Raw genomic sequence first — 243,793 nt, 5'->3', positions numbered from 1 at the left:
TTTCTGTGCAAAGCAATGATGACGGCACGTGTTTCCTTGCAGGTAACCATGGTTGACAGATGAAGAACAATGATTCCAAGCACCACCCTCCTTTTGAAGCTTCCAGTCTGTTATTCGAACTCAATCAGCATGACAGAGTGATCTCCAGCCTTGTCCTCGTCAACACTCACACCTGTGTTAATGAGAAAATCACTGACATGATGTCAGCTGGTCCTTTGGTGGCAGGGCTGAAATGCAGTGGAAATGTTTTTGGGGGGATTCAGTTAATTTGCATGGTAAAGAGGGGCTTTGAAATTAATTGCAATTCCACTGATCACTTTTCATAACATTCTGGAGTATATGCAAATTGCCATCATACAAACTGAGGCAGCAGACTTTGTGAAAATTAATATTTGTGTCATTCTCAAAACTTTTGGCCACGACTGTAGTGAGTGCATACATTCTTTTGTACTGGTCCCATGTGGGAATCAAACCCACAACCCTGGCGTTGCAAGCGCCATGCTCCACCAACTGAGCTACACAGTACCAACAAATAGGGCACCGACAGCTCTTAGTTTAGCTAACTAGCTATTTTTTGCTTTAATTTACATTAATGTATCACATTTCAGAATGTGATACAGAATGTATTACTTTTGTATTTACGTTTTGCTTTAAAATCATTATTTTTGTTCGTAGTACTTTTTTTCTCGACTTCAGAAGTTTTGCTTAATATTAATAGCACGAAAGTAATTCCATATACTGTGCTAGTTCACATGTTTGCCAATGGTGGTGTGGTGCCCCCCAGTGGCCAGAGTAAGAATACTCATGAGTCATGCAGCAGTGCAATAGCCGTGCAATCCTGCAATAGCCGTGCAATCCCACTCTTATTACCTGCAGTCACTGTGCAGTGCCTTCTGCTTAGTTACTATTAATATCTAGTGTGTCAGTGTGTGTGAGAGTGGATAAGAGTGAGTCGGTGTGTATGAATCAATGAGTGTGTGACGGGGATGATTCATTACCTTAACTCATTCAATGTATAATTTACGTTAGTACACTTGTTCTCTGCGCTTAATGGACAAATTTGACTAAATGTTTTAAATTGTTTGTCTACAATGTCTTTTACACATTTCATGAGTCAAGTCCTGTGAATACATGATCAGATCTTAATAAAATGTTGGTAAATACTGTAAATTGTCCAGACCAATATATACCCTGAGTACACCCAACATTAGAAACACCTGCACCCAAGGATGTTGAAAGCGTTCCACAGGGATGCTGGCCCATGTTGACTCCAATGCTTCCCACAATTGTGTCAAGTTGGCTGGACCGTTCTTGATACACACAGGAAACTGTTGAGTGTGAAAAACACAGCCGCATTGCAGTTCTTGACACAAACTGGAGAGCCTGGCACCTACTACCATACCCCGTTCAAAAGGCACTTAAATATTTTGTCTAGCCCACTCACGCTCTGAATGGCCCACATGCACAATCCATGTCTCAAGGCTTAAAAACCCTTCTTTAACCGGTCTCCTCCCCTTCATCTACACTGATTGAAGAGGATTTAACAAGTGACATTAATAAGGGATCATAGCTTGCACCTGGTCAGTCTGTCATTGAAAGAGCAGGTGTTGTTAATGTTTTGTATCCTAAGTGTATATATTTAAACAATATCTAAATAAATCCACACACACTCCCCTTTAGATCACATGGAGTATAAGCAAATCCAATGGAGACTGGACAGAGTCATTTTAGAGCATTTTCCCGCTTTCTCAGATCTTAAACATGTTCACATCTTAATTTTTGGTGTATAGATTGTCCGGACCAATATATAAATATAAAAAACGATATCTAAATAAATCCACACACTCACACCTAGTGTTCTGTATATGCAGTATAAGCAGATCCATTTTTTTTTCCTCTTTCTCAGATCTTAAGAAAGCCATCACACAGCTTTGTTTACTGTACATACCACTTCTGTAAACAGAAGTTCCTCCACTTTTGAGATAAACAAACAAGCCAATGAGCAACTTTTTTAATGCATTTGTATTTTAAAAACCACATTTATTTTAATTTAAGGCTTCAGCATCATTACACAGATGCAATTGTGACATTTGGCGATTTACATTGTACGCTTTTACAATAAGAGATCAACTCCCTTTACAGAACAGGATGGACAAGAGGAGGGTTGGTCAGTTGGAGCTCTATGGGGGAGTTTGGGGTCAAGGTGGGGGGGTCAAAGCTTCTAGTCAACACTCACCAAGTCTCAGTCTCTCACACACTGCCGGTGAGTGGCCAACAGTCTATGTCCCAAATGGAACCCTATTCCCGATATAGTGCACTAGTTTTGACCAGGACCCATAGTAGTGCACAAAATAGGGACTAGTGTGCCATTTGGGACTCAGGCATAGTGTGGCTGAAGCCAAGGTCAAAGAAAGGAATTGGAAACTGCTTTTTAGAACAGGATACTGCCCTTCACTCTTGCTGATTGGCAGGGTTTGGAGTGGGACTGCAGCAGTGTTAGAGAAAACGTATAACTTCATTTAATCTCCGTAGTCTATATAAACATAACTTGGATAATTTATTTCACTCAAACAAACAAAATAAATCTGAGTTCTTCTAGTGGAACACAAATCTTATCGGATTACATACAGTGCCTTGCGAAAGTATTCGGCCCCCTTGAACTTTGCGACCTTTTGCCACATTTCAGGCTTCAAACAAAGATATAAAACTATTTTTTTGTGAAGAATCATCAACAAGTGGGACACAATCATGAAGTGGAACGACATTTATTGGATATTTCAAACAAATCAAAAACTGAAAAATTGGGCGTGCAAAATTATTCAGCCCCCTTAAGTTAATACTTTGTAGCGCCACCTTTTGCTGCGATTACAGCTGTAAGTCGCTTGGGGTATGTCTCTATCAGTTTTGCACATCAAGAGACTGACATTTTTTCCCATTCCTCCTTGCAAAACAGCTCGAGCTCAGTGAGGTTGGATGGAGAGCATTTGTGAACAGCAGTTTTCAGTTCTTTCCACAGATTCTCGATTGGATTCAGGTCTGGACTTTGACTTGGCCATTCTAACACCTGGATATGTTATTTTTGAACCATTCCATTGTAGATTTTGCTTTATGTTTTGGATCATTGTCTTGTTGGAAGACAAATCTCCGTCCCAGTCTCAGGTCTTTTGCAGACTCCATCAGGTTTTCTTCCAGAATGGTCCTGTATTTGGCTCCATCCATCTTCCCATCAATTTTAACCATCTTCCCTGTCCCTGCTGAAGAAAAGCAGGCCCAAACCATGATGCTGCCACCACCATGTTTGACAGTGGGGATGGTGTGTTCGGGGTGATGAGCTGTGTTGCTTTTACGCCAAACATAACGTTTTGCATTGTTGCCAAAAAGTTCAATTTTGGTTTCATCTGACCAGAGCACCTTCTTCCACATGTTTGGTGTGTCTCCCAGGTGGCTTGTGGCAAACTTTAAACAACACTTTTTATGGATATCTTTAAGAAATGGCTTTCTTCTTGCCACTCTTCCATAAAAGCCAGATTTGTGCAATATACGACTGATTGTTGTCCTATGGACAGAGTCTCCCACCTCAGCTGTAGATCTCTGCAATTCATCCAGAGTGATCATGGGCCTCTTGGCTGCATCTCTGATCAGTCTTCTCCTTGTATGAGCTGAAAGTTTAGAGGGACGGCCAGGTCTTGGTAGATTTGCAGTGGTCTGATACTCCTTCCATTTCAATATTATCGCTTGCACAGTGCTCCTTGGGATGTTTAAAGCTTGGGAAATCTTTTTGTATCCAAATCCGGCTTTAAACTTCTTCACAACAGTATCTCGGACATGCCTGGTGTGTTCCTTGTTCTTCATGATGCTCTCTGCGCTTTTAACGGACCTCTGAGACTATCACAGTGCAGGTGCATTTATACGGAGACTTGATTACACACAGGTGGATTGTATTTATCATCATTAGTCATTTAGGTCAACATTGGATCATTCAGAGATCCTCACTGAACTTCTGGAGAGAGTTTGCTGCACTGAAAGTAAAGGGGCTGAATAATTTTGCACGCCCAATTTTTCAGTTTTTGATTTGTTAAAAAAGTTTGAAATATCCAATAAATGTCGTTCCACTTCATGATTGTGTCCCACTTGTTGTTGATTCTTCACAAAAAAATACAGTTTTATATCTTTATGTTTGAAGCCTGAAATGTGGCAAAGGGTCGCAAAGTTCAAGGGGGCCGAATACTTTCGCAAGGCACTGTACAATTAACCCAACAGAGAAAGGGAACAGTCAGTTCAGCTGCCCCATAATTTGACTATCCCAGACCTACTTTGGGGTTAGGGAGATATGCACGCTGTACTGTAATTACCATTTGGAACCTTGAACTTAAAGCTGTGGCTCAAATGTAGCCTGATATTGCTTCAAATTTGCTCGAGTCAGGAGTTGTGTTGTTGTATAAGCCTATCCTGTAACAAAGTCCTCAATTACAGAGGCCATTGTAGTTTCTCTGGGGGACAGGGGTTACCCCCGGCAACAAGAAGAGGCCAGAGAAGAGGTGGGAGTGCGCACAATGGCTAAACCGGCCAATGGGGTCAATCGATGCGTGATCAGTGGTGTCAGGTAAATGGCCTCCTACACAAACCGGGAGGGAATGTGAGACAGAGGAGAGAATAACCCAGTCCAGCTGGGTGCGGAGTCCCGTTTAATATCGGGGAAGAGGGATATGCACTTAGCCGCGTCATCGCTACTCAAAGTAGCTTCTCTGGTTTCATCGCCCTCTCTATACAGTACAACTAAGGGGATATTTTTAAGAACGAGTAGCTATGTGTAATGGCTAGAAGGCCCAAAACCCCACACATTTAAAGTGGTTCAGTTAAGAAAAAGACAATGGTAAACAAGTTCTAAATACAGTGCCATTTCACTCATTTGCCTTTTATCAAATTATTTCACAACCCCACCCCTCAAAATGCTGTGATTAACAGGGCGCACGAGTGGCACAGCGGTCTAAGGCACTACATCTCAGTGCAAGAGATGTCACTATAGACCCTGGTTCGATTCCAGGATGTATCCCAACCGGGCGTGATTGGGAGTCCCATAGGGCGGTGCACAACTGGCCCAGTGTGGTCCGGGTTTGGGTTTGACTGGGGTAGGCTGTCATTGTAAATAACAATTTGTTCTTAACTGACTTGCCTGGTTAAATAAAGGTTCAATAATAATTGATATGGGGCTCACATTCCAGAAGGATCCCAAAACCACTGTAACCCACAGCACCTAGCCTGCAGCCGCAAAACTATTGCCACTGCAGAAACGGCGAGTCTCCTCACGACTTCTATGGTCTGTCCGTTAGTTGATTTGACAGCTTGCATGGTCAGTAACAGTTACTATAAAATCCCTAATATGGCCAGTGAGTGCATCATGTGTATGTGCAGTAAGTCGGGGGGCGAGGAAGCAGTGCAGGCTGGGATTGGTATGTCACAATAGCACCATATGTTCATAATAAAAGAGCCGATTTCCCTGAAATAATGCATAAAAACTTGAACATTAACCAGAACTCCAACATCAGGAAGGTAGGGAGGATATCTATCACTTATGGGGAACAGGGTGATCAGTTGAAAAACTACCCCACATACATCACTAAATCAATGTGCTTGGCAATGTGAAGAAAGTGTTAAGACACATTAGAGCAGGGATTAAGAGCATTGCAGTCCTCCTTGCCCCCCCCCCCCCACACAACAGTGGCTTTACTTTCCAGCTCAAGGTTACGGTACAGTGGTCCTGACCCCTGCTATCAAAAGCCCCACAAAGCCTTTCGTTGACCCTGTGACCCCTCTCTGCCCTTCGGTGCAAGCTTCTGATTGGCTCAAACACTGGTACAGTCAACCTCCATCATGAGAAGCCTGTCACCTTCGCCACAAAGGTGAAGCATGTGTGTTTGTAAATAGCAAAGTCAGCTCAAAGCATTTAAAGCCACGGTGGACCTACACTATATGGAGAGTGATTGAGCTTACTTGATCACATCTTGAATGAGATGCAGACTAGAACGGTATATAGGTCTAGTTATGCGTCTTTAATTTCCTCTAGGGGATCATTCATTACACATCCACTGTTTCAGTCTTTGTCATTGACACTGATAATAATAAAAATACAATAAAGATTTCCGTATAACACGCTAATATATACATATGTGTGGGTTTTTATTGGTTCCAACCATACAGGTGATAAGACTAATAAGTAAGCAAGGCATTTTCCCCTCAACAATATAGAAACATAAGACTTATCATTTATGCGCTCAAATTCTTGTATATAGCCAACACGCATCCTTGTACAGTATGTATAAAAATCTTAAATTACAGAGCGATAAAGAGGCCACATTCACCTACGAGTCCCTCTGAGGGATATTATAACAATCTGTTTAAAACACAGTGCTACTGGACATTTGATTGGAGAGAGGGAAACCTTTTACACAAGACAAAACGTCCAAAAAGGAAACATCCTTTCTTTTCTCAGGGGAAATGTAATCAAAACGGGGCTAAAAGAAAAGCAAGAACCGTAAAACAAAACGATGACAACCTACACTGGTAGGGAAGGGCTCATTTGAATTGGTTGGGCAGGAGGATGAAGGGGGCAGAGCGGTCGTTGGTCAGAGTCCGACAACCTACACTGGTAGGGAAGGGCTCATTTGAATTGGTTGGGCAGGAGGATGAAGGGGGTAGAGCGGTCGTTGGTCAGAGTCCGACAACCTACACTGGTAGGGAAGGGCTCATTTGAATTGGTTGGGCAGGAGGATGAAGGGGGCAGAGCGGTCGTTGGTCAGAGTCCGACAACCTACACTGGTAGGGAAGGGCTCATTTGAATTGGTTGGGCAGGAGGATGAAGGGGGCAGAGCGGTCGTTGGTCAGAGTCCGACGCAGTTTCACTCCCCGGATCATGGTGACCATGTGACCTCCACCACCCGAGGGCTCATCTGCGTCCTGGGTGTCTGGGGCGGCAGGGGGCTGCTGGGGGGGAGGGCAGTGGCCGCTTTCCACCAGCTGGTTGCCAGTCCCAGATGCGTTGTACTGTTGTGGGAGATGAGACTGCTGCTGAAACTGTTGCTGCTTTTGATATTGGAGCTTCTGCTGTTGCGGTTGTGGTGTCTGCTGGTACTGCTGTTGTTGTAACTGTTGCTGCTGCTGTAGTAGTTGTTGTTGTTGCTGGAACTGTTGCTGTAGTTGAAAATGCTGTTGTGTCTGGGCTGCTGGTTGCAACTGTTGTGTCTGGGGTGGCTGGAACTGCTGCTGCTGCTGGTTGTACTGTAGGTGCTGGTACTGCTTCTGCTGCTGCTGGTGCAGGGCGTACTGCTGCTGCTTGCTCAGCTGGTACAGCTGCTCTGAGCTGCCCACGGGCACTGGCGCCTTGCCCGGGATCAGAGAGTAGTAGGGCGATGTGGATGATGAGTGGTGCGAGGGCATGGCGCTCAGGCTCTGGGTGGAAGTGCACAGACTGTGCTTGGCGAGGACCAACTCGTGGTCCACCGTTCTGCTCATGCCAATCACGCCCTTCCCCACACTGCTCTCTGGAGGCCCCACGTTCTCGTCACTCCCGCTCTTCCCCCCTCCACCAACGTTGCCTCCACCTACACCTCCCCCCAAGGCTTTGAAGGGAACCTGGGGGGTGCAGATAGGGATAGGTACGCCGCCACTGATGGTGCCACGGCGGTAGGTGGGCTTGGATGAGGGCTTGCGGCGGATGGTGGCAGTGTGCATCTGGCGCAGGCCCAGCGGCTCGGGCTCAGCGAGCAGGCTGACGGTCGAGGCGGGCCGCTTGCTCTGGAACATCTTGCGGTACTGCAGGCTGAGGTCGCTGTTGCGCGGGATGGTGGAGGACTTGTCAAAGTCGGGCGGGCTGTGGTGCAACTCCTCTCCCCCATGCAGGGAGATGTAGTCGTAGTCTGGTGGGTGGAGAAGGAGGGAGAGAGGGATGGATAAAGGAGGAGTGAGGGACAAGAGTAAGACTGTGGTTACTTAGAGCTGAGGAACACACAACACCTTTCTTTCCTAACTGAAATAAAACATGGTAGGAAAGCAGAAGCTTTGCCTGGGGTGGAAAATCTGACCTGATGCATTCCATTAAAACCAAAAGCAAGAATGTTCCGTGGCACAACGTTTCTCTATACTAAAGTTTATCTTTTTAGCATGTCAGACAGAATTGAATACTTGGTGTAGTCGGTGAGAATCAGACATGGAAAATGTATCAGAGAACCCCAGCAACTAAGACTCCAGATTTGCCCCAAACATAATAACCTAACTATGTCTGTGTCCCAAATGGCACTCTATTTCCCGGGCTCTGGTCAAAAGTAGGGCACTATGTAGGGAATAGGGTGACATTTGGTACACAGGCTGTCTCTCAATGCTGAATCACTGCCCAGTTGAGAAAAAAACAGACTTATCTGAGGAGGAAGAAATGATTAGGGTGTGTGTGGTAATGGAGTGAGTCAGCACGGAGCGGTGACCTGTTATCAGCTGATGATGGTAAACACGCAATTACCTGCCGGTTGCACATACACAAACAAAGACAAAGGAGCGTGTGCTTGTATACCCAATCACTCACACACGCACTCAATTGATCTCATAATAACGCAAGAATCCGCCCCTCCGATTACATCAAGGTTCTCACACCCACGCACACGAAACAAAACACTCGGCGCTAATGCTCTCCTTTTACTAGCAAAAAGGCCATTGATGTGATGGGAATTCACACAGCACAGATGTCACACTAAATCACTGTGAAGGTCTCTAATTTGACTTGTGAGGAACAGAGGGGGGGAAATCTAAAACAGTAACGGATAAGAAACCTACCATAAAGAGTCGGTTCTTTCTTTACAGCTGAAAAAGAATATAGGATTGCGTTTAACTTGTATACAAATAAAAAGAGCACATTTTCTTTGATCTAAACATGATGTAGAGTGGGGAGGTGCTTTACAAAGTGACAGTCCAGCACCACAATGCTTTGAGAGGGACCAAACTGGAGTAGAACAACCTTCTCGGGTTGCAGGCTGATATGCTATGTATGGCTTTACATCTCGGCATACAGGCTTTTGATCCCACAAACAGGTGGGGTGAGGTGATGTGTGGAGAGAGTTTCAGTTTTCAAATTCAGACTTGGTTTTCAGGTAGCACTGCAGAAAAAAGCACATTATCCTACCATAGGCTACTTGCACAAACTGGTGTTGTGATAATGCTGTTGAAACAGGCATATGGATTGGGCAGAAGTGTAGACGTCATTCTGTTGTGATAGTGAAGTAACTGATGGATGCATGCCGCATACTGCAAGACAATCACAGATGTACAGACACACAGACAGATCCAAGCAAACAGACCCAAAAGCACAAATCATGACACACAACCAATAAGACAAGCATGCTGTATAAGATCCCTGACACAGAGAAACAGACACGTAGCTAGAAAAGCAGACAGTGCTGTGACCATGGGGGGATAGTAGGTTTGCGTCCCAAATGGCATCCTTCCCTACAGTGCCTGTTCAAAGGTAGTGCACTAGGTAGCTAATAGGGTGACAATTTGGTCGCAACCTAGGAGGGGTGTGGCGGTGGGTTTGGTGAGTGGAAGTCACTACTAACCGTGGGAGGGAATGGTGTCCTCGGAACAGGAGGGCGTGGTGGTCTGCGTGCTGTAGCCACTAGAGCAGTGGAGGGAGTCACGACTAGTGTGGGGGGCCTCCGAGTTGAGCCCACCGCCCAGGGTCAGGGCCAGCTATGAAAGGGAGTGTAACGGAGAGGGTGGAGTGCGGAAGGGAGGGAGGGATAGTGAGGAAGGGAGAGAATGAAACAGCGTGAGGGGAAGGTGGGAGTGAGATATATTTGTTGAGGTGGGGGGGGGTGGAGATGTTTATAGCGGAAGAGAATCCTTCCTCAACCTCTTGGCCTCTGCTGCCCCCTGTCAGCTGAACACTAAGAATACACCCTGAAATAGCTCTCGAACTATACTGATCACAAATATAAATGCAACATGAAGGAATTTAAAATGATTATACTGAGTTACAGTTCATAGAAGGAAATAAATGAATTAGGCGCTAATTTATGGATTTCACATGACTGCGCAGCCATAGGTGGGCCTGGAAGGGCACAGGCCCACCTACTGGGGAGCCAGGCCCAGCCAACCAGCCGGATGTGGAGGTACTGGGCTGGCGTGGTTACACATGGTCTGCTGTTGTGAGGCCGGTTGTGAGTACTGCCAAATTCTATAAAATGACGTTGGAGGCGGCTTATGGTAGAGAAATTAACATTAAATTATCTGGCAACAGCTCTGGTGGACATTCCTGCAGTCAGCATTCCAATTGCACTCTCCCTCAAAACTTGAGACCTCTGTGGCATTGTGTTGTGTGATAAAACTGCACATTTTAGTGGCCTTTTAATGTCCCCAGCACAAGTTGCACCTGTGTAATGATGATGTTTAATCAGTTTTTTGACATGCCACATCTGTCAGGTGGATGGATTATCTTGGAAAAGAAGAAATGCTCACTAACAGGGATGGACATTTCTGGGATATTTTATTTCAGCTCATGAAACATGGTACCAACACTTTACATGCTGAGTTTATATTTTTGTTCAGTATAGATACAAGAAATTGTAACATCATAGTAAAAACCAGTATATGCAATTATGCTGTTACCACTTATTTAAGCTCTAACAATTTTGTATTTTCTTGGAAAACAAAATTAGGTCATTTATTTGATTTGATTTATTTAACCAGGCAAGTTATTAAGAACAAATTCTTATTTCCAATGATGGCCTACTAAATATTACTGCCTATATTTAATGTTATATAACCTTTTGCTATATATTTAGCCTGGAGTAATGCCTATGTAATGCAAAGAGTTGCCATCATTTCCTTGTGGAAATATTTCTTAATATTCTTCATACAATCAATTAATTATTAATGGATTACAAAAAGGTTGGTTTGTTTGTCAATGATTCAGAAACGGTGGAACATACTGCACCGGTGCTTATTCGAATTAATCATTGACCACACATCAAAGTACAAACTGATAAGCATTCTTACTATTGTGTGTGTGTGTGTGTGTGTCCGTTTGTGTGTATGTGCTACCTTTCCGGATGTGGACATGGTGCGCACTCTCTCTCGGTGCTGTGTGTAGGCGTTGTGTGGAGGGGGCATGGCCGTGCCATTCTCTGTGCCCGGCCCGATCTGCCCCGACCACGGCCCGCTCAACTCCTGAAACAAATACTAACAATATCACATTGTGCCACTGCCCACATATTGATATATTCTATACATATTCTATATATAGATACACCATTAAGTACAAGACACATTCTATAATCACTGTTGGACAATTAGATACAGACACTGTTACACGGTATACCGAAAGTTCGGTACTTTTTTCCCCCTTATCTGTTTAATGGCTTACCGTAAGTTGCCTATATGCAGCCAAAACAGAAAGAGGAATACAGAGACTTACGAGAGCAGCACTGCCCCCTCAATACTCTGAGCCTGCCTGGCAGGGTTGGTCCTACAAAGCCAGAGCCCCCTAATGGGAGAGCATAACATACAAGGAAATTCTCAAAGCTGCTATTGAGAACCTTGATGACCTTTAACCTAGCCTGTGGGGATTCCAGTAGGGTACCCCAACCCAGGTAGTGGCAGTTCTGGCAACACTGGATGCAGTAACCCATGGGGAGGGGGTCACACTCGGACATTCAGAAAGGGGGTATATTATTGTGACCCTGGTGGCACAAAATAATCAAAGGTCTGTCTGCACAGAGATGCTTGGGAAAATGGTCACAACGGGGGACTAGTGTGTGTGTGTGTGTGTGTGTGTTTCAGGGGAACGTGGTGGATCTGATCTCCATCACCTGGACTTGACAATGGTTAATCAAATCTCCCCATTTTTGCCAATTTTGCACTGTTAAATAAATAAATGAATAAATAAATAAATAATGGTCTGATGGTGATGTGGACATACTCGGTATACACATCCCAAAATAAATAAATTATCTCACTCCACTATTTTTATAGAAAGTTAGCAAAAATAGATATGATCTTGCTGCCATGTAAATACCTGTTTATTTGTGGAAAATCACCCGGATGAACTATTTAGTCATATCCCAGTTTACCTATTTGCTTATGGTCTTGCCTACACCTAGAAAACAGTTATTTAAATTACATTTATTTGGAACAGCATGCCAGAAAAAATTAAACGGGCCTATTTATAATGACTATGAATTCAGAGGGCAGAAATGATTAAATATTAAAGCATTAGACTGCTCACTAAAGGCTTCAGTCATACAAAAGCTATACTTAAATCCTAACGGGTTCTCTAGCAAATGAATAAGAATGTCTCACCCCATGTTCAAGAATGACCTTTTTCCCTTTATTCAAAGGAAAGAAAATCTCCAAAATATATTTATTTTTAAAACAAGCCATGGAAAGTTGATTGCAATTTCAATTTAATCCACCAGAAAAAACACAGAACAAAGAATACAACAAATATTGTGGTTGAACTCAAATATACTAATAGAATAAACAAATATATACCTTAAATAGGACTTTGTAGTTGTCACACATGCAGCTAACAACTATATGGAAATGTCTGCTCTACCCAAAATTACAACAAACTAATTGCAGCATTACCGCAAAAATGGAAGAGGAAAGTGGAAGGGGGAAAAAGTAGGGAACTTGTATTAAAGACTATAATTGGTTAAAGAAAATTGTGATAAACAAAAAAGTATACCATTTTCATTTAAGGACCCCAAAATGTACAGCTGTGCCATATAGATTGCAAAAAAGTTAGGAAGAGATTTTCGACCTACCGATTCCATGGCACATGGTCTATGAACTGTTATGCAAAACGTCACCGGATTCAAAACTTTGAATTTTTTAATTATACAAACTTCTTGCAACAATGTTATATAAACTCAGCAAAAAAATAAGCATTCTCTCACTGTCAACTGTGTTAATATTCAGCAAAATTAACATGTGTAGGTATTTGTATGAACATAAGATTATGGCAACCATGGCATGGTATTCATGACAGGGAGAATTGTCCACCATGCATGATGATGTATACGGGTAAAATAGTCTAGCTAGCTACATTTCCAGATTATACACATTTCTAATTTTGATCGCTTCTCGGCCTTTTGGCTAAGATCAAGAGCAAGATCGACTGCATTTTGCGCGGGATCCTCAAGGTGGTGCGATGTCGTCGTCGGCCACGTCACAGTCTGCGGCTGCTGGACTGAAGAATACGCTTCGTTTTAATTGGACAGGAAAGGAAAATTTGATGGAGAGAGTTCGTTTTGGAAAGGAAGTTCTGTTTGGACCTCTACTCCTGACAGCAGACGATGTGCACTGCCTGCAACAGAACACACCCGAGAAGTTCTACGATGTGTCTTTCTACACCATCACCCGGCTGGAGGAAGTAAGAGGGCTCTTCCGTGCGAACGCGACAGCACCCGCCCTCGTGGATTTTAAAGTTGAGTCCATGTGCAGGCACAATATGAGGGTGCTAACGGTGCATATGTTCAACCCCTGGGTCACTGAAGAAACTTTAGTGTGCTACCTCAGCCGGTATGTGACCATCTTGCCAGGAGTGAGAGACATTAAGGACGCCCTAGGCATCTGGACAGGGAAGAGGCAGTTTTGTGTGCTGCTAAAGGAGGACGAGAGCGGCCATGATGGATACCGCCATCCTCCTGCTTCGTTTTCCATCGGTGCAGACAGGGGCTACCTCATGTATGCTGGACAGCCTCGTTTCTGCAGGAAGTGTAGCACGTACGGGCACCTTGCCCTGCACACAGACAAGGTGCAGAAACTGTGGGACTATTGGACATACAATGAGGGATTGCACCGTGCCCAAGCGCTGCAGTTTGTGCAACTCAGAGGACCACCTGTTCCGTCACTGCCCGAAGGCAGTCCCCTCTTATGCCAGAGCGGTGAGCGGGAAAAGAGCGCAGAGCGGAAAAAGACCTGATGAGGGAGAAGGCATGGAACTACGCGCTATTGAGGAGATTGTGGATGAGCTAGTGATGGAGAGAGAACTGCGAGAGTCAGAGGAGAGCGGGAGTGAGACACCATCATCATCTCATGAGGAGAGAGGAGAAGCGGACAGCAGTTGGAATAAGCAAGTGGAGGAGGAGAAGGGAGAGCCCACCGCGCCCGCGGCTACCGAGAGCTGGACAACGGTGAGAGAGAGGAGAAAGTGCTCGGTGAAAAGGAAGCAGATGAGCCCTGTTTCCCCACTCATCCGCATGGAGGCGACGGAGAAGTCCGCTTTGGGGGGGGGAAATCGCTTCATTTGTTTTGAAAGCGGGAAGTCTGAGGAGAAAAGCGAGGGAAACCTGGGCAGCGCAGAGGAGACTCTGCTATCCCTGTCAGGCGCGGCCTCCATCGAGAGCAGCACCCAGTGGGGTTCCAGCACCCACACAGATGGTGGGGGAGCATGAGGAGGAGGGCAGTGTTTTCCCGACCCCTATCTTGGTGGACAGTCCTCCGACTGGAGACCATCGTTTCCCAGACAGGCCGCCTAATGAGTTAATGTACTTAAAGTGAGTTTGGAAAATAATGTCATATTTAGATAGTTGTCTTTTTCCCTCTTTACCTCATGTCGTCTATTATTAACCTAGCTAGCATCAATGTTAGAGGGCTTAGGAACCCAGTTAAAAGGGCGACTGTTTTTTCCCATTTGTCCTCCATTCGCTTCTCTGTGTGTTTTTTTACAAGAAGTACATTTAAAAGATCAAAATGACGTGGAGAGGTTTACGCGGGAATGGGTTCAGGGAGAGTCGAGGTGGAGTGTCGGAGGGGTGCATTCTACAGGGGTTGGTGTTCTATGTGGGAATAGGGATTTAAAAATAGTAGGAAGTTTTTCGGCAGTACACGGGAGGGTTTTAATAGTAGATATCGATTGGAAGGGTAAATGTTTTAGATTTATTAATGTATATGCACCATCGACACCCAAGGAAAGGAGGGAAATGCTTAACGACCTAGACGCTATTTTTATGACAAACAGACAGGTGTTTATGGGGGGAGATTTTAATGTGTCATATGACCGAGGTAATCTAGGCGGGCATCTTGTTTAAAGTCTTATAGGTAAATATAATTTGGTTGATACTTATAGAATGGCGCATGCGGATTATCCCGGTTTCACTTGGGGAAACAGCAGGGGCTCGAGGAGCTGAATAGATTATCTGTTTGTTCCGCATGAACTCCGTGTGTCCTCCGCGTGCGTTACACCGTTTTTTTTATTCGGACCACAGTTGCCTGTCTGTTACAGTAGAATTAAAAACAATTGAATTTGGAAAAGGGTATTGGAAAATTAATCACGGCATTTTACATGACAAAACTTTTGGGACAAGATTCAGGTCTTTTTTCCAGGGCTGTGTAGCTATTGTTATTCCACTGTCATAGAGTGGTGGGAGAGCACAGAATTAAGAATCAAGATTTTTATTCAGAATTTTTGCAAAGACAAAGTACGTAATAACCACACATAATTTTATAAATTGCAGAATGAACTAAAAGATCTACACATCCAAGGAAATGTAAATGGTGGTGGGATTAGATAAAGACAAATTGGGTATCCTGCTGAAAAAGCAACACACATTATTTGAAAAGAAAGCTCGAGACTTCATTTTTAAAAGTCAGCAAGATAAGTGGGAAAATGATGAGAAGTGCTCGGCATATTTTTTCAAGCAAATTAAATCACGGGGAAAGAGGAGGACTATTTCGGCTTTATTGGACCAAGATGGGGAGATGGTTGAGGATGGAGTTGGCATGCTTGGTGTCGCTACACACCACTTTTCTCAGCTATTTCAAAAACAAACAATTGATTATGAGAAAGGGACTACATTTTTAAAATGCGTGGATGTGCATATACCTTTGGATATTAGAGACCAATTAGAAGGGGAATTGAAATTAGATGAAATTTACAGTGCCTTACAGTGTATGCGGCCCCCTTGAACTTTGCGACCTTTTGCCACATTTCAGGCTTCAAACATAAAGATATAAAACTCTATTTTTTGTGAAGAATCAACAACAAGTGGGACACAATCATGAAGTGGAACGACATTTATTGGATATTTCAAACTTTTTTAACAAATCAAAAACTGAAAAACTGGGCGTGCAAAATTATTCAGCCCCTTTACTTTCAGTGCAGCAAACTCTCTCCAGAAGTTCAGTGAGGATCTCTGAATGATCCAATATTGACCTAAATGACTAATGATGATAAATACAATCCACCTGTGTGTAATCAAGTCTCCGTATAAATGCACCTGCACTGTGATAGTCTCAGAGGTCCGTTAAAAGCGCAGAGAGCATCATGAAGAACAAGGAACACACCAGGCATGTCCGAGATACTGTTGTGAAGAAGTTTAAAGCCGGATTTGGATACAAAAATATTTCCCAAGCTTTAAACATCCCAAGGAGCACTGTGCAAGCGATAATATTTAAATGGAAGGAGTATCAGACCACTGCAAATCTACCAAGACCTGGCCGTCCCTCTAAACTTTCAGCTCATACAAGGAGAAGACTGATCAGAGATGCAGCCAAGAGGCCCATGATCACTCTGGATGAACTGCAGAGATCTACAGCTGAGGTGGGAGACTCTGTCCATAGGACAACAATCAGTCGTATATTGCACAAATCTGGCTTTTATGGAAGAGTGGCAAGAAGAAAGCCATTTCTTAAAGATATCCATAAAAAAGTGTTGTTTAAAGTTTGCCACAAGCCACCTGGGAGACACACCAAACATGTGGAAGAAGGTGCTCTGGTCAGATGAAACCAAAATTGAACTTTTTGGCAACAATGCAAAACGTTATGTTTGGCATAAAAGCAACACAGCTGAACACACCATCCCCACTGTCAAACATGGTGGTGGCAGCATCATGGTTTGGGCCTGCTTTTCTTCAGCAGGGACAGGGAAGATGGTTAAAATTGATGGGAAGATGGATGGAGCCAAATACAGGACCATTCTGGAAGAAAACCTGATGGAGTCTGCAAAAGACCTGAGACTGGGACGGAGAGTTGTCTTCCAACAAGACAATGATCCAAAACATAAAGCAAAATATATAATGGAATGGTTAAAAAATAAACATATCCAGGTGTTAGAATGGCCAAGTCAAAGTCCAGACCTGAATCCAATCGAGAATCTGTGGAAAGAACTGAAAACTGCTGTTCAAATGCTCTCCATCCAACCTCACTGAGCTCGAGCTGTTTTGCAAGGAGGAATGGGAAAACATTTCAGTCTCTCGATGTGCAAAACTGATAGACATACCCCAAGCGACTTACAGCTGTAATCGCAGCAAAAGGTGGCGCTACAAAGTATTAACTTAAGGGGGCTGAATAATTTTGCACGCCCAATTTTTCAGTTTTTGATTTGTTAAAAAAACGTGAAATATCCAATAAATGTCGTTTCACTTCATGATTGTGTCCCACTTGTTGTTGATTCTTCACAAAAAAATACAGTTTTATATCTTTATGTTTGAAGCCTGAAATGTGGCAAAAGGTCGCAAAGTTCAAGGGGGCCGAATACTTTCGCAAGGCACTGTATATGGCACTGAAGAGCATGAAAGATAAAAGTACCAGGAGTGGAAGGGCTCTCTAAAGAGTTTTACATAGTTTTTTGGGATATAATTGGATGTCATCTGTTGGAAGTGTTTAGAGGTATATTTGGTTTAGAGCATATGGGAGTTTCGATGTGTGAGGGGGTAATCTCTCTACTGTATAAAAAGGGAGACCAAGACATTAGCAAATTGGAGACCTTTAACAATATTGTGTGTTGACTATAAATTATTAAGCAAAGCCGTAACTAATCGCCTATCTTCTGCCATGGCATATGTTATTGGTTTAGATCAAACATGTGGTGTGGTGGGGAGAAGATTAACCTGGAACTTGCAATTGCACAGAGACGTTCAAGCCTATTTAGAGAAAAGGCACCTACCAGCTATTACTGTGAATTTGGACCAGGAAAAAGCCTTTGACATGGTAAACCATGAGTTTTTGTTTAGAATTATGGAAAAATTTGGGTTTGGAAATAATTTTATGAAATGGGTAAAAATTCTGTATAGTAATGTGGGTAGCAGGGTAAATATTAATGGGAATATTGGAAATGTTATCAAGCAATTACGAGGTGTCAGACAGGGTGACCCTCTATCTGCTCCATTGTATGTATTATATATTGAACCTTTCGCATGCGCAATTAGGAAAAATTATAACATCAAAGGCATCATTTTACCTGGAGGGGATATGCTAAAAATATCGCAATATGCGGACGACAGTTTTATATTTACGAGACGACCTGAGCTTGAAAGAGTCTATCAAAGTCATTGATGAATTCTCTGTTGCGTCTGGGTCGAAGATAAACAAGAATAAAACAGAAATAAAATATTTGGGACAGTGGAAAAGGAGAACGGACCAGTTATGTGGTTTGACTGTGTACACAGGACCAATGGTTGTGATATCTTTCGGAAATGAAATTAAAGATGACATGTTTAATTGGAAAGAAAAACTATTATCAATTAATAAAAGATTGGGACTGTGGAAAGTCATCTTTTAGTGGGAAGGTGTTAGTGCTGAAGGCGGACATTCTGCCTTCATTACTTCACCTTGCCTATGTGTTTCCCATGCCGGTGTCACTAAGAAAAACTTTCATACGGGTACTGTTTAATTCCTTTTTGGGGGGATATGAGTACATCCGTAGAGATCGGATGTACCAGCCTAAAGAGGCTGGTGGAAGGGATTTTCCTCATATTCCTCTCAAGCTAGATGCGTTGTTCTACTCAAACATTTGTTGTCTTTTGTCGTCTTCTGTACACAAATGTCACATTTTAATAAAATTCTGGCTGTCTGTACCGTTAAGATTCATGGTGAAGTGGGATAATAGTAAGCCAAAAGCTGAAATTATCCCGTTACATTTTAAGAAAATAGTGGAATGGGCAAGGAAAACCCCTGTCTGCAAAGTAAAGGAAAATGTAATCAACCACAGATTGCTATACGCGAAATTAATAGAAAATTGTCGTCCTAGAGACGGATTACCAATATCGCCTTCCACCTGGATACGGACACAATTAAAAGGGTTAGACAACAGACTGAAAGATTTTAATTGGCTTGTTTTACACAGACGTCTTCCGGTCCGTTCAACTTTACACGATCATAAGTTGACACATGGACAATTGTTTCGCAATCGATTCCACATGTTTTATGGGAATGTTCTTCTGCTCAATCAGTTTGGGGAAAAAGTCAACAATTTTTTGAGATTTAAAAAAAACATTGATTATGAAGGGGTTGCCAAACTTGAAATAAAAAATGTGGAAAGGGTGCAATTATTAGCATTAGTGACTCTGGTATCCCTTATCAAGACCAAACTTTGGGAGTCCAGATGTGGTGCAGTTAATGACACCCTCAAGTGGTCACCGACGGGATTGGTTCAATTTATAAAACAGGAAGTTTGGAAAAGAATACAATTCAAAATAGATAAAGGGGGCATTGCATCAGTAAAACAGAGATGGAAAGGGATTTACCCGTCATTGTAAATGTTTTTATAACCAAAATATAATTGTATCACATAGGTACAATTGAAATGTAAACTAACCCTTTGTAGATATTTGATATACACTGAGGTTTATCCAGAGTGCATTTTGGCATATGTATATATTTTTATTTATAGAATTGTTTGTATTGTTTTTGGAGATTGTTAGAGGCATGTTAATCTTGAATATAGGCCAATAATACTGGTCAGGTTCTGGAGAACAGCACTTTTTTTTAGGAGTTTTGATATTCTTATATTGTTACGGTACTTTTTGATACTGTTTGTAAGTATCCATGTTATGTACAACGTTATGCACTGAATTTGTATTTGAATGTGAAATGAAAATAAAAATTATTTTTCAAAAAAAAAAAAAATACACATTTCTAATTTTGACAGAAAGTGATTTCATTTCAAGCTAAAGTATAGCTGGCTGGCTCCCTAGCTAATTTTACGTGTATGATATTATTCGCATCCCAGAGATGTTTGCTTGGGTAGTTAGAGGCTAATGTTAGCTAGCTAACATTGAACCTGGTTGGTTAGCTCCCAGCAGATTCATGCAGGGCGTGGTAACGTTATGAGTTGGCACTATGTTCATTGTTGTTTAACTAGCTAATGTTAGCTGGCTGGCTCGCTAGCTAACGTTACGTGTATGATCTTACACATTGTTTACCTAGCTAGGTTCATTCTTTCCTAGCTAGCCAGCTAGCTATGTCTTAAGCTAAAGTGCACTGTTAGCTAGCTAGCGAACATTAGCTGGATAGCTCCCAAGTGGACGTTATTATTCATTTCCAAGAGCTGTTTGCTTTTCTAGTTAGAGCCTAATGTTAGCTAGCTAACATTGAATCTGGATGGTTAGCTCCCAGCACTGTGGCCTTGTTGGCACTTTGTTCATTGTTTAACTAGCTAACGTTAGCTTGTTAGCTAATGTGACGTGCATGATATTATTCATATCCCAGATCCGCTTGCTTGGCTAGTTAGAGACTAATGTCACCTAGCTAACATTGAACCTGATTGGTTAGTGCCCAGCAGATTCATACAGGGTAGTAACAACATGATTTGGCACTATGTTCATTGTTGTTTAACTAGCTAACATTAGCTGGCTTGCTAGCTAACGTTACGTGATGTGTATGATCCGAGTATGCCAGAGTGCAGAATAACTGAAGAATTTAGAAAACGCACAACACCCGTTGAATATGGCCGGTGTCAGTAAAAGTTGGAAAAAAAACAATGAAATTGTTGCCAGCTGAGCTGGTTAGGCTCTGAAGTGTCAAGTGTGCGCTCTGAACGCCCCGAGAGCTAAACGAGATGGGTGGGGCTAAAGCTTTAAGAGGGTGTGAACGATGCTGAATGTGGGTGTAGACAAAGAATAGCTTTCACTAGGTACCAAAACATTCAAAAAAGGCAATTTTCTCAAAAGTGAGTTTACACATTTTTCAACTTTCAAAGCAGAATTACTTTCCCATTGCTCCTCAAAAATGCAGTGTGTGCTATACCCTTTTGTTGCTCTACTTTAATCTAATGTAAAAAACACAATTTCAAATTTTGCTACATTCAACCGATTTGAGCCGGTTGGTCACATTTGAGTGTTATGAAATAAAAGTGAACTATACCTGACAAGTATGAGTGGTTTAGGTTAATTTCTCATCCTTTGTAGGCTCTGCGCATTTGCTGATCTACTGTTAGCTGATGTTTATTTTGCAAGCTACCGGTAGAAACTTTGTAAAGTTGGCTAAACATATTGGAAAGTTAACCGAATTATACTGTTTTCTTCAACCAACATAGTTTTACCTAGCCTACGTTGGTTTAACCATGATTGCTGCTGACAGACATGATAGGCAACATTGACTGATGGACCAAATCAAATTGGCTAGCTAGCAAATAACAGATCCCTTCAATACTGCTAGAAAACAAGTTAACTTTCAGGGGATAAACTAGATGGCTATATCCAAATATTGCTTGATTTGTTTGCCATCTTTAGTGGTGATGACAGTAGTCCGATTAACAACTTGCCAATGTCAAGATCTTCCCAAAAGCCACATTCTATTATAAATACATACACATTGAAGACAGCTCATGCAAAAACAAAACAAGCAGTGGCCTGTTTGATGTGACAGAAGTGAAAGTCATTTTGACAATAAATAATATGGAACAGAGGTGAACATATCCGGGCAGGCCGGCAGGGCCACTTAACACTGAATGAACAGGATGTAGACACAAGGAAGAGCACTGGGAAGGGCAGCGAGACTATCACAGGGACTGGAGGAAGTTAGAGGCACTAAATACTATATATACATAGCACTATATACACAAAGTTATGTGGATACCCCTTCAAATGAGTCGAATTGGCTATTTCAGCCACCCCCGTTGCTTACAGGCGTATAAAATTGAGTGCTGTTATTGTGAAGTGGAAATATCTAGGAGCAACAACAGCTCAGCCGCGAAGTGGTAGGCTACACAAGCTCACAGAACGGGACCTCAGTGCTGATGCGGGTAAAAATGGTCTGTCCTCAGTTGAAACACTCACTACCAAGTTCCAAACTGCCTCTGGAAGCAATGTCAGCACAATAATTATTAGTCGTGAGCTTCATGAAATAGGTTTCCATGGCCGAGCAGCTGCACACAAGCCTAAGATCACCATGGGCAATGCCATGCGTCGGGTGGAGTGGTTTAAAGCTGGAAGCCATTGGACTCTGGAGCAGTGGAAACGCGTTCTCTGGAGTGACAAATCATGCTTCACCATCTGGCAGTCCAACGGACAAATCTGGGTTTGGCGGATGCCAGGAGAACGCTACCAGCCTCAATGCATAGTGCCAACTGTAAAGTTTGGTGGAAGAGGAATAATGGTCTGGGGCTGGATTTCATGGTTAAGGCTGGGGCCCTTAGTTCCAGTGAAGGGACATCTTAAAGCTACAACATACAATGGCATTCTAGACGATTATGTGCTTCCAACTTTGTGGCAACAGTTTGGTAAAGCCCTTTCCTGTTTTAACATGACAACGCCCATGTACGCAAAGCGAGGTCCATACAGAAATGATTTGTCGAGATTGGTAATGAAGAACTTGACTGTCCTGCACAGAGCCCTGACCTCAACTCCATCAAACACCTTTGGGATGAATTGGAACGCAGACTGTGAGCCAGGCCAAATCCCCCAACATTAGTGTCCCACACAATCACACATCCTCCTCCATGCTTCACGGTGGGAACCACACATGCGGGGATCATCGTTCACTTACTCTGCGTCTCACAAAGACACGGCAGTTGAAACCAAAAATCTCAAATTTGGACTCATCAGACCAAAGGACAGATTTCCACTGGTTTAATGTCCATTGCTCGTGTTTCTTGGCCCAAGCAAGTCTCTTCTTATTATTGGTGTCCTTTAGTAGTGGTTTCATTGCAGCAATTCAACAATGAAGGCCTGATTCACGCATTCTCCTCTGAACAGTTGATGTTGAGATGTATCTGTTATTTGAACTCTGTCAAGCAGATTTTCCTGTGGCGTTTCTCATGAGCCAGTTTCATCATAGAGCTTGATGGTTTTTGCGACTGCACTTGAAGAAACTTTCAAAGTTCTAGAAATGACTGACCTTCATGTCTTAAAGTAATGATGGAATGGTGTTTCTCTTTGCTTATTTGAGCTGTTCTTGCCATAATATGGATTTGATATTTTAACAAATAGGGCTATCTTCTGTATACCACCCCTACCTTGTCACAACACAACTGATTGGTCCAACTGCATTAAGGAAGGAAATAAATTCCACAAATTGACTTTGAACAAGGCACACCTGTTAATTTAAATGCATTCCCGGTGACTACCTTATGAAGCTGGTTGAGAAAATGCCAAGAGTGTGCAAAGCTGTCATCAAGGCAAAGGGTGGCTATTTGAAGAATCTCAAATATATTTGATATGTTTAACACTTCTTGGGTTACTACATGATTCCATATGTGTTATTACAGAGTTGATGTCTTCACTATTATTCTACAATGTAGAAATAGAAAAAATAAAGAAAAACCCTTGAATGAGTAGGTGTGTCTTTTGACTGGTACTGTACACATACACACAAATATACACATATACAGTTGAAGTCTGAAGTTTACATACACTTAGATTGGAGTCATTATAACTCGTTTTTCAAACACTCCAAATTTCTTGTTAACAAACTATAGTTTTGGCAAGTCGGTTAGGACAACTTGTGCATGACAAGTCATTTTTCCAACAATTGTTTACAGACAGATTATTTCACTTATAATTCACTGTATCACAATTCCAGTGGGTCAGAAGTTTACATACCGTAATTTCCAGACTATAAGCCGCTACTTTATTCCCACACTTTGAACCTCGCGGTTTATACAATGACGCTGGTCACATAATGTGACGTAAATCGAGCGCGCTCAAACTTCCCATCATTCTGATTACGGTAGTAATTTTGTCACCCTCATCATGGCAAAGATACGGAGAAATGCATATGATGCAGCTTTCAAGTTGAAGGCGATCGATCTGGCTGTTGGAAAAGGAAATAGAGCTGCTGCACGGGAGCTTGGCCTTAATGAGTCGATGATAAGACGTTGGAAAGAAGCGTGAGGAACTGACTCAGTGCAAAAAGACAACAAAAGCTTTCAGAGGGAAGAAAAGCAGAAATTTGGAGGAAAAAGTGGGAGGCTTGCAAGCCAAAGAACACCATCCCAACCGTGAAGCACGGGGGTGGCAGCATCATGTTGTGGGGGTGCTTTGCTGCAGGAGGGAATGGTGCACTTCACAAAATAGATGGCACCATGAGGAGGAAACTTACGTGGATATATTGAAGCAACATCTCAAGACATCAGTTAGGAAGTTAAAGCGTGGTCGCAAATGGGTCTTCCAAACGGACAATGACCCCAAGCATACTTCCAAAGTTGTGGCAAAATGGCTTAAGGACAACAAAGTCAAGGTATTGGAGTGTATGTAAACTTCCGACTTCAACTGTATATAAAAAATAACACACACACACACACACACACACACACACGACAGAATTACTATATTAGCACAGTAGCTATTACACAGTCAACTGTTACTGTTCTAGGAGCAATGGCTTTTAGACCTTCAGGAGGCAGCTAGTAGGGTTATAGAGAACTTCAAGTTGATCATTTTACATTTCCAGTGGGCAGCAGGTCAAAGTAAGGGCTAATAGTAAATTATCCAAAGCTGTTTATCTCACTCTCACACAGATACAGTACTCTCACATACCCACACAGTAACAGACAGACACTGGATACATTCATTTGACAGAACTGGACAAATACAGACAACACGCATTATGCACACACATGTTTACATGGGGGCCATGAGTGGGGGTTTACGCCACAGTGGGTATACAGGGGGCCAGTAAGGGGGTGTGTGTTCTCACAGTGGTGTCTCTGTGGCTGGTTTGGCTGGTAGAGCGGACATGGGTGCGGTGGGCACCAGAGCGGGCGGAGATGGTTGGCGAGTTGCCCTCGCTGAGGGAGCGCGCGGTACCGTCCCAGCCCTCAAAGCGTGCCAACGGACTGGGCGAGCGGCGCTACCCACGAAGGGACGACGGGAAGAGGGATAGAGAGAAAATGGTTTGTGTTTCAAGCAGCGGAAGTTGTAACTCAGGTTGAGGGAGGGGGCCAGACAGAGCAACGTCTTTCTTTTATACTGTTTACTGGGGTTTAGATAAAACAGTACTCAAGTTAAGGGCAATAGTTTGAACTTTGACTGTAAGAATGATTTAATATACTATGCTGTAGTGGACTGAAGTTTTCTTTCAAATTTGTTGAAATCAAGCCCCCTGGGCAAAAGTGCAGCAATGGGGTGAGATTATGATTGATGCATTTGAAAAATTCAGCAGCCAAAATAATAAAGGGCACATAGGAGCATTTCAAAATGGAGAAAGTCAGTCAGTCTTACCTGTGCTGGGTACATGGAGGGCAGGCAAAGGTGAATGCTGTCCACCGAGGTAGCGATGGAGTCCAGAGAGGGGACGTACCTAATAGAGTTGTAGTTACTGAGAGAGTGAGACAGTTTGTGGAAGAGAAATAAATAATATTAATGAAAAGGGAAATAAGAGAAATAAAAAAGGAGAGAAAGACAACAAGTCATACAAACCTGGCACCATTACATCTGAAATAGAGCCAAGCGACAGACAGTGTGTGAACAAACTTCAGAAAAAAATGTAAACTATTTTTTTTAAGGAACTCAGTCCGGCTTTCAACTTACTCTTGAAAGTTGTAATAGTAGAATGCACAAGGTTCAATCTCGAAATGTAGTGCATCATCAGTTTTCCTCATCATGTCAGTCATTAGAGCAGGGGTTCCCAATCTTTTTCACTCGGTGCCCCCCCCCAGCATTGGGGACCACCCCGCCCCCCCGAACGCGCGACTTCTATTTCTATGTGCACAAGCACTGTTCATGACAAATTGTTCACCTCTCGTTGGTGGAGAGAATTTTGCAGGGTTAAAACGCATTTCCTGCCATTCTACACATTTTGTCATGGGGTGCAAAGAAAATGTTCCAGTTTTAAAGCACATTTTCTTGCAAATCTTTACATTTTGCCATGTCTAATGTGTATTCATGTGATATTTGAGTGATACAATTTACAACAATAACTATGGACAGATTATTTATTTTTTGAATCATTAACTGACATGGGCTAGTTGATCTGGAGTTATAAAGAGTTATAAATAGCTAAGGTATGCAATGACTAACATGACAAGAGAAAGTGGGGCCCCGAGTGAAAAAGTTAACCCTGAAGGAGCTGCAAAGCAAAGCTCCACAGCAGAGATTGGAGTATCTGTCCATAGGACCACTTTAAGCCATACACTCCACAAGGCTGGCTTTATGGAAGAGTGACCACATTTGCCAAAAGGCAAGAGGGAGACTCCCCAAACATATGGAAGAAGGTACTCTGGTCAGATGTGACTAAAATTGAGCTTTTTGGAAATCAAGGAAAACGCTATGTCTGGCGCAAATCCAACACCTCTTCACCCGAGAACACCATCCCCACAGTGAAGCATGGTGGTGGCAGCATCATGCTGTGGGGATGTTTTTCCATCGGCAGGGACTGGGAAACTGGTCAGAATTGAAGGAATGATGGACAGCGCTAAATACTATGAAATTCTTGAGGGAAACCTGTTCCACTCTTCCAGAGATTTGAGACCGGGATGGAGGTTCACATTCCAGCAGGACAATGACCAGAAGCATACTGCTAAAGCAACACAAGTGGTTTAGGGGAAACATTTAAATGTCTTGGAATGGCCTAGTTAAAGCCCAGACCTCAATCCAATTGAGAATCTGTGGTAGATTGCTGAACCTATCCGACTCGAAGGAGCTGGAGCAGTTTTGCCTTGAAGAATGGGCAGAAATCCCAGTGTCTAAATGTGCCAAGCTTATAGAGACATACCCCAAGAGACTTCCAGCTGTAATATCTGCAAAAGGTGGTTCTATAAAGTATTGACTTTGGGGGGGGGGGGGTAGTTATGCACGCTCAAGTAATTTTTTTTGGTCTTATTTCATATTTTGCATCTTCAAAGTGGTAGGCATGTTGTGTAAATCAAATGATACAAACCCCCAATAATTCCAGGTTGTAAAGGCAACAAAATAGGAATAATGCCAAGGGTAGTGAATACTTTTGCAAGGCACTGTAGTTCTGTCCTTGAGCTGTTCTGTATTATGTTTCATGTTAAGGAAGAGTAGCTGCTGCTTTTGCAACAGCTAATGGGGATCCTAATAAAATACCATCCTCTGACATGTAATGAACAATTCCTTCTGAAATTAACCTATTGAGTCGGTGGATAACTGATGTATTGGAAACTGCACACGGACACCGTGGTCCTTTTTTCTGATATAAAGAGCTGCACATTTTGATGTGTCTTACTTCATTGTATGTTTTCTGGTTAATGTATTTTTGAAATGGTACATTAGGTTGTCTAGTCATAACATTCAGATGCAGTAGATGGTGTAGAATACAGTATATACACATATGAGTAGTGTAGGATATGTAAACATTATATAAAGTGACGTTATTTAAAGTGACTAGTGATACCTTTGTTAAGTCTAATTATTTAAGTGGCCAGAGATTTGAGTCTATGTTGGCAGCAGCTATGTAAGTGGGAAACTGGTTAGTGATGTTAAACAGCCATCACTATGTTAGTGATGGCTGTTTAACAGTCTGATGGCCTTGAGATAGAAGCTGTTTTTCCGTCTCTTGGTCCCAGCTTTGACGCAACTGTACTGACATCGCCTTCTGGATGATAGCGCGGTGAACAGGCTGTGGCTCGGGTGGTTGTTGTCCTTGGTGATATTTTTTCCTTCCTGTGACATCGGGTGCTGCTGGAGGGCAGGTAGTTTGCCCCCGGGGATGTGTTGTGCAGACCGCACTACCCTCTGGAGAGACCTGCGGTTGTGGGCGCGGTAAGCAAATTGGAGGGGGTCTAGGGTATCAGGTAGGGTGGAGGTGAAATGATCCTTGACTCGTCTCTCAAAGCACTTCATGATGACAGAAGTGAGTGCTACAGGGCGATAGTTATTTAGTTCAGTTACCTTAGCTTTCTTGGGAACAGGAACATCTTGAAGCATGCGGGGACAACAGACTGGGCTAGGGATGGTTAAATATGTCCGTAAACACACCAGCCAGCTGGTCTGTGCATGCTCTGAGTACGTGGCTAGGGATGCTGTCTGGGCCGGTAGCCTTGCGAGGGTTAACACGTTTTAAATGTTTTATTCACGTTGGCCACGGAGGAGGAGAGCCCACAGGCTTTGGTAGTGGGCCGTGTTAGTGGCACTGCATTGTCCTCAAAGTGTGCAAAGAAGTTATTTAGTTTGTCTGGAAGCAAGACGATGTCCTCAACGGGGCTGGTTTTCTTTTTGTAATCTGTGATTGACTGTAGACCCTGACACATATGTCTCATGTTTGAGCTTTTGAATTGCGACTCTACTTTGTCTCTATACTGATGCTTTGCTTGTGTGATTGCCTTGCGGAGGGAATAGCTGCACTGTTTGTATTTGGTCATGTTTCCGGTCGCCTTGCCATGATTAAAAGCGGTGGTTCGCGCTTTCAGTTTTGCGCCAATGTTGCCATCAATCAACGGTTTCTGGTTAGGTAAGGTTTTAATGGCCTGCATTTGCCTCATGCAGGGCGACGCAGCACGACACATCTTCATCGATCCAGAGCATCTCAAACATGCTCAATGGGTGACGTGTCTAGTGAGTATGCAGGCCATGGAAGAATTTTCCAAGAATTGTGTTCAGATCCTTGCAACATGGCCTGTGCATTAGCATGCTAAAACACGAGGTGATTGCAGCAGATGAATGGCAATGATGAATCACAGTATCTGTCCATTCAAATGGCCATAGATAAAATGCAATTGTGTTCGTTCTCTGTAGCTATGCCTGCCCATACCATAACCCCACAATGGGGCACACGTTGACATCAGGAAACCACTCTCCCACACAATGCTATACAACGCTATTTGCCATCTGCCCTGTACAGTAGAAACCGGGATTCATCCGTGAAGAGCACACTTCTCTAGTGTGCCAGTGGCAATCAAAGGTGATAATTTGCCCACTGAAGTCGGTAACGACACCTAACTGCAGTCAGGTCAAGACCCAGTTGAGGACAACGAGCACACAGATGAGCTTCCGGTTGGACGTACTGCCAGATTCTCAAAAATGACATTGAAGGCGGCTTATGGTAGAGAAATTAACATTCAATTATCTGGTAACAGCTCTGGTGGACATACCTGCAGTCAGCATGCCAATTGTAAGCTCCCTCAAAACTTGAGACATCTGTATCATTGTGTTGTGTGACAAACCTGCACATTTTAGAGCGAGGCCTTTTATTGTCCCCCAGCACAAGGTGCACCTGTAATATTATCATGCTGTTTAATCAGCTTCTTGATATGCCACACCTATCAGGTGGAAGGATTATCTTGGCAAGGAGAAATGCACACTAACAGGGATGTACATTTCTGGGATCTTTTATTTGAGCTCATGGGAAACATGGGACCAACACTTTACATGTTGAGTTAATATTTTGCTCAGTGCATAAGTCAGAAGTATGATGAAGATATAAAGTAGGGACTCTAGCAAGCCCCATTAATAAAGCCTCTTCTTCTTTTGTAGCTCCCAAGGCAGCACCCTGAATACCATGTTGACAGAGGTATGCAGTCACGCTCTCGTCATGTTTTGCAGTCAGGTGTAGTTTTGCAGTTAGGTGTAGTTTTGCAGTTAGGTAATGTTCCAAATGGCACCCTATTCCCTATCTAGTACACTACTTTCGGCCCATGGGGCTCTGGTCAAAAATACTGCACTATGTAGGTAGAAGGGTGCCATTTGGGACACATACTAAATCAAACTGTGTGAATCCAATCATGGACTTTGGTGTACTGGCCATCCAAATAGCTAAAAGTAGATGGCCTGGTTTGAATGTGTAAATGATCTGCTACATCAACACACTGCAGGACTTGAGCATAGTAGTAGTTTAGAGAAACGTTTGACTGCTTAAGTGGAAACTGAGCTCTGCCAGTGGAGAGTTGTCAGAAGAGACTGTAGTGGAAACTACCGCTCTCAATGACTATCCCAAACAGGCTGGACCAATGAGGGCTGTGGTGTGTGTGTGCTTGTATGAGTTCCAAAGAGAGGACTGCAAAGCCAAGTTGACAGGAAACCCACTAAGCCAACTCAACCTCAAACTGTTGCAATTTTTTATACTGTAGTTTGATATTTACTGTACATTATAGAGGTCTTGTTGACACCTTTAGCTAACCAAAGAGCGTAATGAATGTCATACATCATCAATTACAATAGCAATACATATAATCACATTCAAATAAACTTTGACTCGTACTTAGCTGTGTTTAGGTGCATTGGACAAGGGTTCGGATGAGGTACACTTTGGAGTTTTATTTGGAGAGTACCCCATGAAGACTGGAGATCTAAGCCTAGTCATTCTCCCACTTGCCTGCTCACCCTTCTACCCTCTCTATGATGGAGGAAGTCATCCACCCACCCTCCCTACCCCAATCAGCTCCTGTTCAGTTTTGGCTGTGGCATGGACGACCAGTATACTCCTCCCCCCACCATGGGATACACACACACACACACACATTCCCCTCTTATACACAGTGAGATGAAATCCGGAACATGTGTTTGTGTCTGCACACAGTAGAGGCTTGCTGCAGACATCCTGAGTGAGATGAAGCCAAGTGTGTGTGTGCTCCATGCATGCGTGTGTGTGTGTGTCATCCCAGGCCATTCCATGGTAAGCAGACAGGACACATGGGTGACAGACTGTCTGCAGCCGCCACGCCCCACTATTCTTCCCTTCCCTTGGCTCCACTTCACATGTCCCCTCGGAACTTTACTCAGTCACCTGCTCTCTTTATCATCCCTCCCCTATCTCCCCCTCCTTCATCCCTCTCCAAGGCTGCGTTCCAAATGGCACACTATTCCCTACACACTGCACTACTTTTGACTTGGCTCTGGCCAAAAGTAGTGCAGTATTTAGGGAATAGGGTGCCATTTAGGGATCAAATGTTTAACTAAACCCTATTACGGGAGCACACTTCCTGAGCTTGCTCCAGTCAGTGGAACTGTGATAGCACAGACACACTGAACTTCACTTAGCTGCTCCTACTATCCATTTGATCCAGTTTCTCTTCCTGCACCGCCCCAATTTGGTAAGCTCTCTAAATATCAAGACGGCCCCCATGCAGTGTCAAAGGCAGGGACTTTGGTGTGAAGCAGTGTGCGTATGTGTGCCCATACTTAGTACCTGAGTACTTAGTGTAGTGTGTGTGTACACAAGTGTTGGAAAGTTTGTGTATGAGTAAGAATGTGTGAGTACGTGTGTGTGATTTGTGTTTTTGCGTGTGTGTGTGTTTAGCTACCTGCTGATGCTGCTCTTGCGGGACAGCGTGTTGCTGGGGGAGGCAGGGGGCGTCTGGTAACTGTAGCTGTATTCAGATCCCTTCAGATCCAAGATCACCTGTTGAGTGGGGAGAAAAAAATAATGTGTGAGAATGAGTACATGGAACAGTGGGAATATCTAACACTGTGTGTGTGTGTGTGTGTGTGTATGTATGTGGCTAAGTGTATTTGGGAAGGTATATTGATGTCTCTGTGTGTGGTGCGAACAAGTGTGTGTGTGTGTGTGTGTGTGTGTCATCCAGCTTACCTGTTCGCTGGCGAGGGGCAGTTTGCTGGGCTCGGCCGTCAGGCTGCTCAGGTCTTCTAGGATGGTCTGCAGGTGGGTCACTTCTCCCAGCATGCTAATCTCATGATCCTGTACACACAACCACAGATCAGACACACACAACCAATCACCAAAAACCACAGCGCTGCCCATAACCACAGATCCCAGACACAACTATCAGTTACAAATAGCCCCTAGTAACAAGGCTTGGGCGGTATATCAGGGTAATTGGTTTTTCAATACCGTCAAAACTATTACTTTCAAGTTTTTCCAATACATGTGTATATTTGTAGCTATTTATTTAGTAAATACCAGCAGTCAACTTGTGCAATACGTTAGGAGATAAAGCAGATCACGTTATTTAGCATTTTGAAGCTTACTTAGTTCCCCAGAACAGTTGAGCCAGTCACATGTTTGTAAATAAGACAAGGAGACACAGTGGGAGCAGGTGAGTCCAGCTGCGTATTGACATGGGTGACGTTTTATATTGAAAGTGACTTTTTTTGCTTCAATAGAGTGATGAGGAAGGTGCAACTATACTTTTCCTTCACAGAACGTACATCACTGCAACACATTCAGCTGAAAATATCTTAATTTTCATCAGATGACAACAGAAGTGCAAAGCTATTTCACTGGCAGCCACACAAGTAAATGAGCTTACAATGAAAAGGCCTATGGAACTCCATAGGCCAGCATAGCTGACCTAAGCTGAAGATGAAAAAAAGAGTTACCAGGTGATATAAATGCTTCTTATAGTTCCTGGAATGTCCTTATACCATTACGTCACCAAGGGCATGGTTTCCACATTTGGACCATTGGGGCGACGTGAAAGGCAGTCCTCCAGATCGCAAGGCATTATTGTTAAATATTGGAGTCTGGGTGTGCGATTAAGTTTCCCAGTTGCATAGTTTTTACATTTTATGCCAAACAGATATTGTGAGAGCAATAATAGGGCCAAAGCGTAGTTTACATAGATCAATGAACATCACTTCTTCCAGGGCAATGGGAGCCACCATATTTCTCGATTCTCAGCCAGGGAGCGGAAGGGTTGTGTCTAAACCAATTTATACATTCGGCGAAATGATAAAGCTTGGAAATATAATTAAGATAGCCCTCCAGCATCTTTCCCTCTGTGTAAATGTGTTAATTTATTATGGGATCTCTTACCTTTCTATTTACATTCTGAACATTCACTGTGGAGTTTATCCCAATAGCCGGAAGGGGGAGACATAGGAAGCATTGAGCTCACAAAATTTAACCAAGGCAATATATTAACTTTCACAATAGAAATTCTGCCGGTTAGAGCGACTGGAATGTTAAGCCATCTACTGTGGTCTGATTGAATTGATTTGAGTGATCTGTTTAAGTTTTGGGCAATGGTTTTATGTAAAATAAATATATTGATTCCTACATTTTTAAAATGGGAAATGATTGGGATTACATAAGAAGAGATGGGATCCTGTGCTTGGTTCTTAAGGGGGAGTAGGTCAGATTTATTTTAAAACGTGAAATGGAGCTGAATTTGTCTATAATCTTCAAAGCATTCGGGAGAGATTGAGATACATTGTCTAGATAAAGTGAGATATCGTCGGCGAATAATGAGATGACGGGATCCATATAATTGAGAAATATTGGTGTAATTTCTTTCAATTGTAGCACCCATTCTCCCTCAGGAGGTTGAAAGGATTTGGCATGGCCCCTCAGAACTTTTACAGCTGCACCATCGAGAGCATCCTGGTTGTATCACTGTCTGGTAACTACACTGCCCTCGACCGGAAGGCCCTACAGAGTGTGTCGCGGGCAGCCCAGCACATCACTGGGGGTAAGTTCCCAGGATGTACATGGCAGGCGGTGTCGGAGAAAGTCCACCAAATATTGCCAGGCTCCAGCCACCCGAGAAATTGCCAGACTCCATGCTCTCGTCCGGCAGGCGGTACCAGTGTATCAAGGCTCAGAACAACAGACTCCTAAACAGTTTCTATCCCCTGGCCATAAGACTGTTAAATGGCTAACAGCTACTGCTCTCCCACAGTCTATCCCCAGTCTACCCACCAAGACAGCTTACACTCATGTTTTTTTTCTCTCTTATTTTTCTAGTTTGATGTTGGGAAGGACTTGCAAGTTAAGCATTTCAATGTACTTGTGCATATGACAAAACTTAAAATACTGTCTACGTCACAAATGGAACCCTATTCCCTACATAGCGCACTACTTTTGACGAGAGCCCTATGTGGAACTGAGGCCTTGAGGCACTGACCGTCCAATCACCATCAAACATTGCCAGATTCACTCAAAATAGACTCTCTCTCATGTCAACAGCGTAAACAGAGTTGAACTTGCATGGCGTTACATCATGGGGTTCTGGGGCCTCCAACCTGTTCCAATCACTTAAACAGAAGCCAGAGACTTTTTACATGAAAATGGATCAACTTCAGCAGCTGAGCGTTCCAACTAGATCCTTGGGCCAGTCTAGGCCTAGGTAGTACTGACTGAGTCTGGGTCAGATGAGAGTATAAAGCCCTCATACACACAGTTTTTGCATGAATCATAAAGACTGATTCTGGATTATAATTATAATAATATCCACACCAAAAATACATATTTGGCATGGACACTGATTCTAGATGAGAGGATAACCCCAGCACAGGTTTGATGTGAATACTGACTGATTCCGGATCAGATGAGACTATAACTAATTAATGAAAACATATTTGTCATGAACATAGACTGATTGTAGATCAGATGATAATGATAATATTATTATAACCTACTCACCAGCACAGGTTTGAGCATGCTGACAAAGGCACAGTAACGGCCCCTCTCTTCGATGAGCGCCCGGCACACGGCCCTCTTCTCAGTCTCCTCCAGCACAGCATAGCACACGTTCACCTCCTGCAGGGCGCTGTCCAGCTGCCCGCGCACCTCGTCCTTTCCTAGGGAAACACAGGGGGGAACCAAAGTTGACAGGCAGAGCAGACTGGCAAAATAACAGGCAAACAAAGCCAGCGGGCTGCTATAGCAAGTTAACAAAACTCAGGGTACAAAATGATCCCGAAACACATTTGTTGAGGGGTGTGCATTTAAGTGATAATGCACGAGAAGACAGTGTTTGGAGGATATCCTGGCATGGGTGTTGCTAGGCCCAAAACCATGTCGAGGGCAGAGAAACTGTGCCAATATATCCTCCAAACAACGGCTTCAAGGGCATTATCACTTTTATACAACTGGTTACCAATATATCCAAATAATGATTCACATTTTAATTAAAAAAGTTATTTTGATGAATTTATTAATACGATTTCATCCTTCCAAGAGATATAGTCCCGACACAAATCTAGGGTTGCTGGTCGTTCATTCAATTGGGTCCGTTTCCAGAGGCGCGACCCAGTCTTTTTGTTCTGTATCTATGGACGCGACTCAGTCGTTCGTTCTAAATGTTCTACTGCCATACTGTTAGGCAACGTTCTCATCGCTTGCTAGCTAGCCAACTACGGCTAATTTACGGTCATGTCAAACTGTGCAGCCAGAATAACGGCAAAGTAGCTGCATTTGTATTAGTTTAAACTGTTTTCTAGTGATATTTAACAATGAGCTAATGATGCGCGATTTCACCTGGCATAGAAAATGTGCTCTCTTGTCAGGACACTGTTGTTCAGAGGAACTAGCCACAGTTAACACAATCACTTCAAACTGAAGCTGGAAAGACTCCAAACTAGCAGCATTTCGTTTTCCCTGTTTGACATGTTATCCATAAAAATGTGGCCTATTCAGGATTTCGACTGGCAGAGAAAAGCTGCCTGCCTGTCTCGTTCAGACTCCTACACTTTCATTACTATGGAACAGCTGGATGGGAGATCATGTCTAGATGCTTTTTCAAATTAAATCACATTTTATTTGTCAAATGTGCCGAATACAACAGGTGTAGTAGACCTTACAGTGAAATGCTTACTTACAAGTCCTTAAATAACCAACAATGCAGTTATGAGAAATACGTGTTAAGTAAAACATAGAAGTAAAAAATAATTAAAGAGGAGCAGTAAAATAATAATAGCGAGGATATATAGAGGGGGTACTGGTAGAGTCAATGGGCAGGGGGCACCGGTTAGTCGAGATGATATGTACAGTAGGTTGAGTTAAAGTGACTATGCATAGATTATAAACAGAATAGCAGCAGTTTAAAAGAGGGGGGCAATGCAAATAGTCTGGGTTGCCAATTGATAAGCTGTTCAGGAGCCTCTTGGACCTAGACTTGGCACTCCTGTACCGCTTGCTGTGTGGTAGCAGAGAGAACAGTCTATGACTAGAGTGCCTGGAGTGACAATTTGTAGGGGCTTCCTCTGACACCGCCTGGTAGAGGTCCTGGATGGTAGGAAGCTTGGCCGTAAGCACTACTCTCTGTAGTGCATACTGTAGTGCCTTGCGGTCGGAGGCCGAGCAGTTGCCATACCAGGCAGTGATGCAACCAGTCAGGATGCTCTCGATGGTGTCGCTGTAGAACTTTGAGAGTCTGAGGACCCATGCCAAATCTTTTCAGTCTCCTGAGGGGGAATAGGTTATATTGCGCGCTCTTCACAACTGTCTTGGTGTGCTTGGACCATGATAGTTTGTTGATGTGGACACCAAGAAACTTGAAGCTCTCAACCTGCTCCACTACAGCCCCGTCGATGAGAATGGGGGCGTGCTCGGTCCTCCTTTTCCTGTAGTCCATAATCATCTCCTTTGTCTTGATCAGTGGATATCAAGTTTATGAATTGTCTGGCTGGGCTAATGAGACAGTGGACTGTGCAGTGAGATGGGACAGAGTAAACAGGCATTTCAACATCATCGCTTTAGCCAGTGGTAACTTTCCTCTTAGTATCCCATTCTAATTGCTGGTCAGAGGTGTCTGTTATTTATCCCAAATCCTTTGAAGAGAAATTCAGACCGTGATTGAGAAACTAAAAATACATAGCTTGAGATAGCCAAAGCATAGTACCTGCTATTGCATACTTTTGCCACAAGAAAGCAGTATAACCTTGAAAATCACTTTGTTTTGAATGTCCTGTGTTTTCTATACACTGAGCATACAACACATTGAGAACACCTGCTCGTTCCATGACAGACCTACCAAGTGAAAGCAATGATCCCTTATTGATGTCACTTGTTAAATACACTTCAAATCAGTGTAGATGAAGGGGAGGAGACAGGTTAAATAAGGATTTTTAAGCCTGGAGACAATTGAGACATGGATTGTACATGTGGGCCATTCAGAGGGTCAATGGGCTAAGACAAAATATTTAAGTGCCATTTGAATGGGGTATCGTAGTAGTTGCCAGGTGCACCGGTTCTAGTCAAAAACTGCAACACTGCTGGGTTTTTCACACTCAACAGTTTGCAGTGTGATTCAAGACTGGTCCACCACCCAAAAGACATCCAGCCAGCTTGACACAACTGTGGGAAGCATTGGAGTCAACATTGACCAACATGCCTGTGGAACACGTTCAACACCTTGTAGAGTCCATGCCCCAACACCAATAGGGGTGGAGCACCTATGTAAGAGGATACTACATAAGATACCACTCCTCTCCTCTTCAACTGTTGTGTCAGTGTGATCTCTGTGAAGATGCATGCTGCAAGCCTGTCGAGAGCAGGAGATGAACCGGAGTGAAGGCCAATGGCGAGCAGCAAAACAGATGTGTGTGTTGACAAATGCTGTGTGGTATGCAGGGGTCTATAAAGATACTCTAGAGGGCGCGTGACTGCCTACTCATTTGTGTCCAGCTGCTATGACAACAGATTCCACATACAATTGGCTGTCAGGAAGAAAGGGAAGGGGGTTCTCGCTCTCTGACACATGCACCTCAATACATGCACCTCAAAGCATACCTTCCTTATGCATGCATGCACGCACTTACCAATTACATCACACACACACACACACACACACACACAATAGGCTAACTGAATTCATTATCACATGTTTAAATGGGCTCAGAAAAAAATACAAAAGCTGTTGGAATGAGGGATCCTAAGTCCCTATATAGTGCACAACTTTGACCACCATCATGATCCCTGATTTCCTATTATGTGCTATAGTACCCAAAGCAGACAGCTCACAAGCCCTACACCCTCCAATAATCCTCTCAAAGACCAAGAAAATGGGTTCCAAATATAAAAGACGCAAATGCGCTGGATCTAACGTTTCCAAAACACAACCTTCTTTCTAAATCTTGTTTGTCACTAATATTTTCACGGTTAGACTGGTAAAATAGGCAAGGGTGAAGGTGCAAGGTCATATCAGATATGTTTTTGAGAGTTAACGGAATAAAAGACACCTCCATTTTACATTTGAGTCATTTTGCAGATGCTCTTATTCAGAACAAATTACAGTTAGTGCATTCATCTTAAGATGGCTCGGTGGACAACCACATATCACAGGCATAGTAAGTACACTTTTCCTCAATAAAGTAGCTTTCAGCAAAGTCGGAGCTAGAAAGTGGGGAGAGGGATTGAGGTGAGAAGGGATTATTTAGGATACTCTAAAAAGGAGGTAGGGTTTCAGGTGCTTTTGGGAAGATGGGTTGCGAATCTGCGGTCCTAAATTCAGGGGGAAGCTGGTTCCACCAGGGTGTCAGAACAGAGGAGAGCTTGGACTGGGCTGAGTGGGAGCTGGGGTGGGAGGGCCAAGAGACCAGAGATCGCAGAACGGAGTGCTTGAGTTGGAGTGTAGGGTTTGAGCATAGCCTGAAGGTAGGGTCGGGGCAGTTCCTCTTGCTGCTCTGTAGGCAAGCCCCATGGTCTTGTAGTGGATGCGAGCTTTGACTGGAAGCCAGTGGAGTGTCCGGAGGAGCAGGGTGACATGGGAGAATTTACTACGGTTGAAAACTAGGCGGACTGCAGTATTCTGGATTAGTTGCAGGGATTTGATGGCACAAGCTGGGAGCCCAGCCAACAGCAAGTTGCAGTAGTCCAGACCGGAGATGACAAGTGCCTGGATTAGGACCTGCACCGCTTCCTGTGTGAGGTAGAGTCGTACTATACAGATGTTGTAGAGCACGAACCTGCAGGAGCGAGTCACTGCTTTGAAGTTGTCCTGAATGACAGGGTGTTGTCCAGCGTGAATCCAAGGTTCTTTGCACTCTCAAAACCGTGATGGAGAGGTCTTTGAGCGGGCAGGCCTTCCCTAGGAGGAAGAGCAGCTCTGTCTTGTAAAGGTTGAGCTTGAGATGGTTGACCAACATCCAAGCTGAGACATCTGCCAGGCATGGAGAGATGCATGTCGCCACCTGGATGTCAGAAGGGGGAAGGAGAAAAGTAGTTGAGTGTCATCCGCATTGCAATGATAGGATATGATGGAGATGAGTGACTTGGTGCCTAGAACCGAGCCCTGGGCGACACCTCTAGCGAGAATATGTGGTGTAGACAGATCCTCTCCACGACACCTTATATGGAGCGGCCTACCGGGTAGGATGCACTCCAAGAGTGTGCACAGCCCTGAGAGGAGGGTCTGAAGGTTCACGGTATCAAAGGCAGTGGATAGGTCTAGGAGGATGAGAAGAGAGGAGAAAGACTCAACTTTGGGAGCGCTGAGAGCCTCTGTAATACAGAATAGAGCAGTCATGGTTGAGTGAACTCTTGAAGACTAACTGGTTAGGGTCAAGAAGATTGTTCTGAGGGCGAAAACAAGAGACAGCACTCTCAAGTGTTTTGGAAAGAAAAGAAAGGGATACAGGTCTATAGTTTTTGACGTCAGATGCGCAGAGTGTTGGTTTCTTGAGGAGCGGAGCGACTCGGGCCATTTTGAAGTCAGAAGGGACACAGCCAGTGGTCTGGGATGAGTTGATAAGGGAAGTGAGGAATGGGAGGTCTCCAGAGATGGTCTGGAGAAGGGTGGAGGATGGGATGGGGTTGAGTCGCAGAATTTCTGGAGAGGAAAAAAAAAAAAAAAAAGGTCAAGGAGTAGGGCAGTTCTGTGTGAGTGACCAGTGGACTCAATAGGCTGAGAGAATGAGGAGCGGATGTCAACCTTCTTTTCAAAGTGGTTGACAAAGTCATCCGCAGAGAGAGAGGAGAGGGGGTGGAGGATTAAGGAGGGAGAAGAGTTTCCTAGGGCTAGAGGGAGAAGCTTGAAATTTAGAGTGATAGAAAGTGGCTTCAGTAGCAGATACAGTGGAAGAGAAGGTAGAGCGTTGGGAGTGAAAGGATGATAGGTCCTCCGGAAGTTTAATTTTCCTCCATTTTCGTTTAGCTACCTCGCAGCCCTGTTCTTTAAGCTCGCAAAGAGTCACCGAGCAGGGGGAGGGCTGAGTCCGCTGGAGGAAAGGTGACAGTGCGAGTCATATGATGCGGAAAGACAGTAGAGTAGGGTTAAATAGGCAGAATCAGGAGAAGGATAGAGATGAGAATTGTGACTGCGCATGACCCACTGGGCATGGAATTCAAATGAGCAGATGGACAGGTGAGAAAGGGAGATCATAGAAAATCTCCAGTTTGGAGAAATGAGGAACCCTGTGCCACCATCACAACCACCAGATGCTCTTGGACTATGAGAGAAAATGTAGCCAGATGGAGAGAGCAGCAGTGTTCTCTGGGGAGATCCATGTCTCCGTCAGGGCCAAAATGTCAAGGGACTGAAGGGAAACACAGGCTGAGATAAACTCAGACTTATTTACCGCACATCAGCAGTTCCAAACGCTGCCAGAGACCCATAATTCCACAGGGGTTGTGCGTGCAGGGTACACTAAATTTGAAGGTTTGCCGCTAACGGGTGGGGAGCGTTTGTAAAGCCTACAGGGAGAAGGGCGAAACTGGTATAGAAAACACACATTTGCCAAATAACTAGGTAAGATACTCAATTGAGAGAGTGGTGTGGAGCCTTCCTCTCTTTCCTTCCTCAAATAACTCTGCAGAATCGTTTTTGTTTCGGTGACGGTCTTAGTTTTGCCGACGAGCCCTCCACTGACACGACCGCCACTTACAGCTGCAGCTGAGAAACCAGGCCAGACTGAAATATTAACACTAATTGCCTAGCAGAGGTTGAGAGCACACCTCCCTGTACTAATTGCCTCTAATACAGCGACTGATTACCAAAACAAGTCGCAAATTGCCCTGCTCCTTAATCCTGATTGATGTGTCAACAACTATCTGCAAATGATGAGCAGTCAGCAGTTCACACACCAAGTAGTAGGCTACTGGGAAGACAGGCCGCACTTAAAGTAGATGGCCCTAGCTAGCAAAAAGACAGTACTAGACAACAGATAGACAACAAATGATACTTATCACTCCTGGAGATATCAGTAGTCTTCCAGCTATAAAATGAAATACGCCGTTTCACAACGGAAAGTGAAAATGTGCCTTTCTTGTTGGGCAAGTCCAGGTAAGTCACTTCCACGTTTAAATCGGTTTTATTCCGTTTGGTGCATAATGAACACGACCCTGTTAATGGGAGGCAGGATAGCACTTATTAGCTGACAATCTGACAGTGATTACGGCTATGTATTGTATAATAATGCTAAAATATTTGCATCTGGAATTTCAGCATCAGTAGAACACGCCCGACTCTCCTCCACCAGTCAAACAAGAAAAATGGTCTAATGCCTCCCATAAAAAAGGGGGGGCTCCTGAGGTGCGCAGCGGTCTAGAGGTGTCACAGCAGGTTAAAATCCAGGCTGCATCACATCCGACTGATTGGGAGTTCCATAGAGCGGCGCACAATTGGCCCAGCGTCATCCAGGTTTGGCCGTCATTGCGAATAAGAATTTGTTTTTAACTTACTTGCCTAGTTAAATAAAAAGAGAGCTGGCCCAAGCAAGCACAGGTTACACCTGAAGTATGAGGACTTGCAGCAAGTGGTGAACTTCAACAACTACGCAGAGGATAATGCAATAGTATTACCAGGACGCCACCCAGGACACAAACACTTGGTGGAAAGCTGCCACCATCCCATGTGACGAAAGCAGTATCAGTGTGGTGTCTCTACAAGGAATCGATGACAACACTTGGTAAGAAAGGCAGAACACATTTTGATTATTTAATTGACCTCCAACATGATTGGCACTGAGATTGCTTGTGGAGGATAGTTCGGTGCTGGTGGAAAGCTATGGCTGGCAACAACACCTGACTCCGTACTTAAGACTGCTGCCACAGTTCAAGCAGTACCAGCACTTCAGCTGAATATCATTTTCATTGTACAAGGTTATTCTTCTTTTCCAAACCTGGGAGGTGAATTGATGTTGTGCAACATTGTAATGTCTTATTTTTTGTTTGTTATTTCCTGTTTAACAACTGATGCTCTGGAGCTGTTGTCGCCAAGGAGCGTTCAGACTCAGTCGGGACCAGGTTTCAGCTGCTGCACAACGCTGACATCATTCCTCCCATAGATGGTCTGCCTGTACAAGCACCACCTGGAATGCACACAGCTAGAAAAACGCAATCTTCTTGAGATCATCAGGAAGTTTTGCGAAAAAGAGGCTATGGACATCGCACCAAAGTCAAGGGCAGGACAGAAACAGGCTCTCCGAATACAGATTACCCATGTTCATGCGTGGTTCAGATGGACCAGTCATCAGCATCGTCTGCAGTGCCTTTATTCAAATGACTCTCTCCTAACACAATACATTGCTGCCACAATTTTTTTATGCCGCTGCTCACCCACGTTGCCTCTGATTATATGCATATAACTTCCCCATCTATCACTGATATTGTTCTTGTACATACTGTATATTTTATTTATATTGACACTATCTTTCTGATATTTCTACTATGCAAGTAACCATTTCGCTGTACTGTTTACACCTTCTGTAGAGACCCATCCACTTAACCTCTCTAGGGTATGTGGGACACTAGCGTCCCACCTGACCAACTTCCAGTGAGATTGCAGAGCCCCAAATTCAAATACAGAAATACTAATTATAAAAATTCAGAAAGGATACAACTATTTTACATAGGTTTAAAGATTAACTTCTTGTGAATCCAACCACGGTGTCAGATTTAAAAAATGCTTTACGGCGAGAGCCTACGTTACAATTATTTGAGAACATAGCCCAGCAGACAAATCATTACAAACAGTAACCAGTAGAAGAGTTACACAAGTCAGAAACAGATATAAAATTAATCAATTACTTTTGATGATCTTAATATGATTGCACTCAGAAGACATTAATTTATTCAATAAATGTTCCTTTTGTTTGATAAAGTCTCTTTATATCCAAAAACCTCCATTTTGTTTGCGTGTTTTCCTCAGTAATCCACAGGCTCAAACACAGTCACAACAGGCAGACAAAGAATCCAAATTGTATCCGTAAAATTCATAGAAACATGTCAAACGATGTTTATATTCAATCTTCAGGTTGTTTTTAGCCTAAATAATCAATAATATTTCAACCGGACAATAACGTCGTCGATATAAAAAAGTAAACAAGGCACTCTTGGTCGCGCGCATGAAAAAGCTCTGACCCGGCAGGGTCCACTCATTCCGACTGCTTTTACTCCCTCATTTTTCAGAATACAAACCTGAAACAATTTCTAAAGACTGTTGACATCTAGTGGAAGGCATATGAACTGCAATTTGAGTCCTGAGTCAATGGATACTGTAATGGCATTGAATAGAAAACTACACAAAAAAAATCCTACTTCCTGAATGTATTTCTCAGATTTTTACCTGCCAAATAAGTTGTGTTATACTCACAGACATTATTTTAACAGTTTTGGAAACTTTAGTGTTTTCTACCCAAATCTACTAATTATATGCAGATCCTATCTTCTGGGCCTGAGAAGAATGCAGTTTAATTTGGGCATGCTTTTCATCCAAAATTCCAAATGCTGCCCCCTACCCTAAAGAAGTTAACAAGATGTGGCTGTGGCTTATAGCATTTCTTTCACATGACCCATCAATTTAGACAAGTGTGTCTGGATAGGCGTCATCTAATATTTGCAACATATTGTTTTTTATCTAGACACTTAGTTTACCTGGAATTTTTCCTTATTGTAGGCTACTACTTTTAGTCTTACTACAATAGTCTTACTACAATAGTCTTACTACAATAGTCTTACTACAATAGTCTTACTACAATAGTCTTACTACAATAGTCTTACTACAATAGTCTTACTACAATAGTCACATTTGAATCCTTAAAGAGATGGGTGAGGCTGGCTTAAGAGGGTGAACAATGCTGAATGGGTGTAGACAAAGAAGAGCTCTCCAGTAGGTACCAAAATATTCAAAGGCCATTTTCTCAAAATTGAGGTTACAACAATGGGAAAGCAGAATTACTTTCCCATTGTTACTCAAAAATTCAGTGTATGGTATACCATTTTGTAGCCGTGTCTCTGCTTTAATCCAATGTAAAAAAAACAATTTCAAATTTTGCTACATAAGACTGAATCACGGTGGTCGGTCACATATACAGAAGTGCACTACTTTTGACCAGAGCCGTAGTGCACTACATAGGGAATGGGGTGCCATTTGGGAGGCAGAGCTGGGCTTTTCGGAGTGCAAGCTTTTGAAAATAAAATGACACTGGGAATGCGTTTCCAACATTCCACAGTGTAGAGGAAAACACGGAAGCTGGGTGCAAGAGGCAACGGGGCCAGACGGTATTGTGTTCTCAGAGCATGCGCACAACAGATGGCAGGCATATTTAGTTATTTTCAACCGCTCCTTGTCCCAGTCTGTAATCTCCATGTCTTAAACTGACCACCATCATTCCTGTTCCCATGAACACTAAGGCTCCCTGCCACAATGACTACCGCCCTGTAGCACTCATCTGTAATCATGAAGTGCTTTGAAAGGCTGGTTATGCCACATCAACTTGAATATCCCAGACCCAATTCAATTTGCATACCGCCCCAACAGATTCATGAGACGACACAATCTCAATTGCAGTCCACACTGCCCTCAACCAACTATATAAGAGGAATACCTGTGATGCTTAGTCCCCCTCCTGTACTCCCTGTTCACCCACGACTGATTGGCAAAATACGACTCCAACATCAAGTTTGCTGACGACGCGACAACGACTGATCACTGGCGATAAGACAGCCACAGGGAGGTGGTCAGTGTGGTGTTGGGACAACAACCACTCCCTCAACGTCAGTATGAACAGGGAGCTGGCAAGCACTCAAGGCTACACTGGTTGAGGTCCCCCAGTATTATGACTGGTGCATCTGGGTGTTTTTGCTGGCAAGCATGATACTGGGAGACCTCAACCATGCTTGCCAGCAAAAACACCCAGACACACCAGTCATAATACTAGGAGACCTCAACCAGTGTAGCCTTGAGTGCTTGCCAGGATTCTGCCAAATCGTCGAAGGCAACACCAGGATGGGGAATATTTTGGGCAAGTGCTATGTCAACATCAGACTCCTACACCACCCGTATTAAACCACCGATCTCCAACTCTGACCACAACGCTATCCAGATCACCCCTGTCTACAGGACAAAGCTAGAGAAGCAGACCAGTGAGAAAGACAGTCAGAGTGTGATGCTGGGTGCTTCTGAGGTTTTGTAACGAGGGACATAAGTAACACAGTCAAACTCCCTTGGGAGATGATGATCTAAGAGTAAGGCACAGAACCTCCATCCATTTGGACAGCAGGTAGCCTAGTGGTTAGAGCGTTGGACTGGAAAGGTTGCAAGATCAAATCCATGACCTGACAAGGTAAAAATCTTATTTTCAATGACGGCCTAGGAACAGTGGGTTAACTGCCTTGTTCAGGGGCAGAACGACAGATTTTTACCTTGTCAGCTCGGCATTTGATTTTGCAACCTTTCGGTTACAAGTGGAGCTGCAGTGGAGCAGGACGAGAGCTTCAAGTTCCTTGTTTTCCAAGTCATTTAAAAATGGTCCCCACACACAGTCGTGAAGGTGTAATAGTGCCTCTTCCCCCTCAGGAGGATGAAAAGGTTTGGCATGGGCCCCTACATCCTAAAAAAATAATACAGCTGTACCACTAGGACTGGCTGCATCACCTGGTATGGCAACAGCTCAGCCCTGGATCGCATAGCGCTACAGAGGGTGGTGCGGACAGCCCTGTGATTCACTGTGGCTGAGCTCCCTGCTACCCAAGCCATAGACTTGTCTCTGCTTCAACACAGCAAGCGGTACATCAAGTTTGACACCAACAGGCTCCTGAACAGCTTCTATCCCCAAGCCTAAATGAATTTATGAAATTGCTTCTTCCAATTATTGCTAAGCATTCACCTGTTAAGAAACCAACTTAAAATTATTAAGGCTCCATGGATTACTGAGGAATTGACAAATTTTATAGTTGGAAGAGTGGCTAATAAGTCTGGCTACACATCTGACTGGCTGTCTTACTGCAAATTGAGAATTTATGGGACTAAACTCAACAAAAAGAAGAAACTGTATATGAAGCCAAGATCAATGATGTAAAGAATGATGGAAAAACAGAGCACTTTAAATTAAATTATGGGCAGAAAGACAAATTCAACTCCACCTTTTCATCAAATCAGATGGCTGATTCATCACAAACTACTCATGCATAAAACATTTCAATAATGAAAGAAAAACATTAAGTTGTAATTTTGTTAGCGTGGGAGAGGTGGAAAAATAATTGTTATTGATCAATAATGACACCTGGCATTGACAACTTAGATGGAAAGCTACTGAGGATGGTAGCTGACTTTATAGCCACTCCTGTCATATCTTTAATCCGAGCCAAGAGGAAAGGCCTTGTCCTCAGGCCTGGAGGGAAGCCAAAGTCATTCCACTACCAAAGTGTTTTTTTTGACACTACACAAAGCAAGTCCTGCAGGCTCTCCTTTTATCTTATCTTGATTATTGTCCAGTCATATGGTCAAGTGTTGCAAAGACAGACCTAGTTAAGCTGCAGCTGGTCCAGAACAGAGCGCACAACTTTATCTTTATTGTCATCAGATGGCTAATATTAATACTATGCATGCCAGTCTCTCTTGGCTATGTTGAGTAAAGACCACATGACTTCTTGTTTTTATAAGAAACATTCATTTCTTGGAAATTCCAAATTGTTTGCGTAGTCAACTGACACACACACATTTACCCACCAGACATGCCACCAGGGGTCTTTTCACAGTCACAGAACAAATTCAAAGAAACATACAGTAATAATACAGAGCCATGAGTGTATAGAACTCCCTTCGATCTCATATAGAGCAAGTGAACAGCAAACCAAATAAACATAATAAAGCAACACCATGTGACCTATTGGTTGTGTGTATTTACTTATTTTATTTCACCTTTATTTAACCAGGTAGGCAAGTTGAGAACAAGTTCTCATTTGCAACTGCAACCTGGCCAAGATAAAGCACAGCAGTTCAACACATACAAACAGAGTTACACATGGAGTAAAACAAAACAGTCAATAACAATAGAAAAAAGAAAACAAAAAGTCTATATACAGTGTATGTACTGACATGTATGTGTAACTGATGCACGCACACACGTTAATGTTTTTGAAATGTAAATTGTAAAGTCTTTTGTCTGTCTTTTTCATTATGTGTCGGACCCCAGTAAGACAAGCGGTCGCCATTACCATTGGCTAATGGGGATCCTAATAATCAAATCAGTCTCCCAAATTGTGAGTGAGGTATTTCAGACATAATTATGCACCATAGCGGTATTTTAAATATTCGTGCAGAATTAAACCGATGACGCCATCGGTTGATTGAACCTGCTGTCCAATCTAAAAATGAACGGAGTCATGTTTTGTAGCAATTATTGTGGCATGTGAGTTTTGCTGATTGCACCATCACGCTAGCAGCGAGTAGATATGATTGCCCTTGTCTTAACGATGTTCCTAATGAACAAGTCTAATGGCTCTATCTAGTTTGACTCATTTTCCATGACTTTGAAAAGACTACAGCCTGACAGGAGCCCTACTTCCTTGTCCAATTGTGTTCCCACCCTCAAAGTTAGGCTTTTCAAAACGCTGGCGGTACTAGTTTTTACAGGGTCACGGGAACTATGTTACTGTGCAATGTCTGTCTGAGATTGCTAAATAATTACAGTGGCTGCTTTTTCCAAGAAGAGTATACACTGAAGAAGAGTTGAGACAGTGAGAATAAGAATTGTGAGACCAGCAAGCAGCGGCCGCTACAACCGCCACTCCTGAACCTGGGGAGCCACAGTCAGACGCCGACTGGTAGTGAGCACCTATGCGGGTTCTGTACAGCCACGCCAACAGAAGAGGAATGTCTGTGCTGCAACAAATTCGACTGCGGACTGTTCTTACTGGAGAAGGTCACTTCAGACCCCATGGATCATGTGTGTGTGACAGACCATCGAAGTTTATACGCACAGATAGAGGGGTGCTGGAGACATTCTTCAGAACCTCCAAGATCAAGTGGCAGCGGCAGCCAACACAATCTGAACCAGGAGGACAAATGACAAATGAGTTAGTGGCTTTGCTGTCAGTAGCTGGCTAGCAATATAAGCTCTCTTTTTACGAGTCAGTGTTGTTCAGTACAACTTTGATAGAGTCGGCCATAATGGGGCTTGCTAGTACCACAAGCCAAGCTAGCTAGCTTTGTTTGCTATACCCAAAATGTACTATAGCCTAACTTTAAAGCTAGCGAGCAAGCTTAGCTAGCCCGGTAGCTAGCCTAGTTAGCCTCCAATATTTTGACGACTCATAACTAATAACGTAAACTCCCTTTTGTACATCGCCTTGGTCCGTACAATTTACCTTCTTTTTGCGCCCAAAAAACGTAATACTTCCAGATCAACTGCAATATCAATACCATTGTAAAGTACAATTTCTCCCCTTTCAAACTAAATTAATGATGAGACCTTCATGATGCCCATCTCTGCATAATTCAAGGCGGCAATGATCTCCGTCGTGTTTTTTAAATGTCGGGTGGGGAGCGAAGGCTACGAAGTTGAAATTCATTCAATTGAAATTAATTCAATAGGACCTAATCTACGGACTCTCAGCGCACTCGTTACAATAGGCTAGATGTTATATCATCCAGACAGTTCCCTTTTGAAACATAACCTGGTTTAAATCTCCTCTCCCAGATGAACATCATGGCACTGGTCTTTGGGCTATAAAGAGAGGACCTTCTAAACCAGGGGTCTCAAACTCACGGCCTGCAGGTCAAAAGCAGACCGCAAGCCAATTTAAAGCGGCCCATGGTTGGCCCTGGCTGTAAACCAAGGTCGTGGCTAAGGAAGCTAGTTTGGTTAGAGGAGCAAAGAGATTAGAGAGCGGTTAAAGGGCACCCTGACCCAGCTGATGTACAACTCACCCTCATGGCTCATTCAGACACATGGCCTATTTCTACAAGAGGAATGATGCTGGAGTTCAAGAGTCAGGGCTAAACATTGTTGGATTTTACTGCGCGTCTCTTTTTTAACTTCAAAAGGACAGTAGTTAACTAGTCAGTGTGTCTTTAAACATTGCATGTGACAGAGACTCATCCTAGAAAGACAAAGCCTTGAACTATAACGTGGCCTTCCTTAAATGGACACTTTATTTCTATCGCTCTGACAGTGAGTCTTGGCTGTTGCTGCTACTACACTATGCTGGTGGGGTCATTTGCTGAAACTCGCCCGACCATTAGCCTCTTTTTCCAGAGAAGCGCTCCGTTTCAACGCCCCTCAATTAATCCTTTTTAGGGCTAGGCAGGGAGCGAGAGATGTACACTGCCAAGAAGAATCATGGGACCAACAGACTGACCACGCTACTGAGAGAGAAGACACAAAACGCAAGAAACAGTAAAAAAGCACAGGGAAGGCAATAAGTATTCATTCAGTTCAGGCGTGATGGTGATCATATCAGCCGGCCTTGAGTTGTCAAACACCTTCGGACTTCAGAGGAGTTAGAATCCAGCATTGTGAGGGTTTGTGGGTTCAGGGTAGAGGTCTTCAACTTGGGCCCGTTCCAAAATGGACCTGGGGCTTTCCCACCCGGATCCGATATGCATAATTTATTAGAGATAGATAGACCCATTCCGAAAGGACCGGAGGACAACTAGACCCATTCCATTAAGACCTGGTAGGTTCTCGACCCGGTCCAATCAGAGTGAGGGAACCAGCAGAAAATGAATTTAAGTGGATAATGCACGAGGAGGGAGAGGGGCCGTACTTTGAGCGAGGCGGTAGCAGCAAAATGTGGAGAAATTAAAGTGGCGTGAATACTTTCTGAAGGCACTGTATGTTTGTCATCCCTCGCTCCAGACTAATATTTTTCCCTTGTGGCACTGGTGCCATAACTTTTTCAGTGGGTGGCACCAGCCCATGATTTGGTCACACCCCCACGCAATAGAAAACATTTGTTATCATCTTATAAAGTAATTCACAGTGCTTAAATTAGAGGTAATAGACTACTGAGACTGCATTCAAAAAATAACATGTCTATGCAGGAATGCTTTATTCAAGATTTTGTTGCTACCTAATCCAGTGATTGTCATTAATATTTGGTTGTATTATTTTACTGAATTTTCTGAATATTGTTGTTTGTTCAATACAGATGAATTTGCCTACATATTGTGCACTAATATCATACGGTAATTTATTTGGGGCTAATTCCCTACCTGAGTAAGAGAAAACTCAAAACATATTAGCTAGATTGCTAACTTTAAACATAATACCCACTGCTGGTAGCTATGTATTGATCTAAAAGTAAGTTCAATGTGCTAAAAAAAAGAAGTAGTTTTGGCTACCTAGGCCAGTGGATCCCAACTGATGGGCCTTGAGAATCTCAGGTGTGCCGTAAAACTTTTCCTCATTTTGATAATTTTTTTGAACACTCACTTCTAAATGTGACCTGTGGAATGCCCATGGAATTTTATCTTGGGAGCACTAGTGCTGGTCAGATAATACAGATGTAACCATGTTCCATTTAATGTATCGTTGTTTCAAGTCAAGTATGCTCAGGCTATTACATTTATCATTTGAGGGGCGCGCATCACAAGCGAAGTAATTTGTATAATTTGACTTGGTCTGTGGAAATCATTAGCACAGGCAAGTCTGATTAGGCTTAGCCAGAGTCATTTACTTCTTATGGATCTAGGCTTAGCTACACCACAGCCTCTGCCATAGAAACAAACAGAGCATGGCTTTGGGTCTGTGGTTGTGCCTTTCCAATGCAGAAAACCACTCGTCTGTAAAGACATTTTAACGGAGCTATATTTTCTTTCCGTATCTCAAAGCCATATCAAATACCCTATATATACACAAAACTATTCCTTTCAACGTGGCACCGTCCAACAAGTCAGTTTGTCAAATTTCTGCCCTGCTGGAGCTGTCCCGGTCAACTGAAAGTACGGCTATTGTAAAGTGGAAACGTCTAGGAGCAACAACAGATCAGTCGCAAAGTGGTAGGCCACACAAGCTCTCTGGAGTGATGAATCACGCTTCACCATCTGGTAGTCCGAGGTCTTAGAGAAAATAAATGTTACGTGGTGGTACAAATATTCCAGAAGGGGGGCCCATTTCAAACGTAACCAGGATGTAAGTTATTGCAAAAAATTCAAAATACCTGCCATAATAGCTGGTATTTGACAATAAAACTGTTATGCAACAGATGACATTTGGTACAAACACCCCTCAGAGAATATGAAAAAATCCTAGAAGCAGTGGTCATTGCAAACTTAACCAGGAAGCAGAATTATAAATGGCCCTAGTCATGTTTAAAATAGCTCATTAAGTGACATTTTCATAGAATAACATAACATTAAGTAATAATACATAAGGTGTAAACCTTGAAGCGGCAATCAGAAGTTGAAACAAAGTGTCTTCCACGCCTGTTTCAGTAAAAAGCGGGATGGGGCTGGATGCAAGGACTGACCATATATGATACAAAAATGAAAGTTTTAACAATGTTTTGAGGCTGTACTTTTACTTTGTTTGCAAACATTGGAGTAAAACAAGCTTATATTTTGGGTTCTGATGGGGTATGACAGTTGAACTTGAGGCATTCATCAGTTTTATTCTCCAAGAATCAAAAAGATGTAGCAGATTGATTAGTGGAGAAAAATACTTTGCGCCCTGGGTCACATGTTCTATCACAATGGCATAATGCAGTGCATGATAATCCAGCATCGTGGCATCGACCCTTCCGAAATCAGAGGGGCAACCTTTGGCAGCCTTTAGAGTGTCCTTAAAGATGTCCAGGTATAAACTGTTTTAGCCCCTCCAAATATTTCTGGTGAAGGTGGATTCTATAGTTTCAGACTTGTTGACCAAATGCTTGTTTGGTAGACTGCTCGGTTTGAATGTTGCAGCAGTGCAGCCTGTGTTGTGGGGAGGGATGGGGGGTGTTCTCCATTGAGAATGGCTTCTTGGAGAAGAGATACTTTCTCAAATGATTGACAATGTGAAAGTGGCCAAATCCAGACCAAGGGGTTGCAATGGTTCAGCTAGAAAACTCTAAAAGTTTCCAAAACTGTAAAGATATTGTCTGTCAGTATAACAGAACTGATATTGCAGGCGAAAGCCTGAGAAAAATCCAATCAGGAAGTGACTCTTATTTTGAAGCCTTGTGCGTTCCTATGCCTCCCCATTGAGCATTGAAAGGGATATAAACCAGATTCCTTTTTATATGGCTTCCCTAATGTGTCTACAGTCACAAGACATAGTTTCAGGCTTTTATTTTGAAAAATTAGCGTGAACGACAACATTGCGTCAGTGGTCAGCTGGTGGCTCTCCGAGTGCTTTGTGTGTAATAGACAAAGGCGGCCATTGCTCCTCTCGCTCCTACTAAGAAGCCAATTGTCCCGGTTGATATATTATCGAATAGATATTTGAAAAACACCTTGAGGATTGATTATAAAAAAACATTTGCCATGTTTGTCGATATTATGGATCTAATTTGGAATATTTTTCGGCATTTGTTATTGACCAAATACTTATTTTCCACCATATTTTGCAAATAAATTCATTAAAAATCCTACAATCTGATTTTCTGGATTTTTTTTCTCATTTTGTCTGTCATAGTTGAAGTGTACCTATGATGAAAATTACAGGCCTCATCTTTTTAAGTGGGAGAACTTGCACAATTGGTGGTTGACTAAATACTTTTTTTGCCCCACTGTACATATGAGATGAGTAATGCAAGATATGTAAACATTATTAAAGTGACATTATTAATGACTAGTGTTCCATTTATTAAAGTGGCCAATGATATCAAGTCTGAAGGTAGGCAGCTGCCTCCCTCCCTTAACAAAAGCTGCTTTTCAATCTCTCTGTCCCAGCTTTCATGCACCTGTACTGACCTCACCTTATGGATGGAAGCAGGGTATACAGGTAGTGGCTCGGGTGGTTGTTGTCCTTGATGATCTTCTTGCCCTTCCTGTGTGATCGAGTGTTGTAGGTGTCCTGGGGGGGGGGGGCAGGTGGTTTGCCCCCAGTGATGCGTTGTGCAGACCGCACCACCCTCTGGAGAGCCCTGTGGTTGTGGGAAATGCAGTTGCTGTACCAGGCGGTGATACAGCCAGACAAGACGCTCTCAATGGTGCACCTGTAAAAGCGTGAGGGTTTTCGGTAACAAGCCACATCTTTTCAGCCTCCTGAGGTTGAAGAGGTGCTTTTGCGCCTTCTTCAGCACACTGTCTGTGTGCATGGACCATTTCAGTTTGCCGGTGATATGTACACGAGGAACTTAAAACTTTCCACCTTCTCCAATACTGTCCCGTTGATGTGGATAGGGGGGTGCTCCCTTTGCTGTTTCCTGAAGTAAACGATCATCTCTTTTGTTGACATTGAGAGGTTACTTTCCTGACACCACGCGCCAAGGGCCCTCACCTCCTCCCTGTAGGCTGTCTCGTCGTTGTTGGTAATCAAACCTACCACTGTAGTGTTGTCGGCAAACTTGATGATTGATTTGGAGGCGTGCATAGCCACGCAGTTGTGGGTGAACAGGGAGTACAGGAGAGGGCTGAGAACACACCCTTGTGGGTCCCCAGTGTTGAGGATCAGCGGAGTGGAGATTGTTTCCTACCTTCACCACCTGAAGTGGCCCGTCAGGAAGTCCAGGACCCAGTTGCACAAGGTGGGGTTGAGACCAAGGGTCTCAAGCTTAATGATGAGTTGAGGGTACTATGGTGTTGAATACTGAGCTGTAGTCAATGAACAGCATTCTTAGATAGGTATTACTCTTATCCAGATGGGATAGGGCAGTGTGCAGTGTGATGGCGATTGCGTCGTCTGTGGACCTTTTGGGGTGGTAAGCAAAATGGAGTGGGTCTAGGGTGTCATGTAAGGTGGAGGTGATATGATCCTTGACAGTCTCTCAAAGCACTTCATGATGACAGAAGTGAGTGCTATAGGGCGAAAGTAATTTAGTTCAGTTACCTTGGCCACCATTGTTCCTGTCCCAAGAAAGCTATCTTGAAGCATGTGGGGACAGCAGACTGGGATAGGGATTGATTGAATATGTCCATAATCACACCAGCCAGCTGGTCTGAGCATGCACTGGAGAAGCGGCTAGGATCGGCAGCCTTGCGAGGGTTAACACGTTTAAATGTTATACTCATGTCGGCCAAGGAGAAGGAGAGGCCACAGTCTTTGGTAGCGGGCTGTGTTGTTGACACTGCATTGTCCTCAAAGCGCGCAAAGAAGTTGTTTAATTTGTCTGGGAGCAAGATGTCGATGTCCACGACAGGGCTGGTTTTCTTTTCGTAATCCGTGATTGTCCGTAGACCCTGCCACAAACGTCTTGTGTTTGAGCCGCTGAATTGCATCTCCACTTTGTCTCTATACTGACGCATTGCTTGTTTGATTGCCTTGCGGAGGGAATAACTACACAGTTAGTATTCAGCCATGTTTCCGTTCGCCTTGCCATGATTAAATGCGGTGGTACGTGCTTTCAGTTTTGCGCAAATGCTGCCATCAATCCACAGTTTCTGGATAGGGAAGGTTTTAATAGTCACTGTGGGTACAACATCTCCTATACACTTCCTTATAAACTCGCTCACCGAGTCAGTGTATACATCAATGTTATTGTCTGAGGCTACCCAAAACATATGGATTGAAGCAATCTTGAAGCGTGGAATTCGATTGGTTAGACCAGTGTTGGATATACCTAAGCACGGATGCTTCCTGTTTTCCAACAAGATGGAGTCATGGTCAGATTTGCCAAAAGGAGGGCGGGGGAGGGCCTTGTATGCATCGCTTTGGAAAAGTCGTAGTGCTGGTAAGTGCTGACATCCAATAGTTCTTCCCGGCTGTATGTAATAACACTTAAGGTTTTCTGGGCTAACAATGTATGAAACAATTCATTAAAAAAACATTGCACAGTTTCATAAGGACTTGAAGCAAAGCTTTTTCAACTGGTGCTCAGGTTAAGCATTTACAGTGCCAGGGTGCCAAAGACTAATGTTTCAACACAGCCCAAAATCTCTAGTTCTTTGTTCAATAGACAAAAATCGTTAGTCTGTCAAATTCAAGAACAATGTTCTAGAATTTGTTGTAGCATATTGTAAAAGCCTATATTAGAATGACCATCTCCAGTTAAAAGTAATTCTGTAAATTACCTATGTTCTCAATAAATTAGCTAGATAATGTACCGTGTGCGCGCCTTCAGAAACTATTCACACCCTCACATTTTGTTGTGTTACAGCCTGAATTAAAAATTGAATTGCTAATCAAAGTGGAATCTTTTTTGAAACGTTGAAAGAGTCAATAAGTCTTCAACACCTTTCTTATGGGAAAGCCTAAATGAGTTCAGGAGTAAAAATGTGCTTAGCAATTCCCACAAGTGGTATGGACTCACTCTGTATGCAATAGTGTAAAACATGATTTTTGAATGACTACCTCATCTCTGTACACCACACATATAATTATCTGTAAAGGTCCTTCAGTTGAGCAGTGCATTTCAAACACAGATTCAATCACAAAGACCAGGGAGGTTTTCCAACGCCTCACAAAAAATGGTATCTACTGGTAGATTGGCAAAAAAAGAAGCAGAACTTGAGTATCCCTTTGAGTTTGGTGAAGTAATGAATTACACTTTGGATGGTGTATCAAGACACTACAAAGATACAGGCATCCTTCCAAACTCAGTTGCCGGAGAGGAAGGAAACCACTCTGGGATTTCACCATGAGGCCAATGGTGACTTTATAACAGTTAGAGTTTAATGGCTATGATAGGAGAAAACTGAGGATGGATCAATTTAATCAATTTTGAATTCAGGCCGTAACACAACAAAATGTGGAATAAGTCAAGTGGTATGAATACTTTCTCAAGGCACTAACATCTAGGGTCTTTTGGCATTTTTTATTTTTAAGCTTGATAACATATTTTTAACCTTTCAAAATCCATTTGTTAAGGTGATTCATGCAGTAGTTAAAAACATGTTTTTGAATGGTTTACATGTAGATGTTTGGTGTTGTAAGGCCATTTTTGCTACTTTATGCAGGTTAACTTATGGAATATAATGGTACATTGATAAATACTGGTCCATTAGTCACAAATACACAAGATTTGTATTGTATATGGCAACAAATTCAAGAGTAATATCACCTTTCCAAAATCGGATTCAGTATATTGGAGAATGTAAAAAGCAAAATGAGTGCGTGCCAGTTTTGGGCACCTCTTCTAATATCAATTAATACATTACAAAGAGAAGCACTACAAAATGTGATGCTTTAATACACTACTTAACGGTTTCATCACTTTTTGACACTAAGGCCCCAGAATACAGTTAGACCAAATCATGGTTTTAGTAGCCAAAAATATTTTGAAGTTTGGAGTGAGATTAGCTTGTAGAATGTGCAGCTCGTATCTATGCAACCAATACAAACTTTACTCGCACAGCCAAGTCACACGGTTAATAAAATGTGACTAAATGGTCGCAGTCTGGAGCCCTGGGTATCCATATATTCATTTGCTAGTACTGCTTTGCGATACCAATAACTTTCTCAGTCGTCATGGTGTGGTCTTGTAGAGCAACACTTGAGGAATGCACAAAGACTTCAATTCTCAAAGAAGACTGAAGCTCAATTCATAGTTCAGAGCAGCAGATCTGCGATAGTCATGACATCATTACTGGCTATGCATATAAATGTCATAATGGGGAGGTGGATTATCGCATTTAAGCTTTTTGCTAACTAACAAGGTAAGATTGTTGTTATTGTCATTGAATTTTACATCTGGGAAAAATGTATTTATCTTTACAGCCTCTCACTACGGAGACCTCAGCTAGAGCTACACAACCATAACCTGGCTGAAACGATACCATGTAAGGAAGAGGAACATTGAAGGTGTGGTGAGATGGATTGGCGAAGAGGGGCACCGTAACAGCTGCGGGTGTGGACAAACCACATTGTCTCCTTTCACAAAGCCAGCTGTGTTAAGGTAACCTGAACCTCGGTAATGACTATTCCACTGCTCAGAATCACACTTTCTATTTAGGTGTAATCCCCTCCCCCACCCCCCAAACACTTAGGCCACATTGCCAAGGGTGTTCTCTCTTATCTGGGAGAGAGTGTCACATCACACATTACTTAGAGAGTTAGAAACAGACACCCTTACCTTTCTTAACCTTCTTCTGCAGCTTGATTGTATCTGAGGATTTCTTCTTTATGTCTGCTCTGGCCTTCTTGTATTCTGCATTGGGAAGCAATGAGGAGATTATGTCTCAGTGAACTGAGTCGGATAACTCAGACTTGTCATAATTGTATGTATGTATGCCTATTTGTGTATGTACGGTCTCCTACCTTTGGCATGGTCCTTGTCCAACTGACTGGCCACCTTCTTCCACTCCTCAATCTTCAGCTCCAGGGGGTTGATCAGGGTATCTGTTAGTGCCCTACAGTGGAAGCCAATAGACCAGCCGTTACATTAGTGAAAAATACAGTGGTTCACCTGGAATCTTCTACAGACTGGTTGATACGATTCAACTTCATCAAATTCTGAATTATCAATGGAAACAAAGCGGAGCTTTTTTCAGGTCGATGAGCGATCCATGTGCGTAATTGTTATTGATAGGCGGGTGGTCATAAACTAGATAAACCAGGTCATCAAAATTAAACACCATAGCTTGGGAAGCAAAGCAATTAGACTGAGCATAGTCTCAGGTAGGCGGTGAACTCCTATCTTCACATTCCCGACATAGCTCCATGTCATGAAGTCTGAGCTGATCAGCCATGACAGGTTAGCACACAATGCGTTTAAACTTGTGAGATGGTACTGTTAACACTTTCACATCACTGCGTCCAACACACAGGGTGACTGGTGAAAACTAGGCCAAGCTGATGACTATAATAAATCTTAGTAATAAATCTTATAGGTTAAATCAGAAGTCTGTTCGTTTCCCTTCCCTCTACTGTCTAACAGCCTATTCAGAGCTGAGCCCCTATCTGGGTTGGGCCTATGTACAGTAAGGTCAATGGGATCATTGGGATTTTGGTGTCAGTCCTTGTTAATTTCAACTGAGGCTGGGCAGTCGAGTTGACATTGTGAAATCCATTCAAATAAAGACAATGAACCATGTCTGATGGAAATTAGAGGGAGAAATAAGAAAATATGGAACGAGACACTGCCAGGACTTACAGCAAAACCTAAATCTGCAACAGTGTTCAAAACTTTCACTTCAGGTATAGTGAGCCTCGTTAAATAAAAATAAAAATGAAGAGTGAAAAAAAAAAAAAAAGCTAGCAAATTATCCTAAAGTAGCAGCTCAGAAGAGGGGGAAAGTAGGCTGCAGCCTGGGCTAGCGTATAGGCACACCCTTTTCACAGTACCATCTTGACCCGAACCATACTCTGCTGGCTCTGATATTTTATTTTCACATTGTCAATTCCGGGCATGGTTCCAGTAACTATGGTTAATGTGTAACCAGGCCAGCTCAGCAGAGCTTGGCCCGGCTTAGTACCGTGCAAACGGTACCAGAGCAACAATCCAATCTCTCATCCATCCACAGCCGAAGTACCATTATAGCCATGTCTCAGGCTTCGAGAGAGCACTGGCTGTAGTACAATCAATTCTCAGGGTGATTTAGAGCTGGAAAAAAATGTTAATTTGTCTGTTTCATCAGTGCACTGAGAGCAACAGAAGGGACCCTAAGCAGAGCCTGAATGGATTTGCTGGGGCTGAAGTATGTAGGGGAAATTGGGTTCAGGATAGAAGGGGAGCGTGAGACGAGCCTGCTGTTATCCACTTGGGCTTTAATTGCAGAGTTAGCCAGGGTCATAATCCTAGAAAGGGACAGTGCGCTGTGGTTTCTGGAGGAATGCCCGATATAGTGCCTTCAGAAAGTTTTCACAATCCCTGATTTTTTTAATTTAATGTGTTACAGCCAGAGTTTAAAATTGATTTAAATGAGATGTCGTCACTGGCCCACACACACAATCTTCATATGTTCAAAGTGGAATTATGTCGTTTTTTTATTAAATGTTTTGAGTCAATAAGTATTGAACCCCTTTCTTATGGCAAGCCTAAATAAGTTCAGGAGTAAAAATTTGCAATAGTGTTTAACATAACTTTTGAATGACTACCTCATCTCTGTACCCCACACATGTAAAGCCCTTCAGTTGAGCAGTGAATTTCTAACACAGATTCAACCACAAAGACCAGGGAGTTTTTCCCAATGCCTCGCAAAGAAGGGCATCCATTGGTAGATAAAAAAAATATAAAAGTAAAAATAAATAAAAAGCAGGCATTAAATATCTCTGAGCACAGTGAAGTTAATTACACTGGATGGTATGCATCAATACACCCAGTTACTACAAAGATACAGGCGTCCTTCCTAACTCAGTTGCCAGAGGAAGTGCTTTATTCGCCTGACGTTTTAGATGTCCAAGAGAGAATTACATGGCTAAGTTGAGACAAGGAAGCCCAGCAAGCTTAGCTAGGCTAGCTACCCTATAGCCTCAAAACATTTTCAACGCTGCAGGAGTTGTTAATTTTGCTTTATTCAGGGACAATGTGGAAAGCCTGAACTTTCAATGTAGCAACTGTTTGCTTTCAGAGGACTATAGGGGCGAAGTAGCTACTCTTAACAAAAAAGTAGCGAACTTACACAAGCTACTGGGAATTTACGCCCGCCTACTTTTTCCTTTCTCTTCGACCCCAGTAGCCGGACGCCGCTCTGGCCTGATGGAAGTGTCGCCACCGTGCCTCTGCAGGGATCCCTCCGACATTAAGAGGGCTAGCTCAGAACAGCTGAAAATGAATTTTAAAGAACTGATTCTAGCTCTGAAAGATTCCAGAAAGTGGCCAATTATTTCAGGTCCGGTACCATCGTTGGGACGCAGGTGTGAAGGATTCAGCAGGTTATTACTGTAGCTCTTTTTGAATAACTTCTATGGGAAACTTTGACACCTTCTGGAAACAGAAAATGCTCTACAGGAATAACGGAGTATATCAAAATAATCTTGGCTCCTGAATTAGATAGCCCAGTTTAGATAATCCCTACCATTGTGTCACTGCATTGCCATACTGCTGTAGCAAATGTATATTATCCTATGGGCGTTGGCAGTCACAATGTAAGTAACCTAGTTTATGTCCCTCTAACTCCCCTGAATGCCTTTGTCATTCCTACAGCTAATGTATACAGCAATCATGTGCCTATGAACCAGATTTATACTGTTAGCACTGAGGTGGTGTGCACTAGTAGAAAGTCCACTGTGTGCAGCTATCACTGCACTATCAACTCAAAAATAAATAACAAATATATAAACATAACACTGTCATGTCTTCTTCTGATAAGCTTCCCAGTAAGGCAATAAAAACAATCAAGCATTGCAGAAAAGTGCAAACAATAGCCCACATTGAACAAGGTGCATGAAATCAATAACTTGCTAGTAACAGATGACATTCATATTCTGGCTCTCTCCGAAACTCACTTAGATAATACAGTGGTAGCAATACATGGTTATAACATCTACAGAAAGCGGTGTAGCGATCTATATTCAGAGCCACATTCCTGTTAAGCTTAGAGAGGATATGTTAAATAGTGTTGAAGTAATTTGGCTACAGGTTCACCTGCCTCACCTAAAGCCCATTCTGTCTGGGAAGCTGCTATAGACCACCAAGTGCTAACAGTCAGAATCTGTACAATGTGTGAGAAATGCATTATAATGTATGCGATATCAACAGAGGGGAATATTTTCTCGTGACCTTAATATTGACTTGTTTTCCTCAAGCTGCCCACTCAAGAAAAAGCTTCAAACTGTAACCAGTGCCTGCAACCTGGTTCAGGTTATCAGTCAACCTACCAGGGTATTTACAAACAGCACATGAATGAAATGTATTGATCACATCTTTACTAATGCTGCAGAAATCTGTTGTAAAGCAGTATCCAAATCCATAGCCATATCTAGGAAAACCAAAGTTCCAAAGGCTGGGCCTAATATAAGGTATGCAAAAGGTTTTGTAGCGATTCTTATGTTGATGATGTAAAGATTATTTGCTGGTCTGTTGTGTGTAATGAGGAGCAACTAGACACTGCACTTAACATTTATGAAACTGCTTATTTCCATGGATTGATGTAGAATTTAAAAAGTGGTATGGTTTTGAGAGGAACGGTAAATAAGTCTGGCTTCAAACGTACTTAAAATTGAGAAATCCTGTGACTAAACTGAATAAAAACAAGAAGAAACTAAACCATTAAACAAAAGATAAATGACACAGACTGATAGTAAAAAGCATTAGAGCACCTTAAATAAAATGTTGGGCATAAAGGCAAACTCAACTCCATCATTCATTGAATCATTGCTCATTCATCATAAAACCCACAGATTTTAAAAAAATTTAATTGGCAAGGTCAGCAAACTTAGGCATGACATGCTAGCAACAAACGCTGACACTACACATCCAAGTACAACTGACCAAATTATGAAAGACAAGCATTGTAATTTTGAATTCTGAAAAGTGATTGTGAAAGAGGTGAAATAATTGACACTCACCACCTGGATTTGGTCTTATGTAGCAAAATGTGAAATTGTGTTTTTTTTAATTTTTTTATTACATTGGATAAAAGTAGAGACTCAGAGACACAAAATGGTATACCAGACAGTGCATTTTTTGAGGAACAATGGGAAAGTAATTCTTTGAAAGTCAATAAACTTGTAACCTCACTTTTGAGAAAATGGCCTTTTGAATGTTTTGGTACCTACTGGAGAGCTCTTCTTTGTCTACACCCGTTCAGCATCGTTCACACCCTCACCCTAAGCTTTAGCCCCAACCATCTTGTTTAGGTATCGAAGCGCACTTAGCGCTCTGGCCGATGATTTGTTTACCTCTGGATAGCATGAAAACAGCCTACCCAGCTCTGTTAGCAACAATTTCATTACGCTTTTTTGTAGACTTTTACTGACACCGGCCATACTCAACAGGTATTGTACACAGGTCACATAATGTTAGCTAACAAGTCAGCCAGCTAACGTTAGCTAGTTAAACAACAATGAACATAGTGCCAACAATGCCACAGTGCTGTGAGCTAATCAACCAGGTTCAATGTTAGCTAGCTAACATTAGGCTCTACCTAGAAAAGCAAACGGCTCTGGGATATAAATAATAACGTCAGCTAGGGAGCCAGCCAGCTAACGTTAGCTAGCTAGCTAACAGTACACGCCAGCTTAAGGCATATAGCTTGCTAGCTAGGTAAACAATGAACCTAGCTAGGTAAACAACATTTAAGATCACACACGTCACCTAACGTTAGCTAACGAATGGCTCTGGGAAAATAATAACATCAGCTAGCTCGCTAACAGTACATGTTAGCTTGAAATGAAACCACTTTGTCAAAATAGAAATGTGTAATATCTGAAAATGTAGCTAGCTAACGCTGGACTATCATCATGTATGATGGGCACGTCTCCCTATCAGGAATGCCATACCACGGTTGCCCTTAGTTTGAAGATGTAATCCGGAGATAGGTGTTCTCCATCTCTTTAGCTATCATACTCTAAATCCACTGATTTCAAAACTTGATCCTCCAGAAAGTGGAGAGCAACACTTACGCAGCTCCACTACACTCCACTAACCAACAAGGCTTGTAATTTAACAATGTTATTCGTATTTACAGATGGTATACAATATTGTTATTAAGGCACATGAAAGTTCACATGGTCGAGAAGGCATTTCAGCCCCCCCAAAAAACGCATTTTGATAAAAAAAATAATGTTTTATGCTCAAACGGCTCTCCTGCGAAGTTGTGACTAGCTTTCTAGGCCCCTTACTTTTTTCAATCTTTAGTAATGACATGCCTTTGAATGTATGTGTGTATGTATGTGGATGACCCAACACTTTATAAAAGTCAGCTACTACTGCGAGTGAAATTACTGCAAGACTTAACTGCAGTCAGTTTCAGAATGGAAGGCAAGAAATTAGTTCGTCCTAAATATTTAAAAAACTAAAAGCATCGTATTTGGGACAAACCATTCACTAAACCCTAAACCTCAACCAACTCTTGTAATGAATAATGTGGACATTGAGCAAGTTGAGGTGACTAAACTGCTTGGAGTTACCATGGATCGTAAACTGTCATGGTCAAAACATGTTGATGCAACACTAGCTAAGATAGGAAGAAGTCTGTCCACAATAAAGCGCTGCTCTGCTTTTTTAACAACACTATCAACACGGCAGGTCCTAGAGGCCCTAATTTTGTCGCACCTGGACTTCTGTCCAGTCGTGTGATCATGTGCCACAAAGAGGGACTTAGGTCAGGGCAGCACAGCTGGCCCTTAAATGTACACGGAGAGCTAACAATGATATGCATGTTAATTTCTCATGGCTCAAAGTGGAGAAGAGATTGACTTCATTACTTGTTTTTGTAAGACGTATTGACATGCTGAACGCACCGAACTGGCTGTTTAAACTACTAGCACAAAGCTCAAACACCCATGAATACCCCACAAGACATGCCACCAGAGGTCTCTTCCCCAAGTCCAGAACAAACTATGGGAGGCGCACAATACTACATAGAGCCATGACTACATGGAACTCTATTCCACACCAGGTATCTGATGCAAGCAGTAGAATCAGTACAATCAGTGCCTTGGCAGCAGCTAATGGGGATAGTTAATAAATACAAAAACACTCAGGGATTTCACCATGAAGGCCAATGGTGACTTTAAAACAGTTAACAGTAATGCTTGTGACAGCACAAAACAACATTGTTGTAATTCCACAACACTAACCTAATTTACAGAGCATCCTATTTTCAACAAAGCACTGAGATACAGTGTGTTATGTTTGGGGCAAATCCAATACATTACCACTCTCCATATTTTCAAGCATAGTTGTAGCTGAATCATGTTATGGGTATGCTTGTAATCATTAAGGACTGGGGAGTTTTTCAGGATAAAAAAAAGAAACGCAATAGAGCTAAGCACAGGTAATATCCTAGAAGAAATACCTGGTTCAGCCTGCTTTCCACTAGACACTGGGAGATGAAATTACCTTTCAGCAGGACAATAACGTAAAACACAAGGCCAAATCTACACTATAATTGCTTACAAATAAGACAGTGAATGTTCCTGAGTGGACAGTTTTGACAAATCTACTTGGTATCTACTTGTCTATGGCAAGATCTGAACATGGTTACCTAGCAATGATCAACAACCAATTTGACAGAGCTTGAAGAAAAGTTTAAATAATAAAAATTGGTAAATGTTGCACAATCCAGGTGTGGAGAGCTCTTAGAGACATACCCAGAAAGACTCACAGCTGTAATCGCTGCCAAAAGTTATTCTAAAAATATACAGTATTATTCTGTGATATAACATTATCAGAGAATGGTTTGTCACCTTCATGTAATACAGGACTAAGGTCGAATTCTACAACAATGGCACTGACGCTTGTTGGTTATGGCAAAGCTTGCAAACTATCACGGATTACAAAGGGAAAACCAGCCACGAGCTGCCCAATGATACGAGCCTACCAGACCAGCTAAATGCCTTCTATGCTTGCATCAAGCCAGGCAACACTGAACCATGAGTGAGAAACCAGCTGTTCCGGATGACGGTGTGATCACGCTGTCTGTAGATGAGGTGAGTAAGCGCTTAACAGGTAAACATTCACAAGGCCAGATGGATTATCACGATGTGAACTCAGAGCATGTGCTGGCGAGTGTCTTCACTGACATTTTCAACTTCTCCCTGACCCAGTCTGTAATATGTTTCAATTAGACCACCATAGTCTCTGTGCCCAAGAACACCAAGGTTACCTGTCTAAATGACTAACACCCTGTAGCACTCACATCTGTAGCCATGAAAAGCTTTGAAAGGCTGGTCATGGCTCACATCAACACCATCATCCTGGACCCACTCCAAATCACATACAACCCCAACAGATCATGCAATCTCTATTGCACTCCACACTTCCCTTTCCCACTTGGACTAAAGGGAATGTGAGAATGCTGTTCATTGACTACAGCTCAGCATTCAACACCATAGTGCCCAGAAGCTCATCACTAAGCTTAGGTTCCTGGGATTGAACACCTCACTCTGCAACTGGATCCTGGACTTCTTGACGGGCCCGCCCAGGTGGTCATTAAGTTTGCCGACGACACAATGGTCATAGGCCTGATCCCCGACGACAATGAGAGCCCTGGCAGTGTGGTGCAGTGTGGAGCTGATTTTGGACTACAGGAAACAGTGGAGCTGGTCGAGAGCCTCAAGTTCCTCGGTGTCCACATCACAAAAAATCTATCAGAAAACACACCAACACAGTCGTGAAGAGGGAACAACAATACCTATTCCCCCTCAGGAGGCTGAAAAGATTTAGCATGGGCCCTCAAAAAGATCTACAACTGCCGAGAGCATCTTGACTGGCTGAATGACTGCTTGATATGGCAACTGCTTGGCATCCGAACGCAAGATGATACAGAGTGTGGTGAGTACGGTCTAGTACATCACTGGGGCTAAGCTCCCTGCCATCCGGGACCTCTATACCAGGTGGTGTCAGAGAAACTCCCCCCCCCAAAAAATTGTCAAAGACTCCAGCCAACCAAGTCGCAGACTGTTCTCTCTGCTACAGCACAGCAACCGGTACCAATGCACCAACAGGACCCTGAACATCCTCTACCCCCAAGCCATAAGACTACTAAATAAAACTGTTAAATAGATAATCAAATGGCTACACGCACAACCCTTGACACTTTTTTGCACAGACTCTTCACACACACTGGACTCTACCCACACACTTACAATAAGGCACACACTACATAGCCCACGCACACACACACACACACACACACACACACCACACCACACTTTCTCACTTGCCACATACGGTGCTGCTAGTCACTTTACCCTTACCTACATACACTACATAATCAAGTCAGTGGACACCAGCTCGATGAACATCTCATTCCAAAACCATAGGCATTAATATGGAGTTGGTCCCCCCTTTGCTGATATAACAGCCTGCACTCTTCTGGGAAGGCTTTCCACTAAATGTTGGAAGGTATTTTCTTCCATTAAGCTACAAGAGCATTAGTTGAGCGATTAGACCTGGCTCTCGGTCGCAATTCCAATTCATCCAAAAGGTGTTCGATGGGGTTGAGGTCAGGGCTCTGTGAAGGCCAGTCAAGTTCTTCCACACTAATCTAGACAAATAATTTCTGTATGGACCGAACTTTGTGCACAGGGGCATTGTCAAGCTGAAACAGGAAGGGCATTCCTCTAACTGTTGCCACAAAGTTGGAAGCACAGAAACATCTAGAATGGCATTGTATGCTGTACTAGCGGGCCTAACCACAACAATGAGAAAACAACCCCAGATCATTATTCCTCCTCCACTAAACTTTAAACTTGGCACTAAGCACTCAGACACGTAGCATCATCCTGGCATCCGTCGGACAGCCAGATGGTGAAGCGTGATTCATCACTCTAGAGAACGTGTTTCAACTGTTCCAGAGTCCAATGGCGGCAAGCTTTGCTATCCCTCTCCAACCGACGCTTGACTTTGCGCATGGCGTTCACAGGCAGTGTAGGGCTGCTCAGCCACGGAAACCCCTTTCATGAAGCTACCGACAAACAGTTATTGTGCTGACGTTGCTTCCAGAAGCAGTTTGGTAACTCGGTAGTGAGTGTTGCAACCGAGGACAGACAATTTTTACACGCTACGCTATTCCACACTCGCAGACCCATTCTGTGAGCTTGTGTTGCCTACCATGTCATTGCTGAGCCGTTGTGAAGTGGAAACGTCTGGGAGCAACATTACCGCACTTAAAGTTGACAAACTGACTTGTTGGAAATGTGGAATACTATGATGGTGTCACATTGAAAGTCACTGAGCTCTTCAGTAAGGCCATTCCACTGCCAATGTTTGTCTATGGCGATTGCATGGCAGTGTGCTTGATTTTTATACGTAACAGGTATAGCTGAAATAGCCAAATCCACAAATTTGAAGGGGTGTCCACAGACTTCTGTACATGTGGCTACCTCAATTACCTCATACCCCTACACATCGACTCGGTACTGGTACTCCCTGTAGTGTATTCGGAAAGTATTCAGACCTCTTGACATTATCAACAATTTGTTACGTTACAGCATTATTCTAAAATGGACTAAATAAAAAGCCCTCAATGTACACACATTACCCCATAATGACAAAGTGAAAAAAGTTGACATTTTTTCAAATGTATTGAAATACCTCATTTACATAGTATTAAGACAATTTGCTATGAGACTCAAAATTGAGCTCAGGTGTATCCTGTTCACACTGATCATCCTTGATGTTTCTACAATTTGATTGGAATCCACCTGTGCTAAATTCATTTGATTGGACATGATTTGGAAAAGCAGACACCGGTCTATATAAGTCCCCACAGTTGACAGTGCATGTCAGAGCAAAAACCAAGCCATGAGGTCAAATAAATAGTCTATAGCGCTCCAAGACAGGATTGTGTTGAGGCACAAATTTGGGAAAGGGTACCAAAACATTTCAGCAGCATTGAAGGTCCCAAAGAACAGTGGCCTCCATCATTCTTAAATGGAAGAGGTTTGGAACCACCAACACTCTGTTTGGCCACCCAGCCAAACTGAGCAATCGGGGGAGAAGGGCCTTGGTCAGGGAGGTGACAAAGAACGTGATGGTCACTCAGACAGAGCTCTAGAGTTCCTCTGTGGAGATGGGAGAACCTTCCAGAAGGGCAACCATCTCTGCAGAACTACACCAAATCAGGCCTTTATGGTAGAGTGGCCAGACAGAAGCCACTCCTCAGTAAAAAAAAGGCACATGGCAGCCAACTTGGAGTTCTTCAAAAGGCACCTAAAGACTCTCAGACCATGAAAAACAAGATTCTCTGGTCTGATGAAACAAAGATGGAGCTCTTTGGCCTGAATGCATAGTGTCACGTCTGGAGGAAACTTGGCACCATCCCTACTGTGAAGCATGATGGCGGCAGCATCATGCAGTGGGGATATTTTTCAGGGATAGGGACTGGGAGACAAGTCAGGATGAAGGCAAAGATGAATGGCACAAAGCACAAAGAGATCCTCAGACTGGGGCAAAAGTTCACCTTCCAACATGACAATGACCATAAGCACACAGCCAAGACAACGCAGGAGTGGCTTCGGGACAAGTCTCTGAATGTCCATGAGTGGCCCAGCCAGAGCCCGGACTTGAAGCCGATCTAACATCTCTGGAGGGACCTGAAAATAGCTGTGCAGCAGCACTCCCCCTCCAACCTGACAGAGCTTGAGAGGATCTGCAGGGAACAATGGTTTTTGTTTTGTTTTTCTACAAAGTAGCTATCCTTGACAGCTTTGAAACTCTTGGCAGTCTCTCAACCAGCTTCACCTGGAATGCTTTTCCAACTGTCTTGAAGGAGTTTGCGCACATGCTGAGCACTTGTTGGCTGCTTTTCCTTCCCTCTGCAGTTCAACTCATCCCAAACCACCTCAAATTGGCTTGAGGTTGCGTGATTGTGGAGGCCAGGTCATCTGATGTAGCACTCCATCACTCTCCTTGGTCAAATAGCCCTTACGCAGCCTGGAAGTGTGTTTTGGGTCATTGTCCTGTTGACAAACAAATGATAGTGGGACTAAGCCCAAACCAGATCGGATGGCATATCGCTGCCGAATGCTGTGGTAGCCATGCTGGTTAATTGTGCCTTGAATTAAAAAATATATAATTTAGTGTCACCAGCAAAGCAGCCCCAGACCATCACACCACCTCCTCCATGCTTCATGGTGGGAACCACACATGCGGAGATCATCCGTTCTCCTACACTGCTTCTCACAAAGACACTACAGTTGGAGCCTCAAATTTGGACTAATCAGACCAAAAGGGCAGATTTCCACCTGTCTAATGTCCATTGCTTGTGTTTCTTGGCCCAAGCAAGTCTCTTCTTATTATTGGTGTCCAATAATAAGTTGTGTAGTGCTTTCTTTGCAGCAATTCGACCATGAAGGCCTGAATCACGCATTCTCCTCTGAACGGTTGATGTTGATGTTACTTGAACTTTGTGAAGCATTTATTTGGGCTGCAATCTGAGGTGCAGTTAACTAATGAACGTATCCTCTGCAGCAGAGGTAACTCTGGGTCTTCCTTGCATGTGGCGGTCCTCAAGAAAACCAGTTTCATCATAGCGCTGGATGGCTTATGTGACTGCACTTTGAGAAACATTCAAAGTTCTTGACATTTTCCGGAATGACTGACCTTCATGTCTTAAAGAAATGGCCTGTCGTTTCTCTTTGCTTATTTGAGTTGTTCTTGCCATAACATGAACTTTAACCAAATAGGGCTGGCTATATTGTGTACCACCCCTACCTCGTCACAACACAACTGATTGGCTCAAATGCATTAAGAAGGAAAGAAATTCCACAGATTACCTTTTAACAAGGCGCACCTGTTAATTGAAAAGCATTGCAGGTGACTATCTCATGAAGCTGGTTGAGAGAATGCCAACAGTGTACAAAGCTGTCATCAAGGCAAAGGGTGGCTACTTTGAAGAATCTCAAATATATTTTGATTTGTTTAACACTTTTTTGGATACTAAATTATTCCATAGTTGAGATGTCTTTACTGTTTTCTACATTGTCAAATAATAGTGAAAATAAAATCCCTGGAATGAGTAGGTGTGTCTAAACATTTGACTACTGAACATCAGTCACAGGCTTCATTACTGCATGTAAGTGTGATATTTCAGTTTTCTATTTTTGAAACATTTGCCAAAATGTCTAAAAAACAGCTTTTGTTTTGTCATTATGGGGTATTGTGTGTAGACTAATGAGGAAAACAAAATATTGAATCCAGTTGAAAATAAGGCTGTAATGTAACAATGTGGGACAATTTAAGGGTTCTGTATACTTCCTGAATGCACAGTATAAAGTAATGTTATTTCTACAGTGGTTTGAGAAAATATTCTCCCCCTTGGCATTTTTCCTATTTTTTTGCCTTAGAACCTTAAATTAAAATAGATTTGGGGGGGGGGGGGGGGGGGGGGTTATATAATTTGATTTACACAACATGCCTACCACTTTGAAGATGCAAAAATGTTTTTTTATTGTGAAACAAACAAGAAACAAGACAAAACTGAAAACTTGAGTGTGCATAACTATTCCCCCCCAAAGTCAATACTTTGTAGAGCCACCTTTTGCAGCAATTACAGCTGCATGTCACTTGGGGTATGTCTCTATAAGCTTGGCACATCTTGCAACTGGGATTTTTGCCCATTCTTCAAGGCAAAACTGCTCCAGCTCCTTCGAGTCGGATGGGTTCCACTGGTGTACAGCAATTTTTAAGTCAATACCACAGATTCTCAATTGGATTGATGTCTGGGATTTTACGCGGCCATTCCAAGACATTTAAATGTTTCCCCTAAACCACTCGAGTGTTGCTTTAGCAGTAACCTCCGTCCCCGTCTCAAATCTCGAAGAATGAAACAAGAATTTCCCTGTATTTAGCACCATCTACCATTGCGACCAGTTTCCCAGTCCCTGCCGATGAAAGGTGTTCTCAGGGTGATGAGGTGTTGGGTTTGCTCCAGACATAACGTTTTCCTTGATGGCCAAAAATATACATTTGTCTCATCTGACCAGAATACCTTTTTCCATACGGTTGGGTAGTCTCCCACATGTGGAGCGTTGCAGCTCCTTCAGGGTTATCTTTGGTCTCTTTGTTGCATCTCTGATTAATGCCCTCCTTGCCTGGTCTGTGAGTTTTGGTGGGCGGCCCTCTTGGCACATTTGTTGTGTTGCCATATTATTTCATTTTTAATTAATGGATATAATGCTGCTCAGTGGGATGTTCAAAGATTCTGTTATTTTTTTATAACCCAACCCTGATCTGTAATTCTCCACAACCTTGTCCCAGACCAGTCTGGAGAGCTCCTTGGTCTTCATGGTGCCGCTTGCTTGGTGGTGCCCCTTGCTTAGTGGTGTTGCAGATTCCGAGGTATTTCAGAACAGGTGTATACAGTTGAAGTTGGAATTTTACATACACCTTAGCCAAATACATTTAAACTCACTTTCACAATTCCCAACATTTAATCCAAGTAAAAATTCCCTGTTTTAGGTCAGTTAGGATCACCACTTAATTTTAAGAATGTGATATGTCAAAATAAGAGAGAATTATTTATTTCAGCTTTTATTTCTTTCATCACATTCCCAGTGGGTCAAAAGTTTACATGCACTCAATTAGTATTTGGTAGCATTGCCTTTAAATTGTTTAACTTAAGTCAAACGTTTCGGGTAGCCTTCCACAGGCGTCCCACAATAAATTGGGTGAATTTTGGCCCATTCCTCCTGACAAAGCTGGTGTAATGAGTCAGCTGTGTAGGCTTCCTTGCTCGCACACAATTTTTCAGTTCTGCACAAACATTTTCTATGGGATTGAGGTCAGGGCTTTGTGATGGCCACTCCCAATACCTTGACTTCGTTGTCCTTAAGCCATTTTGCAACAACTTTGGAAGTATGCTTGGGGTCATTGTCCATTTGGAAGACCCATTTGCAACCAAGCTTTAACTTCCTGACTGACATCTTGAGATGTTGCTTCAACATAATCTTCCTTCCTCATGACGCCATCTATTTTGTGAAGTGCACCAGTCCCTCCTGCAGCAAAGCACCCCACGATGTCACCACCGTGTGTCACAGTTGGGATGGTGTTCTTCAGCTTGCAAGACTACCAAACATAACAATGACTTATGGCCAAATAGTTCTATTTTTTTGTTTAATCAGACCAGAGGACATTTCTCCAAAAATTACGATCTTTGTCCCCATGTGCAGTTGCAAACCGTAGTCTGGCTTTTTTATGGCGGTTTTGGAGCAGTGGCTTCTTCCTTGCTAAGCGGCATTTCAGGTTATGTCGATATAGGACTCGTTTTACTGTGGATATAGATACTTTTGTACCCGTTTCCTCCAGCATCTTCACAAGGTCCTTTGCTGTTCTGGGATTGATTTGACCTTTTCGCACCAAAGTACGTTCATCTCTAGGAGACAGAAAGCGTCTCCTTCCTGAGCGGTATGACGGCTGCGTGGTCCCATGGTGTTTATACTTGCGTACTATTGTTTGTACAGATGAACGTGGTACCTTCAGGCACTTGGAAATTGCTCCCAAGGATGAACCAGACTTGTGGTCTACAATTTTTCTGATTTCTTTTGATTTTCCCATGATGTCAAGCAAAGAGGCACTGAATTTGAAGGTAGGCCTCAAAATATATCCACAGGTACACCTCCAATTCACTCAAATGATGTCAATTAGCCTATCAGAAGCTTCTAAAGCCATGACATCATTTTCTGGAATTTTCCAAGCTGTTTAAAGTCAACTTAGTGAATGTACACTTCTGACCCACTGGAATTGTGATAGTGAATAAGTGAAATAATCTGTCTGTAAATAATTGTTGTAAAAATTACCTGTGTCATGCACAAAGTAGATGTCCTAATCGACGTGCCATAACTATAGTTTGCTAACAAGAAATTTGTGAAGTGGTTGAAAAACGAGTTAATGACCCCAACCTAAGTGTATGCAAACTTCCGACTTCAACTGTTTATACTGAGATCATGTGACAAATCCTGTGACACTTAAAAAAGGTCCACCTGTGTGCAATCTAACTCATTCTGTAACTTCTGAAGGTAATTGGTTGCACCAAATCTTATTTAGGGGCTTCATAGCAAAGCGGGTGAATGAATACATATGCACGCAGCACTTTTCCGTATAATTTTTTGCACTTCACCAATTTGGACTATTTTGTCCATGTCCATTACATGAAATCCAAATGAAAATCAATTTCAATTAAATTACAGGCTGTAATGCAACAAAATAGAACAAAAGGGGAATTAATACTTTTGCACGGCACTGTATACTCCCTATATATAGCAATGTTAGTTTTACTCTTTATTGATATTTGTTATTCAATGTCACTATGTCAATTGTTTTATTTTATCTGTAACTCTGCATTTTTGGAAAAATAACTAAGTAAGCATTTCACTGTTAGTCTGCAGCTGTTTGTCTACGACGCATGTGACAAATAAAATTGGATTTGGTCTGAAATGTTAAAGATAGCAGTATTACACTAACCGCATATGAAAGATCTCAAACAAATAGGAAACAATGACATTGGAGGTGTTTTGCTTTGTCCCAAGACTGTTGTAATACCCAATCAATGTCTTCCAGAAACCATGATTCACAGTTCCATCACTTACGTGGTGAAGAGCTTCAGTTTGGACTCGATGCTTCTGTGCCTCATGCACATTCTCGTCAAGGCTGAGCCAATCTCTTTTGTCGCCCCTGGAAAACAATGGAACAAAAGACAACAAACCTATTAATTATTAACAAACCTTGACAACAACAATGCCATATCACAAGTGTGTTGAAGCAAGGAAAGCTAAGCATGGACTCAAATGACAAACCCATTTAAGAAGAATCCACAGCTTTTTCTATGCCATCATGGTCTTACAAAAGCTTCAAATGTTTATTTGCAACGTGCACAGGATACAACAGGTGTAAAACTGTACAGTGAGAGATCTTTCCCAACAAGGCAGCGATGATAATCAAAATAAAAGATACTGTGATAATAAAACATAAAAACCACACAGGAACTACGACGCGATTTAGAAACACGAGAATGAAAGTATATACAGGTCGATGCCTGTACCTTATTCAATGTGAAGGGGTACCAGAACGGTTGAGGTGGGTTTATACATTTAGGTGGGTTTATAAGTGACTGTTAGTAGGATCTAACTGTAAACAGAGCTGAAAAGTGAATGGTAGCAGGAGTATAAAAATACTGTTAATGTCAGGGCTCTAAAGAGCTACAATTTTACTTGAAAATGTGTCTAAATATACACACACAGTTGAAGTCGGAAGTTTACATACACGTAGGTTGGAGTCAATAAACTTGTTTTTCAACCACCACACATTTCTTGTTAACAAACTATAGTTTTGGCAAGTTGGTAAGGACATCTACTTTGCGCATGACACAATCCTGCAGGTAAAGAAGCTGGATATGGAGATCCTGGGCTGGTGCGGTTCAATATAGTCTACAATTATTAGGCCGATTGGACGTACTGCCAAATTCTCTAAAATGACCTTGGCAGAGAAATGAACATTAAATTCTCTGGCAACAGCTCTGCCAATTGCACATTACCTCAAAATTTGAGACATCTGTGACATTGTGTTGTGTGACAAAACTACACATTTTAGAGTGGCCTTACATTGTCCCCAGCACAAGGTGCACCTGTGTAATGATCATGCCATTTAAAATCAGTTTCTTGATATTCCACACCCGTCAGGTGGATGGATAGTCCTGGCAAAGGAGAAATGCTCACTGAAGAGGGAAAAAACTAAATTGTTCACAACATTTGAGAAAAATAAGCTTTTAGTGCTTATGGAACATTTCTAGGATCTTCTATTTCAGCTCATTAAACATGGGACCGACACTTTACATGTTACCTTTTATATTTTTGTTCAGTGTATATTTCTGCCCTATGGGACAAACAAAAATCTATTTCCTTAAACCCCTGCTGAGATATAGATGGTCACACTGCAAATTGAACATCAAATTATGACCTAGTATGTCTTCCTTGCATCATTAGGATGAGTCCAGTTTAATGATGAAAGCAAGCAACCCTGTTGTCAGTTTTCATTGCAGCAGCATCAGGTCCCCCTCTAAACTACTCATTAGGAGGTTAAAGACTCCAGCTATTAGCTCCATCAACCATATGTTTTTTTGACAGCTACATAAAAGAAAAATAAGAGGCTTGAGTGAGTGACAGACTTCCACTTCAATTGCTTGTCATATCAAGCTTAGACTTTCTGGACATCATTATCTAAGATATCCATTGAAGAAATCAGACAAATGGATCCTGCAAATAAAATGTGGTCCTGCTAACTCAACTGTTGCAGGCTAGATAAGTCTGGAAGCGGTCCACTGCAGCACTTAAAATACATTGGGTAAAATGGCACATCAAACATTTCACAGCACCAGATCTATTTCTGCAGGGGGCTGTTGTGATGTATAGAGCGAGAGAAATCACACAGGATCCAATGTGGCTTATCCAGCCCAGCCCTAAACCTTAGAGCCCTTGCCCTGTGCCTCTAACAAATAGGCCATTGTAGCATCCTGTCACTGAATATAGAGCACTTCCTATGAGACGGCCCAACTCACCAAGCTGAAAGAGAAGATAATACCCCTTTCTGTGATAGAGGAAAACAGTGTGTGTGAGTGAGTGAGATGAGGGACAAGGCAAGAGGACAGCGATTCTCCACAATCCCGAGTGGTGATATTCCTCCCTCCACCCTACCCCCTGGGCAGGACTGTGTCCATAGAAATATAATTTTGAAAGTTATACATTTTAAAAACTTGATTGCTGACATGCAAAACATTTTGGGACTATATCAACAATGGAATAATGAAACAAATACCAGAAGACAGTTTTGGTGTGGAATTAGCTTTTAAAAAGGGGAACGGACAGCATTTGAACTACTTTGCAGATATTTATTTATTTTATTTTTTATTTTACCTTTATTTAACCAGGTAGGCAAGTTGAGAACAAGTTCTCATTTACAATTGCGATATGAAAGAAACAGAATCATAATATCAGTCCAAAATATCAAAATCCCTGTTTGTGCTTCAAAACCAACTTCATAAGAAGTTTTAAAAATAGGTTCTATTTGACTCAACATTCCATGATGTATAGTAAGGCATTGTTGGCAGAATAGATGGATGCTGTTCAATGCATGATTAATATAATTCACCAATACATTTCTTGGTAGTCCAAAATATATTGCTATCAGGTCATTTACGGCTGGCCTGGTTCATTGCTGCCTCCACCCAATAGGGATAGCACGGTTTCAGTTTCAATGACTCAATGTTTTTAACAAAAACAAACAACTATTTAATGTCTGGGAATGTCAATACAATGAAACGCGCAAGGGCAATAATCACAAGTCTGTCATAGCATGGCTAATAGGCAAGCACACGTGTCAAACAAGGAATAGGACACACATAATGAGTCAACAGTTGAGTCATCTACTTTATGAAATTGCAGCCTGATGCACACGCATCAGTGAATTCAACTTAACTTGCACTGCTTTCGTGTGTCCCGTTTACAGCGCGCAACAGAAGGAAAGTGGACAGACATGCCACTGCTAGTTAGGCTACTAAAACGTTGCAGTCTGGCTTTGGTTTTTATAGCTTTACAAGGAATAACCCAAAAACAAAACACCATGCAAAGGAGAAACATGTAGGCCTATTGCAGCAATATTTGCGCAGTAGCCTAGGCTGGCTACTCAACTACAACACGTTGAGTGCACCATACAGCAATGCTGCATTCAACCACACCGGTGACCCATTCAGTGCAACAAAAAACATGTTTTTTAATTATTTGGATACTTTTTGATTCGGGTTGCAGCATATTATGCACATCTGCAAGCATAGCAGCAAAGGATGGACAAATGTGATCTATTTTGTTTTAATATTTTTAATGCTACATGCACAGCATCCTATGTACAGAAGTGAACATTAGAGTCATTTTTCTAAAACAATGGCCAGTTTGGGTCACAGTCGCAAATATTTTTGTAAAAACAAATGCTATGTCTGGCCTGCGAATTCCTTGTGTTTTTTCAATATGACACTCCTGGGCTAGAGTATCTATGTTGCTAGCTCTTTATTTAGCAAGCTAAAAACAGAGCAGAACATTAGCTAGCTGCTGCGGGATGTAATTTGTTTTTGGCTACAGATGCACGTTTCATTTGGTTAGCTAGCAAGACATTTGAATCGCTTCGCTAACTAGCTGTGCTGAACAGTCAGCATATCTCAGATGTCAATCAAATGGTTTTGTCATCGATCAAATGGTTGGGCAGGCACGAACCCATTCAGTTGTCAAAACGTGGGTTGGGATTGAACAAGTTTGAGAGAGTTTATCTAATGTCCCCTTGTTAGATTTTACCTCGTCTGGCTAGCATTAGCTGTTGATGTGCATAGGCAACAGAGAGAGAGTTTGTTTGATCAATAGGACTGTGGAGTAGGTGAACGTTGGGAGCCGGCTCGCATATAATAAGAGCCAAATCAATTTAAAATATCTATAAAGATATGAATAATCAAAAGATTTAAACGAGTAGAATTAACGAACCAATGAACCAAAGATGCGTGAGGGAGGGCCGAGCCAACTCACTCAGTCACACACTTAGCAGCCGAGGAGAAGGACAGCTGTGAAAACAGCATTTGGATGCATTTTAATGTAGACAATGTTAGAGCACCGTGTAGAATCTCTTACATGTCACTTTATTGAAGATTTTTCTATGTCTAGGTGTCTTCTGGACTGCTTTGAGCTCAGCGACAGACACCTCCGAGAACTTGGCAGAGGAACTGTTGAGTGGCAAGTAGATGGAAAAGTGGTCTGTTGTGTTAGCGACAATGCAGCTAACAATCAAAGCCACGAAAATTGGACCCGTCATCCATGTCTTGCCCACACAATCAACCTGATCATAAGAGATGCTCTGAATGTGATGAAGCCCACTGTGGACAATGTGAAAGCAGCTGTGGAATACTTCCAAAGGAGCAAAGTAGGTGCTGAAAAACTCAAGTCTACACAACGCCGGATGGGGAAGCCTGAGCTGAGGCCTAAACAAGACTGCACTACAAGGTGGAATTCAACATTTTATATGTTGAAGCTGTTTCTTGAGTCAAAAGGATGCCATTATCTCTACCCTGGCCATTGTCAATGCACCTGTTGATGCTCTGACCCAAGAGGAATGGGAGGTGGTGGTGGAGGTGTGCAGTTCTGGAACCCTTTGAGCAGGTCACTGTGGAGATCAGTGGAGAGAGGTACAGTAAGCAGTTATTACTACATCATTATTTAATCCAGTATTATATATGTATCTGAGCAGTGATGAGAATGAAGTATCAGTAGACAAAACATGAACCTGAACTAATAAGTTACTGTTCTCTCTTTTCAGCTATGCGACAGCCTCAAAAATGATACTCATGTGCAAGGGTCTGCAGCGAATCATAGCCAGCCGACAGAGAGAAGCAAATGTAACCACAGGACGTGACAGAGTTGATGGACACCCTATGTTCATCAACGGACAGGAAGTTACACAGAATGGAATATAATAACGTGCTATCAGAAACCGCTGCACTTCACCCCAGGTTTAAGAAGTTAGCCTTCAGTGATGCCAGAGCGATTGATGAGGCTCTTGAAGAATAAACTCAGAGGCAGGGAGGGACAGCCCCAGCAGTCAGCTGGCTCAGGCACCAGGAAGAAGAGGGATCAGATGGAGTAGAAGCACCAGCAGTAGTGCCACAAACATCTGCTGTTTGGATGCTGTTTGAAGAGAGAGCTACTGGGGATGCAGCATAAAGGAATCCCTCAGTAGATGCTATAAATGGAGGTCCGATCCTATTTGGAGGAGTCCCTCCAAAGATCTGCAGCTCCTCTGAGCTGGTGGAAGAACAAGGCCTCTGTCTACCCACGGCTTACTAAAGTCATGTCAGGGAGACTCTGCAGTGGCCACATCCGTTCCCTCTGAGGGTCTTCTCGAAAACGGGACAAATAATTACTGAGAGAAGAAACCGCATCAGCCACTCGAAAGTGAGGCAGCTTGCATTTCTGAATGCAAATTTCTCATAAAAGCAAAATATGGTCAGCATTGCTGTGCTGCTGGTTATAACATGGCAATGAAGGAGAGAAGAGAGGGACCAGTCTAATGTTTTAAGTGGAATGCTGCAGTTTTGCACATTGTTATTTATTTTTCTTTGATATGGTGCCATATTCTATTATGTTGTTCAGATTGTATTCGTTTTGAATTGTTACATTTATATGCATTTTGTTTATATACAGTGCCTTGCGAAAGTATTTGGCCCCCTTGAACTTTGCGACCTTTTGCCACATTTCAGGCTTCAAACATAAAGATATAAAACTGTATTTTTTTGTGAAGAATCAACAACAAGTGGGACACAATCATGAAGTGGAACGACATTTATTGGATATTTCAAACTTTCAAAAACTGAAACAAATCTGAACAAATCAAAAACTGAAAAATTGGGCGTGCAAAATTATTCAGCCCCCTTAAGTTAATACTTTGTAGCGCCACCTTTTGCTGCGATTACAGCTGTAAGTCGCTTGGGGTATGTCTATCAGTTTTGCACATCGAGAGACTGAAATTTTTTCCCATTCCTCCTTGCAAAACAGCTCGAGCTCAGTGAGGTTGGATGGAGAGCATTTGTGAACAGCAGTTTTCAGTTCTTTCTACAGATTCGATTAGATTCAGGTCTGGACTTTGACTTGGCCATTCTAACACCTGGACATGTTTATTTTTGAACCATTCCATTGTAGATTTTGCTTTATGTTTTGGATCATTGTCTTGTTGGAAGACAAATCTCCGTCCCAGTCTCAGGTCTTTTGCAGACTCCATCAGGTTTTCTTCCAGAATGGTCCTGTATTTGGCTCCATCCATCTTCCCATCAATTTTAACCATCTTCCCTGTCCCTGCTGAAGAAAAGCAGGCCCAAACCATGATGCTGCCACCACCATGTTTGACAGTGGGGATGGTATGTTCAGGGTGATGAGCTGTGTTGCTTTTACGCCAAACATAACGTTTTTGTTGCCAAAAAGTTCAATTTTGGTTTCATCTGACCAGAGCACCTTCTTCCACATGTTTGGTGTGTCTCCCAGGTGGCTTGTGGCAAACTTTAAACAACACTTTTTATGGATATCTTTAAGAAATGGCTTTCTTCTTGCCACTCTTCCATAAAGGCCAGATTTGTGCAATATACGACTGATTGTTGTCCTATGGACAGAGTCTCCCACCTCAGCTGTAGATCTCTGCAGTTCATCCAGAGTGATCATGGGCCTCTTGGCTGCATCTCTGATCAGTCTTCTCCTTGTATGAGCTGAAAGTTTAGAGGGACGGCCAGGTCTTGGTAGATTTGCAGTGGTCTGATACTCCTTCCATTTCAATATTATCACTTGCACAGTGCTCCTTGGGATGTTTAAAGCTTGTGAAATCTTTTGTATCCAAATCCGGCTTTAAACTTCTTCACAACAGTATCTCGGACCTGCCTGGTGTGTTCCTTGTTCTTCATGATGCTCTCTGCGCTTTTAACGGACCTCTGAGACTATCACAGTGCAGGTGCATTTTTACGGAGACTTGATTACAGACAGGTGGATTGTATTTATCATCATTAGTCATTTAGGTCAACATTGGATCATTCAGAGATCCTCACTGAACTTCTGGAGAGAGTTTGCTGCACTGAAAGTAAAGGGGCTGAATAATTTTGCACGCCCAATTTTTCAGTTTTTGATTTGTTAAAAAAGTTTGAAATATCCAATAAATGTCGTTCCACTTCATGATTGTGTCCCACTTGTTGATTCTTCACAAAAAAATACAGTTTTATATCTTTATGTTTGAACCCTGAAACGTGGCAAAAGGTCGCAAAGTTCAAGGGGGCCGAATACTTTCGCAAGGCACTGTACATTTAAAAGTTATATTTAAATGCAAATATTTTTCATAACAAACCAAAGCATTTTTAAATACATTGTGGTTAAGGTAGAGTATGATTTCATTTAATAATTTAATTAGAATGGTGTTAAAACAAATTTATAGTAAAACTATCGCAAACTGTTTGACTTTAAAAAAAAATATATGTATTGTATTTTTTTTCAAGTGCCATTTGGAAGCCAAAAGAGCAGTGTCTTTTTGGTGAGCTGAGCCGTACGAGCCGGCTCACTGAAAGAGCCGGAATGCCCATCACTACTGTGACGTTCCCAAATGTAAGAGGACTACAGTGGTATTTACATAAATCCATTCAGGTGCATTTTGTGGCTTTTGGCAGATGCATTCTAATGATCTAAAGTCACACTGTTGCTACTGCCTGGAAACATACAGTCCAGTAAAAAGTGAATGATGGCAGGCCCGTGTGGCAAATGTCTTATTTGCATATAGGCCTACTGTAGCTCTGATTGGCTATGGTGTACCAGTCTGCGTAGACTCCAGTCTTGGACAAGACAGGTGTTTTTAATTAGGTTTTATTTAGCGCAGTGTCTATTCAATTTTCCAAACGCACTGCAGTTTTTCCACTCTATATTGCTATAGAATATTCACAAATGTTTTACTCTACGTCGTTCCAAAACATGGCCATAGAATATCTTAGTACAAGTAGTCTTGTCAGAATATTTGTTTTTAACTATTTAAAAAAGGGCAATTTTTCCTGGGGGTATGAATGTGTCCCAGTCATCCCAACTCTAATCCCTGCTAATGCTGTATCACCTGGGCCTCTTGCTGGCTCACTAAGGCAATTAGTAGCCCTCCACACAGCCTCCACTGGCCACCCCCATCAGAGAGGTATGGATTATGACAACCACACAGACCCTCCTTAGTTTACCCACGCCAACTTTCACAACAAGGCAGGCTGGCAACAGCTGCAAAGGTTAAAATGGGTGCACATGAACTCTATGATCTTGTGAGATATTTGTTACGTCAGACAAACAGTATGATAAAGTAGCGTGTTACGTTCCCCAGCAGGAAAACCAAAAATGTTGCTCAAACAGAAGCGGGAACTAACAAAGAGTCACTGATCAACAAACAAACCAGGTGGGGTTTTAGGAGGGGCTCCCGAAAGACACTCATGGGGGTGTCAACTGAATGTCGACTAGCAACAACTACTAGAACCTAAAAATAAAATCATGGGGGTGTCTTTTTAGGTTCTAGTAGTTGTTGCTCGTCGACATTCAGTTGACACCCCCATGAGTGTCTTTCGGGAGCCCCTAAGAGGTAAACAAAAGAACCAACTTAAAGACAGGAGGCAAACCAAAAAGTTGGAGCAAAACAAAAATCACAAAGGATTGTTTAGAACTAAAAATAGGGAGCACCAACTAAAAGGTGTTAACCCTCATCTATCAAGACAACTGGAGCACCTGGGCCAGCACAGGTGAAACACCTTCCCACTAATGAGATGGCAACCAGCACAGGTCTAAAAACCAAAACCTGTAACAAGCGCAAATGAACGCTTTTTTTGACCAGGCCTACTTATCATTCAAATCCTCCTAAGACCATGCGTTGCAGCTTTGGTCGACAAATGGTAATACCCATAGCATCATAGCAATGCAGTTTGTCACAGGTGGCACTTTATAGGACATTGAACGTTTGTTTAATGTGAAACTCTCCTGGGAATAAAAGGATCAGTGTTCTGAGAGAAATCAACACCAGCAGAGGGAGACAGTATTGCTACAGTCACTTAAGTATTCCCTGGTCTTCAGTATGTTTTATTCAAGTCTGGGAGATCACATTGGATTTCTTACAGAGGTCTGTGAGTGAACCTGGGCATCGGCACAACATAAGCAAATGAGTTAATTGCTGGGGAAAACAGTTTGCTCTGTGAAATCACATCAAGGTAATCCGGTGCCATCAAACTGAGGGCGTGCATGACAAAAGACACTTGTTTGAGGAGAGAAGCAGACGTTTTGACAAACCAGTGCTGCAGTCAAAACGTCTGTTTATTTTGGCTGGTAGGACAGTGCGGAGGTAAAAAGTTCACTCAGGGTTAAGGAACCAACTGAATGAAGACCAGAAACAGACAGACTTCTGCAATAACCTAAACAGAGATGTCACTGGACTTCAAACTGCCTACATTCGATGCTGACATTTTACCCAAAACAGTGAGGGGTGCAAAACAAGAACAAAACACAGATAGGCCGACAAATGCCTCATCCCATTCTCTGCACATCAAGTCTACGGTCTCTAAATGCCCATGTGTGTGTGTGTTTCCGGTGGGGTGAACAGTGTCCCATTCATTAACTAAGTATGTGCAAATGTGACAGTGCAGTTCACAGGTTCATTTCGCACTTGGCCGAAATGCTTTGCACTCAGAAACATGTTACTAGATCTGAGCCGATAAAACTGAAATTATTGTGAAGACAGAACCAGACACTTAGAGGACATTTGACTTATCTTGATAATTACAATAAGTAGCCTACACTAGAGAAATGTGAAATTTAAATGTAAATCTGCAAATATAGGCGATTGCTAACAGGACAATTGAGAGCTACGACATTCCAATTAATAGTTAGTACTTTTAAGGATAATACTACAAAGTAAATGGAGGTGTACATTAACATATATATTTATTGTTAGAGAATAATTCAGTCAATTTATCGTGATTAGGATTTGTCTATCGCACAGATGTACACCTCACCAATTGTGTGGGAGCACTCAGTCCTCAGTACTAGAGAATAAGAGGATGCAAATTACCTACTGAGAAACAAACATTTGAATTTTGAGGATGAGCAGAGGCTAGCCTGGTGGGTAGGGAGTGACGTGCACACTAAAACGCCGACTAAGCTAGGTAGCAGACTCAGGTACTACAGTGTCAGTAATATCAGTCAGTGTATCGTCGCACACATCTTATGCTAACAGACAATTCCAATAGTTCATGTTCTTCCTTCTTCCTCTAGTTTAGTTCTAATGTAGTGGTGCATCGGCCTACCTGTAGAAAGCGATGGATAAACAGACAGCCTGCTGTTGGGACCGTACAACACCATATGTTCTTATACCATCAGCATCCTTTAGCTCAACATCGAAATGTGCTTTTGAGTCATGTGGAAATTCTCAATGCATGACTTATCTAAAATGGTGACATTGGATTTCATCAGGTTTCTCAGGTTTATTATACACAGATGATTCACATCCTTACACTAATTTGTGTTACTTTGTCGGTTTGATCCCTTTGTTTGAAAAGCCTCTCAAATCAAATTTTATTGGTCACATACAAGTGTTTAGCAGATGTTTTTGCAGGTGTAGTGAAATGTGTGTGCTTCTAGCTCCGCCAGTGCAATAATATCTAACAAGTAATATCTGACAATTTCACAACAAATATCCAATACACACAAATCTAAGTAAAGGAATGGAATTAAGAACATATAAATAATGGACGAACAATGTCAGAGAGGCATTGTAGAATAGAATAGAGTATATACACACACACACGAGTAATGCAAAATATGTAAACATTATTAAAATGACTAGTGTTCCATTTATTAAAGTGGCCAGTGATTTCAAGTCTACGTACAGTTGAAGTTGAAAGTTTACATCCACTTAGGTTAGTCATTAACTCGTTTTTCAACTACTCCACAAATTTCTTGTTAACAAACTATAGTTTTGGCAAGTCGGTTAGGACATCTACTTTGTGCATGACAATACATTTTTCAAACAATTGTTTACAGACAGATTATTTCACTGTATCATAATTCCAGTTGGTCAGAAGTGTAAATACACTGAGTTGACTGCCTTTAGCTTCACTAGGGTAGGGGACAGCATTCGGAATTTTGGATGAAAAGCGTGTCCAAATTAAACGGCCTGCTACTCAGGCCCAGAAGATAGGATATGCATATAATTAATAGAATAGGAGTTAAAATAATGTCTGAGTATAACAGAACTTATTAGGCAGGCGAAAACCCGAGGAAAATCCAACCAGGAAGTACTATTATTTTGAAAGGCCGTTTCTCCATTGAAAGCCTATCCACCATACAAAGACTCAGTTCACAAGCTCTATGGCTTCCTCAACATGTGACCAGTCTTTAGGCATCGTTTCAGGCTTTTACTCTGAAAAATGAGGGAGATACAGCACTCTCAATCAGTGGCCTGTGGACATTTCCATTCATCAGCCATGAGTCTGATCATGAACACACCTTTCTTGTTTCTCCTTTCCTATTGACAAAGCTTTTGTCCATTTGAAATATTGATTATTTATTATTTACATCGTTTGGCATGTTTCTATTAACTTATTTTTTTTTTTTAAGCTGTCTGGAATTAGTGCACGCGCCTTCTGCATTCGGATTACTGGACAAAACGCACAAACGAAAAGGAGTTTTTTGGTCATAAAGAGGGACATTATCGAACACTTGTCTATAATGGAGACCTGGGAGTGCCACCAGATAAAGATAAGGTAAGTGATTAATTTGAATGCTATTTCTGACTTTGAATCCTGTCCTTGCTTGGAAAATGGCTGTATGGGTTGCTGTGGCTAGGAGCTGACCTAACAATCGCAAAGTGTGCTTTCGCCGGAAAGCATTTTTGAAATCTGACTCAGCGGTTGCATTAAGGAGAAGTTTATCTATAATTCAATGCTGAACACTTGCATCGTTTATCAAAGTTTATGATGAGTATTACTGTTATTTGATGTGACTCTCTGCACTTTGTTTGTTTGAGACTATGCATTTCTGACCGTAACGCTCCAGTGTAAACTGAGATTTTTGGATAGAAATATCAACTTTATCGAAAAAAACATACATGTATTGTGTAACATGAATTCCTATGAGTGCCATTTGATGAAGATCAAAGGTTAGTGATTCATTTTCTCCATTTCTCTATGGTAAATAATACCTGTATGTTTGAGGAATTTTAATTATGGGATTTCTGATGTTATGAATTTGGCGCCCTGCAATTTCACTGGCTGTTGTCGAGGTGGGATGCTAGCGTCCCACTTGTACCAGAGAGATTAAACAGCTTGGAAAATTCCAGAAAATGACATCATGACTTTAGAAGCTTCTCATAGGCTAGTTGACAACATTTGAGTCAATTGAAGGTGTACCTGTGGATGTATTTCGAGACCTACCTTCAAACTCAGTGCCTCTTTGCTTGACAACATGGGAAAATGAAAAGGAATCTGCCAAGACCTCAGAATTTTTTTTTTTTGTAGACCTCCACAAGTCTGGTTCATCCTTGGGAGCAATTTCCAAAGGCCTGAAGGTACAACGTTGATCTGTACAAACAATAGTATGCAAGTAAAAACACCATGGGACAGCCGCCATACCGCTCAGTAAAGAGACGCGTTCTGTATTGGTGTGAAAAGGTCAAATCAATCCCTGAACAACAGCAAAGGACCTTGTGAAGATGGAGGAAACAGGTACAAAAGTATCTATATCCACAGTAAAACGAGGCCAATATTGATATAACCTGAAAGGCCGCTCAGCAAGGAATAAGCCACTGCTAAAAAAAAAACATAAAAATAAAAGACTACGGTTTGCAACTGCACATGGGGACAAAGATCATACTTTTTGGAGAAATGTCCTCTGGTATGATGAAACAAAAATACAACTGTTTGGCCATAATGACCATTGTTATGTTTGGAGGACGAAGGGGGAGGCTTGCAAGCCAAAGAACACCATCCCAAGCGTGAAGAACGGTGGTGGCAGCATCATGTTGTGGGGGTGCTTTGCTGCAGGAGGGACTGGTGCACTTCACAAAATAGATGGCATCATGAGGGACAATTATGTGGATATATTGAAGCAAGAGTCAGGAAGTTAAAGCTTGGTCACAAATGGGTCTTCCAAATGGACAATGACCCCAAGCATACTTCCAAAGTTGTGGAAAAAGGGCTTAAGGACAACAAAGTCAAGGTATTGGAGTGGGCATCACAAAGCCCTGACCTCAATCCTATAGAATATGTGTGGGCAGAACTGAAAAGCATGTGCGACCAAGGAGGCCTACAAACCTGACTCAGTTACACCAGCTCTGTCAGGTGGAATAGGCTAAAATTCACCCAACTTATTGTGGGAAGCTTGTGGAATGCTACCTGAAACATTTGACCCAAGTTAAACAATTTAAAGGCAATGCTACCATTGAGTGTATGTAAACTTCTGACCCACTGGGAATGTGACGAAAGAAATAAAATCTAAAATAAATCAATCTACTATTATTCTGACATTTCACATTCTTAAAATAAAGTGGTGATCCCAACAGACCTAAAACAGGGTATTTTTTACCAGGATTAAATGTCAAGAATTGAAAAACTGAGTTTAAATGCATTTGGCTAAGGTGTATGTAAACTTCCGACTTCAACTGTATATAGGCAGCAGCCTCTCTGTGCTAGTGATGGCTAATTAACAGTCTGATGGTTTTTCCAGTCTCTTGGTCCCAGCTTTGATGCACCTGTACTGACCTCACCTTCTGGATGATAACGGGGTGAACAGGCAGTGGCTCGGTGGTTGTTGTCCTTGATATTTTTGGCCTTCCTGTGACACCGGGTGCTGTAGGTGTCCTGGAGGGCAGGTAGTTTGCCCCCGGTGAAGCGTTGGGCAGACCGCACCACCCTCTGGAGAGCCTTGCGGTTGCAGGCGGTGCAATACCAGGCAGTGATACAGCCCGACAGCATGCTCTCATCTGTAAAAGTGTGTGAGGGTTTTAGGTGACAAGCTAAATATCTTCAGCCTCCTGAGGTTGAAGAGGTGCTGTTGCGCCTTGACTACACTGTGTGGGTGGACCATTTCAGTTTGTCAATGATGTGTACGCCAAGGAACTTGAAGCTTTCCACATTCTACACTACTGTCCTGTTGATGTGGATAGTGGGGTGCTGCTCCCTCTGCTGTTTCCTGAAGTCCACGATCATCTCCTGTTTTGTTGACGTTGAGGATATTTTCCTGGCACCACACTCCCAGAGCCCTCACATCATTGTTGGTAATCAAGCCTACTACTGTTGTGTCTGTAAACTAATGATTGAGTTGGAGGCGTGCGTGGCCATGCAGTCATGGGTGAACAGGGAGTACAGGAGGGGGCTGGGCACGCACCCTTGTGGGGCCCCAGGGTCGAGGATTAGCGAAGTAGAGGTGTTGTTTCCTACCTACACCACCTGGGGTGGCCCGTCAGTAAGTCCAGGACCCAGTCGCACAGGTTGGGGTACAGACCCAGGGCCTCAAGCTTATGGTGAACAGCATTCTTACAAAGGTATTCCCCTTGTCCAGATGGGATAGCGCAATGTGCATTGAGATGGCGTTCTATTGGGGTGGTAAGCAAATTGGAGTGGGTCTAGGGTGTCAGGTAAGGTAGAGGTGACATGATCCTTGACGAGTCTCTCAAAGCACTTCATGATGACAGAAGTGAGTGCTACGGGGCGAGAGTCATTTAGTTCAGTTACCTTTGCTTTCTTGGATACAGGAACATAGGTGGACATCTTGAAGCATGTGGGGACAGCAGACTGAGATAGAAAGAGATTGAATATGCCCATAAACACAACAGCCAGCTGGTCTGCACATGCTCTGAGGACGCGGCTAGGGATGCCATCTGAGCCAGCAGCCTTGCGAGGGTTAAATATTTTACTCACATCGGCCACGGAGGAGAGCCCACAGTCCTTGGTAGCGGGCCTCTGATGAGTTCGATGGGGAAAACGCTGTCATAATGTACATTGTGGCATACTTGCTCTAGTGTAGTGCAAGTTGGCAGACAGACACCAAGTCGACAACACCCTTCTTTAACATTGGGGCTGTAGTGAGAAAGGAATGAGCACATGTCCAAGAAATGCCCTCCAGATGGTGTATAAAAGCATTTGAAGTGACAACTTAACTAATTCCCAATGTTGCGACTGTCTGCAAAACACATGGAAAAATACACAGTATGGGATACAGAGCTTGACAACGGGAGGTTTCTCTTACAATAGCCCCACAACACAACAGGGTGTGTGAAATTGGAGCCAGCCCCCTCTTCCAAAAGGGGGAGGAGTCAAGTGTAAACCACAAGGGTTTGGTGCTGGATTAGGGGAGGCCTGGTTTGGGTGTGTCTGCAACTGTGGGGGCAGGAAAACAGCGCAGGACGGAACAGGTTGGTAAAGTAATGCTTTGCCTGCAACCTGGGAACAGGTGATGAGTGCATAGTTAACGAGAGGAAAGATGGAGAAAGAGGAGACGCCGATCCCTTCATAAAGGTTGCACATGTCCTAACACCTAGGACCTAGGCAGTGAGGTGGATGGCCAAGCCTTGTTATTGGGGGGGAAGCTAAGCACTTCATCCAACTGGCATACATCAACATTACTCAGTCAGACAAGCCCTGGGGCACGATGGGTGTAGCCCTGCACTTGGAGCAGTTGGGGAGGGGATAGGCTACACCACTCACACCTGAGTCACACTGCACAATAGCATAGGAATGGTACCTGCAGCACAGCCCAGACATGTCAGGTCCTGTGTCTAAATTCAGAGTGGTGGTGGAGAATAAAGATACCGCAACGAGAGATGTGTTGCATTTGAAATGTTAAAGGGTTCAAGTAACTTTTAGCAGTATTTAAAGCTACATTGGACTCTTAAAATTGTTTAATACTGAGACGCAAATAGTTATACAAGACCCTTTATCAGTCCTGCAATTAGACAATTAAATGAATAATTTTCTATTCAGATCTGCCAGTCAAGCTTTAAGAGCGAGGCACCAGTGTGAACTGTGATCAAATAAGTCGTCGTGGGCCAGGTTGTGTGTCATTCTTCATTCACTCCCAGATGCATATTCTGAGAGTCAAATTTAATTGCCCTGACATTTCTTAAATAAGCCTGTCCATAGAGCATTAATATACATGTATTACCGTCGGGACACAATTCACTGTATTTCTGACAAATGCACACAGTGATTAGGGATTGCATGCAAATGTTTCCCGCCAGTTAAAATATCCCAATATAGCTGAACTCACTATGGAATTTAAAAATGTTTATATTACATAAATATATTAAACACAAATAGGTTACAAAAAATACTTGCATTAGCGAAACCAAATACTCCCAAGGTTGTCTATATTGAATCCTAGTTTGGGAAACACAATTATGGTACTTTAGAGTGGTTATATAAAAACACAGCCAGGCTTAAATTTTTTGGGGTAAAATCAGTTTTTGAACCATAACACCCAAGTCATACAGACAAAAATGAACAGTGGGTTTTTACTGACTTTTGTGCTTGACGTGTCCTCCATTTAAACATTTTCTCAATTGTTGCCTGAGGTATTAACAGTGATAAGGGGCTGATATGGATTGAGGGGTAAAAACAGAGGATGAGTCCCAAATGGCTCCCTATTCCCTACATATTCAAGCATGTCTCAAAATAATAGTCTATAAAATATAGCAGCACTACAATTACAACAAAATACTTGTCTTTATAAAATAATTCCCTCCAGGGCTCGAAAATAAAGGGAGTTTCAAAACTGACTCTGGGACAGTTCTGGGATGACAGAACCACTGCAAATAAATGTAAAAAAGCTAAATGAGGCTGATGCAACAGAGGAGCCCATTCAGCTTAACATTTCCATAGTTCTATTTCTTCATTATAAGCTCAACAATGGGCACATGGCTGTAGGCTACGTGTGAATGTCCCAAAATGCAATAAGTAGGAAAACAATTCTCAAAAGCGTTTTTTTTTTTTTTTAAAGAGGCAAAAAAAAAAAAAAAAAAAAAAAAAGTCACTTGAGTGCATGTGTCCTAGTTCTTTAGGACATGACTCAGGAGAACAATCTCCTGGCCGTAATGCACCATCTCATCTATTTACATAAGATTTGTGAAAGGGTCCAAATGAACAGGGTATGTTCAAGTAGTCAACTTACTCCAAGGAAAGAAAACATTTCCAACAATTTAATTTCTTTCCAATTTCCTTCGTCATATCGCCAGGCATAGAGAGAGCATTTCTGTCAGCGTGTTCAACGAAGCATTTCATTCGCACAGCCCTGGCCTAACAAATATTACGAGACATGCAAGACTGAGCTGCGACAGAAGGGAGAGGTAGGCTAGTCTGTAGCTCCAACCGTATTTTCCCCTCAAACTGTTCCTTTCTTTTTCATACAAGATTCATGTCGGTAAAAAAAGCGAATTGTATTTTTTTTAAGTGGAATTGCATTTTCTACTGCGTGGGTACACATCTACACTACATAGTTAGAAGTATGTGGACACCCATTCAAATGAGTGGATTTGTCTATTTCAGCCACACCCGTTTCTGACAGGTGTATAAAATCGAGCACAGCCATGCAATCTCCATAGACAATCATTGGCAGTAGAATGGCCTGTAATGAAGAGCTCTGTGACTTTCAACGTGGCACCGTCATAGGATGCCACCTTTCGAACAAGTCAGTTTGTCAAATTTCTGCCCTGCTAGAGCAGTTTCGGTCAACTGTAAGTGCCGTTACTGTGAAGTGTAAACGTCTAGGAGCAACAACTGTTCAGCCACGATGTGGCAGGCAACACAAGCACACAGAACGGGAAAAATAGTCTTTCCTCGGTTACAACACTCAGTACAGAGTTCCAAACTGACTCCAGAAGCAACGTCAGCCAAAGAACTGTTCATTGAGAATCTTCATGAATTGGGTATCCATGGCTGAGCAGCTGTAGACAAACCTAAGGTTGCAAGCGTCGACTGGAGTGTTGGAAAGCTTGTCGCTACTGGTCGCTGGAGCACTGGAAACGCATTCTCTGGAGTGATGAATCACACTTCACCATCTGGCAGTCCAACGGACAAATCTGGGGTCGGAGGAGGAATAATGGTCTGGGGCCGTTATTCATGGTTCGGGTAGGCCCCTTAGTTCCAGTGAAGAAAAATCTTAACGCAACAGCATACGATGACATTCTAGACGATTCTGTGCTTCCAACTGTGTGTCAACAGTTTGGGGAAGGTCCTTTTCTGTTTCACTATGACAATGCCCCAATGCACAAAGTTCGGTCCATACAGAAATGGTTTGTCAATCGGTGTGGAAGAACTTGACTAGGTTGCTGAGCCCTGACCTCAACTCCATTTAACAAGTTTGGGATGAATTGGAACGCCGACTGCGACCCAGGCCTAACACCAACATCAGTCCCCGACCTCACTAATGCTCGTGGCTGAATGGAAGCAAGTCCTCGCAGCAATGTTCCAAAATCTAGTGGAAAGCCTTCCCAGAGGAGTGGAGGCTGTTATAGCAGCAAACGGGGGAGCACCTCAATATTAATGCCCATGATTTTGGAATGAGGTGTTAATGTGCAGGTGTTCACACTGGAAATGATCTCAAATGAGCACAAGAAATGCAGAACATTTAAATGAACAGTATAAAACAATCAGAATGGAGAAAGACCCATTAAAATGACTTAGAATGTATGTGCTGCCACCCTAGGGTCACACACACTACTCAAAGCAAATGTAGAACTTATTTTTCAATAACAAAATACCGTCCACTTTTTTTTATTTTATTCCGTGGTATGTTTTGACCATAATCGCCCAGCCATAACAGCCGCTGCTAAGCTAAATAAATAGGGAAAATACTCAGCCATAAGAACTTGAAGTGTGACCTGGCTGGAAGTGACCTGATGCGTTTCCTTTTGATAAAGGCAACCAAAGTAAATTGAAAACCAAACTATGAGACTGCACATGGCCACAGTCACTTTGAAGCAACATTTTTGATGGGTAGATCCCGATTCAGGGGGCATCTTCAATGGAAGATGGAATTAACGTAAGCTAATTCTAAATAAAACAGCGTCATCAGCAAAGCACCATCACACCTCCTCCTCCATGCATCATGGTGGGAACCACACGTTGTGGAGCTCATCCGTACACATACTCTGCGTCTCACAAATTGTGAACTTATTTGCCTACCATTCCTCGTCTGTCCCCTGGTCGACATCTAAAATGGCACGCTACACCCGATTAATTATAGTGCACAAATTTTGATCAGGGCCCACAGGGCTGTTTACAGGTAGTGCACTTGATAAGGAATAGGGTGCCATTGTGGATACACATCACCAGGTTGACCTGACACGACACTTAGGTGTGGCAAGGAAGTGATTTGGATATTTAGTATGAGATTATCAGGTCCAGCACCTGTGACAGACACATCTCAGATGACAGAGACTGAATCAATTGGCCACTAGATAGATATCTAAAAAAAATATTATACTTAATTAATTTTGAATTTAAATCTCAATTGATATAGATTGATCTAGCGTGTAAACTAAAACAAGATAAAAAAAAAAATATTTAAGCTGAATATTAACAATTTATGAAGATAGACATATCTTGATATTTTGTCATGTTTTCAAAGTGATCATCTCTAGTGCATATAGTATCTACAAAAGTTTGTGAAACATTATCTTTCTTAATTTAGCTTTATCAGGTGTTTTTTTGTATGCTTTGTGATTCTAACTAGGCTGCCCACCTAGCTGACGGCACTCAGCGTTTCAGATATTTTTCAAACGGTAAAAACATGTCTTTAACAGAGTAATACCTAACACCCTATTGGAGTGGTTACATAATGATTTTATGTGCATATACAGTTGAAGTCAGAATTGTACATACACCTTAGCCAAATACATTTAAACTCAGTTTCACAATTCCTGACATTTAATCCTAGTAAAAATTCCCTGTTTTAGGTCAGTTAGGATTATTTTAAGAATGTGAAATGTCAGAATAATAGTAGAGTGATTTATTTTAGCTTTTATTTCTTTCATCACATTTCCAGTGGGTCAGAAGTTTACATAAACAATTTAAAGGCAATACTAATAGAGTGTAACTTGGGTAGCATTCCACAAGCTTCCCACAATAAGCTGGGTGAATTTTGGCCCATTCCTTCTGAGAGAGCTGGTATAACGAAGTCAGGTATTTAGGCCTCCTTGCTTGCACATGCTTTTTCAGTTCTGCCCACAGATGTTCTATGGGATTGAGGTCAGGGCTTTGTGATGGCCACTCCAATACCTTGACTTTGTTTTCCTTAAAACCATTTTGCCACAACTTTGGAAGTATGCTTGGGGACATTGTCCATTTGGAAGACCCATTTGCGACCAAGATTTAAACTTCCTGACTGACGTCTTGATGTTGCTTCAATATATCCACATACTTTTCTACCTCATGATGCCATCTATTTTGTGAAGTGCACCAGTCCCTCCTGCAGCAAAGCACCCTCACAACATGATGCTGCCACCCTCGTGCTTCACGGTTAGGATGGTGTTCTTCGGCTTGCAAGCCTCCCCCTTTTTCCTCCTAACGATGGTCATTATAGCCAAACAGTTCTATTTTTGTTAAATCAGATCAGAGGACATTTCTCCAAAAAGCGGCCTTTCAGGTTATGTTGATAAAGGACTCATTTTACTGTGGATATAAATACTTTTGTACCCATTTCCTCCAGCATTTTCAGAAGTTCCTTTGTTGTTCTGGGATTGATTTGACCTTTTTGCACCAAAGTACATTCATCCCTAGGAGACAGAACGCGTCTCCTTCCTGAGCATTATGACGGCAGCGTGGTCCCATGGTGTTTATGCTTGCGTACTATTGTTTGTACAGATGAACGTGATACCTTCAGGCACTTGGAAATTGCTCCCAAGGAGGAACCAGACTTGGAGGTCTACAAGAGGCACTGAGTTTGAAGGTAGACCTTGAAATACATTCACAGGTACACCTCCAATTGACTCAAATGATGTCAATTAGCCTATCAGAAACTTCTAAAGCCATGACAATTTTCTGGAATTTTCCAAGCTGTTTAAAAGGCACAGTCAACTTAGTGTATGTACACTTCTGACCCACTGGAATTGTAATATGGTGAAGTGAAATAATCTGTCTGTAAACAATTGTTGGAAAAATGACTTGTGTCATGCAAAGTAATGTCCTAACCGACTTGCCAAAACTATAGTTTGTTAACAAGAAATTTGATGAAAAAGTTGCAAATTGGGATATTATTTTTGGACGATATGTATCGTTTTTACAATATCGCAATATTATTTGTACCGATATTTTCCCTTCCTAGCTTGTTCTCCATATTTCTAAATAATGAGTCAATTTGTTTTCAGCACTTTACTTTATTATCATGACTGATTAAAACTTCTCATATTTCTCTTGTCCCTCTGCAGCAGACATACGGTAAGCAGTATATAATCGTAATACATATAGAATCATGAGAATTACAAAACATATCAGCACCAAAGCATTGTGAGATCGTATAGTGAGGTCCCTGGCAATTACCAGCCCTATAAAGTCATGTGAATAAATGGTTAATACAGTGCCTTGCGAAAGTATTCGGCCCCCTTGAACTTTGCGACCTTTTGCCACATTTCAGGCTTCAAACAAAGATATAAAACTGTATTTTTTTGTGAAGAATCAACAACAAGTGGGACACAATCATGAAGTGGAACGACATTTATTGGATATTTCTAACTTTTTTAACAAATCAAAAACTGAAAAATTGGGCGTGCAAAATTATTCAGCCCCTTTACTGAAGCCTGAAATGTGGCAAAAGGTCGCAAAGTTCAAGGAGGCCGAATACTTTCGCAAGGCACTGTAAGTGATAAGCAGTAAATGGGCAAAAGCGTCGGGCGGTGAAAATGACCCTATGCAACCACATTAGCAAGCTAAAAAAATAAGCTAGGTCAGCATCAGATAAGAGGGGATGTGGAAGCTCCTGCTGTGTGCAAAACTAGATCAAGCTGAATATAGGCCTCTGGAAAAGGCCTGATGCAACTTCCTCATTATAGTCACCCCTACTTCCCCTAATAGGAACAACTTACTCCTTCCATATTTAACAGACTAAGTCCTGCAATTGTTTGTAGTGTTTTATGAAGTTATAATAAACAGAAAACATTTAAAATGTTCCTTTTTTACTATAAAGAGAATATTATTATTATTTTTATGTCATTGGTTTTATTTGACACCAACAGTGAAATCGAGCCTTCCATGCAAATGTGGTATACAGCAACCCATCTAATTGCTTAATGAAAGACGGGGGGAGGAGGGCACTCCACCAATGTCTTCAGTTTGAACTGAGATATTCTTCAGCCCGCAAATAAGTCTCAAATACATCAACAACTTTCCAGGTAATGCTATCCCTGTCCAAATCAATCTGTATGACCGTAATTCACTATCGACATGGATTGAGCAGACTCGTATGAGTGTATAATACCTAAAAAACGGAATAATTGTTTTTTCTCCAGGTTCGTCTGAGCGATTTCTCATGAGGATGCCAACATTTCATTTCCTGCGACATTGAGAGGCTTGTCAGTAGGGCATGGCAGGCTGGTAATGTGGTCTGGCTGATCAGCAGTGCGCAGCATTATCAGCTGGGCCAGGCTGGGATGTGGGTCAGTCAATGGAAAGGGGAATGGGCGGAAGGGATGTCCACTGTAGTCAAGAATTGTTCTCCAACTCAGTTTGGGGACAAACTTCCTCTCCTGGTAGCTTAGCTCCATCCTGAGGCACCGTCAAAAAAGGCGACAGACACTCCCACACACTTCACACTGAATGGACTTCGTCTGGTTTCCTGAACGGCCTGCCTGCCCGTCTATCCTTTGAAAGGAGTGCGTGAGCTTTCCTCTCCAGTTCATGCCGAGTAGAATCATCCTCAGTAAACTCACTCCACATGGCCACTCTCCATGGACTGCCCTAAACCGTCTGCACCACCTGAAAAGAGGCATGCTACTTAAGCCAAAACAGCACACCGCTGAGAGGCCAGGCTTGAGCAGTTGTAAAATCCTCCTCCTCTCATGGTGGACGAGCGTTTGATGGTTGTGGTTGTTTTTGTACCAAATGGACTCTTAGCGTGCGTCACGCAGTGCTGTTTAGGCACAGGCCACAATAGTACAATAATACAAGCTGTGAGCTCATGCTCCAGATGGGGCCAATGCCTGCAGAAACATGACCCAGCTTTTCCTGGACCACTCCAATGCAACGTGGTTTCAAATGGATCAAATTCAAATTGAACAGACAAAAAAAAAAAAAAAAAAAAAACAACATAGGTCCAACCTCATTTATTCCACCCCACCCCTGTGAGCCATCTTCAGTTTGATAAGTCTCTGGTGGTGCAACTGCCGGTATAGCTGGAGAGCATTATTCAATGGAAACCTTGTAAAACACATGTAATTAACTTCTGCTCTGTTCATAAGTAGCTGCCTAGCTAGACACCTTTGACTCTGGAGATAAAACTGGCACAGCCAACGTGGGAGGACAACGTCACAAAATGTATTACGAAATGAATCCCAATTTGTTGATAACCTTTGTGGCACACTAGGGCGGCAGGTAGCCTAGTGGTTGGAGCGTAGGACTAAAAACCGAAAGGTTGCTAAGATTGAATCCCCGAGCTGACAAGGTAAAAATTTGTCGTTCTGCCCCTGAACAAGGCAGTTAACACCTTGTTCCTAGGCCATCATTGAAAATAACTTTGTTCTTAACTGACTTGCCTAGTTAAATAAAGGTAAAAGCCATGTAGTTCACCAGTAGCCTCCTTGTCCAACCAATGCCAAATTCTCACCAGCACTTTCACACATTAGCAACATGTCTGGTGTTCTGTGTGGGTTGGTGGGCAAACCAAGCAGTGTTCCGTCTCGCCCTTAAACACATCCCAGAATAACTGGTGCCCACATCTCACCACTGCACAAAAGCACTCAGTGTCTCTCAGCACAAGAGTGGGGCTCTGTTCACACCTACTCAGTTTACTCAGACGCCCCCTCCTCGCGGCGGTCTGCTGTGGCGGTGGGCCACTGGACTGTGTTGTGCTGTGTTCCAGACAGGTCTCAATGCTTTGACTAGTTAAGATTCCATCTAAGGTAAAAGTAGAATATATCCTGGGGGACAGCCCTCCATACAATTATTAACTCTATTCATACACTTATTTTGGGTCAGAACAATCCAACAATGCTCTTCATGTTTTAGCTTTTCCTTCTTTCAGTAACTTCAAATCATACTATGCTCCTTCAAGTCTAAAACTGTAGATCACTACATTTTTCAGCTGATTCGGTTTGAATTAGTAGCTCTGACAGAACCTCCCTTGTCTTGTGGATCACTGTTGCGAGTCTTGTGATGTTTCTTTGATGCACTAGAGAAAAAGAGTCTGCCTCATACAACACGTTTATAAAAAAAATAAAAATGTAAAAAGACATCCTCATGGTAACCAGTCATGAGGATCCACAGATTAGTCAGATCATGCTGTTGACAACAGCATAATATTGAGCCTCTTACATTAACAGATTTCACAAATGATTCTAAACCCGCAGACGAGAAGCCCGCACTGTCGAAACCTAGCATAGAAACTTGGGGAAGCCAAAATACTAGTTATTGATGGAGTAGTACTGAGGAATGGACTGGCAACTTAGAAAATTAAAAACAGGGTTGGGAATTCCTAATAACCCAAAACAAATTTCCCTGTAGCTCTCAAAAGGGAAATGTGCAGCGAAATCAAAGACTGTTTGGACATGTGCTGTCATCACCACTAAGGAGACCGAGGGCTGTGCTCCCACCACACTCCTTCCATTCAGATACACAGACATCTCCCCCCTCTCCTTCCCTTTGTTTAGAATGTATACATTTCCCCTTTTCTAAACAGATTTCCATGAGCTCAATGCTGGGAGCGGGGAGGGGGCATGTGGCAGTGCAAGTTTGCCTATAGAAAGCACGTGTCACAGGAATATTTAACAGACGCAGGAACTCTAAACACTTCGTCAAAATGTTCCCAGTGATAAATATAGCCTAGTCCTCAAGTCATGTTGCGAATAACAGGTTGGACGTCAACGTACTGCCTTTTTCCAGACAAATTGTTATTTTTTTTTAAACGTATGAGGCACTGGGGAGTATACGTTATACCACCCTGCATACCACTGCTGGCTTGCTTCTGAAGCGGAGCAAAGTTGGTCCTGGTCAGTCCCTGGGCGGGAGACCAGATGCTGCTGGAAGTGGTGTTGGAGGGCCAGTATAAGGCACTCTTTCCTCTGGTCTAAAAAAATATCCCAATGCCCCAGAGCAGTGATTGGGGACATTGCCCTGTGTAGGGTGATGTATTTCAGATGGGACGTTAAACAGGTGTCCTGACTGTGGACACTAAAAATAGTATGGCACTTAACGTAAGAGTAGGGGTGTTAACCCTGGTGTCCTGACTAAAGTCCCAATTTTACCTTCATGCCACCTAATCATCCCCAGCTTACAAATGGATCATTCATCCCCCCTATAGCTATTCCCCAGGTCGTTGCTGTAAATGAGAATGCTTTCTCAGTCAACTTACCTGGTAAAATATGGGTTAAATAAATAAATAAAGTCAGATAAAAACAAGCCTACATTGTAACAATGTGATGCAGTACTTTCACAAAGTGAGATTGAAAAACATCACCCTCTATTAAGAATGTCATGATGCATAAGTACATAGGCTTGAGTAACCAATGTTGTTAAACGAGAGACAAAAACAGAGTGATTGCACTATCAAAACAATTTCAAACATGTACAGTACCAGTCAAATGTTTGGACACACCTACTCATTCCGAGTGACGCAGCGGTCTATGGCACTGCATCTCAGTGCAAGAGGTGTCACTGCAGTCCCTGGTTCGAATCCAGGCAGCATCATATCTGGCAGTCATTGGGAGTCCCATAGGGCGGTGCACAATTGGCCCAGTGTCGTCCAGGTTTGGTCGTCATTGTAAATAAGAATTTGTTCTTTATTTAACTAAGGCAAGTCAGTTAAGATTACATTTTTACTATTTTCTACATTGTGAAATACAAGTGAAGACATCAAAACTATGAAATAACACACATGGAGTCATGTCGTAACCAAAAAAAAGTGTTTAACAAATCAAAATATATCTTCAAAGTAGCCACCCTTTGCCTTGACAGCTTCGCACACTGTTGGCATTCTCTCAACCAGCTTCATGAAGTAGTCACATGGAAAGCATTTCAATTAATAGATATGCCTTGTTCAAAGTTCATTTCTGGAATTTCTTAATGTGTTTGAGCCAAATCAGTTGTGTTGTGACAAGGTAGGGGTGGTATACATACCAAAATACCAAGTCCATATTATGCCAAGAACAGTTCAAATAAGCAAAGAGAAACAGTCATTCAATACGGAAAATTTCAAGAACTTGTTTCAAGAAAAGTTTCTTCAAGTGCAGTTGCAAAAACCATCAAGCGCTATGATGAAACTGGCTTTCAGGAGGAATGCCACAGGGAAGGAAGACCCAGAGTCTGCTACAGAGGATTATTTCACTAGAGTTACCAGCCTCAGTAATTGCAGCCCAAATAACAGACATCTCAAAATCAACTGTTCAGAGGAGACTGCGTGAAAAATCAGGCCTCCATGGTCAAATTGCTGCAATGAAACCACTACTAAAAAGGACACCAATAAGAAGACTCCAAATTGTCTGTGTGAGACCCCGAGTAGGTGAACGGATGATCTCCGCATGTGTGGTTCCCAACGTGAAGCATGGAGAAGGTGGTGTTAATGTGTGGGGGTGCTTTGCTGGGAACACTGTCTGATTTATTTAGAATTCAAGGCACACTTAACCAGCATGGCTACCACAGCATTCTGCAGCGATACATCATCCCATCTGGTTTCTGCTTAGTGGGACTATAATTTGCTTTTCAACAGGACAATGACCCAACACACCTCCAGGTTGTGTAAGGGTTATTTGACCAAGAAGGAGATTGGAGTGCTGCATCAGATGACCTGGCCTCAATCCCCCAACCCAATTGAGATGGTTTGGGATTAGTTGGACCGCAGAGTGAAGGCAAAGCAGCCAACAAGCGCTCAGCATATGTGGGAACTTATTCAAGACTGTTGGAAAATTATTCCAGGTGAAGCTGGTTGAGAGAATGCCAAGAGTGTGCAAAGCAGTCATCAAGGCAAAGGGTGGCTACTAAACTCTAAAATACATTTAGATTTGTTTAACACTTTTTGGGTTACTACATGACTCCATGTGTGTTATTTCATAGTTTTGATGTCTTCACTATTCTAAAATGTAGAAAATAGTAAAAATAAAGTGCATAACACTAAACACTAAATTTAGTGCATAACACTAAATAAGTTACCCCTCTCTTTAGAATACAAATGCATACTAAAAACGGACTCCACCAACGCCTGTGATACCAGACACGGTCACATTGCATTACCTGTGTTACAGTTTTACACGCGACTTCGTTTTACCTTTTATGCAGGCATCTACATAAATACCGAACTCAATATAACAGTGCTATCCCTGAATCATTTGATTTCCATTGTGCATGAAACAAAGTGACAGGAGCAGTGCTTTCCTTTATAGAACAGCCCAGTGATTTTTTTTAATCTAACTAGGCAAGTCAGTTAAGAACAAATTCTTATTGACAATGACTGCCTACCCCAGCCAATCCCTAACCCGGACGACGCTGGGTCAATTGTGCACCGCCCCACTGATAAAGGCATTTCCATGGTAAATCAAAGTGTTGCGTTATAAAGTATGTCTCGGCATCACACTGTTTGTCATGCTGTGTAACAGACACATGAATAATGGCCTTCGGGTTGACTGGCATTCTGCCCAGAGGGAAGACCTTTACAAATGAAGGGAACTGGGTCACATGGAAATTTACAATGTAAATGATGTAAATCAGAGATTGGCTGAGTGAGAGGTTTAATTTATGAGGCAACAAATTACAACACAGGTGTTTGTGTTATAACTTCAAACGCTTATTCAATCTGAGGTTGTCTTCAAAAATGCTCATGCGTGAGACTGCACTGATTCAGTTATCCTCAATAAATTAAATGTTGTATCAAGGTTTCTCTCACATGTGTGAGATATTTTTATCTGAGGGGATTCTGCAATTACTGTGTCCAAAATACCAACGTCAACTGCACTTTTATTACGTTTGTCAGGCAGGATCAATATCGGTTGATTGAGTGGAGTCAGTAGTAGACCCCAACCGATATAGGATGGGTCGGATACAGATTTTAGGGAGCCAAAAGTCACTGATAGGATTTTTAGAGTTGTGTTGGAATCGGCTAAACTTTGATCATTGAGATAGGAAATGAAAGAGACTGGGTTATGTCAGAAGTTAATGGTTCTCTGAAAAAAAAATCAATGGATTAGATGGAGGGGTTGAGGTCAGGACAGGTTCTCTTAAGGCAGTAATAAAGGTTTGTTATCCTGTTACCCTCTTTTTTAGCTTCCTGTACAGCCATAAACTAAGGATTGGAGAGAAAGGGCAGTGTCTTAAATAGGATGTATATAACTGTGAAGTGAGAAATGTTTTGCTGTCCGATTACAGCTGTACAGAACCTTCAGGAAGAATTCAACTTGGTTAAAGCTTCTCTAGAGCCCGTAGGTCATTTACTCTGAAGAATAAGAACCTAACAGTTGGAAAGAAAATATATTTTTTTAAATGTATAGGCACTACCAGTCAAAAGTTCAGACACACCTACTCAAGGGTTTATTTATTTTTACATTGTAGAATAATAGTGAAGACATCAGAACTATGAAACGACACATATGGAGTCAAATGTCAAATGTCACTAACGATGTGATACCACTGGGTTTTCCCCACCCCAGGACACCTGCTTCTGTTCTCTATATGTTCTGCACGTGTGCTGCAAAAAAACCTGTCCCTGGTATTCACACCTGTACTCAATACAACACATTGAATTTAACTTCACGCTTATTACTATATAATAGAAAAGGCTACTGAATGTATTTTTTTTCCCTCTTATCCAACCTGTGATTGGGCAGGAGGAATGTAGTAAGGAATATGAAATGCATAATGATCTGTGTTTCCATTGTGTCAGTAAGGTAAAAACACACCAGGCCTACATGAAACACTCCCTCTGTTCCTCCTTCTCCCGCACCAATGAGTTTGCATCCCTGGGCCCCATCCATAGAGAACAATGGTGAAGTGTGAGGGGGGGGGGCATCTACACATGTTGTATAACAGCAATGATAATTTCATTAATAATGGATTGTGTCACTTGATCGCTAGGGAGAGAGGGGGGAGTTTGATCACAATATCACAACAGATAACCTACACCGATACTGTATTGTGCTTCAGAGCCATGTTCTTAACTGAAAGCACATGAGCTGAAAACAAGGGCACACACACAAATTCCAAACAGTCCTGCAAATCCTCAGATCTCCTGCCCTATGGGCGTTCTCAGTTTTAAGTGTAGGCCAGTGAGTGGGCCCATCCTCTGTTGCTCATCCGACAGCCCCGGTGTCCTTCATAGATGTACACAGAACCGCAGACAAATACTTAGTCAGTAGTAGCTTATTAAAGCACCATAGAGCAAAAAAATATATACAATTCGACTGACCTACTCTGCACCATATTGAAAGAGCAATTCATGCCACATGACAACAGTTGACTCCCCTTTCACAAACTAGAATTGTCTATGTCACCTACTGTGGCTTAAAGAAGCGATGAACAATAGATACACATCTTTGCCTTTACCTCTTGTTCCAGTCGCCATATCTGCCACCTTCTGAAAGGCATCCAGGAAAGAGCTTGTGACGATGACGGTTGCCCTGAAAGATAAAAACAAAAAAAAGTAATGGAGAAACATTCAATTTAAACCACTCGTGTACACAATAAAACCAGCCTTAGAAGAAACCCTAGACAGGTTTCAGATAAGAATATGTTATTGCATCATTCGGCTTGAAATCAGTTCACTCTGTTTGCGTGAGCATACTGATTACAATCATTCCAGCTAACATTTTTAAGCATATTGTTTCTAAATCAGAGTCAAAGAAAGTCCGTCACTACTGGGGAGACGGTGACTGTTTCGATCACAAGACTCAAATCTCATTTAGGAAAACCCCTACACGATTATGTCCTAGACCTACTGAATTTTCTTATTGCCCTTCAGATTTCAGTTTCTGGATTTAGACATTCATGACATTGAACTGAGATGTGTTCCCCTAGTGGGTTGGCTTGGGCAGTATACTGGGGAATTTTGAAATACCAACAGTATCATTTTAAATATACTGTACAATTATTTCATTTTCGCAAAAAGTACAGTTGAAGTCAGAAGTTTACATACTTAGGTTGGAGTCATTAAAACAAATCTTTCAACCACCAATTTCTTGTTAACAAACTACAGTTTTGGCAAGTCGGTTAGGACATTACTTTGTGCATGACACAAGTCATTTTTCCAACAACTGTTTACAGACAGATTATTTCACTTATAATTCACCATACCACAATTCCAGTGGGTCAGAAGTGTACATACACTAAGTTGACTGTGCCTTTTAAACACCTTGGAAAGTTCCAGAAAATGATGTCATGGCTTTAGAAGCTTCTGATAGGCTAATTGACATCATTTGAGTCAATTGGAGGTGTACCTGTGGAGGTGTACCTGTGGATGTATTTCAAGGCCTACCTTCAAACTCAGTGCCACTTTGCTTGACATGGGAAAATCAAAAGAAATCAGACAAGACATCAGAAAAATAAATGTAAACCTCCACAAGTCTGGTTCATCCTTAGGAGCAATTTCCAAATGCCTGAAGGTACCACGTTCATCTGTACAATAGTACGCAGGTATAAACACCATGGGACCACGCAGCCGTCATACCGCTCAGGAAGGAGACTCGTTCTGTCTCCTAGAAATGAACGTACTTTGGTGCAAAAAGGTCACATTTATTTAACCTTTATTTAACTAGGCAAGTCAGTTAAGAACAAATTCTTATTTTCAATGACGGCCTAGGAACAGTGGGTTAACTGCCTGTTCAGAGGCAGAACGACAGATTTGTACCTTGTCAGCTCAGGGATATGAACTTGCAACCTTTCGGTTACGCGTCCAACGCTCTAACCACTAGGCTACCCTGCCACCCCAAATCAATCCCAGGACAACAGCAAAGGACCTTGTGAAGATGCTGGAGGAAACGGGTACAAAAGTATCTATATTCACAGTAAAACAAGTCCAATAGACGTAACCTGAAAGGCTGCTCAGCAAGAAATAAGTATCATGTTGTGGGGGTGCTTTGCTGCAGGAGGGACTGGTGCACTTCACAAAATAGATGGCAACATGAAAAAGGAAAACTATGTGGATATATTGAAGCAACATCAAGACATCAGTCAGGAAATTAAAGCTTGGTCAAAAATGAGTCTTCCAAATGGACAATGACCCCAAGCATACTTCCAAAGTTGTGGCAAGTTGGCTTAAGGACAACAAAGTCAAGGTATTGGGAGTGGCCATCACAAAGCCCTGACCTGAATCTTATAGAAAATGTTTGGGCAGAACTGAAAAAGCATGTGCGAATAAGGAGGCCAACAAACCTGACTCAGTTACACCAGCTCTGTCAGGAGGAAATGGGCCAAAATTCACCCAACATATTGTGGGAAGCTTGTGGAAGGCTACCCGAAACATTTGACCCAAGTTAACCTCTCTGGGATCGTTCGGGAAGCTAGCATCCCACCTCGCCAACAGCCAGTGAAATTGCAGGGCGCCAAATTCAAAACAACAAATCTCATAATTAAAATTCCTCAACCATACAAGTATTTTACACCATTTTAAAGATACACTTCTCGTTAATCCAACCACAGTGTCCGATTTCAAAAAGGCTTTTCAGCGAAAGCAGAAGATGTTATGTTAGGTCTGCCATTTTCCAACCAAAGAGAGGTGTCACAAAAAGCAGAAATATAGATTAAATGAATCACTAACCTTTGACGATCTTCATCAGATGACACTCCCAGGACTCAATGTTACACAATACATGTATGTTTTGTTCGATCAAGTTCATATTTATATCCAAAAAACAGTTTACATTGGTGCCATGCTCTGAAATGCCTCCAAAAGATCCAGAGAAATTGCAGAGCCACATTAAATAACAGAAATACTCATCATAAACTTTGATGAAAGATACATGTTTTACATAGAATTAAAGAAACTTGTTCTTAATGCAACCGCTGTGTCAGATTTCAAAAAAAGCTTTACGGCAAAACCACAATATTCAATAACCCTCTAAACCCGCAAGCCATCCAATTACCCGCTAAATTGTGGAGTCAACAAAAGTCATAAATGGCATTATAAATCTTCACTTACCTTTGCTGATCTTCGTCGGAATGCACTCCCAGGACTTCCACAAGAAATGTTTGTTTTGTTCGATTACGTCCATATTTATGTCCAAATACCTCCGTTTTGCTCACGAGTTTAGTTCACTATTCCAAAGGCACAATGCGCGAGCGCAAAATCCAGACGAGACGTCAAAAGAGTTCCATTACAGTTTGTAGAAACATGTCAAACGATGTTTACAATCAATCCTTAGTTTTTAGAAAAATAATACATCTTCAATAATATTCCAACCGGACAATAGCGTATTCATTAGAGGAAAAAGGAACAGCGCGCCCGTGTAGTAAACAACTGATTGGCCTCAGCCTAGTCCACTTGTTGAAACAGCTCTTATTCGACACCCTTCCACAATAGAAGCCTCAAACAACTTTCTAAAGACTGTTGACAGCTGCTGGAAGCCTTGGGAAGTGCAATCTGGCCCCATAGACACAGCATATTGGATAGGCAATCACTTAAATGAAACTAAAAACCTCAGATGTCCCACTTCCTGGTTGGATTTGTCTCAGGTTTTCGCCTGCCATATGAGTTCTGTTATACTCAGACATCATTCAAACAGTTTTAGAAACTTCAGTGTTTTCTATCCAATAATACTAATAATATGCATATATTAGCATCTGGGACAGAGTAGCAGGCAGTTTACTCTGGGCACCTTAGTCATCCAAGCTACTCAATACCGCCCCCCTGTCACCAAGAAGTTTAAATTGTTTAAGGCAATGCTACCAAATACTAATTGAGTGTATGTAAACTTCTGACCGACTGGGAAAGAAATAAATGCTGAAATGAATCACTCTTATTCTGACATTTCACATTCTTAAAATAAAGTGGTGATCCTAACTGACCGAAGACAGGGAATTTGTACTAGGATTAAATGTCCGGAATTGTGAAAAACTGAGTTTAAATGTATTTGACTAAGGTGTATGTAAACTTCCGACTTCAACTGTATATCCAGCCAATCATGTGATATGTTTGTTTCGAATGAGCACATGGAGCAAACGGGATGTGATTATCCACAGTTGAGCAACACAAGGGAGTTGATCAAGTTACATTTGAAAAGCACAACTAATGTTTGCCAGCTAAATATCTTCTAAAGTATAAGTTACCTAAGATGTGCCAAATACAATTCTCAGCTCAGGGCTCCAGCTATGCATTTGGTTGCAACCCCTATTACTAGCCTTCACCTGGAATGCTTTTCCAAAAGCCTTGAAGGAGTTCCCACATATGCCAAACCCAGACGATGCTGGGCCAATTGTGAGCCACCCTATGGGACTCCCAACCACGGCCGGATGTGATACAGCCTGGCTTCAAGATGTCCACCATTGCTCCTGTACCCAAGAAAGCGAAAGGTAACGGAACGAAATAACTATCACCCCGTAGCACTCACTTCTGTCATCATGAAGTGCTTTGAGAGGCTATTTAAGGATCATAACACCTTACCTGACAAACCATTTCAATTTGCATACTATTCCAATAGATCCGCATATGACGCAATCGCACTGCTCTATCCCATCTAGACACGAGAAATAGCTATGTAAGAATGCTGTTCCTTGACTACAGCTCAGCCTTCAACACCATATTACCCTCCAAGCTCATCATTAAGTTCAGGGCTCTGGGTCTGAACCCCGCCCTGTGCAACTGGGTCCTGGACTTCCTGACGGGCCACCCGTAGGTGGCGAATGTAGGAAACCCTTCTATTATGCTGATCCACAACACAAGGGTTCTTAGTCCCCTCCGGCTACCACCCAGTTACTCAACCCTGCACCCTATGTACATAGAGTCACTGGTCACTAATAATGGAACACTGTTCACTTTAATGTTTAACTCATTCCATATGTATATACTGTATTCTAGTCAATGCCATCCTATTTAAGTGTTGTATATACACACTATCCTAAGTATTCTAAAGATATACCAAATATTCTATCCACATACTGACCATGTTTATATCACACACACATCCCAATTCCATTATTTTACTTTTAGATGTCTATTGTTAGATATTACTGCACGAGCTAGGAACACACGGATTTCGCTACGTCAGCAATAACATCTGTTAAATGTGTGTATGAGACCAATAAACTTTGATTTGATTCGTGACAATGCTGTTGTTCAAAGCAGCAAATCACATTGGGTTATATGGGAAATTACCGTTAAATTCTGTTCTGCCTAGTGGCGCTGAACCGGCAAGTGCGGAAAGGTAAGGGGAAAAATAGAGCATTGTCCTATATTTTCAATGCTTGTCGCTTTAAGATATGTGCTCTAAGCAAGTGTTTCCATTAATGTTTATCCTCAGCCAACCACAGACCTCTCAACCTGCATGTAGTAGGCAGGGTGGGAAGAAAAAAAAACACTTGATTCTAATTGGAGATTTCACAGCGTCAGTCAAACTGTAGCTGCGCTATAAACACTAGCTGTAAATCATTTGGATGGCCTTTCTATTAGTAATGACGATTCAAAAAGTTAATTATGTAGGCCAATGTACTGTACTAGTAGGCAAATTGAAAGGAAAACCAAAAATATAACCAGAATTAAAAAATTGAATTGAAATAGGTATAAAACACTTAACTTTTGACTTGAGCTCTCGAACTTGCCCATTATTACTTAAGACTTGCTAAATTGTGACTTGGTCCCATCTCTGCCGTTGACACACTTGTTTATGGCGAATGCTCAAATTAATTGGGTGTGTGTGTTCATCAGTCCTTACTAAAATAATATAGGTCTAAGAAGAAGTCAGGGAATACAAATCTTATTCTGTTGTCTTTTTATTTGACACATGCACACAGATCCTATTAGCTAATAAATGGATATTCACTGAGAGGGGTTGCAGAGGCCAGGGTTAGCTCTTACCTTAGCTGGGATTGCAGCTTAACTCCTTTGGTTACAAAGTCCTCCCAGGCTGGATAACTAGCCTGAAAAGCAAACAGACACACAACGGGTGGTTACTTAAGTTGGACAACAGTAAATTATTGAATCAATAGAAAAAACATGTAATGTAAGTAGCAACCATTACATTCTATGAGATTAGAATTGCTTAGATTATTGAAATCAATCATATTTACTGTCATTTTTAATTGGATGTGGGAAAGATTGACTGTTACTGGGAAAAGGAGTGGGTCAGGGAGGCTTGAGCAGTCAACTACTGTATTCCATCCTGTTCCATCCCTGTGGAACGCTTGACAACTACAGTTGAAGTCAGAAGTTTACATATACCTTAGCCAAATACATTTAAACTCAGTTTCACAATTCCTGACATTTAATCCTAGTAAAAATGCCCCGTTTTAGGTCAGTTAGGATCACCACTTTATTTTAAGAATGTGAAATGTCAGAAGTGTGATTTATTTTAGCTTTTATTTATTTCATCATATTCCCAGTGGGTCAGACGTTTACATACACTCAATTAGTAGTTGGTAGCATTGCCTTTAAATTCTTTAACTTGGGTCAAACGTTTCGGGTAGCCTTCCACAATAAGTTGGGTGAATTTTGGCCCATTCCTTCTGACAGAGCTGGTGTAACCGAGTTAGGTTTGTAGGCCTCCTTGCTCACACACGCTTTTCAGTTCTACCCAAATATAGAAAATGTTCAGGGCAGGGCTTTGTGATGGCCACTCCAATACCTTGACGTTGTCCTTAAGCCATTTTGCAACAACTTTGGAAGTATGCTTGGGGTCATTGTCCAATTGGAAGACCCATGTGTGACCAAGCTTTACCTTCCTGACTGATGTCTTGAGATGTTGCTTCAACATAATCTGCCTACCTCATGATGCCATCTATTTTGTGAAGTGCACCAGTCCCTCCTGCAGCAAAGCACCCGTGCTTCACGGTTGGGATGGTGTTCTTCGGCTTGCAAGCCTCCCCCTTTTTCCTTCAAACATAACGATGGTCATTATGGCCAAAAAGTTGTTTCATCAGACCAGAGGACATTTCTCCAAAAAGTATGATCTTGGTCCCCGTGTGCAGTTGCAAACCGTAGTCTGGCGGTTTTGAAGCAGTGGCTTCTTCCTTGCTGAGTGGCCTTTCAGGTTATGTCAATATAGGACTGGTTTTACTGTGGATAGATACTTTTGTACCCGTTTCCTCCAGCATCTTCACAAATTCCTTTGCTGTTGTTCTGGGATTGATTTGCACTTTTTGCACCAAAGTACATTCATCCCTAGGAGACAGAACGCGTCTCCTTCCTGAGCATTATGACGGCAGCGTGGTCCCATGGTGTTTATACTTGCGTACTATTGTTTGTACAGATGAACGTGGTACCTTCAGGCGTTTGGAAATTGCTCCCAAGGATGAACCAGACTTGGTCTACAATTTTCTTTGAGGTCTTGGCGGATTTCTTTTGATTTTCCATGTCAAGCAAAGCGGCACTGAGTTTGAATGTAGGCCTTGAAATACATCCACAGGTACACCTCCAATTGACTCAAATTATGTCAATTAACCTATCAGAAGCTTCTCAAGCCATGACATCATTTTCTGGAATTTTCCAAGTTGTTTAAAGGCACAGTCAACTTAGTGTACGTAAACTTCTGACTCACTGGAATTGTGATAGTGAATAAGTGAAATAATATGTCTGTAAACAATTGTTGGAAAACATGTCATGCACAAAGTAGATGTCCTAACCGACTTGCCAAAACTATAGTTTAACAAGAAATGTGTGGAGTGGTTGAAAAACAAGTTTTAATGACTCCAACCTAAGTGTATGTAAACTTCCGACTTCAACTGAGTGTGGAAAGTAAATAGGTCATATTTGTTCAACTAAATCTTTATTTTCTCTGCCCCACTCTGAAAGCACCTCATTATTGCAGCTTAATTTAAATGAAAGTCACATTTCCAATCATGTTGAGTGAAGAACAATGAACGCCAACTCTGTCAGGATGGAATGGACCATTATTATGAACCAGTCTGTGGGTGAGTAATGACAGTTAATATTATGAGGAAAAACGTTGATTATATTAATATGAAAATAAATTAATCATCTTTTCTAGAATAGTAGTCAGCTGTATGGATTAATTAACTTTTTTGGATGCCTTTGTCAACAATGTGTACGCAACGCAGGCACAGTGGATGGAGGGGGTATATTTATGATAACTAGTATTATTTTTGTAAATTATGCCCTGCTCACAAGGCCCCTTGTTGGTGTGAGGCCTGAGGCAATTGCCTCTCCTTACCTAATGGTAAATCCGTGACTGGTTATGTCATAGCTAATTTGTAAATTATAAAAATATTGATACATTACTGGCTCAAACACTTAAATCTGCAAAGATTACAATTAGTGGGTGATGGTCATTTCATAACCAAAGCAGAGGGGACAACTAAAACATAGGAAACATTGGCCCCCCATAATCTGGGGTAGGTTGGTAGATGCCTATAAATCATTTACACACTCACAAGTCAGCTCCAACTCATGAGCTTCATCAGCTGCAGATGTATTATTTAGAATGGAAAATGAATGTGTTTATGCAGCAAACGTTAGTAGAGCCCGAACGATAAGGCATTTTTCAAAAATATTGAAATGGAAGGAGTATCAGACCACTGCAAATCTACCAAGACCTGGCCGTCCCTCTAAACTTTCAACTCATACAAGGAGAAGACTGATCAGAGATGCAGCCAAGAGGCCCATGATCACTCTAGATGAATTGCAGAGATCTACAGCTGAGGTGGGAGACTCTGTCCATAGGACAACAATCAGTCGTATATTGCACAAATCTGGCCTTTATGGAAGAGTGGCAAGAAGAAAGCCATTTCTTAAAGATATCCATAAAAAGTGTTGTTTAAAGTTTGCCACAAGCCACCTGGGAGACACACCAAACATGTGGAAGAAGGTGCTCTGGTCAGATGAAACCAAAATTGAACTTTTTGGCAACAATGCAAAACGTTATGTTTGGCGTAAAAGCAACACAGCTGAACACACCATCCCCACTGTCAAATATGGTGGTGGCAGCATCATGGTTTGGGCCTGCTTTTCTTCAGCAGGGACAGGGAAGATGGTTACAATTGATGGGAAGATGGATGGAGCCAAATACAGGACCATTCTGGAAGAAAACCTGATGGAGTCTGCAAAAGACCTGAGACTGGGACGGAGATTTGTCTTCCCACAAGACAATGATCCAAAACATAAAGCAAAATCTACAATGGAATGGTTCAAAAATAAACATATCCAGGTGTTAGAATGGCCAAGTCAAAGTCCAGACCTGAATCTAATCGAATCTGTAGAAAGAACTGAAAACTGCTGTTCACAAATGCTCTCCATCCAACCTCACTGAGCTCGAGCTGTTTTGCAAGGAGGAATGGGAAAAAATGTCAGTCTCTCGATGTGCAAAACTGATAGAGACATACCCCAAGCGACTTACAGCTGTAATCGCAGCAAAAGGTGGCGCTACAAAGTATTAACAATAATAATAATTTATTTATTAATAATAATATTTATTTATTAATAATAATTAATAATTTTGCACGCCCAATTTTTCAGTTTTTGATTTGTTAAAAAAGTTTGAAATATCCAATAAATGTCGTTCCACTTCATGATTGTGTCCCACTTGTTGTTGATTCTTCACAAAAAAATACAGTTTTATATGTTTATGTTTGAAGCCTGAAATGTGGCAAAAGGTCGCAAAGTTCAAGGGGGCCGAATACTTTCGCAAGGCACTGTAGTTGAATGTGCTGACAACAAAATCACACAAAAATGATCAATGGAAATCGAATTTATCAACCCATGGAGGTCTGGATTATGAGTCACACTCAAAATTAAAGTGGAAAACCACACTACAGGCTGATCCAACTTTGATGTAATGTCCTTAAAACAAGTCAAAATGAGGCTCAGTAGTGTGTGTGGCCTCCACGTGACTGTATGACCTCCCTACAACACCTGGGCATGAGGTGGCGGATGGTCTCCTGAGGGATATCCTCCCAGACCTGGACTAAAGCATCCGCCAACTCCTGGACAGTCTATGGTGCAACGTGGCGTTGGTGGATGGAGCGAGACATGATGTACCAGATGTGCTCAATTGGATTCAGGTCTGGGGAACGGGCGGGCCAGTCCATAGCATCAATGCCTTCCTCTTGCAGGAACTGCTGACACTCCAGCCACATGAGGTCTAGCATTGAACCCAATGCTGTGCGGCCCCCCAAAGAAATGCCACCCCACACCGTGACTGACCCACCGCGAAACCGGTCATGCTGGAGGATGTTGCAGGCAGCAGAACGTTCTCCACGGTGTCTCCAGACTGTCACATGTTCTCAGTGTGAACCTGCTTTCATCTGTGAAGAGCACAGGGCGCCAGTGGCGAATTTGCCAATCTTGGTGTTCTCTGGCAAATGCCAAACGGCTGTAAGCACAACCCCCACCTGTGGACGTCGGGCCCTCATACCACACTCATGGAGTCTGTTTATGAACGTTTGAGCAGACGTGCACATTTGTGGCCTGCTGGAGGTCATTTTGCAGGGCTCTGGCAATGCTCCTCCTGCTCATCCTTGCACAAAGGCAGAGGTAGCGGTCCTGCTGCTGGGTTGTTGCCCTCCTACGGCCTCCTCCACATCTCCTGATGTACTGGCATGTCTCCTGGTAGCGCCTCCATGCTCTGGACACTATGCTGACAGACACAGCAAACCTTCTTGCCACAGCTCGCATTGATGTCCCATCCTGGATGAGCTGCACTACCTGAGACACTTGTGTGGGTTATAGACTCAGTCTCATGCTACCACTAGAGTGAAAGCCCCGCCAGCATTCAAAAGTGACCAAAACATCAGCCAGGAAGCATAGGAACTGAGAAGTGGTCTGTGGTCACCACCTGCAGAACCACTCCTTTGTCTATTTGACCTGTTGTCTATTCCATTTGCACAACAGCATGTGAAATGTATTGTCAATCAGTGTTGCTTCCTAAGTGGACAGTTTGATTTCACAGAAGTGTGATTGACTTGGAGTTACATTGTGTTGTTTAAGTGTTCCCTTTATTTCTGTTGAGCAGTGTATATCTGTTGATATTTATTGTTATTATAATAGCTGGAATAAAAATAACATCTGTATCGATTGCGCTTAAAAACAGACACGCCAGAAGCTTGTTTCTTAAATTTGAGGGAAAGAAACAAAAAATGTAAGCAGCACACAATTTAGGAGCACCAGAAATACAGGCTTTTTTAAATGCTAAAACTGTGTTACTCTAGTGAAAGTAAGAAACTGCACAGATTCCAGCAAAATAATTGCCTCTGAAGACTGAGCTGCCTCATGCTAGCCAGCTGGAAAACAATGACAATACATTTAATTTATAGGTATTTATTTATACTATACAAAAATCTCAACATGTAAAGTGTTTCATGAGCTGAACGAAAAGATCCCAGAAATGTTCCATACATAGAAAAGGCATATTTCAAATTGTGCACAAATTTATTTACATCCCTGTTAGTGAGCATTTACTTTTTGCCAAGATAATCCATCCACCTGACAGGTGTGGCATATCAAGAAGCTGATTAAACAGCATGATCATTACTCAGGTAAACCTCTTGCTGGGAACAATAAAATGCCACTAAAATGTGCAGTTTTGTCACACAACACATCTCAAGTTGAGGGAGCGTGAAATTGGCATGCTGACTGCAGGAATGTCCACCAGAGCCGTTGCCAGAGAATTTAATGTTAATTTCAATACCATATCCCACCTCCAGCGTCATTTTAGAGAATTTGTCAGTACATCCAATAAGCCTCACAACAGCAGACCACATGTATGGCGTTGTGTGGGTGAGTGGTTTGCTGATGTCAATGTTGTGAACAGAGTGCCCCATGGTGGCTGTGGGGTTATGGTATGGGCAGACAAAGAAACGCCATTGCATGTTATCGATTGTGGCACGCTGCATGAGGCAAATGGTGGTCATGCCAGATACTGACTGGTTCTCTGATCCACGACCCTACTTTTTTTTTTTTTTTTTTTTTTTAAAGGCATCTGTGACCAACCGATGCATATCTGTATTCAAAGTCTAATTTCATTTGTCACATGCGCCAAAATACAGCTTACCCTGTGTTGGGTTCTGAGAATATGAAATATACTTATTCATGTCACTGAGGGAGAGAGGGTAATGTATAACGCTTACATTATATCAGGTGTCCTATTGAAATATTGAGTGCAGGGAAGCGATCATGTGGCAGGCAATGATAAGTGGAGAGCACATTGGATTAGTGATGGGGGGGGGGCTGAGATCAGGTCTGGGGATACGGACCATAAAAGTTTATCCTGCCTAGCAGTAAAGATAAAATGTTTGTTCAGATGTGTAGGAGGAGACTCAGTCTATGAGGAAGGGTTAAATATCAGCGCTTGTGTTTAAATGTGTTTGTCTAATGTAGCTGTATTGACCCTCTGGGATGAATAAACTTGGTTAAGCTTTCATAAAAAGCTTTTTCGTAAAAAAAAAAGACACTAAGTATCAGAACCTAACACCTGAAATGCTTACTTCCAAGCCCCCAACTCTTCCTTCAACTGCATTGTTGGTTAATCTTGCGCTGTACAAAATAATTTGGCCCCTTAGATAAGCCTGCATTGGTTCGCATACTGTTGTAGGAGACCTTCCAGGGGTTTGATTAAGCTCAAGAAATAGCTCAATTTGAGATAAAAGCAAAGGTTTCTTCTAAAAGGAGTAGTGCCACCAAGGGCGATAATTAGGCTATGTATTTGGTATAAGTAGTTTCATTTTAAGCGGAGAATGATCTTAAATGACTATAGCTTGGTAAATCACACTCCATGAGAAGTGGCAGAAATCCATTGTCTAGGAAAAAGTAGTCTATACGTGAGAAGGTCTTATAAACTGTTAAGAAAAAAAAAGGAAATAATTTTTTTATTAAAAAAATACACCCTAGCTGTGAGATTGCAGAAACCAATTTGGTGCATAAATGTTAGCCAACAGTCTTCCTACTACAATAATGAAACTGCCTGCTGAGTCTGCCTCTTCACTTGGCATTGCGAATGGTATGTTTTTACTAATTAAAATGGCTGCTTCTCTAGTTTTAAAATGATGATTGACCGATACATCCTTTTAAACTAGTGGTCGAAAATGCGGAGCTGTGTCTCCTGAAGGCAATATCTACTTTAAGGTGATTTAAATGAGAAATAAGCCTTTCACGTTTCACTGTGTGACTTAAAGATTTAACATTCCAGCTAGCAAAAGTGACTGCGCAACCAGCTGTTCCTCTCATGATATTAGGCCTAGCCATAGAAAGTCAGGTGGGAAAGGGAGATGTCAGTTTACAATAACTAATCAATTAAAATAAATGCCAAAAATAGCACACAAAAAAGTTGCAGAATAAAGAAACAATACTCAAGTCTGGTATGAAAAAGAAAACTCACCCGTGTCACCTAATAGAACAAAGTAACCGCTAATCCCCACGCAAAGATATCCAAACAATGTGCTTGAAGTAGGGAACACTAAACCTATCGAATAGAGAGCCCTGCTGAAAGTGTGAAGTATATAAAACAAGTTGAGCATAAATACTTATTTACAACCCAAAACTAGGCCATTTTAAAAGTATAAAACATTTTATAAATCACCTTACAGCAATACCACTAAGTTAACAGCAACGTCTTTAAAGAAATTAGGTAAACTAATAATAGAACTGTGCTTCATATACCCTGGATACAGGTACCATCATTAAATAGAAACAAGCAGCTTCATGGTAAGAACATAAAATGTTACAACAAAAGGAGATTTGACTCACCAGATCTAAGGCACTAATGTTAACAATACCAACTGATACTGTATAGCATTGCCAGTGGTATCTACAAAAAAGTGAGTCTGCAGTGGTAGACATTTGTCCATTACCCTAATCGTCAAATAGGTGAACATTCAGCCATTTACTTCGTCCGACCTCGCTAGAATGTTTGCCTTTATGAAGGCCATCGCCTTATGAGGGTCTTGGAACTCTTTCTCGGTGCCGATGTGTTATACGGAGCCGGGCAGGAAAAGTCACACCATTCCGAGGTCCGTCCACAGAGCAGACCTTTGACATCGTTGATAGCGGCACGGTCAAGAGCAACGCTGGGGGCAAACTCTTGGAAGACAAACATATGTGTTCTGCTGCATCGAAGTGGGCCAAATTCTCTTTCATGCCATAGTATTGATATTCTATCCTGATAGTGTAGTTTAGCCACAATGACGCAAGATTTTCCCCAAGGCTTTCTTGCTTGAGAGCCCCGATGTGAGGGGTCTACAAGGACGTCTTTATCCAATTTGAGCGCATCTTTCAATAACTTTGAGGCCGATAAAGGAGAACTTGAGCCCGGGTCCTCAACTACCCCATGATCCTGATATTGGATCATAACATATAACCTTGTAAATATATGCATTGTTCCTTAAGGCTAGATACATCAGTTTCAAGCTTCTTAACCGTGGTTTGAAGCGTAGTCGTGTTGTCTGAGCATGTTGACCAGCCTTGTTCAATGTCGGAGACAGTTTTCTTAACTGTATCCAGTTCAGTACAAAACATTGCTGGATGCTTGCGAGTTCATTCTTGACTGCTTGTAACTCTTAATAAAATGTAAGTTGTCACTGAGCGCCTCCTTGAGCATAGAAGAAATGCCCGCTCTGAGGGCAGCAAAAATCTCGACCTGCCGAGGGGAGGTGCCGCTGCTTCCACTTGTTAAAGAACTTGAGCCGAGTGTGCTCTTTTGTCAGTTCTCCGCTGAACTTAAACTTTTTATTTTAATGCGTAAATGGTGCAATACCTGCAAAAGTTTAACAAAGTAAAGCATGTCATTCAAAGGCTGTGATTCCTAGTTTTTCGGGTGAAAGCGCAAGGAAAGTATTAAATAAATACAATTTCAGCAGGAGCTCAGAAAAACGTGACCTACCCCATGGCTTGCTCACTAGCACTCCCGTGTTTTAATTTTTGCCATGGAAAAGTGTATAAAAAATATTTCCTCATTCAATGAACTAAGGATCAAATGGCTACGGTGTTTATATAATGTATATCTATTTGTAAAAATATTCCATGTTCAGGGGAGATCTAGATAGTATAGGAGTTACTTTTCAATTAGACTAGTCTAAGATACATTTTTAAAAATGTAACTGTCAATTAGGCCAGTATTGAATAGCAGAGAATTTTGAGCGCTTGAGAGACGGTTTTACAACTGGAGTTGTATTTATTTTACCTTTATTTAACTAGGCAAGTCAGTTAAGAACAAATTCTTATTTTCAATGACGGCCTAGGAACAGTGGGTTAACTTCCTGTTCAGGGGCAGAACGACAGATTTGTACCTTGTCAGCTCGGGGATTTGAACTTGCGCGCTCTGCAGAGATTGAGGACAGAGGGCAAAACATTGCTGCCGGAGGACATTTTAATCCAATTCAGATTATGAGCCGAGTATCCACATTTTTTGATAGTGATGTGATTTTTTTTTTACTTGTCCATTCAGAGAACTTAAATCTATAATCTGGTTGTTCAACAACTTGTGTTTACTTGCCCCGGGCAAGCATACAAGAGTAAATGTCAAAGTGGGGAGTGGCATAAAGCATCTGGCAACAGCACCCACCAAATTACTAGCATGGCAGAATATCACCGGGGCATTCCCACCATCTGGCCATATATTCCACACTTACAAGCAGCTAGGCCTACACCTGGATGAAACCTATAGGCTTGGCCTTGAGCATGATACTAGGATTAAAATCAATGCCCTCTTATTAATGGGGTAAATTGAGTAGGCTATTTCACGTTAAACCTAGGCCTATCTGCGCACAGCTTCCCCCTCTAGATTGTGCCCCCACTCCTTAAAGTTGCAATGCCAGGTATTAGTTGAAGGGACTAAATGTCTATGTTCTACCGCCAAGCTCTCAAACATGCTATATAATTATGACCAAAGAAAATATGGGATCCTTTTAACCAGGAGAAGACAGTCTTCCCTTCACACTACTGCTACTCTTCAGTAGTTGTTTCAGGTAAACATCAGGTCTATTGTAACCCCCTCAATGGTGTTGTTTACAAAGACAAGAGTGGCCTTTCACATTGACAAAGACCAATCCAATGCAGACATTTCTAATGTGCATGCGTGCAATTGTGTTCAGTCGCATGTGCAAATAGTTGTCATTTTAACACGTAAACATCACAAGTTCCAATGATGAACACTTTCGGGAAAAGCTGGTATACCATCCAATGGTGTTACGATAAAATTCAAAATACAAGGGGTGATTTTATAATTCAGCTAACGTTCACTAGTTGGAAGAACATCTGACCAGGGGCGATAGGTAAAATGGATGGCCCGTTTGATTTATTTCAGTTTGGGTTAGCTAGCCAACTAAATCCTGTTGGTTCAACAGCAAATTGGCTAACTAACTATGTGAATCTAGCCACAATAACGATTAGTGGAATTTGCGGCTTGCCTTCAAAATAAAATGTCCCTCGCCGAAAGTGATGGAAACAGATACAAATAATGGAATAAGTTGAGAATGTTATGAATGCAACAAAAGACAATAGGTTAATCATGAAAAATGTAATCCGATGAAATCGCACGGGGGGATGTATCAGACTTCAGAATTGCATTGGGGGGCATACTTATTTCTCACTGTACAGCCCTACCTATGGATTGTGGAGCCATGAAATGTATCATTCTATTCAGTGACACCCACTGAACACTACTATGAAGTGTTTACACAGAGAAATCAGATCAAGAATGACCTGTGCGACATAGTAGGGAGTTGTAGTTTCCAACAGCCGAAAATTCTACAGTTGTGTAGAAAACGTGGTAAATCACTACAATGACAGTAATCAATTGCATGCCTACTTGTCCATTCTGTTTCTTTTACACATGCTACCTAAAAGAGAGACTGTTGAGAAGGATAGAAAAGTTGCTTCATGAGTTATAGTGGCAAGAAAAAGTGTGAACCTTTTGAAAATACCTGGATTTCTGCATAAATTGGTCATACAATTTGATCTGATCATCTAAGTCACAATAGACAGTCAGCTTAAACTAATAACACACAATTATACGTTTTCATGTCTTAATTGAACACACCGTATAAACATTCACAGTGCAGGGTGGGGAAAGTATGTGAACCCTTCGATTTAATAACTGGTTGACCCTCCGTTGGCAGCAATAACCTCAACCAAACATGTTCTGTAGTTGTGGATCAGACCTACACAACGGTCCGGAGGAATTTTGGACCATTCTTATTAAAAAAACTGTTTCAGTCCAGCAATATTCTTGGGATGTCTGGTGTAAACTGCTCTCGAGGTCATGCCACAGCATCTCAAATCAGGTTGAGGTCAGGACTCCAGAAGGTGTATTTTCTTCTGTTGAAGCCATTCTGTTGTTGATTCCCGTGTGTGTTTTGAGTCGATGTCCTGTTGCGTCACCCAACTTCTGTTGCGCTTCAATTGGAGGAGAGTTAGTCTAACATTCTCCTGCAAAATGTATAAATGACTTCAAGTTTTCCGTCGATGATAGCAAGCTGTCCAGGCCCTGAGGCAGCAAAGCAGCCCCAAACCATGATGCTCCCTTCACCATACTTTACAGTTGGGATGAGGTTTTGATGTTGGTTTTTTGTGTTCTTTCCAAACAACTCAAATGTAGTTTCATCTGTCCACAGAAAATTTTGCAAGTGGCGCTGTGAAACATCCAGGTGCACTTCAGCTAACTTCAGACGTGCAGCAATGATCTTTTTTGGACAGCAGTGGCTTCTTCCAGTGTACTCCCATGAACACCATTATTGTTTAGTGTTTCACATATAGTAGACTCGTCAGAGATGTTAGCATGTTGAAGAGATTTCTGCAAGTCTTTAGCTGACACTCCAGGATTCTTCTTAACCTCATTGAGCATTCTGCACTGTGCTCTTGCAGTCATTTTTGCAGGACAGCCACTCCTAGGGAGAGTAGCAACAGTGCTGAACTTTCTCCATTTATAGACAATTTGTCTTACCGTGGACTGACGAACATCAAGGCTTTTAGAGATACTTCTGTAACCCTATCCAGCTTTATGTAAGTCAACAATTCTTAATCTTGGGTCTTCTGAGAACTCTTTTGTTCAAGGCATGGTTAACATCAGGCAATGCTTCTTGAAAATAGCAAACTCAAATTTTGTGAGTGTTATTTATAGGGCAAGGCAGCTCTAGCCAACATCTTCAAATTGTATTAAACCTTTATTTAACCAGGTAGGCTAGTTGAGAAGTACTCATTTACAACTGCGACCTGGCATAGATAAAGCAAAGCAGTAATACACAAACATTTACACATGGAATAAACAAACAGTCAATAATACAATAGAAAAAGTATCTATACAGTGTGTGCAAATGAGGTAGGATAAGGGAGGTAAGGCAATAAGTAGGCCAGTGTCAAAATAATTAAAATATAGCAATTGAACACTGGAGTGATAGATGTGCAGAAGATGAGTGTGCAAGCAGATAAACAGTGGGGCAAGAAAGTATTTAGTCAGCCAACAATTGTGCAAGTTCTCCCACTTAAAAAGATGAGGCCTGTAATTTTCATCATAGGTACACTTCAACTATGACAGACAAAATAAATAAAAACACTTATGAATTTATTTGCAAATTATGGTGGAAAATAAGTATTTGGTCACCTACAAACAAGCAAGATTTCTGGCTCTTACAGACCTGTAACAACTTCTTTAAGAGGCTCCTCTGTCCTCCACTCGTTACCTGTATTAATGGCACCCGTTTGAAGTTATCAGTATAAAAAGACACCTGTCCACAACCTCAAACAGTCACACTCCAAACTCCACTATGGCCAAGACCAAAGAGCTGTCAAAGGACACCAGAAACAAAATTGTAGACCTGCACCAGGCTGCGAAGACTGAATCTGCAATAGGTAAGCAGCTTGGTTTGAAGAAATCAACTGTGGGAGCAATTATTAGAAAACGGAAGACATACAAGACCACTGATAATCTCCCTCGATCTGGGGCTCCACGCAATATCTCACACCGGTGGGGTCAAAATGATCACAAAAACAGTGAGCAAAAGTCCCAGAACCATACGGGGGGACCTAGTGAATGACTTGCAGAGAGCTAAGACCAAAGTAACGAAGCCTAGCATCAGTAACACACTACGCCGCCAGGGACTCAAATCCTGCAGTGCCAGACGTGTCCCCTTGCTTAAGCCAGTACATGTCCAGGCCCGTCTGAAGTTTGCTAGAGAGCATTTGAATGATCTAGATTGGGAGAATGTCATATGGTCAGATGAAACCAAAATAGAACTGTTTGGTAAAAACGCAACTCGTCGTGTTTGGAGGAGAAAGAATGCTGAGTCGCATCCAAAGAACACCATACCTACTGTGAAGCATGGGGGTGGAAACATCATGCTTTGGGGCTGTTTTTCTACAAAGGGACCAGGACGACTGATCCGTGTAAAGGAAAGAATGAATGGGGCCGTGTATCTTGAGATTTTCAATGAAAACCTCCTTCCATCAGCAAGGGCATTGAAGATGAAACCTGGCTGGGTCTTTCAGCATGACAATGATCCCAAACACACCGCCCGGGCAACGAAGAAGTGGCTTCATAAGAAGCATTTCAAGGTCCTGGAGTGGCCTAGCCAGTCTCCAGATCTCAACCCCATAGAAAATCTTTGGAGGGAGTTGAAAGTCCATGTTGCCCAGCAACAGCCCCAAAACATCACTGCTCTATAAGAGATCTGCATGGAGGAATGGGCCAAAATACCAGCAACAGTGTGTGAAAACCTTGTGAAGACTTACAGAAAACGTTTGACCTCTGTCATTGCCAACAACGGGTATATAACAAAGTATTGAGATAAGTATTTGGTCAAAAACAAAAGTTTATTTTCCACCATAATTTGCAAATAAATTCATAAAAAATCCTACTATGTGATTTTCTGGATTTTTTTTCTCTCATTTAGTCTGTCATAGTTGAAGTGTACCTATGATGAAAATTACAGGCCTCTCATCTTTTTAAGTGGGAGAACTTGCACAATTGTTGGCTGACTAAATACTTTTTTGCCCCACTGTACTTGGGTGCAAAGGAGCAAAATAAATAAAATAACAGCATGGGGATGAGGTAGTTGGGCTATTTACAGACGGGCTATGTACAGGTGCCGTGATCTGTGAGCTGCTCTGACAGCTGGTGCTTAAAGCTACTGAGGGAGATATGAGTCTCCAGCTTCAGTGATTTTTGCAGTTCGTTCCAGTCATTTGCAACAGAGAACTGGAAGGAAAGGCGGCCGAAGGAGGAATTGGCTTTGGGGGTGACCAGTGAAATATACCTGCTGGAGCGCGTGCTACGGGTGGGTGCTGCTATGGTGACCAGTGAGCTGAGATAAGGCGGGGCTTTACCTAGCAAAAACGTAGATAACCGTCAGAAAACTGGCTCTAGGTCAGGAGAATATTCCATCAACGTCCCACCAAACACAAACAGGACACAGTTGCCATGGCGATGAATATGAAGCGAGGGCCAGCCAACGAGGACATACAGGTCGCAGTGGTGTGGTATATGGGGCTTTGGTGACAAAATGGATGGCACTGTAATAGACTGCATCCAATTTGCTGATTAGAGTGTTGGAGGCTATTTTGTAAATGACATCGCCGAAGTCAAGGACCGGCAGGATAGTCAGTTTTACGAGGGTATGTTTGGCAGCATGAGTGAAGGATGCTTTGTTGCGAAATAGGAAGCCAGTTCTAGATTTCAATTTGGATTGGAGATGCTTAATGTGAGACTGGAAGGAGAGTTTACAGTCTAACCAGACACCTAGGTATTTGTAGTTGTCCACATATTTTAAGTCAGAACCGTCCAGAGTAGTGATGTTGGACTAGCGGGCAGGTGCGGGCAGCAATCGGTTGAAGAGCATGGATTTATTATTTATTATGTATTACTTGCATTTAAGAGCAGTTGGAGGCCACTGAAGGAGTTGTATGGCATTGAAGCTTGTCTGGAGAGTTGTTGACACATTGTCCAAAGAAGGGCCAGAAGTATACAGAATGGTGTCGTCTGCGTAGAGGTGGATCAAAGAATCACCAGCAGCACGTGCAACATCATTGATGTATACAGAGAAGAGTCGGCCTGAGGATTGAACCCTGTGGCACCACCATAGAGACTGTCAGAGGTCCAGACAACAGACCCTCCAATTTGACACACTTAACTGTGTCTAAGAAGTAGTTGGTGAACCAGGTGATTGACATGGTCGAAAGCCTTGGCCAGGTCGATGAACACGGCTGCAAAGTAATGTCTCTTATCGATGGCGGTTATGATATAATTTAGGACCTTGAGTGTGGCTGAGATGCACCCATGACCAGCTCGGAAACCAGATTGCATAGCGGAGAGGGTACGGTGGGATTTAAAATGGTCGGTGATCTGTTTGTTAACTTGGCTTTCGAAAACCTTAGAAAAGGCAGGGTAGATATAGGTCTGTAGCAGTTTTGGTCTAGAGTGTCTCCCCCTTTGAAGAGGGGGTTGACCGCGGCAGCTTTCCAATCTTTAGGGATCTCCGACGATACGAAAGAGGTTGAACAGGCTAGTGATAGGGGATGCAACAATTTCGGGCTGATAATTTTAGAGAGGGTCCAGATTGTCTAGCCCAGATGATTTGTAGTGGTCCAGATTTTGCAGCTCTTTCAAAACATCAGCTATCTGGATTTGGGTGAAGGAAAAATGAGGGAGGCTTGGGCAAGTTGCTGTGGGGGGTGCAGGGTTGTTGACCGGGGTAGCGGTATCGCGGGGGCAATTCGATGCTAATGCAGTACACCACAGGTTGTTTTCATGCTGGTCAAGGGTAGTCAGGTCTGGAGTGAACCAAGTGAACCATCTGTTCCTGGTTCTACATTTTTTAATGGGGTATGCTTATTTAAGATGGTGAGGAAAGCACTTTCAAAGAAAAGCCAATATCATTCCAGGATACCCGGGCCAGGTCGATTAGAAAGGCCTGCTCGCTGAAGTATTTTAGGGAGCGTTTGACAGTGATGAGGGGTGGTCATTTGAACGCAGGCCATTACAGACGCAGGCAATGATCAGTGATCGCTGAGATCCTGGTTGAAGACAGAGGTATAATTGGAGGGCAGGTTGGTTAGGATGATATCTATGAGGGTGCCCGTGTTTACGGATTTGGGGTAGTACCTGGTAGGTTCATTGATAATTTGTGTGAGATTGAGGGCATCAAGCTTAGATTGTCAGATGGTCGGGGTGTTAAGCATGTCCACGTTTAGGTCACCTAACAGCACGAACTCTGAAGGTAGATGGGGGGGCAATCAATTCACATATGGTGTCCAGGGCAAAGCTGGGGGCAGAAGGTGGTCTATAGCAAGCAGCAACAGTGAGAGACTTGTTTCTGGAAAGGTGGAATTTTAAAAGTAGAATCTAAAATTGTTTGGGCACAGGCCTGGATAGTAAGACAGAACTCTGCAGGCCATCTCTGCAGTAGATTGCAATTCAGTTTTATCTTGTCGGAAAATGTTATAGTTAGGCATGGAAATTTCAGGGTTTTTGGTGGTCTTCCGAAACCAGGATTCAGACACGGCCAATCTCGTCTCATTGATTGGACTCCAGGTTATCTGACTCCTAGCTTTTGGCAAAGTCACTAGCCTAGGGGTTCACATAATTTAAACAATCAGTGTAGGTTGTAAAAAGTATGTATTCAATATAGACAAGAAAAACTAATAACACACAAATGATTGTATTTAAGCACGCTATGTTTGTCATTGTTGTGACCTAGACGAAGATCAGATCAAATTTGATGACCAATTTTAGCAGAAATCCAGGTAAGTCCAAAGGGTTCACATACTTTCTTGCCACTGTATCTCTAGCTGAAAATACATGATCTAAGTGATTGATAGTTGGTATTCAGAAGTCATGCCTTATTTACTTTATAGAACTCATAAAATTGCGATTTTTGTCAGACAGCAGCTCTATTAGAGATGATGACTTGTTATTAAATAATAAAGTCATAAAATAAAACAAATACAATATACACAATTGAAACGTTTCATGTATATTTCCGGAGGCAGGTAGCCTAGTGGCTACAAGCATTGTGCCAGTAACCACTGGTTTTAATACCTGAGCAGACTAGGTGAAAAGTAAGTCGGTGCCCTTGAGCAAGGCAATTAACCCTAATTGTTCCTGTAAATTGCTCTGAATAAGTGCATGACACTTTTTTTTAATGGGCAGTGACTTATCACGGTACTTTGACTAATTGTTTTATTCTGTGTTACAGCTTCCAATATCATCAAAACCGAAATCCGTTATTTTTTAAATAAACGAACCTATCTGAAAACGCACCAATTGTTCAGCACTAACAGGGTGTCAATTAGACTGACAGCCCATTTCATTCAGCCACCCCATTTCATTCAGCCACAATCCATATACATGTGCGATACATCCACAGTGCGAGTTCAAATTTGTCAAATTAACCAATTGTCTTCATTTTAAAAAAACGTTACAAACTTGTTTAACATGATCTACTCCAAATATGGCACTATTCCACTATTTGTATCCGTTTACTTCCCTTTCAAATTAGGAACTTTTATTTTAAATGCGAACCGCAAATTCCACTATTGTGGCTAATCGTTAGTGGCTAGCTTCACATAGGTGCTAAAGACAGTTAGCTAGCCTGTTACAAAGTACACCATTCATTTTGTCAACCCAAATAGAGACGAAGACGAGCCGTGACAACTTGGCAAATTCTAGTCAATAGCATGCTTGATAAATTATGGTTCTCACCAGATAAATGTGAAGGTTGAGTTCTACCTACTAAGAAAGGTATTTATTGTAAATGCATCTTACCTTCATGTCGTTCATGATGATCTGGAAGAGCCCTCCCAGAGCGCTGCATTCCTTTTCAATGCCCGCATCCATTTTCCAAAATCGAACAACACTAGCTAGCTATAGTAGCTTTTAAATTCATTCGTTTATAAATATAGCTGTTGAGGGAAATCTCGGTGTAAAGTTTCAAAAGGGATTGGCCCAAAGATATCTATAGCTAAATACTGTTAATGTTCTAGTAAAATAAATCCAAATTCCTGGAGGGAAACAATACAGTAGCTAGCAACGTGGAATATTATAATCCCGTCCGACTCGGTGTTTGGCTAGCTAGCTCGTTAACTAGCCAGCCAATTTGATACACCTCCGAGTAAACATGGAATGGATGAAAGTAGCTAGAATGGGAAATCCGTCCAATTGACCTGATTGTTGTATCCGAGCCTAGTTTGCTATAGTTACAACCACAGCCAATCCAAATACCTATAGGACCTTGGCAATGCAGCTGGCCAGAAATTCCGGAATATCTACCTGCTAACTAGCAGTCCGTGATCAATGATTCATTCAGTAGTCAGCAAATACAAACAAAAATAAGCATATCTCTGTGTCCCATGAAATAATTATGTTCGTGTCGAGTCATCTGTCCTCTTATGCGGTTTCAGTTTGTTGGTAAATTTGTGTCACCATGGGCTTTCACCCAGCCACGAGCCATACAATTATTCAATGAGAATCCACGTATCCTTTGAGTTTGCTGATGTGTGTTTCTGCCATTGAGCTATAATAAGAAGGTTGCTACCACCACCGTGCGCGCTCCAAATGACATATTTCCCAAGATCCGCCTGGTACTTGGGTGGAGCAAGTAAGATTCGGATTTACAAGCATCACAAGAACATGGCTATTTTAATTCAATGTAAACGCTAATGTGATTAAAACATCACAATGAGGCCATTCATCTCTCTACAAAGAAATAAAATAAAAAATTAACCGCAATGCAGAGTTTCAGACATCGTATGAACTGCAAAGGTAGGAAAATGTTGGGGTCTATGATATTTTAATAAACAAATGCATTTAAATGACCTATGAATTAAATGTCCTTATATGGAGGTGAACAAGATTACGTCACAGTCTGTAAAGCCAGTGGCGAACCTCGCGAGACTCCGGGAACGCTAGTGAAAAAGACCAAGCAGGACGGGGTTTGGGGTTTGAGAAGGCAATGAGAGAAGAGTTGTTCATTTTCTCAAAAGCTATACGCAGAACCTAGATTCGAGCAAATGTCTTAAGTAGTTGAACATGTTATCACTTCAACCTCGTGAAAGTGACAAACTGACACGATTTCATTTTCGTTAAAAACTACTTTATATCGAAGTGCCTTTAATTTGACGGCATGCACATGCGCAGCTCGGCACGAGACGATCATTGGATCCGATGACGTTTCTACGCATGGGCTTAGCTAACCAACGTCGCCATGACATCGCCTACAAGTGTGATCGGGGATTTCTATTGGAGAAGCAGCTTTTAATACAGAGTTTCAAAACCTAGAGGCGCAACATCGCAAGACTTCCGGGAACGCTTGCGAGGCAGAACAGGCCTCGCTGGGGTCTGTTCTCGTTGGGGTTAGAAGTCAATGAGAGAAAAACAAATCAAATGTATTTGACACATGTGCCGAATACAGACATTAGTGACATGCTTACTTTACAAGCCCTTAACCAACAATGCAGTTTAGAAAAATTGTTAAGTAAAAAAACATGAAATAAAAATAGTAAGAGGAGCAGTAAAATAACAGTAGCGAGGCTATAAACAGGGGTACCGGTTAGTCGAGGTAATATGTATATGTTGGTAGAGTTAAAGTGACTATGCATAGATAATAACTAGAGAGCAGCGGCAGTGTAAAAGGAGGGGGCGGGCGGGGGGGGGGGGGGGGGGGGGGGGGGAATGCAAATAGTCTAGGTAGCCGTTTGATTAGCTGTTCAGGAGTCTTATGGCTTGCGGTCGGAGGCCAAGCAGTTGCCATACCAGGCAGTGATGCAACCAGTCAGTAGGGCTGGGTGATATGGCCAAAATATCATATGCTATTTTTCAAATTTGACGGTATGACGGTGTTTTATGTTTTTGATTAATAAAAGTTCTACATTTGCTTAATGAGTAGTGTGTGACCCTAGGGTGTCAATACATATATTCCAAATTCTTTCAAAGGGTCTTTCTCCATTCTGATTGTTTTAGCCTTTTCAATTCTACTTCAACCTAAAAAAATGTCCTGCATTTCCATCAATCTCTGCATTTCCTGCACTCATGTGAGATCATTTCCACACTGCCACAAAATGGGCAAAAATACTAGACCTGATTTTTTTACCAAAGCCAGCTAACTAGCAATTAGCATTAGTGTCTCACAAGTTTTAGGGCAACTTGCTAAGAAAATACAAACTAGCTGTTTGCAGATGTAAGAAACACAAACTAATATTGTAATTATAGAACTGTTGTGGATTTATATTATGATCAAAGTGGAAACATCGTTGTCATCAACATTGTTGCATGTGCTGCATTGACCATGCGTGTCTCGTGGTCAAGCAACAACAAATGTGCTCCTTGAGTGACATGGGGTGTGATTAGGTCTGTGTGGAAAGCGGCATGGAGAGAGGGAGAGTGGAGAGGGATGACTCAAGTAGCAGAGTAAACTATAAAAATGGATGTTACATGGTGCATCACATTTAACAAACCAAAAATTAAAATACTGTTGTAGAAGGTAAAGTAAAACTCAAACCGGTCCTTGCATAAATACCGGTATATAGTAAAATACGGTATACCGCCAGCCCTACCAGTCAGGATGCTCTCGATGGTGCAGGTGTAGAACTTTGAGGACCCATGCCAAATCTTTTCAGTCACCTGAGGTGGAATATGATCCAGTTGCAGGTGTTTCATCCCAGGGTCCTTAGCTTATTGAGCTGCCAGTTGAGGACATGTGAGGCATCTGTTTCTCAAACCCTACACTAATGTACTTGTCCTCTTGCTCAGTTGTGCACCGGGGCCTCCCACTCCTCTTTCTATTCTGGTTAGAGCCAGTTTGTGCTGTTATGTGAAGGAAGTAGTACACAGCATTGTACGAGGTCTTCAGTTTCTTGGCAATTTCTCGCATGGAATAACCTTCATTTCTCAGAACAAGAATAGACTGAGTTTCAGAAGAAAGTTCTTTGTTTCTGGCTATTTTGAGCCTGTAATCGAACCCACATATGCTGATGCTCCAGATACTCAACTAGTCTAAAGAAGGCCAGTTTTATTGCTTCTTTAAATCAGTACAACAGTTTTCAGCTGTGCTAACATAATTGCTAAATAGTTTTCTAATGATCAATTAGACTTTTAAAATTATCAACTTGGATATGCTAACATGCCATTTGAACACAGGAGTGATGGTTGCTGATAATGGGCCTCTATAGATGTTCCATACATTTTTATTTTTTTTGTTTCCATCTACAATAGTAATTTACAACATTAACAATGTCTACCCTGTAATTCTGATTTGATGTTATTTTAATGGACACTTTTTTGCTTTTCTTTAAAAAACAAGGACATTTCTAAGTGACCCCAAACTTTTGAATGGTAGTTTACATAAACACATATGGCCATACATTGGTTACTGACATGATAGAAAATCCCTAGTGGGCTATGCCAATATGACAAAGGAAAGTGATGGGACAGCTCAAGAGCGGGAAACTCAGAGTGGATTCACCACATACAGTTGAATACTTCATCATAAATATGGACATTTAGCACCCTAACAACCGCTCATTTGGATTTTAGATATTTACGATTGTACGTCTTGGTTGTCCCTCTCTGTAATCACCAGTCCGTCTGCTGGGTAGTCAGACAACAGAAAGCCTCTGGTCTGTCCACCAGAAATCAAAGTCCATCGTAGTTGTTATAATGGACACCAGAGTAGCATTCGGAAATGTTCGGATGCGTTTAACAGACTAAAGTATTTAAACAGCTGCAGCCTGAATAATTGTTCTTTAGTTTGTAGATATCTTAGCCATTTCAATGTGGGGACCTAGTCCTGGTGTTATCTAGACTCTAGTTTGTATTGCCAACCATTTCAACATGTAGCGAAAGCTCTATATTTTCTGGTCTAATGTACATTTTGGTGGAAGTAACTTTTATACTAGAGTAGAAAAGAGGGTGTTTCCATGACGCCAATGTAAATGTTTGTACTCACAGGGTGTGTCCACTGACCAGTTAACTTTTTATCTAAACAAGTATTTAGTTTAGAAGGCCATATTTGTAAGTAGTTCCACAACATTTAGATGTAAATCTGATAATTACATTGTGAAAGCTCTTTAAGTTACAATTATTTCCGTTATAACATATTTAATGATATCACCACACAGTAAAAGTTGGCCATGATTATTGTTTAAATTCCCACGAACCATTCCAACTGGTTGGAATACAGAAATTTGTTACATTAGAAAACCTTTTGAGGTACCGTAATGCAAAGTCATTCTCTGTGGTAACAAAGGGATTGTTAACGTTCATCTTGGCAGAGTAGGGAAGGGAGTTTTGGTATTTACGACCGTCATAAAACAGCCGACTTCCCGCTCTCCCCCTCTACGAGAGAGAGCACGATGTAGAGCGGATCCACTGTAACCTGATCCTTCAGATTGTCATAGGAGGGTCATGACAGAATTATGGTCAGATTTGTCAAATTTGTCAGATTTGTACGTGTCTCTGTGTGTGGAGTAAAGGTGGTCTAGTTTTTTTTCTCCTCTGGTTGCACATTTAACATGCTGGTAGAAATGAGGTAAAATCTTTCCCTAGGGATATTTTTCCTCTCGTTGCACATTTAACATGCTGGTAGAAATGAGGTAAGACGGATTTAAGTTTCCCTGCATTAAAGTTCCCGGCCACTAGGAGCGCCGCCTCTGGATGAGCGTTTTCCTGTTTGCTTATGGCCTTATACAGCTCATTGAGTGCAAACTTAGTGCCAGCATCGGTCTGTGGTGGTAAATAGATTCCTTAATATTAGATTTCGTGCACCAGCGGTTGTTTACAAATATACACAGACCGCCACCCCTTGTCTTACCGGAGGCAGCTGTTCAATCTTGCTAATGCAGCGTAAAACCCACCAGCTGTATTTTATCCAGGCCGTCATTCAGCCACGACTCGATCAAACATAAGATATTACAGTTTAATGTCCTGTTGGTTGGATATTCATGATCGTAGCTTGTCTATTTTGTTATCCAATGATTTAGCCAACGTACAGAGGACTGAGGGTAGAGGCAGATTACACATTCGCTGTTGGATCCTTATAAGGCACCCCGACCTACGTCCCCGATATCTCCGTCACTTTCTCCTGCGAATGACGGGGACGTTGGCCTTGTCGGGTGTCTGAAGTAAATCCTTCATTATTGTTTTTCTCGTTAAAGAAAAACAATAGTCATTCAGTACGAGGTGAGTAATCGCTGTCCTGATATCCAGAAGCTGTTTTCGGTCATAAGAGACGGTGGCAGAAAAATAAAATAAGTTATAAATAACGGAGAAAAACACACAATAGCACAATTGCAGAGCCCGTAAAATGGCAGCCATCTGTCACGGCCGTCGAAAGAAGTAGACCAAAGTGCAGCGTGGTGAGCGTACATTTTCCTTTTTATTTAAAATGTCGCCAACAAACGAAGACACAACCATGAAGCTTACAGGGCTATAGTGCCACTAACAAAAGTCAACTACCCACACTGAAAGGAGGGGAAAAGGGCTACCTAAGTATGATTCCCAATCAGAGACAACGATAGACAGCTGTCCTTAATTGAGAACCATACCCGGCCAAAACATAGAAAACAAAACATAGAATGCCAATCACATCCTGTGACACCATCTCCTCCTGCGCAATTCAAATCCTTCCTTAGTTATTGATTTTCTAGAAATCTAAAGGCACAACCTACATTAAATGACGCATCGCTCTCCAAACCAACCGAACTTTGTCTTTCCTCCAGAAATGTTGTGTGCCTGAAATTCCGACAGAACCCTCACCGAAAAACAAACAAAAACGTCAAATTGTTGTCATAATATATGTACGAATATGGAGGTAGAATAATGACTTCATTATACAAGAATGCAAAGTATGATTTGCACATGTAAAATATGAGGTCACCTGTATGCTAAGTTTTGTGGTTGCAAAAAAAATTGCAAACGTAACTTATTTTGAGAATAAATGCAACCTCAACCCAATCGAACACGATGAAATGGAACGCCGACTGCGAATCAGGCCTAATCGCCCAACAGTGCATTCGTAAAGTATTTAGACCCCTTGACTTTCTACATTTTGCTACGTTACAGCCTTATTGGATTAAATTGACAAAGCGGAATTTTTTTTTTTTTTTTTTTTTATGATTGCAAAAAACTGAAGTATTCGGACACTGCTATTAAACTTGAAATTGAGCTCAGGTGTATCCTGTTTCTGTCACATTCTGACCCTAGTTATTGTGTTATTTGTTTGTTTTAGTTGGTCAGGACATGAGTTGGGTGGGCATTCTATGTTTTGTGTTTCTAGGATGGTTTTCTGTGTTCGGAGGCAGGTGTCGTTAGTTGTCTTTGATTGAGGATCATACTTAGGTAGCCTGGGTTTCACTGTTGTTTTGTGGGTGATTGTTTCTGTGTTTGTTCGCCACGCGGTACTGGTTTGGTTTTGTTCACTTTTATTGTTTTGTATTCATTGAGTGTTCAGTTTATGGTTTTTTAAACGATATGGACACTTACCACGCTGCGCATTGGTCCTCTGATCCTTCTCACTACTCCTCCTCAGAAGAGGAGTGTCATCACTGCCAAAGATGCTTCAACAAAGTACTGAGTAAAGGGTCTCAATACTTATGTTAATATAATATTCAAGTTTAATACATGTGCTAAAATTTCTAAATACAAGTTTTGGCTTTGTTAATATGGGGTATCGTGTAGATTGATGACTGGAAAAAAGTTATTTTAGAATAAGGCTGTAACATAATAAAATGTGGATAAAGTCAAGAGGTCTGAACACTTTCTGAATACACTGTAGTTAGCTCATCTCGCCTGGGCACTGCAGCAGCCAGATTAAGCAACTGCAGATGAAGCACTTGCATCTAATCTTCTTCCCCTTCCCCATCCCCTCGTCTTGATTCTACAGGGAGCAAGCATGTTCTCCTCAAAACATTATTAGCAAGCTAGCTAAAGTTAACCAACTTGAGCTAAGATCATTGCTAGCTAACTAGCAAAGCCAGCCAACTACATACCAAATAAACACAGAGCAAACAATTGTTTTCTAATGTTAGTCTCAACAAAATGACCTATTGATCTGATACACAACGTAAGAACCACTAGATACAGACGGCTTTAAAGCTAGGTAGATAACCAACCATGTAATGCCAAAAGAAAAGCATCAGCTTCGTAGCAGTTATGCCATGTGGAAACACTTGTTTAATTCTTCCCGTCATCTTCCTCACCAACACCTTGTTGAAGCTTTCAAATTCTGTGAATATCATTTAGCTAGCTAGCTATTCATTTTAACAAATTGTAACTGATCTATATTTAGCGCAGTAGAAAGCATGCTTCCAGACCGGAACCCTGTAAAACATGAAAGCAAATTCAAGAATGTTAACGCCTCATCCGAATGGTCGGAAGAAAAAGCCCTGTCCTGCCTGCTTACCGATTTATTTATTTTTTTACAATTGCAAAACTTTTGGCACAGATTAGTCGAAAAAATGTGTGCCAAAAGGGTAAGCGCACAGATTCGACATCGGCAAGTGTAGTATTGATTCACAGAAGAAGATTCACCAGTCGCAAGTTTAGTAAATGAATTACATTCATTCTCAAATGTAGTTGCATGCTGGCAAATCTTATTGAATTTATTCACATATCAAGTTACCTGTTTGCAAGTGTTGTTGCATTTATTCACAATATAAGTTACATGTTTGCTAATATTTGTTGCAACTACAAAAGTCAGTGTACAAGTGAATTAATATTTTACATGTGCAAATCATACTTTACATGTTTGTAATTAAGTCATTATTCCACCTCCATTCACAAACTCTACTGAATTGCTTCAGCTGAAAAGCATGCGGACACCTTGAGTATGAGCTTAGCTAGCCAACGTCGCCATGACATCACCTACAAGTGAGATCGGCAATTTCTATTGGAGAAGCAATCTTCATACTGTACTGTCTTTGGTGAAATTGAACTGAACTAAAAGTACATTGAAATGCCCTCTAACCCATTTTTAGTTATTTATTCATGCATTATCACATTTTTCAAACTTTAATTAATTGTATTCATTTATATATTTATTTATTCCTTCCTCCAATATGATAATGAGGTGTCAATCAAACGTCTGTTGGTGGTATCTAACACACCATTGGTTGATCAATGTCATGGCACTTTGTTCAATTGCTTTTGCGTGCTTTTCCACCACCTATGCGAAGCTAGCCACAATAACGATTAGCCAAAATAGTAACATTTGTGGTTCAAAACAAGTCCTGCATTGAAACTGATGCAAACAGATACACATACTGGAATAACGCCATATTTGGACGAATATTAAAAATCTGAAATCACACAGTGGATGTATAAGACTTTAGAATTGAATTGGGAGCCTACTATATGCATTGTACAGCCTTGCCTATGGATCTTGGGTCCATGAAATGTTCACAACTGAAGAGTTTACACAAATATTAGGACTTTAACTGTGGGAAATCATCTCACCATTCAGCCTATTGTGCGTAAAGATTTTATTTGATTTTTTAGGATTCCTATTAGCTGACATTAATGGCGACAGCTAGTCTTACCGGGATCTAATACCTTTCTATTCCTCACATGCACTGAATAGAACAGGTGTAGGTAGACTTTACCACGAAATGCTTACTTACGAGGCCTTTCCCAACGAGGCCTTTCCCAACAATGCAGAGTTGTCATGACTTCCACCCAAGTCGTTTCTTCTCATTGTTCGGGCGGCGAATTAGAGAGAGCATACTTAAATTCACACAAGACACCAGATAAGACAGGAGAGATACTCCAGATATAACAGACTGACCCTAGCCCACCGAAACAAACTAGTATAGTCATGTAGGGTGTCTTGCAAGCTAAGTGGACTGTAGCTAGGTTTCTAGAAAATAACAACTACCTATATAAACTGGTAGTAATATTTGAAAGACTAGCTAGTTATTCACCAGTTTTTGTTCCCCTGCCTGTTTATTGGTGTATTGGTGCCTGAAAGTTGGCAAGAAAAAATACCCTAATTTCACTGCAAATTGTTTTCATATAATTTGGCTGATTAGGCTTGTGCTCATTTACATGAATGTTTCATTAGCTAGTTAGGTAAATTACTGACTAAGCTAATTCGTAGTCATGTTTTTGTTGCATTTCAGGTAAAGTGGCATTGCTGATAGGCCAGGGCCCATATTCACAAATAATTTCAGTACTGATTTTAGGATCAGTTTGCCTTCACACCGAGTACAATTACATTGACAAGGGGGATGCTATCTTAGATCATTATCCCTACTCTGAGATGCTTTGTGAATATGGGCCCTGGAAGAAAGCTGTTGCAGTTTAGGCACCACAGCGGAGGTGTCATAATAGGGGAATGGTTTCACCCCTTTTTCTCCAAAATTGTGGTATCCAATTGGTAGTTACAGTCTTGTCTCATCGCTGCAACTCCCGTACGGACTCAGGAGAGGCGAAGGTCGAGAGCCATGTGTCCTCCGAAACACGACCCAACCAATCCGCACTGCTTCTTGACACAATGCCCACTTTACTCAGAAGCCAGCCTCACCAATGTGTCAGAGGAAACACTGTACACCTGGCGACCATGTCAGCGTGCACACACCTGGCCCATCGCTAGAGTGCAATGGGACAAGGACATCGCGCTCTAGCCTGGACTCGAACAAGGATCTCTAGTGGCACAGCTAGCAACTATGGTGCAGTGCCTTAGACCACTGCACCACTCGGCAGTCCACTTGTTTTTATACACTTAAAATAGGGGCTGTGTTTCTTTCTCTGACAAGTTGACTTTTATCAATATATTCTGCTCTATTTACTCTCAGATTCGAAAATGCTAATTAGCATCAAAGTAGACATCATGCAAAACTAGCTTATACCCTTGCTAACAGGTATTGTCACAATATAGTTCATAGAATTGTAAATGTAAAGAAATGTAGCAAATTTATTCATTGCCACATTTAGCTTAAATTAGAAAGTTAATCCAGAGATTCTTACCTTTTGCTTCAATTCAGCAGTATTGTCCAGATCATGGCATTTGTAGTTCTTTATGATAGCCACATTAGCAGCTAATTATCATTTAATGGGGGGGGGGGGGGGTAAATATGTGTGACTCACCACCTGTATTCGGTCTTATATAGCAAAATATTGAATTATTTAGTATTTTTTTAAAGTAGAGACTCAGAGCTACTAAATGGTATATCATACACTGCATTTTTTTTAGGAACAATGGGAAAGGAATTCTGCTTTGAAAGTTGATACACCAGCCTCACCCATCTCTTTAAGGATTCACATGTGAGGTAATGTGCTAAACAGTGCACACAGTGTAGTAAAGATTACTTGAGCAAAATCAAAGCTGTAATGCATCCTGATGTCTTTGCTTGCTGGTTCAATAGGGGCCCCCAGAGACAACTGCAGGTCTTGACAGGTGGACTTGCAGTCAGCAACCATCTTCTGGTAGACAGACACACTCTGAACAAGCAGGAGATGCTGCTCTTGCTTCTTCAGCTTGGCTGACTTAACAGCTTCTGGCAGATCTGAAGACCTGATAGTTGTTTCTCTGGCACTCCCAGCACAGGTCTGTCTTGGGCTTAGTGCTTGAGATGTGGGGCAGCAATTTTCTCCCCAGATTCCTGAAGGAAGACAGCCCGACTACAAGTACCTCTGGAAAATACAGAAAAAATGTGAGAACAATAAAAGTAGTGCCAATCATGTTGGAGGTCAATTAAATAATCCAAATGTGTTTATGCTTTACATACCAAGTGTTGACATCGATTCCTTGTAGAGACGCCACACTGCTACTTTTGTCACATGGGATGGCAGCAGCTTTCCACCAAAGTGTTTGTGTCCTGGGTGTCGTCCTCATAATACTATTGCATTATCCTCTGCATAGTTGTTGATGAAGTTCACCACTCGCTGCAAGACCTCATTCAGGTGTAACCTGTGCTTGCTTGGGCCAGCTCTCTTTTTGATGGGAGGAATTAGACCATTCTCCCTGTATGACTGGTGGAGGAGAGTCAGGTGTGTTCTACTGATGCTGAAAGACAAATCCCAGATATTAACGTTACAGACACTTCATACATGTAAGTTAGTGTTAGCTAGCAAGCCAGCCATCTAACCTCCGCTAACGTTAGCTAGCTAACAGCATTAAATTGGGGTCTTTTGTTTAGACATGTAACGTTAACATTAGCTAGCTAAAAAATAATAATAAATCCCAATCCATAGAGTAACGTTAGCAAGCCAGCCATCGAACTCCAGCTGGCTAGCTAACAGCAAGCTTTAACTAGCAATACAAACCGATTGGTTAACTTTCGCTAGCTATGACAAACAGGTTCAATGTTAGATTCTTACCCGTATACATGAAAGCTTCACGGCAGACTTCATTTTCAGAGTCAGAGAGATTCAGATTCAGCACGATCGTCCTCCAGAAAGTAGTCCATCACAACAATCACGGCTCTCTGCATGTCCAGCACACTCCTCATCTCAGCCAATCATGGCTAGCGGGAAGGTTACTGTCTTTCTCTGTGGCTAAACAAACTAGGCGCGTAATTTAACCATTTTATTTGTATTTATAGATGGCACATAGTGCCTTGCAAAAGTATTCATCCCCCTTGACGTTTTTCCTATTTTGTTGCATTACAACCTGTATTTTAAACAGATTTTTATTTGTATTTCATGTAATGGACATACACAAAATAGTCTAAATTGGTGAAGTGAAATGAAAAAAATAATCTGTTTTAAAAAAATGGATAAGTGGTGCATTCATATGTATTCACCCCTTTTGCTATGAAGCCCCTAAATAAGATCTGGTGCACCCATTTACCTTCAGAAGTCACATAATTAGTTAAATTAAGTCCACCTGTGTGCAATCTAAGTGTCACATGATCTCAGTATACATACACAGCTGTTCTGAAAGGCCCCAGAGTCTGCAACATCAAAAAGCAAGCGGCACCATGAAGACCAAGGAGCTCTCCAAACAGGGCAGGGACAAAGTTGTGGAGAAGTACAGATCAGGGTTGGGTTATACAAAAATATCAGAATCTTTGAACATCCCACTGAGCACCATTAAATCCATTATTAAAAAATGGAAAGAATATGGCACCACAACAAACCTGCCAAGAGAGGGCTGCGCACCAAAACTCACAGACCAGGCAAGGAGGGCATTAATCCGAGAGGCAACAAAGAGGCCAAAGATAACCCTAAAGGAGCTACGAAGCTCCACAGCGGAGATTGGAGTATCTGTCCATAGGACCACTTTAAGCCGTACACTCCACAGAGCTGGGCTTTACGGAAGAGTGGCCAGAAAAAAAGCCATTGCTGAAAGAAAAAAATAAGCAAACATGTTTGGTGTTTGCCAAAAGGCATGTCGGAGACTGACCCAAACATATGGAAGAAGGGACTCTGGTCAGATGAGACTAAAATGTAGCCTTTTGTCCATCAAGGAAAACGCTGAATCTGGCGCAAACCCAACACCTCTCATCACCCCGCTAAATACAGGGAAATTCTTGAGGGAAACCTGTTTCAGACTTCCAGAGATTTGAGACTGGAACAGAGGTTCACCTTCCAGCAGGGCAATGACCCTAAGCATACTGCTAAAGCAACACTTGAGTGGTTTAAGTGGAAACATTTAAATGTCTTGGAATGGCCTAGTCAAAGCCCAGACCTCAATCCAATTGAGAATCTGTGGTATGACTTAAAGATTGCTGTACACCAGCGAAACACATTCAACTTGAAGGAGCTGGAGCAGTTTTGCCTTGAAGAATGGGCAAAGAGCCCAGTGGCTATATGTTTTTTTTGTCTTATTTCTTGTTTGTTCCACAATTTTGTTTATTTTGCATCTTCAAAGTGGTTGTCATGTGTAAATCAAATGATACACATTTTAATTTCAGGTTGTATGGCAACAAAATTTAAAAAATGCCAAGGGGGGTGGATACTTTTGCAAGCCACTGTACAAGTTTGTTATTAAGGCACATGAAAGTTCACATGTCGAATGGCTCTCCTGTGAAGTTGTGAATTGCAACATACGCCTAGTTTCCTGAATCGGGTCACACATTGATACAAATCACCCTGTCCCAGAGAGAGTTACACGGTTATCAAAACATCACGCCAGGGTATACCTACACAAAACACAGCCCTGATTAAGTTTTTCTTAAAACCCCTATGGGAAAAATGATTGGAATCATTTCCGTTTGACGGCTAGGTTTTATGGATATGACTCATACTGTGGTACTCTAAACCTTTTACCGCAGTCGCTTCACCCTAGGACCCTAGAACAGGGCTAGGCATACCTGTCACTGGATGTCACGTCCTGACCTTAGTTCCTTTTTTATTTCCCTATTTTAGTTTGGTCAGGGCGTGAGTTGGGGTGGGCATTCTATGTTTGTTCTGCGTGTTATAGTTCTATGTGTTTGGCCTGGTATGGTTCCCAATCAGAGGCAGCTGTCAATCATTGTCTCTGATTGAGAACCATACTTAGGTAGCCTGTTCCCACCTGGTGTTTGTGGGTAGTTGTTTTCTGTGTCTGTGTTTTCACCATACAGAACTGTTTCGATTTTAATTTCTTTCCCTTACTTTGTTATTTTGTATTTTTCGTGTTCTGATATAATAAATTATCATGGACACTTACAACGCTACATTTTGGTCCGATCCCTCCTACTCCTCATCAGATGAAGAAGAAGTTTGTTACACTGGAGTGCCTTCAGGAATTGCAATATTTTGTTCCAACTAAGCCCTTGTCGTGACGTGACTATCATTAATCTGATGACTGTTATTTATCAAACTAATGTTTAATTGTTACTTGATTAAATTAATAATGTAACAATTAACTCATTAGGAATTTGGGGCACCACGGGAAAAGATGTTTAACGAGTTACTAGTTCCCGACTTAAACTCTAAAGATATACAGATATCTCTTACATCTGTCAATTATTATGTCATCAGTCTCATTCTGAACGGTGCATAATCCTTGGATCCCAAGAACCTTAGCCTTTTGAATATTCAGTACTACACTGATTTATTTATTTATTAACTAACTAAATAATAACACAGTATACCCAATGCACATTTACATGAGATAAAAGTATTTGGTGAACTGACACGATATGACGGCTTGTTACACAATGGAAAGGGGGTGGGAAAAGATAAAGAGATGGAGAGAAATAGTCAACTTACTGTACATACATTTGGAAACTACGCTCACAGTAACCAGAATACTTAGCACCCTAACTACCGCTCATTCATATTAGAAGTGCAATATACCGTGGGGCAAAAAAGTATTTAGTCAGCCAACAATTGTGCAAGTTCTTCCACTTAAAAAGATGACAGAGGCCTGTAACTTTTATCATAGGTACACTTCAACTATGACAGACAAAATGAGAAAAAAAAATCCAGAAAATCACATTGTAGGATTAATTATTATTATACATTTTTTTGTGAATTTTACCTCTTTTTCTCCCCAATTTCGTGGTATCCAACTATTTAGTAGCTACTATCCTGTCTCATCGCTACAACTCCCGTACGGGCTCGGGAGAGACGAAGGTTGAAAGTCATGCTTCCTCCGATACACAACCCAACCAAGCCGCACTGCTTCTTAACACAGCGCGCAACCAACACGGAAGCCAGCCGCACCAATGTGTAAGCAGCTTGTTAGAAACTTTGGTTTGAAGAAATCAACTGTGGGAGCAATTTTTAGGAAATGGAAGACATACAAGACCACTGATAATCACCATCGATCTGGGGCTCCACGCAAGATCTCACCCTGTGGGGTCAAAATGATCACAAGAACGGCGAGCAAAAATCCCAGAACCACATGGGGGGACCTAGTGAATGACCTGCAGAGAGCTGGGACCAAAGTAACAAAGCCTACCATCAGTAACACACTACGCCGCCAGGGACTCAAATCCTGCAGTGCCAGACGTGTCCCCCTGCTTAAGCCAGTACATGTGGGGCCATGTATCGTGAGATTTTGAGTGAAAGCCTCCTTCCATCAGCAAGGGCATTGAAGATGAAACGTGGCTGGGTGTTTCAGCATGACAATGATCCCAAACACACCGCCCAGGCAACGAAGGAGTGGCTTCGTAAGAAGCATTTCAAGGTCCTGGAGTGGCCTAGCCAGTCTCCAGATCTCAACCCCATAGAACATCTTTGGAGGGAGTTGAAAGTCCGTGTTGTCTGTGTTTTTCACCACACAGTACTGTTTTGGTTTTCGTTCGTTCCACGTTTATTGTTTTTGTATTCAGTTGTGTTCATGTTGAGTATTTCTTATTAAAAGTTCCATGGACATTTACAATGCCGCATATTGGTCCTCCAATCCTTCTCACCTCTCCTCTTCAGAGGAAGAGCAGGAAAACCTTTACATATGCATACTGTCCCTTCTTGCCCTCTGGCCAGGGTTAACCTCTTATGGGCAGGTGGGACGGAAGCATCCGGTGAAATTGCGAAATTCAAACTACAGTATTATAACTATTTAACTTTCATAAAATCACAAGTGTAATACATCAAAATAAAGCTGAACTTCTTGTTAATCCGGCCGCTGTGTCAGATGTATGTCCAAAGAACTACTTTTGTTAGCACGTTTGGTAAACAAATCCAAAGTCATGAAGGGCGTTCCCTAGTTGCAGACGAAATGTCAAAAATTTCCGTTACTGTCCGTAGAAACATGTCAAACGATGTATGGAATGTATGGAACATCTTTAGGATGTTTTTAACTTAAAATGTCAATAATGTTTCAACCGGAGAATTCCTATGTCTGTAGAAAAGCAATGGAACGAGAGCTAACTCTCTCGTGACCCCACCTCAGAGCCTGTGGCAATCTGCCAGAAACCTGGCTCAAACAGCCCTTATGAGCTCCCACTTCACAGCAGAATCCTCAAACAATTTTCTAAAGATGGTTGACATCTAGTGGAAGCCTTAGGAAGTGCAACATAACCAATACCCCACTGTGTATTCAATAGGGTCTGGGTTGAAAATCGACCAACCTCAGATTTCCCACTTCCTGTTTAGATTTCTTCTCAGGTTTTTGCCTGCCATATGAGTTCAAACAGTTTTAGAAACTTCAGAGTGTTTTCTATCCAATACTAATATGCATATATTAGGAACTGGGACTCCGGAGCAGGCCGTTTACTCTGGGCACCTTTCATCCAAGCTACTCAATACTGCCCCTGCAGCCATAAGAAGTTAAAACTATGTGACCAGTTTAGAAAATATCTGTATACCTAGGTGGCAGGTAGCCTAGTGGTTGAGAGTGTTGGACCAGTAACCGAAAGGTCAATGGTTTGAATCCCAGAGCCAACTAGGAGAACAATCTGTCAGTGTGCCCTTGAGCAAGGCACTTAACCCCAATTGCGCCTGTAAGTCACTCTGGGTAAGAGCATCTGCTAAATGACTAAAATGTAAGTCTGGTCAATTACCCATATAAATAGCTTTTTAAAACGAATAATTAATCACCATCAGAGCCTGTAGGGTCCTGATTTATACCTGGTTAGCTGACCAGATTAGGAAAAGCTCCGGTCCCCAGGGAAAACAACTTGCCCCACCACTCTGGGACCTGTGGTGCCACCGCTGCATCAGGATCAGGGCATCATCTGTCACGGGCGTTGTAAGAAGTAGACCAAAGTGCGGCGTGGTGAGCGTACATTTCTGTTTATTTAGGTAAATGTCGCCAACAAAACAATAAACAATACAAAACGACGTGAAGCTTAACATAGGCTATAATGCCTCTAACAAAGTCAACTACCCACAAATACAACAGGGAAAGAAGGCTGCCTAAGCATGATTCCCAATCAGAGACAATGATAGACAGCTGTCCCTGCTTGATAACCATACCCGGCCAAAACATAGAATGCCCACCCAAATCACACCCTGACCAAACCAAAATAGTTGACATAAGTTGTTGCATTCGGTTTCAAAGACTTTGTGGTACTGGGGGGAAAAGGGGATGCAGTTTCCCATGGAAACTCATTTCATGAAGCTCCCGACAAACAATTATTGTGCTGACGTTGCTTCCAGAGACAGTTTGGAACTCGGTAGTGAGTGTTGCAACTGAGGACAGACGATTATTACTCCTTACGGGCTTCAGCACTTGGCAGTCCAGTTCTGTGAGCTTGTGTGGCTTACCACTTCGTGGCTGAGCCATTGTTGCTCCTAGACTTTCCACTTCACAATATCAGCACTTACAGTTGACCAGGGCAGCTCTAGCGGGGCAGAAATTTGATGAACTGACTTGTTGGAAAGCTGGCATCCTATGATGGTGCAAGTTGAAAGTCACTGTGCTCTTCAGTAAGGCCATTCTACTGACAATGTTTGTCAATGGAGATTGCATGGTTGTGTGCTCGATTTTATACACCTGTCAGCAGCGGGTGTGGCAGAAATAGCCAAATTCACTCACTTTTTCCGCTGTTTATATTAGCTCTTTTACAGGTTTTACTATATAATTTCTTCCATCCTAGCCAAATTCCCTCATCTGCTTGCATAAGCCTCCCCTATATCAAGGCGTTTTGGTATTTACCTTTTCTGTACGCTAACTTTTACTATATGAAAGGTAAATATAGTCTTCCAGTCTGTCTATCCTGCCCTCTATCCATCATCCATAGTGACAATAGTGGTAGGTGGATCGTTTGTCCAGATCTGCAATAGGTTAACTAGCAATCGTACTACACATACAACTATTCAAAGCTGCATCAATTTTCAATATGAATCCACAAGAACAAATAGGAATAGCAGATAGGCAGCGGAGAAGCCAGGTGCATCATTGCACATGAAAGATATGTGAAGGCGTGGCTCAAAACGCTCCCCTATTGATCTGGTTTTGAGGTAAATACAATGATCCTTCCTAGACTATCCTACAACACCACAATGCAATGAATAATTGCATCATTGTTTTCAAGTGAGTACAAAATTCTACTCTAAGCTGTAGTGAAAATGTAATTTGAATAACGGCACAAAAGCCCTGTGATTTTGAATGTTTCATTCTATTTAGATCAGTTGTGGGTCAACTCTCGACAGTTTTAAAGGTCTAGAAAGGCACAGTACCAGGCCAGTCTCACTGCATTTTTACTTCTGATACTGAGATACCCTGTCTGTTGCAGATCATCTCTCTCCCAAGTCGTCCTATAATAATGTGGTAACATATGCTCATGGCAGGCTGTCACGCCCTGACCATAGTTTGCTTTGTATGTTTATATGTTTTGTTTGGTCAGGGTGTGATCTGAGTGGGCATTCTATGTTGGATGTCTAGTTTGTCTGTTTCTGTGTTTGGCCTGATATGGTTCTCAATCAGAGGCAGGTGTTAGTCGTTGTCTCTGATTGGGAACCATGTTTAGGTAGCCTGTTTTGTCATTGTGGGTTGTGGGTGATTGTCTATGGAAGTTGCTTGTGTCAGCACAGTTCTTATAGCTTCACAGTTGTTTTTTTGTTTCTTGTTTTGTATTCAGTGTTCAGTGCTTTCTTTAATTACAATATCATCATGAACACATACCACACTGCATTTGGTCCACTTCTTACGGCGATCGTGACAGAATCACCCACCGCAACCGGACCAAGCGGCGTGGTAACGGGCAGCAGCGGCCAGCATCACAAGACTCATGGACACGGGAGGACGAGTTGGACGGAAAAGGACCCTGGGCACAGCCAAGGGAATATCGCCGCCCCAAAGCTGAGCTGGAGGCAGCGAAGGCATAGAGGCGCTGGTATGAGGAGGCAGCACGGCGGCGCGGTTGGAAGACTGAGAGTCAGCACCCAAATTTTATTTGAGGGGGCACACGGGGAGTGTGGCGAAGCCAGGTAGGAGACCTGCGCCAACTCCCCGTGCTTACCAGAGAGCGAGAGGGACCGGGCATGCACCGTGTTATGCTGTGGAGCTCACGGTGTCCCCGGTGCGGGTGCATAGCCCGGTGCGGTACATTCCAGCTCCTCGTATCGGCCGGGCTAGAGTGGGCATCGAGCCAGGTGCCATGAAGCCGGCTCTATGCATCTGGTCTCCAGTGCGTCTCCTTGGGCCGGCGTACATGGCACCAGCCTTACGCATGGTGTCCCCGGTTCGCCAGCACAGCCCAGTGCGGGCTATTCCACCTCGCCGCGTTGGCCTGGCTACCGGGAGCATGCAACCAGGTAAGGTTGGGCAGGCTCGGTGCTCAAGAGCTCCAGTGTGCCTGCACGGTCCGGTCTATCCAGTGCCACCTCCACGCACCAGCCCTCCGGTGGCAGCCCCCCGTACCAGGCTGTATCTCTGTCTTCTGCCTACAGGTGTCCCCGCCTCTCCAGCGCTGCCAGAGCCTTCCTCCTCCCCAGCGCCGCCAGAGTCTCCCGTCTGTCCAGCGCCGCCAGAGTCTCCCGTCTGTCCAGCGCCGCCAGAGTCTCCCGTCTGTCCAGCGCCGCCTGAGCCGCCAGTCTGTCCTGAGCCGCCAGTCTGTCCTGAGCCGCCAGAGCCGCCAGTCTGTCCTGAGCCACCAGAGCCGCCAGTCTGTCCTGAGCCACCAGAGCCGCCAGGAGCTGCCAGAGCCGTCAGTCCGCCAGGATCTGCCAGAGCCGTCAGTCCGCCAGGAGCTGCCAGAGCCGCCAGCCAGCCAGGAGCTGCCAGAGCCGCCAGCCAGCCAGGAGCTGCCAGAGCCGCCAGCCAGCCAGGAGCTGCCAGAGCCGCCAGCCAGCCCCGAGCTACCCTTCAGTCCCGAGCTGCCCCTCAGTCCCGTGGGGCCCTTTAGTCGGGTTGCCAGTCCAAGGTCGATGGCGAGGATCGGCGTTTCCAGGAGGCCACAGAAGCGGACTAAGACTATGGTGGAGTGGGGTCCACGTCCAGCGCCAGAGCCGCCAACGCGGACAGATGCCAACCCAGACCCTCCCCTATAGGTTCAGGTTTTGCGGGGGGGGAGTACTGTGACCATAGTTTGCTTTGTATGTTTATATGTTTTGTATGGTCAGGGTGTGATCTGAGTGGGCATTCTATGTTGGATGTCTAGTTTGTCTGTTTCTGTGTTTGGCCTGATATGGTTCTCAATCAGAGGTAGGTGTTAGTCGTTGTCTCTGATTGGGAACCATATTTAGGTAGCCTGTTTTGTCATTGTGGGTTGTGGGTGATTGTCTTTGTTAGTTGCTTGTCAGCACAGTTCTTATAGCTTCACTGTCGTTTTTTTGTTTATTGTTTTGTATTCAGTGTGCTTTCTTTAATTAAAATATCATCATGAACACATACCACTCTGCATTTTGGTCCGCTTCTTACGACGATCATGACACAGGCCCAGTTATTCAGGACAGCTTACCTTGCTCACTGCTTCTTCTCCAATCTGAGCGGCACCTAGAACCTAAAGCTTCAATATAGCCTAAATATTTATCATTTCACTTTTGAAATGTACTCAACCAGTCAGCATCTTTTAATTTGATTAGGCTAATTCAAAAGTCTGCTGTAGGTATGCCCATGTTTTCCCAAAATATAAAATGCAGCATCCTCAATGGCTTGACATTAACCAAGTTTCCATCCAACCTCTGTATTCTAGCAAATGTTGGATAAAAAAAGCATGCAGCTTATTAGGCTACAGATGAAATAAATGATGATGAACTTCGCTTGGTGATGAAAGTGCAGTGAAAAGCTTGATGCTGCTTTTGATAAAAATAATCTTGCACTTTTGTCCATATGATCAAATTTTGTTGTCGTCAAATACCGGCACTGCATCTGCGAGCTGTTGGCTAGAGTGTACTATACCTACTCCACATTTGTTGTTACAAAACCATCAATAGGCCTAGAGTTGAAAATATGTTGAAAACCCATTTAACTTTTTTTTCGGTACATGGGAATTTAATCGCAAAAGTAATTTTTACCTGCATTATGTAGTATTTACGCACATAATCCACAGCAAGTCAATTTGATGGAAACACAACTCTGATTGGATAATGCAGCTATTATTTTTATGCAGATTTTTGAATATTCACATGAATATCTGTCACTGGATGGAAACCTAGCATTTGGATGGAAACCTAGCATTAGACACCCTAAAGACACTGACAAGAACAGTAGTCCAGTGTCACTTTGATTATGCCTGCACATCATTGTTCACCAGCAGCCACATCATTGTTCACCCCCATACTCATCTGGAGGTTGAGATCATTTTAATCTGTCTCTGTAATATATTTAAAAAAAAAATAGGGACCACAATGGAAATAAGTCCCCGACTTTATTGTGCAATCCCGGTCACAAAGAAAAATCTTTGTACTGTGTGTGTGTGTGTGTGCCTTTGGAAAGTATTCATACCCCTAGACTTATTCCACATTTTGTTGTGCTACAGCCTGAATTCAAAATGGATTAAATATATTTGTTTTCTCACCCATCTACACACAATACTCTTATAATGACAAATTAAAAACATGTTAATGACAATGATTTACACAAATTTATTGAAAATTATTTACAGAAATATATCATTTACATAAGTATTCATACCCCTGAGTCAATACTTAATAAGCACCTTTGGTGGTGATTATAGCTGAGAGTTTTTTGGGATTTGCACAACTGGATCGTGCAATATTTGCCTATTATTCTTATAAAAATTCTTCAAGCTCTGTCAAGTTGATCATTGTTTTTAAGAGGCATTTTCAAGTCTTGTCATAGATTTTCTAGGCCACTCAGGAAAATTCAATGTCATCTTGGTAAGCAACTCCACTGTGGATTTGGCTTTGTGTTTTAGGTTATTGTCTTGCTGAAAGGTGAATTAGTCTCCAAGTGTCTGTTGGAAAGCAGACTGAACTAGGTTTTCCTCTAGGATTTTGTCAGTGCTGTATTCCATTTATTTGTATCATAAAATACTCCCTAGTCCTTGGCGATAACAAGCATACCCATTGCATAATGTAGCCACCACCATGCTTGAAAATATGAAGAGTGGTGTTCTGTTAGATTTTCCCCAAACATAACGCTTTGCATTCAGGACAAAAGTTAATTTCTTTGCCACATTACCTAAAACAATGCATTTAGGATGCATCTTTTCATTCTATTATTGTTACAGAATCCCCCTGCCGAGGGTCCTGCGGGACAAATTTCCATCGTGTGTGTTGTTGTTTATGTCTGTCTGGAGCCGCAATGTCTGACTCTCACCCTTTCTCCCCCTCAGGTGAGAGATCAATATCCTCTCCAGCTCATGACTTTCACCAATCGGACAGTAGCCGTGTGTTTCACCCCTATGCATTCTCTAGCCATGCAGTTTCTCCAGACCCTGATTGGCTGGCCAGCCTGACCCACACTCTCCAAGGGAGTAAATATTGCCGTACCAGTCTGTGAGTGTGGGTGGACATATATGCATGGGATGTGTGAACATGGAGTAAATTGTTGTTTAGCTTGGCTTTGCATATCACTACATAGCTATTACAATGTTATATGCTGAAGTTATTATTTGTATTGCCTATTATTACCTTTAGTGCCATTTCTATGTGTAATATTTGCTATTTATATTTCCCATTTGTATAGCCTCATTGTATGGTATTAGATAAGATGTAATATTATGTATTACCTGGTTATTAGATACAATCCTTACCTATTGTGCTATTGTAGTTCTGTTCCATTTTAATTCACCGTTGTAGTCCTTTTGATATTCATACATTCATCTTCTCTATTCATTGCATTCTATGTGTATATTCATTATCTCCCTGTTCCTCTAATTTTACAGAACCATACCCATCTACATCCCCAGGTTAATCTTCTCCTGTGTGTGATTCAAGTTCCTGTGTGTTAACTCTTGGGCTGCTTTATTGTCCTCTAACCGGGGGCGGTATCAGTGAGTCACAAACCAGTCAAATACGCAGAGCCGGGTCACTCTCTTTCAGTCATTTAGGTTAGTATTGTGGTGTAACTACAATGTTGTTGGTTCATCCTCAGTTTTCTAATTTCACAACCATTAAACTCTGCAACTGTTTGCAGAGTTGGTGAAATCCCTGAACAGTTTCCTTCCTCTCCAGCAACTGAGTTACAAGGACACCTTTATCTTTGTAGTGTCTGGGTGTATTGATACACCATCCAAAGCATAATTAATAACTTCACCATGCTCAAAGGGATATTCAGCGTCTCCTTTTTTTATTTTTACACATCACATCTAATCGGTGGCCTTCTTTGCGAGGAATTGAAATACTTCTCTGAGCTTTGTGGTTGAATCTGTGGTTGAAATTCACCGTTTGACTGTGGGATACAGAGATGGGGTAGTTATTCAAAATTCATGTAAACCACTATTATTGAAAACGGAATGATTAGTTAAGCAAATGTGTTATCCCTGAACTTATTTAGGCTTGCCATAACAAAGGGGTTGAATACTTATTATATAAGGGCACAAGGCGAGACCCAACTGCAGACACAGGGGGCAGATGGTTGAGCTCCGATATTTATTGCACCAAAAGGCAGGAAGGGACAGGCGAGAGTTCTTAAACCAGGTCAGTCCAAAGAGTACCTGGTGATAGGCAGGCTCGAGGTCAGAACAGGCCGCTGTCTATTGTTCTCTCTGATTGAGACCCATACTTAGGTAGCCTTTTCCCACCTGTGTTTTGTGGGTAGTTATTTTCTGTTTAGTGTTTTCTGCACCTTTTACAGGACTGTTTCGATTTCGTTTATTCATGTTGTTGTTTTGTGTTTTAGTGTTCAGTCAAATAAAAATCATGGACACGTACCACGCTGCGCTTTGGTCCACACCTTCTTCAAACAGCCATTACAGAACTACCCAACACCAAAGGACCAAGCAGCGTGGCCAGGAGGAGCAGGGATCCTAGGCCCTGGAGAAGAGAGAATGGAGGACATTGTGGACATGGGAGGAGGTGATGACAGGGGACAAGACCCTGCCATGGAAACAGGCTGAAGTAGCGAGGGAGGAACAACTTCGCTACCAGGAGTCACGGCAACGAAGCAGACACGAGAAGCAGCCCCAAAAAATGTTTTGGGAGGAGCACACGGGAGTGTGGCAGAGTCAGGATTAAGACCTGAGCCAACTCCCCGTGCTTACCGTAAGGAGCCGAGAATGGAACCAGAGCCAGTCGGGGTGAAATTGGAGGTGAGCGAAGGAGAGACAGTGAAGGAGTTGATGGGGAGATTGGAGGAGAGAGTAATGCGAGAGTTGCTGTGTTGGTGCATGAGGCACGACATCCGCCCGACGGAGCGTGTCCTCGATTTGATGTCACCTGAGTCAGCTCTCCATACTCGTTCTGAGGTGCGTGCTAGCCGTCTGGTGAAGACAGTGCCAGCCCCACGCACCAGGCCTCCTGTGCGCGTCCCCAGCCCTGCACGTCTTGTGCCAGCTTGGCGCTCCTGACCTCCAGTGCATCTCCACAGCCCGGTGAGTCCTGCGCCGGCTCTAGGCATGGTTTCCCCAGTTCGCCAGGAGGACCCAGTGCGGCCTGTTGCAGCTCCCTGCATGTGCCGGGCTAGAGTGGGCATTCAGCCTGGAAGAGTGGTGCCAAGGCTACGCACCATATCTCCAGTGCTCCCCCACAGCCCGGCCTATCCTGTGCCTCCTCCATGGACCAGGCCTCCAGTAGGTCTCCACAGCCTGGTGAGTCCTGTGCCTGCGCCCTGTCCGGAGCTGCCAGAGTCGCATGCGCCCTGTCCGGAGCTGACAGAGTCTCCTGCACCCTGTCCGGAGCTTCCAGAGTCGCCTGCGCCCTGTCCGGAGCTGCCAGAGTCACCTGCGCCCTGTCCGGAGCTACCAGAGTCGCCTGCGCCCTGTCCGGAGCTGCCAGAGTCGCCTGCGCCCTGTCCGGAGCTGCCAGAGTTGCCTGCGCCCTGTCCAGAGCTGCCAAAGTCACCTGCACCCTGTCCGGAGCTTCCAGAGTCGCCTGCGCCCTTTGCAGCTGCCAGAGTCGCCTGCGCCCTGTCCGGAGCTGCCAGGGTCACCTGCGCCCTGTCCGGAGCTGCCAGAGTCGCCCTCCTGTCCGGGGCACGCGACGAGGGTCCCCGCCCCAGAGGCGCCACCTAAGTGGGCCAAGTCTAAGGTGGAGCGGGGTCCACGTCCCGCACCAGAGCCGCCACCACGGATAGATGCCCACCCAGAGACTTGATTTTTATTTGACTGAACACCAAAACACAAACCTATAGGTTTTGCGGCCGAAGGTCACGCCCTGACCTTAGAGATCCTTTTTATGTCTGTATTTTGGTTTGGTCAGGGCGTGAGTTGGGGTGGGCATTCTATGTTTTCTATTTCTGTGTGTTTGGCCGGGTGTGGTTCTCAATCAGAGGCAGCTGTCTATCGTTGTCTCTGAGAACCATACTTAGGTAGCCTTTTCCCACCTGTGTTTTGTGGGTAGTTATTTTCTGTTTAGTGTTTTCTTCACCTTACAGGACTGTTTAATTTATTCACGTTGTTGTTTTGTGTTTGTGTTCAGTCAAATAAAAATCATGGACACGTACCACGCTGCGCTTTGTTCCACACCTTCTTCATGCAACGATGACCGTTACAACTACATGGAACAACAGATAGTCCCCCAAACAATCAAAAGAAAGTTTGTTCTGAAGTGTCTTTCCTATATCTGAGAGATATAAGATCAGGAAACATTGTTATTATATTATTGTTATGTATTGAACCCCTTATTTTTTGCACTAAACAGTCTCCATATACAGTACTTTTTCCACATTTTGTTATATTATAGCCTTATTCTAAAATGTATCAAATACAACGTTTTCCTCATCAATATGCACACAATAACCCATAATGACAAAGTGAAAACAGGTTTTTAGAAATGTTTGCAAATGTATAAAAAAACAGAAATACCTGATTTACATACAGTTGAAGTCAGTTTACATACACTTAGGTTGGAGTCATTAAAACTTGTTTTTCAACCACTCCACAAATGTCTTGTTAAAACTTCTCTAGGATAGGGGGCAGCATTTGGAATTTAGGATGAAAAGCATGCCCAAATTCAACTACCTGCTACTCATATGATTTGCATATTATTAGTAGATTTGGATAGTAAACACTCTGAAGTTTCTAAAAACTGTTTGAATCATGTCTGTGAGTATAACAGAACTTATGTAGCAGGCGAAACCCAGAGGAAAAACCATTCCGATTTTTTGTTGTTTTTGAGGTCACCCTCTTTTCAATGTGTTTTCATTGGGATTCCAGCTTGCAGTTCCTACCGCTTCCACTGGCTGTCACCAGTCTTTGGAAATTGGTTGAGGTTATTCCTTTGTGTAATGAAGAAGTACGGCCATGTGTACTGTTTGATAGAGGCGCAAGACCAGAAAGCATGCTTGAGTTTGTTGTTTTCCTGTAGTGAACACAGATCATCCCGTCTTCAATTTTATCGATTATTTACTTTAGAAAATACCTAAAGTTGTATTACAAAAGTAGTTTAAAATGTTTTGGCAAAGTTTACAGGTAACTTTTGAGATATTTTGTCGTTACGTTGCGCAGGTTGGAACCGTTTCTTTCTGGATCAAACGCACCAAATAAATGGACATTTTGTATATACAGTGGGGAGAACAAGTATTTGATACACTGCTGATTTTGCAGGTTTTCCTACTTACAAAGCATGTAGAGGTCTGTCATTTTTTATCATAGGTACACTTCAACAGTGAGAGATGGAATCTAAAACAAAAATCCAGAAAATCACATTGTATGATTAAGTCATTAATTTGCATTTTATTGCATGACATAAGTATTTGATGCATCAGAAAAGCAGAACTTAATATTTGGTACAGAAACCTTTGTTTGCAATTACAGAGATCATACGTTTTCTGTAGTTCTTGACCAGGTTTGCACACACTGCAGCAGGGATATTCTCCAGATCCTTCAGGTTTCGGGGCTGTCGCTGGGCAATACAGACTTTCAGCTCCCTTCAAAGATTTTCTATTGGGTTCAGGTCTGGAGACTGGCTAGGCTACTCCAGGACCTTGAGATGCTTCTTACGGAGCCACTACGTAGTTGCCCTGGCTGTGGGTTTTGGGTTGTAGTCAGGCTGGAAGACCCAGCCACGACCCATCTTCAATGCTCTTACTGGCGGAAGGAGGTTGTTGGCCAAGATCTCGCTCGCGATACATGGCCTCATCCATCCTCCCCTCAATACTGTGCAGTCGTCCTGTCCCCTTTGCAGAAAAGCATCCCCAAAGAATGATGTTTCCACCTCCATGCTTTACTGTTGGGATGGTGTTCTTGGGTTGGTACTCATCCTTCTTCTTCCTCCAAACACAGCGAGTGGAGTTTAGACCAAAAAGCTCTATTTTTGTCTCATCAGACCACATGACCTTCTCCCATTCCTCCTCTGGATCATCCAGATGGTTATTGGCAAACTTCAGACGGTCCTGGACATGCGCTGGCTTGAGCAGGGGGACCTTGCATGCCCTGCAGGATTTTAATCCATCACGGCGTAGTGTGTTACTAATGGTTTTCTTTGAGACTGTGGTCCCAGCTCTCTTCAGGTCATTGACCAGATCCTTCCGTGTAGTTCTTGGCTGATCCCTCACCTTCCTCATGATCATTGATGCCCCACGAGGTGAGAACTTGCATGGAGCCCCAGACCGAGGGTGATTGACCGTCATCTTGAACTTCTTCCATTTTCGAATAATTGCGCCAACAGTTGTTGCCTTCTCACCAAGCTGCTTGCCTATTGTCCTGTAGCCCATCTCAGCCTTGTGCAGGTCTACACTTTTATCCCTGATGTCCTTACACAGCTCACTAGTCTTGGCCATTGTGGAGAGGTTGGAGTCTGTTTGATTGAGTGTGTGGACAGGTGTCTTTTATACAGGTAACGAGTTCAAACAGGTGCAGTTAATACAGGTAATGAGTGGAGAACAGGAGGGCTTCTTAAAGAAAAACTAACATGCAATAAAATGCTAACTAATTACTTAAAAGTCATACAATGTGATTTTCTGGATTTTTGTTTTAGATTCCTTCTCTCACAGTTGAAGTGTACCTATGATAAAAATTACAGACCTCTACATTCTTTGTAAGTAGGAAAACCTGCAAAATCGGCAGTGTATCAAATACTTGTTCTCCCCACTGTATATGGACGGAATGAATCGAACAAAAGGACCATTTGTGATGTTTATGGGACATATTGGAGTGCCAACAGAAGAAGCTTGTCAAAGGTAAGGCATGATTTATTTTCATTTCTGCATTTTGTGTAGTGCCTGCAGGGTTGAAATGTTCTCTCTATTTCAAACTACTTTTGTAATACAACTTTAGGTATTTTTAAACGTTAATAATAGATCAAATTGTCTATCTGTGTTCAATACAGGAAGACAACAAACCAACGCTACTTTTCACGTCTTGCGCACTCTCAACAGTGTTACCTAGATGGCCTACTTCTTCATTGCACAAATGCATAACCTCAACCAAATTCCAAAGACTGGTGACATCCAGTGGAAGTGGTAGGAACTGAAAACAGGTTCCTAAGAAATATAATTTGCCAATGAGAACTCAGTGAATAGACAGAGACCAAAAAAATAAAATAATCTGAACGGTTTGTCCTCTGGGTTTTGCCTGCAACATAAATTCTGTTATACTCACAGACATGATTCAAACAGTTTTAGAAACTTCAGTGTGTTTTCTATCCAAATCCACTAATAATATGCATATCTTATATCCCTGGCATGAGTAGCAGGAAGTTGAAATTGGGCACGCTATTCATCAAAAAGTGAAAATGCTGCCCCCTATACCTTAAGAAGTTAACAGATTATTTCCCTGTATCTCAATTCCAGTGTGTCAGAAGTTTACATACACTAAATAGACTGTGCCTTTAAACAACTTTGGAAAATTCCAGAAAATGATGACATGGCTTTAGAAGCTTCTGATAGGCTAATTGACATCATTTGAGTCAATTGGAGGTGTACCTGTGGATGTATTTCAAGACCAACCTTCAAAATCTGTGCCTCATTGCTTGACATCATGGGAAAAACAAAAGAAAGAAACGCCTGAAGGTACCACGTTCATCTGTACAAATAATAGTACTCAAGTGCAAATTATCCCAGATCAACAGCAAAGGACCTTCTGAAGATGCTGGAGGAAACAGGTACAAAATTATCTTTAACCACAGTAAAACAAGTCCTATATCAACATAACCTGAAAGGCCGCTCAGCAAGGAAGATGCCACTGCTCCAAAACCGCCATAAAAAAAAAACAGACTACGGTTTACAACTGCACATAGGGACAAAGGTCGTACTTTCTGGAGAAATGTCCTCTGGTCTGATGAAACAAAAATAGAACTGTTTGGCCATAATATCCATCGTTATGTTTGGAGGAAAAAGGGGAGGCTTGCAAGCCGAAGAATAACATCCCAAGCGTGAAGAATGGGGGTGGCAGCATCATGTTGTGGGGGTGCTTTGCTGCAGGAGGGACTGGTGCACTTCACAAAATAGATGGCACCATGAAGGAAGAAAATAATGTGGATATATTGAAGCAACATCTCAAGACATCAGTCAGGAAGTTAAAGCTTGGTCGCAAATGGGTCTTCCAAATGAACAATGACCCCAAGCATACTTCCAAAGTTGTGGCAAAAAAGGACAACAAAGTCAAGTTATTGGAGTGGCCATCACAAAGCCCTGACCTCAATCCTATAGAATTGTTTTTTTGCAGAACTGAAAAAGCATGTGCGAGCAAGGAGACCTACAAACCTGACTCAGTTACACCAGCTCTGTCAGGAGGAATGGGCCAAAATTCACCCAACTTATTGTGGGAAGCTTGTGGAAGGCCACCTGAAACGCTTGGCCCAGCTACCAAATACTAATTGAGTGTATGTAAACTTCTGACCCATTGGGTATGTGATGAAAGATATTAAAGCTGAAATAAATCATTCCCTCTTGTATTATTCTGACATTCCACATTCTCGAAATAGAGTGGTGATCCTAACTGGCCTAAGTCACTGAATTCTTACCAGGATTAAATGTCAGGAATTGTGAAAAACTGAGTTTACATGTATTTGGCTAAGGTATATGTAAACCTCCGACTTCAACTGTATTTAGAGACTGTTTAGTGACAAAAATAAGGGGTTAAATACATGTTAAAAATCTAATAAAAATAGAATCCTCATCTTTCTTCTTATCTCTCAGATATAGGACAGAGACTTAAGATTTTTTGAGGGGACTAGCTGTTGTTTCATGGAGTGAATGTGTTAGTATTGGCTAATAGCAGTAAAGCCCAAAATAGTTTTTAATCAACAAAAAATGTATATATTTTTCTTAAAATTCGAAATCAAGTAGAAAAATTATCCTTGTAAGGGAACACCCCCCTGAAATGTACAAAAAGGAATGGGAAGTCATTTGCACTGGACAAACCATATACACGGTGTCCAATACCACTACATTCGGCGCCGTTTCATTCAAAGTTGATTGCAAATGCCATATGGCAAATGCCATGTGTAACACCTTAAAAATCCAACAGGTGGCGAGTACGCTCCACCGTGGTTTTTCATATTGCAAATGTAACACAAGTCAACATCCAAAAGCAACATTTTGAAAAACGGAACGTTTTTTCAAAAACTTATCACCCCCTTAAAAAAGTGTTTTCTGGACCGTTTTTCGAAATTCTTTCGATTTTTTTTGTCAATTAATCATGTGTAAGAACTAGTATGAATATACTTTTGTCCAATTTTGTTATCATATTTTGTATTTTTTTAAATACTTGTGCATTAGGCATATGTTTTCTCCATTTGCAATATGATTTCATAGGAAGTCAAAAGTCAAAAATAGCAAAAATGTTGAAAACTTCACACACCCTTAAAAAAGTACTTTCTTGACTGTTTTTTGACATTCTTTCGAATTTTGTGTCAATTACACATGTATAAGAACTGTATCAACATACTTTAGTCATATTTTATTATCATCATTTTTTTTTTTACTTGTGCATAAGGCATATGTTTTGTCCATTTGCAATAAGATTTCATAGGAAGTCAAAGTGCCATAAGAAATGTCCAAATGCAATATGAAAGATTTGAAAATGCCAAATAAGGATGTTATGTCCATTTGCCATGTATCATCACGAATTTGACATGCTCAAAAATACTGAAGAAATGCAAAATTGACTGGCCTGATGAACACAGGATGGCCGGGCAGTGATAGTTGTTCCTTTCCATCGCTCGTGGTGTTGATTTAATAAATGTCCATTTGGTTATGTTTTTTTCACTGTTGAATCATATTGCAAATGCACGTGCATTTGCAATATGTTTCAATGGGCATTTACCATCACAAATTTGTCATGCTCAAAAATCCTGCAGGAATGCGAAATTGACTGGCCCGATGAACTCGGGATGGCCGGGCAGTAACTCTGGTTCCTCTCCATCGTTCGTTAGGGTTGATTTCAGAATGTCACTTTGGTGATGGTACCTCACTGTTTAAACATATTGCAAATGGACAAAAGTCACCAGCAAGTCAACGTCCATCAGTCAATTAGATATCATTCTGACACCAAACTGATACAAACTGACACCAAACCCACTTTTTCCAACTCGTTTAGAAGCCAACTATCACATACTTCAGAGCTGGCCCAAAATTCCCAACACCTTTTGTTCAAACCATAATAAAAACGTAAAACACGTAGTTAAGTTTTAGCTGCGGGTCCAGTTCTGACATTATGTAGGCCTATGTGAGGCGACCCTGAATCCCAAGTTTTGGCTCGATAGGTCATTCGATGCCCGAGCAAGACCCTAATTGGTGCAGAAAATCCACTTTTTTCCATGCCTTGCTACGGGATCCTTGAATGAGCTATTGGGCAGAAACGTTGGGTTCCGTCTATATTGGCGGAGGTGGTCGCAATGCACCTAGTCTTGCGACTCGGGGACATTTCTAAACGTTGGCATTTTTGTGATGCAAAAATGAATTGAAGTTATTGCAAATGTATGAGGCTGTTTCTCGGTCCGAGAACCTTCTAGAGCCACGTAACTCACCACGCACTATCGACCTCAGGTCTGGAACAGGTTTCTAAAGTTTCAGAACTCTAGGTATGACGGTTCTTTTTTAGCTTGAACAAAGGTAACTATTGCAGGTACTGTCTGTCTCTACGCACCCCAATGTGTCCTTCCTTCCAAGTTGTGTGTGTGTGTGATTTAGTTTTTCTTTGAAATTGTATGGGAGTCATGACTGATTTACAGTTCATGGGGGTTGCCTAATCACACATATGAAGTTTTGAAAATATCTGACCTTTTTAACCCTTTGAAACAGCCCCTATGACACCATTTAAGGCACTTCCGGTTGGCACAGGAAGATATACATAAACCCATATCCTGACTGGGGTATGGATTTACAGAATCCTGAGTTTTAAGTGTTTACGTTAAGAACTGACCGATTTACACAGGGTTGAATGCACTATTTATTACAAACTGCTGGTTGGGTATGGAAAAACACTTTTAGGGTAATTTTAACCACTTCCGGTTGCTCCAGGAAGCTTAGAATCAACACAGGTAGACCTCATAGTGGCTTGATGGATTATCATCGAAGACAAGTTCATAAGACATTCATAACCCACATAGGCGGTGGGGTTGCCTAATAACACATATGAAGTTTTGAAAAGATCAGACCTTTTTAACCCTTCGAAACAGCCCCTATGACACCATTTAAGGCACTTCCGGTTGGCACAGGAAGATATACATAAACCCATATCCTGACTGGGGTATGGATTTACAGAATCCTGAGTTTTAAGTGTTTACGTTAAGAACTGACCGATTTACACAGGGTTGAATGCACTATTTATTACAAACTGCTGGTTGGGTATGGAAAAACACTTTTAGGGTAATTTTAACCACTTCCGGTTGCTCCAGGAAGCTTAGAATCAACACAGGTAGACCTCATAGTGGCTTGATGGATTATCATCGAAGACAAGTTCATAAGACATTCATAACCCACATAGGCGGTGGGGTTGCCTAATAACACATATGAAGTTTTGAAAAGATCAGACCTTTTTAACCCTTCGAAACAGCCATTATGACACCATTTTAAGGAACTTACGGTTTTCAGAGGAAGCTGAAAGTGAACACATATCCTCCTTTGGGTAGGCACTTATAGAATATTGAGATTTAAGTCTTTATGTTAAGAACTAACTTATTTACAGAGGCTTGAATGAGTGTGTGTTATTTCAGAAAATCATAGGAAATCACAAATGTCGCATAGCTCGGAAACACAATTCAAAAAGATTTGTCTGAACATGCTGCAACTGGATCTGTAACTTAAAAAATAATATAAAAAACATTGTACGATTAATCTTAAATTACAATAGATAAATGGCTGGTTCTTTTTTTATTGACACCGTAGGTTCATTTACTTTGATATGAAGTGGAAAAATGATTCCTCTATTTTCATTTTTGACCTTTAATCCCAGAAAAATGGCCATAACTCAAAAACCGTTGAGGCCTAGACGCCATCTTGTTCGGGGCCAACTGCCCATTATGCCAAACCTATGCTCACCAAGTTTCGTCTTCAAAGCCTTTTCCGTTTAGGAGATAAGGCCACGTCGTGATTGGTGATGTTTTGTACATTTGCAATATGATTCCACCCGCCCTCGTGGCATTTACCGGGACAGCGGAAAATGTGGTGCCAGGACAACAACCTCTCCCTCTCCCAACCTCTCCCTCAATGTGAGCAAGACAAATGAGCTGATCATGGACTACAGGAAAAGGTGGGCCGAACAAGCCTCAATAACATCAACGGGGCTGTAGTGGGCGGGAACTATCATGGTCCAAACACACCAAGACAGTCGAAGAGGCATGACAACACCTTTTCCCCCTTGGGAGACTGAAAAGATTTGGCATGGGTCCCCAGATCCTCAAAAAGTTATACAGCTGCACCATCGGGAGCATCCTGACCGGTTGCATCACTGCCTGGTATGGCAACTGCTCAGCATCTGACCGTAAGGTGCGACAGAGGGTAGTGCGTACGGCCCAGTACATCACTCGGGTCAAGCTTCCTGCCATCCAGGACCTATATACTAGGCGGTGTCAGAGGAAAGCCCAAAAAATGGTCAATGACTCCAGTCACCCAAGTTATAGGCTGTTCTTTCTGCTATCGCATGGCAAGCGGTACCAGAGCGCCAAGTCTAGGACCAAAAGGCCCCTTAACAGCTTCTACCCCCAAACCAGAGACTGCTGAACAATTAATCAAATTGCTACCCGGACCCCTCCCCATTTGTTTTTACACTGCTGCTACTAACTGTTTATTGTCAGTGCATAGTCACTTTACCCCTACCTACATTCACAAATTATCTTGACTAACCTGTACCCCCACACATTGACTCGGTACCGGTACCCCCTGTATATACAGTGGATGCTCCTTTAAAAGTTGTCATACTGCAGCACACCTTGCGGGCTGCTGCAGCATTCTGTGGCACGTTATCTAATTGTCAGACATTTTTTCTGAGAATGCAAGTTAATGCTAGTTTGACCACCAAAGGGTATCTTTGAGACGCTTTTGATAGTCTTCCATATTGGCATTACCAGAGAATTTAAAACATTTTTTGTAATAACATAGTATATGGGATTGATTTGAAGAAATTTGGCTTAATTAATTTGATATTATGGTGTTTCTATTCCAAGAAAAATAAAAAGCCAAACCCTCAGGGTTTCCTCTGGGATGGAATGGAAAACATGATGCTGTACAACGTGAGGGTCGGGAGTAGGCTGCAGCATAAGAGGATTGGCGGATTCTAACTTGTTTGCCTTCATTAGACAACTTTTTTCCAATATTTCTGTAAATCAGTGATATTTATTCCCATAGTAGTTCATTATGGAGCCATAACTACAGTGGGGCAAAAAAGTATTTAGTCATTCACCAATTGTGCAAGTTCTCCCACTTAAAAATATGAGAGAGGCCTGTAATTTCCATCATAGGTACACTTCAACTATGACAGACAAAATGAGAAAGAAAATCCAGAAAATCACATTGTAGGATTTTTTAAATGAATTTATTTGCAAATTATGGTGGAAAATAAGTATTTGGTCGTTAACAAAAGTTTATATCAATACTTTGTTATATACCCTTTGTTGGCAATGACAGAGGTCAAACGTTTTCTGTAAGTCTTCACAAGGTTTTCACACACTGTTGCTGGTATTTTGGCCCATTCCTCCATGCAGATCTCCTCTAGAGCAGTGATGTTTTGGGGCTGTTGCTGGGAAACACGGACTTTCAACTCCCTCCAAATATTTTCTATGGGGTTGAGATCTGGAGACTGGCTAGGCCACTCCAGGACCTTGAAATGCTTCTTATGAAGCCACTCCATTGCCCGGGCGGTGTGTTTGGGATCATTGCCATGCTGAAAGACCCAGCCATGTTTCATCTTCAATGCCCTTGCTGATGGAAGGAGGTTTCACTCAAAATCTCACGATACATGGCCCCATTCATTCTTTCCTTTACACGGAGAAGTCGTCATGGTCCCTTTGCAGAAAAACAGCCCCAAAGCATGATGTTTCCACCCCCATGCTTCACAGTAGGTATGGTGTTCTTTGGATGCTACTCAGCATTCTTTGTCCTCCAAACACGACGAGTTGAGTTTTTACCAAAAAGTTATATTTTGGTTTCATCTGAGAAAATTACATTCTCCCAATCTTCTTCTGGATCATCCAAATGCTCTCTAGCAAACTTCAGACGGGCCTGGACATGTACTGGCTTAAGCAGGGGGACACGTCTGGCACTGCAGGATTTGAGTCCCTGGCGGCGTAGTGTGTTACTGCTTTGTTACTTTAGTCCCAGCTCTCTGCAGGTCATTCACTAGGTCCCCCCCGTGTGGATCTGGGATTTTTGCTCACCGTTCTTGTGATCATTTTGACCCCACGGGGTGAGATCTTGCGTGGAGCCCCAGATCGAGGGAGATTACCAGTGGTCTTGTATGTCTTCCATTTCCTAATAATTGCTCCCACAGTTGATTTCTTCAAACCAAGCTGCTTACCTATTGCAGATTCAGTCTTCCCAGCCTGGTGCAGGTCTACAATTTTGTTTCTGGTGTCCTTTGACAGCTCTTTGGTCTTGGCCATAGTGGAGTTTGGAGTGTGACTGTTTGAGGTTGTGGATAGGTGTCTTTTAAACTGATAACAAGTTCAAACAGGTGCCATTAATACAGGTAACGTGTGGAGGACAGAGGAGCCTCTTAAAGAAGTTGTTACAGGTCTGTGAGAGCCAGAAATCTTGCTTGTGTGTAGGTGACCAAATACTTATTTTCCACCATAATTTGCAAATAAATTCATAAAAAATCCTACAATGTGATTTTCTGGATTTTTTGTTTTTTTTCTTCTCATTTTGTCTGTCATAGTTGAAGTGTACCTATGATGAAAATTACAGGCCTCTCTCATCTTTTTAAGTGGGAGAACTTGCACAATTGATGGCTGACTAAATACTTTTTTGCCCCACTGTATGTCACCTCCTTAGTTCCATTCCCCAGGCAGTATTGACTATGTGTTTCATGTCTATATGCTACTCGGGTTTTTTGTATTGTTCTATGTTCCGTTTATTATTAAATTCACCGCCTGCACTTGCTTTCCGACTCCCAGCGTATACGTTACAGTGACAAAACTGCACATTTTATTGGCCTTTTATTGTCCTCAGCACAAGGTGCTACTGTGTAATGATCTTGCTTTTTGATATGTCACACCTGTCAGGATAACTTCTCACAAACAGAGATGTAAACAAATGTGTGCACCAAATTTGAGAGGAATAAGCATTTTGTGCGTATGAAATATTTCTGGGATCATAGTACAGTCGTGGCCAAAAGTTGTGAGAATGACACAAATACTAATTTTCACAAAGTCTGCTGCCTCAGTTTGCATGATGGCAATTTGCATATACTCCAGAATGTTATGAAGAGTGATCAGATGAATTGCAATTAATTGCAAAGTCCCTCTTTGCCATGCAAATTAACTGAATCCCCCCAAAAACATTTCCACTGCATTTCAGCCCTGTCACAAAAGGACCAGCTGACATCATGTCAGTGATTCTCTTTAACACAGGTGTGAGTGTTGACGAGGACAAGGCTGGAGATCACTCTGTCATGCTGATTGAGTTTGAATAACAGACTGGAAGCTTCAAAAGGTGCTTGGAATCATCGTTCTTCCTCTGTCAATCATGGTTACCTAAAAGGAAACACATGCCGTCATCATTGCTTTGTACAAAAAGGGCTTCACAGGCAAGGATATTGCTGCCAGTAAGATTGCACCTAAATCAACCATTTATCGGATCATCAAGAACTTCAAGGAGAGCGGTTCAATTGTTGTGAAGAAGGCTTCAGGGCGCCCAAGAAAGTCCAGCAAGCGCCAGGACTGTCTTCTAAATTTGATTCAGCTGCGGGATCAGGGCACCAACAGTACAGAGCTTGCTTAGGAATGGCTGCAGGCAGGTGTGAGTGCATCTGCATGCACAGTGAGGCAAAGACTTTTGGAGGATGGTCTGGTGTCGAGAAGGGCTGCAAAAGGTACAGGGATTGGACTGCCGAGGACTGGGGTAAAGTCATTTTCTCTGATGAATCCCCTTTACGATTGTTTGGGACATCCGGAAAAAAGCTTGTCCGGAGAAGTCAAGGTGAGCGCTATCATAAGTCCTGTGTCGTGCCAACAGTAAAGCATCCTGAAATCATTCATGTGTGGGGTTGCTTCTCAGCCAAGGGAGTGGGCTCACTCACAATTTTGCCTAAGAACACAGCCATAACTAAAGAATGGTACCAACACATCCTCCGAGAGAAACTTCTCCCAACCATCCAGGAACAGTTTGGTGACGAACAATGCATTTTCCAGCATGATGGAGCACCTTGCTATAAGGCAAAAGTGATAACTAAGTGGCTCGGGGAACAAAACATCAATATTTTGGGTCCATGGCCAGGAAACTCCCCGGACCTTAATCCCATTGAGAACGTGTGGTCAATCCTCAAGAGGCGGGTGGACAAACAAAAACTCTGATAAACTCCAAGCATTGATGATGCAAGAATGGGCTGCCATCAGTCAGGATGTGGCCCAGAAGTTAATTGACAGCATGCCAGGGTGGATTGCAGAGGTCTTGAAAAAGAAGGGTCAACACTGCAAATATGGACTCTTTGCATCAACTTCATGTAATTGTCAATAAAAGCCTTTGACACTTATGAATTGTTTGTTATTATATATACTTCAGTATTCCATAGTAACATCTGACAAAAATATCTAAAGAAACTGAAGCAACAAACTTGTGAAAATTAATATTTGTGGCATTCTCAAACCTTTTGGTCACAACTGTTTTTCCACCATAATTTGCAAATAAATTCATTGAAAATCCTACAAATGTGATTTTCTGGAATTTTTTTTCTCATTCTGTCTGTTATAGTTCAAGTGTACCTATGATGAAAATTACAGGCCTCTCATCTTTTTAAGTGGGAGAACTTGCACAATTGGTGGCTGACTAAATACTTTTTTGCCCCACTGTATATTAAACTTGGTACATTTAGAGTGAGTAATTTTTTGATATTGAGTGCCTTTACACAATGGAATTCAAAATGAGTGTTATTCCTATTGACATGGATGTCTTGTCATATTAAAGAAGAGGTTGTGCTCTTTAAAACTAAGGGTTACTAACTTGTAATTGTCATTAGTTCTTTGTTTATGAGCTATGTCTGTTTGAAATGTGTGAAAAAATTACCTTTATCTTGAAAATGTTCAGTAATTTACAGCAGTATTCTATAATTATTAGCAGTGTAGAATTATTAGCAGTGTTACTCTCTAGAGTGGGTTGAGGGCCACTTTGGGTTGAGACAATCATTTAGAGGACCGCACAGATCTTTAATTTGTGGTTATTTTTCTTCCAAAATGATCAATTATCAATTGAGAGCCAATTCAGAGCAATAGAGCACATGCGTTTGATTCGATGTACAACACATCACACGTATATACATATACACATCAAATAGGCTACATCACATGTATAAGACCCATGGAAAGGGTTACCTCAGTGGTTGGATGAGCAAAAATGTATATTCTGCTCCTTGACTGAACTAATTCAAAATGTATAGTCTGTTGTTGCTATCATTGTGTGGCAATCCAGGTGTGCATTGGTCAGTCTGTTTCTCTGTTTTTGTTTCACAATGTTCATTGTTGAAAATGTTGCTTCACATGAATAAGTGCTGACAAAAAATGTCACCTTTTGCACACACTGCTTCAGAAGTGGATACTCTGTATCTGACACAAGGCTCCAGAAGTGGGTAACACCTCATCTTAGTTCACCTTGCTGTGTGTCATTTGCCTGCTGCTACACTATCTCACTCTCTATTCCAGCACGGTCAGGACAGAGGGCTGTAATGACTGGGGTCAGAGATAACACTGGCACATGAAAGGTGTTCTCATTGAAGTTGAAAACCTCCTTGTACTCCATGATATCCTTGAATCTTGACTCAAACTCCAACTTCAACTCTTCCAACACACACACAAATGCATCATAGCTAAAATGTTGCAGTATGTCTGGGTTGGATGTGGTGACTGCTCTGAGTTTTGGGAAATAAACAAACTGTCTGTCAGGTATGAACAGTGTGGTGATTTTACCTGGAAATGCTGTGACCACACGCAGCATTTTTCTGGGAGTTTTAGCTTTCCCTTGGAGCTGAAGATTCACCGTGTTCAGGTGGCAGGTGATGTCAGTTAAAAAGCCAGCTTTAATATCCACTGTGGATCATTCAGCTCTGGCTCTTTCCAAAACTCTGCCATGAGACTTCCATCTCACCTCATTGTGAAATATGAAGTCGCTGTATTCTGTCTGGTATCCTCCAGCAACTTGCGGAATTGCCGGTGATTCAGTGCCCTCGCAATAATAATTTTCACCACGTGCACGACTTGCTGCATCACATTTTGTAAGACACAATCTTTGAGTTTAGCCACAAGTGCTTCCTGATGAATGATAAAATGAAACATAACAAATTTGGGAATATCCTCTCTCTTTTAAATCAAATCAAAGTTTATTTGTCATGTGCGCCGAATACAACAGGAAGCACTTGTGGCTAAACTCAAAGATTGTGTCTTACAAAATGTGATGCAGCAAGTCGTGCACGTGGTGAAAATTATTATTGCGAGGGCACTGAATCACCGGCAATTCCGCAAGTGCTTACAGACCTTACAGTGAAATGCTTACTTACAGGCTCTAACCAACAGTGCAAAAAAGGTATTAGGTGAACAATAGGTAAGTAACGTAATATAAACAACAGTAAAAAGACAGTGAAAAATAACAGGAGGGAGGCTATATACCGTAGCGCGGCTATAACAGTAGAGAGGCTACATACAGGCACCAGTTAATCAGGCTGATTGAGGTACACACAATGCAAATAGTCCGGGTAGCCATTTGATTACCTGTTCAGGAGTCTTATGGCTTGGGGATAAAAACTGTTGAGAAGCCTTTTTGTCCTAGACTTGGCACTCCGGTACCGCTTGCCATGCGGTAGTAGAGAGAACAGTCTAAGACTGGGGTGGCTGAGGTCTTTGACAATTTTAAGGGCCTTCCTCTGACACCACCTGGTGTAGAGGTCCTGGTTGGCAGGCAGCTTAGCCCCAGTGATGTACTGGGCCATACGCACTACCCTCTGTAGTGCCTTGCGGTCGGAGGCCGAGCAATTGCCGTACCAGGCAGTGATGCAACCAGTCAGGATGCTCTCGATGTTGCAACAGTAGAACCTTTTGAGGATGAGGACCCATGAAAAATGGTTTTAGTTTCTTGAGGGGGAATAGGCTTTTTCGTGTCTTCACAACTGTCTTGGCGTGTTTGGACCATTCTAGTTTGTTGGTGATGTGGACAACAAGGCCCCGTCGATGAGAATGGGGGCGTGCTCGGTTCTCCTTTTCCTGTAGTCCACAATCATCTCCTTAGTCTTGGTTACATTAAGGAATAGGTTGTTATTCTGGCACCACCCGGACAGGTCTCTGACCTTCTCACTATAGGCTGTCTCGTCGTTGTCGGTGATCAGGCCTACCACTGTGGTGTCGTCTGCAAACTTAATGATGGTGTTGGACTCGTGCCTGGCCATGCAGTCTTGGGTGAACAGGGAGTACAGGGGGGGACTGAGCACGCACCCCTGTGGAGCTCCAGCGTTAAGGATCAGCGTGGCAGATGTGTTGCTACCTACCCTCACCACCTGGGGGCGGCCCGTCTGGAAGTCCAGGATCCAGTTGCAGAGGGAGGTGTTTTAGTTCCAGGGTCCTTAGCTTAGTGATGAGCTTTGAGGGTACTATGGTTTTGAACGCTGAGCTGTAGTCAAAGAATAGCATTCTCACATAGGTGTCCTTTTGTCCAGGTGGGAAAGGGCAGTGTGGAGTGCAATAAAGATTGCATCATCTGTGGATCTGTTTGGGCGGCATGCAAATTGGAGTGGGTCTAGGGTTTCTGGGATAATGGTGTTGATGAGAGCCATTACATAGCATTTCAAAGCATTTCATGGCTATGGATGTGAGTGCCACGGGTCTGTAGTCATTTAGGCAGGTTGCCTTTGTTTTCTTGGGCACAGGGACTATGGTGGTCTGCTTGAAGCATGTTGGTATTACAGACTCAATCAGGGACATGTTGAAAATGTCAGTGAAAACACCTGCCAGTTGGTCAGCACATTCCATCTGGCCCCGCAGCCTTGTCAATGTTGACCTGTTTAAAGGTCTTACTCACGTTGGCTACGGAGAGCGTGATCACACAGTCGTCCTGAACAGCTGATGCTCTCATGCATGCCTCACTGTTGCTTGCCTCGAAGCGAGCATAGAAGTGATTTAGTTCGCCTGGTAGGCTCGTGTCACTGGGCAGCTCACAGCTGTGCTTCCCTTTGTAGTCTGTAATAGTATGCAAGCCCTGCCACATCCGACGAGCGTCGGAGCCGGTGTAGTATGATTCAATCTAAGCCCTGTATTGACGCTTTGCCTGTTTGATAGTTCGGCAGCTCTACCCTTTAGCTCAGTACGAATGTTGCCTGTAATCCATGACTTCTGGTTGGGGTATGTACAGTCACTGTGGGGACGACGTCCTCGATGCACTTATTGATAAAGCCAGTGACTGATGTGGTGTATTCCTCAATATCATCGGAAGAATTCCCGTAACATATTCCAGTCTGTGATAGCAAAACAGTCCTGTAGTTTAGCATCTGCTTCATCTGACCATTTTTTTTATAGATCGAGTCACTGGTGCTTCCTGCTTTAATTTTTGCTTGTAAGCAGGAATCAGGAGGATAGAGTTGTGGTCGGATTTTCCAAATGGAGGGCGAGGGAGAGCTCTGTATGCATTTCTGTGTGTGGAGAACAGGTGATCTAGAAAATAAATTCCCTCTGGTTGCACATTTAACATGTTGATAGAGATTTGGTAGAACTGTTTTAAGTTTCCCTGCATTAAAGTCTCCAGCCACTAGGAGAGCCGTCTCTGGGTGAGTGGTTTCCCGCTTGCTTATTTCCTTATAATTTTATCCTCTTCAGTCTACCCCCTCCTTTTTCGAACATTCTGTTAAAAATCGCGCAACATTTCAGCGTCCTGCTACTCATGCCAGGAATATAGTATATGCATATGATTAGTATGTGTGGATAGAAAACACTCTGAAGTTTCTAAAACTGGTTAAATCACGGCTGTGACTATAACAGAGCGTGTGTTTCATCGAGAAGCGCAAGAAAAACTGGTCACTGAAAGCTGAAAATAATATTCATGCGCCACTTGCATGTATTGTTTAAAGGACACCATCGCCATTGTCGTCATTTTCCTGAGAGTTATTTCTTGGTAAAACAAAGGAAAGGGATTCCATTTCTTCCGGTCTCCGACAGGATGTTTTGGAGGAGAGATTTCCGACCATGATTTCAAGACGTGGAGCTATTGAATACACATCGCCCCGTGATCATTTTGATAGATTATAAACGTTTACTAATACCTAAAGTTGGATTACAAAAGTATTTCGAAGTGTTTTGTGAAAGTTTATCGTCGACTTTTTTAATTTTAAAAAATGACGCAGCGTTTTGAAACAATGTTTTTTTCTGAATTACACAGTTTCCATAGATGGCTATTTTGGGTATATATGGACCGATTTAATCGGAAAAAATACCCAATAGTGATGTTTATGGGGCATATAGGAGTGCCAAGAAAGAAGCTTGTCAAAGGTAATTAATGTTTTATATTTTATTTCTGCTATTTGTGTAGCGCCGGCTACGCTAATTATTTTGTTTACGTCGCCTTCAGGCATTTTGGGGTGTTGCATGCTATCAGATAATAGCTTCTCATGCTTTCGCCGAAAAGCATTTTAAAAATCTGACTTGTTGGCTAGATTCACAACGAGTGTAGCTTTAATTCAATACCCTGTATGTGTGTTTTAATGAACGTTTGAGTTTTAACGAGTACATTTAGCATTTAGCGTAACGCATTTGCATTACCAGGTGCCTAGTTGAGACATCTGCGTCTCAGATAGGAGCAACTGGATTTATACAGCTGGCTGAGTGCGGTCTTAGTGCCAGCATCTGTCTGTGGTTGTAAGTAAACAGCCACGGAAAGTATAGCTGAGAACTCTCTAGGCAAGTAGTGTGGCCTGCAATTTATCATAATATACTCGACTTCAGGCGAGCAAAATCTAGAGACTTCCTTAGATTTCGTGCACCAGCTGTTGTTTACAAATATGCACAGACCGCCCACCCTGGTCTTACTGGAGTGTGCTGGTCTATCCTGCCGGTGCAGCGTGTATCCCGCTAGCTGAATATCCATGTCGTCATTCAGGCACGATTCCGTGAAACATAGGATATTACAGTTTATGTCCCGCTGGTAGGATATTCGTGAATGTACCTCGTATAGTTAATTGTCCAATGACTGCACGTTGGCGAGTAATATTGTTGCCTTCTGCAGGTCCGGACGAGGCATCCGGCTCTTCTTCCTCTGTGTCACTTCCTTTTGCGAATAATTAGGATGTCTGCCCTGTGTGGTGTTTGGAGAGTATCGTGTGAGTCCTGCTTGCTGCTGTTGTTGTTTTTGTTGTTGAAAAAATCTTGTCTTATCCGAGGTGAGTGATCACTGTCCTGATATCTAGAAGCTCTTTTCTGCCGTAAGATACGGTTGCAGAAACATTATGTACAAAATAATTTACAAATATCGCGAAAAAAACACATAATAGCACAATTGGTTAGGAGACCGTAAAACGAGGGGTCTCAAAGGACCATAGGGGGTTTAATATATAGTGAGTTCTGAAAGTATTGGGTCAGTGACACGTGCATCTGTAACTTTCTCAGTCATCATTATTCACGATTCAATTAGGATTATCCGTAATCATGGTAGCATCCATATTAATGTAGAAGTGTTTAGAAACACATTCTATCCATATTTCCAATAAAAGTTACTCTAAAATAACATAATACATTATTTACCATAAACTTTTATTGAGCACAAAATAATCTGAAACACAACCAACAAATTTATAGAGTCAGAAGCTTGATGTAGTCATTGCGTGATATGAATATCAGACCAAGTACTTAACTTTTTACTACTTTCTCCTCCGGCGCAATTGTTCGATCGAGTTCAAGTCCGGACTCTGGCTGGGCCTTGGTGTTTGCTTGTGGTGGTATGTACACAGCTTTGATAATAACACACGTGAATACCCTCAGCATAGGGGCGGCAGGGTAGCCTAGTGGTTAGAGCATTGGACTAGTAACCGAAAGGTTGCAAGTTCAAATCCCCGAGCTGACAAGGTACAAAATCTGCCTAGGCCGTCATTGAAAATAAGAATTTGTTCTTAACTAGTAAAATAAACAGTGGGGTAGGCATTTTAGCATCAGAAACTCCAGGTCGGGTGAACAGGAGCTTGAACCGTTTTCAACTTCGGTACACCAGGAACTGTTGACAGGAAAAAATACCCCTCCCACATCTACTCTTACCAGACGCCGCCGTTCGATCCATGCGGTAAATGAAAAAGCCGTCTGGTTGTAGCAGAGTGTATTATTCGCAAGCCATGTTTCTGTAAAAACAAAGACACAGCATTCCCTGATGCCCCTCTGCGATTGAAGCCTTGCTCTGTGTTCAAGTTTTTTTTTCTCCAGCAATTGGACATAAGCCATCAGGATACTAGAAAGAGAAGGCCCATCTTTTCAGCCCAGCTTGGAGTCCCCCTTTCCTTCCTCTTATTCGTCACCTACGTTGCCTTCGGTCATCTCAGTCAGCTGCAACAGGTAAGCTTGCTGTGCGGGGAACATGTAGTATTCCTGATCTGGGAGGCTTGAAGATGTGTGTAGCTTCTGGTTCATGATCCAGAAGTGTTTGTTGGTCATATGAAATTATTGAATGAACATTCTGAGCAAACATAATAATTATTAAAATTTTACAAACATAGCCATAAAAAAGCGAAGTAGAGCAGGAATCGGCAAGACGAGAGCCCTCCTCAGTGCCATCATATTATCATCAGATGGAAAGGATAAGTACACAGTGAAATCCATGAACCCAGAGCAGAAAGACAAAACAAATGCTGCATTTGGAGGACACAAAACATCATTGAGTTTGTCCTTGTGTCATGTGTGTTGTGAGCTGTCAGAGATATTTTGGCCTCTTCAAACCTTATTGGCTCAAACTTAAACCTAGAGAAATGTATTCTACTGTAGACTCTAGTATTCACAAACAACTGCAATATGTCCCTTATAACTTAGATACACCATGTGTCTACCCCTTAATGGAGCATGTAAACACCTTGAGAAATGGCTTTCTGCAGTGGCATGTTAACATTTTGCCTGCACAATTGTTGAAGTCCACTATCTTTGGACCGTGGAAAAGCTGCCATTCAATGCTTAACCATGGAGGCTCAGCTCCAGTCGACTTGTGAAATTTCTCCCTCCAAAACTGCTGAACGGTATCTCTCGCATGTCTCACTGACTGCTCAGCTCCTGAAGTGGAACCACAAAGTGTTTTGGGCTCAGTGTAGGCTCAGCAGAGTGGCTGTCAGAGAGCGAGACGGCATGGGCCTACAGTCAGACACTGCTTCCCAATGATCTCCACACAGACACACAGGAGGCCGTACAGCAGCTTCACACTGTTCAGTACAACATAATCAACTTCAGTCCTATTGAAGTCAGTTTCCTGTTAACTCTCGTCTTTAAAAATGTTTTTGTACATTGCTTTTTTTACACTCCATTACCGTACTGTAGAATCCTTGAAAATGTCCTGAATCTCTCAAAAAAATATGTGTGGATTTTGGTGTGTGCTTGGGGTTATTGACTTGCTGGAAGGTCCGCTTGCGGCAAGTTTCAGCCTCCTGGCAGAGGCAACCAGGTTTTGGGCTGAAAAGCCTGTTGTTGTGCTTTAATAGGGCTGAAAGTGCAGTGATAACACATTGGGATTTCAACAAATTATTGGCTGTCTTTTTGAGTGAATATACAGGTAACTGCTCAAATAAAGGAAACACCAACAGCGTGTCTTAAAAGGTCCAGTGCAGTCAAAAACATGATTTCCCTGTGTTTTATATATGTTATTTCCACACTATGAAGTTGGAATAATACCTTGAAATTGTGAAAACGTTTATAATTCCCTTTCGTGTAAGAGCTGGTTGAAAAGATCACCTGAAATTTCAGCCTGTTTTGGTGGGATGGAGTTTAGGCCTGCCTTGTGACGTCACCAGGTGGTAAATTAGTTAACCCCCTAGAGTCGAATGACCCACCGGTGTGTGAGTCTAAGTTAAAAAAAATCCCCATAAAAATCTGTCAGTTTAAAATAGAGATATCAGTTTTGCATTGGATGCGTCTCAGTCTACCACATCAGCCACCACATCCGCATCTGCGGTGAAAGGTGGCAAAGCTATAGCGGTGTTTGTCAGACCATGAGACATCCTGAAAATCTGGCTTCTCACAAAAACGAATATGGAAAAATGTGACTCTCATGAACACGGTGGTGGTCTCTGTTTAGGTCTACCACCACCACAAGTGTCAGGGGACTTGTCTGAAGTCCGTACCGTAGATGTACCAACTTCTGTTTGTAGCATCACAACCGTTTGGGCTACAAACTACAAACCCCATTGTGGAAAGGGGAGATTCTCCTGAACACGATGGTTTTGTTCGTTTCACAGGACTCTATGACACACCCCCCCCATTGGCTTAGGCTTTGAAGTATTAATAGACCAATAAGAAAGAGTTCCAAACCTCTATGCCAATAAAAGCTAGTTTTCGGTTTTCCCTTCCCCACTCCCAGACAGTCCTAGCGATATTATTGTTTGAGAATGTTTTCAATTCAAATGGCAAAAAAATTAACAATCACAGTAAGGTACTTCATTGTTGATACTGAGATAAAAATGGCTACATTGGACCTTTAATAGGGCGTTGGGCCACCACCAACCGTCAGAATGCCTTAACATTGATTCTACAAGTGTCTGTGAGTTGGTGTTTTGTTTTAAGGTGGTCAAAAAGGCTGTCTCAGGCGCTGCTCAAGAATCTCCCATAAGTGTTCAATTTAGTTGAGATCTGGTGACTGTGACACACACACACACACACACTTACACACTTACAGTGAGCTCCAAAAGTATTGGGACCGTGTAACATTTTGTTTTTTACTCTGTACTCCAGCACTTTGGATTTGAAATTATACAATGACAATGAGTTTAAAGTGCAGACTGTCAGCTTTAATTTGAGGGTATTTTCATCGATATCAGGAGAACCGTTTGGAAATTACAGCACTTTTTGTACATAGTCCCCAATTTTAGGGGACCAAAAGTGTTGGGACAAATTCACTTATGTGTATTAAAGTAGTAAAAAGTTAAGTACTTGGTCTGATATTCACATCACGCAATGACTACATCAAGCTTCTGACTCTATAAATTTGTTGGTTGTGTTTCAGATTATTTTGTGCTCAATAAAAGTTTATGGTAAATAATGTATTGTGTTATTTTAGAGTAACTTTTATTGGAAATATGGATAGAATATGTTTCTAAACACTTCTACATTAATATGGATGCTACCATGATTACGGATAATCCTAATTGAATCGTGAATAATGATGACTGAGAAAGTTACAGATGCACGTGTCACTGACCCAATACTTTCAGAACTCACTATATATTAAACCCCCTATGGTCCTTTGAGACCCCTCTTTCAAAGTAACTGGTATCTCTTCCCAAATTATGGAATAGCCATGGGAGCCAAAGTAATAGGCAGCTGGGCATTTTTCTACATGACCCTAAGCATGATGGGATGTTAATTGTTTAATTAACTAAGGAATCACACCTGTAATCTCACCTGTTTTCAATATACTTTGTGGCCCTCATTTACATTTAATAAAGTGTTTCCTTTATTTTGGCAGTTACCTGTAGGTTGTAATCTCATTGATCAACTGCTCACCCAAATATTACCCAATTGTCCACGTTGAAATTGCATGGTGTGCCTAGTGGGTAATCATCCCAAGAAAAGGAACTTACAAAATGTATGTTTATCATGCTTTTCCCCCCTCCTCGCAGATATTTTGAGGTTATATTTTGAGGTTCATAACCAAGATGTCTCTGAAGGTTCACACCAGCAATGACACCAACAAGAATGACCCCAAGTCCATCAACTCACACGTGTTCATCGGTAACCTCAACACAGCCGTGGTGAAGAAGTCGGATGTGGAGAGTATTTTCTTGAAATATGGCCGCGTGCTGGGCTGCTCTGTGCACAAGGGCTACGCCTTTGTCCAGTATGCCAGCGAGAGGCATGCCCGTGGGTCTGTTATAGGGGAGAATGGACGAGTGATGGCGGGACAGACTCTGGGTGAGTCCTATTTGGGTTCTTCTGTCGTTCATCTCAATAGTGAATACTAGGGCTATGTTTTTGTTTCAGCTGTAGCAAGTGTTACCATTACATTTCAGTGTAATGATGATGATAATGTCATGATAATAACCGATCAGCATATGTCAACAGACACTGTCGAGGGATAATTAATAAAATAGTTGACCCTAAAATCAAAGTTCGTCAGAAGTTTTCAGACCTTAAAAGGGATCTGAAGTCGATTAGAACATATTTCACGGCATCTGTTATTTAGAAATCTGCAGGTCTTAATTGCACATGAATGGGAAAGATTGGCACCATCTAACATACACAACAAATGCCGTGGAACTCAGCTTTTGACATACAGTACATACAGTACCAGTCAAACGTTTGGACACACCTAATCATTCAAGGGTTTTCCTTTATTTTTTTGTAGAATAATAGTGAAGACATCAAAACTATGAAATAACACATGGAATCATGTAACCAAAATATTTAGATTTGTCAAACAAATCTTCAAAGTATCCACTGCCTTTGACAGCTTTGCACACTCTTGGTATTCTCTCAACCAGCTTCATGAGGAATGCTTTTCCAACAGTCTTGAAAGAGTTCCCACACATCCCAAACCATCTCAATTGTGTTGGGGTCGGATGATTGTGGAAGGCAGGTCATCTGATGCAGCACTTAATCACTCTCCTTTGTCAAATAGCCCTTACACAGCATGGAGGTGTGTTTTGGGTCATTGTCCTATTGAAAAACAAATGATAGTCTCACTAAGCACAAACCAGATGGGATGGCGTATCGCTGCAGAATGCTGTGGTAGCCATGCTGGTTAAGTGAGCCGACAGTGTCACCTGCAAAGCACCATCACACCACCTCCTCCATGCTTCACGGTGGGAACCACACATGCGGAGATCAATCAAGTAACCACTCTTGACATTATGATACAGTATGTACCCCATGTAGAATGCAGCAGCCATGACTAAACGGGTTGGCCCTGTTTTATTTTGGTCTTGCATAATGTGCCTCCAGTGGTGTAAAAATAAGTTAAAGTACTACTTAAGTTGTTTTTTGGGGGGTATCTGTACTTTACTATTTATATTTTTGAAAACGTTTACTTCACTACATTCCTAAAAAAAATATATATACTTTTTACTCCATACATTTTCCATTACACACAAAAGTACTCATTACATTTTGACAGGACAAGGGAAATTATCTAATTCACACGCTTATCAAGAGAACATTCCTGGTCATACCTACTGCATCTGATCTGGTGAACTCCCTAAACACATGCTTTGTTTTTAATGATTTCTGAATGTTGGACAATGCCCCAGGCCATCCTTTTTTTTTTTAAATAATACCATTTGGTTTGCTTTATATTAGGAATTTTAAATGATTTACACTTTTACTTTTGATACATAAGTATATTTTAGAAATTACATTTACGTTTGATACTTAAGTATATTTAAAACCAAATACTTTTAGACTTTTACTGAAGTATTATTTTACTGGGTGACTTTCACTTTTAATTGAGTCATTTTCTATTAAGGTATCTTTTACTTTTACTCAAGTATGAAAATTGGGTACTTTTCCACCACTGTGTGCCTCTGGGAGAGAGCAGAGAGACCTGTTGGGCTTTTGGTATGAGCAGTGTGTATCTGAACCACTCTTACAGCACTCTCCGTAGTCCTTATCAGCCCTTTGAAGAGTGGTGCTTGTTATCAAAGCATTAATCTCAATGAAACTCAGATGTTAACCTCCTTCCAACTCGTATTCATAACAACGCTGGCCGCACTGCACTGAGCATCATTCAACACTGGTCGTCTGGTACAGCTTCATCCCCCATTACACAGAGCCCCAACTGGACTCTGTCAGTGTCAGGGAACTAGAGCCCTAAAAGCATTTTCCTATATGGGTGATTCTACAGAAGTGTGCAAATTGCAGTCCCACTCTCAAAACACACTCCAAACATAGGACATTTATTTACATAATGATATGTTCTAATTCAATCCAAGGCAATAACAAACATATTGTTAAATTAATATAGTACACAGTCATTGTTTATACACCTATTTCTGTTGAGGTGGCTGTCCTAAACCCTGACTCCTAAACTTTGTTTGAAAATAAAGCAATTAATGATTTTTGTATTTTTTACCAATATTATTTCAAGAGAAAATATTTTTCTATTATTACATCGAAATATACTAATCTAATTAGTAGTTGTTTATTTTCAAACATCGTACTCAAAAGAATGCTGTACCATCTTTTGATGTACACCACGGAAACACACACTAAACGACTGTAGAATGGGCCTCCCGAGTGGCGCAGCGGTCTAAGTCAGCATCACTATAGACTAGGGTTCGATCCTGGCCAGGACAGGTAATCACAGCCAACCGGGAGTCCCATAGGGCGTCGCGCAAGGGGAGAGTTTGGGGGGTTTTACTTGGCTCATCGTGCTCTAGCGACTCCTTGTGGCAGGCCGGGTGCCTGCAGGCTGACTTCGGTCGTCAGTTAAATGGTGTTTCCTCTGACACATTTGACCGGCTGGCTCCGGGATAAGCGAGCAGGTGTTAAGAAGCGTGATTTGGCGGGTCATGTTTCAGAGGGCACATGACTTCACCTTCACTTCTCCCGAGCCCATTGGGGAGTTGCACTGATGAGACAAGATTGTAATATCATGTAAAAGGGTGAGAAAAAATATTATTACAAACAATAGACTGTAGAATGAATGTGCCTTAAGACACACCCCTACAAATATCACCAGGTGATGGATTGCACCCCTCTCCAGCATTGCAGCATGGTGTGTAGAAAGTTGGTAAATCTTCATGTATTTTTAAGAAGTGTCACTACGAAACTCCTAATATGTAAAGTACGCTTTTGGGACTAAAATATGTTTTGCTGGGGTGTACATCTGGCCAAATGAAAAAGAGCCAGCCATATGTTAGTTCTGGGGATTCTTTAAAGTCCAAACAGAAACGATCACAACCAAAACAATTGACACAAATATATATGAGGTCTCATCTTTGTTTCTGGCTATCATGGCGTCTGTTACAGGACAGGCTGCGACATTTTAAAGTTGCAAGCTTTACCAACTGAGCTACAAAGGAGCACCATGTGGGTAGTAGACAAGTGCACACTTCAGGAAAAAGTGTAGTATTGAGATGCATAGCCAGCAGGGGGGCTCCAAGCCTCCAAGATTCCAAACATTTACATCCATTTGTCCACTACATAGAGATCTATAATGTGCTATACTGTAATGTACTTTTCCTGTACTGTGCTCAAGTTTACTCTACTTGAGTTTTATACAATTGAAGAAACGGCCCATGGCCTCTTGATCAAGTGGTCTTAGTCTTGAGACCACTCAAGACCACAAATTCAGTCTTTAACTTGTCATGGTCTCAACCACAGAGTTAGAGAGATCATCATTATGGCGTCTGCCTCAACGGCGCTGCCCGTGGTCAGTTTTCTTATTTTGTTGTGTTTGATTAATGCATACATCTTATTTTGGTGATTTAATTCCACCTGCAGTACTGGAGTCATGAACCAATTCTTGTCATTAATTTATTGTGGCCACTAGATGGGGGGTGTTTTAGTAATTTACAAACCGTAGCATCCAATTTGAAGACAATGCTCTGATCATTGGCTGATTACTCCCAACCCATAGGAATCTTGACCCAGCTGACTACTTTAGAATGGTGGAAGCCTTCATTGGCAATGTCCAGGCTAAAATGGGTTACAAAGAGGTTGAGTCCTCTATCCATCTCTGTGGTCTCATCTCACTGGGTCGGGATCTTGGGGCCAATGTCCTTGTATAAATATTGGTCTTGGCACCTGGATATTACCTTAGTATTTGGTTTACAAACCATAGGCAACCCAATTTTGAAGAAGACAATGACTGATCATTGGCTGATCACTCACAACCCATAGGAATCCCCACCCAGTAAAATACTTTTAAATCTGGAAATCCTCAATGGCAATGTGTATACTAGGAAAAAAAGAGTCCTCCATTTATTTCTGATTGACACTTGACAATGAAACACGTGTTATTTTGCCAAAATATAGGTAATGTCCCTTTCAGTCGTTGAATAATTCCTCTCGGCTGAATTAAGGGTGCGACTTGCATAGGCAAGAACTTCTTCTGTTCCAAGTCCTGTTTGTTGAGCCAAGACTGCTCCAAGTCCTGTTTGACTTGCATCCGTGTACACAATGAAATGAGCATTCAAGTTAGGATGTCCAAGCACTGGAGGAGTAATTAGACTGTTTTTGAGTGCTTCAAATGCACCTTGGCATGCAGGGGTCCATTGGAATTTCACACCTTTCTTCTTAAGGTGGTTGAGGGGTTCGGCTACCTTTGAAAAGTCAGGCACAAACCTGTGGTACCATCCAGCCATACCCAGAAACCGCTGAACAGCCTTGAGGGATGTGGGAATTGGGAATTCCTGCACGGCTGCAACTTTGGCTGGATCTGCATGGATACCTTCAGCATTAACCACATGACCAAGGAACTTGAGTTCTGGCAGACAGAAACGACACTTCTTCAAGTTCAAGGTCAAACCTGCAGCCTTTAGTCTGTCGAAGACGGACTGAATGTCTTGCAGATGATCCGCAACAGAGGAGGAGTAGATTATGATGTCATCCAGATAAACAAGACAATTTCTAACCCTCAGATCTCCCAGGACAGTCTCCATCAACCTTTGGAAGGTTGCTGGAGCATTCTTCAAACCAAAAGGCATGACTTTGAAGGAGTACAAACCAGCAGGGGTGACAAAGGCAGTCTTGTCCTGACTAGCGTGATCCATTGACACCTGCCAATAGCCACTGTTCAGATCCAGATTACTAAAGATGGATGCTCCTGCCAGAGATTCCAGTATGTCATTTATGTTTGGTAGAGGGTAGGCATCACTTTCTGTTATGGCATTCGGCTTCCTGTAGTCCACACAGAATCGATATCCACCATCTTTCTTAGGAATCAGGACAACTGGAGAAGCCCATCTGGAAAAAGAAGGTTCCACAATTCCATTCTCCAACATGCTTTTGAGCTGTTCATTGAGAATTGCCAGTTTGGCGGGGGACAGCCTGTAGGGACGCTGCTTAATGGGGACCTCATGCCGGGTATAGATTTTGTGTTTGAAGACGGTTGTACGGCCGAGTGTAAGAGTACAGACCTCACTGTTCACGTCCAACATCTGGGATAGCTGCCACCTTTCATCATCCGACAGACATGCCTGTTGCACCGCTTGTTTGATGTAGAAATCAGCATCAGGTTTGCTTTTGCTCTCGGATAGAAGGGGGGGGTGCGGCGGTAATCAGGGTGATAGGTTCTCAGACTTCACTGGTGGAACATGTTTTTGTCATTGTCTCTTTATATTTTCTCTGTCTCTGACTTGACCTTGTTCGGACTCTGCATAATGTAGCAGGCTCCAACCTGAAATCAGTGCATTACCAGGTTGAAATGGATGAGGCTGAGAATAGTCAGAGTGCAGCCGATAGGAGGGTTCGGACATCGAGATGGTCAGTCCACTGAATAACAGGAAGTCTAGGCCAAGGACTACAGCAAATGCAAGGCTTGAATCTGCAAGACTTGCCACAGGAAGGTTAATAGTCTCACCATGCAGTTTTATTATTATACTAATCCAGCCCAAGGGAGTGGTAGGTTCTCCATTGGCCAAGTACAATGGTCCCTCCTCCCATGTTCGTAGCTCCTCATGAGGTAATGCCATGTTCTGCCACAGGGCCTCTTGCATCAGGGTGTAAGATTGTGTCGATTATGGCCTTCCCTCTCCAGTTCCTAACAGTCAGAGGAACCAATAGTTGTTGCGGAATAGGAATAAGACCGCTAGCTGTGCTGTCTAAAGGCTTCATGGTGGGCATTAAGGCTGACCCAATTGTATGCAAGCCACCACGCCTGTCTAGACTTTCAGTCTTCGGTCATTTCTGACCTTTTCCTGAATCCTGACGCTGGACATAGAGCGGGCAAGAATCTGGAGGATGTTGGACTTTACACCTCCAACACATAACTGGACTATTGTCCTGGATCTTGGGTACAAATATCTGAGACGGTTTAGCCTCAGGAGAGTTATGGGTGTACTGGGATGAGTGAACAGGGTTTTTAGTTTGGAGGTGGTGCTTCCAGTCCTTCTCCAACTGAGTCCCAAGACGCACCAGATCATCCACGTTCTGCACACGTTCTCGAAGTTGACTAGCAAGGCGGGGAACCATGTTCTTAAGAAGGAGTTTGACCATCTCCTGCTCAGTAATGTCAGCCTTCCATCTCCTACATAGAACTCAATAGGAGAAGGCAAAGTCCCGTATTGGCTCTGCTTCACCCTGGACTCTGTTACGAACACGTTCCGCCAGTTCATCCCCATAGTCCTCTGAGATGAAGGCTAAGAGGAATATTTTTTGAAACTCCTCCCAGGTTGACACATGTTCACGGGCTATCTCCCACCAGTCTCTTGCTGTACCATGGAGAACACTGCGGAGGGTGGCAAGAACCTCCAAGTCAGTAAGGGGCCGGATAGAAAGAAAATCATTACACTTAGATAAGAAAAACAGTGGATCAACATCATCTTCTGGACTGCCAAAAGTGGGGAAAAGTAGTTTAATAGGGAGGGAGCGCTCTAGAGGAGGCATGACAGTGGCAGCGGGAGTTCTGTTGTTTAACAGTATCTTCAGAGGGGTTTTTGTAGTGCTACCTGTTCCTATTCCATTACTGGCCAAGCCAGTGGCAGAGGTAAAACCTGAGGGAGGTGCAGAAGATTTGTCCAGAAGGGAAAAGCACTGCATTACCTCCTGGTGCAGCCCTTCCAGTTGAAGGTCTATGGCCTTCTGTGCTTTTTCCATCTCATTAACAGTGTCCTTTTGAGTCTGTTCAATCAAAAATCGTAGTTCCCCTGTGAGAGAGTTCTTCATGTCCTCCATAATTTCCTTCAGATAAGAACACACTCCCTTCACCACAGAGGCTGACTCCTCTGCTCTCTGTTTTTGTTCCTCCTCAAGAAAGATTATGACTTGATGATGGTTAGTTTCAATTTGTGTTTTGAACCGGTGCAGTTTGCCTTGAATATCCTGCTTCAGGGAATCTTGTAAATATTTCTGTCTCTGAACAATTTGTTGTTGGTTTTCCTCCATTTGACAGGGAAGGTAATCCAACCTCCGCTGCACATCTGTCTGATGAGCCTCCACACATTCACTGAGTTTGCGAATGGCATTCTCCTGCATTGTCAAACTATGATTGGTGTGTGTCCATTGATGTTCCAGTTGTCCAGTGATCACAGAGACACCTCTCCCAGTCTCTCTGGACAGGGTAACCGGAAGGGTTTGAGGGGAGGGTAATGGTGGAGATGTTATAGGTGAGCCAGAAACCTGGGGATTAGGTTCAGTGCTATCCAACTCCATTAGTTCATCGAGTCCTTCCACAATGAAAGAATCCCGAACATGATTACCATCAGGTGTGTCCACATTGACACAGTATGGGGTTCCAACAAAAGACATGATTCAACCTTGTGTGGATGGTGTCATGGGTGTTTCTCTTCAAGTCCCTGTTCGGGTGCCAATTCTGTAGCGGTATTTATTAGAGAGGGGTAAAGAAAGATTTTGTTCGGGCGCCAGGCAGGTATTAACCATGCCGAAAGGAAAAGAGTAGAATAGAGAGAGTACCACTACCAGACCCACACACATCAGCAGAAGAGACTGCCTAGAGGGTAGCCGGTTTACCAGATAGCCAGTGGAGAGAAAAAAGAATACACACCATATAAAACCCACATCACAGCACAGGGGTAACCCAAACAAGAATACCTCATACAATAATACTAATACTAATAATGGCAGAGCAATTCAACAGCAACTTCATACAAGAACGAACCCAGTCATCAACATAGGATTTGCAATAATCTGTATTATTTTCTAGTGGATGAGTGCAGAGGGTATGAATGTGGGGGGTGTTCATCGACACAACAAAGGCCTTAAAAATGTCCACAGTCTTCTCGGCCACATGTCATTAGTACACCTCAATACAGTTCACATAACAATACACAACTTGCAAGCAACCTCCCTTTTAACTAAAATGTCCAAATACTTCTGGCAGGGCAATAATAGTCCAGCTCTAATGAACTTCAATGGGAAGTGCATTGGAAAATAGAGAGTCTGTTGCAGGGTAAAGCACTGGAATGATAGAGGGAAGAGAAAAAGAGAAAGAGAACAAGAGAGATCTTAGCTGTGGTCTTCAGGTGTGCAGGTGTACTGTCTGACTGTCCGATGGTTTGTTGGTTTGTATGTTAAAGCTTCGCAACAATGTTGCTACTAATCCATGCGATCCATAACGGGCGTGGTCCCAAACGAAAACAACCACGACCTAGAGCGATTACACAGATGATTGAGTTAAATACTCTATAAACTACACACGCTGAAAACAAACAAAACTTCTGCAACACAGCACACACAAACTGTCGCGCCACCAAAGAGCTCCTCCCCAAAGAGCTGAATGAGCTCTCTTCATTTCCTCCTTCCTTACTGCTCATGCGCTCTTAAAGTGGCAGTGCACGGTGAAGGCTCCGTGCAGATTTCGCCACAATGTGATCATTTTAACATCTAACAACGTAATTCAATAAACAAGCTTCAGATTCATACAATCAACGTTGAACATTTTACAGAGAACAATAGAGATTATATTACTTCATTAATTTTAAAAGTTTTAAAACGCAGTTTAGAAATCTTCAGGGGTCCTGTGTGGCTCAGTTAGGAGAGCATGGTGTTTGCAATGCCAGAGTTGTGGGTTCAATTCCCATGAGGGACCACTGAGAGGAATGTATGCACACACAAGTTGCTCTGGATAAAAGCATCTGCTAAATGACTGAAAATGTAAAACATATACACTTACTGACGTGCTGTTTATGAGTAGGCACACACCTACTCATAAACACATGCTCATACATAAACACACACACCTTTATTTAAACAGGGGGAAAAAATACACACAGCTCTTTCATGTCAAGTTAATAGGCTTTCAGTGTGGAGCGATGCCCTAGCGTACTCCTTACTGCCTCAGCCCTAAGCCCCCACAGTGGGCGTGCCCAGAGAACACAAACAAGAGGCCTGGTGCTCAAACTGGAGGTGACAGTGTCCATAGGCTCCAGTGACAGCTAAGACTTAGAGCACTGATGCTAGCGTTAGCTACAGTGCCTTCAGAAAGTATTCATATCCTTGACTTATTCCACATTTTGTTGTTACAGCCTGAATTTAAAATGTATTAAGTATATTTTGTTTCTCACGCATGATCTACACACAATCCCCCAAAATGACAAAGTGAACACATTTAAAAAAATGTTTGCACATTTATTGAAAATGAAATTCAGAAATGGCTCATTTACATGAATAAGTATTAACATATGTATACATGTTAATGACCTTTAAACAACGATTACAGCTGTGAGTCTTTCTGGGTAAGTCTCTCTAAGAGCTTTGCATACCGGGATTGAACATTGTTTACACATTATTATGAAAAATATTATTCAAGCTCTGTCAAGTTGGTTGTTGATCATTGCTAGATAGCCAAATCTTGCCATAGATGTTTAAGACCATTTTAATTCAAATGTCATCTTGGTAAGCAACTCCAGTGTATTTTTGGCTTTGTGTTTTAGGTTATTGTCCTGCTGAATTTGTCTCCCAGTGGTGGAAAGCAGACTGAACCAGGTTTTCCCCTAGGATTTTGCCTGTGTTTAGCTCTATTCCATTTTTTAAAATCCAAATAACCTCTGTAGTCCTTGCCGATGACAAGCATATCCATAACATGATGCAGCCACAAACATGCTTCAAAATATGAACAGTGGTACTACAGTAGGTGATGTGTTGGATTTGAAATAGGAAGAGTGGTACTAGGTGATGTGTTGGCTTTGCCCCGAACATAACACTTTGTATTCAGGACGTAAAGTTACATTCTTTGCAACCTTTTTGGCAGTTTTACTTTAGTGTCTTATTGCAAACAGGATATATAATTTTTTCTATTTTGATTCTCTACAGGCTTCCTTTTTTCACTGTCATTTGGTTAGTATTGTGAGTACTACAATGTTGTTGATCCATCCCATTAAACTGTTTTAAAGTCACAATTGGTCTCATGGTGAAATCCCTGAGCAGTTTCCTTCCTCTCCGGCAACTGAGTTAGGAGAGATGCCTGTACAGTGCATTTGGAAAGTATTCAGACCCCTTGACTTTTTCCACATTTTGTTATGTTACAGCCTTATTCTAAAATTGATTCAATTATATTCTTTCCTCATCAATCTACACACAATACCCAATACTGCAAAAACAGGTTTTTAGAAATGTTTGCAAATGTATTTATATATAAAAACAGATACCTTATTTACATAAGTATTCAGATCCTTTGCTATGAGACTCAAAATTGAGCTCAGGTGCATCCTGTTTCCATTGATCATCCTTGAGATGTTTCTACAAGTTGATTGGAGTCCACCTGTTATAAATTCAATTGATTGGACATGATTTGGAAAGGCACATCTCTCTATATAAGGTCCCACAGTTGACAGCACATGTCAGAGCAAAAACCAAGCAATGAGGTTGAAGGAAATGTGGGAAAGGGCACCAAAACAGATCTGGGGAAGGGCACCAAAACATTTCTGCAGGATTGAAGGTCCCCAAGAACACAGTGGCCTCCATCATTCTTAAATGGAAGAAGGTTGGAACCACCAAGACTCTTCCTAGAGCTGACCGGTCGGCCAAACTGAGCAATCAGGGGAGAAGGGCCTTGGTTAGGGAGGTGACCAAGAACCCGACGGTCACTCTGACAGAGCTCCACTGTTCCTCTGTAGAGATGGGAGAACCTTCCAGAAGGACAACTATCTTTGCAGCACTCCACCAATCAGGCCTTTATGGTGGAGTGGCCAGACAAAAGCCGCTCCTCAGTAAAAGACATAAGACAACCTGCTCGGAGTTTGCCAAAAGTGACCTAAAGACTCTCAGACCATGTGAATCAAGATTCTCTGGTCTGATGAAACCAAGATTGAACTCTTTGGCCTGAATGCCAAGCGACATGTCTTGAGGAAACCTGGCAGCATCCCAACGGTGAAACATGGTGGTGGCAGCATCATACTCTGGGGATGTTTTTCAGCAGCAGGGACTGGGAGACTAATCAGGATTGAGGAAAAGATGAACGGAGCGAAGTACACAGAGATCCTTGATGAAAACCTGTTCCAGAGCGCTCTGGACCTCAGATTGTGATAAAGGTTCACCTTCCGACAGGACAACGACCCTAAGCACACAGTCTAGACAAAGCAGGAGCGGCTTCGGGACAGGTCTCTGAATGTCCTTGAGTGGCCCAGCCAGAACCCAGACTAGAACCCGATCCAACATCTCTGCAGAGACCTAAAAATGGCTGTGCAGCAACGCTCCCCATCCAACTGTAACAGTGTAGCTTCCGTCCTTCTCCTCGCCACAACCTGGGCTCAAACCAGGGACCCTCTGCATACATCAACAACTACCTCCCACGAAGCATCGTTACCTATCGCTCCACCAAGGAACAACTACTTCAAGGTCTCCGAGCGAGTGACGTCACCGATTGAAACACTATTAGCGCGCACCCCGCTAACTAGCTAGCAATTTCACATCGGTTACACAACCTTATAGAGCTTGAGAGGATCTGCAGAGGATAATGGGAGAAATTCCCCAAATACAGGTGTGCCAAGCTTGTAGCGTCATATCAAAGAAGACTCGAGGCTGTAATCGCTGCCAAAGTGCTTCTTCAAAGTACTGAGTAAAGAGTCTGAATATTTATGTAAATGTAATATTTCAGTCTTTTTATAAATGCGCTAATATTTCTTAACCTGTTTTTGCTTTGTCATGATGGGGTATTTATTCCCTTTTTAGAATAAGGCTGTAACGTCACAAAATTCAAGAGGTCTGAATACTTTCCGAACACACTATATTTGAAGTGACTGGGGGTACGGATACACCATCCAAAGTGTAATTAATAACTTCACTGTGCTCAAAGGGATAGTTAATTTTTACCCATCTACCAGTAGGTGCCCTTTGTGAGGCATTGGAAAACCTCCCTTGTGGTTGAATCTGTGTGTGAACTTCATTGCTTGACTGACAGATAATTGTATATGTTGGGAACAGAGGTGAGGTAGTCATTAAAAAATCACGTTAAAACACTATTGCACACAGAGTCCAAGCAACTCATGTGGCTTGTTAAGCATATGTTTACTCCTGAACTTATTTAGGCTTGCCATAACAAAGGGGTTGAATACTTTTTCACTTAAAGACATTTCAGCTTTTCATTTTTAATTAATTTGTAAAAATGTTTCTACATATGTCTACAAACATAATTCCACTTTGACATTATGGGGTATTATGTGTGAGCCAGTGACACATCTAAATGTAACGTATTTTAAATTCAGGCTGTAACATGACAAAATGTGGAAAAAGAGAATACTTTCAGAAGGCAGAGGGGCAGAGAAAGGCGTATCATGGTTTCACACCTCCCTCTGGTGGAGATGGTAGGTCTGCACAAACATTAGGGTTGTTGTCAGGCTTTCATTTTGCCCTGTTGTGGCTTGGTACTGGACAGATCTAGAATCAGCCTCCCCTCCCCCATGGGCTCCCTTTTGTGTTATGGCTAGGTTCAATGCAACGATCAAAGGGTGTGGTCCAGATATTCTTGTTATGTGGTGTGTTTCCATTGGGCCCTTTATGTTGATTCACCTTTACCTGACCCCCGAATGTCAGACATAATACTGCAGCAGTAACACCTGTAACAGAAACCTCATATCCTTCTCATATTGTCTATGTTTGATGTAATATTAAAGTTCACCCAAATTACAAAATGACATATTGGTTTCTGTAAGCAGTCTATGGACAAGGTATGACAGCAATCAATGCTTTGAGTTTGTTTATCTGACAACTGTCTCCAAAAGCTAATATCAGGGCTTGTATTGGATTTGTTCCACAAATGCTAAAAAATAAGCATTTGGAGATCGTGTCCAGGTAAACAAAACCACTGCTTTGTCTTATGTTGTCCATAGACTGCATACAGTGTAAGGAAACCCATATTTACTAACTAAAAATGGGTTTCTAAATATGGGTTTCCTTGCCCTGTCTGAATATTTACGTAATTGTAATATTTCAGTCTTTTTTATAAATGTGCTAAAATTAGTTAACCTGTTTCTGCTTTGTCATGATGGGGTATTTAATAACGTTTTAGAATAGGGCTGTAACGTCACAAAATTCAAGAGGTCTGAATACTTTCCAAATGCACTGTATATTTTAAGTGAAGTAGGCGTTAGATTATTGAGAGATTGATTTTTAAAAAAGCATCTCTCTCTATTTCTCTGTAACACCCCCTTTCTCCACTCCTCCTCAGACATCAACAAGGCGGGGGAGCCCAAGCCCAACAGACCCAGAGGGCAAGGTTGATATAGATGAAACTTGTGACACTTTCCCCTTTTTAGTCAATTTCTCTCAATTTCTCTGTAACATTCTTTGTTCTTCCTCAGACATCAACATGGCAGGGGAGCCCAAGCCCAACAGACCCAGAGGGCAAGGTTGATATAGATGAAACTTGTGACACTTTCCCCTTTTTAGTCAATTTCTCTCAATTTCTCTGTAACATTCTTTGTTCTACCTCAGACATCAACATGGCGGGGGAGCCCAAGCCCAACAGACCCAGAGGGCAAGGTTGATATAGATGAAACTTGTGACACTTTCCCCTTTTTAGTCAATTTCTCTAAATTTCTCTGTAACATTCTTTGTTCAACCTCAGACATCAACATGGCGGAGGAGCCCAAGCCCAACAGACCCAGAGGACGGAAGAGGTTTGCCGCTGGTCTCTACAGGTACATAGGAGGACCCTTTTTGGTTCCAGGTAAAAACTCTTTTTGGTTCCATGTAGAACTATTTTGGGTTCCATGTAGAACCCTCTGTAGAAAGTGTTCTACACAAACCCAAAACGGAACCAACAAGTGTTCTTCAAAGGGATCTCAAATTTGGACAGTTGAAGAACCCTTTTGGGTTCTAGATTGCACCTTTTTTCTGAGTGTACTCTATAAGGTGTAAAGCGTAAATCATGTGCACAGACTCAGAGCCGCAATAGTCCGGCATTCTGTTGTGACATAGCTATGTGGCTCTGTATACCTCCCCACAATTCCCAACCAATGCAGCTCTATTCATTTGAATGTGTTGACAGTTGAAGAAATTGCTTGAGCTGCACTGAGAATTTGAAAAGTATGAAAGCCAACGGTTCAATATTCTAGAACACTGCTGTACGTATGAATACACATTTGGACTATTAAGGCTTCATGGAACGGAGGGGGCAGGAATAAGTGGTCAATCTCAAGTCTCAATAGTTGCTGATAATTCCTTTACTCATTTCCTATCCTTCTTCTACACCGATCAGATAGAACTTGATAGTGGGATTTTTGCTGTACTGCTTTGACCTGTCTTTTTTTCTGAGGTCAGTGCACATGAGGGAGAGGAATTTGGGAACTGAGGAGACTATTGATGCTCAATGTCATTCCAGAACATTATAATGTTGTGTAGATATTTTTTGGTTTCTTTCAGTGGCTATGACTTTGATAATGACTACTACAGAGATGAATTCTATGACAGGTGAGTGGATTACGCCTGTAAATACACTTTCGGTGTAACTCTACATTGCACATCATCCAGCAATGAGAAAGAGAGAATGATTTTGCAATGGCAAACATTCACAGTAAAGTAAATAAAGAGATCATATTCTTTCATCAGTGACATTAATCGTTTTGCAATCTCCAAAAAAATCAGTCAGTGATGGCATTATAATGCAGTCATACAGACACAATTAATTTATTTTGTGAGGGTGCAAACCATTAATGTCATTGATCAAAGACTATAAACTATATATTTACTTTCATGGGACTTTTTTTCTGAGCAGTGGAAGATGTTGTTGCCTTTTATTCTCAACTCATCATTACTGAAAGATGTCAAAACTTGTTCCCATAAGTAACGCTCACCCAGCTGTTAAGTCAAGCTTTTGTTTCACAACATGGCCTGTGCCGAGCAAACTTTGGCAGTGTCCGCCTCCTCTCTTGGCCGTTCCCATTTCAGTGGCTATAGAAGCCCCGCTGGTGCTCTCCGCTGGATGCCTGTGTTTGCAGATGTCTGAACATAATATCCAGATGAGGAACACATTTCAGCCATCCAGAGGAGTTTATTTATACCCTCTCTGTGATGTCCAAATCTGAGTTACGGCTGTCAGAGGCTGCCTTTGACTGGGATCAATATATTACAGAGAGATACACCCAATAATTTAATCGCCCTTCTGCTTTCAAGTGATCTTCAAAACCCCTAGTCTTCATGGAGCCGCTGACGCAACCAACGAACTTGCTCTCTGTCTGGACGGCAGATATCGCTTTGAAGCCGAGGCAATAGCCTCAGCCTCTTACTTTATTTCATTCACAACACACCAGAGAAAGCAGAATAGTTTCCTCTAAATCCTTTTCAGAGGTAGGTTTATTTTTCTACAGAACAATGGACACACATACCCCTTAAAGGCAATATAATTATCTCAAACTCCATAAGATGTATTCAACACCCACAGTCCATGATACTGTAGATACAATATGGTGTACTGTAGATGGTGTACAACTTCTGTGTGTAAGAAGGTAGTGCTTTACCTCAGTTGGCCCTTTCAATGTTTCAGGCATGTCAATACCTTTTTAACACCCTCGAGTCGATTGGTGCACTGGTGCATCAATCTAGGTAACATAATAAAAAATCCCCATCCAAATCCGTCAGTTCAAGCTAGAGATATTTTTTTGCATTGAATGCGTCTCAATCCACCTTATCCGCCAATGTTGCACTTCCGCATCTATGGTGAAAGATGGCAGAGCTATAGCGGTGTTTGTCATACCATGTGACATCCCGAAAATCAGTCTTTCTCGTGAAAACGCCTGTAGCGTCCGAACAGTTTGACCTAAAAAACTATTATGGAAAGGGGAGACTCTCACGAACACCATGGTGGTCTCCGTTTTGCATTACGAACTTCACAAGTGTCAGGGGACTTGTCTGAAGTCAGTACCGTCAATGTGCCAACTTCTGTTTGTAGCATCCAAACCATTTGAGCTAAACTAATGTGATCCCAATGTGGAAAGGGAAGTTTCTCAAAACACAAAGGTGTTCTCTGTTTGGCTTTATGACCATCACAAGTGTCACGGAGCCCATCTGAAGGTAACCGGCACCAGTTTAAAAAATGAATGGAAGTATGAAGGTAGTTTTGTGCCTAGGGATTAAATACATGCAAGGGATTAAATACATGCAAAAAAATCTAGATTTATATTTCCCGAGCTTTCTTATATCTCGTAGATATAGGACAAACACTTCAAAACCTTGTTTTTCATTTCTTGACTGTCTTTTTTGCCATTTATGAATGTGTTATTCATAAATGGGCCAAATTAATATTTGATCAAATATTTTTTGGATACCTAAAAGGAATTCTAAATCTATAGTATAACCATCTAAAAACAATTCAATGTCAATTTAGAACCCCCAAAAACGGCTTAATTTAAAAAAAAATAAAGGACTATTACCTCTGTACTGTCATAACTCAATACAGAAATGTACATTATCAATATCCATCCACCAAAGGCTGTGTACCCACTCTCTTTCCATCTGTAGGCTGTTTGAATATTGGGGCAGAGTGTCGCCAGTGCCTCGCATAGTGCCAGTTAAGTGGCCTCACATGGCCATGCCCCTGGTGCGTCAGGTCAACTATTTGCCCGCCAAGCTGTTGGCACGCACATCACTCCTCCCTAGCAGCATCAAGCAGAAGTGTAAGTTCCTGCAGGCGCTTTATATCAACAATTTACCCAATAAGATGTCTTTAAGCAAAGTTCTGAACTAAAATGGCTCGGTTGAACTTGAACGAATCCATAGCAATCTCTTTTCATCTAAAATGTTATATTTGCTTTTAAACAGTAAATTCTAAGATGAATGAATATCATTTGTTGGGATGAGTACATGTTATTGTTTCGAGCAATCGCGCTTTGCAGTGTTGTTACCATATACAGCAGTCTTCTCTTGATTCGGTTCCATGCTGCAATAAATGTCTGGGTGGATCTCAAACTTAAATGACTCTTCTTTGCTGACCCCCTTCTCTCTCTTTATATCTCTATTCTGGTGTTGTCTGTTACGGTGAGCTCAACGAGCTACAGGCAATCCAATCAGAGCTGACTCAGTTCAAGTTCAACATTGATGCGCTGCTCGGCCGAGTGGAACAGATCACAGAAGACAAACACTTTGCCGCGGGGTGAGTTCCATCTCCATCAGGCCACAAGAAAAATACAACTCTACAGACTACAACTTTACAAAGAGCACTCTTTATCAGGGTGGAGTCAACAAAAGGTAAAACAATTATGTGAAAACACCTTTACAGGAAGATACAGAAAGTAGGGTAGAGAACTCAATTGAACCCCCAACACTGTGAAAAATGGCAGGTCCTTGCAGCCAAATAGAACTTGAAGTGTGAGTTGAGTTTAACAGTTTAATACAGCTTAATCAACCCCCAAAAACAAAAAGGGCCAAGATAGGCCCAATATAAACTCTTACAGAAGCAGCCAAGAAAATCAGACTGAGTCAATAACCTTAATTAGTGTAATATTAATTCATTTGAGTTATTATTACAAGGCTGCCTCTGGTATGCAGATTGTATAGTTTCCCACTCTCCCTTGATGGCCACTGTCCAGTAGGTGGCAGAATGACACAATCAGCCATTGATTATCTCCTTGCTGTGACCAAAGAAGAACATCTATTTTCTCTCTCCTGTCACAGACTACTTTATTGCACCAACAGCCCCCGCATTATTTTTCATATAATGTGAGACACCTTTATAAGCACCTTTTCTAAATAAATTGACCCTCCACAGATCATATTCTGTTAACAGTGAGTAAAGGTGCGAGTCAGCGAGGTCCTGGTCTGCATCCCAAATGGCACCATATAAGGCACTACCTTTGACCAGAGCCCATTGGAAATAGGGTGCCATTTGGGACGAAGATCTGTTTGTTATATGAACTGTCATTCGCACTGGGTTTATGGTCCTGTAGGCTGTGCCAGCTGTACTCCTCTCTTTCTCTCTCAAACACACACACACACACAGGTCATAAATTCAGTGCTCCTCTGTCTCTGACCAGGCGTGGCCTCTAACCAGAGATTTAGGATCAGTATTCCCTTCCTAAATTGTTAAGCCAAACCGTATCGATGTGAAACACAACTAACCTTGGATCAGTTGTTTCGGGGTTTACTTCAGAGCAGCTCTAAGTCCTAACTAATCATATGTATGTTTGTCAGTTATTAATCTGCTGTGTGTACCACACTTTTGGTTTTCAAGTAGACTTGTCAATGATGTCTGGACAAATAGTACCTAGTTAAAGTGTTCCATTGAGAGCAGATGCAATACCTCAAGCTTTTTTGGGACCCATTAAATCACATTGCGAAACAGTGGAGAAAATATACCAGAAACAGATTTTTGTTCACTTAACTCACTGGTTTCATGACTTTAGCACATGAAATGTTTAATGTACAACCTACAAAAGTAGCCCCAGAGGTTAAGGCGCATGTGTCAAGTGAGAAGGTTCTGGGTTTTCTAGAATGGCTTTACTTTCTCAGGGTACTAATTCAAATACACATATCATTGTCTCACTACGGGATTTGCTCAGCATATCACTGACGGCTCGAAGAACCAATCGCACATCATCTGTTGGAGGCAGACCAGTTGAGTGAGCGAATGAGGTGAGCCCCTCGCCTACTTATAAGGCACCACTACCCCCTCCTCTGGTCATTCTCACCTCTTCCTTGTGGAAGAGATCACTACTCTCCTGAAGGTCTCCTCAACAAAACTAAATGGCTGTCTTCCTACTGAACTGTTCTCAAGGGACCTGTGAGGTTAACATTGCCAAATGTAGGACCTCTGCTCCTGTCGATAGTGTTGCTAATCACACGAGCATTCCTACCTGCACATACAGTTGCATAAGAAAGGCTAGATAACTAAGAAACGAGTTGCCTACCTGCCCAGACAGTAGTATGGCAAGTTCCATTCTCTCGTTTAGTTCAACCTACGTTCATGCGTTTGATTTGACTGACCAGTTTAGCCTCACGGCATTACGGTCGTGGGAGACTTTAAACCGAAGTCGAACAACGCACCCTTCGCCTAGCACTGTGCTAGCTAAAACTTACCCTAGCCTAACGAGGTACTTGCTAACTAGCTAATGCCTACACTAGCCTCACAGCTATAGCATTCATACACTGTGCTCACTTCAGCTATCCAAACCGCTCGCGGTTGAGGCTGGTTGGACGTGCTGCTATGGTAGAGAAAATAACATTAAATTCTCTGGCAACAGCTCTAAAGGATATTCCTGCAGTCAGCATGCCAATTGCACGCTCCCTCGAAACTTGAGACATCTGTGGCATTGTATTGTGCGACAACTGCACATTTTAGTGGCCTTTTATTGTCCCTAGCACAAGGTGCCCCTGTGTAATGATTGTGCTGTTTAATCAGCTTCTTGATATGCCACACCTGGATTATGGATTATCTCGGCAAAGGAGAAATGCTCACTAACAGGGATGTAAACAAATTTGTGCACAAGATTTGAGAAGCTTTTTGTGCGTATAGAATTCTGGCATCTTTTATTTCAGCTCATGAAACCAACACTTTACATGTTACATTTATATTTCTGTTCAGTATATATCACTCTTTGTCCCCTTGAAACTAGGGGCACAGGGCCATGTTAATTCGATAAAAATGGCTCTCTGACGCCACCAGAGGGTGCCACCACACTACCTCAGGTGAGCGCAAATCACCAGTTCTTTCTCATAGCAGAGAATTAACACGCTTTCACAGTTACTGCCTAAGTGCTGTCTACTATTACAAGGGGATACAAACTTCAGTTTGCTATGAAATCCCCCATTTTCTACTGGGTTGTATTATCAATAGCCAACGACCACTCGCCAAAAGTCGCCGCCATGCGGCAGAAGTGTAACATGCGTAAAACAGAAGGCTAACACAGCATGCACACAGCTTTTAGTAAACTTTATGTGTTCTGGTGGAAGTCCATTCATTTCAATGGAATTCAATCTGCGACTCATCTGCTGTACTATTATTCAGACCCCTTGACTTTTTCCACATTTTACTACGTTACATTTACATTTTTGTAAATGTATTCAAAAAATAAACATACCATATTTACATAAGTACATTCAGATCCTTTGCTATGAGACTCGAAATTGAGCTAAGGTGCATCCTGTTTCCATTGATCGTCCCTGACGTTTCGACAACTGGATTTGAGTCCACTTGTGGTAAATTCAATTGATTGGACATGATTTGGAAAGGAACACACCTGTATATAAGGTCCCACAGTTGACAGTGCATGTCAGAGCAAAAACCAAGCCATGAGGTTGAAGGAATTGTCCGAGACAGGATTGTGTCGAGGGGGGAAGGGTACCAAAAAATGTCTGCTCCATTTTTTATATTATTATTATTATGATATATTATATATATTTTTTTACCTTTTATTTAACAAGGCAAGTCAGTTAAGAAAAAAAATATTATTTACGATGATGGCCTACCCTGGCCAAATCTGGACAACGCTGGGCCAATTGAGTGCCGCCCTGTGGGACTCCCAATCAAGGCCGGATGTGATACAGCCTGGATCTGAACCAGGGACTGTGGGGACCAGGGACCAGGGACTGCCTCTTGCACTGAGATGCAGTGCCTTAGACTGCTGCGCCACTCGGGACCCCATTCAAGTTCCCCAAGTTCCCCATTCTTAAATGGAAGTAGTGTGGAACCACCAAGACTCTTCCTAGAGCTGGCCACCCAGCCAAACTGAGTCACTCGGGGGAGAAGGGTCTTGGTCAGGGAGGTGACCAAGAACCCGATGGTCACTCTGACAGAGCTCCAGAGTTCCTCTGTGGAGATGGGAGAACCTTCCTGAAGGACAACTATCTCTGCAGCTCTCAACCAATCAGGCCTTTATGATAGAGTGGCCAGACGAAAGCCACTCCTCAGTAAAAAGGCACATGACAGCCAGCTAGGAGTTTACCAAAAGGCACCTAAAGACTCTCAGACCATGAGAAACAAGATTCTCTGGTCTGATGAAACCAAGATAAAACTCTTTGGCCTGAATGCCAAGCATCACGTCTGGAGGAAACCTGGCAGCATCCCTACGATTAAGTATTGTGGTGGCAGCATCATGCTGTGGGGATGTTTTTCAGCGGCAGGGACTGGGAGACTAGTTAGGTTTGAGGGAAAGATGAACGGAGCAAAGTACAGAGAGATCCTTGATGAAAACCTGCTCCAGAGCACTCAGGACCTCCAACTGGGGCAAAGGTTCACCTTCCAACAGGACAACGACCCTAAGCACACAGCCAAGACAACACAGGAGTGGCTTTGGGACAAGTTTCTGAATGTCCTTGAGTGGCCCAGCCAGAGTCCGGACTTGATCCCGATCTAACATCTCTGGAGAGACCTGAAAATAGCTGTGCAGCAACGCTCCCCATCCAACCTGACAGAGCTTGAGAGTATCTGTAGAGAAGAATGGGAGAAACTCCCCAACAACACGTGTGCCAAGCTTGTGTCATACCGAAGACGATTCAAGGCAGTAATTGCTGGCAAGGGTGCTTCAACAAAGTACTGAGTAAAGGGTATGAATACTTATGTAGGTGTGATATTTCAGTTTTGTTGGGGGGGGGGGGGGGGGTTGCATAAAAAAAAAAGCAACCTACTCGGGTGAAAAAATAAGACATCAAAAAAATTACCACAACTGATTTTAAAGACTTACAATAACACTACTATGAAAGGACATTTAGATTACACTGTAGGGCATTGCTTTCCAACCCTCTCCTTGGGTACCACCAGACATTTAACATATTTGTTGAAGCACTGAACTGACAATTAGTCAAGGAAGGGCTTGGTGATAGTTGACTAATTGAATCAGGTGTGCCAGTTTACGGATGCAAAAAATGTGACATTCCTGGTGGTCCCTGAGAGGGTTTGGAAGCACTGCTGTAGGCTATATTACCTGTCATTGAAGTGTTATTACACTTCACGACTCAGGTGAAAGACAAATATGTATAAGAGAGACTGGGTATGAATTCCTACACCATTTCCAAAAAATCACACACAATTTATTCATCACCTGTTATGGCTGCATCCATTATGTTGTAGCCCCATGTATACAGTGTTTTAATTTGAGAATAAACAGAGTGACAGTTTCACTAGTATATTTTCCAGTTTTTGTACGTCCCTGGTTAGTAGGAAACAATGAAAAAATGCAGTGGAACTGGCTTCAAGGTCCAGAGATGAGTTTGATGGATCTAGATCATGGAAATTAAATCAGACAAAATCATCCATTTAAAAGTTTAATAGAGTAGAGAATCTAAATGCATAAATATACACAATAGCATTGGGAGTGTGTTGTTTCAGAGATGTAGAGCCAGGTAAACAAAGATCCTGTAAACAAAGATTCTCAGAGAAAAAGTAAGTGTGTGTGTTTCCTTCCAGGTTTCACCAGCTAAGGCCAAGTCTAACAACCTGTTAACTAGGACAGACAAAAAGAGAAACACAGAGGGAGGCAGAGAACACCCTGGCCCTGAAATAGTGACTTGGCAGTTTAAAGTGACTGAAAAAAAAAATAATTGCATATCCGATTGGAATCTGTTCTTTTCCTGCAGTCAGAACAGCCAAAAAGTACATGGAATCGGATATTACCACCTTTGTAGGTGGTTTTAAATAAGTTACAAACCTGATTCCTGGGAATGCGACTTGTCTCTGAACGGTCAAATCTGATTTATATGCACTCAAGTGTTTTTTTATACTTTTATTTGGCATGTGTTGTTGCTTGCTAGCTACTCTGTTGACAGTTTGACAAGAACATGACGTGGCAGCTAACTACCCCACATGACCAAAAGTATGTGGACAGCTGCTCATCAAACAACTAATTCCAAAATAATGGGCATTAATATGGAGTTGGTCCCCCTTTGCTGCTATAACAGTCTCCACTCTTCTGGGAAGGCTTTCCACTAGATGTTGGAACATTGCTGTGGGGACTTGCTTCCATTCAGCCACAAAATAATTAGTGAGGTCAGGCACTGATTTTGGCCGATTAGGCCTGGTTCGCTGTCGGCATTCCAATTCATTCCAAAGGTTTTCGATTGGGTTGAAATCAGGGCTCTTTGCACTGCAGTCAAGTTCTTCCACACCGATCTTGACAAACCATTTCTGTAAGGACCCCCCTTGGTGCACAGGGGCATTGTCATGCTGAAACAGGAAAGGGCCTTCCCCAAACTGTCGCCACTCCAGCCGACACATTGCGCATGGTGATCTTAGGCTTGTGTGCGGCTGCTCAACCATGGAAACCCATTTCATTAAGCTCCCAACGAACAGTTATTGTGCTGACGTTGCTTCCAGAGGCAGTTTGGAACTCTGTAGTGAGTGTTGCAACCAAGGACAGACGATTTGTACACGCTTACATGCTTCAGCAATCGGCGGTCCCGTTCTGTGAGCTTGTGTATCCTACCACTTCACGACTGAGCCATTGTTGCTCCTAGACGTTTCCACTTCACAATAACAGCAGTTACAGTTAACCGGGGCAGCTCTAGCAGGGCAGAAATTTGTCAAACTGACTTGTTGGAAAGGTGGCGCCCAATGACGGTGCCACGTTGAATGTCACTGAGCTCTTCAGTAAGGCCATTCTACTGCCAATGTTTGTCTATGAAGATTGCATGTCTATATACCCTATGAACTTGTGGACGATTTGACAGGTGTAAGCAATATGATAATAGGTTCACCTTGTCCCCCTAGATGGAAGTTCCACCATAATCCTTATACCAATTATATCATATCAGATCTCCACCCGTGTATAGTGTGTAGGGCAGGATTCTTAATGTTTTGAAAAACCTTTTTGCCCTCAGTACAGCCTCAATTTTGTCGGGCATGGACTCTACAAGGTTTTGAGTGTTCTACAGAGATGCTGGCCCATGTTGACTCCAATGCTTCCCGCAGTTGTGTCAAATTGGTTTGATGTCCTTTGGGTGGTGAACCATTCTTTATACACACAGAAACCCAGCAGCATTGAAGTTCTTGACAAAAAACAGTGCTCCTTGCACCTACTACTTAGTTAAATAAAATACTACCATATCCCATTCAAATGCACATAAATATTTTGTCTTGCCCATTCACCCTCTGAATGGCACAAATTCCGATTTGGCTCAAGACAAAAAAACATCCTTCTGTAACCTGTATCCTCCCCTTCATCTACACTGATTTAAAATGGATTCAATCAATAAGAGATTATAGCTTTAACCTGGATTCACCTGGTCAGTCTATGTCATGGAAAGAGCAGGTGTTCCTAATGTGTAAATACACAATTCCTTCACACATGTATTCACACGCCTTGACTTTTTCCACATTTTGTTTGTTGGACTCCCGATTGGTGCAGTGGTCTAAGGCACTGCATCGCAGCGCTAGAGGCGTCACTACAGATCTGGGTTCGACCCCAGGCTGTGTCGCAGCCAACTGGGAGAACCATGAGGGCGGAGCATAATTGGCACAGCGTCGTCCGGGTTACGTGAGGGTTTGGCCCGCCTGGATATCCTTGACCCATCGTGCTCTAGCGACTACTTGTGGTGGGTCGGGCGCATGCACGCAAGGAAAATGTGTGTATATATCTCAGCAAAAATAGAAACAGCCCTTTTTCAGGACCCTGTCTTTAAGAGATCATTTTAAAAAATCTAAATAACTTCACAGATCTTCATTGTAAAGGGTTTAAACACTGTTTCCCCATGCTTGTTCAATGAACCATAAACAATTAATGAACATGCACCTGTGGAACAATCGTTAAGACACTAACAGCTTACAGACGGTAGGCAATTAAGGTCACAGTTATGAAAACGTAAGACACAAAAAAGGCCTTTCTACTGACTCTGAAAACACCAAAAGAAAGATGAGCAGGGTCCCTGCTCTTCTGCATGAGCGTGCCTTAGACATGCTGCAAGGAGGCATGAGAACTGCAGATGTAGCCAAGGCAATAAATTGCAATATCCGTACTGTGAGACGCCTAAGACAGCGCTACAGGGAGACAGGAGGGATTGGTAGGTAAAATGGCGTTGGAAGAAATGGCAACACTTTTACAGGCGCCCAACCAATTTCACTATTATGTGGGGGGGTTTCCAGGTACAATAGTCATTTACAACATTAACAATGTCTGCACCGTATTTCTGATCAAATTGATGTTATGGTAATGGACAAAACAATTGATTTTTTTTCAAAACTTTTGAAAGGTAGTGTAAAATATATATACAGTGGGGAGAACAAGTATTTGATACACTGCCGATTTTGCAACAACACCACTTTACATTTGAGAATAATAATGATATTCGTGTGTGTCAATGTATAAAATGTACAATTAAATGCTGCATCATAGAGCATCTGGTGAGTTGGACAATGTTTTTTTTTTTTTGAGTGACAGTGCAGTAAGTGGAGCTGGTGGTTGAACGAACAAGTTATCTGCTTCGATTCAGTCAGGATGCGATGCTGGAAAGGAGTGACGTCAGAGGTGTCTGAAAGGTGTTTCCGGGTATGGGGTCTAGGGTGGTGGGTGACTTGAAAGGTGCTTTGCTTCAGATGTCTGGTAGCTTGAGTGGTGCTCAGGGTCGGCATCAGGATGTCCTCCTGTGGACTTAGGCTCTTCCCAGACAGCAACCTCAAGCGTTCCCCTGTCCTCTTCTAGCTGGTTGTTCTCATCAAATCAAACTGTATTGGTCACATACAAGTGTTTAGCAGATGTTATTGCGGTTGTCGCAAAATGCTTGTTTCTAGCTCCGCCAGTGCAGTAATATCTAACAAGTAATATCTAACAATTAAACAACATATACATCATACAACATATACCAACATCTTCCTCTCCCTCTTCCTGTCCTGTCTTGACCCTGCACCTGGCTATCATATTCCCACTTGTGGGATGTGATTTTACAAATGGGTCAATGAATGAATGATATGATTGGGAAGAAACGGCAAGAACAGTGGTTGCTAGCTGCAGCCCCAGTCCTCTTTCTTTGCTTCTCTGCCTTTTCTCCTTTAGGTATCTGTATTTGGTTACTAAATGTTTAATCTTCTACAAAGTGACCAAAAAAATGAATTACCTTAAGCACTTCTCTCTCCATTTTTCACATACACACACACACACACACACACACACACCATAACTTGTGGCTAGCTAGACTTGGCATCATGGCAAGCTAACGTTAGCTAGCTAGAAATGTGGCCTATCTTAATTCTTAATTTTATCGCCTATTAACCAATTTGGCATCTTAACGTGTGCTGCAGCAAATTACCAATGCTGCATTTGTGGAATTCTGTTCATGGTATACATCAGAAGTTGTATTGAATATCGCAGGGTACACGGACAAAATTATTCTTTATGTTTTTGTGTTATCTTGACTGTGAAGATGCGGAGCATGGATTGAGACAATTGCGTAAAATTTACCATACGACAACGTGTTGACGCAAGCTGTGTGCACACAGCGTAAGCCTTAAACTTCTGTCTGCCCCACAGACCCAGGCCCTGTAAAGGGTAGCCCGTTGGTTTCTGCAGATAATCATTCCAGCTTCACAGTGGTGAGGGGGCAACATGCTGGCTTTAGGGGACCTAAACCCCAGACAACGCAGCAAACTGCCGATACCCAGGTTAGGGCCCTGAACCAGGGCAGACCTGGAGGAAAAACATATTTTTCTGCAGCCGCAGCAATGTTCTGCCCTCCCGACCCCTCTTGGGGTAGAAGGCTCAGCCAACCTACAGCCTTGACCTAAGCGGTAGAGGAGGATAGGGTGCAAAGCCTACGGTTTCCTTGCCCAACATGCTCTCTCTGGTTTAAGGTGAGCCATTCTTCTCCGCCTCGCGGAGGCACGTCTGCACAAAAAACACACAAAAGTCAGCATGTCCGCTCTCCCTCTAGTCTCTTCTGACATGAGGAGCAGGATGACAAGTTTGCCATCCTTCATGGCCCTCTTCCTATGCCTTGGGGCATTTTGCCTCCAACTGGTTCCGTCAGCTGCTTTCTCGCGCAAAGCCCTGCTCGGTGACATGCTTGGTCCAAGAGGATCAAGCATGTTTTGCAAGAAAAACACTATGCTCACATTTCTCGGACACATTACGAGGTATCCCAATTAACTAGGAGACACGCTCTGCCCCCCTGCGCCGCGGGTACTCCCTGTCAACGGTGATGGCCTATGATTTTTTCCCCGTATGCCTAGCAACTAACAAGCTTATCCCTCATCTTCGAGCCCCTGGCTGACCAGGGAGGCTGGTTGGCAGAGATCACTTCCCTGCTTTCCTACCAGTTCCTGGCAGCTACCCTTACGCAGGGATCTTCTGACACAAGTGTACCTGGTGATTTGCCACCCTCTCCCAGTAGCCATGGCCATCTGGGCATGGCCTGTGAGAGGAGGAATGTGACAGACCTGACACTCAAGATCATTGACATGGACCCCTTTACATGCTCACTTTATGGAAACAAGTGGTGCGTTTTTGAGAAGTGGTATGAACTACACAGATCCTTCCTTAAATGGTCTGTATCTGAGATTTTTATGCATTGATGATATCTACCAGTAAATGCTAACTAAGGCAACAATGGGTATGCAAACCAGATTTTGAAAAATGATTTTTCACATAGAGTGCCTTTCCTTCACTGCACGGGCCATTTGGGAACTTATTTTGATATATTTTACTTTTTACCCCTTTTTCGTGATGTCCATTTGGTAGTTAGTCTTGTCCTATCACAGCAGCTCCCACACTGACTCGGGAGAGGCGAAGGTCGAGAGCCATGTGTCCTCCGAAAAAAGACCCTGCCAAGCCGCACTGCTTATTGACACACTGCTCGCTTAACCCCGAAGCCAGCCACACCAATGTGTCTGAGGAAACACTGTACAACTGGCCACCGAAGTCAGCGTGCATGCGCCTGGCCCGCCACAGGAGTCACTAGAGAGCGATTGGGACAAGGACATCCCGGCTAAACCCTCCCCTAACCTGGACGACGCTGGTCCAATTGTGCACCGCCTCGGGTAACCCGGTCGCAGCCGGCTGCAACACACCGTTTGGGAACTTATTGAGCAAAATTACAGTATACCCACTTCTCTAGACATCACTGCATAGAACCGATGGAAAGATAGCAGTCCCATACAGCATGATGTTAAAGGACAAGTAGTCCATAAACTTGAACATAATAAGCCAATAGGTCCCAATCATAGGAATACAAAAACATAACAACTAAGCATTTCCCAATCAATGTTCAACTATACTTCCCATTGCAAAAACATTTCACGTTTAGCACACAAAGTAACCGGTGACCTAAAGTTTAAAGTGGAACTGACAGCATTTTAACTACTTTTCAGATATCAAACAAACAGACTCATATCAATTTATTCTACAAAACCAACTTCAAATCAAATGTTATTGTTCACATACACATGGTTAGCAGATGTTATTGTGAGTGTCGTGAAATGCTTATGCTTCTAGATCCGACAGTGCAGCAGTATCTAACAGGTAACAATTCCACAACAAAACCTCATATCTAACAATTCCACAACAAAACCTAACACACACAATCTAGTAAAGGAATGGGAAAGGAATAAAAAAAGTATAAAATATATGGATGAGCCGTGACAGAGCGGCTAAGATGCAATAGAGGGTAAAGAATAGATAGTAAAGGATACGTTATATACATATGAGATGAGTAATGCGAGATGTGTAAACATTATTAAAGTGGCATTATTAAAGTGACTAGTGTTCCATTTATTAAAGTGACAAATGATATCAAGTCTGTAGGTAGGCAGCCACCTCTCTGTGCTAGTGGTGGCTATTTAAAAATCTCTTAAGGAACAGGCCCTAAAATGACATACCCAAATCTAACTGCCTGTAGCTCAGGACCTGAAGCAAGGATATGCATATTATTGATATAATTTGAACGGAAACACAAATTGAATGTAGGAGAACATAACATAGACGGTGTCAACCGTCTTTAGACATAGTTTCAGGCTTTTATTTTGAAAAATGAGCGTGAAAGATCACATTGCGTAAGTGGATAGGTGAGGGCTCTCAGAGTGAGTTTTTGCGCTACAGAGTAAAGCCGCCATTGTTCCTCCCGCTGTTATTGAAAAACCTACACACTCGGTTGATATATTATTGAATATATATTTTAAAAACTACCTGAAGAATGATTATAAAAAAAACGTTTGACATGTTTCTATGGACATTATGAAGACTATTTGGAATTTCCGTCTGCGTTGTTGTGACCGCTCTTTCCTGTGGATTTCTGAACATAACGAGACAAACAAATGGAGGTATTTTGGGTATAAAAATCATCTTTATGGAACAAAAGGAACATTTGTTGTGTAACTGGTAGTCTTGTGAGTGAAAACATCCGAAGATCATCAAAGGTAAACGGTTCATTTGATTGCTTTTCTGATTTTCGTGACCAAGCTTCCTGATGCTAAGTGTACATAATGCTATGCTAGGCTATCGATAAACTTACACAAATGCTTGGATTGCTTTCGCTGTAAAGCATCATTTCAAAATCTGAGACGACAGGTGGATTAACAAAAGGCTAAGCAGTGTTTTGCAATATTGCACTTGTGATTTCATGAATATGTATATTTTTTTGTAATATTATTTGACCGTTGCGCTATGCTATTCAGCGGTTGCTGACGAAAATGATCCCGCGACAGGGATGGGTAGCGTCAAGAAGTTAACTGACTTGCCTAGTTAAATAAAGTTAAAAAAATAAATACAAAAATTAACAATTTAAATCACCTGTGGACCTATTGGGGCTGTAAGCAAATTGAAGTGGGTCTAGGGTGACAGGTGATATGATCCTTGACTAGTCTCTCAAAGCACTTCATGATGACAGAAGTGAGTGCTACGGGGCGATAGTCATTTAGTTCAGTTACCTTACCTTTCTTGGGAACAGGAACAATGGTGGCCATCTTGAAGCATGTGGGGACAGCAGACTGGGATAGGGATTGATTGAATATGTCTGTAAACACACCAGCCAGCTGGTCTGCGCATGCTCTAAGGACGCGGCTAGGGAGGCCGTCTGGGCCGGCACCCCTGCGAGGGTTAACACTTTTAAATGTTTTACTCACCACGGCCACGGAGAAGGAGAGTCCACAAAGCGCGAAAATAAGTTGTTTCATTTCTCTGGAATCAAGATGTCGATGTCCGCGACGGGGACGGTTTTCTTTTTGTAATCCGTGATTGTCTGTAAAAGGTATTAAAAATAATATATATTTGACTCAATGTTCCATGAGTTGTGCTAAGGCATTGTTGGCAGAATAGATGGATGCAGTTCAATGCATGATTAATATAATTCACCAATACATTTCTTGGTAGTCCAAAAAATATTGCTATGAGGTTCTAAATCACAGCTAGCCAGGTACATTGCTTGCTGCCAACATTCGGGATGCACTGTTTTCGTTTCAATGACTCTGTTACGGCTCTCGTTGGTGGCAGGAAGAGTGCAGCGTGGAAAGTGTTCACGATTATTTTATTTAAAAAAACACTCAAACAAAATAACAAACGTAAAAACTCACAGTTCTGTCAGGCAGAGACACTAAACAGAAAACAAGATCCCACAAAACCCAAAAGGAAAATTACAACTTATATGTGATCCCCAATCAGAAACAACGATAAACAGCTGCCTCTGATTGGGAAACAACACACAGCCAAAAACAAAGAAATAGAAAACATAGATTTCCCACCCTAGTCACACCCTGACCTAACCACACATAGAAAATAATAAGGAACTCTAAGGTCCCCCCCAAAGGTGCAGACCTGAAGCCTCAAACCTGAACCTATAGGGGAGGGTCCGGGTGGGCATCTACTCTCGGTGAAGGCTCCAGTGCAGGACGCAGGCCCCACTCCGCGTTAGGCTCCTCCCACTTCGGTGGCGCCTCTGGTGCAGGGATTGTTGCCAGGGCCTCCGGAACGTAGAATCTACATCGTAGATCGTCGCTGGAGGCTCCGTGCCAGGGACCGTTACTGCAGGCTCCGTGCCATGGATCGTCACTACAGTCTCCAGGCCATGGATCGTTACTGGAGGCTTCGTGCCATGGATCATCACTACAGGCTCCGGGCCATGGATCATCACTGGAGGCTTCGTGCCATGGATCATCACTGGAGGCTCCGGGCCATGGATCATCACTGGAGGCTTCATGCCATGGATTATCACTGGAGGCTTCGTGCCATGGATCATCACTGGAGGCTTCGGATTATGGATCATCACTGGAGGCTTCGTACGTGGAGCCGGAACAGGTCTCAACGGACTGAGGAGACGTACTGGAAGCCTGGTACGTGGAGATGACACAACGCGTCCTGGCTGGATACCCACTTTAGCTCGGTGAGTGTGGAGAGCTGGCACAGGACGCACTGGGCTAAGAAGGCGCACTGGAGGCATAGTGTGTAGACTCGGTGCAGGATATACTGGGACATGGAGGCGTACTGGAAGTCTGGAGGTCTGGACAACAAAGAAATAGAAAACATAGACTTTCCCACCCGAGTCACACCCTGACCTAACCAAACATAGAAAATAATAAGGAACTCAAAGGTCAGGGCGTGACAGACTCAATATTCTGGATAAAAATGGATGAATACAACTAAGGCTGGGAATGTCAATACAATCAAACTAGCAAGGGCAATGATCACAAGTCAGTCATAGCATGGCTAATAGGCTAGCATATCTATTTATGTAGCAAGCTAAAAACACAGAGCCTAAAGTTAGCAAAATAGGTAGCTGCTAGGAGGATGTCATGCCATTAGAGTGGGTGAGTGACTGACTTTTTCCCTCATTGTTTTTCAGGGGTTATACACAGCTAGCGGTGCAGGTGTCATTTGGTTAGCAGGTAATAACTTCAACGACTGTTATACAGTTAGCAAATCTCTTGTGTTTGCAAATTCACTCTGCCTATCTACTCCGATATCAGAGCACTCTCGTCTGAGAGTGCCAGAGTGCAGAACTGATGAATTAATGAACGTGCAACACCTGCTGAATATGACTGGTGTCAGTAAATGTTAAAGTGATAGTTAGTCAAGAACGCCCTACATAACATGTACTGTAAACAGCCTAACCAGCTCTGCAACTTACGGTGAGTAAAATGGTCAGAGTGAGGTGTTCTGTCATTTGTGTCTGGAAGTAGCTAGCTATCAAGCTAGCCAATTTTAGCTAGTTAGCTGGAGTGCTTGGTTGGGACAAGCATGCATTGGCAGACGAGCTGCAGAAGGAAGAGGAGATTACAATTCCCCATCGTTTATCAGTGCAATTTTGACGGCCTACTAGCTGAAAAAGTTTGACAGGATTTATCTAATGTTCCTTCATTCGATTTTAGCTCATCTTGCTCTGGCTAGCATTAGTTGTTGATCTTGTTGTTGTTGATGTGCATAACTGAGGGAGAGAGAGCCTACCTTTTTCATGGTTGTTTGATCAATAGGATTGTAAAGTTCCCAAATGTAAGAGGACTGCTGTGGTGTTTTACATGGCTTTTGCATTCCAATGATCTGAAGTTGTGATGTTGCAACTGCCTGTAAACACACAGTCCAGTTCATAGTGAATGATGGCAGGTCCGTGTGGCAAATGGCTTATTTGTATAAAGGTGTACTTTAGCTCTGATTCACTATAGTGCACCAGTCTGTCCTGGACAAAACAGATGTTTTTATTCAGTTTTATTTACTGCAGTGTCTATTAATTGTCCAAATGCAAATACCTACGTAATTACCAAACATTCTAAGAATTTATGAAAATGTGAAAATGACCATATCTAAGTGGTCGCTTGTCAGAATTATTTTTTAAACATTTTTGCTTTGTCATTGTGGCAAATTGTCGATTTGGCGAGGAAAACATTTCATTTAATCCATTTAGAATAAGTCTGTAACGAAACAAATTGTGGAAAAAGGGAAGTGGTCTGAATACTTTCCGAATGCACTGTTTATGAACAGATTGTAATAAGATGTCATGTTGCATTTCAAGTGAAACTCACAGCAATGTTTCACACACAAGTTATTTTAAAAGAGATGGCTAAAAACAGCAAGCGCGCTACTGTAAAAAAAACACAGTTCCACTCACCAGATGATGATGAAAATTTGAAACGTAAATTCCTGTTGAAAGTTATTCTTGAAAAGGGAGAATTTAGCAAATTAGCAACAACATTATCTTTGACAAAACCTGCTGCAGCCACTGCAAACTACCCGACAACAAAAGCATGCTAGCTGGACAGTGGGAAAACTACTGCTCGCTATTGCGCATTGACCTGTTTGTCTTCAGGAAGGCAGACGTTTCCATACATTTTTGTAAAAACGTTCCCACTCAATAAGTCAATGTAATTGGTTGATTCAACTGTCACTCCAACATTTTGCCCTAATACAGTTGAATGGCAGATGCCTTTATCTAGCTTCTGATGGCCTAGCCAGTGGCTAGCTAGATTTATCTCCTAGCCAAATCCTGATTGGTTCTTTTTTCTCTTCAGTGTTAACCCTTTCCTTTCCAACAAAAACTGACGAGATTAAATCAGATCTTTGAAAATAATAATATAATTAGCATTATTACAATCATAATTGTATGACTACTTAGCCCTTCTTTGAAGGCGTTGTGTTTTGGGTTAGTAATAATTTGTTGAGTGCCTCTATTTTCCCTTAGCATGCATTTTTTCACTATTAGAGTGTCTGAAGAATCCATCTGTTCTGAAATATGAACACAGAAATACTGGACATTTTGAACTTTATTATGGTGGTGATTTGACCAAATTACACTCATGTTCTTGAATTGGACTTGCATTCTTCTGGTCTCGGTCTTGACTTTGTCTCAAACACAACACAATGCTGTACCGTCTGCCCTTATGCCTGCAAAGAGAGTAAGTGGACTGCGCGCCCTGTCATTCGTGCCTACAGTTTTCCCTGGGATTCTCCTAGGTAATGGCCATATACCCTAGTTAGACATTGAAACAAGTATTTGAAATAAAATGTAGGGTTACTTGCTTAACCCTGGTTTTATCAGAATATGAGTGAGATGTCTCACCGCAATTCCCTGCTCGCAAGAGCAAGGAAGAGGCACGCTTGAGTGACGCCTTATAAGGAGGAGAGGGGCTCAACTCATTCGCTCCTCAACCGGTCTGTCAACAACAGACGTTGTGTGATTGGTTCTTCGAGCTGTCAGTGATCTGCTAAACGAATCCCGTAGTGAGACATCTCAATCATATTCTCATAGAACCGGATTTATGCATGTAACCCTACGTTTCTTTAGCTGAGCTTCATAGCTACAGATTTAGTGTCTATAATGTAGATATTTTTTTTCAGCCTAGGTTTTATAAAAAAGTATAACAGTTAGGAAAGATACCGGTGACTACAGCTACATTTGTTTTCTTGTTGAGGGGAGGTATGGTAGAGGAGGAAACCAGAACCAGAGCCGGTGTTGGAGGTGAGCGAAGCAGAGACCGTGAAGGAGTTAATGGGGAAATTGGAGGAGAGAGTTATGAGGGAGTTGCTGTGTTGGTGCATGAGGCACGGCATTCGCCCGACGGAGCGTGTCGGGGATTTGATGGCACCTGGGTCAGCTCTCCATACTTGTCCTGAGGTGCGTGCTAGTCGTCTGGTGAAGATTGTGCCAGCCTCACGCACCAGGCCTCCTGTGCACCTCCCTAGCCTTGCACGTCCTGTGCCAGCTCAGCGCTACAGTGCTCCTAGCAGTGCTAACCGTGGCGGGCGTGGTACTGGTCAGGCACCGTGTTATGCGGTGGAACGCACTGTGTCCCAAGTACGCGTGCTTAGCCCGGTACGCTACATCTCAGCTCCCCACATCTGCCGGGCTAGGGTGAAGATCCAGCCAGGGCGGTTGGTGCCAGCCCTGCTCTCAAGATCTCCAGTACGCTTTCACAGTCCGGTCTATCCAGTGCCACCTCCACACCAGCCCTCCGGTGGCAGCTCCCCGCACCAGGCTTCCTGTGCGTGTCCTCGGCCCAGTACCACCAGTGCCAGCACCATGCACCAGGCCTACAGTACGCTTCACCTGTCCAGCGCTGCCAGAGCCTTTCTATTCTCCAGCGTCGCCTGAGCTGCTCATCTGCCCAGCGCCGCCTGAGCCTCCCGTCTGTCATGAGCCGCCAGAGTCTTCCGTCTGTCATGAGCCGCCAGAGTCTCCCGTCTGTCATGGGCCGCCAGAGTCTCCCGTCTGTCATGAGCCGCCAGAGTCTCCCGTCTGTCATGAGCCGCCAGAGTCTCCCGTCTGTCATGAGCCGCCAGTCTCCCGTCTGTCATGAGCCGCCAGAGTCTCCCGTCTGTCATGAGCCGCCAGAGTCGCCAGTCAGCATGGAGCAGCCAGAGTCGCCAGTCAGCATGGAGCAGCAGGAGTCGCCAGTCAGCATGGAGCAGCCAGAGTCGCCAGTCAGCATGGAGCAGCCAGAGTCGCCAGTCAGCATGGAGCAGCAGGAGTCGCCAGTCAGCATGGAGCAGCCAGAGTCGCCAGTCAGCATGGAGCAGCCAGAGTCGCCAGTCAGCATGGAGCAGCCAGAGTCGCCAGTCAGCATGGAGCAGCCAGAGTTGCCAGTCAGCATGGAGCAGCCAGAGTCGCCAGTCAGCATGGAGCAGCCAGAGTCGCCAGTCAGCATGGAGCAGCCAGAGCCGCCAGTCAGCCAGGATCCGCCATAGCCGCCAGTCAGCCAGGATCCGCCAGTCAGCCAGGATCCGCCAGAGCCGTCAACCTGCCTGAGCTACCTCTCAGTCCTGAGCTACCTCTCAGTCCTGAGCTACCTCTCAGGCCTGAGCTACCCCTCAGGCCTGAGCTTCCTCAGTAATGAGGCACCCCTCAGTCCAGGTGGGCCCTTTGTTAGGGTTACTAGGCCAAGGTCGGCGGTGAGGGTCGCCACTAAAAGGACGCTAAGTAAGCAGACTAAGACTATGTTGGAGTGGGGTCCACGTCCCGTGCCAGAGTCGCCACCGTGGACAGACGCCCACCCAGACCCTCCCTGTGGGTTTAGGTGTGCGGCCGGGAGTGTGTGTGTGGGGGGGGGGGGGGGGGTACTGTCACGCCCTGGCCTTAGTACTTTGTGTTTGTTGCACCAGATAGGGCTGTTTCGGTTTTGCCACATTTCTTGTTTTGTAGTTTATTCATGTATAGTTTCACTATTAAAGAACCATGAATTATAACCACGCTGCATTTTGGTCCGCCTCTCCTTCCCAGGAGGAATCCCGTTACAGATCTCTTCAAGCAAACAACAAAACAAGTTGGAAGATGGCAATTAGTGAAGCTTCTACAGTGGTGTATATAATTCCTGTTCTCTTTAAAATGATCATGATTATTTCATCCTAATGTGATTTCTTTTTTTTACTGATCAGTAGCTTGCTGCTTGCTGTGCCTTTACCTAGCTACGCACTTTAGGAGAAATTGAAGTTATAACTGTTCAAACAGTAATGTTAGCTACAGGGTTTCTTGCTTGCTGTTGAGCGACAACTTTTTTTAACATTAGCCTAGCTAGCTAGCTACTTGTTGTAAATACCAGGGCTTGTGTTCAAACTATTGAGGGGTCTGATGACAATACCAGGTATTTAATTCATTTAATTCAGTGGCGAAGACGACAGGATAAATGCTTCAAGTCATGTGGCCATAGTTAGCTTTCTTCGCACTCCAATTCGATAAAGTATGTGGCAGTCCTAGCTATCTACAGAAAGTTCACACAATTCTACTTTACTCATCGTTTTGGTTAATGTTGTGTTCATCTTATGTCTTTTCAGGATCTACCTGAACGAGTGTGAGCTGGAGGGGCAGCTAGCTGTCACCTCAACAAGCGTTTAATCTGCACAATTAGACGTTCATCCACGTTCTCCAAATGTCACATTTCTAAGTGTTTTTGTTGCTCCTACTACTCTGTATCGTTCTGTTACTCCAAACGTCAAAGTTAAGATTTAAGTTTAGGCACACATTCTGAATGGTTAAGGTAGGGTTAAAACATCCACCACAACACTCTAACAAAACCCAAGCCTACTTTTTTATATATTATTATTTTATTTTTTTTACCCCTTTTTCTCCCCAATTTCGTGGTATCCAATTGTTGTAGTAGCTACTATCTTGTCTCATCGCTACAACTCCCGTACGGGCTCGGGAGAGATCGGGAGAGAAGGTTGAAAGTCATGCGTCCTCCGATACACAACCAACCGCACTGCTTCTTAACACAGTGCGCATCCAACCCGGAAGCTAGCCGCACCAATGTGTCGGAGGAAACACCATGCACCTGGCACCCTTGGTTAGCGCGCACTGCACCCGGCCCGCCACAGGAGTCGCTGGTGCGCAATGAGACAAGGACATCCCTATCGACTAATCCCTCCCTAACAAGTAGTGCATCGCCCCACGGACCTCCCGGTCGCGGCCGGTTACGACAGAGCCTGGGCGCGAACCCAGAGTCTCTGATGGCACAGCTGGCGCTGCAGTACAGCGCCCTTAACCACTGCGCCACCCGGGAGGCCAGAACCCAAGCCTACTTGATGATAAAAGTGCTCTTGGTTGCCCCTAGTGGCTGGTTTTGAAGGCATTTCCTGATGTCTTTGGGACAATTTCGACGTCAATCTTGAATGATCTCCCTGGTGACCTGCATGGATGAATCAGAAGTGGGAGAACCAAAGATACACTGTATGCTACTGTATGTTATCTTGACATTTATTGCTGTGCTGTACTTGGCTAATAAATTTCCCCTTTTCTTTGAGAGCAACAACACTTTCCCATCTATTTCCTATGCTTCACCGGCACATTCATGTAAGTGTGAAGATATACATGTTAGAAAGGTGCACGTGTTCCAGACAAAATTTACTGCAATTGGCATACTACCTTTTACAGGTATTTACATGTAGTATGTTTGATGCTGAAAGCTATCCTTTTCCATATTTTTTAGGAGTTAAAAGCTCCCTCCACCGGAGTCAGCACCAAAGGAAAGGGAGGCCACAGCCACATCCTGGGAGTGGTATGCGGTGATTGATGAGGTGCTGGGGGGCTGCCACTCCATCAACACACCGGTTATCATCTCCTCATCCTCCCTAGGTGCAGCTGTGGGCTGCTCTCCCTTCCAGAAGGGTCCAGATGTGGAAGTTGGAGAAGGTGAATGCAAGGGAGGCATGCCTTATGGCCATTTTAGAGGCCACGATGAAATAGTTTTATGCATTTTGTATGTATTTTATTTATAGCTATTAGGTATGTATTTTGTACTGTTTTTGGTGAAGTCCTTTGTTTAAACCCAAAGTGGAATGCTGTTCTCATTGAAAAGTGTTTTTTGTATGTAAAATAGATTTTTATATTGGTAAATCTACTGTTGGTGTGTTTTACTTTCCCCATTTCAACATAAAAAAATGCACTTGCACATCTGACCTATCTTGTTGCAGGTGCATGGTAATAGCTAGATAAGTTGAAAGAAAAAAGAAACTTGCACACTGCTCACTATTATCACTTTTTTATTGAAGCTTAGGTGTTTGCCGCTTAGCCTTCTTCTGAGCTTTTTGCTCTACTAAACTAAATAAACCATCTTTGGTATAATACTAATAATAATAATACTATTACATTTCATTTCTATAGTGCTTTTCATAACATTCTCAAAGCACATCAAAAGCAAAAACAAGCAACACATCATCATGAGTAGCCTAGCTATCTCCCGTTCATTCCTCTCAGGTGACTCTTCAATTGATACATGCTTACGGTCAACTCAAGTTTACTCCAAATACATTGTTCCAAATGCTAGCTACTAGGCTAATGTTAACCTAAAACAACACTCCGCTGTAGTGAAAGTTCACTGGGTAGGGTTACAGACGATCAAGACAACCTGGAACTCGGGGGAAAAATAGTTTTGAATGGTCATCCAACTCGGAATTACAAGTCAGCAACTCTGCATTATCCTGAAGGGAGTATGGATGTGGACGGAGGTGTTGGAGTGTGTTTGGGTGTTTGGGTGTTTGAGGTCACAGATGACGTGTGTTTTGGCTGCAGCACAGTATTGTACTAACGCCACTCCTTGTCTGAATGAATGTTTGCTCCAACCATATGTTATATCGCATGATATTTCATAAAATTCTCTCAGTAGGCACTTACATTTCTCCTCACGTCTTTTCCCAGGAAAACAGGCACCTTTCAGAAATGGACTCCATCCTGCAATAAAAGGCAAGTTGTTCTGAATGTCGAAATACTCAAGTGAAGTAAAGAAACCTGTGTCCGTTTGGATTGTCAGGAAATGTGCATGGCCACCGGGCATTGGTAAATATGTCAGAACAGAACTACTCTGATGCACATTCACAGTGTACTACTTAGACAGCCTGATCCAAACATCATGGCGTTAGCTAGTCAATCATTATATAAATCCCAGCAAAAAAAGAGTATAGCTGGTAAAGTGCTTTATTCACTTGTTTGGAAACATGGATAAATGCTATAGCACTCACATGGATAACGTCTGGGTAGCTTGCAATGTTGGTATTTTTTAATTAGGTGGATGAGCAATAATACTTGAAAAAACATGGAGAACAAGCCACTTATTTATCAACACAAGAATATATCAAGTAGATACAGGGACTATTCTTGGAATAGTACTATTGTACCTATTGTAGCTATTGAATAAAATATACTATGCTTGCAGGCCTAATTTTGAATTGAAGATCAGCACAATATTCAATGAAATATACTATGCTTGCAGATTTAATTTGAATTGAAGATTAATCCATTTTCTTTGTCTGAGAGTTCTGTAGATAATGTATGAATACATACCTAGAAATCCACCAGAACTCAATAATACTTACTGGAAGACCTGCTATCTATCAGTACCAGCAAAGATTCAAGATAAAATGTATCAAATCCCCCATTTACTACAGTAAAGTTAAAAACAACTTCTGTCTTACTTGGCTCTAAGCCACAGTGTCAGTTACAGATATTTAGTGGGAAATTGTCCACATTAATCTTGACCCAGGTGGGAAAAGTTAACAAAATCAGGGAAATTATACTGATTGTTTTCTCTAATCTGGTATTCAAGGTGAAAAGGCTACATTTTTATTGCGTTTCAACCACATCAGCCACTGCAATATTGCAAGGCTTTCAGAAGACAAACACGCCACAGCGTCAGTAATCAGTTTTTGATTTCACTGTATGCTGTTTATGGAGCTCTGCAGTGTTTGTGTGGCTCCTTGGTGTGGCAGCGATCCCCAGCCAATCACATTTCCCCATTTCTCCTCTGAGCAAACACCCAGTGTGGCCCAGGAGACCCAAGCCAAATGAACACAGAGCAGGACACCAATTTCCCCAGTTCGTCAGGCTGCCTCCCCGACGGAGACTTGCGTTTATTTATCTACACGTTGACGCTCACAGAGAGTGTTTGTATTGGACCATACGGCTCCCACACTGAATCAGACCCTTGAGGAGGGGTTGTTTTCATACAGTAAAATGGGAAAATTCACATCTGAGCCTTTATAGAAATAAAATTTGAACATACAGGTAACTAAAATAAAGGAAACACTTGAGTAAATGAGGGATACAAAGTATATTGAATGCATGTGCTTCCACACAGTTGCGATTCCTGAATTCATTAAGCAGTTAACATCCCATCATGCTTAGGGTCATGTATAAAAATGCCCAGTTGCCCATTAGTTTGGCTACCAAGGCTAGAAGAAGATATCTCAGTGACAAGGAGCATAGGGGATTTAAATGGGATGGGTGTGTCTGTCGCCAGATCTCGACCCAATTGGTTCTGTAGCTGCGCCTGTCAGTGTTTTCCAACACCAACAAAACACCAAATTATGGAATTTCTTGTAGAAGACTGTTGTCGGATCCTTCCAATAGTTCCCAGACACTTAGAACACAGAATCTATGCCAAGCTGCATTGAAGCTGTTCTGGCGGCTCGTGGTGTCCCAATGCCACTTTACGTTTGAATTTCCATTATTTTGGCAGTTACCTGTACATCGCGATGTGAGCCACAGCACTGCTGGTTTTCATCCTTCCCCTTTAATCAGGGACTGAGTGAATGACCTGAAACAAATATACTGAACAAAAATATGAACGCAACATGTGTGAGCACAAATTTCTTTACATCCCTGTTAGTGTGCATTTCTAATTTGCCAAGATAATCCATACACTGATTAAACTGATGTCAGAAACAGTCTCAGGGAAGCTCATCGTCTTGACCACTGGCACGCTGGATGGCAGACAACGTGTATGGCGTTGTGGGTGAGTGGTTTGCTAATACACAGAGATACCTTGACGATCCTGAGGCCCATTGTCGTGCCATTCATCCTCCGCCATCACCAGGTTTCGTCATGATAATGCAAGGCCCACTGTCGCAAGGATCTGTTAACAATTCCTGGAATTGAAAATGTCCCAGTTCTTCAATGGCCTGCATACTCACCAGACATGTCACCCATTGAGCCTGTTTGGGATGCTCTGGATCGACGTGTACGACAGCGGATTCCAGTTCCCACCAATATCCAGCAACTTCAACTCTATGCAAATGAGGTGTCGCACTGTATGAGGCAAATGGTGGTCACACTAGATACTGACTGGTTTTCTGATCCACACCCCTACTTTTTTTTAAAGGTATCTGTGACCAACAGATGCATATCTGTATTCCCAGTCATGTGAAGTCCATAGATTAGGGCCTCATTTATTTATTTCAATTGACTGATTTTCCTTATATGAACTGTAACTCTGTAAAATCTTTGAAATTGTTATGTTTATATTTTTTGTCCAGTGTAGAAACCAAACTCTTTGAGGCGGGGGGGCAACCGAGCAGGGCTGGCCACTATATCTACATAATGGTAGGGGAAATACTGATACTGCGGACCAGTACCCCTGGAGGGCCCTGTTGGTAGTATTTCCCAAATTTCTGTCTATACCCTTACAGGAAAGGCTAATAATCTTGTTTTAAACCTGTGTATATTATTGCCTTATGTAATAGTCCTGTGTGTTTGTTGCACGGGTGAATGCTACAGTACACTATGGCGGTGGGTGAAGTGAGTTCCCCCCATGCAATGTAAAGCACTGTAGGCACCTCGGAAAGAGTTATATCAATTCAATCAATTACTTATTATTCAAAACTAAAACTAATGTATGAATGGAGCCTATCTGAAAATGTCCAACTGCATTGACGGCATTAACGAAAGTATAATGTTCATACTGTGTTGAACAACTTGTCTTTTCATGTGCGTTCTGCAGGAGCAGCCATTTTCCTTTTGCCTCAGTTGAGTATTAGACACATAAAGTATGACTTTATGTTACCAATTAACCCTAGAGGCCCCAGACTCAGCAGTGACTGGCCTGTAATGGGTATGCCCCCAAAGAGCCATAAATTCCAAGACCATACCTTAACGATTACAGCAGTCTGTCCCTCCATTCAGCTCTATAAGCAGGTGCTGTGTCTTAGTATGAAGATGCACTCTAAATGTATTTTCACCCGTAAAAATCTATTAATTTGTAACACTGTTTTTGGTACCAGAGCCAGGTTCTCTCTCTTTTTCTTGCTAGGCTGTGGCCTGGAATTTTCCCTCCTTTTGTTTGTCTCTGAAGTCAAGGGAAAAATATTTTATGTTAGCTATTCGGCTTTAAAAAGCAACTGAGGAAAAATAAAAACACATGTGAGGATTGACAGTAATCCAGCCAAGAGGTTTTTCTTTTCTTTTTTTGGTCAGTATGCTCTGGTGCTCTCCATGTTCAGACACATCTTAATACTGCTCTTCCTTTTCTTGTTCAGTCAGCGGGGAGCAGGAAAAGACTGTTGACTGGAAACTGTGTTAGTACCACAGACTCCACAGGAAGACACTCAAACCATAGGGTGCCGTCAAAACCCACAACACCGGCCACAGATGACTGACAGCACTGTCAAGCAGAGAGGGAGACGCTCCCTTCAAACTGAGATCTCAAAAAACCACTACACCTCTGGCTGACACCACCAGACAATTAATACAGGAATTAAAAGATCTAAAAAATGTCTAGAACCATGGGGTTCCCACTCGTCCAAAACAAGCAGAACATTTCAAACTGAGGAATGCTACTAGCGAAAGGACTGACATTGTTCTACTGTATGCTACAGATCCCTCCAATTGACCATCACTTCTTGTCCATCCTTCCCATTACCTCCTCTTCAGTCTTATTTTTATTTATATACTGATCAATTCAACTGTTATTTTTAATGACTGCCTATTCCTCTGAAAGAGATCTTTACACATGTAAATAAGCTGTTGACTTGGCCTTGTGCTTTCACTGCACATATCCTTTCAAATCTCTCTGCAGAACCTGGCAGGGTTTTCATGAAGCAGGGTGAAGGAGCAAGCTAACTTACATTAAAGAGAATTATTAACAACGTTCCTGGTCTGTTTACCACTGGGTTAGAGTTAACAGGTCAGTAATATTTCCCAGCAGGCAAAATGTGGAACCCATCTTGTCTTTTTCTGGTTAAGAAGACAAAATGCCTTATTCTTATCATGGAAGTTCAGCGTTACAGCGTGATTGACATTTAAAGGTAATGTTCCCACGTTAGCGGAGACTCCATTCACAGTAAACACTGCAAATGTCAGCTCAATCAGAAATGTCTATTAAATGTAAAGCTTCAGTGATACATATTTTATAGAGCCCATAATATAACCAGATTACAAACAACTGGTCTCTGTTACAATCAGGTAAATATTTTTCATGGCAAGAAGACATTTTGGACATATAACCAGATTGCAACTAAAAAAATAATTTTCTGGTTGCTACCAGTTTTGCCTGCTGGGATTGACCCAGTTTCAAGATGAACTTGCTTTAACTATTGGAGAATATGGGATTGATTCAAAATGTTTACTCAAGTCATTAATAATTATGCTTTGAGAAATATCCAGGTATCCTGGATCTGTTTAATATCAACGTGGAAGTTCTAGCTTTTTCACCTGATCAAGGCCATGTTCAACCTCACCTCACCTCGCCTGAACAGGATTGGCAGAACAAAAAGTATTTGGGAAGATGGGGAACAGGTTGGCCCACATAAAGAACAGATGGAATGCCAGTTTGACAGCAAGTTAGTAAGTAAACACTAGTCAGGGCTGCTAGTTTATTTCTAAAGCTCTATTTAGGCATGTTCAATAAGTAATGTTTTATTTTAGTTCTGTTTCCATTGATATTTGTTGGGTATTTCCCAGGTGATTAACTTCCTGGTTCCGGTTGCCACATAATGGTTATTTTAGTGAATGTTGAAGAAAATAACAATTAATTGGTAAGCATTGTGTTACCATTCTACCCTGTAATTTATCAATCCCAGGCAATTAGCATACTGTACACTTTAAGGAAAGCATAGTGTGACTTCCTACACAACCACTATCTTAATTATGTATGTACTACTTATGAAAAAATATCAACACGTGAACTGTACATATGCACCATACAGCTTAACCAATTCCCTCCTACCAACTCTCCTGGGCAAAGAAGTCACTTCTTCCAAATGTAGTCAGAAGAATAGCCCTATTGAGTAATGGCATACTTTATACTTGGTTAATAGCAGCGCAATTTCTCTGACATTATGCATTAAAACATTCATTTTTCATTTAAGGAGCCCAATTACCCATAGGCTTACGGTATGATGCCATCACAGGACCAGCCTGGGACATTTATGCAAGTTCATGCTGGCTACACGATCATGCCTGACTATTTCACTCTCTCTAGTTAAACACATCTAGGAATGCATGTGGAACTGCCCCCAGGAATGAACTCTTGTTCAGAGTAATCCATCACATCATGAACACGGCACACTGCAGTGCTCTGGGGCTATCGCTAACTACTTTTAGCTCTGTTACTTCTCGGCCAAGACATATTTTAATTGGGCATACATCAGAGGTAACGGTTGCCTAAATGTTTGGCGGAGACAAACTAAAGGGAGTATGTCTTGTGCAACTAGCTATATAATTTTATCATTATTGACTTGTAATAATACTTTATATGTTCTTTCAAGCTACAGATGACTTGGATGAGTGAACCTTCAACTCTCCAACATTTAAGTCTTTGGACCTCACCTTCCAAGAATTTCCGTCCCTTGACTATGTGGAAATATGTGGAAGTTTTAAAGAGCGTCCTGTTCTGCCTTGGCAGGGTCAGAAAACAACACTCATTATTCATGAATGTCTCACCTCGTTTCAGAGTGTGAGGTGATGTTAACCAGGTATTTGGTATTTTATTAGGATCCCCATTGGCTGTTGCAAAAGCAGCAGCTACTCTTCCTGGGGTTCACACAAAACAATACAGAATGACAATACAGAACATCAATAGACAAGAACAGCTCAGACAGAAATTCAAATATATATAATTAAAAGGCAAACGTAGCCTACATATCAATGTATACACAAACTATGTCAAATAAGGGAGAGGCATTGTGCCGCGAGGTGTTGCTTTCTGTTTTTTGTAACCAGGTTCGCTGTTTATTTGAGCAATATGAGATGGAAATTCCATGCAATTAGGGCTCAATATAATACTGTACGCTTTCTTGAATTTGTTCTGTATTTGGGGATGGTGAAAAGACCCCTGGTGGCATGTCTGGTGGGATAAGTGTGTCAAAGCTGTGTGTAAGTTAACTATGCAAACAATTTGGGATTTTTAACTAAGTATTTCTTATAAAATGCAATGATGCAGTCAGTCTCTCCTCAACTCTTAGCCAAGAGAGACTGGCATGCATAGTACTTATATCAGCCGTCCGATTACAATTAAGAGAAAACTTGCCGCTCTGTTCTGGGCCAGCTGCAGCTTAACTAGGTCTTTCCTTGCAGCACTGGACCACACGACTGGACAATAATCAAGACTAGGCAAAACTAGAACCTGCAGAACTTGCTTTTTGGAGTGTGGTGTCAAAAAAGCAGAGCATCTCTTTAATACAGCCAGACCTCTCCCCATCTTTACAACCATTGAATCTATATTTTGACCATGACAGTTTACAATCTAAAGTAACGGCAAGTAATTTAGTCTCCTCAACTTGTTCAACAGCCACACCATTCATTACCAGATTCAGCTGAGGTGTAGAACTTAAGGAATGATTTGTACCACATACAATGCTCGTAGTTTTATTTTATGTTCAGGACCAGTTTATTACTGGTCACCCATTCTAAAACAGACTGCAACTCTTTGTTAAGGGTTTCAGTGACTTCATTAGCTGTGGTTGCTTATGAGTATATGATTGAATCACCAGAATACATGGACACGCATGCTTTGTTTACTACCAGTGGCAGGTTATTGGTAAAAATAGAAAAGAGTAGAGGGCCTAGAGAGCTGCCCTGCGGTACACCACACTTTACATGTGACATTAGACAAGCTTCCATTAAAGTAAACCCTTTGAGTTCTATTAGATAGATAGCTCTGAATCCACAATATGGCAGAGGTTGAAAAGCCATAACAAGTATTTTCAACAAGTTATGATCAATAATATAAAAGGCTGCACTGAAGATTAACAGTACAGCTCCCACAATTTTCTGAGCTTTTTTTTCAACCAATCAGTCATTTGTGTCAGTGAAGTACATGTTGAGGGCCCTTCTCTATAAGCATCTGTTCATTTGTTCACAGAGAAATAGCATTGTATTTGGTCAAAAACAATTTGTTCCAATAGTTCGCTAAGAGCTGTCAGCAAGCTTATAGATCTGTTAGAACCAGTAAAGGCCGCTTTACCACTCTTGGGTAGCGGAATGACTTTGGCTTCCCTCCAGGCCTGAGGACAAAGGCTTTCCTCTAGGCTCAGATTAAAAATGACAGATAGGAGTGGCTAGAGTGTCAGCTACCATCCTCAGTAGCTTTCCATCTAAGTTGTCAATGACTTATTTTAATTATTATTTCATTGGCTTGTCATTATTAATCGATAACAATCACTTTACAACATTCAAATTTGCAATGCTTTTCTTTCCTTATTAGTTTTTTTTATACATTAACAATTGCTCACCGTTTGTTGTTGGCATTTCCTGCTTAAGTTTGCCAATGAAATAATCATTAAAATAATTGATAGCATCAAATGGTTTCGTGATGAATAAGCCATCTGATTTAGTCTTTCTACCCATAATTTAATGTACTGCAAAGTTTTTTTTACCATCATTCTTTATATCATTGGTCTTGGTTTCATAATACCAGGAGCGGCCACATTGGAGCACATACTGCTGCGGAGACTGTGTGAGAGCAGCACAGGGCCTTTAATCATTGGATTAAGCACATCCTTAGTGTGCATGAAACCATTTTAATGAGAAAAACAAAGCTATTCATGAATCCTGTCACAACAGCTGCCAGTGAACACACCCCCTTTTAGTGTGAGATGGAGTCGATTATAGGGACCGTAAGACAATAAATACCACACCTTGTTAGCGTTCCTTGCCTGCATATTTCCTCAATTATTAAAGAGGATGCTACTAGTTTATTACATTTATTTGTGAAAGTTAATGGGTTTTTTAAACCATAAAAGAGGACTCATCTTTGTATCTGTGCCAATATAGCCTCTATGATCCCTCCTGGTGATCCGTTTGGACATGACTCCAACAGGGTCTCCAAGAGGGATCAGCCAATGAAGTTGGAATTCCCACCCAGTTGACAACATTAAAAAAGGTGGAAACCCTCAATGACACTGCTCATGCTAATACGGCCTTTTGGTTGAAAATGGCAGTACTGAAAACGTAATAGAGACATCTTTAGAATGACATATGGAAGTTTTTTTCACTTTTAATATTTAACTGAAATCCGACTGCCACCTGACTTCACAAAAATACGTCAGACTGCGTGAATTATGTATGTTGTACAACATACACCGTCTCTCATCCACGCTTTTCCAACGTATCTAAAGTCAACATGAGAAAAATATTTAGTGTTGTCATATTTATAACAAATGCATCCCGCTGAGAAAACCATGCTGGGGCCAGAAATCACATCTTATCATCTTCAGCAAAAATACGTATTTTTTTCCTCTCCGACTTCAAGGCCTGCCCAGGATATGGATACCTCTGAAAAGGAGCCCTAAAAAAGGGTTGCTGCACAACGTTTAATGGTGCATTTAAACCATAAACATATGTCCTACACAGCTGTGTGGTGGTGAGATTTTTTTTTAAATCCCCAATTGTTTGATAGATACATACAGTTGAAAGTTTAACTACACTTAGGTTGGAGTCCTTAAAACTCATTTTTTTCAAACTATAGTCAGTTAGGATATCGACTTTGTGAATGACAAGTATTTTTTCCAACAATTGTTTACAGAAAGTTTATTTCACTGTATCAAAATTCCAGTGGGTCAGAAGTTTACATAAACTAAGCAGCTTGGAAAAGTCCAGAAAATTGTCATGGCTTTAGAAGCTTCTGATAGGCTAATTGACTTCAAACTCAATGTCTCTCCTTGACATCATGGGAAAATCAAAAGAATTCAGCCAAAAACAATTGTAGAGCTCCACAGGTCTGGTTCATCCTTGGGAGCAATTTCCAAACGCCTGAAGGTACCACGTTTATCTGTACAAACAATAGTATGCAAGTATAAACACCATGGGACCACGCAGCTGTCATAACGCTCAGGAAGGAGACACATTCTGTCTCCTAGAGATGGAACATACTTTAGTGAGGAAAGTGCAAATCAATCCCAGAACAGCAGCAGAGGGCCTTGTGAAGATGCTGGAGGAAACAGGTACAAAAGTATCTATATCCACAGTAAAAAGTCCGCTCAGCAAGGAAGAAGCCACTGCTCCAAAATCGCCATAAAAAAGCTAGACTACGGTTTGCAACTGCACATGCGGACAAAGATGGTACTTTTTGGAGAAATGTCCTCTGGTCTGATGAAACAAAAATAGAGCTGTTTGGCCATAATGACCATTGTTATGTTTGGAGGAAAAGGGGGAGGCTTGCATGCCGAAGAACACCATCCCAACCGTGAAGCACGGGGGGGGGGGGGGAGCATCATGTTGTGGGGGTGCTCTGCGCAGGAGGGACTGGTGCATATCACAAAATAATGGCATCGTGAGGAAGGAAAATTATGTGGATATATTGAAGCAACATCAAGACATGCTTGGTCGCAAATGGGTCTTCCAAATGGACAATGACCCCAAGCATACTGCCAAAGTTGTGGCATTGTGGTATTGGAGTGGCCATCACAAAGCCTTGACCTCAATCCTATAGAAAACTTGCAGGCAGAACTGAAAAAGCGTGTGCGAGCAAGGAGGCCCACAAACCTGACTGTCAGGAGGAATGGGCCAAAATTCACCCAACTTATTGTGGGAAGCTTGTGGAAGGCTACCCGAAACGTTTGACCCAAGGCAATGCTACCAAATACAAATTGAGTGTATGTAAACTTCTGACCCATTGGGAATGTGAAATAGAAATAAATAAAAGCTGAAAGAAAATCTACTATTCTGACATTTCACATTCTTAAAATAAAGTTGATCCTAGCTCACCTAAGACAGGGAATTTTCACTAGGATTAAATGTCAGGAGATGTGAAAAACTGAGTTTAAATGTATTTGGCTAAGGTGTATGTAAACTTCCCACTTCAACTGTATTAGAAACTTTTCTGACAGTGCAACACAATTGTACCCCCCCCCCCCCCCCCCCAAAAGCAAATTATCCCACATAAGTTTGTCTGTTTGAACATACCCTAATATGGACTCTGAATTCATACTTTTGGAAGCTAAGAACCTGATGCACAAGAGAGATGGTCTGAACAAAATAATGGATTTATCTAGTAGATTCGAATAAACAATGCTCATATATTAAATTACATTATATTCAATTAAATTACCCTGGTCCACCATAGTGATGGATAGTGGAATTAGGAAATATAGACTGCGTCTGATCACCCAGATGGTATACGATTTATTCATTTCTTTACAATAGGTAACAAATCCACAGACAGTCCATAAAAGCGTCCAGCCTGCCCCATCCTGTCCACTCCGCTTCTGAGAGAGAAACAGAGCACAGATGGGGAGAGGGGGCAGCGGTGGTGGTTTTAATTGGCTTTGGCGCGGAGCTGAGCCCTCTTGCCTGTGACTGCCTGGAAACCTGCCTTGATGCTGGCGACGGAACAGCGGGAGTGGCAGGTCTCGCACTGTAGGAAGTAGAGTCGTGTGTCCTTCTGGAGGATAGTGTCGGGGGAGCGACATGTATGGCACGTCACATACTCCTCTAAAAAGGGGATAGAAAAACTTGGATGAGATTGGAAATTGTTGGCATCTGGTTTGATTTAACCATATTATGCTGTGAATGTCAGGTGATTGGTTGAAATTGCTAACTGGCTTTTTGTACTGCGGTGATAAATCAGTTTTATGCGATAATATTGCACTGATTTAACTGTTGTGGAAATAGCGCCGTAACTGGTAAAATTTGCAAACCCTCGAACAGTATGTACGGAATTGTATATTTTGCAAAAAATTACATATCACCCTCGCTAAATCCTAGAGGAACAGCTCACAACCAAGCAAGTCTTGTTGTGAACATGGCTAGCAAATTGCAAAGTCGGACCCCTATCATTTTAATTAAACAAAAAAATGTTAAGTACATTAGATTGTCGTCATCCTCTCATTTGCAGTGATTAACTGAAATCAGAATTAAATCACGAGTTCAGAGATGCATACAAAGGTAGGACAATTGTCAACACGAGCACTTACTAATATATCTTCGTAAGACATTCTCTATTTGTTTCTGCTGGAATCTTCCTTTGATGATGAGCTGATTAGTTCCGTCTATAGAGCCACTGTTGCAATAAAAATAGTTTCAGTCATAAATTCATATCCTCCATACACATTCATTTTCTAATATATTTTGGTCAGCAAGTGAAGGAAAGCATTTATCTGCTACGTTAAACATATATATATATTTTTTTATATAAAAAATATATATATGTTTAACGTAGCAGATAAATGCTTTCCTTCACTTGCTGACAAAAACCTTACCTTGTTCCAAGCTCAGCCAACAAGAAGGCCAGGAGATGTTTTGGCTGCCGATGCAACCTGTCAAGAAAAATTACAGTAAGGGCACTAATGACGCAAAATAATGTGATTCAACAAGGGAGACTAAGTCATTAAACCTCAACATCTCTAAAAACTTCAACAGCGCATCTCATGGTATTCTCACAGTTTGCAGATGTCGGTGAAGTTGACAAAGGATGACTTCTTGGTGCCTACTCGGACCACCTGGGGAGGCTTCATGACAAACTTCCTCTTCTCCCCAGCCACCATGTCAGGATTCTTCTCCCGCATGATTTGAAAGACACGGTTCAGCAGCTACAAGAGAGGGAGATGAATCAGCCTGGTATGTAGAATGAAATACTTGGGAAACACCACTGAAAGACATTGGCTTCAATAGGATTTGACCAATAATTTTCTAATGAAGATGTAACTAAACATTCCTTTATTTAAGGTCATGATGACCTGACATCTTGTCGTACAGCTTAGGTCTCTGTGATGAAAATGCCTAGTGTAATATACTTGTGTAATATTCCTCTAAAATCGTTTTTTATTTTTATTTTAAAATGTACAATATGCAGAAATCACACTGCCATTTCCTGGTTGCTAAAATTCTAATAATTTGCCAAATTTCAATTTATGTCACAAAACAAGCAATGTAGCAGTGTAGAGAATAATTGTACCATCTAAACCGCTGTGAAATATATTTTCAATAACCCAAAATATTGTATTTAACTGTTTGAAGCTGGTGTACAAAACCGAAAGATAGACCTGAAACTACACTTAAGAACGGTAAGCATAGAATTAGCACACACAGACCAGATCTACAGCTTCTTAGACTTGCTTTCAATTAGTGACAGATCTATAACTCACATTTCTATGTTAGTTTGGTCAGGTCGCCCAAAAAGTTACATATTGCAGCTTTAAGGGAAGTATCTTGACCTACTGACTCAGATTGTACCTCGTCATATGTGTAGTCTCTCTCTGAGCCCGCCCACGCAGGGCCCAACTGTGTGCTGCTGAACGTGATGTCGTCAATGTTCTTTCCATCGTCGTCTTCCTGGGCTTTAAACCACAAGGCATGAGAAAGGCCAAAAGTCAGTTTGAATGCTGGTTGCATTAATTTAACATTTTATGGCTTACAACATTTATCCAGCCTGTGAATTCAGTACACTCACCGTCATCTTTGATTTCCATGTCGTCATCCATGTCGAAATTCACAGCCTTGGACTTCCTTTTCTTTTTTCCTAGTTCTAACATCAAGTCGCCCTCTCCGTTGGTTTCAGAGGGCTCGGTCTCAATTTTCAGCTCCTGTGTATGGACAGTTATAGTATAAAGTCAACTGAATACATACTAAACGCAGGGGTTAATAAAAAAAAAATTTAATAATCCCATGATCGAAACTCAAGTCCATCTCAGATCGATTGTAAGGGGCCACGTTAACCCCCACATTCATGTAAAGAAAGTCATGCGCATCATACTTTCAGGGACAGAGGATCATTTTGTACATGTATTAAACAGAGTTTGACCAACTCCAATCTCCTTGCTTAGGGGGTCCTTCCAGGAACATTTTTATATAGCACTGAGCTCAGTTCCGGTGACTTTTTAAAAGGACATTTACTCTAAAATGAATGACAAAATTATGCTGACACACACTAAAATATAATTTCCACCTCCAGAAATGGGCCCAATAACATACTTTTAAAAATGTCAAACCCCATGACTTCGTCCACATTGTTACTTTACAGCCTTATTCTAAAATGGATAAAATACAACCATTTCCTCAATCTACAAAGAACGCCCCAAAATGACAAAGCGAAAGCAGGTTTTTAGAAATGTTGACAAATTATATCTTAAATTACATTCAGACCCTTTGCTATGAGACTCTAAATTGAGCTCAGGTGCATCCTGTTTTCATTGATCATTCTTGAGATGTTTCTACAACTTTATTAGAGTCCACTTGTGGTAAATTCAAATGATTGGGCATGATTTGGAAAGGCACACACCTGTCTATAAAAAGGTCCCACAGTTGACAGTGCATGTCAGAGAAAAACACCAAGCCATGAGGTCGAATAAATTGTCCATAGACCTCCGAGACAGGATTGTGTTGAGGCACAGATCTGGGGAAGGGTACTAAAAACAAAGTTTGGAGCATTGAAAGTCCCCAAGAACACAGTGGCCTCCATCATTCTTAAATGGAAGAAGTTTGGACTCTTCCTTGAGCTGGCCGCCCAGGCCAAACTGAGCAATTGGGGGAGAAGGGCCATGTCCAGGAAGGTGATCAAGAACCCAATGGTTACTGACAGATCTAAAGTTCCTCTGTGGAGATGGGAGAACCTTCCAGAAGGACAACCATCTCTGCAGCACTCCCACCAATATGGCATTCATGGTAGATGGCCAGACAGAAGCCACTCCTCAGTAAAAGGCACATGACATCCCGCTTGGAGTTACCCAAAAGGCACCTAAAGCCTCAGACATCTCTGGACAGACCTGAAAATAACTGTGCAGCGACACTCCCCATCCAACCTGACAGAGCTTGAGAGGATCTACAGAGAAGAATGGGAGAAACTCCCCAAATACAGGTGAGGCAAGCTTGTAGCGTCATACCCAAGACTCAAGGCTGTAATCACTGCCAAAAGTGCTTCAACAAAGTACTGAGTAAAAGGTCTGAATACTTACTGGAAAGAAATTATGTGAACCCTTTGGAATTACCTGGATTTCTGGATAAATTGGTCAACAAATTTGATATGATCTTCATCTAAGTCATAACAAGACTGTGCTTAAACTAATAACACAAATCATTGTATTTCTTGCCTATATTGAATACATAATTTAAATATTCAGTGTAGGTTGGAAAAAGTAAGTGAACTCCTAGGCTAATGACTTCTCCAAAAGCTAATTGGAGTCAGGAGTCAGCTAACCTGGAGTCCAATCAATGAGATTAGAGATGTTGGTTAGAGCTGCATTGCCCAATAAGAAACAATCACAAAATTTGAGCTTGCTATTCACAAGAAGCATTGCCTGATGTGAACCATGCCTTAAACAAAAGAGATCTCAGAAGACATAAGACCTTGATGTCAGCACTGTTGCTACTCTCCCTAGAAAGTGGCCGTCCTGCAAAGATGGCTGCAAGAGCACAGCACAGAATGCTCAATAAGGTTAAGAATCCTAGAGTGCCAGATAAAGACTTACAGAAATCTCTGGAACATGCTAACATCTCTGACGAGTCTACAATATGTAACACACTAAACAAGAATGGTGTTCATGGGAGTACACCACGGAAGAAGCCAATTCTGTCCAAAAAACATTGCTGCACGTCTGAAGTTAGCAAAAGTGCAACTGGATGTTCCCAAGCGCTACTGGCAAAATATTCTGTGGACAGATGAAACTACAGTTGAGTTGTTTGGAAGGAACACACACAACACTGTGAAAAAAAAACAGCACAAAATGAATTCCCAAGTTAACAAGACATTTTGCAGGAGAATGTTAGGCTGTCTGCCAATTGAAGCTCAACAGAAGTTGGGTGATACAAAAGGACAACGACCCAAAACACATTAGAAAATCATCAACAGAAGAACATATTCCTTCTGGAGTGGCCCAGTCAGAGTCCTGACCTCAACCTGATTGAGATGCTGTGGCATGACTGATCTGATACCACAGAAAACATTTGGTTGAGGTTATTGCTGCCAAAGGAGGGTCAACCAGTTATTAAATCAAAGGGTTCACATACTTTTCCCACCCTGCACTGTGAATGTTTACACAGTGTGTTCAATAAAGACATGAAAACATATCATTGTTTGTGTTATTAGTTTAAGCAGACCGTTTGTCTTGTGACCAAGATGAAGATCAGATCAAATTTCATGACCAATTTATGCAGAAATTCAAGTATTTCTAAAGGGTTCGCATACTTTCGCCACTGTACGTACATGTTTATTTTGAATACATTTGCAAAAAAACATGTTTTTGCTATGTCATTATGGGGTATTGTGTGTTGAGGGGATAAAAAAAACAATTTTAGAATACGGCTGTAACGTAGCAAAATGTGGAATGCACTGCATAGCCTATGCATGGTGCATATTATCAGATGTGCTATTAGCAATAAGCATTATCACCTGAAGCCCAACTGATGAAGCATAGTGGCTTGCCCCTTTGGACAACATCCTGATTGTTATTATGAATTATCATTATTGTCTAATAAAAAAATATATAATTTGGTTGAATAATTTATGTCTCTATTACAAAAATGTCATTGCACCTCAAGAGCTCTGTTGCTCAGCTGTGCCTAAACCATGCTTGAAACTCTGGTTCTAAAACTGCATTTGAAAAAAAGACTCCACGCACAATTGAATGAGTACAGAAATGAATGTGATAGCAATGTAAAACAGGGATCGTCCTTTTTTTTTTGTTGCAAAGGCCAAAACGGCTTTCAAACGTTTTTTTCCCACGATTGAATTAGAATTGTTATGTATTCTGACAAGCAGTCAATGCACGTTTCCCTCCTATTGATCTCGGCTCTTCAATGTGCATTGAGAGGAATATTATCTGGCATAGAACACAAGCCAACTATGTAAATAGGTCAACTATTCTACCACGGGGTTGTCTGATTTTGTTTTAACCTCTCGAGGGTAGGGGGCAGCATTCAGAATTTTGGATGAAAAGCATGCCCAAATTCAATGGCCTGCTACTCGAGCCCAGAAGATATGATATACATATAACTGTTAAAATAGTGTGTGAGTATAAAAGAACTGATTTAGCAGGCGAAAACCTGAGAAATCCATTCAGGAAGTTTTTTTTTTTTTTTTTTTTTTTAGTTTTCTTTTCAAAGCCATTACAGTATCCATTGACTTAGGGCTCCATTTGCAGTTCCTATGCCTTCCACTAGATCTCAACAGTCTTTAGAAATCGTTTCAGGCTTGTATTCTCATAAATGAGGGAGCAAGACCAGTCTGAACGAGTGGACCCTAACACTAACGTGTCGCAGAGCTTTTTCAGGCGCATGTGCATTTCTTGTTTACCTTTTATATTGACGACGTTATTGTCCGGTTGAAATATTATAGATAATTTAGGCTAAAAAACAACCTGAGGATTGAATATAAACATCGTTTGACATGTTTCTATGACCTTTACGGATACAATTTGGATTTGTCTGATTATTTTGACTGATTTTGAGCCTGTGGATTACTGAAGATGCGCTAACAAAACAGGTTTTTGGATATAAAGAGACTTCATCAAACAAAAGGAACATTTATTGAGTAAATGAATGTCTTCTGATTGCCACCATATGAAGATCATCAAAGGTAAGGGATTAGTTTTATCTCTTTCTGAGTTTTGTAACGCTTCTGCTTGGCTGGTTACTGTTTGTAATAATTTGTCAACGGGGCTGTGTTCTGGGCTAGGTATGCTTTCGCCGAAAAGCATTTTATAAATATGACACTGGTTGGTTTAACAAGAAGTTAATCTTTAAACCTATGTAAAATATGTTTTGATTTCTGAATTTTTATAATGAGCATTTCTGTAATTGAATTTGGCGCTCTGTAACCTCACTGGATGTTGGCCAGACGTCCCACGTACCCTAGAGAGGTTAATAACATTACATGACAAAAATAATAGCACTGGAAAGATGCATCCTGAGTGATAGAAGAACTGGCTTTGAATGACTTTGCCAGCAGCTACAGTAGGCTACACACCGCTGTGAGTTGAGCGCTGCTGAGGTGCGCATTATAAAAAATGTTTTATTCCCTTCACCTGAACACTGGTGTTTGATCAAAAATCAAGCATGTCTGTTCAGTGCACACAGCGTAACAAGAGAAAATAACATTTGAGAATATATTTTGTAGAACCGATTCTGTCTGTATTAGGCTGTCATGTCCAAACCCCCAGATATATTTTAGTACGGATCTACACTGATCTCAAAAACGACCTCTCCAGAAACCCTATGACTAAAATCAATCACAGGAGAAATTTAACACGTCAAGCCACAACACAGAAAGTCATACACCGTACACTGAGTGTACAAGAACTTTAGGAACACCTTCCTCATTTTGAGGTACTTTTTGTCCTCAGAACAGCCTCAATTGGACTCTACAAGGTGTCAGAAGTATTGAACAGGGATGTTGGCCCATGTTGACGCCAATGCTTCCCACAGTTGTGTCAAGTTGGATGGATGTCCGTTGGGTAATAGGGTTCGGCGGTATCCAGATTTTCATATCGTCATACTGTCCTCTCACCACGGAATACATGGTATTAAAATTGACGCATGCGGTACGGGCTCTCCAACAACATATATACATTAACCAAATATTTTTTAGAACTAACCCCATCTGTGTCTATGAGCTGTGTCTGTGTGGAGTCTGGAGTCGCTAGAGCAACAGGCCTGCCTGCTCTGCTCGGAGAAGAGGAGCAGAGGGGCCAGAACGAAGAGAGGGGGGGGCGACGCAAGGAAATGTAGATTTTATTTTATTTAACTAGGCGAGTTAGTTAAGAACAAATTGAACAAATGCCTAGGAACAATGGGTTAACTGCCTTGTTCAGGGGCAGAACGGCAGATTTTTACCTTGTCAGCTCCGGGACTCGATCTAGCAGCCTTTCGCTAACTGGCCCAACGCTCTAACCACTAGTCGACCTGCCGCCTCAAGATAGCAGCGGCAGCTGTACAGATAACTAATCGAAAGGTCTTTGACTTCTCAAATAGAGTAGAGTGCTAACACAATATGATACCCCGTCACCTTATTAATTCAGCCACTTAGATAGCAAGTTAGAATTACGCGTTAACACAACCCCTAGTTTATGTTTTTCACACAGGGAAAAAGTTCAAAAATCTTGCTGCGTTTTGTAAACATAGTCAAATAGCGTTGCACTTCTGTTGTCATCTGATGAAAATTAACCATTTTCAGCTGAATGTGTTGCAGTGATGTACGTTCTGTGAAGGAAAAGTATAGTTGCACCTTCCTGATCACTCTATTGAAGCAAAATAAGTCACTTTCAATATAAAACGTCACCCGTGTCAATACGCAGCTGGACTCACCTGCTCCCGCTTTGTCTCCTTGTCTTATTTACAAACATGTGACTGGCTCAACTGTTCTGGAGAACTAAGTAAGCTTCAAAATGCAAAATAAGGTGACCGGTGAAATAAGAACGCAATGTGCTTCATCCCCTAATGCATTACACAAGTTGAATGCAGGTATTTAGTTAAACCTCTGCAAATATTAATATGTATTGAAAAACTTGAAAGTTTAAACGGTATTGAAAAACCACCCCGTGGCTATTTACGCCCAAGCCTAGTGGTGGACCATTCTTGATACACATGGGAAACTGAGCATGAAAACCCCATCAGCGTTTCAGTTCCTGACACAAACCGGTTCTCCTTATATTTTGTCTGCCCATTCACCCCCAATGGCACACACATACATTCCATGTCTCAATTGTCTCAAGGCTTAAAATGTTTCTTAACCTGTCTTCCCCTTCTATTACCTGTCTCGCCCCCTTCATCAACACTGATTGAAGTGGATGGATTTAATAACAAGTGACATCAATAAAGGATCATAGCTTTTACCTGGATTTACCATGTCAGTCTATATCCTAATGGTTTTGCACACCCAGTGTATAATTAAAGCTACAAAAAGCAAGGATCCATCGTATCCCTATCTATGAGACATATCCACCGCCTACAAGGTTGACAGGAATCCATTTTGTAGATAAGTCAAACATTTCCATAATTTAATAGACACTTATGAAAACATGTTAAAAGAAAGTCAACATTCTACACGCTAAGTAAGGCCCACTGGCCAGCTATCTGGGCACTTAACCCAAAACGTACCTTTATTCCCTCCTCTACATCATTGTCAAATGTCTTTGGCTTTTTCTTTTTCTTCTTCTTCTGGTTGAAGAAGTTTAAGTCATCCAGGTCATCAGAGATTTCTGGCAAACATACCAAGATCAAAAAGTCTTACTTACAAAAGATCTTATAAGTCAGACACATTCAAAGCCACCTTTTTAGTTTATATTATGTTAAGGCACCTGAGGGCCCTGCTACTTCCTCACCTTTCCTCCTTCCGTCATCCTCGTCAAAGTCCACCTCTCTGTCCTCTCCTCCATCCACCTCCACCTCCTTTGCTTCTGGCTGTGGAGCATCCTCACTGGCACCGTCCCCTCCTTCTTCGTCTAGCATGAAAGGCTTCTTCTTCTTTTTCTTCTTCTTGGACATGTTGGGATCAAATATCATCTGCAAAGCACAAACGGAACGTGTTATGAACGGCTGACCCCTATGACGGTGTCAGCATTAATCTTGCAAATATAGCTAACTTGCTTCGTCCCGCAACGAGTGATTGTTTACTAACCTAATCTATTTGGTTACACCAAAATAATTTTTCCAGTCAACAGAGGCATACCCCAATATCTCTAGGAACAACACGTATGATTCGTTGGGTTGAATGTAGAGGTCGACCGATTGGGATTTTTCAACTGCGATAGCGATTATTGGAGGACCAAAAAAAAGCCGATACCGATTAAAATCGGCCAATATTGTTTATATATTTGTAATAATGACAATTAGAACAATACTGAATGAACAATGAACACTTATTTGAACTTAATATAATTCATGGAGACTAAATAGATTTTATGTAACATGTTAAATTTGGTTTAAATAATGCAAAAACAGTGTTGGAGAAGTAAAAGTGCAATATGTGCCATGTAAAAAAGCTAACGTTTAAGTTCCTTGCTCAGAACATGTGAAAGCTGGTGGTTCCTTTTAACTTCTCAATATTCCCAGATAAGTTTTAGGTTGTAGTTATAATAATTGATGCGTCGACAATCTCTAGACCATTTATATTTCATATACTTTTGACCATTGGATGTTCTTATAGGCACTAGTATTGCCAGCCTAATCTCGGGAGTTGATAGGCTTGAAGTCATAAACAGCGCTGTGCTTCAAGCATTGCTAAGAGCTTGCTGGCAAACACAGTAAAGTGCTGTTTGAATTAATGCCTGCTGCTGCCTACCATCGCTCAGTCAGACTGCTCTATCAAATTATAATAAACACACAGAAATACAAGCCTTTGGTCACTAATATGGTAAAATCCGGAAACTATCATTTTGAAAACAAAACGTTTATTCTTTCAGTGAAATTACAGAACCGTTCCGTATTTTATTGAACGGGCGTCAACTTTAAGTCTAGATATTGCTGTTACATTGCATAACCTTCAATGTTACTTAATAATTATGTAAAAATCTGGCAAATTAATTACGTTTTTTGTTAGGAAGAAATGGTCTCAACACAGTTCGCAACAAGCCAGGCGGCCCACACTGTTGCATATACCCTGACTCTGCTTGCACTGAATGCAAGACAAGTGACAACTTCCCTTGTTAATATTGCCTGCTAACATGAATTTTTTAACTAAATATGCAGGGTTAAAAAAATACTTGTGTGTTGATTTTAAGAAAGGCATTGGTGTTTATGGTTAGGTACACTTGTGCCACGATTGTGCTTTTTCGCCATTGCGTTTTTGTTTTGAAATAGGCTGTGATTCGATGATAAATTAACGGGCACCGCATTGATTATATGCAACGCAGGAAACGGCAGTTAACCTAGTAATATCATAAACTATGTGTAGTTAACTAGTGATTGAAGATTGATTGTTTTTTAGAAGATAAGTTTAATGCTAGCTAGCAACTTACCTTGGCTCCTTGCAGCCACAAGGTCCTTTTGATGCTGCACTCGCGTAACAGGTGATCAGCCTGCCACGCAGTCTCCCCGTGGATTGCAATGTAATTGGTGTCCAAAAAGGCTGATTACAGATTGTTATAAAAACTTGAAATCGTCCGACCTCTAGTTGAACGTGCCCTAGAGCTCTGCTGCCTGACGGAACCCGACAATATCTACGGGTTAGGGGAGGGCCTGTTTTTTTCACATCAATAACTAGGATACGGGCTGGGCTTCACTAACATTTTGAAGCTGAGCCATTTGCTCATGCTCTGTAGTAACATAACTGACTAAGATCATAACATGGTGTCAGAAATGCTTCAGCCTTTAAAAAAAATATATATATATATATTTTACTTAGGCAAGTTGATGAAGAATACATTCTTATTTACAATTATGGCAACACAATGACACTAGGCAAATTGTGCGCCGCCCTGTGGGACTCCCAATCATGGCCGGATGTGATACAGCCTGGATTCGAACCAGGGACTGTAGTGACACTTCTTGCACTGAGATGCAGTGCCATAGACCACCACTCGGGAGCCCAAATATAAGACAGGAGGAATTGTTTTACATATAAAATAATGTTCCTTTAGTTTAGAGTGATGAAAAGTAGCTAACAGCTCTCTCATGTCTACTCACTGCGCAGAGCAAACAAAGCTAAGCCGTTTTTTAAGACACTCATAGCTACCACGAGAGGGGTGGGCTGTGTGTAGGGAGCAATGACTGAAAGAAAATAACAGCTAATGGATTTACTAACGCAGGAAGTTATTTCTGATTTCGAGTAGGGCCGGACCTTACATTTGGCAGAAGCAAATCGGGCCTGATATAGGGCCTTAACGTCGGGGGCATGGGTAGGGCTCTAATTTGGCCTTCGCTTTCAAATAAGCGTTTAAAACATTTATCCAGGGTCTCCCATTTTCCGCCTGTAGAAGTTGAAGTTTACATGGTAGTTTACTCTCTTGGACCGTGTGGTCTAGAATGGACTACAATGGCAGCCCACAGGCGGAAAAAAAATGGGAGACCCTGGATAAAAACGTGTTTCAAACGCTTATCTGATATCAAAGGACACATTCATTCAACCCAACGAATCGTAACTATTGTTCCTAGAGATAATGGATATGCCTCTGGCTCTGTTGACGGGAAACGTTATTTTGACGAACCCGAATAACGTTAGTTTAGGTTTGGTCGATGAAGGACGCCAGGCTGCGAAGCTTCCGCATAAACATCTGTAAAATGGCTCGTTGCGGGAAGAAGCAAACTAGCTGGGTAACGTAGCTAGCAGGGACGAAGCACTAACCTAACACAACACACAATCAAAAACTACCGTTAGATAGGTATTGAATTGACATCCACCAACAGTCAGCAAAATATCTACATTCAATCGGACACGGTCGCACAATGACAAATAGTTAGCTACAGTACATGTCTAGGGTTTTACTGACAATTTTAAGGAGATGAAGCAGCTATCTAACCAGCAATAACATGGGGTGGCTAACGTTAGACCTTAGCTAGCTGCCTCATTGTCACACGTGTGTAGGCCATAATTATGTTTCTCATAAACACGAATTACAATGGTAAAATTGGATTAGTTACCTCGTCGTCTCCCGACATGTTTCCAGACTATGTTGTGTCAGATAACGATGAAAATCCGTTGCAGTATATGTTTTAATCACCCAAACCACTGGTCAGTTTCGGGTTTCTTGCATCAGCTACCGAGCAGTAGTGTTTGCGCATGCGCAAATGTTATTTATTTCATGCCCAGGTGTAGGGGAAAGGCCTAGTGGGATATGTAGTTTTTTGTGCTCCGGCACCCTACTTTAGTTCAGTGGACACAACCCTCAGGTCAACAACATCTGGGAAGGTGGAACATTGGTGTCCTTATTTTGGACATGTATTAAAGTCTCACATAGGATCAAAGCACATCATCATCTTGCTTGATTTTGGCCATCAGGAGACTGGAAGCGATCTGCCATTATGATATAAAGCCATTTTATTCTGTTGTCAACCATGAAAACAAATACATTTCATTTGAAACCTCCACACAATGACTATACAAGATCTTAAAATAACAATATTTTGCTCATTGTTGTCCATATTTTGGGCCTGTATTCACTTAATAGTCTGACAGAGCATCAAAGCATATCATCATGGCACTTGCTTGATTTTGGGCATCAGGAGTCTGAAAGCAATAATTATATCTGGAAACAAAATGTGCAAATCCGAGACTAAGGGGATTATAATTTTTAAAAATTACATTCCTGTAGGAATGGCACATATTGTCTTTCATGCCCATTTTTTAACATCAAATGATGTCCTTATAGAATATCTATAATCCCTTTGTCAAATTATCAAGTGTAAGGCTGAATCTAAAAGAAAACAGCTGTAATATATGTAATATATGCATGCTCATCAAGAAGATGTCTGTGTTTATCATTGCGCTGCTCAAGGGCCCTGTTCAGTCATTAATCTACTCAAAATAGCTGGGGGACTACACATTCTCAGACACATACTGTAGTTCTAAAGTAAGTCTGTGAAACTTCCTTTTCCACCCGTCCTCAGTTGTTTATAGACTTTGCAGTAGTCATTGCAGTTTCCTCAACATCTTTCACAAAAGCAGTGTCGCAATTCTTACGTATCTCCATTTCATTTGGTAAGCCTCTTTTTGGTAAGCCACTATCTTTATTGAATTGAGTTAAAAATGTTTGATGAATCTTTCAACATTCTTACCGAACATGTATGAAGTCATTGTCAAAATGTTTCAGATAACAATCTGCGTAGTGTATATATACTGTATGTATATGAATACATGTGAATATGAATGTATTCAAAACAAAACTGAGTGAGATTTTGAGATTTGTTTGTGTATATACACTACCGTTCAAAAGTTAGGTCACTTAGAAATGTCCTTGTTTTTGAAAGAAAAGCACATTTTTTTGTCCATTAAAATAACGTAAAATTGATCAGAAATACAGTGTCGACATTGTTCATGTTATAAATGACTATTGTAGCTGGAAACTGCAGATTTTTTATGGAATATCTACATAGGCGTACAGAGGCCCATTATCAGCAACCATTACTCCGTGTTCCAATGGCAGGTTGTGTTAGCTAATCCAAGTTTATAATTTTAAAAGGCTAATTGATCATTAGAAAACCATTTTCAATTATGTTAGCACAGATGAAAACTGTTGTCGTGATTAAAGAAGCAATAAAACTGGCCTTCTTTAGACTAGTTGAGTATCTGGAGGATCAGCATTTGTGGGTTTGATTACAGGCTCAAAATGGCCACAAACAAAGAACTTTCTTCTGAAACTCGTCGGTCTATTCTTGTTCTAAGAAAACAAGGCTATTGCATGCGAGAAATTGCCAAGAAACTGAAGATCTCGTATAATGCTGTGTACTACTCCCTTCACAGAAGAGCGCAAACTGGCTTTAACCAGAACAGAAGTGGAGTGGGGTGCCGGTGCACAACTGAGCATGAGGATGAGGACAAGTACATCAGAGTGTAGTTTGAGAAACAGACACCTCACAAGTCCTCAATTGGCAGCTTCATTAAATAGCACCCGCAAAACACTAGTCTCAACATCAACAGCGAAGAGGCGACTCCGGGATGCTGGCCTTCTAGGCAGAGTTACAAAGAAAAATACATCTCAGACTGGCCAATAAAAAGAAAAGATTAAGATGGTCAAAAGAACACAGACACTGGACAGAGAAACTCTGCATTGAAGGCCAGCATCCTTGAGTCAACTCTTCACTGTTGACATTGAGACGGGTGTTTCCCTTGGACCTCGACTCTCTCGTATCCTTGACCTTAAGGATCGATGGGCGACTACGGGAACGCAGTAGGGAGAGGAGGTCTGATCCCGGGCACACACGCCCATCCACGGTTTTCCTCTTGCCTCCGAAGTACCCCAGAAATCTGCGACGCCTGCATTCCCGAGAGAATCCAATGTCACCCAAGTTCCCTCAGAAATCATAGAGGACTGTCAACTCGCCTCCTCCGGCACTCATGCAACTGGGCAGGGCTAGATTATCCCCTGAGGACCGTTTACGCAGACTGAGCTCTAAAAGCTGTCTGTATTGTGGAACTTCAGGACATTACTTATTAATATCCCCTGCCCAATAAAAAGCCCAGGCTCATCAGTAGGTATGAGTACGCTGGTGGGTCATACAGGGAGTCTCCCAGTTCCCATTACTCGTGCTTCTCTCCATGCTATCCTGTTGTGGGGTGACCGGTCTAAATCTCTCTAGGTGCTCGTGGACTCTAATGTGCTCCATGACATGTTGAACCGGTTCATGTTTGTCTACCTCGACGACATCCTTGTCTTTTCCCATTCGGTTCAGGAGTATGTTCTCCACATCTGACAAGTCCTCCAGTGCCTCCTGGAGAACCAGTTGTTTGTCAAGGCGGAGAAGTGTGAATTTCATCGCTCCACTATGTCCTTTCTGGGATATATTATCACTGCCAGGAACATTCAGATGGATCCGGAGAAGGAAAGAGCAAAGGTTGAGTGGCCCCAACCCACATCCAGACTACAGCTGCAACGTTTCCTGGGATTTGCTCATTTCTACCGCCACTTAATTCGTGGCTACAGCACGCTGGCTTCCCCCCTCTCTGCACTTCTCTTCGTTCATGTGGTCCCAGCTACTGACCAGGCGTTTTCGGATCTCAAGCATCGGTTCACTACAGCGCCCATCTTAATCCATCCGGACCCGTCCCGTCAGTTTGTGGTGGAGGTCGATGCCTCGGACATTGGAGTGGGGGCAGTCCTGTCCCAGCGTTCTGCCCAGGACCAAAAGCTTAATCCCTGCACTTTCCTATCCCATCATCTTAGTCCCATGGAGAATAACTATTACGTTGGTATTCGGGAACGTCTTGCGGTCAAGATGGAGCTGGAGGAATGGAGACACTGGCTATAAGGGGCAGAACATCCATTCCTAGAGTGGACCGACCATAACATTCTGGAATATCTCTGCATCGCCAAGCGCCTCAACTCAAGGCAGGCTCGTTGGGCTCTGTTGTTCACTCGTTTCAATTTCACCATCTCCTACCGCTCTGGGTCTTAGAATGTGACGCCTGACGCCCTCTCTCGCTTGCCTAGCTCTGTTGCTTCCCTAACTCCTGTCTTGCAGAGACACTCATGTGGGGTATCAAGAGCCTGGTCCACAAGGCGCAGGGGGGGGCGGCTAACCAGTTGTTTGTCCATGGTCCACGGTCCTGGAATGAGCTCATTCCTCTAATCTAACCTGCCCTCCCGACAAAGGCCAGGCCTTCCTCCGACAATGTTTTGGTAGTCCACTATGGTTTCTGATGTCTCCACATTCGCCGCCGCATGCACGCAGTGTGCTCAGAAAAAGACTCCGAGGCAAGATCCGGCCGGCCTCTTACAACCATTCCCTGTTCCTCATCACCCCTGGTCCCATATATCCCTGGACTTTGTCACTGGTCTCCCACCGTCTGATGGCAACACCACCATCCTTACGGTGGTGGATCTGTTTTCCAAAGCCACCCATTTTACCCGCCTTCCCACATTATCCTAAGCCAAGGATACAGCCCAACTCATGGTACAGAACATCTTCTGAATGCATGGAAAACATAGAAAAAAGTACATAGAACTCTGGCAGCTCCGGGCTGGAGGGAGACTCTGGCAGCTCCGGGCTGGACGGAGAGTCTGGAGGAAGGAGACGGAGAGACAGCCTGGTCCTTGGAGGAGGCACAGGATAGACCGGGCCGTGGAGGTGCACTGGAGGTCTCGAACTAAGGGCCTGCACAACCCGTCCTGGCTGGATGGCGATTTTCACCTGGCACGTGCGGGGCGCAGGTACAGGACGCACTGGGCTGTGCAGACACATGGGAGACACAGTGTGCAGCGCCGACGCAGGATATCCTGGCCCGAGGAGACGCACTGGAGGTCTGGAGAGCAGGGCTGGCACCATCCGTCCTTGCTGGATCCTCACCCTAGCCCGGCAGTTGCCGGGAGCTGGGATGTAGGGCACCGGGCTAAGAACACGTACTGGAGACACCGTGCGCTCCACCGCATAACACGCATAACACAGTTCTCCAAGACGTGCTTACCATGGCGGGAATCGTACTGGTCAGGCACCGTGTTATGTGGTGGAGCGCACGGTGTCTGACCAGTACGATTCCCGCCATGGTAAGCACGTCTTGGAGAACTGTAGCGTCGAGCTGGCACAGGACGTGCAGGGCTAGGGAGGCGCACAGGAGGCCTGGTGAATGGGGCTGGCAGACGGTTAGCATGCACCTCAGGACGAGTATGGAGAGCTGACTCAGGTGACATCAAATCCCAGACACGCTCCGTCGGGCGGATGTCGTGCCTCATGCACCAACACAGAAACTCCCTCATTACTCTCTCCTCCAATCTCCCCATTAACTGTCTCTGCTTCCGTCACTCACCTCCAATTTCGCGGCTCTGGCTCCTTACGATAAGCACGGGGAGTTGGCTCAGGTCTGACTCCTGACTCTGCCACACTCCCCGTGTGCCTCCCCCCAAGAAATTTTGGGGGCTGCCTCTCGGGCTTCCTTGCCAGCCGTGCCAACTCCTCATAGTGTTTCCGCTCAGCCTTAGCTGCCTCCAGTTCCTCCTGTGGACTGAGATACTCCCCAGCCTGTGCCCAGGGTCCCTTGCCTTCCAGTATCTCCTCCCATGTCCATTTCTCCAGATAGCTCTGCTGCTCCTCACCACGCTGCTTGGTCCTTTGGTGGTGGGTGATTCTGTAACGAAATTTGTCTTGCTCTGACGAGGAGTATGACAGATCAGACCAATGTGCAGCGTGGTAAGTGTCCGTCATTTTTTATGAAAAGAACACGAAAATAACAATGTGAAATAACGAAACGAAAATGAAACAGTTCTGTATTGTGAAGACACAGAAAACAGAAAACAATCACCCACAACTCAAGTGGGAAAAACAGGCTGCCTTAGTATGGTTCTCAATCAGAGACAACGAACGACACCTGCCTCTGATTGAGAACCATACCAGGCCAAACACATAAACACAACATAGAAAAAAGAACATAGACTACCCACCCCAACTCACGCCCTGACCAAACTAACACAAAGACATAATAAAGGAACTAAGGTCAGAACATGACAGTATCAGACATGTTCTCTATGTTATAAAATTGGCTTGCACATCATAGAAACATAGTTTGATATTTTTCTTATTTATTTAACCTTTATTTAACTAGGCAAGTCAGTTAAAAACAAATTCTTATTTACAACGAAGGCCTACACCAGCCAAACCCTGACGACGCTGGGCCGATTGGGAGTCCCATAGGGCGGCGCACAATCACGGCCAGTTGTGATTCAGCCTGGATCTAGATACATCCATAAAAGCGCTCTATCATAAAAACAGATCACAATTGGGCTGCCTGTGTAGACACAGCCAAATGTAGCCATATCTACCGTTCCTACTATGTGGTGCTTCAAGTGACAATACTTCCGTCATTTTATCTGTAGACCACAGTGAGCTGTCAAGCTGCTCATCTGTTTCTACTTACGGTACACAAACATGCATCGGCATACAGACTTTGAATTGTTTGTGCCTTGTCTCAAAGTAGGACATGGATGTCTGTGGGAATGTCCTTGAACCAAGATAACCAACTCTGCTCCAATGATTGATGCATGCAAACCAGAAAACAAGCTTTATTCTTTTGTGTACTGTGTTCTATTTGTCAAGGACAAATACGCAAAAGAAACAAATAAGTAATAGAAGCACATAGGCGTAACATTGAAAGGAACAATCCATTGCGATGAATATAATCTTTCTTGCTTACAGTATCTCTAAAGTAGGTTTGAAATCAATATTTCCAAAACTTTGGACTACATTTTTCCTCCCTTTATCTACAAAACTACATAATGGCCATCACCTATTACCTTAAAATGGAAACATATGCAACATGTATGAAAGTTTTTTGTCAGTTAATTTAAGGCAGCAGATATTTGCAATCCCTTGAGAGAACACATGTATATTTCAACCTCAACTGCTAGTATGCGTTCGGACAAGTAAACTATCTGGCAAAATGTGGTGGTGTCTTTCAAAAACACATATATAAAGTTCCATGTGCTTTATAGAATTTCTTTAAGCTGTGGATCATTATAAAGAAAACTGGAACCAGCTTTGCTGTCACAGGGCA

The 243,793-nt window shown here is 42.3% G+C and overlaps 3 protein-coding genes across 6 annotated transcripts; 1 reads left to right on the top strand and 2 right to left on the bottom strand.

The window, feature by feature from the left end:
• Positions 1-6,029: 6,029 nt before the first annotated feature.
• Positions 6,030-127,263, bottom strand: LOC110527647 (protein MTSS 2). Of its 4 annotated transcripts, XM_036983140.1 has the most exons (15): positions 126,235-127,263; positions 108,393-108,454; positions 102,932-103,005; positions 73,227-73,311; positions 57,348-57,439; positions 57,163-57,237; positions 34,486-34,643; positions 31,693-31,800; positions 31,406-31,503; positions 25,428-25,524; positions 11,086-11,223; positions 9,600-9,732; positions 8,821-8,847; positions 6,833-7,913; positions 6,030-6,747 (listed from the first exon to the last, which is right to left on the bottom strand). In XM_036983140.1, exons 1-15 carry the CDS (start codon positions 126,304-126,306, stop codon positions 6,744-6,746), a joined length of 2,304 nt encoding a protein of 767 aa, XP_036839035.1. In that variant the 5' UTR covers positions 126,307-127,263; the 3' UTR covers positions 6,030-6,743. The 4 variants fall into 4 exon arrangements, with proteins under 4 accessions (XP_036839035.1, XP_021464731.2, XP_021464734.2 ...); XM_021609056.2 differs by having other exon boundaries at positions 6,030-7,913; positions 126,235-127,262; XM_021609059.2 differs by having other exon boundaries at positions 6,030-7,913; positions 11,086-11,211; positions 126,235-127,261.
• A 47,477-nt stretch (positions 127,264-174,740) lies between these two features.
• LOC110528941 (RNA-binding protein Raly-like) lies at positions 174,741-211,857 on the top strand. Its single transcript, XM_036984423.1, has 9 exons — positions 174,741-174,996; positions 188,765-188,837; positions 189,562-189,609; positions 191,656-191,824; positions 192,186-192,278; positions 192,333-192,381; positions 201,585-201,715; positions 202,283-202,548; positions 211,797-211,857. Exons 1-9 carry the CDS (start codon positions 174,741-174,743, stop codon positions 211,855-211,857), a joined length of 1,146 nt encoding a protein of 381 aa, XP_036840318.1.
• A 12,980-nt stretch (positions 211,858-224,837) lies between these two features.
• Positions 224,838-237,362, bottom strand: if2b (Eukaryotic translation initiation factor 2 subunit 2). Its single transcript, NM_001160702.1, is given in 9 exon segments — positions 224,838-225,159; positions 225,642-225,727; positions 225,927-225,983; positions 226,108-226,256; positions 226,900-227,003; positions 227,117-227,249; positions 233,755-233,855; positions 233,979-234,159; positions 237,235-237,362. Coding segments are annotated over 9 exon segments (1,005 nt in total). The 5' UTR covers positions 237,253-237,362; the 3' UTR covers positions 224,838-224,983.
• Between the last annotated feature and the right edge of the window lie 6,431 nt (positions 237,363-243,793).

This window comes from Oncorhynchus mykiss, chromosome 7 (genome assembly GCF_013265735.2).
Source record: "Oncorhynchus mykiss isolate Arlee chromosome 7, USDA_OmykA_1.1, whole genome shotgun sequence".
NCBI lineage: Eukaryota > Metazoa > Chordata > Actinopteri > Salmoniformes > Salmonidae > Oncorhynchus > Oncorhynchus mykiss.
Note: the sequence above shows the minus strand (reverse complement) of the source record. Positions and strands in the feature narration are given on the sequence as shown.

Bases quoted from the DNA above. Each gene is read 5' to 3' on its own strand.
- LOC110527647 (XM_036983140.1), bottom strand. From the start codon at position 126,306: ATGGATGCGGGCATTGAAAAGGAATGCAGCGCTCTGGGAGGGCTCTTC. The intron at 73,312-102,931 runs GTAAAGGCAAAG...ATTGTTTTCCAG, and splicing joins TATGGCGACTGGAACAAGAG to GGGCGACAAAAGAGATTGGC. The intron at 57,238-57,347 runs GTAGGAGACCGT...TTCCCAATGCAG, and splicing joins GGACAAGGACCATGCCAAAG to AATACAAGAAGGCCAGAGCA.
- LOC110528941 (XM_036984423.1), top strand. From the start codon at position 174,741: ATGTCTCTGAAGGTTCACACCAGCAATGACACCAACAAGAATGACCCC. The intron at 192,279-192,332 runs GCCGCGGGGTGA...ACAACTCTACAG, and splicing joins TCACAGAAGACAAACACTTT to ACTACAACTTTACAAAGAGC. The intron at 201,716-202,282 runs GTTAGGGCCCTG...CCGTATGCCTAG, and splicing joins AGCAAACTGCCGATACCCAG to CAACTAACAAGCTTATCCCT.